Source organism: Crinia signifera, chromosome 1 (genome assembly GCF_055691185.1).
Source record: "Crinia signifera chromosome 1, ASM5569118v1, whole genome shotgun sequence".
NCBI lineage: Eukaryota > Metazoa > Chordata > Amphibia > Anura > Myobatrachidae > Crinia > Crinia signifera.
Window position 1 is genome coordinate 53,729,468 of NC_139217.1, and position 226,863 is coordinate 53,956,330.

The 226,863-nt window shown below is 45.5% G+C and overlaps 3 protein-coding genes across 6 annotated transcripts; 1 reads left to right on the forward strand and 2 right to left on the reverse strand.

Annotated features, from left to right (window-relative positions):
* Window positions 1-10,175: 10,175 nt before the first annotated feature.
* On the reverse strand, window positions 10,176-49,593 carry TRMT44 (tRNA methyltransferase 44 homolog). Of its 3 annotated transcripts, XR_014450700.1 has the most exons (12): window positions 49,059-49,593; window positions 44,332-44,449; window positions 35,571-35,826; window positions 33,425-33,493; window positions 30,699-30,806; window positions 26,953-27,024; window positions 21,975-22,081; window positions 20,107-20,290; window positions 18,949-19,321; window positions 17,852-17,968; window positions 11,033-11,201; window positions 10,323-10,457 (listed from the first exon to the last, which is right to left on the reverse strand). XR_014450700.1 is itself a non-coding variant. In XM_083152475.1 (11 exons), the coding sequence occupies exons 1-11, from the start codon at window positions 49,423-49,425 to the stop codon at window positions 10,201-10,203; spliced, it is 2,028 nt and encodes a 675-aa protein (XP_083008601.1). In that variant the 5' UTR covers window positions 49,426-49,586; the 3' UTR covers window positions 10,176-10,200. The 3 variants fall into 3 exon arrangements, 2 of the variants coding, with proteins under 2 accessions (XP_083008601.1, XP_083008685.1); XM_083152475.1 differs by lacking the exon at window positions 11,033-11,201 and having other exon boundaries at window positions 10,176-10,457; window positions 49,059-49,586; XM_083152559.1 differs by lacking the exon at window positions 11,033-11,201 and having other exon boundaries at window positions 10,176-10,457; window positions 35,607-35,826; window positions 49,059-49,581.
* Window positions 49,594-49,666: 73 nt separating this feature from the next.
* On the forward strand, window positions 49,667-147,514 carry ACOX3 (acyl-CoA oxidase 3, pristanoyl). 2 transcript variants are annotated; one of them, XM_083152345.1, is made up of 18 exons: window positions 49,667-49,712; window positions 53,662-53,830; window positions 56,309-56,542; window positions 57,164-57,238; window positions 57,618-57,707; window positions 58,334-58,477; window positions 68,141-68,229; window positions 92,115-92,211; window positions 94,831-95,013; window positions 95,846-95,968; window positions 107,405-107,525; window positions 108,292-108,414; window positions 109,354-109,467; window positions 132,388-132,503; window positions 134,410-134,584; window positions 134,734-134,801; window positions 138,484-138,570; window positions 139,837-147,514. In XM_083152345.1, the coding sequence occupies exons 1-18, from the start codon at window positions 49,693-49,695 to the stop codon at window positions 139,954-139,956; spliced, it is 2,148 nt and encodes a 715-aa protein (XP_083008471.1). In that variant the 5' UTR covers window positions 49,667-49,692; the 3' UTR covers window positions 139,957-147,514. The 2 variants fall into 2 exon arrangements, with proteins under 2 accessions (XP_083008471.1, XP_083008390.1); XM_083152264.1 differs by having other exon boundaries at window positions 49,712-49,850.
* A 16,381-nt stretch (window positions 147,515-163,895) lies between these two features.
* Window positions 163,896-200,652, reverse strand: HTRA3 (HtrA serine peptidase 3). Its single transcript, XM_083152842.1, has 9 exons — window positions 200,056-200,652; window positions 190,508-190,607; window positions 186,419-186,641; window positions 181,685-181,879; window positions 174,497-174,529; window positions 172,796-172,910; window positions 171,997-172,045; window positions 170,240-170,335; window positions 163,896-164,086 (listed from the first exon to the last, which is right to left on the reverse strand). Exons 1-9 carry the CDS (start codon window positions 200,465-200,467, stop codon window positions 163,921-163,923), a joined length of 1,389 nt encoding a protein of 462 aa, XP_083008968.1. The 5' UTR covers window positions 200,468-200,652; the 3' UTR covers window positions 163,896-163,920.
* Between the last annotated feature and the right edge of the window lie 26,211 nt (window positions 200,653-226,863).

Consider the following 226,863-nt stretch of genomic DNA (forward strand, 5'->3'; position numbering starts at 1 on the left):
GCTCCGATCGCTCTAGGATGTGGCAGCCACCGAGTATCTTTGGGTGAATAAAAGAACACAGAAAGAAAACAAAGACATATATGTATAGCTGTGAACCTTTTGCTTGGAGTCCTTCCATCATCTCTACCAGGGGACTTTTATTTTGCTCTGCTCTTAGACCTTTGTTCGCTCAGGTTGCTCGACCTTGGCTGCTTCTCAGTGTTCCCGAAACAATGCTTCTAGCGACACTTCTTCTCTCTCGCTCTCTGCACACTGGGACTCTGGGTTACTGGCTTTCTTGCAGTGGGACGAATGTATCCAAGTCTCTCTCTCTGCGACTTTAATTGATGTAGTGCTGGTCAACAAAACTTGGTACGGTCCTTCCCAACGGTCTATCAAACAACCTGAGCGTAAAAAATTTCGGATCATAACAAAGTCTCCTGGTTTAAGATTATGACAATTCTCTGTAGGCATATCAGGGTTCAGTAATTTCAGCTGCTTTTGTTGCTCCCTTAGCTGTTTGTTTAGCTTTAGGAGATACTGTACAGTTAGCTCATTGTTACATTTGAGATCATCCTGTGGGTCTATCATGATGTGTGGCTGCCGACCAAACAATATCTCGAAGGGGGACAAGTTGAGCGGAGTCCTGGGAGTGGTCCTAATGCTATACAGCACAATAGGCAGTGCCTCTGGCCATAACAACCCTGTTTCAGCCATAACTTTACCCAATTTGTTCTTAATAGTACCATTCATTCTCTCAACTTTGGCGCTCGCCTGGGGACGATATGGAGTATGAAGTTTACTATTAATCCCCAGGAGTTTACACATGATTTGGAAGACCTCTCCTGTGAAATGAGTGCCTCTGTCACTCTCAATGACCTTTGGGATACCATACCTACAGACAAACTCCTGACATATTTTCTTTGCTGTAAAGGTAGCAGTGTTGGAGGCAGCGGGGAAAGCCTCCACCCAGCTAGAAAACATGTCAACACAAACTAATACATATTTCAAATTCCTACAGGGTGGTAACTGTATGAAGTCGATTTGTATTACCTGGAAAGGGCCTTCTGTAGGAGGGATGTGGGATGGCTCTGTTGGGATGGCTTTTCCAACGTTCTTCCTCAAACAGGTGAGGCATGACATTGCCACTCTACCTGCTTGAGAAGCGAACCCTGGTGCACACCAGTAGGCCTTTACCAGCTTGCACATACCTTCCTTCCCAAGATGTGTCAGCCCATGGGCCGCCTCGGCTAGACTAGGAAGGTATGCCCTGGGGGCCACTGGTTTCCCGTGTCCATCTCTCCAAAGTCCGGTAGACTCTTGGCCACATCCCTTCGACTTCCATACTGCTCTTTCCTGTGGGGAACACAAATTCTGCATGTCTATCAGTTTGGATGTGGATACTATGTTCAGTGTACAAAGATTGGTAGGATGGGTGAAAATATTTACAGGGCATGCGGCCCTTTTCGCTGCCTCATCAGCGCGGCTGTTACCAAGTGACACCGGGTCCTTCTCTGATGTGTGAGCTTTGCACTTGATAACAGCCACTCTGTCTGGAAGCTGAATAGCTCCCAGAAGTCTCCTAATATATGTCGCATGCGCCACTGGTGTGCCAGCCGCCGTCATGAAATTTCGGAGGCGCCATAGGGCTCCATAATCATGGACTACTCCGAAAGCATATCTGGAGTCGGTATATATGTTGACTGATTTTCCTTGGGCCAGTTCACATGCTCTGGTCAGTGCCACCAGTTCCGCTACTTGTGCTGAGTGAGGTGGTCCCAAGGGTTCAGCTTCCACAATACCTTCTCCATCTACTACTGCGTAACCTGTGCACAGCTCTCCCGTGTCCGTCTGTCTATGACAGCTACCATCTGTGAATAAGGTTATGTCTACCTCACTTAATGGGCTGTCGCTTATGTCAGGACGTGCTGTGAAGGTCTGATTCAGGTAGGACATGCAATCATGTTTGTCCTCACTCTCACTAAACTCTGCTTTACCATATTCAGCAACATTCCCATCACCCTCCACCCTTTGTGCCTTGGAAGGCACATGAGGAAGGAATGTGGCTGGGTTTAGTGTGTTGCATCTTTTGATGGTAATATTTACTGGGGCCATCAGCGCCAGTTCCCACTTAGTGAACCGTGCTGAGGACACATGACGTGTTTGGGCAGAATTTAGGAGGGCAGAGACAGCATGGGGAGCATGAACAGTTAAATCGTGTCCCAACACTACGTCCTCACTCTTACTTACTAGTTGTGCTATTGCAGCCACACTTCGTAAGCAAGTTGGGAGTGAGCGTGCTACTGTGTCCAGCTGGCCACTGTAGTACGCTATTGGTCGGTTGGCATCACCATGTTTTTGTACAAGCACTCCTGCCGCACACCCACCTGATTCAGTTCCGTACAGTTCGAAGGGTTTCCCATAATCTGGCATTCCCAGTGCTGGGGCCTTTGTTAGGCTCACCTTTAGTTCCTCGAAAGCCAGTTCAGATTCCTCAGTATGAGAGACCCGATCTGGCTTAGTTGAGGAAACCATCTCTTGTAGTGGTAATGCCAGAATAGAGAAACCTGGGATCCAATTGCGACAGTATCCACACATGCCTAGGAACGTACGGATCTGATGCTGGGTCTGTGGCAGTACCATATTCTGAATCGATTGGATTCTGTCGTCGGTGAGGTGTCTCAGCCCTTGGGTAAGGCAGTTGCCCAGATACTTAACCCTGGTCTGGCATAATTGCAGCTTATCCTTTGATACTTTATGTCCTGTCTCTGAGAGATGCATCAGCAGCTGTCTAGTGTCATCCACTGATGACTCCAGTGACTCAGAACACAACAATAAGTCATCAACATATTGTATCAGTATCGAACCACTCATGGGTTGAAAGGATTGTAAACAATCATGCAAGGCCTGGGAGAAGATGCTGGGGCTGTCTATGAATCCTTGGGGGAGTCGTGTCCAGGTATACTGTACTCCTCTGTAAGTAAAGGCGAACAGATACTGGCTGTCAGGATGCAAAGGGACGGAGAAGAATGCTGAACACAAATCAATGACTGTGAAATGAGTACAATGAGGTGGGATTTGCATTAGGATGACAGCTGGGTTTGGCACTACGGGGAATTGGCTCTCAACTACCTTGTTTACCCCTCTTAAATCCTGCACTAGTCTGTAGCCCCTCCCCCCGCTCTTTTTCACAGGAAAGATGGGACTATTGGCCGTGCTGGAAGTTCTAACTAGGATTTCCTGTTGGAGCAATCGTTGGATCACTGGAAATATTCCTAGCTCAACTTCAGGTTTTAAAGGGTATTGCGGTATTTTTGGGGCTATCCTGCCTTCTTTTAAGCGGATTTCTACTGGAGCTACATTTGCCATTAGCCCAGCGTCCTGTCCATCTTTAGTCCAAAGGGAACCCGGTATTTGTGCTGTAATTTCAGCTACCCTAGATGGATTTGATTCTACAACAGTAGAACACAACATTAGCCTCTGAGGACTGTCCAGCATATCTTGCACTTCTTGTGTAAGATTTTTAGGAGTGTCCAGGAATACCCCATCGGGGGTGCAATAGATGACACATCCCATTTTGCATAGTAAATCTCTACCCAGAAGGTTAGTTGGGGCCGCTGCAGCCAACAGGAAAGAATGTTTGGTATGCAAAGGCCCGATTGTAACCTCTGCTGGTTTCGTCAGTGGGTAATGTTGTATTTTTCCTGTTACCCCAATTGCCGCTACTGATTGGTTAGTGAAACCCAAGTGAAGAGGAGTGTTGAGAACAGATCTGGCCGCCCCTGTATCAACCAAAAAGGTTTGCCTTACTCCAGCTATATCAACCTTCACCTGAGGTTCTTCTCCAAGGTGTTGAGTTAATCTAACTGGCTGTAGGATACAGGTATGACCTGTTTCCTATTGTCTGACCTGCGTTGCCCTTAGCACAGTGTCAGCCATCAGATGGGGAGGAGGCATGTTGCGTGACCTGTCTGTCTCCTCCCATTGTCTAGGGGCTGGGTATCTCCGTGTCTCACCTCTGTGAGATTCCCATTCTCGCTTATGTGTTTGGTAACTCCTGGGGTTTCCTGCCCTACAATGAGCTGAGTAATGACCTTCCCTATTGCAGTTGTAACAGATAATTGGTTTTCTACCTGTGTCCCTGGTGTTTCGTGGTTGTTGGTATGCAGCTTTGTTTGGGGCATTAGTAAGGGCTTGGATGCTAACCATCATCAGTTTGTCAGTTTGCAGTTCCCTGTGCTTCTTAATGTTGCGGTCGTGGTCCACAGCAGATTCCCGTAGGGCATCCACTGTCATTCCACGCCAGTTTGGGAAAGAAGTTTGGACTCTGGCTCTCAGGTTTTCCCTAAGCCCTTCCACCAGCACAGAGACAATCATCTCCCTCAGGTGGGGGTCGTCCTTAGGCTCGGAGACACCAGTGTACTTTGATACCTCCAGTAAGGCTTTTGTAAAATAATCAGCAGCAGTTTCGCCATCTTTCTGTTTGATGGTGAAAATCTTGCTATATTCTACTGCCGCGGGAAAATATACTCCCAACTGTAAGTTAATCAGGCGTATATTCTCCTGGTTGATCTCATCATTTATCTCCTTGTCCACTTTCAATCCACTATCCTGAATGAATTTCGGGATGTCAATGTGAGTGGGGAGACAGGCCCTCAACATGATTCTCCAATCCTTGTTGGTGGGCTCATCAGAGTTTCCTAGATCCCTTACAAATTTCCGGCACACTGCCAGATCTTTCCTTGGGTCAGGGAAATCTGTAATGATGGACCGCAGCTCTAACCGTGTCCATGGGTTTAGCATGGTCATCTTTCTGGTAGGTATCACACCCTCTCTGTCTGCCTTACCATAGGGAACCTCCAGTGTGCGTACAGGGTATGTTTGTACCACATTCGCATTACTGGGACCTGCTTGGGAGTCAATTGTGTCTGTGCTGTGTGGTGCATCATTACCTGAGTCCAATACTATGCTGTTGGCATCAGCCGTCTCCTCCTCCTGTGCTGGGGCCTCAACAGCGGGTTGAGCTTTTCCCTCAATCATATTAATTGCATGAGAGACGGCCAGTGCCAACAGCTGCTCGTTTTCCTCTCGGGCTTCCTTGTAAGGGGATAAGACAGGGTACAGGTTAGCAACGGATACATTGTTACTTATACTTTTCTTATGAGTCATTATCCCCTTCGGCACATATGGGGGTGGGGGAGCTGTTTCTATTGTGGCGGCGGTTGCATTTATATTGTGGCTGATTGCGTCAGGTATTGCCAAACCTCTGCTTCCCCATTGTTCCTGTCCTTCCTTCTGCCACAATTTAAGAATATTTATATGCTTCACTCTCTCCTTACGACTGGAGAGTAGGCATATTTCATCTTTTACTGCCGATAAGATTTCCGGATCGAAGCTACCAACACTGGGAAATTCTAACTTGCTGCCTTGTGTCATTTTTCTCCATTTATTTTGGTAAACAACTGCGAGTTCACTGTGCTTCTTGCACATAATAAAAGCAGCCGATCCTTTTGGCCGGCTTGCTTCCTCCCTAACATGCACGTTATCACAGCGTGACCCGTTATTACCCATAATTACAGGAATAAACGTTCACAGCTTAATAGATAATCGGTGGGTTATTACTTATCTGAGAGCTCCCCAAACACTCACTTCTACAGCTTCCTAGAACATCCCACAGTCAAGCAGGTGCGAAGGATACGAGGTATGATACTCAATCACCAAGTCTTTCAACTAGCAGCGAACTTCTAGCCAACTTGCTTGGCGCGGCACAATTTTTCCAGGGTATAACAAACTTGTTTTCCTATACCCCCAAAAATCGGATTTCTAAAGTAGCTAATCGGAAACAAGTGCGTTCCGATGTATCTTCTTGTACCCTCCTAGCGGAATCAATTCCACTGAAGGGGCAGTTCCTATGGGCACGTCGTCACGTGAACCCTAACCTTGTCCTACTTGGACTGTCCTACACTGGACTACACTGCGCTTGAGTCGTGTCGTCACACACCCGTTCGCCTCAGTTATTTTTCACACTGGGCGCTGGTTACACCTTGGTCTTATGCATATATTTGAAATATTTCTGTACAGAAAATCTTCCCAAGTTGGTAGCTTTTCACTGGATACTTATGCAGGTATAAATCCCTTATAACACTCTATAGGAATCTATTAAAATAATGCTTGCGTTGCTTGTTTAAAAAAAAAATGAACAAAAAGAAAAAACTTATTTTCTTTTATTAATCACCGCCTCATTCACAGTATATTGCTATACTGTTTAAATAAAGCTAGTGGTTAAATACTGTTCACCTTTGAGTTCCTATGTGTGCTGCATGTGCAGTACCAATGAACAGCCACGTGTGTACATGCACTGTTCACAGGCCGCCGATGAATCGGCCACCCACGTGTTCTATAGTGTATTTGCAAGGTTGCACTCGGGTTTCGCTATACGCAGTAATTGCGCTTAAATGTGGAATAAATCCCTTAACTCCGTCCGAAAGTTACGTATCAAGATGCGAAATAAATCCCGCACTTAATCCGTAAATCACGTACAAAGATGCGAAAATTTCCCGATATGGGCACGTGCGCGCGCACCTTGCGTAATACACAATAGACGCTTTAAGTTACTGCAAAAAGGCCCAGGACTTGTCGCCACGTGGCTGAGTCCCTGGTTTTGCAGTAACTAACAAAAAGTTATAGCTTTGCACAGAGGGGATCCTCTATGTACTATAATAAACACAGACTCCACGTGTGCGAACCTTATCGCACGTGGTACATATACTATAATAAACAAGCAGCCCAAGACACTATACCCCGTTAAACTACTTGTGGCAGGCAGAAGTACAGTCTACTAAACACTTAGGTATGATATGCTTTAACACACGTGGCTTTCACTTATTGTACTCCGGGTTCAGCGCTAGCACTTCCCGAACCCCGCACTGCCGCGGACTCGGCCTATCCAGCAATGGAAACAAAATAAATACTTCCACCCTTTTGCTGGTATAGGTCGGGTCGCACGCCTGGTACTGAGTTCTGGAATGTGGAGCGGACGGACGATGCCCCCAATTGTTAATGGTAATTAAAATATAACCAGAGTGACGATAAGTGAAAAGCGTTGGTTACGTAATAAGTCCGCAACCAACGTACCCTTTATACCTAGCTACGTGCGAACAAAGCGTAGCGCAGCGTAGCGTACCTTTTATTGTATTATGTATACCAAGAACCAATACCTTAATCAGAGATTCCTTCGCAGTACTTTGTCTCTAATCTGCGAATGTACCTTATCGGACTGTGTCCGCAATATACCTTATCGCTATTATGCGAATAAACAGACACGAACACTGAATAGGAATAAGGAGATTAGAACTCCGTAAAAGGTTTGTATTTAAGTCCCTAATGGACAAAAGGGGGTTACAGAAATAAGAATAAACAGGTATAACAGGTGATACAATATACTAACAATGAATACTAAACAGACTCTGCTAAGGGGAGAGAAAACAGATACAAGACACAATCAGCCAATCAATACAATAAGGATAAATACCGTTAATGCAACCGTTTACCCGTCTCATCAAATATGCGAAGCGCAGTCCGGTCAGAGCTCACTATCGTTCAGGAATGAACTATAGTCCGGTAGGAAGGTCCAGGGAAAGTAGATGTGCCGAAGAGACTTTGGCTGCTCTGGGTCGCTTATCTTATAGGGTCAGAAAGGGGAGGTCAAAGGCCATTCTCATTGGTCAGAGATCATATGTCCGGTCCACTGTGATTGGAGGTTAGACGCTGTACCTGGTCTGACCAGGTGCAGGGGAGTGAACTTTAAGAGTCCTTTGTTTGGTGGTTTCGGCGTCAGCAGGGATAAGAACTGGTTTCATCTAGTTTCCTTTGTTAACTACTTTCAACAGAAACTGTCTCTGAGTTATGGATTATGTCCATAACTATCGGGCAGTGTACATTGTGAAATATTCGCAATGACCGGAATACTTCGCATAATGAGCTGAACGGAACGGTACTAAACACGATACAGATAGATGTATGCAGGGCTAACTAAGCTATGTGTGGCGTTCTAAACCTTTAACTATATTTTACTTAGGGTCAGTATGTATTTATGAATTTATGTGTGATAGTATGGCTACTCTTCTGGTCCACTTTGCCACGCATACTCGGGTATGGAAACTTTATTTGCGCAACTCTGCGAACCAAAATGGCGGCCATACTATCCTAAAATGGCGTGTGTGTAACTCGACTTCCATAGTGGATAGTGTTCATTTTGTACATCCAGTATATTTCCAGTTGGCATAAGGTTTCAAATCTGTCTCCTCCCCTTGAAGTACATTTTATGTGTTCCAGGCCTAGAACTTTTAGACATTGAGGATCGCTTTTATGATGAATGGAATAATGTTTAGATACACTGTGATTAGTGATGTTATTAACTATATTTCTTTCTTTTAATGTGCGTGTTGTGCGTCCGATATATTTCAGACCGCATGAACAAGTCAATTGGTATATAACGTATAAGGTGTCGCAATTGAGGAATGTTTTGATCTTGTAAGGTTTACTGTCATTATCGATGGATATTTCTTGAGTTTTGTTCTGAATGTGTTTGCAAGTGATGCATCTGGTCTTATTGCATCTATAACAACCAGTTTGTGGTTGTAGCCATGATATTTTTTCTTTGTTCTTTTCTTTCTTTATACCCTTAAATACACTAGGGGCCAGAATGTTTTTGACTGTTCTGTTTCTTTTGAATATAAATTTGGGTTTTGTAGGCAGGAGATCTCTCAAAATGGGATCACATTTAAGGAGATTAAAGTTTTTGTTAATAATTCCTTTTATAGGTCTGTATTCACCATTAAAGGTTGAGATGATATCATTCTCATATTTTTCTTTGCGTTTATCATTATATTTATTTTTGTTTGTGAGTAACATTGTTCGATCATATGTTCCGATTTCCTCACAAGCTTTTGAAATGAGTTTTGGGGGATATCCCCTATCCAGAAAGGAATCAGCCATTGTGTTGCTCTGTAATTTGTATGTTTCGAGATCGGAACAATTTCTGAATAAGCGCATGAATTGACCTTTTGGATTGTTCGACTTCCATATCTGTCCTTGTTCCCAGACAACCCCAACAAACCTGTTTGTTACGGGCCAAATTAGTTCCCGTCCCTGATGGTCAAACATACACAAACAGGTCTGAATCAGCACCCCCGCCCCCCAAGTGAGGGCTTTGATCACCTTCCCCATTATCCCAATATTATTTTAAACATTTTCAGTTCTGAAAAGCTACAATAGGTTACGCATCTCTCTCTATGGCAGGTATTCAATGCTGTTTGCGAGTGGTGACAGAGAGCAGGGATTCCTGCTCGCTGTCACCACTCACCTTGACAGCATTCAACGCTGCCTCCGCACCTGCCAATTCCCCCTCGCTCCGTTTTTTGAGCGAGGTGGAATTGGCGGATGCGGCTCCAGAAGCAGCGAGACCCGTGGCTAAAAACTGCGAGTTTTCTGCAGTAGCCGCGGGTCTCGCTGTTTTGGGGAATTGTCGCCGTCCTGTGGCGGCGAGGATTTCCCCAGAATGTTGAATAGAGCGAGCGGCCGGCGCGGGGGTTAAACAGCGAGGATCGCTGGTTTTCAGCAATCCTCGCTGTTTAACCCCCTCGCCGGCCGCTCGCTGCGGCATTGAATACCCCTCTATGAAGTGCATGGGCGCCCAGTTAGTTATATTACACTTTACCGGACTTGAATTATCAGTTCTAGATGTATAGAGCTTGTGCGAAAATAAACTTAAATGATCAATTGTTGCAAGCTGTTCCTGCTACTATACAGTATATGCATAATTATGTAAATGTGGGTTCACACTGAGTACCGTACGCTATAATTTACCCCACAAGTGTCAGAACACCACAGTCGCTTTATCCTTTAATACCTTAACCAAAAACAAAGCATAAAACTCTCTGTAAGATTATATTAATAATAATAATGTTCAGTCATTTAAGTTTATATGAATTATATATAGATTGTCATTGTTGTAGCAGTGGCAGGTGTTACAGACCCAGGGTGACAAACGAAACCTAAAACACAATGAATTACAGTGTTAACTAAATCTCCTCCGTAATTACCCCACTAATTTGAAGACCGTGTTCTTTTGGCTCAGTAAGTGGGTCCAATTAGAGGAAGTTAAGAATAGAAGAAAACAAAAAACACAGATACAGTGCCGGGAAATGGCTTTGCTAAGTTTTATTGACCGTGCGGTTCTGGGTGTCTGTTTTTTTTCCTATCCGGTAGGGAACTTGGTTGCAGCTCCACCGCTCCATGTGCATACGGGCAACTGCTGGTGGGTCGAGGGCAGCTGTCGGGGTGGTGGGCATAAAACCAGCAAAGCCGTGTTTTTAAAACGTTAGGCGAGAGTCTTTTCTTGGCTTCTGTCCTCTGTTTACTTGAGGTGGTTTGTGTTTCCTGGCTCCAGTCACGTATCGACACCGTTGCATTCATCACTGTGAGGAAAAATAATTTTGTTTTTGGTTACATCGGTTATTTACAAAAAAAAATACTATTTAAAACCATTCGTTGCAGATATTCATTGAGGATTTCATTGTGGTACAGTGGTGCACAAACACACTTCTTAAGTAACTTCACAGCCCAAATTTTGAGGAAATCCGTACTTGAGCACAGGTGATGTAATTAGTACCACTGGGGTAGATGTATGAAGCAGTAATAAGGAAGGAGAAGTGAGCCAGAGGAGAAGTGGTCGATGGCAACCAATCAGCTGCTCTGTATAAGTTTATATTATGCAAATTAAAGATGTTACTTCAGTGCTGATTGGTTGCCATGGGCCACTTCTCCTCTGGCTCACTTCTCCTCCCTTATAACTGCTTCATACATCTACCCCTCAGTCATTTTGATTTTATCAATGGTGCTCAATCATGGATATCCTTAAAACCTGTTTTTTCTGGGGAAAACACTGCGTTAGTGGTTCTGAAATGTCAACATACGAGACAGGGGCAAGAAACATGCTTAGAAGGGAAGTTAGATGGTGTTTTGTAAAGGGGATAGGTTGGAAGATCCCTACCGTAGGAAGTGAGAACAGAATGTAATGTGGACCCATCAAATCAGTAGCTACTGTAAAAAGAGCAATGTTCTTAGAGCGAAAGCCATCCAGCTGTACAACTGTCAGAACACCATACTAGCCACTAGCATTCTGGGAAATGCAGGGCTTGCCATTAATGGAAAGCCAGCGCCTGTTGAAACATGGTCATACCCTACGTTAGCCTGAAATAACAAAGCTAGACCTCAGAAACTGAGAACATACAGTACAGTGTACTGGAAAATACTTCTAAGCAAAATCATTTATATTTGCAAATTGTATTTTCATTGCTCTGTATAAAACCCTCCTGCAATGCTATTCACTCAGGGTAAAGGCAGATGATAGAATATTTAGGTCACATAGTGGTGGTGTAAGCATCATCTCTCTCAGAGTGGAATAAGCTACATTTAGCCCCAAAGGCCCTACACCTGGGGGGAACAGAGGAGAGATGAGGTCACAATGGAACTTATTACAGGAAGAACGCAGCTCATAAGGTGTACAGATAATAGAAGATTATAGTATGCAAAATAAGAACAGAGACATTACTGCCTTCAAGCACTTGGAATTTTAATAAAGAACAATATAATAAACATTTATAACAACATATATATGTATATATGTAATAAAATATTATATAAATATGATATATTTCAGAGTAAAAACAGCAGATTATACGTATGATAATTCCATTTCTTCGGAATACTTTATGGCAGCCCTCCACAATGGGGTTAGGTACCTTCCCCCTACCAATAGAGAGGCAATTTTCTCTTCGGATCCCCCCACCTCTGGAACACAAGTCTGCTCCTCCCCACATAATCCAGTCTTTTGACTGTCTCCTCCCAGGATCCTAAAATAAAAACAACAACAACAGGGAGGGAAACTAAAGGTGCCCACAGACGCATCAATTATCGAATGCGTTTTGTACTTTTTAAGCACAAATTGCATCTTATGTACAATTATTGGATGGTGTTTATGTTCCCAGGAGCCCGATATTGTAGGTCTAAAAAAGTACGTGCTGCACGTACTTTTTAGACTACATCTGAAATTTAACATTACAAACATGGGTTCATCACATGCATCCAAGTGCACATCTCATAGCAAGCTGGAAGAAAAATTGTATAGAACCATTGTACAGTCAAAAACGCATAGCACAGTACAATTGTAGCGTCTGTGGGCACCTTAAGAGCTGCCATGAAGTATTCCGAAGAAATGGAATTATCATAAGTATAATCCGCTGTTTTCTTTTTCCTACTTCATGGCAGCCCTCCATATTGGCATACACAAAAGCTGAAATAGGGAGGGCAATGCAATACCTAAAGCCATAGCCTGGCTAAAGACATGACCACCAAAGGACTCCTTAGCCACATCCAATGCGTAATGTTTGGAGAAAGTATGCATCGATGACCAGGTGGCTGCCGCACATATGTCTCTCACGATATACGATGAAACAGACATTGCTCTAGCCGAGTGTGCTTTGATTACTCTTGGAGCTTCACGACCACCCTTTTTATAGGCAAAGGTAATGGTCTCTTTAAGCCATCTTGAAATGGTTTGTTTAGTAGGGGAAAAAACCTTTCCTAGCCCCTACTGGAATAACAAAAAGATTATTTGCATTCCTGAAGCCATTAACTATCTAAATAGAATGAGATAGCACGAACAACATCCAATGTATGGAGAGTGTCCTTTTTTTTTTAATTCTTTGGTCAGAGAAAAAAAAAAAGGAGTAAAACAATTTCCTGATTAATATGAAATGGTTATACCACTTTGGGCAAAAATTAAGGATTTGTCCTTAAGACAATCTTGTCCAGAAAAAACTTTAAATATAGCTAGAGCCCCCAAAGCTTGTAATTCTCCAATTCATCTAGCTGAAGTTAATGCAGTGAGGTAGACCACTTTCCATGTAAGAAACGTAAACTTTGCCCTATCCAGTGGTTCAAAGTGCATTAAGCACTAAATTTAGGTCCCATTAAGGCACAAAGGACCTAATTCTAGGCCTAAGTCTCCTAATGGCTTGACAAAACCTGGTAATTTATCTTCCGCAAGCTTCTTGTCCCACAGAACGCTCAATGCATTTATCTGTACTTTCAAGGTAGATACTGCCAAATCCTTCCAAGAAAAACTGTAGAACTTGAGAAATATCTGCCTTAAAAACATCATATTTTCCCTTAGACCAGTCAAAAAAAACTTTCCAGATTCTGTAATATATCAAAGATGAAACTTTTTGTTGCCTGCGGAAGAAGATCAAATCACAGAAGAGGAAAGATCTTTATTTCTTAAGATCTCTCATTCAATTTCCATGCCATTAAAGACAGAGTCTGGGGTTCCTGATATTGTAGAGGTTCTTGGCATAGCAGGTGCGGAACTACTGGTAGCCTTAAAGGTTCCTCGACCACCTTACTCAACACTGTCGGGAACCACGACCTTCTTGGCCAAAAGAGTAACACTATAACCACTTATGCTTGGTCTTCCACAATTTTCTTTAATGCTTTGGAGATGAGAGGAAAGGTAGGAAATACATAGGCAATGCTGAAACTCCAATTCTGGGAAAAAACGTGTCCCACAGGCGCCCACTTCGTTGTAACGGGAAGAGTTTCAGTTTCATATTCCTCGCCATTGCCATTAAGTCTATATCAAGAAACCCAAATCTGTCTCCTATCAACTGGAATATCGAATTCTCCAGTTCCCATTCTCCTGGACATATCTTGTTCCTGCTCAAATAATCCGCAATCACATTCTCCTTTCCTGGGACGTGTAATGCTACCAGTGACTTTAGATGACCTTCTGCCCAGTCAATAATGCTTTTTACTTCCTTCATGATGGCCGGACTTCTGGTGCCACCTTGCCTGTTGATATACACCACCACTGACACATTGTCTGAAAAGATTTTCAGATGACTTCCTACGATATCCTTTCAAAAATGGCACATTGCTAGCCAGACTGCTCTTATTTCCTTTATATTTGAAGAAAGTCTCTCCTCTTGAGGGGACCAAATACCTTGACAGCTCTTTTGCGACAGATGAGCCCTCCAGCCGTACATGCTAGCGTCTTCAGAACCTGAAACTGTGGCACCGCCAATGGGAAATTTCTCATTAAAAGTTGATAGTCTCCCCACCATGACAGGGACTATTTTTCCGAAGTCGATATCCTTATCCAATGGTTTAATGGTGTTCTTTGCTTGGAATGCTTGAGTAAGTCTCACTGGAACTCCCTCATTCCCCATCTTGCCCAAGGGATTATTCCAATGGTCGACACCATCATGCCCAATAACTTCAGAGCCAGGACAAGTTGTACCTTCTCTTTCCTTTGAACAACGTCCACTAATTCCTGGATCTTGCCACATCTTTCCTCCGACAGGGAGATCTTCAAACTTACTGTATCTATTCTCATTCCTAGAAAGAGAACACTTTGGGATGGAACCAAATTACTTTTTTTAGGTTTATCAACCAACCATGTTGCTGGAGAAACTGAAAGACAAACTCTGTTGCCTCTAACACTTCTTCTTTTGATCTACCTGCAATAATGAGGTTGTCCAGATAAGCCCAAATAGCAATGCCCTCTTTCCTGCGACAGGCAATTAGGGTCACTAAAACTGTTGTGAAAACCCTTGGGGATGACATCAGGCCGAAAGGCAGGCACGTGAATTGATAATGCATCCCTTTTAGGCAAAATCTTAGAAACTTTCTGTTGGACTTCTTTATCGGGATATGAAAGCAAGCGTCCTGCAAGTCTATGGACACCAGAAAATCTCCTTTTCTCAATCCCATCAGGATAGACTTCGAAGTTTCCATTTGAAACTTCCTTTTCCTTATTCTCTTGTTTAAGCTTCTCAAATCCAGAATTATTCTGAAACCCCCTGACGCTTTTGGCACAATGAATAAGCCAACGAGTTCCAACTTCGGAACTCGTTCTACTGCACCAGAGCTAATTAATCCGTTCAGACTCTTTAGTAGTATGGAGACCTCTATATTCAGACTTGGAAATCTTGCCTTCACAAATTTGTCTACCCTTAGACATCTGAGAAAATCTAACTGGTATCCCTGTGTAATTATCTTCAGGACCCATTTGTCCTGGACACTTTTTATCCACGCTTCCGCAAAATTTGAAATTCTTCCTACAACTTGCGATTCTGCCTGAGACTGTTGCCAGTCATTGTCTCTGACCTACCCGTTGGTTAGACTGATGAAAGGAAGACCTGGATGTGTTGGGAAAAAAAGCTATCCTTATAGGGCCTACCAGGTCTATACGACCTAGCATGCTTAAGCTGCTGCCTGAAAGGATACTCCATATACCTGCCACGTTTATCATGTTTTAATGAATACAATTTTTCTCCCACACAAAAAAGGATCCTTCATATGACAGTACCATAAGTCTACCTTTGGCGTGAGAATCCGCTGCCCATGATCTGAGCCATAGAGCCCTCCTGGCCAAGATGCCTGAAGTCAAGGATTTTGCTGAGAAGTCTAAAACATCCAACGATGCCTCAAACAAAAATCAATAGCGGTCATTCTGTAACGATGAACACCACAACCTAAAAGCCCTAACTACTGAGGCAACCAATACCCCACACTTCAAATATAGATATCAGTTTGAAGTACACCCTCCACCAAAATCTAACTCTTTCTGCATGTTACATCTGCCCCACCTTCAGTGCATATGGTTTTGTCCATTAGAGAGGGATTGTGCCTTTCCGAGTGATTCAAAATAACCCCCTATGCCAGTCCTTCTGCATAATTTCTTTCACTACTTTGTGAACCGGAAATGATATACCTTTTAGTAGTAGTAGTTTGTTTATTTATAAGGCGCCACAAAGTGTCTGCAGCGCCGTACATAGCAAACAAAAAAACAAATTACAAGGTAACGTATAGGGTGTGTTGATAAAATACAGCATAAATAGGGGTATAGCTGGTAGAACTAAAATCAGCATCAGTTCTGAAGTAGGTGTCGAAATTTTCGAGGAGACTGAAGATGAAGTAGAGGAAGGGAAGAACCGGGCAGGAGCACTGGTGAGGTAAAGAGGTAGGGTGAGTACGTGAGGAAGGAGGGCCCTACTCATAAGAGTTAACAGACTAAAAGGAGGTGGGTGGACGAACGAAAAACAATAGGATAAGTAGGAACGGATGGATGGGAATGGATGGAGGGGTAGGGTAGACAGGATAGAAGGAGCGAAAGAGGTTAGGAGGCGGAGGGATAGGCTACAGAGGATCTATCCTCAAATATACTGTCATGTTCCAATTTAGCCACATCTTTATAATTCAAAGATTTATATATATTTTTCTACACCACTTCCACCATATCCAAGTTCTGTATTGTGCTTTCTTCAACCATCTCACCTGACTCAGTACTAGACCCTGCCGTGGATTTGTCCTCAGACACACAAACAGGAGATTCATAATCAAAGTCCAAACTGGTCTGAGACCGAGACCGTTTACTACTGTGCAAAAACTCCTCCTTTGAAACAAACGATCTCTTCATCCACTCCATAACCTGTACTAACTGTGAGGATGCAGCAGGAGCAGAATCTTTAACACAATCCATACACAAAGATTCCTCCAAAGTTCCAGAGATTGCTTTATCACAGTATGAACACACTTTTATATATTTTTCTTCTTGCGTGTCTTTTTCTTAGAAACAGAAGACACTACAAGAGAAAAATAAGAAAAGCTAACTAAAAGGACCCTAACTGAAATAAGTAGTAACCAGTCCTCTGTGAGGACCTACCTCGGAGTAGAGAGCACTGGTTTCTGGGGTAAGGCTTCCTTCTCCATGATACAGCAGATATCCAGAAGGACAAATGCAGTTAAACACCTGCAGCCTGCCTATCTCAGGCCTCCAGTGCCTGCTTATATGAGCGCACCTCATCCCCGCCTTGTCCAGGACGCCGTCGGAAAAGAAAGCGCCACTACTTCCGCCCAGTGGAGCGCATAATGCGTGACGCCGGGGAGGCCGCTGGAAGCTGAAGTCCCGCTACTCGTCACTGCCGCAACGGGTGGAACGCAGCTTTGTGTTACCTGGGAGCCGCCGGAAGCGGAGCTCCCCGCTAGTCAGCATGCACAGCCCCGGCGTCTGCCGCAGGAGCCGCTCCTTGCAATTTGCAGCGTGAAAGGGTCCATGTCTGTTCGCACATGTCCAGCCACCGGTATCGGCATAACTGAGGTAAGGCGCCGCCTCCTCCGCTTTACCCCAGGGGAAGCAACACAACCGGCTTACTAGCCTGCTACTGACAGACAGGAGACTGGAAAAAAGACTGGATTATGTGGGAAAGAGCATACTTATGTACCAGAGGTGGACTAAGAGATGGTCTATTGGTAGGGGGAAGGGACTTAACCCCATTATGGAGGGCTGCCATGAAGTACTATTGGAGCCCCTCTCTTTCATTGCCGGCGCTCGCCAGAACGTCCCTGCTGGCGAGCGCTGGCAGAGAGGGACTCCATCTCACTTGTACGTGCGTCCCAGTCACTTGGCGGCTGGGCGGTGTGACCCTGACCATCTCCGTATCAGGGAGACGGGCAGGGTTGGGGGGTGTTCGAGGTGGTGGTTGGTACCGGCGATGGGGCCTTGGGTGGCGGCGGCTGGGAGCTCCGTCGGAATGGGGTGCACAAGCTTCTTGTGCACGCGTACCCCCTTCTGACGGCTGGCGGGGGCTGACGGGGCCTGGCGATAGAATTGCCATCCCCTGCAAGCATGAGCTGCGCTCCATCTGTAGGAAGAAGAACGGTTTTTAACATCCCCAACACTAAGGCTGGGTGACAGATCGGCTGCCTATCGACTGGTTTGGTGATGCACAGGCCATCTATTCATGGTTACCTTGAAAGACCTGATGATTGTTCCTGAGCAGGGTCTGCAGGCCTCCACATTCATTCTTCAGCCTCTGTAGGGTCTCCTTGTCCAGGACTTCAGCTACTTCCCGTAATGGAAGACATCCTGCAGAGGATGCACAATAGACATTATGTAGGAAAGAACATGGGATCCTTTACCATATTTATCATACATCTTATACAATATAAGCTCCCGTCTTACGCCTATATTTCGGAGGTGGGTAAGGAAGAATGGAGTAATAGCAGCAGTGGCTCCCAATCTCTGTTCTCGAGGCACTCTAAGGGGTTTATTTACTAAGATGGGTGTTCTATTGATTGATTCATGGATGTTGCCCATAGTAACCAATCAGATCTCACTTTTTATTTATTTAACACCTTCTAGAAGGTAATAGATCATATCCGATTGGTTGCCCATAGCAACATCCCATCTTCAATAGAACTCCCATCTAAACCCCCAATAGTCCAGGTTTTAAGTGTATCAATACTTAAGCATAGGTGACTCCATTTGTACCAACAGGATATTCTTAAAGACCTGTGTTCAAATGTAATAGCCTCAGAGCTCATGTCGACCTTTTGACTATCGACCTCCCCATAGTCGACCTAATGCTTGCGTCGACCTTCCGACACGGTCGACATTAGCCACGTCGGCCTAGTTCAGGTGTCGACCCAATGACCGCATCCTGAGCGCAGATGGTTAAATCCAACTGATTGTGTTAAGTCACCTGTGCCCAAGCATAAACGGAAGTTCTATTGAAGATAGGATGTTGCACATACCAACCAATCAGATTCTATCTAGATCTTCTAGAATGTGCTAAACAAAAAAAATCGAATTTGATTTGTTGCTTGCAACGTCCCTTATTCAAAAGAGATCCCATCTTTTTACCACGCTGAGAAGAGGACCGAATTTGGGAACCTCTGCGATTAAATAATAGAGTTTGAATTAAAAAGTTGCCCATCTGGCTTGATACATATAATAATAATAATAATAATAATAATAATAATAATAATAATAATAATAATAATAATAATAATAATAATGTGGCACATCATAGGTATACAATAACAACAAGAGAGAAGAGCACTTACTCCCCCTGTTCCAGGTGCTGCCTGCCCCATCCCGTACAATGTCCTCCTCTTCCCCGGTGTTGGAGCATAACAGCAGCTGAGCAACTTGCAGGACCACCCGATCAATGAAATCTCTGGGCAGCAAGACGCAGTTCCTGATCTGTTCCACTTTGTCCCGGGGGCGGAAGCCAGATATCCAGCTGGTATGCTCTGCCTTTGGGCCGTCGGTGCTTTCTTCTCCATTACCAGTGTCTGTATGACCAACACAAAGCCCGGAGTCCGCGTTACCGTGCTTAGCGTCAGCAGAATGACTGGCTATATACTGAGCCCTCTGCTCATCAACCTGGGCCTCCTCCTGCGGAGGATACCGCCTTGTTTCCCCTATAAGGCACACCTGTGGTCAAACCAATGCAAAGGACAGGTCAGGAGCCATTCAAGGTATCCAGTATTCCCATACTGAATGTTTATTCTAAGTACACATTGGCAACAACAAGGTAACAACTATACAATAATCACAGTTTGGCGGCTGATGCTCTCCTACACGTTACATTATCAAAACTGGTCGCCTCTCATTCAGCGCCAGCCCTCGCCAGATACCCCCTGCTGGCGGAGAGACGCTCCATCTGACGGGGGCGCACGCGCATCCCCTTCTCATGGCGGCTGATGGCGGAAACCATGCTCATCTCCTCTTCAGGGAGATGGGCAGGGTTGGGGGGGGGCTGCGGGTACCGACCGTGGAGCGGCGGGAGGCGGTACTGGGCCCACATGAACGAGAGGCGCACCATTTGTAGTAAGGACTGCACCTGTGCTCCACCTAGGTGGTCTAGAAAACATGAACTGTTGGGAAATCTTGAGCACCGGTTTGGCCAGTCCTGCTCTTCTGCATCCGATAAATTGACACACAGAATCTGGTTGGTTGCTATGGGCAACATAATATCATTTTTATAAGAGTCAGTAAAAACATACCACATAGTCACTGAGAACCTAGTAACAATTTGCATATTGCCATATTCAAATGATCTATAATGTAATTCTTTCTTTAAAAGAACAGACCAGAGTTAAATAAGATGCAATAGATAAATGATAGGCAGAATCCGGTAGGTTGCTATGGGCAACATCATTTTTTTATCTAAGCGTATTTAAGCGTATTAAGTGTATTAAGCTTTACCCTAAACTTACTCGCTTTGTCGATGGGATTCTAAGGCAATCTTCTTCCACGTTAAATCCGCACTGAGCACCAATGTCAGCGACAAAGTCCAGGTATTCCCTATACTGAGTCTTCTTGCCGGACTTTCGGTTGTATTTTCCATAGAAATTGAAGAAGCAGCAAGGTAATACGAAAAAGCAGCAAGTGTAGGATGACCTGGAAGACAGGATACGACGTGAAGGCACAGATAGGGAGGAGGCATGGTCAGGCCGGGCTGCACGGTTGTCTCACAAGCAGAACATTAAACGGTTCCTATTACTGACATAGACTGGCCGATATCTGTGGTTATGAAGATAAAAAACCCATGTGCCATACTTGCCGACTTTGGGAAGCCAGCTCTGTTAGGCAAGGGGGCAGGGCCATCGCCGGGAGTAAAAAAATAGGCGGTTCAGGTGGGCTGTCCTATTGGGGGGGGGGCGTGCCTAGACTGATCACATAATTTTAGCCACGCCCCATGCAATGCCGGTATTTCAGGCATTGCACTGCGGGGGGCGGGGCGAAAATGATGCCTTGTGTCATTTTACCCACGGACACCCCAGTCAATGGGCCATTCCGGGAGGACAGGCAACCCTGCCATGTGCGCCAACATGATTCCCAAAGCTGCCGGGAGGTCAGTACACAAGGAGATTGGCACTCTAGGTGCATTAACCCTTTACAATTGAGCAGCGCCTCAAAAACGGTTGGGATCTTTTGGTCTACAGTAAGTTGGTCGACAAGCATTAGGTCGACAGGGTCTAGATCGACAGTCAAAAGGTCGACATGGGGTTTTTCACTGTTTTTGGACCCGAATGTTGACACAGACACAATTTTCAGTGCACCGCATCCGCTCGCTATGCTTCGGGCATGGCCACACCCTAGAGGATGGTAGGGCATTAAATACCGCCTGAGGACACATGTCGGCTCAAAAAACAGTGAAAACCCCCATGTCGACCTTTTGACTGTTGACCCTGTTGACCTAATGCTTGTGTCGACCTAATGACCTGCCGACCTAGACCCATGTTGACCTAATGGTGTCGACCAACTTGCTGTAGACCCAATGACCATATCCCCTCAAAAAGATCATCCTCTACAATGCCAATAAGACAAAAAAGTAGGTTCAGCCCATGTACTTATTGCAGGTTTTAGGATCTTTGACATATACAGAGCATGGCGGACCAAGTGGCAGAATCATTTTGATGCCACATTGATAATGCACAGACGCCTCGCTAGGTGTTTGGGTCTAGGAGCTGCGCACCTCCCCAAACGGAGCCGGACCCTGAGCTGCGAGACAGACCAAGAGCTAAAAGAAGAATGGCTTCCAAGGAGAGGCTTCATGAACTGCTGCTTCCCCAAGAGGAGTACCAGGTAGCCATGTTCCCCACATCCGCAGGTGAACCTCCAGGGCGGCGGTTGTGCTTTGTTTGGCTTGTTCCCAATTAATCTACACTTAGTACGTTCATATAGTAGCTGACTCGCAATGGATTGTCTTGTGTAGATCATGGGTGTGCATATATATGGCTAACTACTCCTCACCTCTATGAGGTAAAGTACCGCCATTGACCACTAGAGGCCACTCGATGGACCATATTAATCCTTTTTGTTTTAAAAGGTGTCCTAATAAAAAGTGAACGCAATGTTTGCAGGGACACTGATCTGTTTCAAACTCGCTGGATATGGAGAGAGAGGGAGCTGTGAAGATAGATTGGAGGTAGGAGCAGATAGGGACTGGGGGTGGAGTGGAGAGTTCGTGGGCTAAAACTGTCACAGCTCAAAGTGATAGTACATTACAGAAGAAATGATTTTGATTGGCTTTTCTCTACTTTATATATAACTTGGTTTGTTTTATATGCTTTTTAGTTACCGAGCGGCGATGACGGGAAGCCATGGTGTCAGCTCATCAGAATGGTTACCGATGATCCAGTCCGTGTCTGGATATAGATAATCGTCACTTGGTGTAATTGAAGATTCCTGGGGAAAGAATGCTTCCTCATATTAGAAACAATTCAGGGTCCTCCACATACAGAAGTGACACTCAGCCTTTTCAAGGTTCCCAAGTAAAATAAAACATATAGGGCCAGGTGCACCAAGCTTCAAAAGTGATAAAGGGAGAGTGATAAACAGCCAGCCAATCAGCTCCTACCTGCCATATTCACAGACTGTGTTTGAAATATGGACAGATGGAGGTGATTGGTTGGTTGTTTATCACTGGAGTTGGAACTAACTTTAATACTGTAACTTTAATTCTAAGCTCCTCCCTTTGCCATCCCAGCATGCCAGTACGTCTTTGAAAGAGTTTGGAGAGGAGTTGAAGTAACACATTGAAACCTTTAGAACAGTGATGCCTAACCTTGATACTCCAGCTGTTGTTGAACTACACATCCCAGCATGCCCTGCATCAGTTTTAGCATGGCCAAATAGTAAAACTGAAGCAGGGCATGCTGGGATGTGTAGTTCAACAACAGCTGGAGTGTCAAGGTTAGCCATCACTGCTTTAGAACAACAAACAAATCCATAGGGATAAGAGGGTCAAGAACCAAAACCTCACAAAAATGTGATGGGGGGATGCAGTGTCCCACAGTCTGCTTCAGAAAAAAGGTTTCAATGGTAAGTGACCAAAAAAACTATTTTCTCTGCTAACAAGGCTGGTGGGACAATGGACCATGGGAAGATCAACAAATGCTGTATGGCCAAAGTGGTCATCTCCTGAGGCAAATGCATGAAATTGATAAAAACAAGTAAAGTGTGGGAGCAGAGGACCAGGTAGCTGAACAACAGACCTGTTCTTCCAAAGCCCTGGGTCGCACTGCCCAGGAGGTCACCACTAGCCCAGTAGAATGCATTGACACATGTCAGGTGCCGGTCTCAAGTGATGACTGCGCAGATCCAAAACACAATAGTTAGCTTTGCAGCCAGCCAACCATCTTCTGCCAATTTAGAAGGAACTAAACTGTGTGGCTGACAGTTCAAGTACTGGCCAAGTAAATCAACAGATCTTGAACTACGTCCGAAGGAGGCAAGTTTGTGGTTTGAGTGAAAACCCGAAACCATTTTCGTCTGGAACTTAGGAACGTTGCAGAGAACTGCTTTATGGTCGGGGAAAATAAGAAAATGCTGCTTTCAAGACAGAGCCCCAACTCGGAAATGAAGCCGATTTGAGAGGGCATAGGATCAGATTACTATCCCGCTACATTAGCGGCAAGTGAAACGGTGGTTGAATATATGCTACACCCTGTAAAAAATGTCAGACCTCTGGAAAAAAGGGCAAAACTGCTTTGGAAAAAAACCGACAGGGCCAAAATTTGTACTCTCAAAGATTGAAGGGTACTTGTGTACAATCACGGCTCCCACGATGTCCATCGCATAGCAAAAAATCGCATCGCATGCGATTTTTAACAGAAATGCATCCAATTGCATTGAAATTAGTATCAAACATGTTCAATGGCCCCCAAATGTCATTTTTGAGGCTGTACCACCCCCCACTATCAACGCAAACCGGAAGCGTGGCGAGCGGCAGCGGTACGCGTCCTACGACCTTTTCATACCCCCACTCTCCACGTCGGCGTGGAGCTGAGAATAGAAAGTGTGGTGAGCGCAGCGAGCCACCGAGCCCGAATCGTGGCGAGCCCCGCGAGGGGACACTGATACCTTCACAGGTATACGCGTCCCCTTGCGGGCTTCACAGGTGTCCGCGTCCCCTCGCCTCGCTGCGCTCGCCACACTTTTTATTCTCAACTCCACGCCGACGTGGATAGTGGGGGTATGAAAAGGTCGTAGGACACGTACCGCTGCGCTCGCCACGCTTCAGGTTCGCGTTGATAGTGGGGGTGGTACAGCCTCAAAAATGACATTTGGGGGCCATTGAACATGTTTGATACTAATTTCAATGCATTTGGATGCATTTCTGTTAAAAAACGCATGCGATACGATCGCATGCGATTTTGTAAAAAATTGCTAAAAAACTGCAAAAATCGCATCCCATCGCATGCCACTACATTTGGCATGCGATGGGAGCCGTGAAAGTACACAAGTACTGATTGAAGTTTTAAACCAGCATCCAAACCAAACCAAAGGAAATCGAAAAACCGAGACACAAAACTTGGACAAAAGAGACAAAAACTGTACACACACAACAAGGTGTAGATCTTACATACTCTAGTAATTAATGCATTAAACTGCTTTCCGGGCTTGTAGCATAGTGCAGACAGGCTGGAAAACCAACAGAGGAAGGTTCTCATGTAGAAGCGAACCTTGTTGTAGCTGGTCTGGATGGTGTGGAAGATGCCACCCAGGACCTGACAACATTTTGAGAACGTTGGCATACCACAACTTGCGTGGTCAGTCTGGAACACTAACACCCACGTCACCAGTTCTTTGTGGCTCTTTAGTACCCAAGGTAACATTGGGGTCAGAATAAACATATCCCAGAAAGTCCTGCGGAAACTGATATGAAATCCACAGCAAAAAGCCAGCAGGTCCCTGTATCTTACACAGGACTGTGGAACCTTGTAGTTGTGTCGAGAGGCCATAAGATCCACTTGTGGAAGACCCCACTCCCAAACTAGCTGTTGGAAGGCCTTCAAATGGAGCGGCCATTCCCTTGGGTGAAATGTGATTCTTCTATAAAAAAAAAAAAAGTTTGCTTCCCAATTTCTCACACTACAAAAAGATATGGGCTCCTCTGTCATAACTGCAGCGCTGTTTGTTATTCCTAGACGAAGTACAAACTGACCATTTGTCCAGGACGGACTTAACTTCAAGAGAGACAGAAAAATATATCATAGCTCGATCACACTGAGCGGCAGCGCTGAAGCTGAAGATATAAGGCCTTATTTTGGTTCATTCTTTCTGACAAAATCCTTCTTAGATGGGCAAAACCATGTGCACTGCAGGTGGGGCAGGTGTTACTTGTGCAAAGAGAATTAGATTTGGGTGGGGTTTTACTTCAAAGTGAGATCTATATTGCAGTGTAAAAATAAAGCAGTCAGTATTTTACCTGCACAGAAACAAAATTACTCACCCAAATCTAATTCTCTCTGCACATGTTACATCTGCCTCCCTGCAGTGCACATGGTTTTGTCCATCTAAGAAGGATTTTGGGTACTTATGTAGTATCTGGGCTGCCGATTTTGTGATTGTATGCCTTACCTTAAGGCATACAATCAGATGCAATGTGATGCGATGCGATTCGATGCGATTTTGCATAGGATTCAATGTTAAGAAGGTCCTGTTCATTTCCCCACTATCCAAGTGGGCATAGAGTTGATTTTATATAGTGTGGCGAGCGCAGCGAGCCACCGAGCCCGAAGCGTGGCGAGCGAAGCGAGCCCCGCGAGGGGACGCATATTTCTTAAAAAGTATTCTGTGTCCGCTCGCCACGCTTCGGGCTCGGTGGCTCGCTACGCTCGCCACAGGTTTATATCCAACTCCATGCCCACTTGGATAGTGGGGAAAGGAAAAGGACCCCTTTTTCCCATGGAATTCTATGTTAAAATAGACTCAGACCATTTTAACATTGAATCCTATGGAAAAATCTTGACCATCGCATCGCATACGATTTGGTCGCATGCGATGCGATGCGATCCGATCCGATTTCTAAATCGGACGCCCAGATACTACATAAGTACCGGATTTTGTCAGAAAGAATGAACCAAAATAAGGCCCATAGTTACAGCACCCCATACGAGGAGACTTGCATCAATGACCCAATCCATAAAGATCAAGGATTGATCCTGGAGGCGATAAATCAGGAACAAGCCATTCATGTGGAGAGTGTCTGACAGAATGAGAAACTAAGAGGAGAGGGATGCTGAGCATCCTGTGCAATTTTGGAGAATTTCCCACTGAATTTCTCACCAGTGGAACTTGGTTTATTGAACTGTCTCATAAGATGAGGCCATTGTGCCCAACAGCTTCATGCCACACAATCTACAGATGAGGTACTGACAGAACTGAGGTCATCAAGTTCTGTAGGGAACGTGCTTTGGAATCCGATGCAGCGAGGTATTGAAGACCACCTCCATGAACGGAAGGCATTGACAATAAGTGATCCTGAAGTGCAGTACCTGAACCGTGTGATCTAGATGCTGTTTTAAATGCTGAAGCAGCGTTCACGAGCAGAACTAAATTAGGTATGACTGTTAAATCTTCTCTGCGTAGTCAATATCACCGACACGACCTTGGTGAAAACTTGCAGAGCTGTCGGAATTCCCAAAGGTAGTGTCTAGAAAAGACTGTAAGATGTTACAAATGAAAAGAGGGCTATTATCGACAATGAGGGCTGCAGAGCAGCTCTCTAAATCCTTGCCTATAGTCTGAAGTGCCTAGAAGAAAACTGGCATGCTTGGGTTGCAGGGGTGAGGAGTTACAGTAGTTTAAGTGCCAATCCTGCAGTCCCATGGTCCGGGGTGTCACCAGCCCTGCTGAAATAGAAAATATCCTAACTGAAACAGCGTAATCCAGTTCTGAAATCCAACTAGCAGGTACCCCCCAACAGGTCCTGCCTTGTGGATCTCAGGAATTATCCCACCTGCTGTACTTAAGGGTTGCAGTCGAGAACCTCTGGTGCAAACGAATTATTCAAATCTCACATCCGTAAACGGTTTATTTGGGAACCTGCAGTTATTGGCAAGCTAAGATTTCATGGGAACTACAGTAGAGATGCGCAGGTTCAGATTTACACGGATCTCAAAACGGGACCTTATTGGCTATCCTGAGGTCACATGTTTTCGAGACAAAAAATGTGACAGCCGATAAGATTCCGTTTTTGGGATCCGGGTAAATGCGTAACTGCACATCTCTCATTGGAACCTATTTAGTTTTGAAGTAAATTTTCAGAATACCTCCAAAATAGTTTGTGATCCATACATATCCCATATTTTTCTTCTTCTAACATCGATGCCTCGACCTCGGTGCTTTAAAAGGAGAAAAAAAAAAAAATGAAAAAATAAAATAAAATAAAATAAATAAATAAATCGGTTAAATGGAAAAAACAATAATGATACTGGAAAATAGAAAAAAAATGTTGGCATCATTGAAATGATTTCTTTAAACGGCAGATTCGCGCAAGTCTAATGGGATATCAAATCAGGAATGATAATTTGGGTACTTGTTTCCTAGCACAATGGTCCCCCTATACGATTTTTAATTGTATAAGCACCTTAATAGGTGCTTACAATGTTAAATGCACCCCCACGCCACCGCCACTATCAACGCCAACCCGAAGCGTGGAGAGCGCAGCGAGCCCGCGAGGGGCGGCGGTATGCCTCCTCCGACCTTTTCATACCCCCACTATCCACGTCAGCGTGGAGTTGATTTTATATAGTGTGGCAAGCGCAGCGAGCTACTGAGCCCCAAGCGTGGCGAGCGCAGCGAGCCCCGCGAGGAGACGCGCATTACTTCACATGTATTCCGCATGCGTTCGCCACGCTTCGGGCTCTGTGGCACGCCACACTATATAAAATCAACTCCAACGCCGACGTGGATAGTGGGGGTATGAAAAAGGTTGGAGAACGCGTACCGTCGCCGCTCGCCACGCTTCGGGTTGGCGTTGATAGTACGGGTAGCGTGGGGGTGCTTTTAACATTGTAAGCACCCATTACGGTGCTTATACAATTATTTATCTTATAGGGGGCACATTTAACATTGAAAACACCCATTAGGGTGCTTATACAATTTAAAATCGTATACCATTGTATATGCCATACAATGGCGTACAATTCGATGGTATACAACATGGGTCTTCAAACTGTGGCCCTCCAGATGTTGTGAAACTACATGTCCCAACATGCATTGCCACATTTTTTCCTATAAGAGCATGCCAAAACTGTCAGGGCATGCTGGGACATGTGTTTCCACAACATCTGGAGGGCCGCAGTTTGAAGACCCATGGTATACAATTTAAAATTGTATAACATCGCATCGCATACCATCGTATGCGATGCGATGGGCACCATGCTAGGAAACAAGTACCATAATTTGTTGTTACCATAAAAGGCATATGGCCATTAAATCGGGCTATCCAATAATAGGCCATGCTTATGTGGTGAATTATCCCTAATTACATGAAAACACATATGTGCTGCAAAAAGCCAATGACCTACGCGTTTCTGCAGCGCCTATTGCAGAAAAATGGTCTCTTATCTGTGATCTGTTTTTCCTGACTAATCACCAATCAGCTCCGACATTGGGAATAATTAGACACCCCCCAGGGGAGTCCGTTAGTTAGTTAGTTAGTTAGTTCATTAAACTTCAAAGAACACAAATAAATGACCATATTAATGCTGGTCATCTTTAGTAATGCGGTCACCATGTTACTATAACCTACCAGGAAACACAGGCGTCCCAGAAATTAAAAGATCCATTTTATGCTGTGTACTCTCAATTAGATTTTGATTAGATACCCTTTAGATTTAGCCTATTCAACTTTCTTTCAATTTTATTCGATATAAGGGGTGTATTCGATTTTGAATAACATTCTATTCAATTTTGCTTATATAGTCAAAATCAAATCGATCTGAAATGGAATGGTTTCCAGCCTTGATGCCGATAAGCACTCCCGTTTTCTCTACATTGAATACAAAAACAGACTGTACAGGCAAGACTATTGAGAGGATGTTGAATAGGCCAAATCTAAAGGACATCTAAAGCAAATCTAATCAAAATCTAATAGAAAGTAAATTGAACCATGTGTACACCCCATTAGTCTCGCCTGCACAGTCTATTGCTGTGTACACACTGTGATATTTGACATTAGATTTTGACTGTATAGTCAAAATCGCATGCAGATCGCACAGGTTTCTTACCTTGCGATCCCTATGCGCGTTCCCGTGACAGCACAATTCTACACCCAGATAGACAGGGCAGCAACGACTATATAGTGCAAATCTAATGCAGATTGTATGAATTGTATGTAAATAGTACAGAGTTAGCAAAGATTGCATAGCAATCGAATCTTGTCGTACAGCAAGGTAATCTCACCGTGTGTACACACCATATGTTTCTATTTGATATAGACAAAACTGGAGCGCGCACCGAATAGAGATGGAATGCTGCTGGAAATTAGCAGCAGGATGCTGCAGATTTTGACTACATATCAATATCAAATAGAAAGTTAGTCAAAATCTAACCGTGTGTACACAGCAATAGGTATATCAATCTAACACCTTTAGGGACTGCGTCTCTTTCAAGTTATGCAAAATGTCTATATGAAAGGTGTTAACATCATTCTAAAAGTGATCCAGACATGTGCTCACCTACATGGGTGACATATGACCCGCTACTTTGGCCCTTATTCTGATCGGTGCGGCCGGATCCGAATATGCGGCCAGCACCGTGCGTCCTAAACCCCGCCTTCCATACGGATCGCCAACTCCGTCCGTACGTGGTAAGAAGCTGTCCGAACGGACCGCACGTGTATTTCTCATAAATACACCTCCTCCATCCCAGGGAACCTCCTCCATCATTCGATGGTCGTAGACCATCGAATGCTGGACCGAGTGGTCCGCCAGCTCCCGCAACCTCAGACCACACGGGCATTTCTCCGTGCAAAAGCAGGGATCTAGGCGGGCAGCTGACATCCGGCAATGTCATATGTCCGCCCCCTACACGTGCGTCACGGCCGCATTACCATACGTACGCCCAGCGTTTTCATGGGAACGCCCATGAAACGCGGGGTGTAAACATATGGTAATGAGCCCAAACAGCCCTTCACACCCCTCTCCACCCCCTGTTCGTAGTGTACACATTTCATGCGGAATGTGGCCGTGCGTCCGGCTCGCACATGCGCAGAGACGCCTCTGCACATGCGCAAACACAAAACATCGGCGGCACGAACGCACGCGGATATTACCGCACCAACCAGAATAAGGGCCTTTGTCACACCATATTAACCTGCTTCATCCTTAAACAAGTATCATTGCCTTATGAACCACAATTGATAGACTCTTTCTAAATGATTTACAGCATTCACCAAATCTACCTCCGCTTCCCTAGATTTTAAATCTTTTTAGAGGGGTTCCATAATTTAGCTATCTGTACACAATCAGTAACGGCCCAAAAATAAACAGTCAGCAATTATCGGTCTAGTGTATAAGTTAGAGCAGTGGTTCTCAACCTCGGCCCTCAGGATCTTTAACAGTTCACGTTTTCCAGGTCTCCACACAGAATCACAAGTGAAGTAACTAGCCCCACCTGTGGATCTTTTAAAATGTGTCCGTGAATAATGAGTGCAGCTGTGCACCTGCCGGGTGACCTGGAAAAGTAGAACTTTTGGGGGTCCTGAGGACCGAGGTAGATAACCACCAAGTTAGATGATAAAAGTAATCAGTTGTGATGAACGATAACCAGCTGATTGGTTGCTATGGGTCACTGCATAGTGACCATCAGGTTGCCAAGCCTAATGAGCAGGATTGATGCGATCATTTCGGGCACTGCACAGGTTTTAGGACAACGCGGTTGGTACTATTTGGCTGCATTACTGCTATCGCTGCAAGGGCGGATAGAATGATTACTTGTGCATTTACACACCATGCACAGACCAGTTGCAGCAAAGGTAAGGTCTGAATTTACAGATGGGAAATGTGCTTACCCCTTCGTTGCTTAATATGTGCACCAGCAACCCATTCCCGCATCCCAAGTCTACAAAGGACTGCTTCTCCGTTAGATGCTTTTTTGCTCTCTCTTCTTCCCAGAGGACCTATAAAAAAGAAAACCGGTTCGGACAATGAGCCCAAAATACAACCACAAAAGCGCTATGCCACCAATATAAATAAGAACACCTTGTAGAGAGAGGTTCCTCCAATAAGCTTCTAACTGTCATTTTTCTAGCACAGCCTGTAAGATGACAGATAGGAGCTGATTGGTTGGTATTTTTTTCCCAAGATTTGATTAATCTCCCCCCAAATATCTTCAAAGATTCACAGTACAATGGGTTATAGTATACACTGGAATTTGGTCTCTTGTGTTCTCTTGTGGCAATGCCTGCTTGGGACGGGTGGCTTAAAGTCACATGACATCGACGCTAGCCCCGTCTTCTGCGCACGGCGACGGAAATAAAATTCAGTATAGAATTCCTTTTATTACCGAAGGGGAGAGAAATCATTCAGTGGTCAGGTTACGGTCAAAATTGACACTAATAAACTAAGGAGGTCAATCTACTTACTGTAGACCCCAGGATCCACATCCGAAGACAGAACAAAGATCCTTATTCTAGTTCACTCGCAAAGGCAAATATCTTCTCAAATGGAGGGGTGAGGGGGCAGATGTAACATGTGCAGAGAGTTAGATTTGGGTGTTTTATTGTTTCTGTGCAGGGAAAATACTGACTGCTTTATTTTTACACTGCAATATAGATTACACTTTGAAGTAAAACTCCACCGAAATCTAACTCTCTCTGCACAAGTTACATCTGCCCCACCTGCAGTGCATATTGTTTCGTCCATTTGAGAAGGAATTTGCCTGTGCAAGTGAACCAGAATAAGGGCCAAAATACCAATGTAATTGCTAAACCTTAGAAAACTGTCAAAGCTCCGTTAAGAATAAAAGGATTATGGGGTACTTGTTTCCTATCTGGGCGCCCAGGTTTTCTACGTACGGCACCGTAATGAAATCGGATCGCATCGGATTCGGTACTCGATGATGTACGATGGCATACGATGCTATCCGATCCGATTTTACATTGGAATCAATGTTAAATGGTCCCTGAGACCCGATTTTACATTGATTTCAATGTAATAACCCCGCAAACCCACGATTTGTATAGGAAACCCCCCCTGATGGTTTAAAATGCGCCTCCATTGTTAACGCCACCCCAGTATTGACGTTAACCCGAAGCGTGGCGAGCGCAGCGAGCCCCGCGAGGGGCGGCGGTACGCGTCCTCCGACTTTTTCATACCCCCACTAACCATGTCGGCGTGGAGTTGAGAATAGAATAGTGTGGCGAGCGCAGCGAGCCACCGCGCCCGAAGCGTGGCGAGCGCAGCGAGCCCCGCGAGGGGACGCGGATACCTGTGAAGCCCGCGAGGGGACACGGATACCTGTGAAGTATCCGCGTCCGCTCGCCACGCTTCGGGCTCGGTGGCTCGCTGCGCTCGCCACACTATTCTATTCTCAACTCCACGCCGACGTGGATAGTGGAGGTATGAAAAAGTCGGAGGACGCGTACCGCCGCCGCTCGCCACGCTTCGGGTTGACGTCAATACTGTGTTTCTGTGCAGATGTGACAAGGGGAGGGCTTTGAAGGGTTAATAAATACAGTAGTGTTACAGATGGCCCATCCTATGGGCCAACCATAAAAGCGGGAACGAAATCGGATCGCATCGCATCGTTCAATATCGTGTATGTGCATTTGTGGTATCCGATGCGATCCAATTTTTATACGGAGAATAGCATGGTGCGCAATTAACTTAGCGGGCGCCCAGATAGGAAACAAGTACCGATTATGGTACTTCTTTACTTTCACGGCGCCACTAGATTAGGACACATAGGATATCGCGGTCATCGCAGGCATTGAATGCACTAAAAAATCGGGTGCGACGCGATGCCCGCGATTTCCCATAGGGACCAATGTTAAATTTCTCAATTGACCCGATTTTTCTGTTCAATGCCTCAATTGACACGATTTTTCCATAGGAATCAATGTTAAATGGCCCAAAGAGGCCAAATAGACACCCTGAAGTGTGAAATGGCCCCGACAATTGTTAACGCCACCCCACGATCAACGTGAACCCGAAGCGTGGCGAGCGCAGCGAGCCCGCGAGGGGCGGCGGTACGCGTCCTACGACCTTTTCATACCCCCACTATCCACGTCGGCGTGGAGTTGAGAATAGAATAGTGTTGCGAGCGCAGCGAGCCACCGAGCCCGAAGCGTGGCGAGCGCAGCGAGCCCCGCGAGGGGACGAGGATACCTGTGAAGCCCGCGAAGGGACGCGTTTACCTATGAAAGTATCCGCGTGCGCTCGCCACGCTTCGGGCTCGGTGGCTCGCTGCGCTCGCCATACTATTCTATTCTCAACTCCACGCCGACGTGGATAGTGGGGGTATGAAAAGGTCGGAGAACGCGTACCGCCGCCCCTCGCGGGCTCGCCATGCTTCGGGTTGACGTTGATTACGATCTCAGTGGCCTTAGTTATTTCTGATGTCAAAGGCCTCAGCCAACAGTTAGGATACTTTTCTGCTGTAGTACATGAGGTATTGGATGATAATTGCCTTCGGCATAATGCTGACAAAGGTTCCATCCCATGTGCTTTACCTGCTCACTTAATCCCGGTGTGATAATTGCCCATATTATAAATAATAACTTGTCATTAGACTTACTAACAAGTAGGTTGCTATAGCAACATCCTCATACACAAACTTTTCCGGGTCTGTGACTTCAGGCCAGATCTGCGGGGAGAAATATACACAACCAGTTCAGTGACACTCCCATAACACACTGTAGCACAGCATAACAGGGGGCAGACACGTCTGTTATACAGGTTGAGTATCCCGTATCCAAAATGCTCGGGACCAGGAGAATTTTGGATAACGGATTATTCCGTATTTCGGAATATTTTAATATTTCAATGATGTATTTTGAAGTATCTTGCATTTTTGCTGTATAAACACATAATATACACACAAATATATTTTATTACCACATAAAATACACACAAACATATTTTAATTGTTCAAAAAACAAGGTTTCAAAACGTGAAACAAAATGTGTGTACTATCTCAGCACTGAATTTGAATGCCAAGCAATCATTGTCTTGCACATATATAGTGCCAGTTACATATCATGTCCCCAGTGATGCTGTTACATATGTCCCCAGTGAGTTTTTAGCAAAAAAAAAATTTTTTTTCACTTTCTGGAATGTCCGTATTTCGGAATAATTCGGATAACGGATATTCGGATACGGGATACTCGACCTGTAATAGTCTATGGTCTGTTCCATTTCCAACATGCATTTCTAGCATTCTTTGTATGCTAGATTACCAGGGAATGCAAGCGAGCATACGCTGCCAAAGTATACTAACTCCCAGAAAACTGGGATGCTGCTGAAATACCCCAGCGCAGCCCATCTCCGCTCTTATACGCCTGCAGCCTGATGATCGCAGGATCGCACTGTGTGTATAGAGCTTTTCACCTGCGGGCGATGCAAGGCAATGTTGACAAAGCCATGTATTTGGCCTATGGCCAAATCAGCTGTAGTCAAAATCGTAACGATCGATCTGTGCAACCCTTTAAGTCAGTGAAACTAACCTCCTGTGAAACTAGCCAATGGGAGTCTAGGGGCGGGATTAGAAAGTGCGTGTCATGATTTATGCCATGGGTGGCCAAACCGGTCCTCGAGATCTACCGACGGTCCATGTTTTCCAAATCCCCTAGCTGGTGCACAGCTGTAGTCATTACTGTCACATGAACCAATCACCTAGCTGGTGCACAGCTGTAGTCAATACTAACTGTCATGATGATGTGTCAGCAGTTGGCAGGCTCTTGAGAAACAAATGCTAGTGTAGGACTTGCAGTGAAATGGGGTCCCTTGGCGATGGGCTGCAAGCTTAAATGCATTGATCAATTCATGAACTAAAACCCCATTATTTATTTGATTAATTGTATACTAAGGTGAGTTAGTTCATTATGGAGAGTGTTGAGTCCCTGTATTTGTATATATATATATATATATATATATATATATATATATATATATATATATATATATATATATATATATATATATATATATATATATATATATATATATATATATATATATATATAGTACTTGTTTCCTAGCACGGCGCCCACGATATTAAGTTGTATGACATCGCATCGCATGCCATATGCCCGCATGCGATGCGATGCAATTTTTAATTGTATAAGCACCCTAATGGGTGCTTACATTGTTAAATGCACCCCCACGCCACCCCCACTATCAACGCCAACCCGAAGCGCAGCGAGCCTGCGAGGGGCGGCGGTACGCGTCCTCCGACCTTTTCATACCCCCACTATCCACGTCGTCGTGGAGTTGATTTTATATAGTGTGGCCAGCGCAGCTTTTAATTATTACTTGTATTACTTTACATGTATTCTGCATCCCCTCACGGGGCTCGCTGCGCTCGCCACACTATATAAAATCAACTCCACTCCGACGTGGATAGTGGGGGTATGAAAAGGTCGGAGGACGCGTACCGCCGCCCCTCGCGGGCTCGATACGCTTCGGGTTGGTGTTGATAGTGGGGGTGGCGTGGGGGTGCATTTAACAATGTAAGCACCCATTAGGGTGCTTATACAATTTAAAATCGTATACCATTGTATATGGCATACAATTTACAATTGTATAACATCGGCTGCTATCGCATACCATCGTATGCGATGGGCGCCGTGCTAGGAAACAAGTACTGTGTGTATATATATATGCGCGGTGCAGCAGACACTGGTGGGGAACAATTAATTTTTAGGATGTAATGTTCCTCTCACATGGAATGTTCGGCTCTGCAGCCACAGGCACTGTACCTTCACCATCTCTCTGTATTTCTCTTTCAGGCTCTGGTACAGCTTGCTATATTTATCCACAGGTATGAGCGACAGGGTGCCCTTAAAGTCGCTCCTCTTGTCCTCTGTGGACCACTTTGCCAGCCTCGAAAGCAGCTCATTTTTCATCCAGGAGATCTTCGGGTATATAACGCCGTCTGATTCCCAGCCTTCTGAATACAAAGTGAACAGGGAGAGTGACCTGGAAAACATCAAATGGAACAAGGAATTTTAATTATGTGTAGGGAACGGAATAGGCCTTATTATACGATACAGAGGACTATATGAAAGAGGAAGAATAACATTTCCTAAAGGGGAATGAGCGAGATTTCTATCTGGGGAAAATCATCAGATCAAGGAACCTCAGGAGCACACACACGATACATCCAGAGACTGGAATCTGTACGTTCATTTATCTGCAGCCACAGAGCCAGATGCACTAAGCTACAAAAGTGATAAAATGGAGAGTGATAAACAACCAACCAATCAGCTCCTACATTACATTTTTCAATGTAATTTTCTGTGACATGGCAGGTAGGAGCTGATTGGCTGGCTGTTTATCACTTTCCATTTTATCACTTTTGAAGCTTAGAGCATCTGACCCAATGCCTCTGCACAGCTCCACTTTATAATTATTGCAGCAAGTCCTGGCAAAGGGAAGCCGTGACCACTTGTGGAAAGTGATTTGTTTTTCCTTTGTGACACTTTTTTTTTTAGACTTTAAAAACTAGGCTAAAAATTTAGGAGCCTGGGAAATTTGCAGACATCTTATATGCGCAAAGCATTCTGGGACGTCTGTTAAGATGCTGGTGACAGAAATCAGAGCTCGTTATACAGCCTCCCATTGACACACCTCTCCCCTCCAAGTGTAAGTCACTAGGGGCAGGAGTTATGCCGCATGGCCTAATTTCATAGGTGTCATGGAAACCTCCCGCCTTGTCTTGTCCGAATACATTCCCCCATGTCACTGCCTCCAAGTTCTGTTTAACAAATCTATGCTGAAGGCCCACAAATAATTTCCCTGGTCAATAGCATTAGTGCAGCACCGCTGAGAAAACTGCAGCACAACGCACTCAAATTGCATTCGAAATTCCCTTCTGCCATCAGTCAGCACTTTAATGAGAATGTATGACATTTCAGGGGACTGTAAGGTACGCAGAACAGGGGACACATCTAAGTGCATGCCACAGCTCAAATTGACAGTTACCTGTGTGTACCAGTTACCAATGTGTAATAATAATAATAATAAAAAAAAAAATCAATTGTTGAGTTTAACGGCCATGATGTAATACAGTCCAGCGATTTTTGCACTCCCCTCCCACTGGCTATCAAAAGCAGGCAAATTCATTGGGGCTCTACTCTCACCAACTGGGCAGGGAAGATGAGGTTATTGAAGTAATTTCAAAATATTATAAATAAGGATAAATTAAAGACAAAAAAAAAGCACAGCGGACCTAAACCTTCATCCAGCACTGTAATATAAAACTTATTTTCTTTACCCATTAATTGGAATTACAATCTAATTTTTATCTTGATCTGCCGCAGTTCATATTGAAACAACTCCTTCCCTGCCCCTAGCTAAAACAAGCCACCATTAACAAAATAATCCACTACATCAGCACAAACTACCACCGCAAAATGTTAATTCTCGGGTCACATGTGGGATAGTATCCAATGGAAGTCTACTATTATTCTGGCTTTTATTTGGATGTTTGTTGTTTGCAGGTGGTTGTTTTATATACGGGATTTCGAAAGCCATTATAGACCCAACATCGAAGCCCCCCAAAAATGGCCCAAGCGGCATTGCTTATTGTGCCTTGTTCTGAATTATGTTTATCATCTAACTCCAACTAAAAGAAGGCAATAAGGAGACACAATGGTTGCTTTGAAAGCACCTAGCTGATTAATCATAACATCTTCAAAGAGTCAATGGAGTTCATTTCAGACCTCTCCTTGTCTTAATCATGTGGTTATGATGCTACGCAGGCTGTGGCCACAGGAGGGCGATGTGGTGCTAAATTGGTGAGAACTGCCCTAAGCAGGCGCTCAGCCATATTATTGCACCAGCTGAATCTGGCCACTGCAGAGAGGTGTCACCGAGCTTATGCTTGCCATACATCAGAACGATTCCAGGCCCGAATGCACAATTTTCTATGGCTTTTATGATGCATTGTGGGTGTTTTTGTGCACATCGTGTGGTGTTTTGGTATGATTACGATCCAGGCCAGCAAGTATGAGATGGATCGTATGATCTTATGTACGGCACACATGATCTGAAGAAGCTGGCTATACACCTGAATGACCTGATCGCATGCAGGTCGTCAGTGCTATCTTATGAGCGATCAGCTTACGACCACAATGAAAGCCAACGGATCATATGTGCAGCACATATGCAAGGCTGACCTCTTGACCCGCGGGACCACGCATCGTAACATTACTCACAATGTGCATCCAATCCGCCGAAAGACCATCTAGATTGGACGTCCGTGCACAATATCATTCAGGTGTATGGGGGCCTTTAGGACGAGTATGCTGGGAGTTGCAGATCTTACGATAGAGCTTATGTGAAATTACACACATAAGATCAATTGTGTGTCTGGTAAGCTGCTGGGTGTAAGGATTGAAGGTTTGAAAAAGACTTATTTACCATCTAGGCTACTCCAGGCATGCACAGAGACTGTCACCTTCAATCATCCTGCAGTGCTCCAGTCCCTGACCAGCGCCGCGTGCGCGCGACCAGTGCCTCCTGCAAAGTCATCTCAGTGGGTGCGGCTGGATCGCAACTGCGGCCTGGTCAGTGCAGTGTCTGGCGCTGGCTCCCCACTCCAGTATAGGCCTCAGGTTTCTCCACATGGACGCCAGCCTCCAGCATGGGTGCTGCCATGTTGGACCTAACACATGCTTCCCTCAAGCCAATCCAAGTCAGCCATCATCCCACTGCAGCCAATCATCTGTGCGCTCTGTCTATAAAGATGCAGAGACTAGACTAGGAAATCAGTCAGTGCAATGTTGTCCTAAGTCAGCATTCTTAGCTCACTGAGTACTAAATGCTATCCACAAGCATCTGCAGCCTGACTCCCTCCAGTGTCCAGATCAGGATATTGCATCCTCTATTACAGACTACCTGATCGTCTACAATACCAGCTATCCAATTTACCTGTAATAGGTTCCTTTCTTTTTCTCATTATCACTACAGTTACCAGTCACCGTTCAGAGAGACAACATCAATATTCCCACCATAGGTGGAAATCTGCTGTTGCCATTATCCTCATTGGCGAGCCTCTCCAGTGTCTGTACTAGTGATACTTACCACAGCATACTTACCTGCAGCGACAGCTGCAACCAGTCTCCATTGATGGTCAACATTAGACAGAGCAAGTCCGTACTTACCAGTGATCCCCTGGCTCCTCCTCTTCAGTGACTACTCCTCTACTATCCCTAGCGGTCCCTTATGCAGTCTAAGCTCATTAAAGAACCGAGCTTCCGGTACACTCCAGCTCCAGTTCAAAGTCACCATTCAGACACCGGGGAGTTCAAGGCAAATCGTGACACGATCCAGATCGGAAGCTGGTCTTCCTGATGTATGGCCAGTTTTACACAGCCATCAGACCAAAGAGGCTTATGACGTGGGCTTAGATGTTGAATCTGTGATAGTTATCCTCAACAGGCATCTTACAGACTACTAAAGGGCATCCTGAAGCTCAGAACCTAAAATAAAATGCCAGCTGAAGCCATTTAGTCCTGCGGTGCCCATCTAAGGGCTCATTATAAACATCACCTGCCTGGGCGCACACTTCATCAACAGCTTAGCAAAATAAAAGCAGACAGCGCAGGACATTATGAATGGCGGCATCCTCATAATCCGCGCACGTTCCCGAGAACAATCGGCTCTAACGACTTACGGAGACGAGATAAGAGGCCGGCTGCCGAAATAAAAAGCGCAGGAATTTAATTTAAATTTAAGTAAAGAGAAACCTGATTACTGGAACTGCAGACTAATGCGTTTGCTTTCAGAGAGTGAAACGTAGAAATTAATTATCTTGGCCAACAGGCAGAGCGTTGGAACAATCTTGGAAAAGAAGTTCTGAGATAATACAGAGAGGATTTAAAACAAAATACAATACAGCTGGTTACTTTCATGCTGGGAACTAACTATTAAAAAACAAAAGGCCAAAAGGAATGCTGAGATACAGACCAGTATGTGCTAGAAAACACCACAGCAGATAGAGACACCCCAAGCAGGGTGCTATAATGAACACTAGATAATGTTGTCATGGACAACACTAATGTAATGTCGAGATGTCAGAATATTGACATTGTTTTTCGTGTCAGTCTGTCCCCATATATTCTATCCGTGTCAACATTTTTCAAAAATGTCAACTTTTGCGAGGTTGATATTTAGCCATGTCGACTTAACCCTTGTGAATTTGTCAAAATAGGTGTATAAATTGCCAACCAAACATTTTTAATTATCATAACGACCGGTAATGTTACCTTATATAGGAAATATTGGAACAAATGTAATAGGGTGAGAGTTTCAGAAAGTGAAAGATTTTGGGAGAGTTTTCCCATTTTATTAAAGCGGCAATCAATCATTTACACTGAAAAACCAGGTTGATTTTGCCATGTAATTGATTGCTGCTTTTTAAAAAAAAAAAGGGAAAACTCTTCCCAAAAACGCTCACTTTCTGAAACTCTCACCCTATTACATTTGTCCCATAATCAAACATTTTTTATTTGAATTCATATAACAAATTAGTATTATTATTATTTTATTTTATTTATAAAGGCGCCACAAGTGTTTCGCAGCGCCGTACAAAGGAACAGTACAGGGAGACAAAACTTACAGTAAATAGATAACAGAAATAGATTACAGGTAAAATTAATGCCACAATTCAATACACATTACAGCTTAAATATAAGCAGTGAGGACTTGACCAATGTGCTACTAGGGGCTGGTGGCCAAAGATGGAGAGGAGTATGTGGACGAAGATGGTCTCTGAGTATGGGAGAGCTGTGAGTGAAATGTAAAGAGAAGAGGGCTTAGACGACATGGGCCCTGCCCTGAGCAGCTTACAATGTAGTAGGAAGGGGACCGATTGCATCAGGTGCAAGCGAGTGGGAGGAGGCTTGATAGCAGCAGGTAAGCAGGCAGAGATGCAGCTGCTTGGCCATGGAAACCATACCATTAAGTGCCAGCTGCAGAGCTTATGTGCTGACATTAATGCCAGTCAGAACTCTTCTGCTTTGGAATCAGCAGGATGTTGGCGATTTTTTCTATAGGCCAGATGTACCAAGCGTCAAAAAGTGATAAAATGGAGAGCGCTATACAACCAGCCAATCAACTCCTAACTGCCATGTTAAAGGTTGTGTTTGAAAAATGACAGGTAGGAGCTGATTGGCTGGCTGTTTATCACTTTTTGAAGCTTGATACGATATCTGGCCCTATGCATCACAGCAGTTGTTGACCCAGCTCTGGGATTTTACATGATCTTCCGCTTCCTGCCAAAGTTGCTGCTGTTCCTAAAAGCTTCCACTTTCTAATAATGGGGCATACGGTATGTATTAAGCCTGGTGAAGAGATAAAGTGGAGAAAACGAGGAGGTAAAGTTGATAACACACCAGACAATCAACTCCCAACTGTTATTTTTCAAACACAGTTGATTGGCTGGTGAGTTATCTCCTTCCCTGTATCTTCACCAGGCTTTATACATCTGCCCCAATGTCATTTACAGTGCAGTTGACTGTGGAATATCCAGCAGGGATGAAATTTCACTAACCCTCCAAAGGTGACCCATATTATATTACAAATGTAGGTACTTGATTTTACACACCAGTGGCAACATGTCTGATTGAACTACCTACATTCAATAATTACCATTTGGAGCCAAAATACGTTTGTCCATATAGTGTATTTAAATGCAGTTAAACATCAAATAGCAAAGACAGAGGAAACCTGGGGCACTGAATATGCTGTGGAACTACACATACCAACATGCCCGGTCTCAGTTTTGCTGAGACAGGACATGCTTGGATTTGTAGCCCCACCCCCGTGATAGGGTCACATATTACAATGTGATCCTATGCAGTAATATTCTGCCCTGATCGCATGGTATAAGCCAGGGGTGGCCAAACCGGTCCTAAAGATCTACCAACGGTGCATGTTTTCCAGGCAACCTGTGGATCTATAGTAGGAATTAATGCAGCAGGTTTGAAAATGTGACAGGGTTCGCAAATACGCGCTTTAGCCTAAAACGGCCACCGGGGACTCAGTTTTTCAAACTGAAGGGGTCCCCGAGGACGCGCTGAGCTGCGCCTGTGAGCCGCCGTTAGCCAATCACAGCAGCGGCCGCCGGGACCCAATCATTACACAGTGGCCGCCCGGCAGCCAATCATTGCAAGTGCGCGCCCTGCAGTTACTAAAGCCGTGCGCCCTGCCATTTGTGAGAGCAGGTTCACGGTCAGTGTCTGTGCGGCTCTGCATCCTTCTGCGCCCCCACCCCTGTGGCAACCAGAATAACCCCCACCCCCATGGCAACCAGAATAACCCCCCTGGCTACCAGAATAAACACCACCCCCCCCCCCCCCTGCGCCGACCAGAATGTAACCCCTGCAAGCAGCATGTAACCCCTGCAAGGAGCATGTAACCCCTGGCAACAAGCATGTAGGTAAGCAGCACTTATTTGCTATAATACATACTGGGCATTACGGTGTGTGCTGTAATGTGTACTGGGCATTACGGTGTATGCTGTAATGTGTACTGGGCATTACGGTGTGTGCTGTAATGTGTACTGGGCATTACGGTGTGTGCTGTAATGTGTACTGGGCATTACGGTGTGTGCTGTAATGTGTACTGGGCATTACGGTGTGTGCTGTAATGTGTACTGGGCATTACGGTGTGTGCTGTAATGTGTACTGGGCTTTACGGTGTGTGCTATAATGTGTACTGGGCATTAGGGTGTGTGCTATAATGTGTACTGGGCATAACTGTGTGTGCTGTAATGTGTACTGGGCATAACTGTGTGTGCTATAATGTGTACTGGGCATTACGGTGTGTGCTATGTGTACTGGGCATTACGATGTGTGCTATAATGTGTACTACTATGTGACCACACCACTTCCCCCCCAAAGAACATGCCCTCAATTTTTAGCACGCGCCTTCGGCGCGCACTGTCCCTGTTTTCAGGTTTGTATAGTTTCTAGTATACATGTATCTTTATGCGAGTGGGCCAACGGTGTGTGCTGTAATGTATACTGGGCATTACGGTGTGTGCTTCAATGTGTACTGGGCATTACGGTGTGTGCTGTAATGTGTACTGGGCATTACCGTGTGTGCTGTAATGTGTACTGGGCATTACGGTGTGTGCTGTAATGTGTACTGGGCATTACGGTGTATGCTGTAATGTGTACTGGGCTTTACGGTGTGTGCTATAATGTGTACTGGGCATTAGGGTGTGTGCTATAATGTGTACTGGGCATAACTGTGTGTGCTGTAATGTGTACTGGGCATAACTGTGTGTGCTATAATGTGTACTGGGCATTACGGTGTGTGCTATAATGTGTACTGGGCATTACGATGTGTGCTATAATGTGTACTACTATGTGACCACACCACTTCCCCCCAAAGAACATGCCCTAAATTTTTAGCGCATGCCTTCGGCGCGCACTGTCCCTGTTTTCAGGTTTGTATAGTTTCTAGTATACATGTATCTTTATGCGAGTGGGCCAACGGTGTGTGCTATAATGTGTACTGGGCATTACGGTGTGTGCTATAATGTGTACTGGGCATTACGGTGTGTGCTATAATGTGTACTGGGCATTACGGTGTGTGCTGTAATGTGTACTGGGCATTACAGTGTGTGCTGTAATGTGTACTACTATGTGACCACACCACTCCCCCCCCCCCCCCCCAAAAAAAAATGCCCTAAATTTTTAGTGCGCCTGCGGCGCGCACTGTCCCTGTTTTCAGGTTTATATAGTTTCTAGTATATATGTATCTTTATGCAAGTGGGCCAATTGATACTTACCCCCCCCAACCCACATGTGCCATGCTGGGGAGAAGGGGAGAGGAGGCTTTATTCCGTTAGGACCCAGAAAAGGTCCGGCAGGACCCCAATTTTTAGAAGTGAAGGGTCCCCGGGACCCACTTTTTTGGGTGGTTTTCGCGAACATTGTGTGACAGTTAGTAATGACTACAGCTGTGCACCAGCTAGGGGATTTGGGTCATGTGACAGTTAGTAATGACTACAGCTGTGCACCAGCTAGGTAACCTGGAAAATGTGGACCGTTGGTAGATCTCGAGGACCGGTTTGGCCAGCCCTGGTATAAGCGATCGGTAATAAATGGGCCCCTAAGTAACCAAAAAACCCTGCTCTCAGCAATGTACACGGTATCCGAACAATATGCAGCACTATTGTATAGTTGTTTTTTTACTATAAAGTGACACCAATATCACAACAATAAAGTATTGTCATTTCCGAATGAGATCCGCATCACAGATAATGTCACACCACTATTGAAGAAATGGACAGCTAGAAGTGGGGGCTGACATTGGTCATGACAATAAAGCCAATTTGTAGGGAGAATAACCAAGCAGAAGGAACGTCTCACTGGCCGCGGGTGAGAGAGCGGGAGCTATACATCACATGGCGGGGACTGGGACAGTGCTAATATACGCAGTGCAGAAACCATGCTCTCCTATACTCACCATTTATCATCCTCGACATGTCCAAGACGGATTTGATAAATGTTGTTTTTCTTGACCTGAAAACGTCCCTGGCTTGGTTCTTCCAATGGTACAAATGTCACAACTCTCCTGGAGGCATCTGGAAGTGGGATTAGAACACATCCATATTACTGATCTGCCATTATTCTACTTACACTAACGGGTTCATTAGGTTTCCACCAGAACGGCTACACGAAAATGTCTGTCACATAATACTCTTCCTATGTTAGTTATGAATTTCAATTATCATTATGACAGTCATGAATGCTATTGGGGACATATGACCCAAATGCAAATACAGTATAAGGATATTAGAAGACATAGAGGAGCATCCCAATTATATAAGGCAGTGGTTCCCAAACTGTGTGCCGTGGCTCCCTGGGGTGCCTCAGGACACATGCAGGGGTGCCCTGGGTTGGTAGTCCAGGACCAACTTAAATCATTAATGGTTAATTATTTATGATTAAAAGCAATGCTGGTGGCTGCCAATAATAAAATGTGTACAAACAGAAGCAAATCCTGCCCTTTCCCACATAACTGACCCTAAGAATCACATATAAACCCAATTTTAATACATTTTTTTTGGGCCTAGGGGTGCCGTGAAAAAATTCTGATACTCTAGGGTGCCGTGAATCAAAAAAGATTGGGAACCCCTGATATAAGGGTTCAAGGTCGCACCTCAAGGCACATACAGTATTCCTAAGGTGAGTAAGTACATTAATTGGGGTTCCATGAGGTACAAGATAAAAAAAGGACACCCTAAAAACAAAAAACCTCATCTTGACATTTTCATGCGTCAATCATTTTCACATCAACCTTTGCCTGTGTTGACCTATTTTCTATGTTTTGGGGTCCACAACATAGACACTCTCCTTTTTAATGTGGAACTACTGAACGACATCCATAATTCTTGTATTGTTGCTTGAACAAAATGGCAAATTACTGGCACATTCTCTGGTAAATTATTGTAGAGATGGGCGGGTTCGGTTTTACTCAGATTTACTTGGTTCTCAAATCCAGATCTTATTGGCTATTGGCTGTCACATGTTTTGGATAGCCAATAAGATCCGGATTTGGGAACAAAGTAAATCCGAGTAAAAACGAACCCGCAAATCTCTGGTAAATATTCAGTGCACCTGGTTCCGCTCAGTTTTGTGTTTTTTTTTGCTTTGCAAACAAAGCTGAACCAGGCCCCAGGGGTATGCGGTCATTAGGAAAACAGTGTAGAGGTCAACAGTGAAAAAGGTTAACCGCTATTGGTTGACAGTCAAAAGGTTGACACATGAATTAGGACGACATGCATTAGGTTGACTTATTCATACTTAAGCTGTGTACACACGGGGAGATTTCAGCACATATCGCTGGAAATATGGTTGCTGAGCGACCATATTGCCAGTGATTTCATGTTCTGTGGAAGATAAATCGCCAGGAGCACGCTCCCGCTGCCAGCCCTTCATGGTCGCAGGTCACAGGAGCATGCTCCTCCGATTATGGCTAAAAATCACTGATTTCTAGTCAAAATAAGGTAGAGACAAAATAGCTTGCAATTTGCAGCCAAAATCGCTGGTCGCTGATGAAAACGGTACACTGAGCAATATACTGCTGAGAGACATTGCAAGTACACTGAGCAATATATTGCTGAGAGACATTGCAAGTACACTGAGCAATATATTGCTGAGAGATTTTAAGCCGAAATTGCTCAGCGACCAAATCACACCGTGTGTACACAAGCTTTCCTCTCTCTGCACATGTTACATCTGCCCCCCCTGCAGTGCACATGGGGGGTTATTCTAGTTCATTCTTTCTGACAAAATCCTTCTTAGATGGACAAAACCATGTGCACTGCGGGTGGGGCAGATGTTACTTGTGCAGAGAGAATTATATTTGGGTGGGGTTTTTCTTCAAAGTGAGATCTATATTGCAGTGTAAAATCATGCAGTCAGTATTTTCCCTGCACAGAAACAAAATAACTCACCCAAATCTAATTCTCTATGCACATGTTACATCTGCCCCCCTGCAGTGCACATGGTTTTGTCCATCCAAGAAGGATTTTGTCAGAAAGAATGAACTAGAATAAACCCCATGGTTTTGCCCATTTTGAGAACAAATTTGTACTGCGATCCGATCTGAATAAGGGCCAAGGTGCAGTGTGAAAGCACCAGACCTTACAACCCGGGTAGAGTAACCCCATTTTCTGAGCGATATTGTTAACAATATCGCCTAGAGTGTATGGGGCTTAACAATTCTATACTATTTTGTGTAAGCAATACTGATGTAATAAAGGAAGATTATTGACAGTTTAAAGTGAACACCTGTTTGGGTAGAGCCAACATCTATATTCTGCTATATGACATTGTATGTGGTGTTTGCAACATGATATTAGTGTAAATCGTTGATATTAGTATAATATTACTCTACCGTTCCACATCCCCACTGTACAGTCCACATATGTTGGGTCACCGTATCATTCAGCACACCAGGAACCTTTGTATTCTGGTGGAATTAATGCAACAAAGAATATCTTTCCTTATGTATCAATGCCTATTTGCCTATAGATTGTAAGCAGGGCCCTCCTACCTTTTGACTGTCTGTAAATACCCAGTTTGTTGTATCACTGTCTCCTATTGTAAAGCCCAATGGAATATGCTGCGCTATATAAGAATTGTAAAAAAATACATGGTTTCCCCCAGCACACTGAATAGTATTAGTAACCAATCTTGAACACTACATGATAATAGAATTCAGAGATATTGGTTACATATACCTGCGCAGGTGTATGACATGCCCCCAGGCCACGTCAAGGCTTCTCTGTATGTACACTATAGTATTTCACTGGTGTCCTGCTCTGGGCTTCCTAGCTTGTGCTAGTCTTTTGGGGTGCCGCACCCTGCACCTAGATATAGCGCTAGGGACCCCCAATATACAGAGAAGCCTTGAGGGGCATATCATACACCTGCGCAGGTATATGTAACCAATATCTCTGAATTCTATTATCATGTAGTGTTCAAGATTGGTTACTAATACTATTCAGTGAGCGGGGGAACCAATGTCTTATTTTACTTACTCAGTATTAACCCCTCCCTTGCATGCACCTGAATGGTATTACTGAACTAATTGAGCATCTACCACTATCCATATGTATGTTGTTAGAGGCAGAAAGGAACTTACATTAGGAGGAGATGCAGGTTCGGATATGCCACATGGAGTAGTTTGGAGTTGCTCCAAGGTAGGTAGCTCTAAAGGTGCCCATACACGTTACAATTATTGTATACAATATCGCATCTCATCGAATCTCGGTTTTGTGATAAGATGAGATGAGATCTAGTACAAAAAGTATGTGCTGCACATACTTTTTGTACTAGATCTCACCGCAAAACCGATATGCAATGAGATGCGATATTGTATACAATAATTGTAACGTGTGTGAAAGAATGGCATTGTCGATAAGTGTATTTTGACATCTTCTACTCCATAGTAATTAATGTACATTTTAGCCCTATTGTTCTCCGTGTATGTCTCTATTCCCCATGTGTGTGTGTATTTCGGTACTTGTGGATTATCACGGCTCCCATCGCATGCCATATATAGTGGCATGCGATGGCATGCGTTGGGACGCGATTTTTGCAGCTTTTACAGTTTTATTACAAAATTGCATGCGATCGCATGCGTTTTTTAACAGAAAAGCATCCAAATGCATTGAAATTAGTATCAAACATGTTTATTGGCCCCCAAATGTCATTTTTGAGGCTGTACCACCCCCACTATCAACGCGAACCCGAAGCGTGGCGAGCGGCGACGGTACGCGCCCTACGACCTTTTCATACCCCCACTATCCACGTCGGCGTGGAGTTGAGAATAGAAAGTGTGGCGAGCGCAGCGGACACCTGTGAAGCCCGCGAGGGGACGCGTATACCTGTGAAGGTATCCGTGTCCGCTTGCTGCGCTCGCCACACTTTCTATTCTCAACTCCACGCCGACGTGGATAGTGGGGGTATGAAAAGGTCGTAGGACGCGTACCGGCTCGCTGCGCTTGCCACTCTTCGGGTTTGCGTTGATAGTGGGGGTGGTACAGCCTCAAAAATGACATTTGGGGGCCATTGAACATGTTTGATACTAATTTCAATGCATTTGGATGCTTTTCTGTTAAAATGCACCCCTGGGACCAGAGATGCCACTGAAGAGGATCCTGAAGGCCGCCGTGAATGCCGGGGGACACCGTGGATGTCGGGGGACCATCGGGGCATCACCAGGAGACCAGGTAAGTTCCCAAAAAATCCCTTTTTCAAAATGCTCGAGGTCCCGAGCATTTCGGATAAGGGATACTCAACCTGTATATAGAAAAAGATCTCAAACTGGAAGCCGGTCAATACTGGCTAGTGTGAAATAGGCCTTAGGGGTAAATTTACTAAGGTGAGAGGTGTAGTAGAATATGATTGGTTGCTACAGGCAACAACATCTCACTTGCAAAATGATATAGGGCCAACCTCACACTAAAAGTCCCAAAACCTATTTTTTTCTCCATAAGACTCCTGTGTCGCCTATGATTTCCTACAAACATGGTTACCATTCAATGGCCGTCACCATAATGGGGAAGCCTTCACCAAAAGTGGATGTGGTTCAACCGGAAAGTGGGCGGTACTCATGGTGACCCAATTTCCCCTGGGCACATTATGTTGTTACATAGAAAACTGTGCAATGATGGTACATGCCTGTGATGACGAGCTCTTTCCGGGGCTGTGTGGACGCGTAGTGCGGGTTACACTTGGGGATGAGGCTCCGCAGCACAGCGGTACTCCCTACGTCAGCCCCTCCCCCCGCAGAGACGCCCATCCTCTCCAGCACATGCCCATCCCCCGCTGGGCAGCAGCGGAGCTCGTGAAGGAGGGAGAGCAGCGCCCCCAGCAGCTCATCCTTGTTTCCGCAATGGTCGATCTCCCAACTCCTCTCCGCGCAGGCCCCGCACAGCCTCTTGTTCAGCACCTGCGGCCTCTCCAGCCACACTGTCACCGCGGAGCAGAATCCGCCGGGCAGTACGCAGCCGGGGTCCCTCACGGAGATCTGTCCCTGCTCCGGCATCCTCCCTACTGGTTCAGCGTGGACACGAAGACCCAGGAACCGGCACGCCTAATCTACTGTCTAAATACATTGTCCCCATGACATGGAGCCATTTTCCCTGAGCTCCGTAATAGCATGACAAGGGCTTTTGGGCTACTAAGAAATGGCCGCCGCCACTCAAGAACACGCATGTTGTGCTCGCTACCTCTTAGCCAAAACAAACAGCTGGAATTCCTAGCTGTCGCATAATGATGATGCAGCAGCTCTGGGTCTTCTGCACGGAATAATATGAACTCGCTCAGTTATGGGTAAGGGCATTTTCCCCGAAACAAACATGGCAGAATAAGCGTCCATCTCCACTGCCTACAGGAACTTTGAATGCTGGAGATACCAGGTTTCAGTCACTGGCTGTCACTACGTACATACATAGCCGGGGAGCAAGGGAGGTGAGTGCTTCAGTGCAGGCTTTGTGTGACTGCTGTTTATACATTAGCACATTGCAGGCTGAGGGTAACACTGTTAAGTCTTCAGATGGGGGGGACCACAATTCCCAGCTTTCCATGAGAGTTTAATGGAACTGTCAAATTTAAAAGGGAAATTTTGACAGTTTCACTTGCACAAGATGAACCGACGCAGCTGCATGACAGCAGCATTGGTTGGGGTAAAGGTTGAAAATATGGGTTGTAAGGAAAGGAACCTGAAACCAGTGGGAGTCTGAGGGGTAAATTTCACTCACCATGATTTCGTCAGACGTCAGACTGCCTCATTCTGCTCCTCCTGCAGGCTTCATACTTTACCATCTCCAATCGGAGTCCACATGGATTGTAATGTATGGAAAACTGTAAAAAAAATAAAAACCTCATGGCAACCTTTTCATGCGTCGAGTCGACCATTGCTGTGTCAACTATATGGTGTTGACCTATCATCCTGATACCGTTCCAGCTATGTCATTTTTCATATAACAATTAGGGTCAGATGTATCCAGCTTCAAAAAGTAATAAAGTGGAGATGAAAATTCCAGCAGCCAATCAGCCCCTACCTGTCATTTTTCAAACACAGCCTGTGACATGACAGTTAGGGGCTGATTGGCTGGTGATTTATCATTTTCCATTTGTTCACTTTTTGAAGCTTGATACATCTGGTCCTAAGTCAGTTAATTGTCTGGAGCACATTTAACATTTGTAGCAAGTGATAACAAGAATATCACTCATTGTTAAATCTGCCCCATAATTTTGATATGGATAAGAGTATATCCGTGGGGTGGGTGTGGGTGAATGAGCTTGGTGGCGTGTAGCCCTGCTGTGACTTGAGGGTCTCCCTGCTGTAAGGTGAAGGTGGCCCTGCTGTGAGTAAGCATGACCTTGCTGTTGACGAGCACGGTGGAGAGTGGCTTTGCTGTAGGGTCAGCATGGTGGAAGGTGGCCTTGCTGTGGGGCGAGCACGATGGAGGGTGGCCCTGCTGTGGGGTTAGTGCGTTGGCAGGTGGCCCTGCTGTGTCACTGCATACTTTTCACAATATAAAAAAAAAAATCTGTGTGGTCCTTGTTTGTTTTTCCACACTATTTTCTATTGATTGACAGTAACCAAATATAAGACAAAGGGGGATATTTACTAAGATGGGAGTTCTTTTTCACATGGGATGTTGCTATGGGCAACCAATCAGATACCATCTGTTATCATCTAGAATCTAGAAGATAGCAGATGGTATCTGATTGGTTGCCCATAGCAACATCCCATGTGGGATAGAACTCCCGTCTTAGCTTATTTCCCCCAATGAATTATATATAATATGTTACAACAAGAATGTGTTAAAATCCACTAATCTACACAATACAGCAACAGATGAAAGAGGGCGCAATTCAGTGTATTTGGTCTAACCAGTAGGGTGAGTGCATTTGGATAAAGGAAACATGTTCAACGAATAAACTGATTCCATTTATATATAGTGGAGTGTGGTCACATAATACAACCCACAGGCAGTCTGTATTTATCCCTCCCTTTAGTTGTTAACACTGCAGCACGATACCCACTGATTAGAGTATAATCAATGATCATACCCCGAAATAGGGAGTTCTACAGCAGATCTCCATCTCCAATAGGATTTCTATTTATTTTGTGTAGTAAACTCAGTTATTGTCATTTTTGCTGTACTTTTATTTAAATGCATTTACTTATTTTTGTATTTCCCATGTACAAAGGCACAGGTACAATGTGATAAGCTGATAAAGGACTTTGGTACTACAGTCTGCAAAGGTTTTAAAGTCCATCAAAAGTTTATCAATATAATCTGTCAGCAAATAATATTCTGTTTAATAGTAATCTATTATAATGCTGTGATTCCAGTGATAACACCGTTCAGAGCTTGGATCGCTTTACTTTAACCCTGGCATTCTCTTTATAGATGATAATACAAGTACAGTAACTCTCTAGCTCCCTCTGGTCATGCGGACATTAAGGCACAAACCTAACATACAGTACATCCAGATAATAAAGGTCATTTTGATACTTATGCATACAGGTATACCCCTTTAACACTGCACCACAGACCCAGGTAATGGTCGAATTGCTGACATGTTGACCCGGGTCGAGGTGTGGTGTGAGAGGATCAAAGCTTATAACCGGGATACACGGCAAGTCAACAGGGTTATAAGAAGGGTTAAACCTGGGTCACCTTCTGTATAATGGTTGACCCAGGTTTAATGTAAAAGCGCCGTACCCAGAATTGAGATCCCAGGTCCCACCCAGCGTAGCGATGGGAAATTGGTAGTCTTTGACTGCCCCATGCAAAATAAAGTTGAAAGTATAAAGTTTGAAAAAATAATAATTAAAATATTGTGGAGGAGATCAAAGCTTGGAAAGTGAAAAATGAGTTAATATCTGAGTGATTGGTAATTTATCAACACTGCTGGTAAATGTTTGGAGCAATTTGGTGGCGTGTCCAGCGCAACCGAAGCAGCCTGGCAGCCCCCTGCACTGTTTAGATTCTGTGCACAAGGTATGTTTTCACGGATCAAGCTGCTTTTTGAGCTTAAAAGCCGTCCAGTGTGTTCGGTCAGGCAATGAGCGCTGGTGTGCTCTCCCGCATCATCGCTGGTATTACCGACGGGGTGGATGGCTTTCCATAGCATCCTGTTATGGAAAGTCATCCACCCCCTGTGAAAATTGCTGGCCAGTGGAAAATCGCTCAGTGTGTATGGACATTAGGTAGTAAGTATAATGCCTTATTGTTGTCACTGGAGTCTCAAAGAAAGATCTACAGCTCTTTCCTGTCTTTTTATGTTTGACATAAAGGAAATATAAGAAATGGAGTATATCTATACAGTTGTGCTCATAAGATTCCATAACCTAGCAGAATTTGTGATATATCTGCCCATTTGTCAGAGAATATGAATGAACAAACTTTTCTTTCACTCATGGTTAGTGGTTGGGTGAAGACATTTATTGTCAGACAACTGTGTTTACTCTTTTTAAATCATGACAACAGAAACTACCCAAATGACCCTGACCCAAAGTTTACACACCCCAGTTCTTAATACCGTGTATTGCCCCCTTTAACATCAATGACAGCTTGAAGTCTTTTGTGGTAGTTGTGGATGAGGCTCTTTATTTCTCAGATGGTAAAGCATATTCTTCTTGGCAGAAAGCCTCCAGTTCCTGTAAATACTTGGGCTGTCTGGCACGATCTGCACGTTTGAGATCTCCCCAGAGTGGCTCAATGATATTGAGGTCAGGAGACTGAGATGGCCACTCCAGAACCTTCTTTGTGAGTGAACCAGAATAAGGGCCCTAATGTGTAGTTACTCTAAGGGGGTGATTCAGGTTGATTCACAAAGAACATATGGTTTGCTAACGGGTGGGTCTGCAAATTAGGTGTGTACACTTGTTATCACGGCATTTTCAAGACCTGGGTTGCTCACATTTAAATTTGTTTGGCAGACCTATGGGCTGGCTTGGGCTACTAAAATAGGGGCAGATTTATTAAGCTTGGAGAAGAGATAAACTGGAGATAAAGCGGAGAAAACGTAAAAGGAGATAAAGCACCAGCCAATCAGCTCCCAACTGTTTTTTTCAAACACAACTGATTGGCTGGTGCTTTATCTCCTTTTACCTTTTCTCCGATTTATCTCCAGTTTATCTCTTCTCCAAGCTTAATAAATCTGCCCCATAGTTTGCATTGCCTTCTTTTCTGTTCATACGTGGGCAATAATGCGTTTTTATTATGATTGTTGAACCAACATCCAAAACATTGTATTGCAGATTTACAATGATTCCTGCCAAGACATTGGATGCCAAGGGGGCACCGTCCAGAGATGACTTGTTACCAGATTTGCCCAGTGGGCCGCTCACTGAATACCGCAGAAGGGCTTCATTTGATTGGAAGGATATGGTGATGTTTTTGGATGACGAAGATATTATCACTTTACAGGTAAAAAGATCTATCAGTCAATGTTCACCTTACAATTCTACAATTCAATCCAATTTCTTACTCAAAACTGGGATAATATATAGATCACAGGTTATTTTGGCTATTTGTAGAATAAAATAAAGGGTGTTCTACTTCTTTACACACTAAAGGGGGTATTCAATAAATGCCGGTTTTCTAGACAGTCAAAAAAAATCGTAACTTTTTGTAAATTTTTGGTCTGCCAGACACTTGTCAGAAAAATCGGCACCATCGGATAACACGTGGGGGTTGGTGAATTACTGTACTTGCCGATCCATGTGTTTTAATTGAATCTGCAGCCGTTTTTGACCCTTTTTTTGGCCGATGTAGATTCGACTTTTTAATAAAATGAGACTGCATTGGTGGAAAAAACTACAGCGATTACAAAAAACGGACTTCACTGACTACACCCCTGCTGTGTGTTGCCCTTATAGCAATAAGGGTGGTTCACATAAATGAAAGCGAATTGTCACTATTTCTTTATTTATGCAAGTATAGCTGCAGAATACATTTCGGTACTTGTTTAGTTTCATGGCGGCAGATAAATCGCATGCGATGCGATCGAACGTGATTTTGTACCTGTTTATAACCCCACTATCCACTACGCATGGAGTTTATTTAATATAGTGTGGCGAACGGACGCGGATTACTTTACATGTATTCCGTGCTGAGCATAGCGAGCCCCGCAAGGGGACGCGCAATACATGTAAAGTAATATGCGGCCCATCGCTTCGCGCTCGGTGGCTCGCTGCACTCGCCACACTATATAAAATCAACTCCATGTGTAGTGGATAGTAGGGGTATGAACAGGTACAAAATCGCATGTGATTTATCTGCCTCCGTGAAACGAAACAAGTACCTACATTTCTAGGTGTCCATACACTTGCCGATCCTAGGACAGACCTAGAACAAACACTCTGCACTTATGCCTTATTTTGCCTTGTAAACGTATAGGTTTATTTATTAACAGTTTCTTATATACTGTAGGGCAGTAAATTTGGCTGCATGTCCCAATTGTAAACAGAGATACAGCAAACTGGGTATTTGCAGACAGTAAAAAAGGTAGGAGGGGTCTATTCACAAGCTTACACTCTATGACGCTTTAAAATCTGCACCTCTGGCAGACCCTAACCCATAAGACCCATTTACCAGCCGTGACGTGGATCAATCACTATAGTGCCAAAATCATGCCAGGGAATTAGCACGTTTTAAATACTGTGGGTCTGATTACTGTGGGTCTGAGTTGGGAGCAAAGCAAACAGCAGGGTCAAAATTGCTAAACCATAATGAGCCACAAATGGGAAAAATGTAAAAATGTGGAAGGGTGCGTTCTGGTTCACGTCTAAGCTGGCATGTAAAAATACAGAGGTTCAGGATTTGTGGGCTGCAATCAAAAGCAGATAGTAGATTTACCTTGTGTCATGCAAAAACATGGCATATTGCAGCATGGTTTGTCTAAGTGCACCCCCCCCCCCCATTTTGCAGTTCTGAAGATATACAGATGTATGCACAGGAATCCATCCCTTTTAAGTATGATTCTTCTTCATATAAAAGTGTGCAAAGAAAAACACGTGGTGCAGATGCACACTCCATATTATTAATCAATCAATCAATAACAGAGGTTCTTGGTATATCAATTGGCCAATAAATATTTGCCCACCAACCAGCTTCACGGTAACCTCATTTCTGGTGGGTCCCTAATACTAAGTTTGGATCTGGGGCGCGGAACCCCAAAAAGGCCAGCATAAGCAAGTCACCCCAGGGCAGCACACAAGTGAAAAAACTAAGCTAGACGTGTGTTAATAAGAAAGTAGCAGAAGCTAGAGGTTAAAATGTGTAGTGCTAGAGAAAGTATAATATTAGTGAAAATTAAATAGTGCTAGATAAATGTTAGGGTGTGCCACCCCGAAAGCAACTCGGTTACACCAACCCAAGGGGAGCCGCGCCCCAAATCCAACCCAAAGACTAGCAATAAGTGTCAATTTTTAGGTCTTACCTTCATTGTGCCTACAGTTTGCAGTCTGTGGCTACCAGGGACCAAGCTGGTGAAATAATATTCAGATCAGGTGGGTGGGGTGCTACTCTAAGTTGAAGGAGTCCCAACTTTCAGGTTTTCACAATTTTAGCTGATAGGGGGGGGGGGGGGTCTTAGAATGCACACCCAACATACATGAGGTGCTATCATGCTGGGACTTGTAAATATAAAAGTGTACATCAAACATAAACTGCATAGCCACCAGCACAAGATGTTTTTTTGTTTGTTTTTTAGTACCTAGAGAGCAAGTGTTTACCCCATCAGCCACTGTGACCTTAAATACATTAATATCTAAGCCCCCAGTGACATTCACCCACATAATCCATTTCCACATACCATATATGCCTGCTCCATCTGTGCATCTAGTCTGTATTTCAATTGCAGTAGAGCAGACCATTATTGCAATTTTATTATTGTATTTCCAGAAAAGAATTTTCTCCACTCTAGAAAATGATCCGCTTTTCTATCGCCAACCGGCGGAGGACCTGCCTATGGAGAAGTACAGGGAGCTGACCTTTCTACGCTGCAAAAAAATACTTGAATATGAATTCCTGACATTCGAGGATACAGTGGAAAGGCCAGAGAAACTGCTGGTGGTTGTAAACTGCCTGGGCATGTACGATTGGTCTCTGGCTGCTAAATATTTTTTAAATACACAGGTAATCCTATCACCCCCCTGGGGCTACCAGTCCGCCTGCAGCAGCAGCAGCAGAGATCGCGCTTCCTATGCTATATTGTCAGCTCTATCTGGCTTCTATGGGCTGCGGCTGATGCAGTCCCTAGTACCAAGCCTGTTTACCAACACTGGTGTTAGACTCTGCCCCTGGACATAGGCCCCAGCCTCACTGCTACTGGGCCTAAGCCAAACCTAAGTAGTCCCCCACAGCCATACAGGTAACAAGCTGCTGATGGTACCAAGTAGGCGGGTCAGCTGGATGAGCTGACCCGTCTCCTTATCTGGCAGCGTGTGCCCCATGTGAGCAGTGACCACACCCCCCCCCCCCCCATGCCAAGGCGGAACAGCAGCTTCTGTCTGTACCTATGTCATTGAATAAGTAATATGTCGATTGTATATACTGTATACGTCCACAACGGTGGAGCGAGCAAAGTTCTTTTATTGTCGATCTTTCCTCCCGAAATGACTGCTTTTGTGCTCAGAGTGGAACCTTAGTTCTGTGAACAGATCTTCCATGCATATATATGTATAAAGTTGTATTGTACACCTGCTGTATATCTAGGTTAGTAACATAACGGTTCTCATTGTCATTCTGGTTCCTCAGGTGTTCACCAATGCTGTCAGGAGCACAGGCTCTCAGAGACATGAAAAGTTACTCAGCCAAATACAAAGCATGGAGGTCAGTCCCGATTACAGAACCTATCGTGCACTGCTATGTCACCCAGGTTATAGGTATTTGCATGTATTCTCTGGGGTCAATGCTATTACACCCAAAGGGTGCGGATGCGCCCGGTGTTTGCGAATTGTCACAAAACCGGGCGCACTTTACGGCGGGCCGAATTCGCTGAAAAGTTATCGCACCTCCATAAGGGTGCGAGCAGTTTTCAGCTAATTCAGCCCTGCGAAGGGTGCAAGTCGGGGTTAATTCGGGTGCTGTTTTCAGCGTTAAAACGGCACCCGTACGGGTATTCTCACCCTTCGGGGTTAATAGGATCGACCCCTAAGTGTCTATGGGAATCGTAGCCTTTACCAACAACCACTATAAATGTACTTTTCAGATTTTCGGATGCTTTGCGCTCACAGAGCTCAGCCATGGCAGCAATACAAAAGCTATGCGGACCACGGCAACATTCGATGCTTCTACTAAGGTACACTGAGAGAGAGAGAGGCCTATATCCGGTCACAGGGCCTGTGTGTGTTATGTTCTCTTGCTATGGGCAACCAATCAAATACGATTTTCTTCTAGAAGGTGCTAAGTAAGTAGACACTGATTGGTTGCCCACAGCAACATCCCATGTGAAATAGAACTCCCATCTTAGTAAATTTCCCCCTATATGTTTTACATATAGGCCATAGGTGTAGGCTCGGAATACTGCATTCTGGGATCCTAGAGCCATCTTTGGCTTAGGCCTCCAATGACAACACCACCATAGATCCTTAGGGCAAATTTACGAAGATGGGAATTCTATTGAAGATGGCATGTTGCCCATAGCAACCAATCAGATTCTTCGTGTTATTTATTTAGCACCTTCTAGAATATAATCAATAGAATCTGATTGGTTGCCATGGGCAACATCTCATGTTCAATAGAACTCCCATTGTTGTTATTATAAATATATATATTTTTTAAATTAAATATGATACTGGTTTTGAATAAAATATCTAACGGCCATAAGAGACTCCAAAGTTGACTCTGTTAGTGGAGTAAGACAAGTTTTATGAAGTGAACATTTCATTTTAATTTTAAGGCTTTTATTTAATTTTATTTTTATAGGAATTTGTTATAAACTCCCCGGACTTTGAAGCCGCTAAGTTTTGGGTCGGTAACATGGGGAAGACGGCCACCCATGCGGTTGTGTATGCCCAGCTGTACACCTCGGATGGGCGTTGCCAGGGGTTACACTCCTTTATCGTGCAGGTGAGAGTGGTCTTCTTTACAAATCTGATGGGGGGGGGGGGTGGAGTCTAAATAGTAAATAGTCACATTGGAGGTGACCTTAAGCCCCCTACCTCCAGGCAATCTACAAAAGTAATTTTGTAAAGGAAGGAAATGGATAAGAAAGTTCTATCCTGGCACTTACAGACTCGGGAGTACCCTTGTTTAAAAGAAGTTACCCCTGAGAATTTATTCTCGGATAATGATATGTGATCACCAAATAATAAATCCCTGCATCGCTGAAATCACTATGAAATCTGGGCACGGGGAGAATCGTACTCCATCCTGGCTCCAATAGACTCAGAGAACCTTCATTTGAACGCGGGGAATCCCCAGACAATATCAACCTGCATTGCAGAATAACTAGCAGGCATTCCCAGGATTCAGGATTGAAAAATGCTCAATCCCAGGATTGGCTTCCCTAATTAAAAAAAACACCCTGTCCGCCCTGCATATTTACTTACATGGGTGGGTGCGGCCGGGAGTTGTGGGCAGTGCGACCAAGAGCAAGGCGGGTGGGCAGTGTGGCCGAAAGGGAGGCAGGTGGTGCGGCCTGTGCAGCCGCACCACTCTGCCAATGTCATGCTGTATAGAGCCGCACAGCCGGGGACGGGAGAAGCCGGGCAGCATTTGAGCAGCAGTATGTGCAGTCTAACCCTGAAAAAACTCCAATCCCGGAAATTTTGGGGCCAAATCTCGGGATTGGCCTGGCCACTTTAATATTGACCTTTATATCTATTAACCAATAGTTGTCGACTTTGTTTGTCTGTCGATCTAGACACTGTAGATCTAATGACTGGATACCGTTGTGATACCGCTTTCCCAGGAGCATGCACAAGATACACCCCCACCCGCCCCCAGCTCTTTCCCTAAGATTTTTTTTCTGGATCCGCCGCTGCACAAACTAGTGGGTGATGGGGAGAAAGAGAGGTTGACAAACAGTGGGTGACAAGGAGAGACAAAAAGTGATGGAAAAAGGGTGACAGAGAGAGAGAGGATGAGTGTGACAGCGAGGGGGAGAGGGTGACCAGCAAATAATGATGGAGAGAACCAGTGGGTGACGGGTACAGGATGAGAATGAAGAGAGTATGACCAGCAGAGTTTGAAAGGGAGAGGGTGGCAGGTAGTAGCAGATGGAGACAGTGAGAGGGTAATGGACAGTGGGTGATGGGTACAGGGAGAGGGTGGCAAGCATAGGGGGGACTGGGGAGAGGCAAAGGGTGATGGAGAGTGGGTGACAATCAGAGAGTGAAGGGTGTAACGGGGGGGGGGTTGTAATGTCCCTATAGGAGGGACGGAAGGGGGTCAATTCGGTTAAAAGAGTTCACTGAACTTCCGGTTCCGGCAGCGGCATGAACAGCCGCATGTGAGAAGCGCTCCGCTGCTGACCGGCTCACAAGCACCTTTACTAGGCTTTTAAGCCTCCAAACCCCCCGCAATCGCCTCACTACCTGTGTCCGGAGACCCCCGGCCCCGCATGGAGAGAATCCTGGAGGACATGCCAGGCTCCCGATCCCGTACAGCCAGAGCAAAAACGCCAGCCTCTGCCACCCCCAAGATGGCGACCGCAGCAGATCACACGCGGACGGAGGAATTGAAAGCAGCCCCTCTGCCCCCCAGAGCCAAGCCGCCCTCACCCACACCAGCTATCAGCCGCACAATGAATACCCAACCAGCCTCCCCAGGTTCAAGCAAAAAGGTAACCCCGCACACAGACGACCCAGTCACATACGGGGAGATGGTGGGAGCGATAAGGGCGGCAATGGCTCCCTTGCTAGATGCCCAGACCGATAAGATAAACTCACAACTAGCACAGCTGCACCAAAGAGCTGCGGAGGTTGAGCACAGAGTGGGGGAATGCTTCCAAGACATAGCAGAAATAAAGCCCATGTTGAAGCAACACTCCTCAGATTTGATGTATCTGTACAATAGAGTGCAGGACCTGGAAAATAGATCCAGGAGAACAGAACCTGCGCATAATTGGCTTACCAGAGACACTAAAGGGAAATGACCTTTTCCAGTTTATTAAAAATAAACTGCCAGAAATGCTCCACATTCAAGATAGGTGCTCAGACATGGTGGTGGAGCGCGCACACAGGCTGGGCCCACTGCGCCCACAGGAGGGTGCCAGACCCAGAGCAGTCATCTTTAAGACGCTTAACTTTCTCCACAAAGAGCTTATCTGGACAATGTCACGCAGGCACAGAGATCTTACCTGGGAGGGCAATCGCATCCTTATATTCCAGGACTACACTGCAGAGTTAATGAAACAAAGAAAAGAATTTTCACCCATCTGTTCACGTCTCATTAAACTTGAAAGGAAATTTGCCCTAATGTATCCTGCGAGACTGAGGATTTACGACGGCACTGATTATAAAGACTTTATGTCGGCACGTGATGCAGAGCTTTTTCTGAGAGAGGAGCACATCCGAGACCACGGACACCCCCAGATGTCGGACTGTGACTAACCCCCCCCCCACCACACTTACCAAAAGAAGGTACCTGAACACAGTTAACCCTGGCGGCCCACATAGACACTGCCGGGTATTGTTTTTTGCCCCTCACACCCACTCATGTTTATTGAACTGTCCGGCCCTCGTTCCAGAAGAAGGAAGCAGCTGAGATCTTCTACAGCCGGATCAGGTTTTTTGGGGTGTATTGCTAAGCAAACAAATGTCACAAATGTTATAACCTGTTTACAGTTTTACATAGTTACTTAACAGAAGTGAGCTGGTAGGCATAGGAGCCTATAAAGCGCAGACGTAGGGAGAGATGGGCTCATCTCCCCCAATTGTTAAAGGAAGCAGGCCACTATGGCTACTAAGTTTTGATTTTATTTTCTCCCCCCCTCTACCCCCTAGTTTGTCCCAACCTCCCACCCAAATCCCACAGGGAAAGAAAGCATTTTATCTCGTGCATCCCAGATGTAACCCAAATTCGATAGTAATAGCCTTCGCTAATATGTACCTAGTGATCGCCAAGTATGGCACTTAAAATTGGTAGCTGGAATGTGGGAGGAATCAACTCCCCAGTGAAAAGGAAGAGAATACTGGTGTACTTAAATAAGCTACAATTAGACATGGTCTGTATTCAAGAATCACATTTGGTGCCACAAGAAGTTATTAAATTAAACATGTTAAAGTGGAAGGTATTAGCCTCATCCTCTCATAACTCGAAGTCAAGAGGTGTGGTGATCATAGCTAAACAAAACATAGATTTAGAAATATTGAAAACTGTCGCGGACCCACAAGGCCGCTTTGTGTTATGCCACCTGAAATATGAGCAGCAGGAATTTATCTGTTTTAACGTGTATGCCCCCAATCAATATTCCAACCCCTTTTTCAGACAAATAATTTCGGTATCATCCCCCTTTCACCACCTCCCAATGGTACTATGTGGGGACTTAAATCTTGTTTCCTCTAACGCCTTAGATAAGCAAGCACATCACACCCCATCACGTAAACTCCCCAAATTTGGCATCCCAAAACTGTGTGAACGCCTACAACTGATAGATTCCTGGAGGGCCTCACACCCCACAGAACAAAACTTCTCCTGCCTAGCAGCAGCCACCAATAGAATGTCCAGGATAGATTACATCCTGCTCTCTCACTTCTTGTTCCCCAAGGTAGAATATGCGGAAATGGCCCCAATTCTTCTTTCTGACCACGCAGTGGTGCACATCAAAATTCACTTCACCAATAGCCAAACCCCTACAACAACATGGAGATGCCCACCTGCCTTAGCGTCATCGGTACACCTGAGAGACGCAGTAACAAATGCATGGGACAACTATGCCAAAGAAAACAGAGAGACAGAGGAGGCGGATCCCCTGCTGTTCTGGCAGGCGTCCAAACCCACAATCAGAGGAGAAATTATCTCCCACATGGCTTTCATAAAAAAGAAAGCAAAGCGGGAGCAATTACAAGCTCAACTAACGCTTACAGACGCCTTTCGGAGTTACAGGGTCTCCCCCTCCCCCTCAAATAGAGATACTTACCTAGCTGCAAAGAGGACCTATGAGGCCTCGATAGAAAAATCTGAATCTATTTACTCCTTCGCTAAACGAGCTAGGTTTCATAGATTCGGAAATAAATCCAGCAAACTACTTTCCTCACTCTTACAAGGCCAAAGACCCCCGGCAACAATTCGCCCCCTTCGCAAAGCAGACAATTCCTACACCACAACAAACCCCCAGACAGCACAGGTCCTCTGTGACTTTTACACTAATCTATACTCTGCACCAGAATCAGAACCCACAAACTCCCAAGAATTCTGGGAAACCATCACAACCCCTCAAATAACAGAGGACGATTCACACCTCCTCATCCAAGACATCACACCACAAGAAGTTGCAAGGGCCCTCTCAGATCTAAAAACAGGTAAAGCTCCTGGCCCAGATGGTCTTACCCCAGACTATTACAAATTACTAGCCCCTAAATTAGTCCCAACTCTCACCAAAGCCTTTAATAAAATTCTAACGACAAATGAGATGCCCAACCAGTTTAATTCAGCTATCCTCAGAGTGATCCCGAAGCCAGGTAGAGATTTAGCTCTGCCCAGTTCCTATAGACCAATTTCTTTATTGAATATCGACTATAAACTACTCATGAAAATCATGGCAGAACGTCTCAAATTAATTCTACCCAAAATAGTCCACATAGATCAGACAGGCTTTGTCATGGGAAGAAATTCCACAATAAATATTAGAAGAGTCCTCTCGACAATTTATGCTACCCAGTGTGCTGTGTCGGAGGACCCAAAAGCGATATTATCACTCGACGCAGAAAAAGCCTTCGACATGGTACACTGGGAGCACTTGCATAATACACTTAGAAAATTTGCCTTCCCAGAAGCATTCACCCACTTTATATCAACGATATATGAGGGAGCATCCTCGCGAATCATATGTAATAGCTTGTTATCAGACCCATTTCCCATCTTGAGAGGCACGAGGCAGGGCTGCCCTCTATCACCCCTGCTGTTCGCCCTAGCCTTGGAACCACTAGCCATCCATCTAAGGGAATCCCCAGAATTCCAGGGAATCCAGATCCGCGGCATAGACCTTAGAGTTTCATTATTTGCTGATGACATGCTTTTATTCTTGTCTCACCCACAGCATGCAATACCGAAAATCTTCCAAATACTACAAAAGTTTGGCAGTTTCTCGGGCTACAAAGTGAATGTAGATAAATCCGAATTATTACCTATAAAAGGCCCCCCACCCATATTCCCACCAGACGACATTCTAAATTCCATTAAAATCCAAAAATCACATATAAAATACCTGGGCATTCAGATTCCGAATAAACTTACAGACTTATACAAAAAAAACTACTCCTGTATCATACCAAAAATATTGAAAACCCTCACAGACTGGGCCTCTTTACCCCTCTCCCTTTTGGGAAGGATCGAGGTGGTGAAAACGGTCATATTCCCTAGGATAATGTACCCCATGCAAATGTTACCCTTAAAAATAGCACCTACAGACATCAAGATTTTAAACCGAGCCTGCTCCAAGTTCATATGGAATGGAAAGAAACCAAAAATAGCCTGGGCCAAACTCAGCCTTTTAAAGTCAGAAGGAGGTCTTGGCCTACCAGATTTAAATGCTTACTCCTGCTCCCTTTTAGCCCGTGTGGCACTAGGATGGTTACAGGACTCTAACTCCTTTTCCTTATATGAACTGGACAAGGCTGCTTTCTTCCCTTATTCACCCAAAGCTCTCATTCATGCACCAAAAAACAAAATCCCCTTACAAATATACAAAAACCCAATGTTCCAAGACATCCATAAGGCCTGGCACCAGACATGCAGAGAAATAGGAATTGACCCCCAGAATACGGAATGGATGCCAATCTGTGGAAATCCTCTTTTCCCCCCCGGAGTAAACAACCCAGCCTTCAATAGACTTGAAGGGAAAGGTCTAAAACTAATCTCCCAAGTGTTTGATCCGGGAGGGAAAACTCTACCCTTCTCTGCCCTTAGAGATAAATATGGCCTCCCTTCTAATGCCTTATTCCCAATAATACAAATCCAGCACTTTGTGCAATCCCTTTCTACCCACAATATAATATCCTCATCCCACTCTACATTAACTTCATGGATCAGCAGACTCCAAGCTGGTTCCTTTAAATCAAAACTCATATACAAAGCACTACAAGAAAATTTTTTATTAACAACACAAGAAAAGACAAAGATTGCATGGGAGAAGGATATCCCCCAGATCCAGGCCTCTGATATATATAAATATTACGAATCCACAATGAAGATCCTCCAGGCTTCGGCCCTACAAGAAACACATTACAAAATAATTCACAGAGCCTTTATTTCGCAAAAGCAAAGAAGCTACTTCGACCCCTCTGAAACTGGAAAATGCCTGAAATGCGGCTACCACTCCGGTACTTTGTTCCATAACTTCTGGACCTGTGGACACATTAAGAAGTTCTGGTATAAAATACTGCATTACATAGAGAAACACTTTTCACTAAAACTAAAACTTTTACCCACACCAATACTCTTTTTAAACTTTGATGAGTGGTGCCTCTCTGACGATCAAACCTATATAATACCTTTCCTAACAATTTTGTTCACGGTGGCAAAGAAAACTATACTGAAATCATGGATTACACATCGCAAACCAAATCTCTCTGATTTGGAGGAGATGCTAAACAGTTACATGACCTATGATAGATACAACAATATCCACGCTACTCAATCCTTAACAAAAAGTTTCCTAAAAAAATGGAAACCTTACATCAAAATTAGCCCAATTGCCACCCAGAACAAAATTTTAGAATCCCTTGACCTACTCTCACACTTAAAATAACCAGTAAGAATTTGCAGATAGCATAAACCCCCCCCTCCCCTTCCTCCCCCAGAGATCTAGACATAGAGGACCCACACACTCCTCCCCTACAGCCAAACCTCAGACGATAGATACGTATATATGTAGACACTTAAACCAAATGCTTTCAGTTCCCACCCCCCCCCCTCCCCACCCCTCCTCCTCCCCCCCCACTAGAAATACCTCAGACCTACCCATACTTTCACCAGACGTAGAATACTTACTTTTGAAGACATACCATCGCGATAACCCGACCTACAAAATCAACACTGAAACACTTATAAAACACCAGAACTCCTGGTCACCCCTTAAAGTTAAGAAGACATAGGTAACTTGACCAAGGAAGAGGCTGTATTGTTGCGTAAGCCAGAAGGCTGGCAGACAGAAACGAGAAACCACGCCCCCCCTGAGCCCCAAAAGGGCGCCTCACTGCAGCAATACTGACCGCTATACGCTTCCTTACTGATGTATGTATGTTTTTGTATGCTTTTCTACGCACTCATGTGCTGAATGCACATCCTGTTGCCAAGCTCAAATAAGGTTTGAAATACTTTGTACTACCTTGTAATACCTGAGACGTGTTATATTTGTTTGATACATGTTTTATACATTTTATTTCATTATGGAAAAAATTCAAAACTCAATAAAAATACTTTATAAAAAAAAAAAAAAAAAAAAAAGAGTTCACTGGGCCATGAAGGGAAAGTATCAGCTACAAGCTGAGGCATGTAAGTAAAGCCAGGATGCACTGAAGGCAGCATTACAGGGAGGAGAAATGAGCCCCTCCTCCAGCTCCAACCAGGCCCAGACCGCTGTCTATCACCAATGGCTGCGGCTGTTTAAGTCTAGGGCATTGGTGGTGGGAGGAGCAGCAGCACACAAGGCAACGTGACTCATCGCTGGTATGGGCCCTGGGACTCCCGGGACAGTGCAAATTGAAGTGCCACTTTGCCATACTGCTGCATACCTGATCACTTCAACCATTGTATGTGTGACTATACACATCCTGCAACATTCTGGCTATCTTCTGTGGTAGTATGGACGGTGTAATGGGTTACATTTTCACCATGGCACAAATGTGTAGAGTTTGTATATCCTCCCCGTGCTTGCAAGGAATTAAACTCCCGGTACTCCGGTTTCCTCCCTGAATCCAAAAATATACTGGTAGATTAATAGGCTCCCAACAATAAAATTTGTCAGTATATTTGTGTTCTAGATTTTCACCATGACAGTAACTAAAGCAAAGGCTTTGTGAAATGCTTAATTAGGTGTCACAGCTACTGTCCTGCTGTCTCCTAGCTGCTAGCATTCTTCGCAATGACATTTCCCCCACCACCCGGAGCCTGGAGTGGCGCTGTGTAGCTGCATACACTACACTTGTTTGTCTTCAGTGATGTACCTATGTGGTTTAAGCATTCCGCCTCCAAGGCTATTAACATCTGAGTGCAAGTTCTGTTGTGATCTGTTTTTTTGCATTTAATATTGTCTTCTTTTATAAATTAACGGAAATATACAAGTCCAGAAATCACAGTGGGTGAGCATTGTATCTTGTGTAGCACCTGGCCCTCTATTTCCCGCCTCGTGGGGAGATGTATCAAGCCTTGGAGAGAGATAAAGCACCAACCAATCAGCTTCTTAAGGCCCCCATACATGAGTGCGAGTTTGGCCGATTTTCACCCGATTCCGATGGATCAGGCCATGAAATCGGTCCAAATCTTATGCTTGGGTCCGTGCGCATCGGATCGGGAGATTGAACCTCTTGCACATAGGATATATCGGATGTACGGCCTTCGGGTGTACTTTGAGGGTGCTATTTCGCATCCGATTTTGCTTGGAATTCCCCGGTAGCTCCCTGGGAGTTCTTGCACATGTGATAAATCGCATGTAAAAATGCCAAATTGGATGTTAAGGCCCTAGGTGCTTTTTGTACTGGTTTCCGTTCACACATGGGTGACCACTTCATCGGTCATCACCCTTCACACCGGACCTGGGTCTTCTGGTTTATAGTAGGTGTAGATGATGTCATCTCCAAATGCTACTGTCCCCTGCCAATCCGCTCATTGCAGGCATGACTTGGGCCAGCAAGATCTGGGTTAACTTTCAGACAGGAGACTGGGCAGTGAGCTGGGTTGCTAGTCCTGGGAATAACCGTGGTCGATTAAAGGGGCAAAGGATTTTAGCTTGTGTCTGAAAAGGGTATTAGTAGCTGATTGGTAGTTTATCTCCAGATTATCTATCTCCGCTGTCTGATACATCTCTCCCTGTGTTTGAAAAATGACGGGAGCTGATTGGTTGGTCTCCACTTTGGGGAGGAATTCAGTTACAGTTGAGGAGTGAAAACTCCTGTTGTTTTGGCATTTAAATGCCAGCAACAGCATGGCATCTCACACCCCTCACCCACCTGAATCCCGAATTCTCACAAAACTGTTTGCAACCCTATTGTGTGGCTGATTTGGCAGGGTGAAGACATCCACCCACATTTGGATACCCCTTCTATCCATCTCTGGGTCTTTCATTTCTAAAAGGAATTACTACTGCTAGTGCTATAGATTGTAAGCTTGCAGCAGGGCCATCTTACCTCCAAGTCTGTCTCTTGTTACCCAGTTTGTTTAATCACTGTCTACAATTGTAAAGTGCAATTGAATCTGCTGCGCTATATAGGAAACGGTAAATAAATAATAGTTCAGTATCGCTCAGTCACATGACCCTAGTGATCCCCTTTTTTGCCCGTTTGTATCATTTTTATGACCGGCTCGACATTTTGTTATTTAGGACAGTAATGTGGTTTTATTGTCATACAGATTCGTGACCCCAAAACGCTACTCCCTATGCCAGGAGTGATGGTGGGTGACATCGGGAAGAAGCTGGGCCAAATTGGATTAGATAATGGGTGAGTACCGGTCACTGGATTGTTCTTTGTAGCTGAATGTAGTGAGAAGCACATAAGAAAAGACATCCATCAGAGAGATACAGGGAATGAGTACAGTATGTGTTGTGATTAAAGCACCGGAGCGGTGTTTGAGGGCAGGTATTTTTGTCCTAGATATTTGACCTATGTGTTTAAGACGCCATGAAAGTTTTTGGAAATGTCTTGCTTAGAGCTGTTTTGGCTTCTGTAAAAGCCGGATAAGGCTTCCCGGGGTCATGGATGGAGATGAGGGCCCAGCTTGGATCTTTAGGGCCTTGGCCTCAGAGAAGGCTGATTAGTGCTTACACTTTGGTGTGATAACAGCTTGTCAGCCTGAACAAAAGGTCTCATTGCCTGGGGATCAAGCTGCTGGCTTACACAGAGAGGGAGGGAGAGAGGCACCGTTACTGAATGAAGTGAGTACTGCATTGTATTCCTTTTTAGTGAGGTGGAAAGTACTGTAGTACTTCTTGAACATAGAGAGGGAAACATTATGTCTAGGCAGAGTCAGAGAGGCCAGGATTTATATTTGGGATTCATTTTAACCCTTTCAGATCCAATGTCTAGTCGGGCTCAACAGCCCTAGCGCTAGTAGCAGATCCAATGGGGAACATCATTCAACATTCAATGTAGACCATCTTTGAATAACAAAAAAATAAAAAAAATTACAATGTAAACATTAAAACCAGACTTTTTGAATAAAAAATAAATAAATTGGACTACAAAAGGTTAAATAACTGCAGTTATCTGTACCAAATGCAATGGACTGGAGTTTTATTATTTGGGCTGCGAAAGAAAATGCCCCAGTGTACCCCAGGAGGTGCATCCTTACCCTAATCTGCTCACAACTTGCACCCAGTACAGCTTGGCTGGGCAATATAGAGAATATAGAGAATTTGTTTTGTGACTCTCAGGTGCAAAATACATTTTGCTCTTCTGCTTGCTTGTCCTGATTGTGGGCCTGATTCAGAGGTGGAAGCAGAAGCACACTCAGCAGTGTCTTTTGGCGGTCACCCGTCTACGACTTTATGTACATGCCGCTACAGTCTCAATCCTTAGTGCACATCTCTGCAGCCAAATGTATAGTAACGGAGACACCGACACAGTTTCTATACACAGCAGTATGGATTGGTGCCTCATAATATGTCACAATCAGTCGCACCAGCTGTATGCACGGCCTCCAATACTTGTAGACGTGCACCTGGAAATGCAGCCTGTTGCATGGATACACCTCCCAACACTACCTTGCCACTCCCATTTTTGGGCGGTGTCTGATGGACTCACAAGGCTACGAATTTCACAGCCTTTCGACTCAATCAGAATAAGGTCATTTGTGTAACGCATGCACCATAGGGGTTTTAAAGAATTTGAAAAGCGCTATTGAACCTAGTGAGCGTTGGCATTGCATGCGCCCCCGAGTCAGACCCTGTATCTTGTTCCAAGTTCAGCAGAACTGTGCAATAGTATAAGATAAGCCTCTCCTGTACACACTGCTCTACTCTGGCAAACCCTTTCCTTTCTCATCATGCCTAAACCAAGTTCAGCCTCTAGATGGCGACATTGGCTCAGGTTATAACCCAGATACAGGTTTTTTCTACCATCGGCCTTTATTTTCTTAACTTTCTTTGTTTAAACTCGTTTGTTATCTTTATTAAAGTCTATCACAAAGGGCGCTCAAAATACAATCAGAACTTCAGGTAAGCCATGATCGATTTCAAGTCAATCTGGTGTGGATCGTTAGTTCGACCAAACGAAGGTCGACACACATGAAAAAGGTCAACATGGCTTTAGGTCAACGCAAGCATTAGTTTGACATTGGGAAGGTCGACAGTCAAATGGTGAACATGGGTTCAGGTACAGTGCCTCGTTACACTTGACACACTATTATATCCTCCCACCACGCCCTACTGGATAGTAGGGCAGGAAATACTACCTGTCGGCACATGTCAGCTCAAACAGAAGGTGAAAACCCATGTCGACATTTTGACTCTCGACCCTCCCAATATCGACTTAATGACTGTCAACCTTTTAAATGTGTCGACCTTTTGACTATCAACCTAGTGACCGTATTCCATTCAATGTTGTCCAGATCCTTTGGCAAACCCCAAATCCCGACATACTCCTATTAAATGCGGCTGTTTTTGGATGGTTTCTCCCAGTGCAGTGTCAACTTTGTTACAGATTCGAATCTACATCAGTGGAAAATAGTAGAAACTGGAACCTCTTTATCGACTGCAGCATGTGGATCGCGAGGTGTTTTTTTTGTTGTTTATGTTTTGCAACTGTCAGAAATATTGTCACAGATTAAATATGTCCCATAAGGGGACCCTAATAGCAGCAGTACTTTATCTGGTACTCATCCTGGACCCCGTGTGTTATCGCCTGATATCGGGTCATTTACTGCACAGGAAGAAAGACATTTTATCGGATAGGCCGCTATTACTGTGGGGTATATCAGTGCATGTAATAGGACATAGACTGTGACCGATAGTAAACCTAAAAGATGGACGAACAGGAAAAACAATGGTACTTGTGTAGTTTCACGGTGGCAGCTACGTAGTCAGCATAGTGTTCCCGCGGCCAGCTTTTTCAAAGAGTATACTCTTTCAAAAAGCTCATACCAGAGTGAAACGCGTTAGTGGATCTGGTACTCCTGGAAATAAGGAGATCATTGAGCCAGAAACGATACCTCCATTGTTGCGCCCCACACTTTGTCTACATCTGTAGACGCACGGAGTTTCTACTTACGTCTGCACAGACATGCACTGGTCAAGTGCCGCTGACGGCAGAGCGGTGGGTGAGAGACGCGGCTCTGCTAGCTATACAGGAGCCTGCACAAGCCGGACGTGAGACCACCTACTGCCACGTGTGAGAGATGCGGCAGACTGGACTGACTACAACTGCCGGACTCATGTGGGTCGTCTTTCCTGGCACCACGCCTTTACCAATCCCATCAACGGGTAGTAGAACGGAGGGCATTGAACTATACATGGAATAGCCCTCCTTCCTCCCTGCGTCAACACTGCCATTGTTACTCATCATTATTGGAACTTGTGAGTACTGCGCAAATTAATGGAGACTTACATCTACAGCAGGCTTTCCCATACCTCCCAACTGTCACGATTTTAGAGGGACAGTCACGATTTTCGGGTCCTGTCCCGCTGTCCCACCCGCGGCATGCATTGTCCCGCTGCGGGGGGTGGCAGTTGGGAGACTCCCCAAACTAGTAGAATAGACGCTGTGCGCATGCGCACAGCGTCTATTCTCGTATGAAAATGAGGTTGCGGCTAATAAGCATAAGCCGCGCCCTCATTTGCATACGCCCCGCCCCTTTTCGGGCGCTCGCGCGGGTGTCCCTATTTCTTCAGGTCAAAAGTTGGGAGGTCTGCTTTCCCAACCACGGTCCTCAAGGCACACCAACAGTGCAGGTTTTGTAGATATCCAGGCTTGAGCACAGGTGACTTAATTAGTACCTGAGTGATTCTGATTAAACCATCTGTGCTGAAGCCTGGATATCACTAAAACCTGCACTGTTGGTGTGCCTTGAGGACCGTGGTTGGGAAAGCCTGATCTACAGATTACTTTAAATGGACCTATTTGAATAGGATCTGGCTCATTGATTGGGACATTCTTCCCCACACATACAGAGTGGAGGATATTATTTTGGGGTCAATTTTATGCATATTTTTAGTATTTGGGCACATTTTTATATATTAATCACATGTAATTGTGAATTATAGGTGGCCACCATAATGTACTGTATATGAGCATTATATTTTTATTGTTTTCATTTTTATTATTTAACATTGTATCGTGATATATTTATTTATTTACACTTTATTAAAAAATGATTTGATAAAATTGTGTCAAACCTTAATTCAGACCTATATGCGCCTCGTTAATAAGTAGCGCAGTCAATTGGATTAAGTTTCCTTACTGTTGTAGTTGGAGTCCTACAGTTTGTAGGATTACCATTTAATTAGGTGTGATCACACAGTCACACCACCATTACTGCTGCTGAAGAGTCCACATTTCAATGGTACAAGCCGTTTAATAAATTAGTGACTAATAACAATAATAATCTGAATCAGCGCCCGAATCAGGAGGGTAACCTCAAAAAGATACTCTTATATGGTGTCTACACATATTGATTTTCTATGTCGACTTTTTACTTGTGTCGTTACTTTTGTCACTGTCCTACTAATGCATGTCTAAATTAGCCCCTGTGCAAAGAATGACATGAAGTCTTGGAGGCCTCAATTTGCAGGTATTCGTGGTCAGAAAATGTGGCACAACACATTTGATAATAGGGTGTGGACAAGTGTCAGGTTAGGTAGAGAGGTTAGTGACCAGTAATAAGATAATGGTCTCACACCAGCAGTAAGGACACCAGACCCTAGCCCCAGAAAATAATCATCAGCATTTTCTTTAGCGCCCTTTCTCCTACAGCACTCAAGGAGCTTTACAGACATCAAATGCACACATAGGCCCTAATTGAGCGTTTTTCCCGGGGAGGACGGCTTTCCATAGCGGGATACCATCTGTATCTCACATGCTGGTAATACAAGCAGATGAGTTGCGGTGGCCAGCAATGATGCGGGGGGGGGGGGGGGGTAGGGGGTGGAGCACCCATCAGCACTCATGGCTGCCCTGTCCACACTGGGTGGCTTTTGAGCTGAAAGCAGCTCAAACGAGAAAACTGAGCTGCTCTCAGCTCAGAATCGACCAGTGTGTATGGGCCTTTACATCTGCCCCACCTGTAGTGCAGCGTTAAGGTGCCCACACACTAGAAAGATCTGTGATCATAAGATGTGCGCAGAAATTAGCCTTGACATCTTTTGTCCATCGTGGACAAAAGATTTTAAGTAAGCGCACATTTTTACCAAAGATTTCTCTTCAGATCCCGTGTGCGTGTCTATGGATCTTTTGCTAAATCTTCTGATCTTTCATGCAGCACGTAAGATCAGAAGATTTAGCAAAAGATCCGCGTGAGCACACATCGGACCGATATCGGCCGATTTTCGACCAATTATCGGTAAATATTGTATGATTTATTGGAAATCAGCCAATCGGCCAAAAAATCGTTCTACTGAGTGTGCAACTTAGAGTTACTTGCTCTTTCTTACGTTATTCCCTATAGTGAGATTGGCATTGTTCGCCACTAGGGGGCAATGTAACCACACAAGTGCTAGTAATAGTAATTGTACAATACAGTGACTAAATAGAGAAAGCGTCAGACATATTGGAAAACAATTTGAGGTGATTTAGCAGAGGAAGCACTGTGCCACCACCGCTGGTATACACAGGAAGACACAACGTTACTGCTTTACATTTCACCTCAAGGTCTGATCGGATTGGATGGTGATACCAGATACCTATTTATAATGTTCATGTTTTATAGAAAGGAAATAGTGGGTGCCAACCTTACATACTACAAAGCAAAAGGGGCCAATATGTCATTAAAATGGACTTAAGTGGGACGGTGAGTTACAAACACACATTAGAAAGGTCGGGGTGGAAGTGTCGACACAAGCAGTAGGTCAATGTGAAAAAAGGTTGACCATGAGTTTTTCAGTTTTTGGTGTCTATGTTGACATCCGCACACGATTCTATCCTCCCTCTATGTCCACTGGGGGGGTGGTGATTAAAAACTCATATTAACCTTTTCCATGCCGACTTTGACAATGTCAACCTAAGGTATTTCAACCTTTTTCATGTGTCCACCAATAGTAGTCAACCTATTGACCGATTTTATTGTCGACCCGCCGACTGCATCCCCAGCCGGAGTCAGCAAGAAGCCACCAGGGACCAGCCGCCGTCGTGTGGAGCATAGAACAGCTGTGCAGCCATGAATCCCCACATCCCTAGTCTACGGTACCAACCGTATTCTATTGGCTAACACCCTGCCCACTCCCCCCTCTTTCAGTTTTGGCCTGCTCTGCATCCCTACCTTCACAACCGCCAGCGGTTGCCAAGGCGAGAGGGGCCACCACATGCTGGCTGACGATTGCTGGACTCTAAGGAGGGACATTTCCGAGACACCGTACACTAGATACCCAAGCAAAGCTACTTTTTTTTAAAATAAATCAGTTTTTTTTGCTAAGACGTTAATACTAACGTTGATATGGGATCCCAATGTATAGACAGACGGGTTCAAAGAGTCGGCAGGTAAATGGTAGACAGCGCTGAAGGTCCGCAAGTACAAAAAATCTAAATGGCAGTAGTCAACACAAATTTTTGTGTATTTTTGGAATTATGCTTGATTTACCATCAGGTGGACTACAGTTGATAATAGTAACTGGTGCTGAGCGCTGAGTGTAAAGGTGCATACACACTGTACAATTTTTCTGAACGAAATTGGTCAAAATATCTTTCAGTGCTTATGCGATGAATGATGATGCGCATACCCGCCAGTTGTTCATCAAGGTTGTTCAGCAACTGTGCATGCAGATCAATTTAGAAATCTTTAAAAAAGAGCCTATAAACTGTAGCTAGATCTTTCTTCTGTCGTCAACATCTTTCGTCTAGGACACTGAGTTCAAGGGAAATATCTTTCAACAAAATTTGTCAAAAAAAATTGTACAGTGTGTATGCACCTTAAGCCCCATACACACCAGGCGAGAATTTAAAAGATATATTTTTGGAAATACAGAGCAGGCATTGGCCCACCTGTGTTCCCAAGGGTTAACATTGGGCGTTCACCTGCTCCGGCTCTCAGTCACCAATATATAAATTAGCATTTTTCTGTGAATATCAACCCAGAATTGTAAAAGGAGTTAATGTGAGAAACTTCCTACAGAGAGACAGATTCAATCGTCTGCTTTTTGCGTTGTTTGCTGCGTATAACTATAGATAAGCCCAGTTCCCATCTATTATGGGTGTTCTGTTTCTAGACACACAAAACCTGACACAATGCAGTGTTTGCTTTCCACGAGACTTCCTTGTTTGTGTGATTATGTGCCCTGTACTTTTTGTAGGATTGTTTTAATTCTATCATTACCTCATGTGAAAAACACCCATAATATGTGCAGTACTAGGCAGTGGAGCAGATGAGACATTCCGGAGCTGTGTGCATTACAGATAGCCATACTGTATTTTACTGGGGAAATCAGAACCAGTCCTTTCCAATTCCTTAACCCCTTACCACCCATTGCATTTCTGGTGTATCCCAGTGAAGATGCAGGTAAAGAGGCCCTAGGTCTAACATCCCCGATCATTGTTCTCATAACAATTTTCCCAAAATTTTACTCATTTAAAGGTAATTTTTCTTGTGGGATACTGCCCTCATGACAAGTATTCTGGGTGAAGCGATCGTTCAAGCTGCCGCTCACACGCCGGCGGTGGGGCAGGGATGCGGTCATTTGGTCTACTTGAAACTGTGTCCATGTCGACTGTGTTCACAATCAGGTAAAAAAACAGCGAAAAACCCCATGTCGACCCTTTGACTGTCAACATAGACATTGTCGAACTAATGACCTGTCGATCTAACGTCCTGTTGAACGAATGATCTTTCGACCTAGAACCATGTTGACCTTTTCCCATGTCGACCTTTATCCATGTCGACCTAATGACTGTCGACCATCATGCTGTAGACCAAATGATCCCGTGGGGGGGGGGTCAGCGGGGGCCACGCTGCATTGTGCAATATAGTAGAAACAGATTGTGCTGCACAGTCTAATTCTACTTGCAATACAGACCGCGTATCGGTATTGCAAGCCCCATTAACACTGTGTAACTTGCCTTACAATTGGTCGGTGACCATCGACAGATGTGGGAGGTTCCCCATGGCCTGCAAATGGATGTACCACCATTCGCTGGGCGGGTTCTGGTTGACTCACAATGGTGTGAATTCTTTTCAGAGCGAATCAACCAGAATAACCCCCATAGTTTATTATTTGGTGTTATTCTATTGCTGTGTACACACGGGGGCGATAGGAGCTATAATCCCTGGGAATCGCTGGCGACCATATTGCCAGTGATTGGGAGTGTGCCCCCCCAGCCATAAATCGCCGGGTGCGTGCTCCCGTTTACAGCCCCTTTCTAATCGCTGGTCGCAGGAGCTTACTCCTGCGACCAGCTAATTACCTCTGCGGCACCGCCAGCAGAGGTTCCCTTTCATCAGCGACCATCTCTGGTCGCTGATGCAAAGGAGACACTGGGCAATATATTGCTCGGCAATATATTGCTCGGCAATATATTGCTAGCAATATATTGCTGAGCAATATATCTCCCCCCCCCCCCCCCCCCCCGTGTGCACAGGGCTTTAGTAATGATTGCATTGTATTTATATTTGCACTGAACTGTGCACAAATCCATGGTCACACCCTCTCTAAGCTAAGCCTATGTGTGTCCACCCCCATTCTCGTTCCATGACACCTTTTCTGTACCAAGTGGAGATGCACCTAGAGGGGTGTACACATGGTGTGATGTACTTTCTATTTGAATCAGGATCAAATCGCACAGTGCTGTGTAGACATTTAATTTACTATACAGTACAGATCTGTATTATTTAGTCTTGCCTGCACAGTCCATTTTCTATTCGGTTTCGATGCCGCTGGACAGCGCATCTGGATCAATTGCATTCGATTTCCTTTCAAATTAAAGCCCCCCCCCTCGGCTTATACACGAGTGAGGATCCCACTTGAGTCAATAAGTTTTACCAGTTTTTTGTTGTAAAATTAGATGCCTCGGCTTATATTCGGGTCGACTTATACTCGAGCATATACAGTAATTTCAATTTGATTTTGCTTATACAGTATAAGCACAACTTAAAAAAAAAAAATATATATATATATATAATCTATATTTTCAATAATAAACTTTTGGAAAAGGGGTGACTTTACGTGGACAGGCTCCCTTTCCGCCGATCGGCAGGCGGGTCATTGAATCCTGCCTGGCGATATGCTGTCAAGCAAAACGAAATCGGGCCAGGGTCACGGCTGTCGGGACGGAACGACAGTCGTGACCCGGGATTGAATACCCCCCCTTATACCACTTTTACACCAGAATACCGGCTAGGACCCGGGAAATCGAACACGGGATATTGCCAGGGCATGCCCTGCCTCAGACCCCATTTACACTGCACTTCAATCCGGGTTATTCCCGGGTAAGGCCCTTTCACACTGAAAACGGATCAGCCCTGTCTTTCCTTGCTGGTGTCATTAAAAATGGACCTTTGGGCTGTTTGAGATGAGGTCACAAGAAAGGGAAAAGGGAGGGGGTGGGTTCTGCTCCCAGCATTGCAGCAAAGATGGCAGACGGAGTAGCTGTGTTGCAGTTTGTGCTGTACTTTTCAGCAATTGAGAGTTTGAAGCAGCTTCTCACCCTGTGCTACTTGCTTCACACTTGGAGTAGGAGAGCACAATTCTTGGCTGAGAGGTCTAGATCTCGGCACCAATATTTGTGCTGCAGGAGAGCGCTGATATCATCTAGCCTTACCTCGATTTTGCGGCTGACGACCATGCAGGATCGCAGGATCTGGGTCAGAGACCGATGCCACGGAGAAGCTTTCATGCAGACCGTGGAATCTTTTCAGGAGGAGCAGTGGATGGCCCACTTCAGGATGTCACGTGCTACCTTCTATTATATCTTGGATCTACTTGGACCAGTCCTGACTATGCAGACCACCCACTACCGTCGGCCCATCAGCCCAATGCGGAGATTAGCCATTGCCATTTGGTGGTATGCTACCCCTGGGGAGTACCGCACAATCTCCTGTTTGTTTGGAGTCGGTATTGCCACTGTCTGCAGGATCATTTACCAGGTGACACAGGCCTTTGTGGATACCCTGTACCAGCGGTTCATCTGTTTGCCGGAAGGACAGCGCCTTGATGACACCATCCAAGGCTTCCAGAGGCGTGGTTACCCGCAGTGTGCAGGTGCTATAGATGGGACCCATATCCCCATCATTGCTCCCCGTGACAACCCTGCGGACTACTATAACAGGAAGGGGTGGCATTCTATTATACTTCAGGCTGTTGTGGACCACCAATACTGGTATGTACATATTTACAGTTTCCATATTAGGAACCTTTGTAAATGAATTTTAATAGCTCTCACGATTAAAAATATTTTTTTCCCCCATTTAGTTTTACAGATGTCTTTATTGGCTGGCCTGGGCGTGCACACGATGCTAGAGTGTTTGCTAACTCTCAGCTGTATGAGATTGGTGAGGACAAGCGTGGGGGATGGCTTTTCCCTAGACAGGTAAAAATATATTGTACACATTTTTTTTCTCTGATGGACCAGACTTGCCTGCCTGTTCCTCTCCATGCATGATTGCTATCACCTGTGGTAATACCCTTTTTTTTAAACATTTACAATTAGCTCATCGCAGGTGATTGCAATCTTGCAAGGACAGGTTCAGGTGTGATGGGCCCATGTTTTTTATTCTACTGTGGTTTAGACGTGTGTGGTTTAGACGTGTAATATTTCTTTATAGTAACTATACACTTAAGGCTGCTTTGTGTAAATAGTGACAATCGCTATTTTTTTTTTTTTAGAAATCGATTTTCATAGAAGAAGTAGAGATCCCGGTCCACATAATTGGGGATGCTGCTTACCCTCTACTACATTGGCTCATGAAGGGATACACACAAAATGTTGAGTTGTTCACGGAAAAGATAACCTACACCCACACCCTAAGTTCTGCTCGTATGGTAGTGGAAAATGCCTTTGGCCGGTTAAAAGGACGTTGGCGCTGCCTGATGAAGAGGAACGATGTGGACCTACAGTTGATGCCCCACGTAGTTGCAACCTGCTGTATTCTACATAACATTTGTGAAATACAAAAGGACCACTTTCTTCCAGAGTGGAATGTGCAGGACACAGGGGGCAATCCTGAAGCAGCAGATTATGAGGGGGAGCATGTTGGCAGTGCAGAAAGAATCAGGGCCACCATTGCAGCAAACCTTCCCTCAATGATTTTAAAAAAAAAACAGACAGAAATCTTCCAGTTGTTTGCTTTATAATGAAAATATGCATCAAACTGTACATACATTTCACATCTTGTTTATAGATGTTATTCATAATGAAAGACCAAGATATGAGAGTCCAACTGGGAATAGAGAACAATTGTAAAACTTTGTGCCCATACAGTTTAACGTCATAGGACACATTATAAAATAGAACTGTATGGTGACTGCTACTATATAGAGAATCACACAAATATTAAGCAATAAAGTGCAACCTTTCTAAAGACTATAAAAACATCAGTGCAACCTTTTGAAAGATTTGAAAAAAAAGTAAAGTGCAACATTTTGGAACAATATTTTAAGACTAAAAGTTGAAAACTTAGCTCAAATTCCGGTACACGGAAAACTCTGGGGACTCTAGGATTGACGGGTCACTACTAGCAGCACTATTGCCAAAGTTATAATTGGGCCCTCTGTATTCTGGTGTCAGCTGGTTTGGTTGGGTGTTAGTAGATGTGGCAGGATTGAAACTGACACCTCTATTGTAATGATCATATGGGTTGGGTGGGTAGTTAGGTGGGTGGTGGGGATGTGGTGCAGGTTGTGTGAAAAAACCGCCAAATGTACGTTCTAAAAAGGACATTTGCCTATCTTGCATTGCCAGCAATTGAGACATAAATGTTTAATATTCTCTACCACCTGGATGGCAGAGAATATATAGGGCGCTGGTTGAGATGAGTTGGTATTGCTGAGCTGCTCAACACCGGGGGATGGTAAGTCCCCTGTATATCAGAAACTGATGAGAAAAGACGAAAATTGGTGGTGGAGCGCTAATTTTATAAAAATGGTTGACCAATTGGGTATTACAGTATTAATATTTAATATAACACATCAATAAAAAACATAACAATACGATCACATATAATAAAAAAGATAAAAAATATTGTATAATTACTATGACCGTGTCCACCTCTACAAAGGCCTGGGTGTGAATACAAATTAAAGTCTCACTTGTTCCTAGTGTTGCCCTCTCATAAGATGAATTGCTGGATAGCGGGTGTCCATATACCTGTTTGCAGCCTGATGATATAGAGCTCCCCTCGTGAGGAAAGATGGCACACGTCTCACGGAATGGAGGGCTGCAAGATGTTATCAGGTGGTGGTGTCCCTTTTGAGAGTCCAGTACTTGATGAGATTGGAGGGCTGGTACAAGTGGGAGTTGAAATCACAAGATTTGTAATCCACAGGTAGTGTAGAGGATATTCGCCTAACGCGTTTCGTCATCCACAGATGGCTTTGTCAAAGGCATGCTGTTGTCTGGGTCAGCATGGGGTTTTATACTGTCATACAGGAAACATTACATTTGACCTCTAAATGAGGTACCCAATTGGTCATTAAAAAACATTCAAAAAACCGCTATATTATCTCTTTTGCGGACAGTTTGGATAGAGCAGGAGGCAATCTAACAAATGTATTATCTTATATATACATATTCCACATGAGAATACCATTTTAAAGATCGTTTTTTGTATACTTTTTGTTCCACATCCGGTTGCTGGAACGCACACTGCGTGCAGCTTCCGGTCTGTGGAACGCATAATAGGGAAAAAAACACATTGGTGGACAGTGTGTGCTTTCTGCTATATGCAGAGGGAGATCGTTTGTATTTACAGTTCCACATCCGGTAGCTGAAACGCACGTTGCGTACAGCTTCCGGTATGTGGAGCGCATAATGGGAGATTGCATTGGTGGACAGTGCGTTTCCTCTGTTACGTGCAGAGGAAAAAAATCCGGATGTGATGTAACAAATGTCCGGCGTGTAGTATCGTCACCCGACTTCCTGGTTTGATTGTCGGTCTGTGGGACGCATAGGTCTCAGTCAGACTTCCGGGTGTTACACATAGATGTTTCACCGCAACTTGGGGCTTTTTTTCTTTTACAGGTATTTCTATAACAGTCAGTTTTAATCATATGGATAATTTAAACACATATTCAGTGTCTCCGTTTAGTAGTGGTATTTTGAGCATAGAGAAAAAGGGGCTTAGACAGAGTGGGGAGAAAAATACGAGGTTATTATATCTTGTTGTTGTATTGTTGTCATGGCAACTTCCATACGCATCAGTATACAGAAAAAAAGAGTAAAAGAGGTAACATAAATACATATATAAATACAGAATTTAGTTTTGTGAGATATAAGATGTTCTTCTAATGAATATCTGATTAAATGGGTAAGAGTCTTAGAGAAACCACATTTTGATACATACGTTTTATAAACTGAAAAAACGATAGGTTATCCCAATAGGGCACATTAATATTCAGAAAGTTTTATATTTTTGTTTTGTTTTTATTTTTTGTTTTTTATTTTTATTTATATATTACTTGTTATTCAATTTCTGGTTTTAGAGGCATACATTCAATTCCACTTGGTCATTCAGACCTTCAGGGTGAATGGAATTCAATGTATGCATCCAATAAATTTCTTGTCTAGAGAGGGTGTTGAAGCGATCACCCCCTCTTTTTGTATTCTTGACGTGCTCCAGACCAACAATTCTCAAACACTTGGGATCACTGTTGTGATGAGAAATATAGTGTCTTGAGACACTATGGTTACTTTTTTATTTATTATATTCCTCCGATGTTCGAGGAATCTGGTCTTCATAGACCTAGTGGTTCGGCCCACGTATTTCAGGTTGCAGGAACATGTTAGTAAATATATAACAAATGTGGTATCACAGTTGATGAAAGAACTAATTTCACACAATTTGTTATCAGCTGTCATTATGTGTTTTGTTTTGAATGTGTTGACACGTGATGCATTTCGTTTTGTTGCATTTAAAACAACCCTGAATTGATGTAGTCAGGTCATTAAGCCAGTTCTTTTTCTCTGAACTGGTTCCCTTATAGAAACTTGGTGCTAAGATGTTTTTTATGGTTCTGTTTCTTTTGAAAATAAAGTTTGGTCTCTTGGGGAGATGTTCCCTAAGTATGGGATCACACCTCAGTAAGTTAAAATTTTTGTTTATAATAGTTTTTATTTGTTCTGTATCTCTGTTGTAAGTGGAAATAAAGGAAAATTCCCTATTTCCTTCGTCTGGGTTCTTGTTTATTTTAGTTTTTCTCTTTTTGGGAGATAGTAATTCCTTTCTGTCAGTCAATTTTGCATCATTACAGACCCTCTGGACTAAATGTTCCGGATATCCTTGGTCTAAAGTCAATACAAACTCATATTTGCATTATTACAGCGCACACTACCCCCCCTGGAAGCAAAATATCCCTCGAGGACAGTTCCTAAGATTGCGGAGGAACTGTTCAGATCTAAATAAATACAATGAACAAAGTATTCAGATGACCAGGTCTTTTCTAGACCAAGGATATCCGGAACATTTAGTCCAGAGGGCCTGTAATGATGCAAAATTGACTGACAGAAAGGAATTACTATCTCCCAAAAAGAGAAAAACTAAAATAAACAAGAACCCAGACGAAGGAAATAGGGAATTTTCCTTTATTTCCACTTACAACAGAGATACAGAACAAATAAAAACTATTATAAACAAAAATTTTAACTTACTGAGGTGTGATCCCATACTTAGGGAACATCTCCCCAAGAGACCAAACTTTATTTTCAAAAGAAACAGAACCATAAAAAACATCTTAGCACCAAGTTTCTATAAGGGAACCAGTTCAGAGAAAAAGAACTGGCTTAATGACCTGACTACATCAATTCAGGGTTGTTTTAAATGCAACAAAACGAAATGCATCACGTGTCAACACATTCAAAACAAAACACATAATGACAGCTGATAACAAATTGTGTGAAATTAGTTCTTTCATCAACTGTGATACCACATTTGTTATATATTTACTAACATGTTCCTGCAACCTGAAATACGTGGGCCGAACCACTAGGTCTATGAAGACCAGATTCCTCGAACATCGGAGGAATATAATAAATAAAAAAGTAACCATAGTGTCTCAAGACACTATATTTCTCATCACAACAGTGATCCCAAGTGTTTGAGAATTGTTGGTCTGGAGCACGTCAAGAATACAAAAAGAGGGGGTGATCGCTTCAACACCCTCTCTAGACAAGAAATTTATTGGATGCATACATTGAATTCCATTCACCCTGAAGGTCTGAATGACCAAGTGGAATTGAATGTATGCCTCTAAAACCAGAAATTGAATAACAAGTAATATATAAATAAAAATAAAAAACAAAAAATAAAAACAAAACAAAAATATAAAACTTTCTGAATATTAATGTGCCCTATTGGGATAACCTATCGTTTTTTCAGTTTATAAAACGTATGTATCAAAATGTGGTTTCTCTAAGACTCTTACCCATTTAATCAGATATTCATTAGAAGAACATCTTATATCTCACAAAACTAAATTCTGTATTTATATATGTATTTATGTTACCTCTTTTACTCTTTTTTTCTGTATACTGATGCGTATGGAAGTTGCCATGACAACAATACAACAACAAGATATAATAACCTCGTATTTTTCTCCCCACTCTGTCTAAGCCCCTTTTTCTCTATGCTCAAAATACCACTACTAAACGGAGACACTGAATATGTGTTTAAATTATCCATATGATTAAAACTGACTGTTATAGAAATACCTGTAAAAGAAAAAAAGCCCCAAGTTGCGGGGAAACATCTATGTGTAACACCCGGAAGTCTGACTGAGACCTATGCGTCCCACAGACCGACAATCAAACCAGGAAGTCGGGTGACGATACTACACGCCGGACATTTGTTACATCACATCCGGATTTTTTTCCTCTGCACGTAACAGAGGAAACGCACTGTCCACCAATGCAATCTCCCATTATGCGCTCCACATACCGGAAGCTGTATGAACGTGCGTTTCAGCTACCGGATGTGGAACTGTAAATACAAACGATCTCCCTCTGCATATAGCAGAAAGCACACACTGTCCACCAATGTGTTTTTTTCCCTATTATGCGTTCCACAGACCGGAAGCTGCACGCAGTGTGCGTTCCAGCAACCGGATGTGGAACAAAAAGTATACAAAAAACGATCTTTAAAATGGTATTCTCATGTGGAATATGTATATATAAGATAATACATTTGTTAGATTGCCTCCTGCTCTATCCAAACTGTCCGCAAAAGAGATAATATAGCGGTTTTTTGAATGTTTTTTAATGACCAATTGGGTACCTCATTTAGAGGTCAAATGTAATGTTTCCTGTATGACAGTATAAAACCCCATGCTGACCCAGACAACAGCATGCCTTTGACAAAGCCATCTGTGGATGACGAAACGCGTTAGGCGAATATCCTCTACACTACCTGTGGATTACAAATCTTGTGATTTCAACTCCCACTTGGACCAGCCCTCCAATCTCATCAAGTACTGGACTCTCAAAAGGGACACCACCACCTGATAACATCTTGCAGCCCTCCATTCCGTGAGACGTGTGCCATCTTTCCTCACGAGGGGAGCTCTATATCATCAGGCTGCAAACAGGTATATGGACACCCGCTATCCAGCAATTCATCTTATGAGAGGGCAACACTAGGAACAAGTGAGACTTTAATTTGTATTCACACCCAGGCCTTTGTAGAGGTGGACACTGTCATAGTAATTATACAATATTTTTTATCTTTTTAATTATATGTGATCGTATTGTCATGTTTTTTTATTGATGTGTTATATTAAATATTAATACTGTAATACCCAATTGGTCAACCATTTTTATAAAATTAGCGCTCCACCACCAATTTTCTTCAATTGAGACATAAATGCCTGCTGTTTCTGTCTCTCAGCTTCCAAATATTTGTCCATGCGAGCATCCTCCTTTGCTTGGACATCAGTATCCAATTGGCGTAGATGGTCCACTATCACCGATGTCATCGCTTTAGCCGCTAGTTCAGACCGATTAAGCTTTTTCTTTTTGGCAGGAACGCTGTACACTGTAATTTAAAAAAAAAATTAACATTATACTTCCATGTTAAGTGTTATATAATAAACAGCAGTATTGTTTGCCAAAATGTGCTAGTGGCCTTCTTCCACCTGCATGCTAGCAACATACTGCAACAGATATTGGGCCTCATCCCGCCCTAACCCCACGTTGGTTGTTTTTACTATGTGAAATGGGTGTAAATATATAGAATGTCTACTTACAATTAGAACGTAATGGAGTGCTTCGATTGGGGAGCGTCGTCTGACTGTTTTCTTCCACAACATCATCTGTGGCTGCTTGGACGCTGTCAGAATGCATGGAAGCATCCATCATATTCTCTGCTGCACCATCATCGCCAAACAGCAGCGGCGAAGCCGGGCTCATGTGTGCTGACATCTACGTGGCTTCAGAAGGTGTTGAGACTGGCGGGGACAGCTGGGAAGCCTGGGTAGTCGGTACATCATGGCTGTCCTGGCTGTTGTCCGTCTGGCTGCAATGGGGTGCTATGGAGGAGGACAGGGCTACAGGGTTGCAGAGTGCCGTGTTTCCAAAAGCACTGTAGCACAGGTCATAGTGCACCCCATCGGGCCTAGCTGCACCACTTTTCTTGCGCTTCTGGTCATTCACTTTGCAGAACTGCTTCCGCAGAGATTTTAATTTATTTACAACCTGCTGTTGGGTGCGATGAATACCTCTGGATGCCAGCAATTCTGCAATATTGCGATACACCACTGCATCCCGAACGGTGCCGGTCATTTGCCGCCGAATCTCCTCATCTGCCCTGATTTGCAGGAGCTCACGTACCTCCTTGTCAGACCAGTTGGATGGGTACTCTTTACCTAGAACGGCGCCCGTCGCGGGCATCGCGGGTACATTTATGTGTACCCACGACGCGACCGACGCGATGACCGCGATTTCCCATTGAAACCCATGTTAAACATGGAAATCGTGTCGGTCGCGTCGCGGCCGGCCATAAATGTACCCGCGATGCCCACGACGCGATGCTCCCGATTTCCCATAGGAATCAATGTTAAAAGGCGCGATGGACCCGATTTTACTGTTAAATGGCTCAATGGACCCGATTTGGCCATAGGAATCAATGTTAAATGGGCCACAGAGCCCATTAACCCTTAAATGTCCCCCCCAATTTTTAACGCCACCCCACGATCCACGTGAACCCGAAGCGTGGCGAGCGCAGCGAGCCCGCGAGGGGTGGCGGTACGCGTCCTCCGACCTTTTCATGCCCTACTATCCACTAGGGCGTGGAGTGAGAATATAATAGTGTGGCGAGCGCAGCGAGCCACCGAGCCCGAAGCGTGGCGAGCGGACGCGGATACCTTCACAGTTATACGCGTCCCCTCGCGGGCTTCACAGGTGTCCGTGGCGACGCCGACACCTGTGAAGCCCGCGAGGGGACGCGTCTACCTGTGAAGGTATCCGCGTCCCCTCGCGGGGCTCGCTGCGCTCGCCACGCTTCGGGCTCGGTGGCTCGCTGCGCTCGCCACACTATTATATTCTCACTCCACGCCCTAGTGGATAGTAGGGCATGAAAAGGTCGGAGGACGCGTACCGCCGCCGCTCGCCACGCTTCGGGTTCACGTGGATCGTGGGGTGGCGTTAAAAATTGGGGGGGACATTTAAGGGTTAATGGGCTCTGGGGCCCATTTAACATTGATTCCTATGGCCAAATCGGGTCCATTGAGCCATTTAACAGTAAAATCGCGGTCAATCAGCCTTTTTAACATTGTTCCCTATGGAAAAATCGCAGTCATCGCGGGCATCGCGGCCATCCCGATTTACCCGCGATTCCCGCGATGACCGCGATTTTTACCCCCGACGACCGCGATTTCAATCGCTGGCGCCCTTCTAGGTAAAGAGTACCGTTGGATGTATTGGACATGATGGCTCAGATCAGGCTTGGGGTCAGCCAAAGTGGAAAACACTGCACAGGCAGTGTGTGCTGCAGCAGATAAGACTGTGGAGTGTGCTTGTAGCGTGGTAGCGCGGTAACGCTGCTGCTGCTGCGCTGCTACATGCGCCCTGTGCGGGTCTCCAGCTGATGGCATCATCTGCCAGAGCCGCAGAAGCTCCAATCAGCTCTTTGCGCCCCTCTACCCACCAAATAACCCGGATAATGGCCGTTTACACTGCCCTGAGCCCCGGATAAGCCCCGTGTCCGACCCTGAACATTTGCCGGGACAGATTCCCGGGGAACAGTACCCGTGTTATTTTTTTTCAGCCCATTTACACCATGCCCTGCCCCGGACTGGAGCGGCAATATCCCGGGTCCAAACTCTGGTGTAAAAGGGGTATTAGTGTCCCTGTCACCTGTTTGTGAGTGCATGGAAACGTGAATTTAACATGTAAACGCAGAGCCTGCACTGATTTATAATAATCCGTATTTGAATTTAGGGCGTTACTGGCAAACACTGTTTTATTTTTAGACTATTGTTTATGGAAAATCCGGTTTTAATGAACATCTGCATGAACTAATGTAAAATAATTTTAAAAAGAACCGTTTATATTATTGCTTTGAATTCTGTTTCAGAAGTTCACAACCGGGAGACAAGTACCGTAGTCAAATGTTGTGTTAAGCGACCGTAACCTCACTTCTCATTGTTTACGGGAACTTCAGGTATCCATTCCCTAACACAAAAGATCTCTCCTCGGGTGGTTAAACATCGTTTATCCGCGGCTTAGCAAATTTTGGTGGTCATACAAATATTTATAGCTGAAGTAAATATTCTGCAAAGTTTGCAGCACGGATGCTAAGATGGAACAAATGGATCGTTTTTTACTAGAAGTGAAAGCTGAAAATCTCGAGGCGCGGAGCCAACTGTTTTATATCGAACTGTACATACACTTGGCTGAGCTTTCCTTTCTTTTGTACTCTTTAACATAGAATTGGTTTGTATTGGAGAAAGGATTTTGTAGCCATTTATGGTAATCCTCGTTATCTACATTTTGTTTATCCTTCGGAGGCTGCTAGTGAAGGATTGGACATCTACCACCTTCCACTCGGCGGTGTGGATCATTCGGTTGAATAGGTCGACCACTTCTAAAGCTCTGTAACACCCCTTTCACACCAGAAAATGCAGGGACTTACCCGGGAATGCAGTCCAAGGCTCAAGCAGGGACATGGTCCCTTCACACCGGCCTAGTGTGTGGGGGCAGCGGCTTCCAGTCTGCGGGGATCCGGTCATCGGCAGCTGGGTGCTTGTATCGCTATTTGCCGGGCAGCGGGACGGAAAGCGCTGCTGAATTTGAAAACATTTTGAAAAGACTGGCTAGACGCTGATTGGCTGAGAGATTCCGGACAGTCTTTTAAATATGTTTTTAAATCCAGCAGAGCTTCCCACCCGCTGCCTGGCAAATATCGCTACAAGCGCCCAGACGTTGCTGACCGCTGCCCGGGTTAGTTCCATTCACACCAGCCAGTAACCCGGGCTGCTCGCGGGAGCAATCCTACTAGCTAACAGGGTTGAAATTCCAGCAAATTTTGGCTGGAGTGGAAGGGGTATAACTGAGACAGGCTGATCAAGGCCTTTGCTGATGTCACAGACCCTCCCTGAAAATACCAGGGTATGTCTGCATTTTTCAGACGCTCCCAGAAATCGGCAGGTGTCCACCCCCAAACACAGACTTCATATCCATCCATTGCGAGGGAATTGAGATATATTCGTTATTTCTGTCGCTATTTTGGCTTGCATGCTACAATCCGTAGGCATTTGCAGTCATTCGATAATCAGACGGACTGTGAATTTGCACATCATCAATCAACTCTGAATCGGACTCTTTGTCATTGAACCACTTCTTTTGGATATGTGGCTATCTGCAGAGGCTATGCAAAAAGCTCACGTTACCACAATTCATTGGTCCCATATTGAAGACCCAAACATAAAACAATAGTAATGATAAATTAATTACAAAATAATAAAATGTGACGTGGGTAAAATACACTGTTCAATTCTGCAATGGTTAACCCTACAATTTTTTTTTTTTTTTTTTTTTTTATTATTTTGCTACTAGGACGCATTTCTCAGATCATCCATAACCAATTGTTCAATAAAGCATAGGATGTTTATATAGGTCAAAAAGCTAAAATCGCAAAGCTTAACATGTCAGTTACTCCTTTTCAAACATACAGTAAATTCACTGATCTGTATAAAACACATTGCTGACCTGATTTACTGCCAACCAGTTGCACGGCACATTTTACATTTCCAGGGAAGCTTAATGATCTGTGTTCCCAGCAACAGCAAGATGCACTGGCACCATACATAACACTGTCCATCCGCACTGCGTGATGCAATGGATGACAGCACAATACATCATTGCCCAGTGCATTTAATATGCATGCCATCTTTCCTTGGGTCATCCCATTGGACATGCAGCACTCCCAACAGAATGACCCATTGGAGTGTGCAATCGTGGGTACCCACTGATCAATGTGGCCCATATATCATTCAAATTTGCATCGGAATGATATCATGTTCTATTAATTGCCTAGTGTAGTGAAGGAAAACTTTGGCTCTCCAGCTGTTGTTGAACTACACATCCCAGAATGCTCTGCTACAGTTTTTCTATTTGGCCATGCAGGGCATGTTAGGATTTGTAGTTCAACAACAGCTGGAGTGCCAAGGTTTTCCTTCACTGACCTAGTGTGTACAGATAGCAGAAAAAAAGACGTAATAATGCCACTTTATAGGTCATTGGTACGACCTTATCTGGAATACTGTGTCCAGTTCTGGAGACCATATCTTCAGAAGGATATAAATACATTGGAGAGTGTACAAAGAAGGGCAACAAAAATGGTGCATGGCCTACATCACAAAACTTACCTGGATAGACTAAAAGATCTCAACATGTATAGTTTGGAGCAGAGAAGGGAAAGGGGGGACATGATAGAAATCTTCAAATATATCAAGGGTTTTAACATAGTACAGGTGGGAAATTTTCTTCAAAGGAAAACAAGTAATAAAACACGAGGACATGCACTGAAACTGGAGGGAGGGAGGTTCAGGGGAAATGTTAGAAAGAATCACTTCACAGAAAGGGTAGTGGATAAGTGGAATAGCCTCCCATCAGAGGTGGTAGAGGCTAACACAGTAGAACAATTTAAACATGCTTGGGATAGGCATATGAATATCCTTACAAAGAAATAAGGATTAAAAAGGGTTGAGATTACCTGAAGGATAAAAAAAGGGGGCAGACTAGATGGGCCAAATGGTTCTTATCTGCCGTCAAATTCTATGTTTCTATGATAGTGGTAGATGCTCAAATTAGTTTAGTAATACCACTCAGGTGCATGCAAGGGAGGGGTTAATACTGAGTAAGTAACAAGACATTGGTTCCCCCAGCACACTGAATAGTATTAGTAACCAATCTTGAACACTACATGATAATAGAATTCAGAGATATTGGTTACATATACCTGCGCAGGTGTATGACATGCCCCCAAGCCACGTCAGTGTGTACCTGGCCTTAATCATTGCAACCTGACTCTTTTGTTTGTTAAATTTTGCACTGTTCCAGTTCCTATTAATGGACAAAACCATGTGCACTGCAGTGGTATCCGGACTGATCATAGACTGACTCATGATAGACAGCCATATGGTCGACGGTCACAAGGTCGACATGGTTTAAAGGTCGACACACATTAGGTCGACATGAAAAAGGTCGACAGGCCGTATTTTATGCCCTACCATCCACTAGGGCGTGGAGGGAGAATAAAATAGTGTGCCGAGCGTAGCGAGCCATGCGAGGGGATGCGCTACACTTACACAGTGTCCATGTCGACCTATGTTGACATAGACTTCCTAAAAACATTAAAACCGCAATTCGACCTTTTTCCATGATGACCTTTTCAATGTCGACATTTTGACCATGTCGACCTTTAGACCCTGTCGACCAGGGGTTAAAGTGAGGGGGAACTGAGTTCCACCACCTCTAATGGTAGGGGGAACTAGTTCCACCTCCTGCATTACACAGTAATTCCAACAGAAAAGACTGTCCCAGCCGCTTTCTTCTCTGGCACAGCGTATGTGATTTCAAGCTGTCACAAGGTACTATTGGTGTCGGCATTATGTGTAAGGGGCTGTACTACTATGCACATTGTGTATAAGCAACGCTACTTTGCTGCATACATGTAAACAGAGTACTACTGTGCAGCACAACATGCAAAAGTGAGTAAGGGGCACTACATGTGGTGTAATGAGAATGAGATTGTGCTACTGTGTAAAATAATTTAAATTGGGGGTACAATTGTATGACCACTGTCCCTTCATAAATAATGGGAGGTAGGGCATAAATAAACTTATAGTTTGCAGGGGGTGCCAAATACCCTGACACTGGCCCAAGTTCGTCTAATTGGGGAGGGGGGGGGATTGGTCGATGGAAGGGAATATGAGTTCCACCACCTCTCCATGACCACTTTAAGCCCTGCTGTCGACCTTGTGACTGTCGACCATTAGGGGTCGACCATATGACTGTCTATCATGAGTCAGTCTATGTTTTATACCATAACCACTGCAGGTGGGGCAGATGTAACGTGCAGAGAGAGTTAGATTTGGGTGGGGTTTGTTCTTCAAACTGAAACTGATCTATATTGCAGTGTAAAAATATAGCAGCCAGTATTTACTCTGCACAGAAACATAACACCCAAATCTAACTCTCTCTGCACATGTTACATCAGCCCCACCTGCCGTGCACATGGCTCTGTCCATTAGAGAGTGAATTTGCCTTTACGAGTGAACCAGAATAACCCCCACAGATCTCCCTCCTCATTGTTTCTGAGTCCCCACATTAATAAGGTGCAACAGTGATAGCTTTGTACTGTAGGCAGGACATAGGAGCAGTGACTGTCACAGGCCTATCTGCACTATTACTCTATAACCTGTGTACAATGCAATGTCTATATACTGACTTTAGTATACAGTATGAAGTGTTTCTAATTAACTGCAGATGCAGTTTTCTTATGCTCATACTGTAGTTTATCCTTTTTATTCCTTTTTCTGCAGGTTTGCAATGTTTCACAATGTCCGCATCCCCCATGGAAACCTTCTAAACAGCAATGGTGATGTTACAGCCAGCGGGGATTACAGCAGCGTATACAAGGTACAGTGTAACCCCCTTCTCACAGACACTGCTGTGTGTCTGTGGATGTCTGGCTGGTAGTGGTCGGGGGATAGCGGCCCGACAGTCAGGAATCCGACAGGGGGGAAGCCGCTTGCAGGCTCACTGTGCTTGTCACAGGTTATATTCTCCCTCTATGGGGGTCCAGAAGGGAGAACAGCCCCTGTCGGGTATTTAACAGTCGGGATTCCGATGTTGATATACTGACCGTTGGAATCCCTGTTGTCAGGAGGTCAACCGGCACCCCTGCCAGTGACTATTGACTGTCCATCTACACACTGTAGATCTATCATCTGGAACCATGCTACAGTATATGGATGGATGGATATCCATCCATATACTGTACCATGGTTCCAGATGATAGATCTACAGTGTGTAGATGGACAGTCAATAGGTGTACCCCAAAAGGTCGACATGTTATAGGTCAACAGGGTCAAAAGGTTGACATGAAAAAATTCGACATGAGTTTTTTTTTATATTTTTTAACCGGTTTGTGCTTACTTCACCATCCATATCGGCATAAAGGGGCCGATTCTGGTTCTCTCGCAGTGAAGCGAAATCATCCCCTGCCCTTAAGGTTGGGGTTTACACAAACTGCGACTGTGTACAGCCGGGACGATTTGCAATGTCGCCGGCCCGTTCGCACGGACAGCTGCGGCCTGGGGGCGTATGTTAGCAGGCTTGAGTGTCGCCCATTGGAATGCCCAGTGTTTTATGGGCGTCCCCATGAAAATGCTGGGCGTTCCCATGGGAGTGCGGGCGGGACAAGGCGTGCCGTTGGCGGGCAGCTGGCCTCACATGCCCACCCTGTTTTTGTCCCGCTGCCCGCAAATATAAGTCAGTCTCCATTTACTTATATTTGCGAAGGCAGGAGAAATCATTCTATGGTCACCATCCATCAAATGATTTTCCCTGCTGCGGGCACATGCGAGGGATATGTCTTCATGACCCTGAAGCATGCGAGGGGATATGGCGGCAGGGGGGGGTCATGCATTCGCCGAGGCAGCGTTACAAGTGTAGTGAAGTACCGAGCCCGAACAATAGTGAGCGAAGCCATGCTTTCGACATTGACACCAAAAAAGTTGAAAACTCATGTCAACTTTTTCATGTGTCTATCTTTTTCATGTTGACCTAAAAATGACCCCGATGACCTATTGCATGTTGACCTTTTAACTGTCTGTCCAATAATACTGTAGCAAACCTTTTCTGTATATACTGATGGCAATGGAGCTTGCCCCGGGTCCCCGTCGCCACCGGTCCCCCTCGCCGCTCCCCCAAACCCTGCCCGTCTCCCTGAAGCCCTGCCCAGTCCCTATCGCCGGCGCTCCCCAGAGGAGAGGATCTGGCGGGCGCCGGCATTGAATGAGGCCGGCTCCATCTGCACTGTAGGTGTATTAACGTGGGGCGCCATTAGCCCTCTTTAATTCCCAAGTCAGTGATGTCCCACGTCTGACCTATCTGTGCCAGGATTTTATACTTTCTCTCCTTTTTTTCTCTTTATTTCCATTTGTCTTTTTTGACTTTTTCTTCTTGCTCTATCTTTCACTTAATGGGCGAGATGCAACAAAGTTAAAAAGCGCGGCATTTTCGGAGGTTTCGCCACGGGCCGCGTATGCACCAAGCCCGGAATGTGGTGGGCAACATGATTTTAAAATGAGCATTGCCCATAGAAGCCAATGGACTTCTATCACACTTCCCCTGCTGTGAAGGATCCAACAGGATCCCTCCCAGCATCCCCGGCAGCGCTCCGGTCACTGAACCGGAAGTCCTATCATCGCAGTACCGGGAGTACTCATCGGAAAGGACGGCTCTTGCCACAGAATTCCTTATGCATGCGGTGTTCGTAAACGCCGGTATACATGTGGAAGCTGGCGGCAAGCATCGCAACTTTTTTGTGATGGTTGCTGCATCTCACTCTTTATCTTTTTTTCTCTTTTCCTTGCTTTTTTCACTATGAAATTGTCGAAATTTTTCACTCGAGTGGGGCCTACACACGTATCGACGCGTGCCAGCAATCTGAGTGATGCTAGATCGCACACAGTGATGACCAGTGACGTGTAAGCGCTGTGTGCTGAGGCCAGTGTTTTCCGTTTAGAAGAAAGGCGATCTAACTAGATTTATACTGCACGCAGTATTAATCTAGATGGGCGATAGCGGTGCACCGGGCCCCGCATCGCTATAGCACATTCACATGGAGCAATCTAGTCAGGTCGCTTAGAAAATCTCTCCATATGTAGGCCCCATTAGTTAGTTATCATATATTAACTAAAGATAAAGGGTGAAATGTAATAGGATGAGAGATCCAGAAAGTGAGAGATTTGGTAAGAAATCTCCAATTCATTTAAAGCGGCAATCATTTACACTGCAAAATCATACTGGTTTTGCAGTGTAAATGATTGCCGCTTTAAATGAACTGGAGATTTCTTACCAAATCTCTCACTTTCTGAATCTCTCATCCTATTAAATTTCACCCAAAGTACCAACCAATCCGTTCCTAACTGTCTCACCAATGTAATGCAGAAGCTGATTGGCTGGTACTTTTACTTCTTACGATTTCTTTCTCTCTTATAATACATCTGTTTGCTGTTGGATTTCCCTCAGGACCCAAAGCAGCGTCTCGGTGCGTCTCTGGGGAGTCTGTCCAGTGGCAGGGTCGTAATCATAACGATGGTTATTGTGAACCTGAAACTAGCTGTGTCCATTGCCATCCGCTTCTCTGCAACACGTCGCCAGTTTGGACCCACCGAAAATGAGGAATTGCCTGTACTTGAATATCAGCTGCAGGTAAATGTGAACCAATGCCTGTTTATACCTGTAGCCCAGAGGTTCCTAAGCGTGGGCTTCACTGCACCCCAATGGGCCAGTTTTTAACTTTTGGGGTGTTTTAACTTCTGAACTGTTGGGGTGCCCTGAGGACCATGTTTGGGATCCTCTGCTGTAGATGTATGTTCTATGTGTGATATGGGTGGATGCTCTAATATAGGAGATTATTTTTTTTTTTTTTCTTTATGCATCCTTCTTTGGGATGTGCCTGGTTAGGGTATTGACACCCGAATGCTCAGCAATTTGTTCAAGGTGCAGATGTCCTAAGGTCCAAGTGATAATGTGGAGAGAGCCATTCAGCTTCTACTGTAATTTTCATGTTAAAAACTTTGGGTCTATGCCCTTGAAAGTCATATTAATTGTCTAAGATTTTCACCATTGATAATACAACTTTTTAGTCTAGTACAGTGGTGTCTAACTCATGGCCCTCCAGCTGTTGTGGAACTACACGTCCCAGCATGCCCTGCCACAGTTTTAATCCATTATATAAAATCTGTAGTAAGGGCATGCTGGGACGGATTTCGCAGCTTTGCGAGTCAACCAAACCCCGCCCACACGACCGCCAGTCCCCCTCCCCTTGCACGCCGAGTTTCCCCGCACGCAAGAGAATGGATGGTTTTTATAAACATCTATTCGCAGCCTTGCGTGAGAGGGCGAATGGATGTTTATTTATGGTTGTGCATTTATGGTGTATTTGCAAGGCCGTATTACCTGAGAAGCATCCTAATATCCATCACACACTGCACAGATTACACTTGTCCGCTAATAAACATGTTTTCTGTTCCATCTTCAGCAATGGCGACTGATCCCCTATCTGGCTGCTGCCTACGCTCTTGACTACTTCTCAAAAAGCTTTTTCATGAATTTGATTGAGCTACAAATTGGCATTTTCATGAAAGACAGGAGCCCGAGACAGGTAAGTTACTATAGACGTTCATAACCCTTATCCTGGGAATATTATGGTGATAATGCCGATATTCAGTCTAGAACCAGAAATAAATGTTTTGTTAGTAGAACGGTGGGGAAGTCTGAAACATGTACGGTCCTTATCCAGCCTGGGGTGGGTGGTAGGTAAGTGCACTGGTCCCAGAAGGTACAACAGATCATAGAATTGAGTATTATTAGCACCCAAAAGGATGCTCCAAATAGGAGGTACACTGCTAGATCACAACAAGAGTAAAGGCTTCTGGTGGTGCTCAACTAGAGTTACTGGATCTGGAATTGTTGGGGGACTGCATTGCCCTTATCATAGTGCATTGTAGATTTGTTTAGGATGGTGGGAATATCAGGTATTGTATGTACAAAGAAGATCTGTACAGTATAACTTATTGCTCAGAAGGACCTGACGTGGGATTGAAATCCTCCATATTAAAGGGACAAACACCTTAACCCTTCATGTGTGAAAGTGTGCCTGCATAAAAAAACAATTGGGGTACACAGTAACCCTTACCTGTGGTGACATATGTAGTACATACTGTACCTACACATAGGAGTCATCTCTCTGTTGGTTTGATGTACTCCAAGGTCAGTGGGGAGGCTCTGATTGCTGAAAAGAAGGACTTTAAGAAGTAATGTCTCACTATAGTGCATGGCAAAGGGCTGCATAGTGGTGGTATATTGTTATTGTTTATGTAGCACCTTTTGTATAATGACAACAGGAACCATTGGCTTCATAACATACTTACAGTTTCTTCTCCCTGGAAAAGCTCAGAGAGGTGAAGTAGATTGACGATGTTGGGGGCGGGACCAGTCTAGTCACGTCATCAGGCTCCACCCCTCATAGTAAAATATGACCGTACATGCAAACTTTAACAGGGGCAGCCTAAATGTCAATAGAATTACATCACTTGGCTTCGCCCCGCCTACCAGACCGTGGGCTCCTTGCATTTATTCCTCTATTTCATCACTAAGAAGTGGGCGGGACACGAGAGGAATGCCCACACCTCTGAGGATGTGCATAACTACCCAAATTGGGTGTCCAGTGCCTCCCAAGCCAATAACCTCACCATATGTCACTGATGGGGTGTGGATCATATTATCGACCACACTTAGGTCGACATGCAACTAGGTCGACAGGGTTCTAGGTCGACATGGATGAAGGTCTACAGGTGTCTAGGTTGACATGTGTCTAGGTCAACATAGGGTTAGGTCGACAGGTCGCGAGGTGGACATGGGTTTTTTCACTGTTTTTTTTACCCGAATGTCGACACAGTCGACATGGACACAGTTGGAAGTCAACCACAGCCCTCGCTTCGCTTGCGAGGCTTCGGGCACGGTTCCTCGCTGCGCTCGGCACACTATTTTATTCTCCCACCATGCCCTAGTGGATGGTAGGGCATGAAATACCGCCTGTCAGCACATGTCGGCTCAAAAAAACAGTGAAAAAACCCTTGTCGACCTGTCAACCTAACCCTATGTCGACCTAAATCCATGTCAACCTTGTCCCATGTGGACCTAGACCTGTCAACCTTCAACCATGTGGACCTAGAACCCTGTCGACCTAGTTGCATGTCAACTCAACGGTGTCGACCTTATGACTGTTGACCTAAGTGTGGTCGATAATACGACCGTATCCCCACTGATGCCAAGTATATATTGCACATAAAATCAGCTGATTAGGTGAGAACTGACTATAGATGGCATCTGAAGAAGGTCTGAAGGTGTATGTATGTAACTGCACATTCAATTTGCGTTGTGGGTTTTTTTTTTTTTTAATTAACATTTATGGTTATTTGGTCTTTATTTTTTCTGTTGGAAAACTGCACCCAGATATTATCTGCATCCACTTGTACCCCCGCTGTGCATATAGCTTAAATGTATACTTTAGAAAGAAATGGATTCTGCAAGCACTTCATTTTTCCCTGTGGCTCTAATCTTCGTAATTAAGTCCGTACTCAGTGGTTACCAAATAAGGTTAAGGTTAAGGGTGGGGGTGTTCTGGAATAAATAGGTTTTGAAACTTGTCCATCTACCCAAGCATGCACTTGGGCTTAGCCACGTACTTGACTGTTCCACATGGCATCACACTGTAATCTTTAGGACAGTGCTGAGTAATAAATGTCAGAAGCGCCAAGATTTAACTGGCTGGAAAAGCTGTTTTTGATTCTTTGTTATAAATGGTCTTTTGTTTATTAAGAATCGATGCGTTGGAGTGTGAGCAAAAATGTTTGTTGTCTTTTTTCTTCTCAAATCCATATTATTGAAAGAAAGTTTATACAAATTCCCAATGTTCCGTATAGTCATTATGTTAAACATTCCAAAAGTTTAAATTCTAACATTCTATCTGCTTCATTTCACATGTGCGAAATATAAATGTTGAGTGACTCTTGAAAGCTTAAAAATCTACAGTAGTCCGGGAGGGAAGTTTTTGTCTATTTTATTTTTATCTATCATTTATTTACTAACCGTTTCTTAAATATTGCACGCATAACCTGCGGTGCTTTTACAGAGAATATTTGAACATTCACATCAGTCCCAGCCCTGTAGAGCTTACAATTTATATTCCCTGCCACACATACATGCACACATGGGTAGCCAGGTTGGGAGCCAATTAACCCTACAAGTATATTTTTGGAGTGTGGGAGGAAACCGGAGTACCCAGCGGAAACCCACGCAAGCACGGGGAGAATATACAAACTCCACACAGTTAGGGCCATGGTGGGAATCAAACTCATGACCTCAGTGCTGTGAGGCAATCTGTGACCCCCTGTGAGACGGCATAAGCTACAACGTGGGGTGGGAATAAGCTGTTCCTGTATGGGGATCGGGAGGTTACATGAGATGCAACCTCCATCTCCCAACCATCATAGGTGCATTATAAACCATTTGTAGGTTAATTCTCCTGCAATGGAACTGCTTACACACGTATAAAATCGGTGGCCCATTCTTTCGGTATGGAACGAAACTGCCAGATAATTGTATACGTGTGCACCACACTTAAGACTTTCCTAATGATCGCTTTATGACAAGCCCTTAAATCTTTCACCATGATCTTCTGTGCTAGTGAATGGTTAATTCTGTACCCCTTTGGAATCTGTAACAGAACCCAACAAGGCTGGTCTCACCACTCCTTTTTGTTTATATAGTGTAGCCACTAGCTGCCAAGATTCAGCAGATCCCTGATCATTACAGGTAATAATATAGTCCAGCATGAACATAAAATAGCTTTAAACACACGCTGATGGTATTCCAAGCCTATGACTACCCTCTCTGAGGAATTCCTCATCCTTTTATCTGAGCAGCCTACCCAAAATATACGCTCATGTATACATTTTATAATGCTACGCTGGTACTACTACAGTGCCCTCTATCTGGGTCTCCCAGGAGAAGAATGGTAATGCCTGCAGCCGGTAGATAGGCCAAGTACTTCTTATCTGCCGTCAGATTCTGTGTTTCTTTGTTACAATGCAGTAGTCGGGCTATTAATCAACCGGCTCCGTTCCAGACACATATCGTGACTGACTTTCAAAGCCGTGCCTTACCAGGGGCCATGGTACCTGACGTAACTTCTGATTCCTTACTGCTGCTCTTGCCAGCGTCCGTCTGTGGATGAAATACTGTTACCTGTATCTAGAAGTTCCTTCAATCTGAGGCAGTGCTTTTAGCTTCGTGGTTCCCGCTCTCTGGAATTTGCTTCCTCACACAATTCAAGAGCCCTCTCCTTTAGAAATCTACAAGATCAGACTTATTACTTATTTAGGTACTTGTTTCCTAGCACGGCGCCCACGATATTCAGTCGTACGGCATCGCTTTGCATGCCATGTGCCTGCATGCGATTTTTAATTGTATAAGCACCCGAAGCGTGGCGAGCGGACGCGTATTACTTTACATGTATTCCGCGTCCGCTCGCCACGCTTTGGGCTCACTGCGCTCGCCACACTATATAAAATCAACTCCACGCCGACATGGATAGTGGGGGTATGAAAAGTTCGGAGGATGCGTACGCCGCTGCGCTCGCCACGCTTCGGGTTGGCGTTGATAGTGGGGTGGCGTGGCGGTGCTTTTTACATTGTAAGCACCCATTACGGTGCTTATACAATTATTTATCTTATAGGGGGCACATTTAACATTGAAAACACCCATTAGGGTGCTTATACAATTTAAAATCGTATACCATTGTATATGGCATACAATGCGATGGTATACAATTTAAAATTGTATAACATCGGCTGCCATCGCGTAGCATCGCATACCATGGTATGCCTTATGGTATGCGATGCGATGGGCGCCGTGCTAGGAAACAAGTACCCTTATTTATTAATGCACGTGTTTCACTAATGCTTAGCTCTCTTTTCTGTAGTCTAGTACCTGAGTTTATATTATATGAATGAAAAGACACATTATACAATTGTTAACTGTTACTTTGAACTTGAGTCAAGGCCTGCAAGTCTCCATAGGTCACAGTTTCAGAGAGGAATTCTCCATCCCCTTCCTTGACCAATCATATTAGGCATTGGATATATGTGACCGCCTGTGGAGAAGCCTGCAATCATCCTTGTTTGACACATGCTACGGTGGTAGTAAGTGGCAGCAGTGTGCGATGGTGGTTTCTCCACATAACCGATTAAACTTTACCAGGGAATGTAGAAAGCAGATGCAGGATAATACAGGGCACAGGATTCAGGAGATATCTTATAGTGCCTTGATGGCTAACCTTGACACTCCAGCTGTTTTTGAACTACACATCCCAGCATTGCTCTGCATCAGATTTAGCATGGCCAAAATAGCAAAACTGGAGCAGAGAATGCTGGGATGTGTAGTTTAAAAACATCTGGAGTGTCAAGGTTGACCATCAAGGGTATAGTGCATCGACGGTGTCTACATTGACCATGCTATGATTGACCAACCTTAGTCGAACCGTCTAGTTAGAAGCCTAAAGATATTTAAACACGTCTAGATCCATAGTAACAGAAGTTAAACTCTAGCATTAGAGCGACGGGAGGCGTGGTCCACGGTCACATGGTCGAGATGAGTTTTTAAAATTTTTGGTGCCAAGTGCCCCAGGGGTCCCCGTGGACACTGTATATGTGCACAGTGTTCCCTTGCATGGCGAGCTCGCTCTCACTCTACAGTACTGTATATCCATTTGAATAGTAAAGTATGAACCAAGTAGACCATGTGACCATTGACCACGCTACCGTCGCTCTAACGCTGGCACCTAACTTCCGTTACTGTCAATCTAGATGCGGACCATCTAGACATTGTAGATCTGTTGACCGGATGCAGGATATCCAGTTGCACCCAAGAGCATATTTGGGGTGCGGTTTACAGTCTCCCTTATTAGGAGATATACAGGGGTAAGTCCTTTACACTAGAGGACGGAGAGGAGAGGGGTGCACAGTGAACAGTACTTGCACAGTAGGACGCTTCCCAGTTGTTCATCGTGTCTCTGGCGGCTTTAGGTCCTAGTGCCCAGACTGTAAAAAGAGAAGAGACAGCATGCTGAGCTCTCTCTCCAACAGACAGGAGCAGATTTCACATTGAATACACAGTGTTCTATCAAATCAAATCTTAACAATGTTCAGGCCCAGGGGTGCACCGATACATCACTACTACTAAAGTCTTTAATCTACCAAGTTAGTTTGTGATTTGATATTAACTTTTTTTCCAAACATGTGAACTCTCCTTCAATGTCATGGAAACTCCATGAAATAGTGGTGGTCTTTCGGAAGCATTTAGGAATCTCTCAGAGGCCAGACTGGGTGTGATCAGAACAGGGATGACATCACCATTAGTAAGGTGGCTGTTGCAATGTGAGAGGTGATGGGTTTGAATCCCGGGTACGACAGTATTTGCAGTCGCAAATAGCTCCATGAGTAAGGTGCTTGTCTGCAATACGATAGGTTTGAGTCCTGGTTAAAGGATGACACAATGAAGGAAACACTTGGGAGAGGAATAAGAAGGATGTGCGCTACGACTAAGAGGCCACCGGCCATCCACAAGGATGTACAATGATTTGTATGAACCTTATCAATGGGAGATAGAGGCGTAATTTAATATGCTAGAAAGTAGTTGAGAAAATCATATTTTTAATGCACAGTCAAGCCTAAAGTATGGTAAAACATCTTGCATTCATTTTTTATATATTTATATCATGTCTCTGTTATACCGCTTTCAGCTCACAAATGCCGGGTCACACCCGAGATTAGTACATGGGTACGTCCCAGAGCGACCTTGCATTTGCGGTCTGAATGCTCCTCGTCCGGCCTGGGTTATTGCCGGGTTGGTGATGACACACTGGGCCAGGACTGAGCGATGGAGCGTCATTGGGGGGTGGGGGAGGAGGCAGCACTTGGAGCTGAGAGTGGCTGCCTCCTCCATATTGTGAACAGGACCTGGGCTGCTCAACCCGAGTTATCCTTTCACACTGCACCTCGACCCAGGTCAGAGCCGTAATTAACCCTGGTCGTGACCAGGGTTAAACTCTTGGGTTGCTCGATCAAGGGTGTCCCTTTCACACCACCTCTCGACACGGGTTGGTGACGTAACAACCCGACAATAACCCGGGGTTATTGAAAGGGGTATTAGATTCAGAACTAAAAACCCTAACCCTATCTCCTTTTAAAATCTTTAACAAATGTATGCAAGTATGGTTTTTGTATAGTTATATTTGTATAGAAGTTTTTTTTTTAACTACTGTTACCCCTTACATCTGGTTCCAGCTCAGGTCACAAGCCGCGTCACAGCCGCTTGAAACCCGTTCACACCTCAGGTTGCGCCCGGGGTATTGTTGGGGCGTCTCCTCTCTGGGAGCTTGGAGATGACATCATCACCATGCGCTGACCTGACGTCTCTTCTCAGGATATGAAGATGGCATGGGTTTCCCGTTCACACTGCCCCAGTAACATACTGTAGCTAGTAACCCATGTTGAAATGCCCAGGATATTTACAGGGTACTGTACCCTTTCACACAAACCGCGACCCGGCAATAACCCAGATCAGAAGCTCATTGGGAACTGGGTATATGTGTGTGTATATATATATATATATATATATATATATATATATATATATATATATATATATATATATATATATATATATATATATATATATATATATATATATATATATATATATATATATATATATATATATATATATATATAGATAGATAGATGTTTTACATTTTGAGTTGCTTTTATTATGTATAATTGAAAAAGAAAATGTAAAATCATTTAGGAACATCCAAAATGTCTGTCTAGACCAGAGGTAGCCCACAGTCCTCAAGATCTACCAACTGGTCCCATTTTTCAGAACACCTAGCTGGTGCACAGGTGCAGTCATCACTCAGTGACACATTTAATACTTCATTTGCCTGTGAGGAGAACTGGAAAATGTTGGCTGTTGGTAGCTCTCGAGGACTGGAAACCCCTGTGACAAATTCCATAAACTTGAGATTTATTATCCTAATTAGTAGTCAGCATGTTCCAAAAACAAATCTCAGCCAATGTCACCCCCACCCAGTCCTCCTCCCCGCTGTTATCTGCGCTCCCAGTTAGCAGAACCCTCGCAGCATGTGTTGCACAGGCCGAGTTATCACAAGGTCATGACTGGTGTCTGCTGCAGCAGCCGAGAAATTGTCTTTTTTTTTTTTCCACAACATGGAAAAATGTATTTTCAGCTCTCGAACTACTGCCTCCAATATTCCTTCAAAGCTCTTCTGTTCTATTTCTGTCAGCTAGAAATGTACGTTATAATCCCATTACTCCATTATTTATACGCTGCACTGTTTTTACTCGGCTATTTATAGTTTGCGAGTAAAGTTAAAAATATAAATTCACCAAATGGATTTTTATACAGAGCAATGAAACTTAATTCTATCTTTATAAGGAGAAGAATGCTCAACATTTAAATAAAGGCTGAGTCCTCTGAATAACTCTTAAGGGACGACCTGTGCTAAGCCTCGAAAACTGGTAAAATAGAGAGTGATAAACCACCAACCAATCGGCTCGTAACTGTCATTTTACAAACACAGGCTGTGACGGGATTGGTTCTAAATCACGGCGGTCGGAATCCCGGCGTTCAAAATCCCGACTCTGAAATACCAACCGCCGAAATTCTGACAAGGGGGGGGAGGCGTGGATCGCCACGCAGTGGGCCCGGTGCCTCGCTATGTTCGGTGCACTAATTTATTCTCCCTCTATGGGTGTCGTGGACACCCACAGAGGGAGAAAGTGTCGGGATTTCGGCGGTCGGGATTTTGAACGCCGGGATTGTAACTGCATCCCCCTGTGACATGGCAGCTAGGAGATAATTGGCTGGTGGTTTAACACTTTAAATTGTATTAATTTTCAAGCTTAGTACAACTGGCCCATAGGCACACACCTGCAGATTTATCAAACCTTATGGGTAGAGACATAATTAGTCTTATACATTTTAGAAACAAGAAAACTTCCATGATAGTATTTCTTTTTTGTTAAAGTTGAGTAAAGGCCCAGTTCAGGTGTTTGGCCTTACAGAGGACTAATCAGGGCTTGCAGCTGTGCAAAGGCCTTTATAGAGCTGCTGGACTGATCAGTGGGGGCAGACTGCCTGGGGAGGCTGCAGAATCTCTGGAAGAGAAACAAGCTTTCTTATGCAAGTGAGCAATCCAGTAGTTTGCATATTGTTTAGAGACAGGAAAATCTTGGGTTTACTTAGTGCCGGACAGGCAAGGAATTTTTCTTATTCTGCTTAATAAAACTGGTTGCGGCCAGTTGCACCCCAAAGATTGGACTTGTATGATTTCTCAGTTGCTGCCTGCTGCCTTCTACCCCAGGAAACGGTTCCCCTACAGCAGCGGTGGCCAACCCGCGGCTCGCGAGCCGCATGCGGCTCGCCGCGCTGTAAATTGCGGCTCCAGCCTCCCGTCTGCAAAGCGGGGTTTTGAATTTGGCGGCAATTCGGCTGCCAAATTCAAAACGCCGCATCGGCGGCCATTAGGAAACAACCGCGGCGAGCCAATCAGCGCTCGGCGCGCCGTTTCCGCCCTGCCCCCGGCGTCTGACATCAGACGCCAGCGGGAGGGCGAAAAGTCTCCTCCACGCCGGCGGAGCGCAGGAGCGCTCCTGAAGACGCGAGAAGCCGCCGGAGGATGGCGCAGAAGACGGCGGCGGGGAGAAGAGTTCAGGCGCCGCAGAAGACGCCGGGATCAAGACAGAAGATCTCCGGCGCCTTCTGCAAGAAAAAAGAAGATGGCTCCCGGAGAGGCCAGCGGGGGTGGGAAGCAAAAGAGCTGACGAAGCTCCCCCCAGCGGCCTCTCCCAACACCAGGTAGGGGCCTTTGGCCTCCTACCCTCCATCCACCCTAGACCACCGGGTGTCGGGCACTAGGCCCGTGGGCAAATTCAGGCCCTTCTGGCCTGTGTGCGCATTAGTCGGGCCCTCTTGGCCCGTGGCTCATTTGTTTGTTGGGCCCTCCTGGCCCTCTAGGTGGGCCCTTTAGTTAGGAAGCTGGGCCCTCCAGCATAGGTGTTGCACTGTGGGCAACACCTGTGCTGGAGGGCCCAGCTTCCTAACTGTGGGGTCATATGACGTTTGGCACTGTGGGGGGCATATGTTTGGCACTTTGAGGGGCATATGATGTTTGGCACTTTGAGGGGCATATGATGTTTGGCACTTTGAGGGGCATATGATGTTTGGCACTTTGAGGGGCATGTGATGTTTGGCACTTTGAGGGGCATGTGATGTTTGGCACTGTGGGGGGCATATGATGTTTGGCACTGTGGGGGGCATATGATGTTTGGCACTGTGGGGGGCATGTGATGTTTGGCACTGTGGGGGGCATGTGATGTTTGGCACTGTGGGGGGCATGTGATGTTTGGCACTGTGGGGGGCATATGATGTTTGGCACTGTGGTGGGCATATCTGGCACTGGGGGCATAAAGTTTTGTCATGTGGCCACTCTCCTTGTGTCATATGACCACGCCCCTGACCACTCCCCCGATCACGCCCCTTTTTGGCGCGCGCATGATGTTGGCTCTTTGGCTTGACGACTGATATTTTTCGTCTCTTTACCTCTGACCGGTTGGCCACCCCTGCCCTACAGTGTTACAACAAATAAATATACAGATATATAGATAGAGAGAGAGAGAAACAGCACCCTCTAGTAACTTTGTATTTACCAAAAATGTGTGGTTGATGGTCGTTTGGGAGTTCAGCTATCCCAATTACGTCTAATTGTGTGTTGTCTATGGTCCCAGTCTGGTCAGTCCCATCTCACAGGTCACCCATTATGTAGTATTATGTGGATAAAGGCAAAAAACTATTTCGTAGCTTATTACTTGGACTTACTTGGGTTGTGCAATTAAAAACTCCATATGTACCATACCATGAGAGCTTTTGGTACTTGTTTAGTTTCACGGCGGCAGTTACGTACTTAGCGTCCCTTTCAGAATTGACCTCGTGTTTCCGTGACCAGCGTAGTCAGTCAGAAGTAGTGTGTTCCGTAGTCAGTCAGAAGTAGCGTAGTGTGTTCCGTAGTCAGTCAGAAGTAGCGTAGTGTGTTCCGCGCGGCCAGCTAGTCAGCGTAGAAGTAGCGTAGTGTGTTCCGTGCGACCAGCTAGTCAGCATGTCTCAGGTGTATGATATGGCAGATGTGAATGTGTTCCTGAAACACCCCCACTATCCACGTCGGCGTGGAGTTGATTTTATAAAGTGTGACAAGCCCCGCGAGGGAACGCGGAATACATGTGAAGTTACCTGCGTCCCCTCGCCACACTTTATAAAATCAGATCCACGCTGACGTGGATAGTGGGGGTATGAAAAGGTCGGTAGGACGCGTAACACGTCCCATCGCGGGGGTCTCTGCGCTTGCCACACTTCGGGCTGGCATGGATAGTGGAAAGTGTCATTATCGACAGGTTTACTAGTGTTTTTCACATTTTTTTGGTCTGTGTATTTTTTGGAATAATGCTGCACCCCTATACCCGACTAAAATTTAGATGCACCCATTTTTGTGGTTTGCGGAGCATCTAAATTTGGACGCGCCCTTTTGTTAGCGGTTTGCCAGTGCTGTACTTAGACGCTATAGTGTCTAAATTTTAGACGCACTCTTTAAACGACCCCTTTGTTAGTGGTTTGCCGGGGTGTCTAGTTTAGACACCCACTTTGTTAAAATATCTAATATAATGTATTGTGGCCTAAAATGGAGGGGCCCTGCAGAAGGTCATCTTGTCACATGTGTGGTCAGCAGACAAAGAGATTGGGAAGCGCTGGTCTAGTGTCTACAAGCTGTACACTTACAAGAGTGAAAATGAATGAGAATAGCGCACCAGTAGGTTGGGTGTAAACTGTATTCAAATAGTAGTTTTTGTAAAGGCAGTTTGTTTTGTCTGCCTCCCGTCTGTTGATAAGTGTTTTTCTTCTTCAGGCTGAACTTGGCAAGGAAATCCACGCTTTGTCCTGCGCCGGCAAACCACTGGCCTCATGGACTGCACAGCACGCAGCTCAGGAATGCCGGGAAGCATGTGGAGGTCACGGCTTTCTAGCTAGTAAGTGACCAGAAAGGGGATTACTGTCTCAGTAGGGAACATGATTACATCTCACAGGGAGATTTTACGCCCCGATGACCTGTTTACAGTCTAGATTTATTCCAAGAAATGACTGGGGGTTACTGGATGCGTTTGTTAAGGGCTTCCAAGAAGGTGGGGTTAGCAGATGGCAGCCTGATAACACAATTATGTCCTCTCCACAATTAATAATATCCAATTACAGTACTGGTGGTTGCTGCAGGAGAACTGGATAAATAAGAAGATATAATTTTAAAGGGTAACTTTGGGATTATATGGGATACCGACTGTTCGAATGTCCCGACAGTTGGAATCCCAGATGTTTTTCGTCTGATTCAACAGTACATCGACAGTCGGTAGTCAATATATCGAGTGTCGGAAAGTCTGCAAATTGTCGGAAACAGACTCGGATTGTCGTAAAACGGACATGAATTTGACAATCCGCGGACATTTCCGACAAAACAGATCCGATTCTAAAAAAAAGTCTGATCTGACAGCCTTCAATGCTTTGTTAACGGCAGCATTGAATAGGTAAGTGTATCAATTTAATAGCTCCCAAAAGTTTGTCAACCTTCAAGACAGAGTATATCCACAAAATTAGAAGTGGGGACTTGGACTGCATATCTTAATTTTAAAGAGAATATAGTGCACTACCATGCTGAGAGTGGGAGTACCATGCAGGAATCATTTTATAGAGAACAATCCCTTGTAATGCTTTTGTTTAACCGTCTCGTTTTCCCATTTAAAGTGAACCGTTTAGGTGAAATCCGTGACGACAATGATCCAAACTGCACTTACGAAGGAGATAACAACGTCCTGCTGCAACAAACCAGTAACTATTTGCTGAGTTTATTCCACGGCATAACTGAAGGTGAGTCTGCAAATTCCAGGGATGGCTGCAAACGACTTGTCTCATATTATTTTATTAAATGATATTGTAAATGTGAAGGGTCAGACAGTTACACAAGAAGATGACATAAACGTGTCCTGGAGGCAGGCTGTGTACCACTGACTTATTGACTGTCAATCATCTGGTGTTGATCTACTGATTTTCTAGACCCTTATGGCTGGATGTAATGCCGGCCGAACTTGGATGTTTTTATAAAGGGGCAAACGCTTACCATGCCTTGTAAGCGATTGCCCCTTTTAAAAAAATCCAAGTTAGGCCGGCATCCTGCACCGCCGCAGAACCCGAGCAGTATTACATCCGGCCCTCTGGGGTAAAGCTTCTAAAAATGGAAAGAGGTGCTATTGCCAATAGCAACCAATCAGATTCTGTCTATCAATTTCTAGGATGCAATAGAGAAATGATAAACGGAATCTAGGGGAGCCCCACCAATTGCCACACCAAACACTACATACAGTCAGTGACTCCCTGGCATTAGGTGTGGCTCCCCTGTTTGAATTTTGCACTGTGGTGCAGTTCCACCTCCGCAACTGCCATTGGCAAGAAAGTCCAGGAGCAGAGCATTGGGGGCCAGATGTATCAAGCTTCAAAAAGTGATAAAGGGGAGAGTGATAAACAACCAGCCAATCGGGCTCCTACCTGTCATTTTTCAAACCCAGCCTGTGACATGACAGTAAGGAGCTGATTGGCTGGCTGTTTATGACTCTCCATTTTATCACTTTTTGAAGCTTGATACATCTGGGCCTGTGTCTCTCGGGGAATGAGTCCTGTTGGAAGGTATACAAATGAATAACATACATTGTATTATCCACTGCACTAAACAAGACCATGTACGTTGATGATTATTTGTGGGCTTGAGAATAGTTTTGCCGATGACTACATTCACACTTTGCACCCTTACAGATCACACCCCATGTGAATCTCCGCTTGGATCTATAAATTTCCTCAATGATTTTAAAAGAATCTTAAGAAACAAGTTTACAGCCCAAACGGTTAAAGAATGCCTGGACTGTGCAGGTAATGGGAAATTTGTTCTTTTTGTTTACAGGTGAATTGATGTCTGTGGGGCAATACTGTTATATTCCCAATTAAGAAACCTAACCTCTGTTTTTTAACACAATTGTGCCTTTATTAAATAGGTAAATGAGAATAATACGCACATTGGGCCAGATTTAAATATCTGTGAGGTCAGCTACAATAGGTAAATTGACAGTTAGGAGCTGATTTGTCTGTCCTATTGCAATAATTGCATAAAATGTTTTTGTTTTTAAATTTCGACCCCCTCACGCACATTTTAAGGGCCAATCAGACTTCCTCATGCCATCAGATCACTCTCATATGCCAACTTGATCGCCCACATACCATTATATCAGCTCACCTCAACATGCCCAACAGACTACATACTACTAAAGTGCAATTCAGTCCCCCATACGATCAGGCCCCTCCCACTTGCCCCTTAACCCCTTCCTGACAGAGCCAGTTTTTGCGTTCCTGACAGAGCCCTTTTTTTCAAATCTGACATGTATCACTTAAGTGGGGATAACTTTTTTTTGCTTTTACTTATCCCAGTGATTTTGAGATTGTTTTTTCGTGACACATTGTACTTCAAGTTAGTGGTAAATTTTCGTCGATACAGTCTGTGTTTTTTTGTGAAAAATACCAAAATGTCGGAAAAAAATGGAAAATTTTGCGATTTGCAAAATGTTAAATTTTCTGCTTGTGAGACAAATAATCTTACCACTCAAAATAGTTAATAACTAACATAGACCATATGTATACTTTATGTTGCCATCATTATTTCAACCTCATTTTCATTTTTTTGGACACTAGGAGGCTTAAAATATGAATAGCAAATTCTCAAATTTTCAAGAAAATTTCAAACTCTGATTTTTTTAGGGACCAGTTCAGTTCTGATGTGACTTTGAGGGACTTGTATGTGAGACACCCCCATAAATGATGCCATTTCAAAAACTGCACCCCTCACAGTATTCAAAACAGCATTTTGGAAGTTTGTTAACCCTTTAGGTGTTTCACAGGAATTAAAACAAAGTGTAGGTGAAATTTCAAAATTTCTTTTTTTTAGCAGATTTTCAATTTTAATACATTTTTCTAAGGAACACAGTAGATTTTACTAGAGAAATGTGACCAAAAATTGATTCCCCCAATTCTTTTGTTTTCATAAATATCCTATATGTGGCCCTAGTGTGCACGGTGACCAAACCACAGGCTTCATAATAGAAGGAGCACCTACTTGATTTTGGAGCCTCCTTTTTATGAGATTATTTTTTAGGCACCATGTAGGTTTCTAGGCACCATAAGATGCTAAATGTTAGGAACCTCCCCCACAAGTGACCCCATTTTGCAAACTACACCCTTCAGGGAATTCATTTAGGGGTATAGTGTACATTTCAAACCCCCAGGGGTTTCACCAATTTTGATACAACTGGGCTGTGAAAATGAAAAAATTAAATTTTTCATTTTCACAGCTCAGTTGTATCAAAATTGGTGAAACCCCTGGGGGTTTGAAATGTACACTATACCCCTAAATGAATTCCCTGAAGGGTGTAGTTTGCAAATTGGGGTCACTTGTGGGGGGGTTCCACTGTATGGGTGCTTCAGGGGTCATTCAACCAGAATCTGTGCTGCAAAATCCAAATATCACTCCTTCCCTTCTGAGTCCTGCCATGCACCCAACTGGTATTTTTTGGTCACATGTGAGGCATTGCCATACTCGGGAGAATTTGGGGCACAGATTTTGGGGTGCTTTGTCTCCTTCATTCCTTGTGAAAATGAAAAATTTTGAGCCAGATCTGCATTTTTGTGTAAAAAAATGTAATTTTTTACACAAAAATGCAGTTCTGGCTCAAAATTTTTCATTTTCACAAGGAATAAAGGAGACAAAGCACCCCAAAATCTGTGCCCCAATTTCTCCCGAGTACGGCAATGCCTCATATGTGACCAAAAAATACCATTTGGGTGCATGGCAGGACTCAGAAGGGAAGGAGTGATATTTGGTGGTGGAATGAATGGTGGGTGCTATGTCGCATTAGCAAGACCCCCGAAGCACCAATACAGTGGAACCCCCCACATGTGACCCCATTTTGCTCACCAGCTTTGGGAGGGGGGCTGGCGCTGCGGCTGGTGGGGGGGTGGGAGGGGTGCTGGCGCTGCGGCAGCCGGGTGGGTGGGATGGGGGGCTGCCGGGTGGGAGTGGGGGGGCTGGCGATCGGTGCTGTACTTAACAGCACCGATCACCACCGATCACTGTGTTACACACAGCCAATCGCAGCGATCGCCGACCGGGGGGGGGCATCCCTGCCCCCCCTGGGCGGCGAGGGGGGATGTCTGCTGTCAGGGACAGCAGACATCTCCAAACTGTCACCGCGTCTAGGCGAATCTAGAATTATGGTAATGGGTGGTCCCAAATACACAAGCAGGACTTTTGCGCGGTGAAGCTGCTCGGAGAAAATGGGGTGTGACCACATGGGAAGGAGGCATAGCATCACAAAAAGGGGTGTGGTATCACACTTTAGACCACACACTGTAATGCCCATTACACATTTTAGCAAACTCCATAATACCCTTTACACATAAAGCCACACGCCGTAATGCCAATTACACATGGTATAACAAACAGTAATGCCCATTACATATTTGACACATAAGTGCCGCTTACCTACGTGCTCATTGCTAAGGGGGAGTTAAATGCTCATTGCAAAGGGGGAGTCAAATTGCTCGTTACCAGGGGGGGGTGGATTGCTCTTTGCCAAGGGGCGGAGGGTTTTGCTCATTGCCAAGGGGAAGTGAGACAGCCGCTGGATGCACCTAATTGAAAGAAATGACAGCTGGGCAGAGAGCAATGTGCGCTGCCTGGCTGTAGTCTAAGCAGGAGCATCAATATTTTCAGTTCTCCCGCTGGGGTCCAGCAGCCAATCAGGAGCGGCTAGCAATACTACCTGATTGCATTTCCTGCTCCTGATTGCTCCTGCATTTTCATGGGAACACCAATGAAAATGCAGCGCATATGGTAATGACCCTGATCAGGCAATAACGCCCCTCTCCAACCCCTGCTCGGAAGGCCAGGAGCAAGCACTCAGCAACCGGACTTCTGCGCATACGTATACGCACAACATCGGGAAACTAGCTAAATTCGTGTCCGAGCGAAGCAATTCTGAATAAGGGCCATAGTGTTGTAAGTAAAATCCCAGAATTTGGCGTATAAATATTTTTACCGTCAGTTGGTCTGAGTCCCCTATTTGAATTTTGAACTGTGCTACAGACTCCCCTCTGCAACTGCCACTTTTTGGAACATGCTAAGGATGTACTGGTGTAGTTGCCTCCCTCGCTGTTGGAGACATGATGGTGAAGTCCTTCCAGTCCACCATGTGCCTTACGATTAGCTCATTCAGCTCCACAGCACTAGCTTAGTGTCATTCTTGAGATAGGATAAGGCAGGCTCTGTTTCCTGTGATGAAGACAATGGTGTGAGGCATTATCTCCCCTTTAACCTTCAATAAGTGGTGGTGGGTCGAGATGTGGGTGGGGCTGCAGTGCCATCCAATGTTCAAAAGAGAGAGCCACACCAAGTGTCACCCCAAACACCGCAAGTTGGTGTGTCTTCCCTGTTTGAATATTGGGTTGTGCTGCAGCCCCACCCACCTCTCAAGCCGCCACTCATCCTACACAGTGAGATTACAGTCCTGCTGGACTTTGGACGTGTTGCTTTGCCACCTGATCAACTCACAAGAGAGGAAACATTTTACCCCCTTAAACCCGAGTAGTCAAATTTTGAAAAATTCCTGCTTAGTGGATGCTTATGTCATGGAAGGAATATACTTCCTGAATTTCTTGATTACAGGTCCAGGGGTTTCAGCACGGCGTTGATGAGTAAGTCAGTCAGGACATCTGTTTTTATAACTCTATATGGATATTATACACAAAGCCATAAGACCACCCTGATGAAAGTCCCCATTGGTAACTGAAACAGATGTGGGGTGGAGCACAGGACGTCATGAATGACGTGAAATTGACTTTTCGTTTTTTTGCATCTTTAAAGAGACGCAGTGAAGGGGCGAGTGTGACATCAGACATTTCTCTGCCAGTTATCTCTGTACTGTATTTTGTTGTAGTCAAGGTGATGTCACCAGTGACATCATACTGTAGCATTCTCTGATGTCACACACAGCCATCGATATCAGGCCACATTGCCACCTATTGTGATGTCCAAAACTCAGGACACCATAATAAGTTTGACAGAAGAGATTTTGCATAACTTAAAAACAAAACACACATACTGTATTATATACTGCTACTGTAAATTCATCTTCATGTCTATATTATTGACCAAATTATTATTTTTTTTGTCTTATTATGCTGCTCGGTTGTTTTTGTTGTCTTTTTTATTTAATTTTTTTAAATCCATAAGTGGTGATGTAATGACTGCAATCTCTGGCAAACAACCAGACCATATTCTGTAAACCAAACTGTATATCTGTCTCAATAGAATAAAGATGGTGAGAGTTTCAGCTCTGTAGATACTTATCCAGAAGTTCCTCCTTGATCACATGCCATGTGGCCAATATCTGGACACCAGAAACATTCCAAAATTTTCTGTATTAGAAGAACTCTTTGAAGTGATACCAAGCCCCTGGTCTCCCCCTTGTACTACAGAAAATGTATTTTAATTTGCCTTGAACCATTTTGCTGCCAGATGAACGCAAACATTTCCAAATATTTTTGAGTTGCAGATGTTGTCCTCTCTCATTGTTGCTGCAGTCACATGAAACATCCCTTTTAGTTGCGCCTAGTCGTGACCGCAATACATAATGCAGAGAGTCTTTATGTGCATTTTTCCCCTGAAAAAAATGCGTTTGATTCATTGCTGTAAATAAGACACGCAAGCAGACCCTGCTGATTAAAATGATATGCTGTATTCTTATATTCGGTGTGCAACTGTGGCTGTATTTGATGTAATGTCCTTAAAACAAGTCAAAATGAGGCTCAGTAGTGTTAGTGGCCTCCACGTGCCTGTATGACCTCCCTACAACACCTGGGCATGCTCCTGATGAGGTGGCAGATGGTCTCCTCCCTGGCCTGGACTAAAGCAGGATGTCCCAGATGTGCTCAATTGGATTCAGGTCTGGGGAACGGGCGGGCCAGTCCATAGCATCAATGCTTTCATCTTGCAGGAACTGCTGACGCACTCCAGCCACATGGGGTCTAGCATTGTCTTGCATTAGGAGGAACCCAGAGTCAACCGCACCAGCATATGGTCTCACAAGGGGTCTAAGGGTCTCATCTAGGTACCTAATGGCAGTCAGGCTACCTCTGGTGAGCACATGGAGGGCTGTGCGGCTCCCCAAAGAAATGCCACCCCACACCATTACTGACCCACTGCCAAACCGGTCATGCTGGAGGATGTTGCAGGCAGCAGAACGTTCTCCTTGGCGTCTCAAGTCTCTGTCACGTCTGTCACATGTGCTCAGTGTGAACCTGTTTTCATCTGTGAAGAGCACAGGGCGCTAGTGACGAATTTGACAATCTTGGTGTTCTCTGGCAAATGCCAAACATCCTGCACGGTGTTGGACTGTAAGCACAACCCCCACCTGTGGACGTCGGGCCCTCATACCACCCTCATGGAGTCTGTTTCTGACCATTTGAGTAGAGACATGCACATTTGTGGCCTGCTGGAGGTAATTTTGCAGGGCTCTGGCAGTGCTCCTCCTGTTCCTCCTTGCACAAAGGCGGAGGTAGCGGTCCTGCTGCTGGGTTTTTGCCCTCCTATGGCCTCCTCCACGTCCCCTGATGTACTGGCCTGTCTCCTGGTAGTGCCTCCATGCTCTGGACACTACGCTGACAGACACAGCAATCCTTCTTGCCACAGCTCGCATTGATGTGCCATCCTGGAGGAGCTGCACTACCTGAGCCACTTGTGTGGGTTGTAGACTCCAACTCATGCTACCACTATAGTGAAAGCACCACCAGCTTTAAAAAGTGACCAAAACATCAGCCAGAAAGCATAGGAGCTGAGAAGTGGTCTGTGGTCACCAACTGCAGAACAACTCCTTTATTAGGGGGGGTCTTGCTAATTGCCTATAAATTCCACCGGTTGTCTATTCCATTTGCACAACAGCATGTGAAATTGATTGTCAATCAGTGTTGCTTCCTAAGTGGACAGTTAGATTTCACAGAAGTGTGATTGACTTGGAGTTACATTGTGCTGTTTAAGTGTCCCCTTAATTTTTTGAGCAGTATATATATATATATATATATATATATATATATATATATATTTCTCGATAGCTTTGGTACTCACTGCATAATGGCCGGTGCCCTCAAAACAGCGTGTGCTGCAACAGCATACACCCACCAAATATATGTTCCAGAAAGCGGCACTCAGCTCAATAAACAGGCAAATAACACAGCATCAAGCCCTTATTGGCTGCCAGGTGCTGCGGCTGCTGCGGATTTTGCATATATTAGCACAGCAGATGCGCACGAGAGCTGTTCCTCTACCCAAAATCTTTGAATCAGACTTATGGCTAAATGTAGTGCGCAGCAGGGAGAATGCCTCACAACGTCACACACATCTGGATGAATGTGCAGGTTATAAAACAGTAGCCTAACATCAGGCCTACCTAGTGTCTTCTTTCTCATTGGGCGCTACGAACTCCCAGCCGCCACTGCAGCAGGCTCTGGGCAGCGTCGGCTGGAAGCTTGTATTTCTATTTGCTGGGTGGCGGGAAGCGCTGCTGATTTAGAAAAGACTGGCTGGACACTGATTGGCTGAATTCTCTCGTCTAATCAGCGTCTGGACAGTCTTTTCAAAATCAGCAGCGCTTCCCGCCCGGCAAATAGTGCAGCACTACAAGCTCCCAGCCGCCGCTGCCTGGACCCCGCTGCACATATGTATAGGGGAGGGTGTATGTGTGGGGGACCCGCGGTAATGTTTTGCCCAGGGGCCCACGCCAATGTTAAGACGGCCCTGTGCCTACCCGCTCCAAACTGCCATGTTACAGGCTATGTTCCAAAAATTACAGGAGCTGTTTGGCTGCTTCTTTATCTCCATCCATCCAAGGTTTTTAAAATGTGTACCAAACTGTACCAGGATGCAAAGTTCTATGTGGAATATTGCGATCTCCTAATTCCACTGCAATACACAAATCTTCCTACATGTCGCCCGTGTATTATATCTAGCCTAGTTATCACATTGTTTTTCTCCAACCAGTTGTATCGGATATCCTCACGTGTTTGTCAGCAACACTGCTGCAGCTGGACACATCAGGAAATAAGGCCGGGAAGAAATGGTTGCATAGTGTTACATCTGTTTGCAGCTGTGCTCCCTGGGAGCGGTCTCTCCGCGCTGTGTGATCGCTGACAGAAGTATGCAGCAAATCTAGGTCACAGGAATATATTGGGGAAAGGCTGTTCCCTGCTGATTCCTCAGACGCAGATATGTGCGCCGCACCCTGTCTGCGAAGGAACAGATAGTCTGCCTTTTCCAGAGCCATGTTTGTGTATATTTCTCATGTCTGTCATCTCTTACTAGGCATAACAAACAGCCGTGTCAGATGATAACGCTGATATATTGCCCCAAATTGCCTCATTTTTGTTTGAATGAAGAATCTGCAGATGAGGTTCCTTAGACTGTGCTGAGGTACTTTTTCAGTGTTTCCTCTCGTGGAACGTCAATGCGTCTATCGGTGTGTGTGTGTGTGCTTGGGATGCCCAGTTGTAGACCTGTATTGGACCTTTCTGGGAGGTGGTTTATTAGATGCACAAAGATGGTCTGTCATAGGCGTGTAGGGCAGTACCACTGTAGTGTATAAGAATGCAGGCGCTTTATCACTCGCTTTGGAGGCCAGACCCTGACGGATAATCTGTTCCTGCTGTAGCATGGGGTTGGTGTAAGCTCTGTGGTTGTGAATGACCAATGGTTGTATGTAAAGACGCACCTAGGGGGATTTTCAAAAGCTAAATATGCTCATATTGGGCATTTTGGCCCCTGCACACGCAAGTACTTGTACCAGTAGTAATGTAAGGTCCCAAACTCTATAGCGGCAGAAGAATCCTGGGCCTGTCGCAGCTGCGTCTGTCTCAGATTTAGGAACTTTGACTGTATTTAATAATACAGACTTTTTTTGCTCATTCTCACAGGTAAAACAAACTGACAATAATGGGCAAAAAAAAAGATTTTCTAGTGAAAATTGAACAGAATTTTTTTTTTTTAATTTTTGTTTAGTGATTGATTGACTGAATTTAAACACCACAATTAAATTATGTTGCATTAATTCACTGTTCAAAACTTGCAGCCAGCAGTACTGTGGGCCCAATTCACACCTGCTCGCTTCACTGCCTAGAAATCAGGTAAATGGCGTCCCGCCAAATGAACACCCTCCCTCCGTCCTGAATCCCTGCTCTACGACGCGATCGGATGTGTACGCTTACAAAGCCGCTCACATGCTCTTGCACAGAGGAAAAATCATTAGATGGTCCCTCACCATTGAATGATTTTTTCCTCTCTTCGCGGATCACCGTAAGCCTGGACTCACTTTTATTCTGCCAGTTCTTCTGCAAATTGGGGGCGGGCTCTAACGTCATGCGATGTCATCCGCCATTTTTTTAAATGTGGTGACACCAGTGTATTGTGACTGTATCAGTAAAGATTGTGCTGGTGAGCAGGTGGTTCGGTATGGGGCTGGAGGAATCCACCCATGCAAGGAACAAAATGGGAGGCGTTGCCTGTGGAGATAGAACCCAGTTGGGTTCCTATAGTCAGACAGTCCAGGTTTGGGATTGTATGGTCAGAGCTCGATGTGCCTAAAAGCCAGTACAGAAATGTTTGCTGTTAGCAGCTGCCACAAATTAGAACTGGTTACCTCTCACCCACCTCGCCCCTCTCCAATCCATTCTTAACGCTGCTGCTAGGCTCATCTTCCTCTCTCGTCGCTCTACCTCCACCTCCCCATCTGTCTATCTCTTCACTGGCTCCCCATTCCTTTCCGGATTCTCTTTAAACTCCTCACCACTACCTACAAGGCTCTCTCCTCCTCCACCGCTCCTTACCTCTCTTCACTGATTTCTATCCAAACTCCCTCCCGTCCTCTTCGCTCCACCGCCGACTGCCGACCGACCTCTCACCTATTCACCTCCTCCCATTCCCGTGTCCAAGACTTCTCTCGCGCTGCCCCCCTGCACTGGAACAACCTCCCGCCACCCATCAGGCTTTCTGATTCCCTTACCTCCTTCAAGCGCTCCCTCAAAACCCACTTCTTCCGACTGGCCTATCCCTCCTCCTCCTAACCTCTTTTGCTCCTCCTATCCTGCCTACCATACCCCTCCATCCGTTCCTACTTATCCTATTGTTTTTCGTTCGTCCACATACCTCCTTTTAGTCTGTTAACTCTTATGAGTAGGGCCCTCCTTCCTCACGTACTCACCCTACCTCTTTACCTCACCAGTGCTCCTGCCCTGTTCTTCCCTTCCTCTACTTCATCTTCAGTCTCCTCGACAATTTTCACACCTACTTCAGAACTGATGCTGATATTAGTTCTACCAGATTATACCCTATTTAAGCTGTATTTTAACAACACACCCTGTACGTTACCTTGTAATTTGTTTTTTGTTTGCTATGTACAGCGCAGCGGACACTTTGGTGGCGAATTATAAATAAACGTACTACTACTACTAGGTTAAGGAGCTTCATAAATTAGCTAAACATGGGCGCCATATGTCAGGTCAACATTTCGCCGTTCCGCCTTGGGCATCTGAAGAATGTGTTCCTATCCCTCCTCCCAAGTGCTTAATCCAACCCCCCACCACCACCACCACCTATTCCCCCCTCCGAGCCTAATCCTGACCTCACTCCACTGCCAAACCCTGACTCTACCCATCAACATTAATTTCAAATGGCGACACTTCAGACATTAACATTGTGATGTCGGCAGGGCCGGCAACAGAAATCTTGGGGCCCCATACACTGATATTTCTGGGGGCCCTCACCCCCTCAAGCACTAGTAGTTGTGTGGAGCAGGGAGGAATGGTGGGTATATTGGTGGCAAGGAGTCCCATATAATTGCAGCGCAGATAGTCTCACTTCTGAATTGACAACTAATACACATTATGCCACAAATCGTGATGCCTACTACATATTATACCACACACCTTAATGCCCATTAGACAATTGATGTTACGCACCATGGCAACTGCCGCACGATGATGATGCTAACCAGGGTTGCATCACCTTTCAAGTGGCGTGAGTTAAGGTGCTTGGTGTTACACGGGTTTCCATAGTAACCGACAGGGTAGGATGACGTCATCAGCGGGCGCATCTACTCTGTACGGATGATGCGGGGGCGGTGTTCTCACTGGTGCTGGTATGATAAAGGTATGTGATTTTCACCCGTGTATTATCCTGATGACGATGTGGTAAAATACATCGAAAACATTTGAACTTCAACTGCATGATTTCCTTCTTTCTTATCCATGTGCGGCCTTTGTGGAGTGTATGTGTGTGTGTGTGTGTGTGTGTGTATGTATATATATATATATATACATACACACACACGTGTGTGACCAAATTCAGATATTTACTGCCAGTTTGAAGCCATACGTCCTTAGAGACCAATTCAAGTGCAGTATGTTAAATCAAAGCATTGACAAGAGACTGCTATCCAGACCTGAGCTAACACTAGACACGGCCCAGAGAAGCAGCAGTAGAGACCCAAAGTGCACCCCACATATAAAGATTTCTCACCTTAGATGCTGATGTTTATAATGAGCACCCACAATGGTCTGGGGACATCCGGGACACGCAGCTCTTGGCTGCCACACAAACAGCCACTTGGACGGTCCGCAGGGACACGCAGCTTCCGGCCGCTGCATAGATACACTGACAGCACCGGCTCATGTCAGTGTGTGTAAGCTGCGTGTCCCGGCGGACCGTCCACAGGTTGCGCGGCAGCCAAGAGCTGCGTGTCCCGGCGAATGTCCCCAGGCAGCCCCCATGTACTGCAGGCTCAATTGTCTCAGCGGCACCACGGCCACGCTAACAGAGGATGAGTGGCCCGGCGGCCAAGCGGGGGCTGAACTTGGGGCCCCTCTGATACTCGGGGCCCGTCACAGCTGTACCCTTTGACCCCCCCTGTCGCCGGGCCTGGATGTCGGCATTCTGAGGATGTCGATCATGTTACCGGAGCTCACACAGATTACGTTTACTTTTAATCTGCCAGTTTTTTTTTATGCAAGTGCTTATTTTTGTATCATAATCCAATTTGCTTCTCTATTGATGACATTTTTTTATTTTTTGGCAAAACATTAATTACTGTCAGACCATTTGCAATTTGACCAAACCATAAAATAACACTTTAAACACTATGCTATTTACATGTCTGTATTACAATTGCTTCCTTTTGTTTTTCTTCTGTTTTTTTTTTTGTTTTTGTTTTTTTTGTTGTTAAATTGTGCCAGGATTTTTTCAATTTATATACAAAGGAGCACTTCACACAGCTTCCTCTCTCTTGGGACAATGATGCTTCGAGTAATAAAAGACAAAAGTAGTGTCTGGAGCCTCTTTCTACTTGATGTCTGCACATATTTAATAAAACGACCGCAGACCTTTATTGTTATGATCCAAAGACAGAGCTTTCACAGCTTCATGCACAAGAGATGCAACCATAAACACTTTCTTTTAGTTCTTGGGAAAATTATACAAAATATTATTTGGACCAATCAAATTTTTTATGCAATCAGTGCAAGTCGCAGCTGTGAGTCATGGGAACAACTGTTATAAATTAACACCAGATGTTCTTTATCTACCAAGAGAATGTTTAGGTATTTTTCTTTCCTTTCCTGGAAGCTAATTTGTATATGTGCAGTCATTTATGGTCTGCTTGTAATAGTTAATTTTTCCAGCGGCGTCATACACATATACAAACAACCTGTTCTACTGGGCTTAAATGGCCTAATATTAATGTTCGCTGTTGTTAATGGATTTTTTTCTTGGTCGCAAAAACAATGTTTTCTATCATTTCTAATTGTAATATCAACAAATAGATTTCAAATGAATTAAATTAGGATTGCCGGTGTTGTATTAGCAAAACAAATCTGAAGGATGCACTGAAAGTTCTGCAACTCATAAAGGCCATAGTCGGGAATTGAGTTTTGTCTGCCTAAGGCAAAGCTAATTTTAATTTAATTAAAAAACACAATTTTTGCGCTCATTCCGATTACCAAGATCACCGATCACACCCACTGATACAAGCCCATCACAACATATGCTCAGTGCAACTCACACCAATGCACTGATTGATGATAATCCAGCATTGCCTGCTGGAAATCGGGTCCCTTTCCTGGAATACTGGTCTTTCAGGCATTGCACGGTGGGGGTGGGGGGGTGTGTGGTTGCAATGACACAGTTTTGCACCATTTAAACGCATAACTCTGAAAAATCTGGAGCAATTTACAACGAACTTAGTACACATATCAATTACAATCTGTGAACAAACACTGTGGAGTAACACACCCCTAGCACCCCTAGGGTAAGGCGGCAGCACAGAGTATTTAAGCAGACTGCCTAACTCCCAAATGGCTGAAGCAATTTACACCAAATGTGGTACACATATGACTTTCAATCTTTGAACAAACACTGTGGGGGTAAGACACTCCTAGCACCCCTAGGGGTGATGCAGCAGCACAGAGTATTTCAGCAGACAGCATTACTCTGGAGTAGCTGGAGCAATGTGCAACAAACTTAGTACACATATCAATTACAGTCTGTGAACAAACAGTGTGGGGGTGGCGCGGCAGCAGACTATGGAGCCTATTCTTGTTTCAATGCTCCACTGCGTTTACTTGCGACTGCGCATAGTCATTTATGCGCATGTACAGCTGATGTGTACGAGTGGCCATGGCCAATAGAATCGCCAGGCACTCAACAGTGCAGGCGGTGGGCTGGGGGATACACCCATGGGATGCCCAGCGTTTCATGGGCAATCCCATGAAAAACGCTGGGCATTGTCATTGTAATTCCACCATGGTTCGGAGGAGGGGTGCAACTGTTAGCAGATGTCAGCTGCCTGCCCACATCCCGCACAGAGCGCCTGCGGATCTGAGACACCACATAAGTCACTGAGGACAGGGATGCATGTGACAGGGACAGTGACATGATGTGATGAGGGGAATGGAGGCAGCACAAACCCACACACAGAGTTGTATAGTGGCAGTAGCAGAGTCCCCCAGCAGCACAGAGTATATCAGGAGATGCATACTGTGCATAAATTAACAAACAACTAATGTTATTTATACTCCAAAATAATGGCACTCAGGAGGCAAAAGATAGCTTTAACACATAAAAAACGTGTATTGGGTTCAAGCTTTCGGGGTTTGTAGATGTATGGATTCTATGTAGGCACCGGGGCCAGTTGTGGATTTTGTTAGAGTGCCAGCAGGCTTGGACTTTTTGCTATATATATATATATATATATATATATATATATATATATATATATATCTAGAAGCGAGTTTCCCAATGAATAAGAAACAGGAGGCGGTACTCTCAAAACGTGAAAAACTTGTATTAAAAAACATCACGATCTCGATTGGTCGTATGATTGATTGCATGCAGATCGTGTGCACACAAACGTGCAATGCACGCTCCCACTGGTTGGGGGATTGGTCCTCTGATCTGACGTGCTGCTCGTCAGATAACTTGGGATTGGGAGCAGATTGCATGTGCACTTAAGCACATGCAATCTGTCGTTCGTTGGGGAGGGGGGAGAAGCGCTGGCTTCCCTCCCCTTCTGCTGCGCTGTCCCCGGAGGGGCTACTTCTCCCATCAGCGGTGACTGGGTCCCCTGTCGGGGACGGCAGCTGTGTCCGTGTCCCCTGGTGGCGGCTGGGTCCGGGTCCTCTGGCGGCGGCAGCTGGGTTCCCTAGCGGTGTCAGAGACCGGCATTTTTTTTTTACATTTCAAAATGGCCGCGGCTAGCCAATAGCGGCTCGCCGGGTCATCGCCCCGCCCCCTTGAGCCGGCTATATTAGCCAGAGTGTGATAGGGGGCAGGCAGTCCGGCGGCGGAGGTGGAGCAGAGAAAAGCTAATGCTTGTGTCGACCTTTTACCTGTGTTGACCTAAGGCCTGACACTGCTGCCTGCAGGTGGGACAGCGGGAATGTCCTTCTGAATACAGGACACTTGGGAGTAGGGTGTAACGGTGTCAGTGGAGAGCTCTGACTTGGCATAAGATGGCCGACCCCTGCATGGCAACATGGTTTGTTCCAGAAACAAACTTATTTGCCCATAGTCCATGAAATCGCTGGAGAAGATGAATACAGCCTGACCTTATACATATAGTGGATACATAAGGGATCTTACTGCATCTGGTGCTTTTCTTACCATGACCACTAGATAACATTATGCTTGCCTTTCTACAGCATGGTCACCAATGTCAGTATCTTATCCCCAATAAAATAAATGACCCAGTAACTCCACATTGCTTTCATTATCAAGTAAGCCTTAAATAATCATGCGGGACAATGATTGCTATTGAGCATAACACAATGCATCAATGCTTTGACCTTTTCCCCTAGAATAAATATATTGTTTATACAGTAGTTGTCTTGTACCATCCAAGATAGGAGGCTCCTTGGTTATCTCATTGTCTAGGTTTAAAAGCATGAAGGGCAGCTGACCCTCTTTGTCTAAATAATAATATTGGACTGATATTGGACTGATAATTCTGCTGCTTTGTATAGGAAAGGGCAGAGTAGACTTTATCTGTTGAGGAGACTGAGGTCCTTTGGAGTGCAGGGAGCGCTCCTGAAGACCTTCTTTGACTGTGTAGTGGCATCAGCCATATTCTACGGAGTGGTCTGCTGGGGCAGCAGTGTTTCAACAGCCGACAATAAGAGACTTAACAGGCTGGTAAGGAAGGCCAGTTCTGTCCTAGGAATGCCTTTGGATTCTGTAGAGATTGTGGGTGAGAGGAGAATGATCAGCAAGATAACATCATTATTGGATAATGCTTCACACCCTCTCAAAAATATTTTGACGGATCTGTGTAGCACTTTCAGTGATAGGTTGCTTCACCCTCGATGCTCAACGGAGAGGTACCGCAGGTCTTTTCTACCTGCTGCAATCAGAATGTACAATTGTCATGGTTCTACATGTTCTTAGATTTTAGATTTATATTGTTTGGACTTCTTATCTTATTTGCTATTTTCACCCTTATCTGTACTTGAACCTTGCTGTAACAATTGTAAATTTCTCCATTGTGAGACGAATAAAGGAATTCTATTCTATTCTATTCTAAGAGAGCCAACAGTATCGATCCGCCTCATATATAACTGATATGAGTTCTGATTGGCCAGAAATGTTCTTTTAATCATGGCAATGAGTAACTGAGACTGAACGTTGTTAAATCGGTTCTAACCTTTACAATTGTGGTGGCCTTTGGAGTTTATAGCTATGAGTTTCAATGGAAGGAAGTCTGGGTGATGTTTTGCTACAGTAGAAACGTTACTGGGAGGTCAGGACAAAGGTGGAGTTGTAGACTTGCAAACAGGGCCGCCAATAGGGGGTTACTGTGGGTACAGCTGTCCCAGGCCCCGGCCTCTGGAAGGGTCCAGACAGCTTATTTTGCAACCAAAAGAAATTAGGGATAGCGCTGATCCAAGTGATATTTCAATTTAAAAATTAATACAATTTATTTATTATACATTAATCACCGGCCGGTAATATACAAATTATAAAACAACCATAAAATTTGTTGAAAAATAAAATAAGGTTAGGGGTGGGGTTAATATAGGACTGTCCTTTTAAGGGTAACGGATGTGTTGATTAACCTAACAAAGGTTAGTAGGCAGAATGTTCTGTAATGGCCTGTATAGGCAGGTTAGTCCAATTAGCAACAGGTGGCTCTCTCACAGCCCCTAGATGTTAGTAGATATTAGCATGCATAATCCAATATATTGTTAGTCAACTTTACAGTCATTATTATTGCTTTAAAGGTTTGGTAACTTGCCAGGCTCCAGGTAGAGCTTTTTGTTGTGGATATTACACGGGTCTCAAACTGCAGATTCCTTGCGTGTGCAATGCAGCCAGGAAGACTCGTCTACGCTCCCGGGATAATGGCAGTCAAACAAAGGCTTGTTTGTGGCTGTAGGGAAGTACCGGCACTTGTTGGTCTCCTTTACGCAATTCCCCGCCTTTGAATTCAGCGGCTTCCTCAGAAGGATGTCCTTCTGAGGAAGCCGCTGAATTCAAAGGCGGGGAAACGCGTAAATGAGACCCACAAGTGCCGGTACTTCCCTACAGCCACAAACAAGCCTTTGTTTGACTGCCATTATCCCGGGAGCGTAGACGAGTCTTCCTGGCTGCATTGCACACGCAAGGAATCTGCAGTTTGAGACCCGTGTAATATCCACAACAAAAAGCTCTACCTGGAGCCTGGCAAGTTACCAAACCTGAACAAAGCAGGTTCTGGAGCACAGGGCGCCGGTGGCCAATTAAATTGCTGCACTGGCTTTTGAGACAATCAGAGCTCGCATACTGGCAGCCACTGAGAGCAACTGCTGGTATGCGAGCTCTGATTGGCTCACCATCCGGTGCTGTATTTTAAATGGCCGCCGGCATCCTGAGTTGAAGAAGCCTGCGCTCTGGGATCTCCGGGCTGCAGCTCAGTTGAAGAGGAGATGGGGGAGCAGGATCCGTGTTATTGTAATACTGCTTTCACATTGCAGAAATGGGTAATGACACGGTATTCTTAAATGGGACTTTAAAACGGGTCTGAGCCTTGAGACCTTTCACATTGCAGGTGAAAACCGTTTTAAAAATCATTTAATACCATTCAAACATTCAACCCGTTTAACCCCCAAGGGACACATTTCAAGCCATTGAAATAGAGCTGTTCAAACTGCCAAAAAAACGGCTTTGAACCGTGTAGGACTCTGCTTTTTAACCGTGTTGAAATACCGGTTAACTTTAACCGGTAAATTAACTCTGGCACTTTCACATTGCAGCCTTAAACGTTTTAAAATGGAAAAAAAGGGCAATATACCGTTTTAAAAGTGCGATGTGAAAGGGGTATAAGTCAAGTGTGGAGGGGGGGGCACGGGAACCGGACTGAAAATGAGTACTGGGACCCAAAATTCTGATGCAGCCCTGCTTGCAAAAACATTTTGCATTGTGTTTATTGGGAAAGCTAAAATGAGGAGGAACACTGCTTTTGATAACCTTCTGGAAGGCGTTGTTCCTTCATGTTATACAGCCTGCCGATATTTTCTCCTTTCATTACCCTCCAGCTAGGACTGATCAGGAAAGTGTTGGAAGCATGCTTCTGTCATTCCTGTCCACTCTGCTGTGTAGTTTGGCAGCAGTGCTGTTATAGTCCTGTTTATGCATTGTTTAGTCCTTATTCTTCCTGCCCAAATACTTGCTGCAAATACTTTTGTTCTGACTGTATGTAAGGAGTTGGGTAATTGTTCTTACTTTCTATGATATTAATGTTTCTATGGAGTGTTTGGATGTTGTTTATTTTATTTTTTTACTTTTTAAAAGCAGCAAATTTGCACTTCTTACATGAGGCTTCTGCAATGTTCCAGAATGTTCTCCTGTAACTCAGTGCTTACTTGGCAACTTTAGGGGTGTTTCAACACCGCTCGTTAAGCAGGGGTCATTCGCTGCTTACCAAGCGGCTTAACCCCACCCCGCCGAATGACATTGATGCAGATTTGAGTGCAGAAGGACCTGGCGCACTGAGAAGGGCTGTTTGGCATGACTGCGGCAATAGTGTACGAGGACACATCTGTATGTCGTTTTACAAAGTCCACATTCTCCAAATCTGATTTCTGCGTAAGAAATAGTGTAGATTTTTTTTTTTGCCGAATATTGATTTACATTCGCTACAGATTGCAATATCATTTTTTATTGCAGTATCAACTTTGTGGTTTTTGCTGTTGTTGGATATGATCTAGAATACTACACCTAATACTCAGTACAGCTGCGAGAGCAATAACGCCTGCAGGCTTCAGCAACATAAAATATGTATTACGCTCATTTAATAGGTTTTCATTATGTTTAATGCTGCTTTGTGCATTCTAGTCGGTGGAAACAGGACCTACAAGGTATATTTTTACAAGCCAGTGCATGAAAGCCGGGTAAGGAACTTTGGGCCGTCCGGAATTAGGGTTGACAGTCAATCCCATAACTTCAGCATGCAATATTTCAACAGGGTCAAAAGTTCGTCAGGGTCAATAGGTCGATGTGTACAGGGTAGACACTTGGAATAGTCGACACTGTTTAAAAAAAGGTCAACTTGTAAATGGTGCACTCAGAAAAATCTTTAAACAAGTTTTTTGGTGCCATTTTCTATGTTGATACGCATGTGACCCCAATTACAGTGCCGCATCTCCTTTCGTGGCGAGTGGCCTTGCTCCGCTACTGCAGCGCTTGCCACATGGTTCTATTCACAACCATAGTTCACATGGAGGGCAGCGGGCAGGTTTATTGCCTAATCATCCCTATGACGTTTCCCATTTGTTACTCTACGCCTCTTGTCTTTTTGGCAAAGATATTTATTGTAATTTAGGCAAAAAAAAATGTAAAGGCCGATAATATATTTATGTATAACAGTTTTTATAAGTAATGGTTTGTTGGATTGCTCCTTTTCGATGCGGTAAGAGCTGCATTCCATGAAGCAAACATTTGGCAAACGCAGAGCATGTGTCACACTCCTGTATACATGGGAAGGGTGGGGTGTCATATTTAGACTGTTACAGTGAGATCAATGGTCTCTGTCATGCATTTCTCAGTCTGTTATCCAAACCAGCGCTGTAGGCAGTGTACAAACAATATATAAAGTAGCGCTGTAGGCAGTGTCCTTCCTCCTCGTGGGCAGAAGGATCTGCTCATCTGTTTCTACAGGAGACTGTTTGTTGTCAGACCTCACTTGTCTGCATTGCACTAAAGATCTCCCCAGACTGGGGTCTCCCACTGCTCAAGTATGTGGTGGTACTAGTAAATTCTATAGAACTTGCTGTCCTTTAGAGTCCACAATTGCCAATTAAAGTGCACCATCGCCTACACATATCGGTTAAACCAGCCTGTCAAGTGCATCGACAGCAGTGCGGCATGAGCCCAATTATAGAGCTGGTGGTACTGCAACAGGTGCCGAGACAAGGGTACTGCAACAGGTGCCGAGACAAGGGTACCGCAACAGGTGCCGAGACAAGGGTACCGCAACAGGTGCCGAGACAAGGGTACCGCAACAGATGCAGAGACAAGGGTACCGCAACAGGTGCAGACACAAAGGTCACCATCCTCTGATGTAGAGGTTAGGAACCAGCCCACACAGGCCTAAATATACTTGTTGTTATGAAGAAGGAGAGGGGTAGTGCTGGCGCTCTGGGGTTGGTGTAGTCAATGGATGAATGTCTGTCAGTTTCAATTGGAACCAGGATCTATGGTCTCTGGAGTCAGGAACAATAACTAAGGGCTGGGTGTCAGGGAATAGATGTATGAGGTGTGAGGTGTCAGGGAATAGATGTATCCATTATAAAGATGCACCGTTGTTTGCAGAGAGTAGCCCACAGATAATGCACCAGCTATAATTGTAGAGTCAGACACTATTAATATCCATATAATTATTATTCTCAGTTTCTTATATAGCGAAGCAAATTCTGTTGCGCTTTGCAATTGGAAACCGTGATAAAACAGACTGGGTAACAACAGACAGACATGGAGGTGGGAGGGCCCTGCTGCAAGCTTACACTCTATAGGGAGATAGACATAGATACACAAGGACAGGTGATATCAATTGCATGATGGTCCGGCCAGATTGCAAAGGCTCCTGGTGGGCTGTATGAGAATTCTCTTTGTAGTTATTTACCCCACTTAGATTATTATACATTGAAGGATTTCCAATCTATTCTCCCAGAGAATCCTCTTCAGACACACGTCCAAGGCATAACGGAGGTCATTCTGGTTCTGTAGCTTTGCGAGCCAACTAAACGCCACTCGCACGCCTATGTTACCCGCAGTCATGCAAATGGTTGTTTTGCATAAACGTGTGGGGCCAAAATCATTCGATGGTCGCCGACCATCGAATCATTACTTAAGCGCTCGCAAATCTCAGTCACTCTCTGGTGACTGAGATTTGCAGTGCCCAGCTTCATGAACAGGGTGATCAGCTGCCCACCCCAGGCACCCACATCATGCCGACACTTGCCTGGGAATGCCCAGCGTTTCATGGGCGACCCGTGCCCGCCGCGCCCCCCCCCACCTGCCCACACTGCTCCATACGAATGGGCGAGTATGCAAGTCACTGCGTCCGTTTCCCAACAGAGCCTGCACATAAATGGTTATGCGCATGCACAGAAACAAACGATTGCTCCCCCGGTGGAACGCACGGGGGGAGCGAATAAACCAGAATAACCTCCAATGTCAGAAACCAGGTATCCAAAGTCAGCCAGTGGAAAACCAAAGTGTCTGTAGGAAACGTAATGAGAGCATGCATACCCCATAAGTGTGATTGAGCACTGCGCTAGCACGCGTTTCGATAGAGGTTTGATGAGCCTTCAAAACGGTTACGTAATAATGATTATAATGAGCATAACATCTTGCATGATGTATTTAAATAGTGTTACGTTGTTGTTACCCAATAGGATTTGTGCAGGAAATACTTTGCTCTGGATACTTAGTAACACAGACCTGTTTGTGTCATAACATAATTTAAACAAGGACCCAGCTACCTCTCCTAGGGAAACTGTGAAAGTGTACAATACACAAAGCAGGGATGACACTAGTGTACAGTAACCTCTATATGCGTGTAATAGATTGTATTCAGTCATGTCACGTCACTTCCCCCCCCCCCCCGGGTTACACAATGTCCTGCGCTTGTCCTTGTTATTTTGTTATGATGGAAAATGTGACAAGTTTAAAATTCATTCGGTTCTAGTGAATCTATAACGGCCAAAGCTTGGTTCCTGGAGTCCTGCACTGACATCAGCGGAACAGTTCCACATGTAGCTTTCTGATTGGCAGCAGAAAGCTTGGCCTGCACAAGCTCTGTGTTTTTATATACTTATTCTGTTCTTTTTATTACGATTGCGTTCTAACAGTCTTATAAAGCGGTCCAGCATCTAGGATCGAGGTTCAGGGACTTGGTAGCCGTTTCTGTTGAAGCTGGATAAAGTCACTAATGCCTGTATCCGACCATGTGTTTTGTACATTTGGAGAAACGATTGCATGTTACTACATACTCCAACATTAACTCACGAAATGCGTTTTACAGCCAAGTTGGCCGAAAGGCTGGAGACCCAAGTACCGTAGATGGCGTTATTGGATTTTTTTCTCCTATTTATGCTCAAGTGATGGGGTGACATTTAACAAACCTCAGTGATGAAGTTCCAGCCAATCGGCTTCTGTCATGTTACAGGCTATTTTTGAAAAAATGAGAGCTAGCGGCCGATTGGTTTGGTAGTTTATCTCTCCCCAAGCCATGATAAATCTACTCATGGACCTTTACCTGTTTATTACTGGTGGCTTTTTATGCACCACTTTGCTTTGCCAGAAATGTGTTCTCCCTCTGTTTCCAGTGTGTGTGACTTACAGTACCTGAATATAAGGGAATGGTTACAGATGGTTCTATCAGGTTTGCTGGAAGTTCTGAGTTTAGTCCAATGGGCCAATTTAGTAATCATTCTCTGTGACGTTTGTTCTAAGGATCGCAGGACACCGTTCTACAAATCTATGAAGAAAAATAAAACCCGATGAATTTGATTATGCTTAGTGATAGAAAATGAAAGTTGTAGACCGATGGGAATTTTTTATGAAGGAGCCAGAACCGGAAAAATGTTAATGATCACCCCTTGTAGTCTGCATCCAGGGCAAGCGTGTTGTACAGAAACATACAGTATGCTTTCATATGTGTAGCTGCCATTGTGGTGGGCAGTATGGGATCCCAGCTCTTCTCACTTTTACCTGGCCACATACAGTCGCAAATATATGCTGCCTGTGCATAACACACGGTCTGGCCAGGAAACTCTGTATCAGAACATTTATTTGCAGATAAAATCACAATAACATACAGCAGTGGTTCCCGAACAATTTTATTCACGGCGCCCCTAGGCCATAAGTTTTTCTTATTGAGAAATTTAGAAAAAAAAATATTAAATTGAGTAAATTGTGTTTTGTATGTCTTATTTAGGTTCAGTCATGTCATGAGGGTCCAGATTAGGGGTGGCAGGCATTTCACATTAAGTGGTCACGATGATGAGATCGCAATCGTCACGCCCCCAAACCAGATTTATTATTTTAGCCCCGCCTTCAGTCCCACCCCTTTCTCGGGACGCCCACCGCCCTCTTTTTCTTGTAGCTGGCTGTCCTCTCCCGGAGAGGACATCCCAAAAGTAGGCAAACCTGATTTAAAGCAATCTGCAGCTCTGCATCCATGTGGACGGCAGGTGGTGCTGTACTGTATGTTTGCACTTCTAGCTACTGCGCGTGATCTGTATTCGGCGATCCTGTATCCCAGCGTATATTATCACTGCGTGTCTTCCGCCACACACTGTATACTGCATTTAACATACAGTAACGTAGTTCTTGCACTATATTACTGTACTGTATTTCATTGGAGAACTCACGCATGCTCAGCGGTGATTTTCAAAAGCGACATCTGGTGGATGAACATAAGCATTACACTCACCGGCAACCCCATACCCCACACTAGCCACACTGCGCAATGCTGCAATGCAATGCAGTGCACCTCATTTAGCGCTCCAACCGCCATATGTAGGATAGATCTGTAGCAACACCTCAAAGAAGTGGAAGCCACCTGCATAATGGGGGTATACTGTTTATCATTGCCACTGAGTAATTGTAATGTTCTTAATAGCTGTATATGTATTCAGTGTATTGACGACTTTGCTGTGTTTGTGTTCCAGTTCCGTTGGCAGCCTACAAGTGGCTGGTCTGCTACCTTCTCAGAGACAGCTATCACAAGCTGGAGCACGAGAGGCAGAAAGTCAGTAATGATTTCTACGCAAGGAACAATAGCCAGGTACAGTGTGTATTGCAGATAATCTACTATCAGTGGCCCTAATACTCAGGGACCATCCCTCATACCATCACCAACAGTCTATTACAAATAGGTCAACATGGCTAAGGTCCACATGGTTGGAAGTAGGGATGCCAATCCCGGGATTGGCATCCCTACCTGTGCTGTGCTGCATATTTGTGGATACCCACCCCCACACCGGCCGACCCGCACATTTACTTACATTAGCGGCCGGCCGGGAGTGGGTTCGGAGGTGCACGGTGCCTCCAGGCTCTTGCACCTCCTTCATAGCAGGCAGGGCAGGCCAGAATGAAGAGGCAGGGCAGGCCGGAAAGGAGGCGGGCGGGCGCGCGTGCGGAGGAGACGAGAGGGGGCGGGCCCAGGAGAAGGCTGCGCAGCGTGACCTCTACTGTCACGCTACGCTGGCCGCACGCAGAGGTCAGGATTCGGGAGCCGGGCAGCGTCTGAGCGAGTGCTCAGACGCTGCCCGGCATTAGACTGCGCATGCGCAGTCTAATCCCGAAATCCCGGGATTGGATATTCCAATCCCGGGATTGAAATCCCACACTTTTTGAGGCCAAATCCCGGGATCCCGCCGATCCCGATCCCGGGATTGGCCACCCTAGTTGGAAGGTCGGCACATTAATAGGTTGAGTTTCCTTCTTTTTTTTTTTGAGCCCACATGTGCCGACACCTACCTAGGGCGTGGAGGGAGAATATAGTGTGTGAGCGGATCAAGGCACCGTGGCAAAAGCATGGCGAGTAGATGCGGGACACTTTGACTGTCTCCATGTCAACCATGTCGACATTTGTGACAAGAAAATGTGAAACTCATGTTAAACTTTTGACTGTCGACCTAGCCATTGTCGAAGTAATGCTTGTGTTGACCTGGCAACCCTGTCGACCTTAGCCATGTTGACATATTTCATATGTCGACCTTCTGTGGTCGACTTAATGCATGCCGGTTTAACATGGCTTGACCCATGCCCTATCTCACCATCTGTCTTGTACCTCTATTAGAATTGTCTACATGCCCACACACGACTTAGGGGGTCCATGTACCAGCCGATCAGCTCCTAACTGTATTTTTTCTTTAAACACAGGCTGTAACATGGTGGTTAGTAGGGGATTGGCTGGTACTACGAGACTTAGTAAATAGACCCTTAAGGTGCCCATACACTAGTAAGATTTATCTTCAGATCTGGCTGGTTGGAATAAAAACATGGCTATGGATGAGTGACAGTTTGTCAGTTTTCCAGCATTTCCAAGCAAATGGTCAACTGTCATTTGCTCTCATCCATAACCATGTTTTTGTTCCAACCAGACAGATCTGAAGATAAATCTGTGTGTGTATGGACACCCTTAGTTAGGTAATCATGTATGTGCGATATAGCATTTGCATCCTTAACCCTTTGAGTGCCAACGTCGCTGTGACAGATGCGCAGAATATCTGCTGACCATTAAATGATTTGTCTCCCCTTTGGTAATAAAAATTCCACCTGAACCGAGTTTTATTTCGACCGCTGATCGCCGAATACGGGGCGGGTGCTGAGGTCCATGTGCACCGAGCAGGCAACGCCCCCCTGCATCCCAGGGGAACGGCAGCCTTTTTATGGGGATGCCCGTAAAATGCTGGGCGTTCCCCTGCTCCAGACCCCCCCGCCCGCCCCCTCTGGAGCGAATGGACCGGCCAGTGTGGAACTCGCCAAAGCCGTCCGATTCCGGAGGTTTTGCACATTCACATAAATGCGCATGTGCCAACCACCAACATAGAAATCGTCCCCAACGACTGTAATTTAATCAAAACCACATGATAATAAAACACAAATTGCCAGAAGAGTGATTACCTACATGATGTGAAATAAAGAAGACCATAAACGTGATACGTGTCTTCCCTCTCCTGTTCTAGGTGTATTACTGCCGCTCCCTGGCCATCGTGTTTATTGAACATACAGTACTGCAGAGATACTATGATCACACCCATGACCCCAGCACACCCCCCTCTCTGCAGCCTGTCCTGAAGAAGTTGTGCTCCCTGTATGGTCTGTGGTCACTGAGCAAGCATGTTGCTGTACTCTACCAAGGTGAGAGGGACCAACGTCCTTATAATGCATTATGTTCTTATTAAACAGCAGCTGAGAAGTAGGCAACCAATCAAGTGGCTGTAACGTGTAATGGGATGATGATGTCTGATTTCTTATGGTACTGCTGTTACATTGTAGCTGTGTTACAGGTGGATACTGCACAGGGGAATTGCCAGGGAAGATGATACAAGATGCCATCCTGCAGCTGTGTGCAGAGGTAATGGGACGCATCTGCTTAATGTTAAACAATGAAAGATTTACAGATGCAGAATATACTAATATTCTACAAAATTCTACGTGGACCTCATGATAGGGTTAGTGTTTAAGAAATACTGTGCTGGTTCAGCAGCGTATTAATAAGCCCCTCCGCACCTTGTGCTGGCGAGCAGGTCCCTACTTCTCTGCCGCCCAGTGATATTTAAGAAGATGGAGCATACGCACAAGAGTGCAAAGGCTCCAGCACATTGGCCTTAGTCCTGGATTTCACTGTGCTACACCTTATACACTATGTCAGAGAGGCATAGCAGAAGAGGAACAGCAGACTAAGTCATATGTCATATTTAGAACATTAGTTTGTGGCTCAGATGTGATTATGTTGAGTTGGCATTCAGCCATCCAGGTGGGCATGGCTGGGAAGGCAGTTGGACACTAGGCAGATAAGGGAAGCAGTGAGGTCAGAGGAAGAAGGTATAGTAGAGTGTCATCAGGATAGTGGTAATACTGAAGGCAGTAGGAGAGAAACTTGACCAAGAGAGATATATACATAGCCAAAGAACAGAACCTTGATGGTTCCCAAGAGATAGAGGAAGAGGATGCACCTGTGGAAGAGCCTGGAAGGAGCAATCAGTGAGGAGATAAGAATGCAAAGTGGGTGAAAAGTCAAGGAGGACATGGTGGATGACTGTCTCAAAAGCAGGACCAGTAATTTAATATATGGAGAGTGGGCCCTTCAAGTCAGTCACTGTTTGTCATTTTGGGGATGATGGGATCCTGATTTGTGTAGAGAGAGTGAGGTAAAAGGAAAAGTGTGGTCAACATTTGTAGACTTGCTGTTTAAGAAGTTTGGATAGGAAGATGAGTGCAATAAGTAATGATAAAGGAAGGGAAGTAGGGATATGGCGCAATGGCTGGAGAAAGGAAGGGGAGTAGGGATATGGTGCAATGGCTGGAGAAAGGAAGGGGAGTAGGGATATAGTGCAATGGCTGGAGAAAGGAAGGGGAGTAGGGTAATGGTGCAATGGCTGGAGAAAAAAAGGGCAGTAGGGATATGGTGCAATAGCTGGGGAAAGGAAGAGGAGTAGGAATATGGTGCAATGGCTGGAGAAAGGAAGATGAGTAGGAATATGGTGCAATGGCTAGAGAAAGGAAGGGGAGTAGGGATATGGTGCAATGGCTGGAGAAAGGAAGGGGAGTATAGATATGGTACAATGGCTAGAGAAAGGAAGGGGAGTATGGATATGGTGCAATGGCTAGAGAAAGAAATGAGAGTAGGGATATGGTGCAATGGCTAGAGAAAGGAAGGGGAGTAGGGATATGGTGCAATGGCTAGAGAAAGGAAGGGGAGTAGTGATATGGTGCAATGGCTGGAGAAAGGAAGGGGAGTAGGGATATGTCGCAATGGCTGGTGAAAGGAAGGGCAGTAGGGATATGGTGCAATGGCTGGAGAAAGGAAGGGGAGTATAGATATGGTGCAATGGCTGGAGAAAGGAAGGGGAGTATGGATATGGTGAAATGGCTAGAGAAAGAAAGGGCAGTAGGGATATGGTGCAATGGCTAGAGAAAGGAAGTGGAGTAGGGATATGGTGCAATGGCTAGAGAAAGGAAGGGGAGTAAGGATATGGTGCAATGGCTGGAGAAAGGAAGGGGAGTAGGGATATGTTGCAATGGCGGGTGAAAGGAAGGGCAGTAGGGATATGGTGCAATGGCTGGAGAAGGTTGTGGGCCAACAAGGGAGTACTTAAAACTTGTTGGAATTGGGAAGGACTTGAGCCATGGTTACCTACCTGACCCTCTCCATGAAGGAGAAAATGCTCTGTTCCTGGACCTCCCTCTTACTGTATGATTGCCATCACCTATGTTGAACAGGTTTACTAATAAGAAAGGTGTTTCACCACAGGTGATGGCAGTCATACATTACCAGGAAAGTCCAGGAACAGAGCATTAAATCCCTCATGGAGAGGGGCAGGTAGGCAACATGACTTGAGCTGGGCTGGAACCAGAAGGACCAGGCTGGAATCAGGTAGGATTTGAGTTGGGATGGAACCAGCAGAATCGGGCTGGAACTGGAAGGACAGAACTGAACTGTAACTGGATAGGACTTGGGCTGGCCTGGAACTGGAAAATCAGTGTAACGACTTGATCCACAGGGTAACGAAATTTCTGTTTTGGAAGCACATGTCAAGTAACCCCACAAGGATCTCGGGGGCAGATTTATTAAGCTTGGTAAAGTGATAAAGTGTCTGGTTTTTATCACCGGCCAATCAGATCCTACCTGTCATTTTTAAAACCAAGCCTGTAACTTCACTGTTAGGAGCTGATTGGCCGGTGATAAAAACCAGACTTTATCACTTCACGGAGCTTAATAAATCTGCCCCTCAATCACTGGAGCCATGGAATAAAGCTTGAAAGTGACATTGCTCAATGCAATTTTAGATTGCCAGTGCAGGGCTGATATTTCCCTTGCAGTTTGCTTATTGAAAAACTGGGTCAGGTGGTTTCTGCAATGCCTAAGATTGGATGCCAAAGGTTCAGCAGCGGATTGGTGAACAGAATCAGGTGACTACTGCTGAGACTGCCATTAGTAGAATAGTAGTCAGCTGTGTGATGTCGCTGCCCGGTAGTGTCTAGATCCCCTTCAGTTTTGACAATTTTCCCATCATGCCCTCGGTCCACATATAACTGGAGGGGGAATATAAATCTGTGGCGAGCATAGCAAGCCCGCGATGGTACAATGCAGCTAAAATAAAACAAAATAACCGACAGCTTCTGTCAATTACAGATAAAATAAAAAAACGTTGTGAGGGCATCTAACAACTTCCGCCCTCACATAACATCACATCCTGTAATCAAAACTGAAGGGGATCTAGTCTCTACCATCGGTGCCCAGCATCTGGAATGGTGGGAAATCTGTGGGGAACACGCTGGGGAGCAGTGATGGCAGTGACCGCATTTCGCAGGACTGCACACAGGAGAAGCCTGCGTGACATCTGCGAACAAGTGCACACATAAACACCAGCTACTGTAGTCTGTGATCACTGCTGCAATCAGGAATCTGCACAGTGTGATACCCTGAGATTATATAGTTATAGTGTATAGAGATTAAAGCAAGGATGGATCGTTGATAGATCGCAGGGACCGGTTCGGCCACCCCTTCACTGACACATTTTAACAGATCACAGGTAAAGCTAATTACTTCACTTGTGATTCTGCGTGGAGACCTGGAGAACATGCACTGTTGGGGGTCCTTGAGGACCGAGGTTAAAAACCACTGCTCTAGACCTTTCAACTGCTTCCCACGACATTTGCCTTTTAACTGCACCCGTTTTCTACTCATTTTTTTTTCTTTTTTATACTGTGATTTATATTAACCTCCAAATTGGCTTTTTTTTTTTTTTTTGCTGGTTACACATAAAACACAGCAGTTTTCGCCAGGAAACCTTTGCACATACAGTAATCAGATTATACTGTTTTATAATGATATAACAGACGTTTCCCATATTGAGGCTAACGAGAGACGAGAAGCGTTCTCAGAACAATACACTCCCCTGATAGAGTCCTGCAAGTGCGACCGCTCACATTTCACTGTGTAATTTCCAGCAACCACTTTCTCCCGCTGTGTTTTGTCTTTGTTACTATGGAAAGTGAGAGCCGGTGCCAACATTTCTGTCCTCTAAATGCAGCTTAAAGATGATGCCGTGTCTCTGGTGGACGCCATTGCACCTCCAGACTTCATTTTGAATTCGCCGATTGCCAGAGCCGATGGAGAGGTAACAACCCGCAGCATACTGTCCCCCAGTCTATGACGCTACCTTGGGGGTTATTCTGGTTGATTTGCAAGGATGCCACCCATTCGCAAGGGCGACTCGCTCGCAGGGGCTTGGGAATGGGTGGTAACATACATTTGCAGGGCAGGGGGAACCTCCCACATCTTTCGATGGTCCCTGACCATCGAAAGATGTGGAAGGTGCATGCACATAAAAGGGACTTTCAAGTTACTTACATATGCGTGCATGCTGGGAAGTAAATGGGCGGGCAGCTGACAGCCGATGATGTCAGCTGCCCGCCCGCACCCGCGCCATGGCCTTATTAGCATGACAATGCCCAGTGTTGATAATGGAGCCGCCAACCACCCCATGCCCCTCTCCGCCCCTCGCCCGCTGTCTTGGGTGCGTGCACCCTGCGTATGCACAGAAATGCGCACTACAAAAACATTGGTCTCCGCGCGAACGCAGCCCTGCTGCGGCCTTTGTCCAATGTTTGCAGAGCACTTTGGCTGCTTTTGTACATAGAGGCCCCACATTATTTTCTTACATCAGTGCCTCAAGCAAAATGATATCACAGCCCTGATGACCCGGATATTACGGAACCTTTCCAGTTACTGGCTTTATAACTGCAGGGAACAGGGGTTACGCATGGTTCACCCTCCCCTGTTACCCCATCGCTATACGGTAGTCAACTAATGACATCCCGTTTGTTGTTTGGTCTCTGTATAACAACGTAGCTGTATCATATACACTTGCTGATTTCTGAGTAATGGGGCCCATACACCTTACCATGTAATTGCTGCCTGTATTGTTCTCTCTAGTGTCCTCTATCTGTGAACATCCTAACAACTAGAGATTGTGTTTTCCCAGTATCCCAATCAGCTAATGAGATAATTCTATTCATACTGGCTGGCGCCCTCGTTATTGTTTACAACATCAGATCCCAATTATGTTGTCTCCGTAATGATGTGTAACATGTACTCCCCTCGCTTTATAAAAACATAATGACATTGAGAGTCAAGGAGAAATTAAATGTGAGCTTCTGCTGGATCTGCTCCATAGCCTGAAGTACCACTCCACCGTAGAGCGTAGGAAATGGGGGAGGTGCCCATAGGAACCAGTAGGGTCCTAGCTGTCATTCTATGGAATGTTCTTGACCAATAATAGCTACAGTAGAAGCTGATTGGTTACCACTGACCATTTCTCTCCACGCCCTCCTGCATACATGTTGTAAATGTAATTCTGCTCATTTTTTTTTTTTTTTCACAGCTGTACAAGAACCTGTGGTCCGCGGTTCTGCAAGGAGAGAAGGTGCTGCAGCGCCCATCCTGGTGGGCAGAATTCAGCATGAACAAGCCTGTGATTGGCCATCTAAAATCCCAGCTGTGATGTGCAGCGTCCTCTGAGCGTATACGTATGTGCAATGGTGCCACCGTGGTTTGGAGCCATTTCCATTAATAAATCGCTGATCAGTAGCTAATAAGACCAGATAATCAGATGGTATCCTCTGGCAGGTGTCGCGGAGAACCTGGCTAGCTCCGGAGCATTTACGTATCAGATGATTTCCACTAAATGCCCTTTGATTATTTTAGAACATTTGGACACTTTTTAATTAAATGAAATGTACATTTTTCCTGTAAGGAATAATAATGTGTAATGAATACAAATGTATATTTGTTAATTGGTCTATTCATGTAGTGTTGTTCTTTAGAGTGAATAATATGTCGGCATTTTAACGGTGGCCAAAACCATCATGCATGAGGTTATTTGTGATCAGAGGTGAAGCTGCCTTCATCAGTAATTCAATCAAAACGTGTAGACCACATAGATTGGTAGAGCCCATTGATACATGCGTCCTACATGGCTGCTCTGAATTTAAGCAGGGCCGGATTAAGGGGAGGAGGGCTCAGGGGGTCAGTACCCCTGGGCCCACCTCTATCTAGGGCCCCTTGTGGTCAGCATGTATTTTTTTAAAACTATATTTTTTTATTTAGCTAAAGGTTTTGTGCATGGGAGTGGGGTAGTGCTGCAGCTTCACCTATCTGCCAATGTGACAATGATTAATGGTGCTGAGCGCCGAAAGCCAAGGCATACTGACTGAACAAGTGTGCAGTGCATTACTGGGAGATGACTAAGTCCCATGAGACTTTGTACAAGAGGACAGAGGCTGAGAGGCTTGTGCTGAGATAGCAGCGACCTCATCATGGGAAGGTTTTTAATCAGGCTTTCATGTGTGTATGTGTGTGTGTGTGTGTGTGTGTGTATGTATGTATGTATATATGTATGTATGTATATATATATATATATATATATATAAATCCCCCACCCTACAGTTACCCATTTACCAAGTTTATACTGCCTTTACTCTGTGTTTTGACAGTGTAATATTCTCCCGTGCAGTTTGAGGCCAGTAATGACAAGTTGGAGGGGACCCCCCTGTCTAAAGTGACCCAGGCCCCCCAAAGGCTTAATCCGCCCCTCAAATTGATAAGCGCTGTAGTAGTGGTTTCAAATAACTTTACTAGTGCAGATCCTGCAGTACCTTCCACATACACCTATCTTCAAGGCTGCCGGCTCCCGCCCCATGATGTTCCTGCAAAATGGTTGTGCAGTTTGGCAAAAATCCCGATCTGCAGTTTTCGGGGCTTGGTGAATCAGGCCCTTTATACCAATTCCTTTGCAACAAAAATACTAATTTTAAATACTTGATACTCTACAAGCAATTTAAAATGCAGAGATGGAGACTTCCGCTTCCGGGTTTGATGGACAGGGAGCTCAGTCTCTGAACTCCGCTCCCGCCGCAGACACCGCCGCAGTTACACGGCTCCTGGAGCCTCTCCGATCCCCAGACCTGACACCCTCCACCCCCCGCCACTACAAGGTGCCCAGAAATGGAGCGTTCTCCAGCTCCCGCGACCGCTCAGACGCCGCAGCAGCCACTCCAGGAACGGAGACGGGCAGCAGACAATATGGCGCCCGATGAAGTAGGTGAATCACCCCTCCCTGCACATAAAAAACCAGCGGCTGAGGGATCCTCGCCTGGGGAATACATCAGACAAGGTCTGGACACTCCTGTTACCTATAAGGAGGTGGTCGACGCAATAAATGTTACTATGGCACCCCTTCTTAACAGGGCTGTGGAGGACATTACTTCCCAGCTCAAACACCTCACGCAGCGCGTGACCACAGCGGAAAACCAGATAGGGGCAGCAGCCCATGACATATCAAATGCTCAGAGAGATATTCTCAAACTATCCAAAGAGAACTACCAGCTTTGGAACAGGGTTGAAGAATTGGAAAATAGGTCCAGAAGCAGCAACATTAGACTGGTGGGACTGCCTGAGTCAGTAAAGGGCCCTGCACTGGCCCAGTTCGTTCGCAACACCCTCCCCTTGCTCCTAGGCATTGAATCCCAGTGTCAGGAAATGGTTATAGAGAGGGTTCACAGGGTGGGCCCACCACCAACAGACCACGTCCACGTGTCACCCTGTTTAAATGCCTTAACTACCTCCACAAGAGTGAGATATGGGCTGCCTCACGGAAGATAAAAACTTGACTTGGGAAGGACATAAACTTTTCATTTTTCAGGACTTCTCAGCTGAGCTCTCAAAAGCCAGAAAAGCTTTTTCCACCATTTGCTCTGCCTTGGCTTCGGACGGCAGAAAATTTGGGCTGCTCTACCCAGCAAAGCTGCGTATATACAATGGGACATCTTTTAAAGATTTTCTGACCCCCTCCGATGCAGAAGAGTATCTACGTGAACTTTCCAGATCGAGAAGGGAAGATATTTCTGATGCCCCCCCATGAAGGGGTCCCCCTCCTCTCCACGTCAAACACGCTCCCCAGGTTTACAAGGAAACGTGCTTCTAACTGACATCCTTTTTGTCGCCTCATACACTGTCTTTATGGACTGCGCTGTATTGACTGCGGTCCACTGAACAGGTTGACAAGACAGCTGCCTTGTCACAGATCTTTACTTACAGTGGACTTGTCAGCCACCCTAGACTTATGGTTCTCCTTACTACTGTAGGTTATATGTTAACTTGAAAATGCATTGAGATGCTGCTAATCTAATGTAAAGTTGCCTTAAGTTTAATTGTTTAACTGTCTAATTCTTACTTGCTGAGAGCTTACGGAAAAGGGCAAATAGCTAAAAAGGCACTAGCCGGCGAAACCCGTCTTGTATAATTCCTAGCTCCATGACAGGGCACAAAGCCAGAGACCTCATTCACCAATAACTACATCCTTCATATCCTACCCCTCCCAGCCCCCCCCCCCCCTCTTTTTACCCCTCTACCACACATCATGTCATTACTCCCCTAACCCCACCCCCTCTCCCCCAAATAACCCCTACACGCTTAAAACGTTTGGGGACAGAGGTCCGACTATTAGGACGCATAGTCAGTGTCACTGAAACAAGTTGTTGGCGGAGGAGGCTGAGCTACAATGCCGGAATAATTCTTATAATGTTTATTTCAATAAGGTTTACAGTTTATGTAGGAAGTCTCCCCAGAGGCAGTCTTGCCTCTGGACTCTTATTTTTGCTTCTCTTTCCTACCCTTTCCTATTCTCTCCTCCCCCCACTTCCACCCCCCTCCCCCCTTCCTGCCCAGATCTGGTATTTGGGTGCGATTTGAAAGAACTGCTCTCTCTTGCTGTCGCTATAATCTTCGTGGGGTCTCAATACGGAGTTTGGTCGGGCACGAACACAAAACAAATTATGGAGCTGTCAGCGTGGTACACCCATTTTTACCATTGGTAAACCCCATGACTTCTGATCTAAAAGTTGGCACATGGAATGTTGGTGGGATCAATTCATCGATGAAAAGACGTAAACTGTTAATCTACCTAAATAAGAGTGATGTAAATATTGCATTCCTACAAGAGACTCCTCTAGTCTCATCTGAGGTCCCGAAACTACAGATGTTGGGATGGCAGGTATTAACATATTCTTCTTTCACTTCCAGGGCACGTGGTGTGGTCATATTGGCCCGAAGATCTCTCGCACTGGAGCTTGTACAGACGAAAGTGGACGTGGATGGTAGATATGCAATTGCTGTTGTGAGACATTTGGGCAGATTATATACCATGGCGAATATATACGCACCACCCCCATACTCCAAACCCTTCTTCCGCACTCTCATTTCTGTATTAACTCCCTTCATGGAAGACAATCTTATCGTTGGAGGCGACTTTAATATGGTTTCTTCCTCACTCCTGGATAGATCCAATACAAAAAACACCCCCCCCCCTCCCAAAAGTAGGCCTAAATTTACTCATCAAATCAATGAGAGTAGTTGATGTATGGAGATCCATCCATCCGACAGATAAGGACTATACCTGCCAATCAGCTGCCCATGGAACCTTCTCCCGCATAGACTTAGTTTTAGTTTCCCACTCATTATTCCCTTCAATCATAGATTCCCGCATAAACCCTATAATACTTTCAGTCCATTCACTGGTCACTGTTACAATTCACATCCCTACAGAGCAGGGCGCCTCACGTCTATGGAAGTTTCCATACCGCTTCCTGAAATCAAAAAAATTCCAGTCCTTCTTGGAGGCAGCATGGGATGATTTTTGTACTACGAATAGGGAACATCAAATCACTAACCCGGTCCTCTTCTGGATGTCCATGAAATCCGTTATAAGAGGGGCATTAATCTCGTTCACTGCTGCTTCCAACAAAGACTATACAAAAAAGTACCTCCTTCTCCAAAATTCGTTATCAGACCATTTCCTTAGTTACAAACAAGATCCCTCCCCCTGCAAAAAAACAAAAATACTTAACGGCTAAAACACAACTTGAACAATACATCTCCGAAACGGGAGACAGATACCTCTTTGCGGTGAATTATAAATACCACCGATTTGGAAATAAATCAGGCAAACTCCTCACTAGCTTATTGAAGGGAACAGTAAAACCAGCTGTGGTACAACCTCTGAAAACTCTGCAAGGTTCTCTTACAAAAAGCAACAAAGAAATTGCCCAGATAATGCAAAAGTTCTACAAAGAACTTTACTCCTCCTCTTTAAGTCCTCCACCAGACACAGTAACGAACACCATTTCGGGGATGTCAAACATAACTTAACCCCATCTGAGAGAGGAACACACAACCCCGGACAACGCACCCTTGCTAACTTCACCCACTGATTCCCACGCTCATTCTCCCTTATGGGATTCCATAACATATCCCCAGATTATCCCTGCTATGTCAGAATCTCTAACAACTCCAATACTACAAGAGCAGATAGAGTCAGCAATTAAACATCTGAAGCCCAACAAGGCCCCCGGCCCAGATGGGTATTGTAGCGCATTTTACAAATTTTTATCACCAAAAATAAGCCAAACACAAGTATGTAACTCATTCCTAAATAGCTCAACACCCCCTCCACACTTTAACTCAGCAGTCCTTAAAATTCTCCCAAAACCAGGGCGGGATCTATCCCTCCCTGGCTCATATCGACCAATATCGCTCCTTAACCTGGATTATAAAATTTTAGCAAAACTCATAGCCGATAGGCTCAAACCTATGCTCCCTTCAATCATACACCCAGACCAGACGGGGTTCATTGCAGGTCGCCACTCTTCAGTAAATGTCCGCAAAGTCATAGCCGCTCTCGCCCAAGCCAAAAGTTCTACCCAAGATGCCTGCTCTGCAATCCTATCATTGGACGCATAGAAGGCGTTCGATCTCATCGAGTGGCCTCACCTGAACAAGACCCTGACTCGCTTCGGATTCCCTAGATCATTCATCCAACTGCTTAATCTTCTATACCACCACCCTCAGTCACAGATATCATGTAACGGCTTCCTCTCAGCACCCTTTGTTATAGAAAAGGGCACTAGACAGGGCTGCCCTCTTTCGCCCTTATTATTTGCGATAGCCCTGGAGCCATTGGCAATAGCCCTAAGAGCTTCCAAGATATATAGGGCTATCCAGATTGGGCAGACTGAATTAAAAATCTCACGGTTTGCTGACGACATGCTATTATTTGTGTCCGAGCCACAAACGTCTATACAAGAAATATTAACTCTCATAGCGGAGTTTGGAGCGGTGGCTGGCTACAAAATTAATATTACTAAATCCGAATTACTACCGTTACACCTATCCCAAACACTCCTAGCCAACACAATCAACTCCACTTCTTTCAAAGTAACCACCTCCCATTTTAAATATCTGGGTGTGCAAATTTCAGGAGATGTTGACCAGCTGTATAATCTAAAGTACACTACAAACCCACCATAATAAAACTTATCACAAAACTAGAAGGCTGGCAAGACCTTCCATTATCCCTACTCGGCAGAATAGCAGTAGTAAAAACCATCATTTTTCCCAAACTTTTATAAGTGATGCAAATACTCCCCTATACTATTTCACCCTCAGATGAGAAAAGACTGAGACAGGCTGTAACCAAATTTATATGGCAGGGGAAGAAACCTAAAATAGCCTACAATAAACTTACCAAGCATAAGACAGATGGTGGCGCAAACATGCCGGAATTCTCACACTACTCTTCGTCTATTCTCTCGAGATACGCCGCGGATTGGATCCTAGGCCAGAGTACATACACTGACTATGGCTAAGAATCAGATATATTCCATCCCTATTCTTTAAATGCCCTCCTTCATACAAAGAGAAACCTGATCCCCCTCCGAAGTACTAAAACACCCTTTGTTTCACGACACCTACCATTCATGAGTTAAACTCCACAAAAAATTAGGAGGACAACACACTGCCTCGCCTTATGTTACTTTTTGGGGCAACCCATCATTTCCGCCCTCCTTGTCCAACAGACTCTTCCTCCAATGGAAGGAGAAGGGGCTCACCACTGCGAACCAAGTTTTCGACCCAGGAGGACACATACTGACTTTTGCCGCTTTACAATCCATGTTTGATCTCCCAAACTCCCAGTTCTTCATGTTTCTCCAGACACGCCATTATATTCAATCGCTATCTCTCCCACCCCCAACCACCAATAAATCTTCCCACATACAATCACTCTTACACAAATGGACCAAGCTTCCACACAAATTAAAACATGTTTATGACATGCTAACTAGTATACAGGCGAAGCCCCACTCCCTGGCAATATCCGATGCTTGGAGGAAAGATATTCCGTCTATACCTTCACCTGATATATTTCTGTCCAAATATGTACCCTCTTTCAAACTGTTGGGTTCAGCATACTTACAAGAAGTCCATGTGAAAACTATACATAGGGCTTACATGTCTCCATCCGTACGCGCTCACTTTGATCCAACAATTGACGCTGCCTGCTCCAGATGCGGGAGTTCGAGAGCTGACCTCTACCACTGCCTATGGGACTGCCCGGAGATAAGAAGATTCTGGAATAAGGTATACATGTTTATTAACAACCACTTCCATCTCACCCTACGACCCTCTCCTAGTGCTAGCTTATGCCTTGTATTTAATGAATGGTCCTCCCAGACATCAGTAGACCCTTTATTCCCAATGCTTACTATTATGTTTACAGTGGCCAAAAAACTTATTTTAAAGAACTGGACTGTCAAAACTTCCCCGTCTATGGACCAGCTTCATTCCATGATGCTTCAACAAATTTATTTTGACAAAAAAAGCCTCACATTTACTCAAGGCTCGTTACACAAATTCCACAGAAAGTGGGATCCATACCTCAACACCCTAGACCCAGAAGACAGGGACAAAATCACGCAAATGTCATAAATCACAAGCTGGATATTTACCCCTAAGCATCCCCTCATCTCCCCCCAAATGACTCAGACCCCATGATTTAAATAAACACATTCACCATGCTGGTATGAGCCGCTGTAAATGGTGCGCCCGACCTGACTCCAAGACCTCTTCTAGAAACAACTCAGACTATACTATGCGGACCACAGTATGTTAAAACCAATTGTCCTAAACAAGAGACTGAAGATAATAAGTAAATAAGTTATATCATCCCCCCCCCCATCCTCCCTCCACCCCCCTCTCTCCTAATCTTTTTCTTCTTCTTCTATCCCTTATTAATACTAATTAGTTAGATTGCGATATTTGATGGGTAACACAAATGGTTCGACTAATAATGCAGATATTCGAGTTTGCCATGAAAGCAACGGTCAGAACCAAATGTTAATCTCGCGATGCTTATACCCGGGAGGGGTACTGTGTACTCCCTCCCGGCTGTAATTGTGATACCCACAACGTTATGTTTAGATTATGTTATGTTTTGTTTATTTTGTCCATACTCCTCGAATTGCTTCTAATGTACACATTGTTTACATTGCTAAATTTTCGAAAACAATAAAAAAACGTTTATTAAAAAAAAAAAAATGCAGAGATGAGGAATCTGTGTAAACGAGGAAAGACAGAGGTCCAGTATGGGTGAAACACACCATGCCTTGTCTCATTGGTCATTACTAGAGACAGGATTATATGCAACATAAAAAGCTTGAAATATGCATGCAAATATGCATGAAAAATACGTAAAATATGCATGAAAAGTGTTAAAATATGCTACATTAAATAATAAAAAAAAGTTATTTTTTACTTATTTATTTAAAATTCAGCATACAATTAGTTGCAAATAAACCTAAAAAATAGGCTCACAGCATCCGCAGAGGTCTATTGCCGTACACAGTATTTTTTTTCTTCCTGGCTGCTACAGCATACTGCAGCGTCCAAAGCTCTTCTTGCATCAACTACACGGACCCTCATCTCCAGCACCGATAGATCAAATGTCAGCATAGCGTGTGAGGCCGGAACAGTGGAAGGCTTCCTCCCTGCGCTGCATACTCACTGTGACATGGCATTTCCTCCGCAACACTTGACGTCACAACCCTTCAGCCCGCCTCCTCTTCTGCAGAAGTCTGTCTCTTGGTGTAAAGTCCCAGGCCAGGGGCAGGCAAAGGTTCAGGAGCTTCGTAATGGCATCCGCCCCGACTGACTTTTATCAACATGGATTGGCAGCCTAGAGCAGTGTCAGACATATCGTACAACCAAGGTTCCCCACACTGCACACATATTGCCCCAGCCTGCACACTCTACCACTACCTGGCCAGCAGCAGCAGGGCAAAGCAGTGCTGTGACTTGCAGGTGTAAAGGGGGCAGAGCCTAAAATATGCACCATCACTAGATTTCAGGTGAAATATGCAATAACCAGTGAGAATGGGCAAAATATGCAAATGCAGCCAGGGGCTGGCTGGCAACACAAGCAAGTGGCCCATCACCATCATTTCACCACCCTACTCTCTCCCCTCTAGTATGCAGCAAGGATTAAACGATCCCCCCCCCCCCACACACACACACACATACACACACATACAACAGAAATGGGGACAGTGTACGCCGAAGGTACGTTGCAAAAATTTACACTATAATGCCCATTACACATAATGCCACACACCGTAATGCCCATTACACATAATGCCACACAATGTAATGCCCATTACACATAATGCCACACACCGTAATGCCCATTACACATAATACCAACAACTGAATGCTTATAAAACACAATGCCACACGTCGTAATGCCCATTACACATAATGCCAATACCCGTAACATAATAATGCCTATTACATATTATACCATTTAACTGCTACTTACCTATATGCTCATTGTCAGAGGAATATCGCTTGTTGCCAAGGGTTACATGCTTCTTGCCAGAGGTTTCATTCTTGTTGCCATGGGGAGTGATATATTTTTTGCCTGGGGGGAGCCAGGGTACATGCTTGTCGCCAAGGGATTCCATTTAAATAGCGCGCCAGCACTACCCGAATCCGCCCTTACGGGTAGCGCTGGTCACGCTGTTCTCTTCTGACAGACACTAGAGGTATGGCAGTACCTCTAGTGTCTGTCTACACTAAGGCAGGGGCCATTTTTGGAGAGGCCGTCGCCGTACATTTGTACGGCCAGGAAGCCGCTGGGCACAGAGGTGGCTGGTGGCTGTGGTGGTGATCGTTGCTGCAGTGTGTGCAAGATGCCCAGCCAGAACATAGTCATACCGGCCTGGGGAGCATGTGGCACCCTGTCCCCCCGGCCCAGCCCGCCCCTGTCTGAGACATCGCCCTGCCCAATATTATATATTGCTATTGAGGGTGAATCAGAATGACCCCCGTTATACACTGGAAGAACTACTTAAGATTTGGACTAGACTACACTATGTAAAACACATATCACATGCGATTCCTTACACAGGGCGGGATGTGAACTAGACACATTGCGATGTACAAAAATACCTGCCTGCATATACTTTTCTGCCTTGCGATATCGACTACACAGAAGTGCGCATCATAAGGCAAAATAAACACAGTACGATTTGAACTAGACGCAATGCGAGATTTGCACCGTGTTGGCACCTTGACGCTATAAGCTCATTTGCACGCCGCTAAGAAAATTCAAGAAAAAGTTCCAGAGTTCAGGAATCCCTTTCAGGCATAGAAAAGGAGGAAACATCTGCGTCCATTTACTTTTAGGACCTTTTTCTGGTTGAATAGATCCACCGCGCGCACACATGGAGGATCGGTTTCTCTTTTGCACATTTCTGCAAATGCGCCGGGTGCAACCAGCCACAGTGAACAGAGAGTTTGCCAGGCACTGGCTCCAACCAGTGCGGGCGGGGGCCGGCGGCGGGTAGTCGCACCCATGTCAATCTATTCCAGATGTTGACTTACGCCCTGTCGACCTTCAGTGGTCGGCATCATAGGGTCGATGCAATGACTGTATCCCGTATTGACAATACAGCCAAGTAACTCTGGGTTACCTACTTCCTGGCTGCCAGTTCAGTAAGGTACGGGAGGTCTGGGCCACTGACATGGCAGGATGGGGGTGGGGCAGCCGGCGGATGGTCAGTGTGGGGGTGTGGTCAACACGATTGTGTCCTCGTGGCCACACCCCCGCCATGCAAGGTATTTAAGGCATTGCACAGCGGGGGGAGGGGCTACAATTTTCAAATTGTGTAATTTGCTCCCACGGGGGGCTGAGGCTGCCCAGATTCCGGGAGGCTTGCCTACCTTTCCATGGGGCCGGGAGGTTGACCTGATTTCTGGGATCCTCCGGGAGGGTAGGCAGCCCTGTTGCAACTTCATACATTCCTGATCTGATCTTGTGGTAACACTGAGACAATAATGTGAATTATTTGTTTTTCACTATTTCAGATCCCTAGTGAGAACACATGTATCACATAACAGAGTACCAATGATGGTAACCGGAACGTGTTGTACATCTGACAATTGTATGCGACACCTCTATAACCAAGCTGTGCAGTCATTCAAAAATGTCAGGGAGAGAGATACACACGAAAACAAGAAAGAAAAGAAATGACCACGTTCTGCTTTCAATTATACTGCTGGGAAAAATCAAGGCCGCCCTGGTTTATTACAGATGTTATATAAACAATTTCTTCCTCAGTCTGTCAAATTAATGTCACATGAAGCTTTGACCTGTTGGAAAACGGCAAAGTGCTTACTGAGAGATATCCCCATTTAAACATTGCATTTGGACCACTCCTTAAAGTGTCATAAAACATACAGACTACCATAGCAACCGCACAACTGTATTCATTGCACAGACGGAGCTGAGCTGTGGTGCATACAAGTCAGGTTTGATGATTTAAAGGATTTGATGAAAAAAGAGAGAAATATAAAGCAAATGGCTTCATTCTAGTGGTACGCAATTGCCTATGTTCACACAAGTGTGTGAATATCTGCAGACTGAGCCTGTGTCAAGGGTGATTGACAGGAAGGGACAGCTGGGGGGGGGGGCTAATGGAGAGTAGCACTGGGAGCAAAGCGCAAGGGTGTCATGGCTATTTTTTTTTTTGGGGGGGGGGGAGGGATCTGCGATCAGCTGCAATCACGTTTGCAGAGAAAATGGTGTCGCTATGACCATGGGCAGTCTCCATGCTCATAGGGAAACTCAACTCGATGGCTCTGTTGGTCATCTATCTTCTTTTCTGGGCAGAAGCTTAACTTTCTAGTACCGCACCTCAAAGCCTGGTTATTGCCAGGTAGTTGTCGGGTCCTCCTGGGATGAGGTGCAGTGGGAAAGCACCAGACCTTATATCTCAGCGCCGTACATATAGAACACATTGGAACAGTACAGGGTACACAGAACTAGACAGAACACAATTAAAGCACCATTCTTAGTACACAATACAGCTGAGATATAGGGAAGTGAGTGAGAAGAGATGCAGAGATGCGGGTATAGATGGTAGGTGAGTAAGAGAGCTGTAATTGAAATGCAAGAAGAGTGCTGTGAGAACAGGAGGGATGAGGGCCCTGCTCTAAGGAGCTTACGATCTAGAAGGAAGTGGAGACAGACGGGTGACATGAGGTGCAGATAAGGAGACCTGAAGGCAAGAAGTGAGCAGATCAACCAATCCGTCAATTTGACCCGGGATATGAGAAGGGTTAAACCGGTCACCCTTTATATAATAGGCAACCCGGATGTACTGTGAAAGTGCTGGATCCTGGTCTGACCTGGGATCGAGATCCCGGGTCCAACCCGGGCAATTACTATGTGAAAGCTGTACAGAAGACCTTGGTAGGCTTTATTTGAATTCTCACAAAGTTCTGGTATTAACTCAAGTTCTAATTCAATTCAATCTATGCAAGTGAAGCGTTGGTCCTAGAGGTAACTTTAGCCAAAGTGGTATTGTGGGCCACGAGTTCCCTAAAAGTGCCTTTTGTGGCCACCTGTAGTGCTGTATAAGGTTCCCCATACTTTCTCACACATGACATGCACTGGTGATGAATGCAATGGTCTCATTGGAAGCATCTGGCTGTGTTCAGTGGACTTCGGTTAGGACCACCAACCATCACTGGCTTGCCAACAACTGAGAACCCTCTACAGTTTCTTACCATGCTGTCCGACTTCTCATTTTTAACGTCCTGTCATTAGGCATGTCTTCATTTTTCCAAGTGGACATACATACAGTATATGCATGGCAACTCCTTTCTGTACCGGAGTGGTATCTGTTGCACATTAGTAGTTGGTGAAGGCTGATTTAGGGCATGAACGGCTACAGAATGTCTTCACCAGCTCCTCACTAAAAAAGGTAAGGAATTTTGGGGTAGATTTATTAAGGTCGGGGAAGTGATAAAGTGTCTGGTTTTTCTCAGCTCCTACTGTACCTGTCATTTTTCAAACCAAGCCGGTAACTTCACAGTTAAGGTGCCCATACACTAGTAAGATTTATCTTCAGATCTGGCTGGTTGGAACAAAAACATGGTTATGGATGAGTGACAGTTTGTCAGTTTTCCAGCATTTCCAAGCAAATGGTCAACTGTCATTTGCTCTCATCCATAACCATGTTTTTGTTCCAACCAGCCAGGTCTGAAGATAAGTCTGCGTGTGTATGGCCACCTTTAGGAGCTGATTGGCCGGTGATAAAAACCAGACACTTTGGAGGTTATTCTATTTCACTCTTTCTGACAAAATCCTTCTTAGATGGACAAAACTATGTGCACTGCAGGTGGGGCAGATGTAACGTGCAGAGAGAATTAGATTTGGGTGGGGTTTTACTTCAAAGTGAGATCTATATTGCAGTGTAAACATAAAGCAGCCAGTATTTACCCTGCACAGAAACAAAATAACTCACCCAAATCTAATTCTCTCTGCACATTTTACATCTGCCCCCCTGCAGTGCATATGGTTTTGTCCATCTAAGAAGGATTTTGTCAGAAAGAGTGAAGTAGAATAAGGCCCTTTGGGGCAGATGTATTAAGCTTTAGCAAGAGATAAATGCAAGGGTGATAAAGAGAGATAAACATCCAGCCAATCAGCTTCTTACTGACTTTTTTCAAACACAGCCTGTAACATGGCAGTTAGCAGGTGATTGGCTGGACGTTTATCTCTCCTTATCACCCTTGCATTTATCTCTTGTTAAAGCTTAATACATCTGCCCCATTATCACTTCACCAGGCTTAATAAATCTGCCCCTTTATTACAATGCATTGATATGACACTCAGGCAGAGGCGTAGGGAGGGCGGAGCCACCGGAGCTCATGCTCCGGGCGGCGATTGGTTGACTGGCGCCACCGGCCCGCCCCCCCTCCGCAAATGATCCCGGCGCCTGCTGCCTCCTGCCCTGCCTGCTCGCCCGGTCCCTGCCGCCAAGCGTCACGGGCGGTGAGGCCGGGCGGCGGGCTGACACGTCGGACTCGTACCGGCGGTACCCCTAGGCTATGTCCTCCGGCTGTCACTGAATTGCTGCTGCTGCTCGGTCCGGCTTCCGGGCAGCGCAGGCAGCGTAGCACTACTAGCAGCACTATCTGTCACTGAGTGACACATTGTACAGACCCCTCCCAGTCACTCCCAGCGGCAGCCAGAGTCACCTGTCTCTGACCCCCTCCCAGGCTACAGCAGCGTCACTCATCAGCCTTCCCAAGCGCTGGCTGTAGCCTGGAGGAGGAGAAGGTGCCTTGCTGGCTGCCGCCCGACGCCCGTGCCTTATCCTGTTGTTGAAGGTGGAGTGTTTTTAATTTCTATTAAAGCTAAAAAAGTTCTTACAATAAACATGCTTAATAATATGCTTTTTTTTTTTTTTTGGTGGATTCGTGGAGCCCGAGGGGGTGGGGGGGGGGGGGGGGGGGGAGAGAGTGTCTTATATAGTGCAGCAGATTCCATTACAGTGTCTTATATAGCGCAGCAGATTCCATTACAGTGTCTTATATAGTGCAGCAGATTCCGTTACAGTGTCTTATATAGCGCAGCAGATTCCATTACAGTGTCTTATATAGCGCAGCAGATTCCGTTACAGTGTCTTATATAGCGCAGCAGATTCCGTTACAGTGTCTTATATAGCGCAGCAGATTCCGTTGCAGCGTCTTATATAGTGCAGCAGATTCTGTTACAGTGTCTTATATAGCGCAGCAGATTCCGTTACAGCGTCTTATATAGCGCAGCAGATTCCATTACAGTGTCTTATATAGCGCAGCAGATTCCATTACAGTGTCTTATATAGCGCAGCAGATTCCGTTACAGTGTCTTATATAGCGCAGCAGATTCCGATTCCGAAATATGCCCTTGCTCCAGGCACCATGACACCTAGCTACACCGCTGCACTCAGGATAGTTCTAATACACTGGAGCCGACAGGACAGAACAGGACAAGATGAATACCATTTATATATACAGTAGGAGACTATTGAGTATCTAATTTTGCTGAAGGAAAATGTCTACCCAACTAGAAAAGTGTCCATCATGGATATTGGACCACTGCCACTTAGAGGCGGTGGGGTTACAGTATGTTAGTTCATTTAGCTCTAGGCTGTTGCTTTGTCTCTACAATAAAATCTCCTGGTTCCTTCATTTACCTTTCTGGGTGCTAGCAATGTTCTTCACACTGAGTACAGACGTGCCATTTAAGTGACCCAGGGGTAGATGTATGAAGTAGTGATAAGGGAGGAGAAGTGATAAAGTGCCTAGTACTTTATCACCGGCCAATCAGCTCCTGACTGTTCCTTTTTAAATCCAGTCTGTAACTTAACAGTCAGGAGCTGATTTGCCGGTGATAAAGTACCAGGCACTTTATCACTTCTCCTCCCTTATCACTGCTTCATACATCTACCCCAAATGTTCATTTAAGGCATGTGCTGAATTACCAAGTGGACCTCAGGTTTAGGGGGGTATTCAATGTCAGGGGTACGGCTGTCGAGCAAGCTCGACAGCCGTGCCCCTGTCCCATTCTCGCTTTGCTCGACTGGAGCTCGGCAGACGGGATTCAATGTCCCGGCCACCAAGCGGCGAGAAAGGGGCGTGGCCGCGAGTTGAGGGCAGAAATAGACGAGCTCCGGCCAGGAGCTCGCCTATTTCCGGCCTTTCTCGGCAGAACGAGCCCGACAGCTTGTGATGTCGGGCTCGTTCTGCGGAGAAACCCTGTTCAATGCTGTCGTGGAAGACAGCATTGAATAGGGCCCCGCAGCCATCTCCCCTGTTGGGAGATGGCTGCGGAGCACGACAGTAATTGAATACCCCCCTTAGAGTTTATTTCTGTTGCCGCTTTAAATCCATTGGTTGCTAACTAGTAAATACTAGTGACCTGCCCCGGCTTCGCACGGGAAGCACTAATTATCTATAGCCAGATTACTTCGGATTTTTGTAGTTGGTTGTTAGATTTGGGAATAACTTGTAGACAACGGCTTGAATATTCAGTTACATTTGACAGAAGTTCGGCGGGAACGAAATCTAATTCATGGCGCGATCAATTAATTGCCAAAAAAAAAACACAAACAAAAAAATTCTGTTGATCCGATCGCTACCAAACTTCACAGGATCACCCGCTGGGCTAATCTGAAGATTGCCTGAAATTTTCATCATAATCGCTCACGCCGTTTTGGGTCCATAGAGAACACATACTGTACATACATACTGTACATACACACATCTATTTTTATATATATATATAGATAATCCCAAAAGTCCAACCTCCTACTACAGTAACATTGGGGCAGATGTATTAAGCCTGGCGAAGAGATAAAATGGAGATAAAGTGGAAGGAGATAATGCACCAGCCAATCAGCTGTGTTTGAAATATGATAGTTGGGAGTTGATTGGCTGGTGCGTTATCTCCTTCCAGTTTATCTCCAGTTTATCTCTTCGTCTGCCCCATTGCTCCTTTTGATAATAGTACATTCAGAGGTTGGAAAAGTAGTCCCCCAAAGTAGGCATAACATTGGCGCACAATGTACAACTGCTTGTATTCACCAAAATTCTGTTTCCTTTTGCAGATATGTTATAAATATGTAACAACCTTTTGTTTCTCCATCTGGTTAATGCTAACTTATGAAATGACATCCAAGCTCTTAGATTTCCATTACAAACTTGGAAACAAGTGGAATTGTCAGTGAAATGATTTACCCCAATGTCAGTGCTAGAACTGTTTATGCTGTTTTTATAACATTCAGATAAAACAGCTTGTGGTATACTGTATCTTCAGCCGCAAAGCTCCAAAAATAGGTTCCCGAAAGCTGGAGCTAAATATTAAAGTAAACAAGTGACAGCGGGACTGTCCCTGGGCCGGACGTAGTAGCTGATTTCAGAAATGTTCTAATGAAGCTGCCTCTGGGATTTGTACAGAGACTCCCACTGATGTCATCTATGACCTAATGCTGTCAGAGCCTTGACAAATGTGTACACGGTCCCTGGGCAGACGCGTCCCTAAAACAGACAAGTCACACCTGCATTATTTGCAGCCCCCCCCTCTGTTACCTCCCACAAACAGTCACCATCTGTCACTGAGGGCGAGATGTACTAAGCCTTGAAAAGTGATCAAATGCAGAGTGATAAACCACCAACCAATTAGCTCCTACCTGTCATATTTCCAACACAGCCTGTGACATGGCAGTTAGGAGCTGATTGGTTGGCGCATAAATGAATGAAATGCGGTGAATAAAAAATAATTCAGCCCAACGAACATTTGCCCTGCACTCACCACTGAATCAGGCCCACTGTTACTGTCCAAAAGGTCTTAAAAATACATGATCTTCTAAAGAAAGTGACTTTGGGTCCAGAATGGGGAAGCCAGGAGCTCAGAGCAACCATAAATCTGCATGCATATGCTGAGGGAAGGGGGCCCAATCGGGTCATTGACCCATTAGCAGGTAGGTGTGTGCTGCTGCTGGGGGGGGGGGGGGGGGGGCACAGTAACACTCCCCACTCGACTTTAGTGTTTTTTCACACACACCCTTTGGGGTGCATGGCCTAATTGGTTTAGGCCATGCCCCCATAATGTTACCAGGCTCTGGCATACCTCTCAGTGGCCCTGCATGTGCTGGTGGTTACTGAGATAAAGACAACCAGATTCCAAACGTTCAGCAGCTCCTGGAAATGGTAAATACCAAGATTTGTTTTATCCGAGTAGCTCATTGGTCCAATGTGTTTCATCCCTTTCCATGGAATTTATTAGGTGATTTTATGGGCCCAATTCAGACCTGCTCGCTAGGCTGTGTATTTTCGGGACTGATTCGGCACTTTATACGTGTAATTTCCAGTGGTCTTTTACTATTTTGTCATTTTCTAAATAATATCAGCCAATTGGATGCCACCATGACCGGTTTGAAATAAGACACTGGGTATAGTTCAGCAAGGAAGTGTCAGACCAGTGGGTCACACCAGACAGGAGTAGTGAGCTCAGAATGGTGAAGCAGTCAGCTTATAAACCTTTCACACCAGACAATGCAGGGACTTACCCAGGAATACAGTCCCGGGATCATGCAGGGACATTCCCGGGTTGGCCTCTTTCACACCAGCCTAGTCCCTGCATTTTCTGATGTGAAGGGGGTAGTGGGCGCTGTGACCAGGAGCTGTGTACTGTACCTCCTGGATGCTGTTCGAGGACAGCACTCCCTGCCAGACCTGGGATGCCTCCTCCGATCCCCCCATTTTATAATGCAGCGGCCAGCAGGGAGATGGGGGTTACCATAAGGGCATGCAGCACTTGCTTCCTGCACCGCAGCCAGGACAGGAAAGCCGGGTAAGTACCTTTCACATCAGCCTGTATCCCGGGCTGGTCCCGAGAGCAATCCTGTTAGCTAGCAAATTGTCCCGGGACCCTTTCATACCAGCGCTAGTCCCGGGTCGTTCCCGGGAAAATAGGCTGGTGTAAAAGGGGTATTACAGGCACAAGGTCAGGGCAGGTTACAGTTATTAGGTTCAAAGACCAGGCTACTAATCGTAGCACAGTATGTAAACATTAAAACCCACATAACACAGGTTTTCATATTTATTCTTTGTAACTGCAGCCAATGGCAGCCACAAAGCAGGTACGTCATCTAATTATTCTTGATTATGGAATATTATGCTGCGTTACTTTATTATATGATGTTAAGTGTACGTCATCTAATTATTCTTGATTATTATAATTGCTGCGTTACTTTATTATATGATGTTAAGTGTAAAGAGATTTGTGTTGCAAATGAGTCCTGTTATTGTGTCTGCTCATAAAACAAATAATGTAAGTATCTACTATGTAGCGTGTTCCATTTGTACCTTGGCTGAAGGGGATTTGTTTAGATGTCTTTCCCAGACTGAGTCACAGATGTTTGTACAGCTGAGTTAGGAAACAGCTGCACAGAAGAACTTGTGCTGCCCGATTATGGTTTCCAGGACTTAACCATTTATGCAGCGATGTCCGAAATCACCAAGTGGTTCTTTACCAGCATGGGGGACGTATCATGCATTTAGACTGTGATACATACCGCTCCTACTTGCATGCATGCCAGAATTTTAATGCATAGTTACCTCCCCTCCTGCATTCTGCAGGGGACTCCCTGAAATAGCAGCAATCTCCCTCTCTCCCTCATTAGTCTAGCAATCTCCCTCATTCCACCTAGCCCGTATTACACTGTTGTTTTTTTTAGGGGGGGAAAGGAATGAGAGACAGATACATTTACATTGAATCATCAGCGCCATTTCCCAGCACTTTACCAAGTATAGTAGCTCTTACTAACTGCTTTGGGCTCATCTACATTTGGCTATAAGTCATTTAAAAAGATTCCTCTCAGATGTAGCAGTACACACCCACGCTTCTAGGTGCCACGTTCACAAGCTCTCCATATATGGAACTAGACACACCCTTTAAGTGGCGCATGACACGCCCCCTCAATGGGGTGCTGTGCAAAATTCTACTACCAACTATAATCTCCCAGAAACTAGTTTTCAAAAGTAGGCAAGTATGTTTTAATGACAGTACACATAAATAACTATCTACCGGGACAGCTCTCCTGATGTACACCTGTCTCAGAGAAGTGCTGACTTCCAGTCTGTATGCACTGCTGACAAATCTGCAGCAAATGTTTCCAGCACCTTGATGAATCCATGGGATTCTGATTACCGCCCATCCTCTTGAAAGTGGATCAAATTATGACAACAATAGTAATGGCTTATAAAATGATTGCGAGAGCTGCTGCCACATCATGCAGTGTAAGGGACAGAGATGCACATGACCAGTGGGAGCAGCTTCTTCTACCAAATTTGCTGCATATGTGGATGTGAATCCTAAATCAGTGCACTAGACCAGAGAGTAGCTACTAGGAAGAAGAGACAGGAGACGAGCGAAGACAATAAATAACCACAGAACTTCCTTTGTTTAAACATAAATTAGTATGAAACAAGATTTTTTTACAGTACATAAACTTTATTTGTACAGCACAAATATATACATTACAAGCAATACAACAGTATATTACCTGCAACTGGCATTGGCGAGGAACCATTTGTCTTTTTACAAAATCATTATTTTTGTGCAAGTATAAGGCATTAATTCTATAAGAATCATGTGAAATATTCCAGAACGACTGGATTGTGATGTCATTTCTCAATGCCTACAGTCAGAGATATATTTTTTCATCTAAAGTTAAATCCATCACCCAAAACACAAAAAGCATAAAATCATCAAAGAAATCATCACTCTAAAGTACCTGTCTCTTCCCACCTAGAGTGCTGAACAATATAAACGTCCCAGGCATTGAGGCCTCCAGAGAACCAGAAGTAGCAAACTATTGTATATTATAAAACGCTAACAAATAAATGGCTGGGTCAGAATGCTTGCATTAAATGCCACAGGTTCACTTATATATCTATATGAAAGTGTGTCTATTACCTGCAGGCAGCAGCGGCAGCCATTTTGTGAGGTGACCAATATTATTGAGGTTGTAGCCTATCCAGACAAGTGATAAGTGGCTTTGCTACATTGGTACAGTGAATGGTTTTGAATTGGGAATAAAGTACAAAAAAAGAGCAAGCAACTTTATTTATCATCCGCAACCAGTTTTAATTATCTAAGACTCATTGATAATTGGGCTCTTTGGAAAAGGCTAAAGAACCACCCAATCACGTCCTAACAGTCATTTTTAAAACTCAGGGGTAGATTTATTAAGCTCGGTGAAGTGATAACGTGTCTGGTTTTTATCACCGGCCAATAAGCTCCTACCTATCATTTTTCAAACCAAGCTTTTAACGTCACAGTTAGGAGCTGATTGGCCTGTGTTAAAAACCAGACACTTTATCACTTCGCCGAGCTTAATAAATCTGACCCTCAGTCAGTAACAAGACAATGAGGAAATGATTGTCTGGTACTTTATCTCTCTTCAAGGTTTACTACATCTCCTCCACCGTACCAACCAATCAGCTCCTAACTGACATGATACAGGCTGCATTTGAAAATGACAGGAGCTGGTTGGTTGGAACTAAACTCATTGATAAATGGGCCCCTTGTCGAGGGATAAAGTGGAGAGAGAGAGAGAGCGTAACAACTTTATTGGTACTATCTGTCTCCACTTTATCTCTCTCCAAGCTTTGCTAAATTTTCCCTTAAATCTCAATGGTCCCACCTGAGACATAAAATGGGTTTACCCAGGTGCACAGCTACTCCCAGCTCAGCACCAGGCCCTGCGTCCACAAAATGGCTGTGTGCATTATGTGCACCCAGTGTTTCAGACTGGGCCAATCTCTATATATGTAACCCTATTGCATAACAAGATCTGCCTTCTGTCTCTATGGAATAGCACAGATATTAGCAGTGCTAATATATATATATATATATATATATATATATATATATATATATATATAATCCAAAAGACCGGCACTCAGGTCTTGTGAGTGGATGCCCCAGAGTACTGGCTCCGGTGCCCTCTGGCAAGAGGGGATGAGGCCTCAGCAGTATTTAGAACAAGGAATAAGCGGCACTCGGAGACTTCAAAGGCTGGTGAAACGTAGAGGATGTTTAATCCTTGTGCAGATGGATTAAACATCCTCTACGTTTCACCAGCCTTTGAAGTCTCTGAGTGCCGCTTATTCCTCGTTCTATATATATATATATATATATATATATATATGGAAGTATGGAAGCCGGCACTCAGGGTCTTGTACAAATAAGGAACGGAGACTGCTGTGTCTCCGTTCCTTATTTGTACAAGACCCTGAGTCCCGGCTTCCATACTTCCATATACTGGTCGTGTTGCACGACGATTCTTGGCACCTGGGCACCCAAGCCTGGCTGAAGGCTTCCGGGAATGCCTGCAGCTCCTGCACTATATATATATATATATATATATATATATATATATATATATATATATATATAGACATTGGATGGGCTCTGCACACACTAAATTAACTGATAATAAATAGTGGAGATTTTGTTCATGAATTGATCAATGCATTTAAGCCTGCAGCCCCCGTCAAGGGACCCCACTGTTCTGCAGGTCCTACCACTATCGCTGAAAATGGCTGCAATACACATAGCTATCACATCAATGTTTGATACCAGGCATGCTATCAGGTCTGAAGCTCACAGCAGACTTTGCTTTTATAGGTGAGCAGCTACCAACACACCTGTCACTAATCATCTAGGGAAATGGCTAACATAAGCTATGTTAGCCATTTCCCTAGATGATTAGTGACAGGTGTGTTGGTAGCTGCTCACCTATAAAAGCAAAGTCTGCTGTGAGCTTCAGACCTGATAGCATGCCTGGTATCAAACATTGATGTGATAGCTATGTGTATTGCAGCCATTTTCAGCGATAGTGGTAGGACCTGCAGAACAGTGGGGTCCCTTGACGGGGGCTGCAGGCTTAAATGCATTGATCAATTCATGAACAAAATCTCCACTATTTATTATCAGTTAATTTAGTGTGTGCAGAGCCCATCCAATGTCTGTTTAAACAATGTGGTCACAAGCCATAGGGCACCCCAAAACTAGGAAAGGTGAGTGCCGATGTTAAGTGTATATATTATATATATATATATATATAAAATATGTAAGAGTAAATTCTACATAGTACATCTCCTAAACACTCCTATGTTACAGTACTACATCATCTAAACACTTATACATCAGTCTAAGCAATATAACAATGATTTATTCTTATTAATATTTATGTTAGTTTTTAATCTGTGATATTGGCCGGTCAGTTGATGTTAATGTAAGACCTGCAATAAAAGCTTTGCAGAAGAATATATATATATATATATATATATATATATATATATATATATATATATATATATATATATATATATATATAGCTGTACATCATGGAAATATTTATTTAACATCTATACAATAATGTATTTTTACTGTTTTTTTACTTGCTCCCTTCTTGTTTACAAAAAACACATTTATTGCAGTATATTGTTTCTGCAAATATATAACATCTATAACTAGGGGCCTGATTCAGCAAGTATTGCTAAGCAGCAGTCATCCACTGCTGAGCGAGCCCTGAAACGCTGCCCGGCCGACCATCTGCTCCTCCCCCCTGGACCGCTATCTGCTCCTCCCCCCTGGACCGCTATCTGCTCCTCCCCCCTGGACCGCTATCTGCTCCTCCCCCCTGGACCGCTGTCTGCTCCTCCCCCCTGGACCGCTGTCTGCTCCTCCCCCCTGGACCGCTGTCTGCTCCTCCCCCCTGGACCGCCAAATCCACTCAATACCATGTGAGGGGATGTACGCACACATGTCCCCTTGCATACGGCCAAAGGGGATACATCATTCCATGGTCGGCATCCATCAAATGATTTCAATATTGACTGACTTTTATTCCTGTCGGTATCCGCCCAAGAGGGGGGTGGTCACTGACGCCATGTGGCGTCAGCCGTTCGCCCCTAGCAGGCATTGGCCAGTCCAGGGGAATGGCCAGCGTTTTCATAGGGACGCCCATAAAATGCTATGTGTTCCACTCCCCTACCCGTACAAACGGCCCTGCACATGCGCAAAGACGCGCATGCGCAGAGCCGCACCGTCTGTCCCGGCGCGAATACGCTGAGGACCGAGTGGTGATGAATCAGGCCCTAAGTGTTTACATAACAATTGTACCTGTTGTGGAAAATAAAGAGTATATATGTAAAGGTAAATGTAAATTCACTGTGTACTGTAATTTAATAAGATTTTAAGTGTGTTGGCAATTCGTTTTGTGCTTTGTTGTGTGTGTGTATATATCAGACCATATGATCTATTCGCCTAAGGAAACTCACGTGCAGCAGATTTTTATCATCAGAGATCCTTAGTTGTCTTAGTACCTTTTATTTTATTATTAGATACCTGTTGGCTTGACCTGCAAGTTCTGAAGTATAGCACAGACATGGCTCGGACATTTATAATCCACATGGACACATACAATCGCTGACCAGCCTGAAAGGGAGGTCATTCTCGTTTTGTGCCCAGCGTTACATATCTTGCGTATAAAATACTGAATATTTGGCACCAGGAGGCTTCGGGAGAAATCACGTTGTACGATTTCCAGGAGAGTACGACTTGTTCTCCTCTCGCTGCGGTGATTCTGCCAGGACGTGTTGTTCGGTGGACAATGGCCTTCTAGAGCTGTAATGTTCTGACTAGTACATTAGTTAGTTGTTTATTTTTGATCTACTTAGAGACATCGGGTTCTAAGTTGAATAACAGGTCGTCGTTCCCTCTTCGAACTTCAAGTAGTAAAGGGGATTCGTGCATCACCGCCTCCTGCAGATCACTAGAGGTCAACAGTGGTCGCCCGTTCACCTTCACGATAATGTCACCGTCCTTGATTCCACCTCTGCAAATGCATTAACGGAACATAATTATACTCAGCCTGTGACTGTTGCTTGCTTCCTCTTTTGTGCTATGATGTGGTTCAATCCCAGCCGAATTTCCTGGCCAGATGAAAAATCAGCAATAATTTGCCAATTAGTATTCAATCATGGGCGTTTTCCATGCCGTTTCACTTTTTTGTTAGCGAATTTGGATGGGCAGAAATGGCCGTAATAACTTGCGAAAACGTCCGCAAATTTGTCAAAATACATACATTTGCGGCAATTTCGCAGATCCACAAGGTTTTACGCTGCTGCTGGATTTTTCGCCCAGGCAAATTTGCAGATAATTTCAGAAAATTGCAGATATTTCACCTGGCAAAAAATTCCCCTGGAATTCAATACCCCACTAAAGGTACTCAACACCGTATTGTTGGATGAATGGATGGTACTGGGGCTGTACTGGTGCTTTTGCGTGTAAGATAAAGTTGCCATAGGCAACGGGCATGTATGGGATGGGAATGGAATAAATGCTGATAACAATATTCATAACCAAAAAAAAACTACATGTAAGCACTGCGCTTCTTATTTAAGTTACATAAGCAGAATGGCTGAATCAATTGAGTCATGCGATGTATTGTTGCTAATTAAAGATAATAATGAGAATAAAAATAAACACAGTTATAAACCACATTAAAAATACCAAAAAATATGAAACAATGTAAAAACAAGGGGCCTCCTAGAAAATAATAATCAAAGTATGGTATACTCTTATTATCACTTATGGAAAATGTCTAGTCGAATAAAAGATATTCAGTAAATGGTCTTTGTATATTGCTCAAACATAGATCTAAAATGAATATCCTTTATATTGTGCCCAGTGGCAAAGAACTTATAAATATTTGTATCCATGTAAATGGTAATCCAATGAGATGTTAAGGGAGTGGCACTAAGGTAAATTTTAGCGTGGTGGTATAGTCACTAAAAGTATGTTATATTTTTGCCCTGGTCTTCCAAAAAGACGGTGACCAAAGATCTTTTGTCAGGGGAGCAGCACCCTTGTCAAAGTGGAAGCCGATGAATGCTCGCGTCTGCCTGGGAGATGGTTTACCCACAGGGGTAAAATAGCTCATCGCACTGGTTGGCTCCTCCTTCTTGTCCCGGCACGATGGATGGCGGAAAGCTTGTTATGTGTAATGTTGGCTCTCCGTACACAGATGACAGCTGAATGGGGATGGTCGGGTAGAATAAGTGACGCGAATAAGTGACGCGTTTCGCTCCACTTGGAATGAAACGCATCAGTTCATTCTACCAGACCATCCCCATTCAGCTGCCGGGACAAGAAGGAGAAGCCGACCAGTGCAGTGAGCTATTCTACCCCTGTGGTTAGACCATCTCCCAGGCAGACGCAAGCATTCATCTGCCACTCAGCTTCCAGCTTCGTCGAGGACCTGGTTGTACACCGTGGCTGCAAGTTTAGGATGAGTGCTCACATCTGGACAAAGACGGAGCCTCCGACTGGGGGCAGCTGATGGGAAGTCTCCGGTTATATATTTCTATGTTCATTGCCAATGGGCACAATATAAAGGATAATTATATATATATATATATATATATATATATATATATATATATATATATATATATATATATATATATATATATATATATATATATAAAACAAAAAGGTACCTAAACGTCCGCGCCTCAGTGGTAAACAGCAGCAACTCTGAGAGTCCCCTGTTACCCGTGACCCAGAACAGATAGAAATACAGAGCAGAAACAGAGTGCGCTAAGAGTGAAAGTACACAATTTTTCCTCAATTTATAAAATATTTAATAAAAGCCAACAACACGGCTCATAAAAGATACATAATTCACACGGTCATTTAGTGGAATCAATTGACAAAGTGTATGATGATTCAATACAACAGCAGGCTCAACGTGTTTCGTCAACTACGTGACTTCATCAGGGGCATTTGATGACTTGATTTACACAGATGCAGTTGCACTGAAAATGACAATAAAATATATCAAAAACACATACATGTTTTTTTATATATTTTTTTGTCATTTTCAGTGCAACTGCATCTGTGTAAATCAAGTCATCAAATGCCCCTGATGAAGTCACGTAGTTGACGAAACACGTTGAGCCTGCTGTTGTATTGAATCATCATACACTTTGTCAATTGATTCCACTAAATGACCGTGTGAATTATGTATCTTTTATGAGCCGTGTTGTTGGCTTTTATTAAATATTTTATAAATTGAGGAAAAATGGTGTACTTTCACTCTTAGCGCACTCTGTTTCTGCTCTGTATTTATATATATATATATATATATACTAGGTGATTCATCGCGCCCTACGGGCGCTCTTCACACCGTCGTAAGGGGCTGCGCCCCCTTAATTTGTGAACGTTTGTATATGAGAAATATGGTTAGAATTGTATGAAAGATGCCCTGTATTGCAACTTAGGTGTCCGCGAATCGCGGGAGGGGGGGTCGCGGAGGGTGCCGCGAATTGCAGGAGGGGGGGTCGCGGGGGGTGCCGCGAATTGCAGGAGGGGGGGGTTGTGGGGGGGGTGGATGCTGCGAATCGCGGGAGGGGAGGGATTGCAGAGAATCGCGGGAGGGGGGTCGCGGGGTGGGTTGCCGCAAATCGCGGGAGGGGGGTTACGGGGGGCGGGGGTTGCGGTGAATCATGGTAGGGGGGGTCGCGGGGGATGTGCCGTGAATCACGGGAGGGGGGGTCACGGGGTGGGGTGCCGAGAATCGCGGGGGGGGGGGGTGTGTGTGTGCCGTGAATCGCGGGAGTGGGGGTTGCGGGGGGTGGGGGGGTGTGACGCGAATCGCGAATATGAAAACATTCAAAAAATGAAAAAAAAAAAACTTCAAAAACTCATGTCAACCTTTTTCATTGTCGACCATAGCCATGTCAGTGTTTTCCATGTGCAATTTAATTCTGGAGCTGCCACGAATCACGGGGGGTGCCGCGAATTGCGGGAGGGGGGGTCGCGGGGTTGGGTGCCGCGAATCGCGGGAGGGTGGGGTTTACAGGGGTTCCGGTGGGGGGTTACCGCGAATTGCGGGAGGTGGGGGGTTACGGGGGGTGCCGCGAATCGCGGGAGGGGGGTTTGCGGGGGGTGTGACGCGAATCGCCACAAGAAAAACTCAACACAGAAAGGTCAACACATGTAAATGTTGACATAACTGTGCCACTTCATTGGTGTCCATGTTGACACATGACAATGAATATGAAAACATTCAAAAAATGAAATAAATCTTCAAAAACTCATGTCAACCTTTTTCATTGTCGACCATAGCCGTGCCAGTGTTTTGCATGTGCCATTTAATCCTGGGGCCGCCGCGATTTGCGGGGGGTGCCGCGATTTGCGGGAGGGGGTCGCAGGGGGGGTGCCGCCAATCGTGCAAGGGGGGGTCGCGCGGGGGTCCTTTTTGCCGCGAATCGCGGGAGGGAGGTCGCGGGGGGTGTTTCTCCGCGAATCGGGGGGGGGGTCACGGTTTGCCGCGATTCGCGGGAGGGGGGGGTCGCGGGGTGGTGGTTATGCCGCGAATTGCGGGAGGGGTCGTGGGGGGTTCTTTTTGCAGCGAATCGCGGGAGGGGGGGGTCGCAGGGGTGTTTTTGCTGCGAATCGCGGTAGGGGGGGTCGCGGGTATTTTTGACGCGAATCGCGGGAGGGGGGGGGGCGCGCGCGGGGGGGGGAGGTTTTGCCGCAAATCGCGGGAGGGGGGCGCTCACCTGGTGGCTGTGGAGTAGCAGTGCTGGGCAACATGGGAAGGCAGTGGGTGTCTGGCACTGTCTGTGGGCTCACTGGGCTGGTTCTCTGTCACATACCTCCCAACATGACCCTCTCCAGGAGGGACACAATGCTCTGTTTCTAGACTTCCCCTTAATGTATGATTGCCATCACCTGTTTTAAACAGGTTAATTTCTCAGAAAGGTGTTCAGCACAGATGAAGGCAATCACACATTAAGAGGAAAGTCCAGGAACAGAGCGTTATAGACACAGACACCCACTTTGAGTGACAGATGTAGCCAAATATATAGGAGATATATATATAGAGAGAGAGAGAGAGAGTTGAGTAATCTATAAAGACCATTTACTGAATAACTTTTATTCAATTAGACATTTTCCATCGTTGATCATAAGAGTATACAATACTTTGATTATTATTTTCTAGGTGGCCCCTTGTTTTTACCTTGTGTCATTTTCTTGTATTTTTAATGTGGTTTATAACTGTGTTTATTTTTATTCTCATTATTATCTTTAATCAGCAACAATACATTTACTAAGTTGCTTTCTAAACATATTATGTGACTCAGAATTCAGCTATTCTGCATATGTGACTTAAATAAGAAGCGCGGTGCTTACATGTAGTTTGTTTTGGTTAAATTGTACGAGAAGTCTGCCAAATGTGGGGACTCCGAGGCTGCTATGGGTGTGTATGCACACACATACCAGAGGACTGCAGCTGTTACTATAGATTCTATAAAGGTCTAATAAAATATTAGAGCCAGACCCCCTTTTTGTCCTTCATTGTTTTATAATAGTTATAATGACTGCTTTTGCAAGCAGAGGGCTGGAAGCAGCGCAATCGAATAGAATACCAAAGCATGTTCACATGAGACTTCTGAACGCTGAAAGCATTATGTACAACTCAGAAACAAGGCCCTGAGGCAGGAGCAACTGTAACACCCTAACTGACGAATTGACTAGTCTACCTGTGTATAGCTATATGCAGAAAGACAGTATTAGTAAGCCCCAGGAAAGCCAGGGCCCTACAGACCCTTATGAAGCATCTCAAATTGGTTAGGGATCAATCTGTATAAGCAGATGTGATTACGGCTTCAGGCGTGCATACTACAATAGATTGCATTCCTGCATATAATAGACCAGTGGCATCACCGGGGACAGGTGACCAAAGTAATCTAAAAGGGGTTACAGCATGCCCCCATTGTCATCACTCCGGGGGTGTCCTCTCCACCCTCCTAGTGATGCCTCCGATTTAGACCGTACAATTTACTCCTGCCCCACCTCTGCAACTGCCACTGACAAGGAACCAAAGAATAGAGCAAATTGTACCTAATAGAATGGGTCAATAATAAACTGTACTAGCTACAAAGAGTCTAGGTAAGTTACCTAATATAATCATTGTCCGCTGGGATTGGGTGATATGAGTACCTAAAAAAAAAAAATTCTCCAACACTTTATTTAGTGTAATGTCCTGATTATTAATGTGACCCTAAGAGCATGTGACCATTCAGAGCCAATACAGTGAGAGCTGGCAGTTTGATGATGTCACAGGATGTTTCTCAGGACTACACTGGGAATACTTCTGCCAGCACATTGGCCCTTATTCAGATTGTAGTACAAATTTGTTCTCAAAATGGGCAAAACCATGTGCACTGCAGGTGGGGCAGATGTAACATGTGCAGAGAGAGTTAGATTTGTGTGAGTTATTTTGTTTCTGTGCAGGGTAAATACTGGCTGCATTAATTTTACACTGCAATTTAGATTTCAGTTTCAACACACCCCACCTAAATTTACCTCTCTCTGCTCATGTTACATCTGCCCCACCTGCAGTGCACATGGTTTTGCTAACAAACTGTACTGCGATCAGATCTGAATAAGGGCCATTGTGTTGTTTACTCTCACATTTCTAGTAGACAGAAATATTCCTAATTGCCCAGAACATGGCTAATGTCATGCAAATATGAAAACAGATGAATGTACATACAGATAAAGCTAGCTTTATCTTTGCAGGGGCTGGCGATTCGTTCCACCAGAGGGCGTGTGCGCACAAGACGCTCGCGCACCCCATGGCAACGGAGCTTGCCCCAGGTCCCTGCCGCCTCCCACGCCGCCGATCCACATCGCCGCCCGACCCCCCCCCCCCCCCCCTAACCCTGCCCGTCTCCCTGAAGCTGAGACGGGCAGAATGGCCCTGCCCCGCCGTCGAAGATTGGGATGTGCGTGCGCATGAGACGCACGCGTGTCCCAGTTTTAATGGAGTCCTTCTCTGCCGGCGCTTGCCAGAGGGGAGGTGCTGGCGAGCGCTGGCACTGAACGAGAGAGGCTGTATCTGTATATATCTTTGTATTAGCAGCACACTGGTAAAAACATCATCAATTATGAGAAATGACACTTCAGTCCTTACTTCTGAGAGGGTGAATTAGGCACAACTTCATGCACATATATTCCACTGTTAACATTGGGAAAGTCTGGATTATTTGCCTTCAGTTCCTCAACAAGTCTAGAACGAAAGATCAGTTAGTTATTATTATTATATTTTGGTATATATTTATAGAAATAATTCTGCAGTGCTGTAATCCACTGCATGGGAATGCGACGGTTAATGTATATAATTGTTATTTATTTATATTAGTCCTTACACAAAAGCCTCTAATCTGATTCATTAATCACTATTAATGACACAAGTTATAATACAATTTTTTTTTTTCACAGGTGACATATACTGTACCTCTGGTGCCAGTGCTTTGTACTCTGTTGTGACCAAATAAGCTACATTTTCCAAATGGTTTAGAGGTATATGTCACCTGTGAAAAAAAAATGGTTACATGTAACACTGGTGTAAAAATCATTGTCACCATGGTTACATGTAATACCAGAGTACAGATCACTGTAACTATGGTTCCGTGTAACACCAGCATACAACTCACTGTCACCATGATTACGTGTAATCACCGTTACAATGGTTACATGTAAAGGTGGCAATACACACGCAGATTTATCTTCAGATCTGGCTGGTTGGAACAAAAACATGGTTATGGATGAGAGCACATGACAGTTGACCATTTGCTTGGAAATGCTGGAAAACTGACAAACTGTCACTCATCCATAACCATGTTTTTTGTTCCAACCAGCCAGATCTGAAGATAAATCTTACTAGTGTATGGGCACCTTTACACTGGTGGACAGATCATTGTCACCACGGTGTAAAAATCATTGTCACCATGGAAACCTGTAATCACTCTCACCATGGTTACGTTGGATACATTGTAGTGCAGAAGCTGATGCTGACAACTGCCCCACTGGGAGGACTGTAATCAGAAGCAATACAATTTGACCTTTTTACTTATTAATTATTGTACCAAATTTGACAAATGTATTCAAAGATTAAAAATGCTTCTTCTGTTAATGAAAAAAATCTCCAAATTACTTAGTGGTCATATTAAGGCCCCCATAAAACACAGATATACCTGCGTTGTCCAGACCGAGCCCCCCTAACGCGGCGTCGCTACCCCTCGCTGTAGAGCAAACTGCAGTCGCATCCTTCCAAGATCCAACTGCATATTGACACATGCGCAGGAGTGCGGAAATCAATGGATTGTGATTTTCACATTTCTGCGTGTCCTAGAGAATTAGGCCCAATGTCCTGATCCCACGATGGAAGAGAATATTAAATATGTTTAAAAATCAAGATTCCCTGATCCCGACCAAAAAATGGTCAGTATCAGCAAATTGGGCATTTACACTCTTCCCCTTTGGGTTACCAATCATCGCTGGCCACCGATCATCTAATTCTGTCCGTGGATCGGCAAATCAGGCAAACGGGAATGTGAAACAGTTGGAACCGTTGGATTAGAATTGAAGGACCCTCCCCATTTCCTGCTGTGACATAACTTGCCCAGTCAGCACGGTATACATAAATTTGGTCTGTTTAAACAGGTCTAACTATAAAGATCAAATCCAAATCTACTTATTACAGTTTACATGTCACAAGAGAGCTACAACACACGAGCAGTTTATATTTTGTTCCAGGACGAGTTAAGCCTTTGAGTGCGTACACAGGCTCCGGCCAGAAAGTTGTGTCACACACTGCAGCGGGCATGTCTCCTCGGCAAACAGTAAAAACGTTTTTGGCACGGACACAGTTTTCTCATGTCAACTTACGTGGGTGTGATGGTCAGCATCTTTATCCCGATGAAACGCTTTTTCCCGTCTGAAGAAACAAACAATGGCAACATGCTTTGAAATATTAGTTTTAAAGCGCCTTATAATGAATACAAGATAATATCGCTGACATTTTGGGAAAGTCAGATTCCTCACTTCCAATGCAAACATTGCAGAAATGTATAAATAAGACATGTCAGAGGCGTCACTGAGTGTAAACTACGCTGGGAACTTTGGATGTGTATAAAACACAGACACATGCTAATAATAAACTATATAAACTTCAAATATTTGTGTTATTGTAAAGTGCTCTAGACCTGATTCAGAATTGGCACGCAATCCCAATGTTCCTTGCCGGAGTGATTGTTAGCTGCTGCGACATAGACAGGGCAAGTACAGGTGCATGTTTCCAAGGTGGGACCGATGGTGTCATGCAGAAACATATTAATCTGTTTCTCAGCGCCTAGGAATGTTGACAGTGGATGTCTGAGTCAGTGCACATTTGGGTGCATGGATGTACACCAGGGAAGGGCTTCACAGGGGCATAAAAAGATGGGCAATCTACAACAGAGTCTCCGTCCACCGCTATATCAGCCCCTTTATGTGCTATTTCTGATACAGTAAACGGTCCTTGTTTAAATTGCAGTTTATTGTGGAGTAGTACTGAGCATTACAACTCTCTTCAAGGCTTCAAGGCTTAGTACATAGGAAAACCCTAATCATCAGAATAAAGACTAATAACAGTCCAAGCGCACTTCCTATTATCACACCGTACTGTAAGCGTGCTGCGTTTATTTACCTTTAAACTTTTTGCCGTGCGATTCGTTCATGAACTTCGTGATACGGTCCGAGGGAATCGCAAACGAAATCCCAGCGGTCACTTTCAGAGTATTAATTCCGATCACTTCTCCGTCCTGAAGGGAGAAATAAGATCAAGTCTACAAGCCACAAAAGTTTGTTAATTTCGTTATAATCGCTCTTGTGTATAGTGACCAGTGACTTCTGTGTCCATGCCACATGTGTCACACAGTGGTAAATGGGCCCTACACCCTAGAAATCATTGTACCCTCATCTAAAATAGGAACATCATGCTATTTCCAACAGTCCAAATCTGCACCATACCTACAACCTTCCCTGGCAGAGGACCTTATTGTGGTCCACACGCAGTGATGTGTGAGTTTTAACGCTGCCCGCCGCTCGTACATCTGCCCCCCCCCCCCCCACTCGGCAAAGTCTGCACAGCTGCGAATAGATGTTTTACATAAGCATCTATTCGCACCCTTGGGTGCAGGGACCAAATCATTCAATGGTCTCCCATCTGTGTTGGGACAGGTTTATTTAAGTTTTTAAGCTATTTATATACTGTAAAAGCACTTATTTTCGCGCAGTTTAATTTTCGCGATTTTCGCGAGCCTTCCGTAATCGTGAAAATTAAAGCCCTGCCAAATTCCCCCCCCCCCCCCCCCCCACGGGGTTCTATTTACAGCAGGTACAGTAGCAGGTACAGTAGATAGTCGCAACATTTTCAGCTTGCGAAATCGCTGATTTTGTCATTATCGCGAAAATGGGAAGCGGTCATCTATTAGAATGAACTTAGGTCTACAGTCATTAGGTCGACCCCACTAGGTCGACTGGCAGGAAGGTCGACCTAACTTAAGGTCGACATGGGCCAAGGTCGACATGACTTAAGGTCGAATTTGCATAAAGGTCGACATGAGGAAGGTCGACTGGTCATAAGGTCGACATGGGGTTTTTCACTGTTTTTTGAGCCGACATGTGCCGACAGGCGGTATTTCATGCCCTACCATCCACTAGGGCGTGGAGGAGGTTATTAAAGCTGTGGCGAGCGAAGCGAGCCACCGTGCCCATTGCATCGCGAGCGAAGCGAGCGATGCGAGGGTCCGATTCTCATTGCCAAATGTGTCCATGTCGACTGTGTCGACATTCGGATCAAAAAAACAGTGAAAAACCCATGTCGACCTTATGACCAGTCGACCTTCCTCATGTCGACCTTTATGCAAATTCGACCTTAAGTCATGTCGACCTTGGCCCATGTCGACCTTAAATCAGGTCGACCTTCCTGCCAGTCGACCTAGTGGGGTCGACCTAATGACTGTAGACCTAAGTTCATTCTGATAGATGTACCGATTCCGCGAAAATTACTGCTCGCGAAATTAAGTGCTTATACAGTATTGTAAATTGTGATATACCAAGAATAAAATATTCAGGTATTAGAATTTGGTTTTTTTATTTTATAGGTATTATCCCGCACATAAACAAAGGGTGATTTAAAGAGTAACTAAAAGTTTGAATTTGATCAACAGCTAATAAAGCAACAAAGGCACCCCCTTTCTAGATAGATAGATAGATAGATAGATAGATAGATAGATAGATAGATAGATAGATAGATAGATAGATAGATAGATAGATAGATAGATAGATAGATAGATAGATATTAAAAATAAAAAAAAAGCAAAAAAACACATAAATAAATACTTACTAAATTTACTAAAGGACCTCCGGAATTTCCATACTACAAAAAAACAAAACAGTACTTTAATTGGTAGAATATTTATAATATTGTAACATTAAAAGATTTAGATTTATTCCAAAAATCTGCCATTCAATTCCTGTGATGGTGCGAAGGTTGGGTTGGGTATAGCTGCAATGCTGTAGTCTACATGGAAATGTAACGATCTAGTGATCTTGTATCTGATCACTTTATGGATCCAATGTACATCAACAATGAAAAGGTCGACAACACATTATAGACACCGATAAGGTGGACTGATGCTAAAGGTCAACAGCAAGATCGTCACCATTAATACATCATCAAACATTTAACCAACACTACTCACACACAAATTAGGTCGACAACCATTTCATCTACAATAGAAATGTTCGACTGCTCAACTTACATACATAAATTACAGCAACTGAACAGACACGTAAATTGGTCAACAATGATCACATCAACATGAAAACATAGACAAATAACAGATCAGCATAAAGAACATCAACACTTTTATCCACAACTGTGAGCCTACATGGAAATGTAGGGGCCGGACTTGAGGCAAAGCCTAGAGGTAGGCCTTCCCTGACAGGGTTTGTAGGGAGCAGTTTAGTGGGGAAGTTATAGAAGGGGTGTTCAAAGGAAAGGGTCATAGTGGGAGGGGCTTAATAGGGTGTTGGAGGGGTTTATAAGCGGGGTTCAGGCGGGAAAAGGGGACACTGGGAGTTTTGTACAGCAGCTTGCAGCTTCCATGGCTTCCCCAGGCGCTGCTGATTTAGAGGTATCCGCTGCGCTGGCTGCGCTTAGGGAAGCAGCGGGCACTAGAGGTGCGGAATGGCTGCAGCAGCAGATGGCCGGTCTGCTAGGGGGACTGGGAGCAGCAGCGCCAGAGGCTGCTCCAGCGGGCGCACGGCCTCGGAGGTCCCGGCCTCCGGAGCGCTTTAGCCCATCGGTGTCCCCCAGGGTTCAGCGCCGTTCACGGAGCCCCGTCAGGGACCCTCCAGGTCGGGCTGCGGGACGGGCACCTTCCGCCCGCAGGACCCGGTCTGGGAGGAATCCGGCCAGGAGGCGGAACTCTCCGCGCGGGGGGAATCCCCCCCCCCCCCCGTGCAAGAAGATCCGGCGGTGCGAGTTGCGGGACCTGGAGCGGTGGGGCATGCGTCGCATGCTGCTGCCCGGCGCGCGGTGGGCTGTGCCAGGGGAGCGGAGGAGCGAGCAGAGGGGAACAGGAATGGTGTCCGGAACGAGCAGCGCCCAGCGGGCTCCGCCTCCAATGATGACACGCCGGCTGGCGCTGTCCCTGACGGTCGTGATGCCAGGGGAAGCGGGATGACAATCACAGCGGGGGATGGTGAGGTACCTGGACCTTCCAATGATGCCGTGGCTCGTCGGGACGCTGGACCTGCGGCTGCTGGGTACACAGCCCCCAGGCAGCCTGGTGAGTCTGTCTCTTTGTCTGTTAATACCTTAGCGCAGAGTCAGGGGGGGGGGTCAGCCCTCCAGGGGGAAATGAGCAGAGGTCTTACTGATTTATTGAGTGGTTTTGCAGATTGGTTGGCTGGTTTGCGGCAGGGGGCGGGGCCGTCCCCGGCGGCGGCGTGGGTTCCGCAGAATGGAGTTTATTCTAGTTCATTCTTTCTGACAAAATCCTTCTTAGATGGACAAAACCATGTGCACTGCAGGGGGGCAGATGTAACATGTGCAGAGAGAATTAGATTTGGGTGAGTTATTTTGTTTCTGTGCAGGGTAAATACTGGCTGCTTTATTTTTACACTGCAATATAGATCTCACTTTGAAGAAAAACCCCACCCAAATCTAATTCTCTCTGCACAAGTTACATCTGCCCCACCCGCAGTGCACATGGTTTTGTCCATCTAAGAAGGATTTTGTCAGAAAGAATGAACTAGAATAACCCCCAATGAGAGCACGCCAGTTAGCAGTAATATGCCAGTTAGCAGTGGGGTGCCGGTGGCCAGTAGTGTATCGGTTAGCAGTAGTGTGCCAGTTAGCAGTGGGGTGCCGGTGGCCAGTAGTGGGCCAGGTAGCAGCAGTGTGGGGGCTCAAGGGAGCATTGGGGAGACACAAGAGGAGGTAGGGAGGCTCAGTGACACTGCAAAAGGGGAGGTGTATGTCTGTTTTGAGGGTCCTTTAGGGGCTCACTTGAAGCAGGAAGTGAGGGAGAGGATTTGGAAAGGGGAGTATGTGGATATATTATCATTGCTTCCTTTAGAGCGTTTTAATTTGGATAGGCCCCGTAAGGAGGAGAAGAAGGAGGAGGAGGAACGGCGGAGGTATCGGCTGATACCGCGGTCGTTCACGAACTGGTTACAAGCATTTGCTATTTTGGCTAGTGTGATTGGGGAAAAGGCACCTGAAAATTGCTCAGCCTTATTTTGTTACATGGATGCGATAGGGGAGGCATACAGGGTTTATGGGGGTCTGGCCTGGCTGCGGTACGATGAGCAGTATAGGCAGAGGAAGGCGGTACGTCCTAATTTGCGATGGGACCATAAAGACATTGCTTTGTGGTTAAAGGTTACGGCGCCCGTCAAAACGGGGCAGCCCTTTCGTGGGGATGGGGGGGGGGCCGAGAGAGGCCACAAATGGTACGGCCATGCAGAAGGGACTCTGTTTTGCCTTCAACGACGGGTCATGCCGGTTTGGGGCAAAATGTAAATTTAAGCATGAATGTTCCTCGTGTGGGGGTACCCATGGTGCAAATAAATGCTTTAGGGGGAAGTCAAGGGATGGTACTTCGAAAGGGGGAGACGCCGGTGCGGCTGGAAAGGATGCTGGGGTATCTGCGTAGATACCCTGATCAACGGGCAGCCGTGTTGTTAGAAGAGGGTTTTAGGGAGGGTTTCAAGATACCTTCCGAGGTGCGGGTTTCGGGGGGTTTTAAGAGGAATTTGAAGTCCGCAAGGGATCACCCTGAGGTGGTTCAGGACAAACTGTTTAAGGAGGTGCAGTTGGGTCGGATGGCGGGGCCTTTTGGGTTGCCACCATTGCCGGATTTGATAGTGTCACCGTTGGGGGTGGTACCTAAAAAGGAGGCGAACAAGTTTCGCCTTATACACCATTTGTCTTTCCCGAAAGGGGCGTCGGTCAATGATGGCATTGACCCTGACATCTGTTCGGTCGTCTATACATCTTTTGACGCGGCTGTGCAGTGGGTGAAGCGGTTTGGGAAAGGGGCCCGGTTGGCAAAAACTGATATTGAATCTGCTTTTCGTTTGCTGCCGGTTCACCCAACCAGTTTGCGTTTGTTGGGTTGTTGTTGGAACGGGGAGTTTTTTGTTGATCGTTGTTTACCGATGGGTTGCTCCTTGTCATGCGCTTACTTTGAGGCTTTTAGTTCCTTTTTGGAGTGGGTGGTTAAGGATGTTTCCGGGTGCAGTTCAGTTATTCATTACCTGGATGATTTTTTATGTATTGGTCCGGGGGGGTCAGGGGTCTGTGACCTGTTGTTAAGGACGGTTGAAAGGGTAGCGGCGGACTTTGGGGTCCCGCTGGCGCCTGGTAAAACAGAGGGCCCTGCTACAATGATCAGTTTTTTGGGTATTGTCATTGACACTGAGAGGATGGAGTGCCGTTTGCCCGAGGATAAATTGATGGGGCTGAAGGCTGAGGTGGGGAGGGCACTGCTGTTGAAGAAAATTAGATTGCGGGATTTGCAGTCCTTGCTAGGTAAATTAAATTTCGCGTGTCGCATTATGCCTATGAGCCGCATATTCAGCAGGAGGCTGGCAGCAGCAACAGCGGGGGTGGTTCTTCCTCATCATTTCGTCAGACTGGGTAGTGAATTAAAAGGGGATTTGCGAGTCTGGGCAGCATTTTTGGAGGTTTTTAACGGCAGAGCGTTGTGGATGTCGGACGCGTGTGTGGCTACAGAGCTAGACCTCTTCACGGACGCGGCTGGGAGTGTCGGGTTTGGGGCATATTGCCAAGGACATTGGTGCGCGGGCCGGTGGCCGGAGTCTTGGGTGCAGAGAGGCATGGTAAAAAACCTGGCACTGTTGGAATTGTTTCCTATTCTAGTTGCAGTGGTGATTTGGGGGGAGTTGTTCCGCAACAGGAAGGTATGTTTTCATTGTGATAACTTAGGGGTCGTCATGGCCATCAATCAATTGTCGGCATCTTCCCCGCCGGTTGTCACTCTGTTACAGCAGTTAGTGTTGGAATGTCTAGCGTTGAATTTGTGGGTGGTGGCGAGGCATGTCCCTGGGGTATCTAACGGTGTTGCGGATTCTTTGTCTCGTTCACAGTGGGAGCGTTTTCGGGATTTGGCGCCGGAGGCAGACAGGGAGGGGACCGTGTGCCCGAGTCGGCTTTGGGATCTGCTGGACGGGTAGTTGACCAGCTCATTAGGGCATCTCTGGCCCAGAACACATGGTCGGCGTATAATCAGGACTGGCGGGATTGGTTGGAATGGCGTGAGGTAGTAGGATTGCCAGAAGATGATGATGAGTTGGCTGTCCTGTTATATATTGGACACTGTAAGGAGGTTGGTTGGTCAGTTGCAAAAATCACCCGCTGCATGGCGGGTTTGGCTTTTGGGTTTCGTTCATGTGGTAGGTCTGATGTCACGAAGAATTTTCTGATTTCGCAAGCACTGAAAGGGTGGAGGAGAGGCCATGTGGTCCAGGATAAGAGAAGGCCGGTTTCTTTTCAGTTGTTGCAGAATATGGGAAAGAAGTTAGGGGAGGTTTGTAGTTCCAATTTTGAGGAAAAGTTGTTCGAGGGAAGCCTTTTCTCTTGCATTTTTCGGGGCACTGCGAATAGGGGAACTTGTGAGTCCAAGCGTGTCCAGGCCGGGGGGCTTGTTAGAGGAGGATGTGGATTTATACTCGGATAGGTTGGAGCTGTTGATTAGGAAGTCAAAGACGGATCAGGTGGGGAAGGGGAAGCGGGTGGTCCTCTTCTCTGTACCAGGGTCAGATATGTGCCCAGTGACACGACTAAGGGAGTTTAAGGAGATCAGAGTTGGCAGGGGAAGGGATCCTTTGTTGTTGCATGCAAATGGGTCTTTTCTGTCGCGATTTCAGTTCATAAGCGTCTTCAGGGCAGTGCTGCGGACGTTGGGCCTCAAGGGGGATGAATATGCTGGTCATTCTTTCCGGATTGGGGCCGCAACTGAGGCTGCTAGGATGGGGTTTGGTGACGAGTTGATCAAGCGTATTGGGCGTTGGGAATCGTCTCGTTTTCGTTCGTATGTTCGTTTAGGGGATTGTTGATTTTGACTGCGTGTTTTTTCTGTTTTAGGGCAGCCTCCGTGCCTGATTTAGATTTTAGGACATTCATATGTCTTTTGGGGAGCGTTACGGGCTGATGCGAGACCGAATGGCCGCCAGTTGGGTTTGGCTAGAGAGGAGGCGTTGGTCCGCTGGCTGGGGAAGCGCGGTATGGTATGGAGTGGAGTATTGCGGGAATTTCACCGCTTTGTTCAGCTCGATAGGGCACCTGATGTATTGGTTTTACACGTTGGGGGAAATTACCTTGGGGGCAGACCATTTAGGGAACTGATACGGGATATCAAGTTTGATCTCCTGCGTTTGTGGGCTATGTTTCCTGAGGTGATCACGGTATGGTCAGACATTGTGCCGCGTCAATTTTGGAGGGATGCAAGGTCGGCTGACAAGATCAATAAGGCAAGGATTAAGGTCAACAGGGCGGTTGGCCGTTTTATGGCTAGAAATGGGGCAGTGGTGGTGAGGCACAGGGAGCTTGAATCCGGTGCCGGGGCATTTTGGAGAGGGGATGGTGTGCATCTGAATGCGATAGGGATAGATATTTGGTCTTTGGGATTACAAGAGGGAGTTGAAACAGCGGTCCGGATGTGGGGGGGCGCACGGGGTTAAGGGATTAACCACGTGCTTGGTGGTGGAGGGGGGTCCTCGAGGTTAGTGGCATTGAGGCTTAATTATGTGGCGGGGAGGGCCCCATGAGGGGGCTGGACTCCCCTGGGTGAGGTTAAGTAATGGGCACTAGGGGTTGACAATTGGTGCCCCCGAGCCAATCGCTATCGGCTGGGGGTAAGAACTCCTGGAAGTGCTTGAATGTGTGGATAGGTTATTGGGGCCTCGGGGACCACCTCCGTTGGGAATGTTTTTGGTTATTGTTAAACTTGTATTGTTTTAATAAAGATGGCCGCTGTGGCCAATTTTATCCAACAAGAGGCGTTTGTGTCATTTTTGAGTAAACAGGGTCAAGGAGGTATGGGTCACAGCGATTAGACAATACCCTGTCATGTAGGGGCCGGACTTGAGGCAAAGCCTAGAGGTAGGCCTTCCCTGACAGGGTTTGTAGGGAGCAGTTTAGTGGGGAAGTTATAGAAGGGGTGTTCAAAGGAAAGGGTCATAGTGGGAGGGGCTTAATAGGGTGTTGGAGGGGTTTATAAGCGGGGTTCAGGCGGGAAAAGGGGACACTGGGAGTTTTGTACAGCAGCTCCCACCCACCCTCCCTGTTTTATAGGGTTTAGGTATATAATTGTAATAAGTATGTCTTTTTTGTCACAGTGGCCTGTGCGGAGGGGGGTCCTTGAGGTTAGTGGCATTGAGGCTTAATTATGTGGTGGGGAGGGCCCCATGAGGGGGCTGGACTCCCCTGGGTGAGGTTAAGTAATGGGCACTGGGGGTTGACAATTGGTGCCCCCGAGCCAATCGCTATCGGCTGGGGGTAAGAACTCCTGGAAGTGCTTGAATGTGTGGATAGGTTATTGGGGCCTCGGGGACCACCTCCGTTGGGACTGTTTTTGGTTATTGTTAAACTTGTATTGTTTTAATAAAGATGGCCGCTGTGGCCAATTTTATCCAACAAGAGGCGTTTGTGTCATTTTTTAGTAAACAGGGTCAAGGAGGTATGGGTCACAGCGATTAGACAATACCCTGTCATGATGAAACTGTAAGAACAGGACATAGATAACACAGTGGTGATGGAAGAGACCACAGAAGGGTGCAGCCACACCCAAGCTGTGTTGTGAGTCCACATGTGATGTTGCTATGGGCAACAAATCAGATCCTGTCTACTATCTTCTAGAGAGTGCTAACTAAATAAGAAGTAGATTCTGATTGGTTGCCCAAAGCAACATCACATGGGAAGTAGAACACACATCTTAGTAAATTCCCCCCGGAGAGTCTTATGAGGTGTTTGTAGAAGGCAGAAATGGAGCAAGCTTACATTGATGATGGCATCTGTCTGTACATAATCCATGTCCGAGTCCCGTAACCCAAGTTCCTTTCCATCCCTCTGGGCTGTGCTGACGATCCCAGTGGTCACTGTGTTCTGTAAGGCAAACGGGCTTCCAATAGCTACTACAAATTCTCCAGGTCTCATATCCGCTGAATGCCCCAATAGCAGGACTGGTAGCTTTTTCTGAAACCCAATCCAACACGGTCACAGTATAGTTACAGAGTAACGGCACAGTGTAATTATATACACATGAATAAGGAACGATACAATGGCATATGCCTATGTAAATGCATTTACAGAAATAATTACTAATTAGACATGTTTATCACTAGATTTATTATTCAGCCTATCTGGACGATGGATTTAACTCAGGAAACAGATTCCTGTTGCTCTTTTAAAACTATTAGTCAAATCTACCAATAGTGTGGTTACTTGCTAACTATTACGGAGAAAGTATACTCTAATTACAATACCCGCTTGAGACGGAAACTAGGGTCCAGTCCAGGTCACTGAACCTGGGCTTCAAGCCATGTTTACCTCACAGGTTGGACCAGGGTTAGTGCCAGGGCTTCTCCTTGCCGATGCTTGGAGTTCACAGTTTGAACGGGACCTTGGTCAGGTGACCCGGGTTACCCATTGACTATGCCCCGTAAGCCGGACCCTTCCCGGTAGCAACCTGGGTTAGATTTCCAGTTCACTAAACCCAGGTCATTTTTAATGGACCCTCTCACAGCAAGCCGCAACCCAGGTTAACCCAGCAATAACCCGGGTTGAATCGGCAATGTGAAAGGAGTACTAGTAATTTCTTTGCATTTACTATTTTTCTAACAAAGCATAACATGAGCCAGACAACCTGGGCTGAGAAGTTTACACTGCACCATTACCAGGGTCCCACCCTGGTAGCTACCAGGGTCAGATCCCCAAGTCATTCGACCTGGGTTATATTTCAAGGACCCTTTTACAAAAGCTGTGACTTGGGTAGTAAAGTGCCATGCCATGTTTTGTTTTAATGGGGGCTGCACATTACTATCCCCTTTTCTCAATTGGGAATCTCCTATATATTTGGCTACATCTGTCACTCAAAGTGGGTGTCTGTGTCTATAACGCTCTGTTCCTGGACTTTCCTCTTAATGGCCCTTATTCTGATCGGTGCGGCCAGAGCCGCATACGGGGCTCCGGCCGCACCAACCAATCCCCGCCTACTATACGGATCGCCACGGCCGTCCGTACACGGACGGCTGGCGATCCGCATGAAAATGGTGGGGCGTACGCCTCCACCATGGTGGGAGCTGCCCCCTGCATTCGATGGTCCGCGACCATCGAAGGCAGGGCCGCACGCCCCACCAGCTCCCGCAAGCTGAGAGCACACGGACAATCGTCCGTGTGAAAGCTTGTATGGGGGCGGAGAACTGACATCCGGCGATGTCAGCTTTCCGCCCCCATCACTGGCGTCATAGCCTCATTACCATGCATACGCCCCGCGTTTGCATGGGAACGCCCATGAAACGCGGGGCGTATGCATAGGGAAATGAGGGTATGAAGCCCCTCACGCCCCTATACGCCCCCTTTGCGGCGTAGAAACGTTATGTGCGGCGATTTCGCCTGCACATGCGCAGATTGACCTCTGCGCATGTGCAGACTGAAAACATCGGCGGTACGGCCGCACGCGGGCCGTACCGCTCGATTCAGAATAAGGGCCAATGTGTGATTGCCTTCATCTGTGCTGAACACCTTTCTGAGAAATTAACCTGTTTAAAACAGGTGATGGCAATCATACATTAAGGGGAAGTCTAGAAACAGAGCATTGTGTCCCTCCTGGAGAGGGTCATGTTGGGAGGTATGTGATAGAGAACCAGCCCAGTGAGCCCACAGACAGTGCCAGACACCCACTGACTTCCCATGTTGCCCAGCACTGCTACTCCACAGCCACCAGGTGAGCGCCCCCCCCTCCCGCGATTTGCGGCAAAACCTCCCCCCCCGCGCGCCCCCCCCCCCCTCCCGCGATTCGCGGCAAAAACACCCGCTCCCCCGCAACCCCCCCTACCGCGATTCGCTGCAAAAAGAACCCCCCCCACGACCCCTCCTGCAATTCGCGGCATAACCACCACCCCGCGACCCCCCCCTCCCGCGAATCGCGGCAAACCCTCCCCCGTGACACCCCCCCCCCGATTCGCGGAAACCCCCCCCCCCGCGACCTCCCTCCCGCGATTCGCGGCAAAAAGAACCCCCCGCGACCCCCCCTTGCACGATTGGCGGCACCCCCCCTGCGACCCCCCTCCCGCGATTCGCGGCACCCCCCCCCCGCAATTCGCAGCAGCCCCAGGATTAAATGGCACATGCAAAACACTGACATGGCTATGGTCGACAATGAAAAAGGTTGACATGAGTTTTTAAGAATTTATTTTTAATTTTTTGTATTTTTTCATATTCATTGTCATGTGTCGACATGGACACCAATGAAGTGGCACACTTATGTCAACATTTACATGTGTTGACCTTTCTGTGTTGATTTTTTCTTGTGGCGATTCGCGTCACACCCCCCCGCAACCCCCCTCCCGCGATTCGCGGCACCCCCCGTGACCCCCCACCTCCCGCAATTCGCGGCAACCCCCCACCGGAACCCCTGTGAACCCCGCCCTCCCGCGATTCGCGGCACCCACCCCCGCGACCCCCCCTCCCGCAATTTGCGGCACCCCCCCGTGATTTGCGGCAGCTCCAGAATTAAATTGCACATGGAAAACACTGACATGGCTATGGTCGACAATGAAAAAGGTTGACATGAGTTTTTGAAGTTTTTTTGTCATTTTTTGAATATTTTCATATTTATTCTCATGTGTCGACATGGACACCAATGAAGTGCCACACTTATGTCAACATTTACATGTGTTGACCTTTCTGTGTTGATTTTTTTCTTGTGGCGACTGGCGTCACACCCCCCGCAACCCCCCCTCCGGCGATTCGCGGCACCCCGGCACCCCCCCGCGACCCCCCCCCCTCCCGCAATTCGCGGCAACCCCCCACCGGAACCCCCATGAACCCCGCTCTCCCGCGATTCGCGGCACCAACCCCCCGCAACCCCCTCCCGCAAATCGCGGCACCCCCCGCAATTCGCGGCATAACCACCACCCCGCGACCCCCCCCCCTCCCGCGAATCGCGGCAAACCCTCCCCCGTGACCCCCCCGATTCGCGGAAAAAACACCCCCCGCGACCTCCCTCCCACGATTCGCGGCAAAAAGAACCCCCCCCGCGACCCCCCCTTGCACGATTGGCGGCACCCCCCCTGCGACCCCCCTCCCGCGATTCGCGGCACACACCCCCCCCGCAATTCGCAGCAGCCCCAGGATTAAATGGCACATGCAAAACACTGACATGGCTATGGTCGACAATGAAAAAGGTTGACATGAGTTTTTGAAGATTTATTTTTAATTTTTTCATATTCATTGTCATGTGTCGACATGGACACCAATGAAGTGGCACACTTATGTCAACATTTACATGTGTTGACCTTTCTGTGTTGATTTTTTCTTGTGGCGATTCGCGTCACACCCCCCCGCAACCCCCCCTCCCGCGATTCGCGGCACCCCCCGTGACCCCCCACCTCCCGCAATTCGCGGCAACCCCCCACCGGAACCCCTGTGAACCCCGCCCTCCAGCGATTCGCGGCACCCACCCCCGCGACCCCCCCTCCCGCAATTCGCTGCACCCCCCCGTGATTCGCGGCAGCTCCAGAATTAAATTGCACATGGAAAACACTGACATGGCTATGGTCGACAATGAAAAAGGTTGACATGAGTTTTTGAAGTTTTTTTTTTCATTTTTTGAATGTTTTCATATTCATTCTTATGTGTCGACATGGACACCAATGAAGTGCCACACTTATGTCAACATTTACATGTGTTGACCTTTCTGTGTTGATTTTTTCTTGTGGCGATTCGCGTCACACCCCCCCCCCCACCCCCCCCCCCAACCCCCACTCCCGCGATTCACGGCACACACACACCCCCCCGCGATTCTCGGCACCCCACCCCGTGACCCCCCCTCCCGTGATTCACGGCACACCCCCCGCGACCCCCCCTACCATGATTCGCCGCAACCCCCGCCCCTGTAACCCCCCTCCCGCGATTTGCGGCAACCCACCCCGCGACCCCCCTCCCGCGATTCTCTGCAATCCCTCCCCTCCCGCGATTCGCAGCATCCACCCCCCCACAACCCCCCCTCCTGCAATTCGCGGCACCCCCCGCGACCCCCCCTCCTGCAATTCGCGGCACCCTCCGCGACCCCCCCTCCCGCGATTCGCGGACACCTAAGTTGCAATACAGGGCATCTTTCATACAATTCTAACCATATTTCTCATATACAAACGTTCACAAATTAAGGGGGCGCAGCCCCTTACGACGGTGTAAAGAGCGCCCGTAGGGCGCGATGAATCACCTAGTATTGGTAATAATTATACACAGGGACACTTGTTAACGAGCCCATGCATAATAGTACATTTGAAACCTCTTAATTTATCTAATTTATGCGTACAGCATTAATACATTTCCTTCGTAGCAGTGACCAATGAGATTGATAGAAATGGAGGGCTCTCTATTGCCACCTCTGGGTCACAGCAGCAGATGTGAGTGTCGCCCCCTCCCCCTCTTTACATTCCAAGCAGTATTTGTTTCGGCAGGGATTCCAGGTAGGAGACGAGTCCTGAGCGGCCTAATATCTGTACTTACTTTAGGGAAAATCTTGATTGTTGCGATATCAGATTTCTTATCAATATCTTTGATTGTTGCCTCATAGGTGTCGCCGTTATGAAGCTGCACCTTTAGGTGCTGGCGCCCAGAGAGAGCGTTACTGCTTGACACCACGTGAGCATTTGTGACAATTAAACCCAGGTCAGAGATGATGAAACCAGATCCGCTGGACAAGGGAACATTGCGTCCAAATAACGGATGCCTGCAGACATCGGAGAAATGCTACAGGTTAGTCAATTATGCAACATCAGTATATCTTGAAAAATATGGTATAGAAAATACAGAAATATTTTTGAAACTATGTCAATAAAAAAAAAAAAAAATGTCCAGCGATTCTATACACGTCCGGTCATATATGCGTTCTCCCAACCGCTCCCTATAACTCTCCGTGTACATGTCCAAGCGGTCACTTGCTGTCATTCCCGTTTCCACTAAGGCCTTTATTCAGATCTGTTCGCAGTACAAATTTGTTCTCAAAATGGGCAAAACCATGTGCACTGCAGGTGGGGCAGATGTGCAGAGAGAGAGTGCAGAGAGAGAGTTACATTTGGGTGGGGTGTGTTGAAACTGAAATCTAAATTGCAGTATAAAAATAACGCAGCCAGTATTTACCATGCACAGAAACAAAATAACTCACACAAATCTAACTCTCTCGTCTATGGGCGAGATGTACTAAGCTAGAAAAGTGATAAAATGAAAAGTGATAAACCACCACCCAAGCAGCTCCTACCTGCCATGTAAAAGGCTGTGTTTGAAATATGACAGGTAGGAGTTGATTGGCTGGTTGTTTATCACTCTCCATTTTATCACTTTTCAAGGCTTAGTACATCTCGCCCTATATATGTTACATCTGCCCCATCTGCAGTGCAGATGGTTTTGCCCATTTTGAGAACAAATTTGTACTGCGATCAAATCGGAATAAGCGCCTAAATGCTCATTGAGAGTGGGATCGCAGCTGCGTGACAATCGCCTATTGCGTACGATAATGCCATCACTCCCTCTTACTTCTTCTGCTGCCGACAAGTCATTTCAGGACAGAATAAGAATATGAATTATGGAACAGTGCAGATTAAATGGCAAGCACTTAAGAATTTTTATGACTGTCTGAGACCACCATTTACTTTGGCAGAACCACTTTCTTCAGAATAAAAATACTTTGCATCACTTTCTACTTCTCTATATTCAAATGTTACAAAATAAGTTATTAAGTGGCTTTATTTCCCAATTGGTGATTTAGAGGTAAAACCAGTCTCGTTTGTGGCTCGGTTTATTAAAGCTGTATAATCATTTCATTTCACCACTATGGTGCTGTTCTTGGCTAGTCTTGCCAAGTTTTATAATAACCCCCTGGATGCTTTTGAAGAAATGTTTTACTTTTCAGTAAGTCGCACAGTACAGCCTAAGTGACTTTTTGACTTTTTACATAGGGGCTGCATGGGTCAGTGACATACAGATATGGCCAAGTACATCGTGGCTGCGTTGCGCATAAAGTGCGCTATGCAAATCGCGCCTGCTCCTTGCGCTATAGTCCCGTTACAGATCGCGTTATAAATGTAACGTAATCTTGTAAATGTAACCTGAAGTTACACTCATTGACCACCAGATGTCACTTTTCCCAAACAGTACAGCGCATGCGTAAAAATCTCTTCTACAAAACAGTGGCTGCCACGACTTTACACTACGGATTTTGTCCTTAATTTACGGACAGAGTTTTTGTATTTTATTCACAGAAGCAGCTACGTACGGTCATTTATGTAATTGGTATAGAAGCCATGCTAACCTTTGCTATTGCTGGATGACTACTTCAAACATTATTTGAGGACCTACAGTATCATACTTTACACTAGGAGGAGCGAAGATAATCACAGGTAACAGTGGCCTAGCGGGTAGAGGCACAGCTTCACTATGTCAGTATCAGTAGTTCGATCCTCAGTTGGTTACAATATATTTTCATTTTTTAAACATACTTTTTTTTTTTTAAATCAATAGTTACAGTATTTGGTGCTTATCAAATTCCTTCAGACTTTTCCACAAACAAAAATTCACAATGGCAGGCCGCCATGTACACGATAGTTAATACCCATACATACTGCGCTACAGAGAACGGTTTTTCAGAGAACAAATTAGATTTAGCTTTTCAGGTAAAAGTCCTTGCTTTGAGGACCGTGTTTCGGGATTAAATTCGCTTCTCCAGCTTTTCAAGGCTACACATGTCCCTGGTTCAGAGTACTACTGTGTGAACATAGGACCTACAGTATCATACTTTACACTATGGATTTTGTCCTTACTTTACAGACAGAGTTCTTTTATTTTATTCGCAGCCGCAGTGACGTACGGTAATTTATGTAATTGGTGCAGAAGCCATGCTAACCTTTGGTGAGGAGAGGAATGCAGGCAACAGGAAGCAACAGACTGAGAAATATATTGTGCAACGAGCAGGGTTCCCAGCAGCACTAAGTGGAAGATTGCATTGTCAAATGCACAAATACATACAATATACAGTGTACATAAAGCACCCCACCCAACTTCCATATTTTGGTAGTAGATTCCTGACCAATGGAGACCAAAAGAGGCACAGTTTGCACCCCAAAAAAATATTGTAAGAAATAAGTGATAAATCAGGGTGGGGTTTGGGTGGATGGGACAGGGCCTTTTTTTATGATGAGGATGCTTGTCTAAATGTTGGGAGGTTTATCAATGTAATCTGGCTGGACAGGACATGATAGACTTCTTAAAAACTTAAGAACATCTAAGGACCTGCTAGTGTCATTTTTCCTGGAGTAAGAGTGCAGTAGCGAGCCTTTATTGTTTTATTGTTATATAATAAAGAATGCATAAATACAAGGAACAAGCAGTAAAATAGTGTGGCATGTTCCAGGCTCGCTCCCAGGGTCACGCAGTAGCATGCAAGTGGATCCCACCCCCTGGCGAATATCCGCCCCCCCCCCCCCCCCCCCAGCCCCCAACCAAGTGAATTCCTGCAGTAGCATGCAAGTGGATCCCGCTCCCTGGTGAACATCCGCCCCCCCCCCCCCCACCGAGCAGGGCCGTCTTAACAATCTACTGGGCCCCTGGGCAAAATAATTTTTAGGGCCCCCCTCCACCCACCTATGTGCAGCAGCAGAGGAGGGCTGGGAGTTGTGTGGCGGGGATCCGGGCAGCAGCTGTCAGCGGCATCTGTCTAGGCGACTCATCGGTGGCGGCGGTGATCCAGGCAGCGGGGGGGGGGGGGCTGGGAGCTTGATGTAGCGGTGTGTGGTGGGGATCCAGGCAGCAGCTGTCAGCGTTGTCCGTCCAGGCAGCTCGCTCAGAACTTGATGTAGCGCTATTTGCTGCCGGGCAGGAAGCGCTGCAGATTTTGAAAAGACTGTCCGGACACTGATTGGCTGAGCGTCCGGCCAATTAACGTCCGGCCAGAATTTTCAGAATCAGCAGCGCTTCCCGCCCGGCGGCAAATAGCGCTACAGCAAGGTCTGAGTCGCCACTGCCTGTATGGACAACGCTGACAGCTGCTGCCCGGAGCATCCCCGACATATGCCGCCCAGATTGCTACATCCAGATCCCAGCCCCCCGCTGCCTGGATCACCGCCGCCACCGCTGAGTCGCCGCTGACAGCCGCTGACCGCATCCCAGCTGCCCACCGCCATTCCCCAGAGCAGTGCCGTCTTCCCCAGTGGGCTGGGCCCCTACAATCCTTGGGCCCCTGGGCAACTGCCCATTCAGCCCAATGGGAAAGACGGCCCTGCCACCGAGTGATTCCCGTAGTCGCATGCACTAGCATGCGGCTGCACGGAGGAGAAATCATTGGTGGTCGCTCTAATGATTTTTCCACTGTTCGTAAAGAAAAGTCAGCCTGACTTCTCTAGCGTACACTTCCCGATGAATTTGGGACAGGTGGTGATGTCCTGTATATCAGGCAACCTGTGGATCTATAGTAGGATTGAATGCAGCATGTTTGAAAATGTGACAGTTAGTAATGACCGTTGGTAGATCTCGAGGACCGGCTTGGCCACCGCTGCTCTATTCCATGCAGGACGAAGATGAGTAGATATCAGTGAAGGACGTTACCTCAGAAAGAGTTCAATGTGCACGACTGCAGGCGCGATCTTCTCCACCACATCAGCGATGAAGTTAAATTTGTACCTCGGACTGTTGGGATGTTGGTGACCTATACTGGCAGGAAAATTGGGTATGTTAGTAAGAACATTCTAAACACAGACAGGCTTAGCGTAATTACAGTCTTTGGGTTTGAACTTCAGACTCAGATGTCTCTGACGGCTTGTAAACCCACACGTAGTCAGAACTTTGGCTGACACCGTTCTTCTCACATACACCAACCATGACCAAAGGAGCACGAGAGGACTAGAACGGGAGGATTAGGTGTCATTTGTTCTGTGTAAAGGCACAATTACCCTAAGTCCTGTGGTGGCACATCACCCGGGACGGGCAGAGGGGTTAAGTTGTTCAACCTCAATGTTGTAAACAGAGATCCAGACTGGTGAGACTGGCCCCATGTCTTCCTCACTGTCTCGCCTCGCTGTGGCCATGTATATTTACTTGAGGATGACCACATTAAAGGTCCACTTGAAAGCAGCTATTGGCGTTTATGTAACAGGCTTCCCTAATGTGTATAGTAGCACGGCTTCATGTGGTTCCTAGCCACAGGCATCACATTCAGCATGGAAGCATTCCAGACAGTGCAAAGGCTTCCAATATTTACATGCAGAGGACCACTACGTGTAATCTAGAACTAGACTTTAGTGAAAGAGCTGAGCTAGCAAAATATACACACACACACACACACACACACACACGTGTCGGTGCCATCTCAGGATGGGTATAGCACAGCAGTTCTCAAACTGTGGGCCCTGACCAGAAAAGTGGGTCCTGACCTACTCAGTTTGGGGTCACGACTCCATGTTGCTGACCATCAGGCCGATGACTTTTCTAATCTCAGCCAGTGATTCAAGGAGTCTAAAATATCTGTTGAATTGTCTGTTATTTTAGACTCCTCACATCATTTGTGCCTCCTCAATGCTGCCATGTATGTGCTGTCTGCTGACTACACGTGTGATGTGATGTGATGACCTTCTGCAGTAATTTGCTGGGGTCCTGTCATTATTTTTATTGTTTGATGGGGTCCCAGAGCAGAATAGTTTGAGGACCCCTGGTATAGCAGAATAAAGTTATTTCGGAAATAAAATATTTTCAGAACTTTTTAGAACTGACTGTGAAGATATCCTATATATTGTAAGCTTGCGCGCGGGGCCCTCTTACCTCTTTAGCTGTCTGTTATTATATTGCCCAGTTTTATTACAATTTTGTTCCCATTCAGAGAGTGCAACAGAATATGCTGTCACTATATAAGTAACTAATAATAAGATGTGAGACTGGATTGAAAAGTAATGCCTCCATGGTTATACCTTTTTTGTATTTGTGAATGCATTTGAACACTTTATTTTGTACATGATAACTCAGTTTATCCTCTATGTCAGGGATGGCGAACCTTCGGCCCTCCAGCTGTTGTTCAACTACACATCCCAGCATGCCCTGCTACAGTTTTGCTATTTGGTCATACTAAAACTGTTGCAGGGCATTCTGGGATGTGTAGTTCAACAACAGCTGGAGGGCTGCTCTATGTAATGCACTATTTACTTTTCAACATATAGGTAGTCCCCATACCTTTCCGCGCAATGCTTGACGAGTCTGGCAGACCCGTAGGAGAAGAAAGCTGGTGGTTGTTGTCAACACCAGGACCAATCGGCAGCTTTCACCTCGTCATCAGAGATGAGTGTTGACCCTTAGGGTGCTCTTTCATCTTTGGGAAGAGGTGAAAGTCGCAGGGCGCAAAGTCGGGGCTGTACGACGGGTGTGGCTGAACCTCCTTGAACTGCAGGCGCTGCAACCCTCTTCCCATAGACGAAAGAGCACCTTAAGGGTCAACACGTCAACTCTGACGACGAGGTGAAAGCTGCCGTTCAGTCCTGGTGTCGACAACAACAACCAGCTTTCTTCTCCGATGGGTTTGCCCAACATGCGTGGAAAGGGAGGGTGACTACGTTGAAAAGTGAATAGTGCGTTACATAGAGGAGTTATCATGTACAAAGTGTTCAAATGCGTTCACAAATGAAAAACTGCTAGCCATGAGGCATTGCTTTTCAATCCAGCTTGCTTTTACCTCGTTAATCACTCCAATACCATTTATTATATTACTGCGATAAGGAAATCCGTGTTATCACCCGGTTTGATAAATAGGGGCCTAGATGATAAATGTGACCTGCAATATGACATAGCCACGTTCATTCTCACCAGTTGCACAGAAATTATTTGTATGAAAAAAGAATATTTGAATACTTGGTGCAGACATATATGCCATGTATTCAGACTTGGCAGCGCTTCTCAATACGTTACAGTAACACCTTTGTAAACACTCGGCTCTCCCATTTTAGCGGCTAATTGCCGCCCATAAACCCAGAAGCCGCTATGTCTGCACTTCTCCACAGGGACACACCGGCACGGCTAAGAAAAAGGTCTCTGTACTTTAAACCTCATTGTATGGCACATTCTCCCAGTTTACGACCATAACATTCTGGATTACAGGCCTCAGTGCATAAAGAAATAAACTGTTCGGCTACTAGTTATGTGGCAGCTGCAGATGTGAAGCTCAATGACTGCATCTCATACACTGCAGGAAAGGTGAGGAAGATTAATGTTGAAGATTAATGTTTATTTTCCATTTTAACCTTGGACACGGTAGCGCGCTCACAGGAAAGACACTGACTTTGTAACCTTGCAAAAAGGGAATCCTAACCGCAGGGCCGGATTTAGTGTTATGGCCGCCCCTAGGCACACTTTTTTTTGCCGCCGCCCCCCCCCCCCCTTCCCAATTAGAGAGGGATTGACAGAGGAAGAGAGGGGGAGTGAAAGAAGGGGGGAGAGAGAGGTAGTTAGGGGGACAGTCAGTGAGAGAGAGGGGGCAGTGTATACATATGTGCTGGCTCTGCCTGTCCTCCGCGCTCTTGTCCTGTTTAGACTTATTCATCTAAAGGCAGGCAGGTCCCGGCTCCCAGCGGTGCACGGCTCAGTGCTCCTGTGGGAGATGGCAGGCTGGTCCCGGCTCCGAGCTCCCATCGGAGGTGACAGGCGGGTCCTGACGATGCGCAGCTCAGTGCTCCAGCGGGAGGTGTAAGGCAGGTCCCGGCTCTGAGCTCTTGTGGGAAGTGACAGGCGGTCCTGGTGATGCGCGGCTCAGGACCTTCTGCGGTAGGTGGCAGGCAGGTCCCGGCACCAGGTGTTGCGCCCCTCCCGCAGGAGGTGTTAGGCAGGTCCCGGCTCAAGTCGTTGCGCGGCTCCAGGCTCCCACAGTCAGTTTTCTTTTATTGCAGCTGTTTTAAAAAGAATTGGCTACATGGCAGGAGGCATGTGCTGCCGCCCGTAATGGGTGCCGCCCCTAGGCCCGTGCCTAACCGTAAACTGGTCAGAAGCCAACAAAATAGACATTAGCCCCATCTAGTCTGCCCTGATCCATCATTTGCGCAACAAAATAGGATGGCTAAGATTATGCGTATTATCTGTGTAGAATGTGTAACCCAGAGAAAATTCATTTCAATGTGCTCAGTATTTTCCATCGCCCCGTAATTAAATGCAATTCTTTTCTGGTAAAACTATAGTTTATTGTGGGACGGATGTTATTCCATTCCTCACATTGTACTTTTAAACGTTTCATTATATTGGTGAAATCTTCGAATCCACATTGAATTTTGTGGATCCAAACCAAAACCCCTTCTGGATCCTGGTTAGCATATAACTGCGTTTTGGAATTCGGATTTTAAATCTGAAATTTGGATTTTGGATTGCAACAAATGATTTGAACTGTTTTACCATTTTTTTTTTTTATTCATTTTTAACTGAACTGAAAACCGAATTCAAACCAAAACACTTGGGGGTGGTTTAATTGAAACTATATTTTGACGCCTAACTCAGGCAGAGGGGGTGGTACTGTGCCCAAAATTGGAATTGAAATATTTCATCCTGCAGCGTAAAAAAGAGTGTATGTACAATGTAGATGACAGGCACCTGGACTGGCCTATGCGCAGTATCGGCCATGGTACTGTACATGCACATACACCGGTTGTATGGACTGCTACGGCTGCAGCCCATAGAAGCCAAAGAGGCAGCCCCTCCTAATCGGACTGCCTTGGGTGACTGGTAGGTTGGATTTCCAATAGGAAGTTACTGCCAGTCACAGTGAAGCCAGTGCAGTCTCCCAGACTGCATCTGGCTTCACTACAGTGATGGATTTTAACTGGGGGCAGCTATAGTCCTGCAGGCCATTGAAAAAAACCACCCCCGCAGCCCATAGGTAGTAACTGCCACTGATGCTGACACAATACAATCCACACAACCAACAATTACAGGCCCTCTAACGGAAAGGTCATTTTGCACCCCCACAGTCGCTGCAATCTTGAAGAATGAAGAAATAAAATTAAATGCAAATTGCACATCTTCAAATAATAATTTTTGGCCTGAGTTGTACGTGTTTGCACTTCACAATTCAAGTACATCTGTGCATTTGTACCATCCCCAGCAGCTGTCATCGCACTTACACCTACCCTATGCTACTGTAGGTGCAGACCAGCCTGTATTTGCATGTTATACTTGTGCATGTTACAATACTACTGGGCTTGCACGGTGCCATGTGAGTCACATGCATGCACTGAGCTAAGTGCACACTTGCGGCACACATAACTGAGATGTACAGTTTGGGGCCAATAGGGGGAAGATACCCACATGGTCAGTAACTTGTAAGGGAAAGAAATCTGTTGTGGTTTGGAGAATAGCAGTGTGTTGAGAGGGTGGGGGTTCATTCCATTTACACCACCAGGGGGCCTCCATTTCCTCGGTGTCCATTGAGCCTGCCCCTGAATAGCACTGTAAAGGGTTATACTCTATGTAGATATAGGGGGTATTCAATCCGGGACTATTGGAAAAATATGCACTTCTCGGTCGAATTTACATTGGACCTATTCAATCCATTTTTTGACTGTCAGAAAAATCGGCACGGTCTGAAAACACGTCCATCGGCTAAATACTCACTGATCCACGTGTTTTATTAAATCATTTTGAATCTGCATCGGTGGAAAAGTCGTCTGAAAATGGCCTGATTGAATAGGTATGTCCAGATTTTTAGATAGCCAAAAAAATCTGGACAACATTGAATACCCCACATAATGTGTGTATGTGCGTCTGTGCATGTGTGTGTGTGTATGTGTGTGTGTGTGCGTGTGCATCTGTGTGTGTGTGTGTCTGTCTATAGCTCCAGTCTGTCTATGGAAGAACTGAAGGAATGAACTGAAGGGAGGGATAGAGAATCCATGACCAAATGTAATAGCCTCCAAGTTCAGCACACGTGGGGGATGTCCGCCAAACATGGAGGGTTTTTAAAGGGCAAACATTTACAGGGCATGGTTTTGCCTTGAAAATGATTGCCCCTTTAAAAAGACCTCTGAGTTCGGCCGGCATCCCGCACGGGTGCGGAACTCGGAGGCTAATACATCTGGCCAATGATCTCTTATCCTGCTCTGTATTCATCAATTTGTATTTCAGCCTTTAATTAGGGAAGACTAGATACCAGAAGGGAGGAGGCCGGGTGTGTACAGGATACACAGTGCCACACTGACATAACTGCTCCACACAGCGCCCTTCTGGCTGCTCTCACGTTAGCTAAAATATTCAAGGAATGAAAACAACAGGAAAATCTCATCCATATTGTGTCTGTGCTCCGCTCTGTCATCGTACAGTAAGTTCTCTGTCATCTGAGGCCACAGGCCGAACTTTATGTAGGGAGAGAGATAAACTACCAACCAATCCGCTCCCAATCAGCATGCTACAGGCTGTGGGGCCTATTAGCTTAGTCTTGGAGAGAGATAAAGTGAAGAGAGACAAGAGTACCAGCCAATCAGCTAATAACTGTTGTTTCAGGCTGTGGTATCTCTTTACGAAGCCTTGGTGAGAGATAAAGTACCAGCCAATCAGCTAATAACTGTCGTGTTTCAGGCTGTGTTTGGGGCAATTAGTTCTGTTATTGGGCCTGATTCACACCCTATCACACAGCCACGAATTGGCACGGTCAGTGTTAAGTTTAGACGCCACCCTGCTAGAGTGTAATCCCACCTTGTGAGTTAATGTGAGCACTGTGCATATGGATGGGCAGCCACCCAAATCCCATCCTAACTGGCTCACCATCGATATGATTTTTACACTGGCCACTTGTAGCCCTGGACTTACTTGGGGGGCTATGGAGAAAGGCACACATCCTACCCCCAAAACGCCCAGGCATGCCTAGCCATTTCCTGGACACTCCCAGCGTTCTTTTCTGGAATGCCAGCGTTTGTCTTAGCGCTTCCCTAAATGGGCGGTTTCCACCCCCTGACACCTACTTCCTGTCAATCACCTTGCAAACGGCATTCGTATAGAAATAGTATCATTGCAGGATGGCCTGGCGCATGCGTACGGAGAACCGCACACATGCGCAGTGTATCGTTAATTGGCCGCCATGCAAATTTGCAGCCGTGTGATTAAGGGGGGGGGGGATGCACTAACATCTGTAGCCCCGATTTGCCCCCCTCCGCCGGCTACCGCAGCAAAGGGCAGCTCCTTCGATAAGAGTTGCTCTTTGCAAAGCAGCCATTGTTGGGTGAGCGGGTCCCCGGTGACTCCCCCCACCTCCTACCCAGCTGCTGTTGCGGGGCAGCTCCGCCTCCTCCCTGCACCCAAAGTTGATGTACGGGCTAGGGAGGAGGATGTCACTGGTCCGGGCAGCACAGCAGGAGGGAGGTCGGAGGGGGTCCTTGCGGAGCGGCGGGGCTCCTTGTGGGGGCGGAAGCAGGTCATGGTAAGAAGCCCATAAACTTCTATGGGGTCTCGTCAGCTTTTGCTGTCGATACCCCGCCCCCCCCCCCCCCCCGCAGCGGAAACCCGGCGTGTGGGTCTTCCTGCATACTAAAATGCGGTAAAAACCCCGATACCGGGGGTTTTACCGCATTTTTCCTTTAGTGCATCCCACCCATTGTCTCATAGAACGCAGATGCCTCACTAGTGCCCATGAAATATGTGCTGTAAACCAAGAATTGTCGCTGTGTCCTATAGAAGTATTTTGGTGCAATTGGGTTTCGGGGCTGAAGTTGATAAAACAATAGTAAAAATACAACATGACACGGGCAATTCGGACACTGTAAATCTCTGCCGTGAAATGCGCCCGTGTGATAACATATTTATTAATTATAAGATTTTGGGGTCTATTCTTGAAGCATTTACAAGAGTGGAGAAGTGAGACAGAGGAGAAGTTGTGGCAACCAATCAGCTTTGAGGTAACATTTATCTTTTACTGCAGTCTATACAATTAAACATACAGTAGCAGCCGACTGGTAGCCAGGGGCAACCACTCTTTTCGCTGCTTCATGAATGGACCCATTCATAACTGATAATTATAATTTCTTATGGCAGGAATAAGGAATGATGGATTGGCAGAATGTATTCAAATACACAACGGCCCTCATTCTGGTTGTGACAGAACCATACAACACATACACACCATGGCAGGACCATACAATACATACACACCATGGCATACAACACATATACACCCTGTCAAAACCATACAACAAATACTGTACACACCATGGCAGGACCATACAACACATACACACCATGGCAGGACCATACAACACATATACACCATGGCAGAACCATGCAACACATACACACCATGGCAGAACCATACAACACATACAGTACACACCATGGCAGAACCATACAACACATAAAGTACACACCATGGCAGAACCAAACAACACATACACACCATGGCAGAACCATACAACACATACACACCATTGCAGAACCATACAACCCATACACACCATGGCAGAACCATACAACACATACACACCCTGGCAGAACCATACAACAAATACTGTACACACCAGGGCAGAACCATACAACTCATACACACCATGGCAGAACAATGCAACACATACACACCATAGCAGAACCATACAACACATATACACCATGGGAGAACCATACAACACATACACACCACGGCAGGACCATACAACACATACACACCATGGCAGGACCATACAATACATACACACCATGGCAGGACCATACGCACCATGGCAGAACCATACAACCCATACACACCATTGCAGAACCATACAACCCATACACACCATGGCAGAACCATACAACACATATACACACCATGGCAGAACCATACAACACATATACACACCATGGCAGAACCATACAACACCTGTTCACCACTATGGGGAGTATCAGTGAACCGAATCTACCTACTGTAACAGCCCAACTGGGAAGAGAGAGAACCCTCAAGTCAGGACTGTCCTTCCTAATTTGGGTCATTTTGGAGATAAGAGATAATTCTAGCGGGTATAACATCTGCATTGATCACCGTTACTACCTGATCGAACCCTGACATCATGTGACTGTCAGTTCTACATCCATAGGACACTTGTTATATGAAATTCTTGCTCAAGGTTCTACAGCTGCATATGACAAGTGTCCCTGGGATCTATTTATAAAGGTGACAAAAGTCCCTTTCTGTAAGATCACCTATGGGCCAAGCTGGATGCTCATGCACCTATGCAATGGGAACTCCTCGTCTGCTGCTGGTGGTGTATTCGCTGGGGTTCCAAAAGAAGGTCCTACCATTGTTGCAAAATGCATTAGTTTGACCAGATCTACCTGTACATGAATATCCTCCACTGCCGACTGTTTTTTTAGCCGACATGCACTGACAGGCGGTATTTTGTGCCTTACTATCCACTACGGCGAGGTGGGAGAATAAAATAATGTGCCAAGCGCAGCGAGGCACCGTGCCTAAAGCATGGCAAGCGCAGCGAGGCACCGTGCCCAAAGCATGGCAAGTGCAGCGAGGCACCGTGCCCAAAGCATGGCATTGAGGCACACTTTGACTGTGTCCATGTCGACATTTGGGACAAAAAAAAGGTGAAAAACTCATGCCGAACATTTCCATCATTGACCTAATGCTTGTGTCAACCTTCCAACCCTGTCGAACTTAGCCATGTTGACATATTGCATGTGTCAACCTAAGCCATGGAGACCTTCAGTGGTTGACCCAATGCATGTCGACCTAAGGTCCACACATAACTAGAACACATAGTAATGTACAGGGGGACAGAAGGCAGTTTTTGGGGCCACCTGGAGAGTTTATATAGGTGTTATTAATGTCGACATGTGTCAACATGGACCCCCAATTACTGTAACATGTCTCCTTCCCATTATCAAACATAGTCCACGTGGATCATAAAGTATAAAAGTTGGTTAAAACTAAATAAATTGTAAAAAAAAACTTGTGTTAATGTCCACCTAGTGTATGTCGACCAATATTGGTTGACCTATTGACTGTCAACCTAGACAATGTCGAGCTCACAGCTGGAACCAAGAACTAGCTATCTAGATGGATAGACTGTAGATATTTTAATTAATTTCTTTCAAATCATTCACTTAATAACATCTATGCCAGCTGTGCCCCCTGCCACTGTCAGCCCAGGCATGCCTGTACTTACCCGATATGCAGGCTCCCTTGTGTACCTGCGCCACCGGCGGGTGCCCCTGCTGCAGCGCCCTCCTGCTGGCCAGCTTCATCTGGCACAGGTTGCTGTAGGTGTGCCCGTCGTTGGCGCACACCTGGTAGTCGTGCTTGCACTGGCAGGTGCCCTTCAGCCCCCGCATGCCAGGCGGCGGCTTGCACTGCAGAGTGTCCCCGCACGGCGGGTCCCCTTCCCGGCCGCAGGACTCTCCTTCCCCCGCAGCGCACACCAGGCAGCAGTTGCAGCGGTCCGGGACGTAGCCGTTGGGGCAGACGGGACTGGGGCAGCGGGACACATCGCAGCGGGCTGGGCAGGCTGGGGAGCCCCGGATCAGGGGGAGGGAGAGCAGGAGCAGCAGTGCTGGGAAGCAGGGAGACCCCTTCCTCATGGTTGCAGCAGGGCACAGACTGGTTCTCCTAGCTGGGCTGGCACAGTATGGCTTCTATGGCATCCAAGCTGCAGTGCATGTAACAGGGGCAGACTCCTCTATAGGTGAGGGCAGCTGTGCACCACTGCAGGGAGGACCAAGGATGGGGGGTGCTGGCACTCAGGCCAGGCAGCAGGGATGTCTGCAGTGCTGTACTCAGTTACCTCAGTTATATGGGACAGCTCTGTGGGAGCAGGGGGGAGTTACATACATGGGCTGGAACACTTATGTTCTAAGTTCTCTTATTTGACTCAGCCCCTACATTACTACAGCTTACACCCCCACCACTGTGCTGCTGTGCCACTCACTGGGGCGAGTGAGGGTGGGGGTGCCTGATGCATAGGGCCACCCTGTATCTTCTGCTGCCCTAATCTGACATCATATCAGCAGCCACTTCATGTTGGCAAGTTGTAGCTAAATTACAGTCACTGTTTCCACGATTACAGATGTGAGGTAGCCAGAGTGCTGACACACAGTAATAACAGCAGGAATTGGCTGCAGGGCCCCTGCTCCAGGCTCCTGGCCCAGTCCTAGATCAGATGTTTGAGTTCCTGGATCATCAAACATCATTCTGTCAGCCTGTAAGGTTGGGCTGGAGATCTACCAAGAGGTCACGTTTCCCAGACCACCTAGCTGGTGCACTGGTGCAGTCATTACTGTCTGTCACATTTTCAAATGTGTGCTGCAATCATTCCTGACTAAAACATTGTATAGATCCATAGGTGGCCTCTGGAACCTTGGGACTGCGCAACGTATCGGATGTCATACACATGCAATATGGTCAGATTTCACGGTCCATCAACCGGAATCGGGTGAAATCGGGCCCAAATCACATAGTGTAATGGGCCTTAAGAGTCATCCTTAGTTTTGTGATAGTCAGACTCTTTTCTAATATGCCTGGAAATACTTATACATCAATTCAGGAGACCTGCATCCAGGGGTGTAGCAAGGGCGGGTCCAGTGAAGCATGTGCTCCAGGTGTCAAAAGCTTCAAAGGGCACTGTGCAGGTGGGCAATAAATCAATTTGTCATTTTTTTTCCCGTGGGAGCAATCATTGGGGGAAATTGACTAAGATGGGAGTTCTATTTCAGCCAATCAGAATCTACTTCTTATTTATTTAACGCCCCTTGTGGGGGACAATGTTTTTTATATGGAAGCAGAAGGGACATGACATGGGCTTGCTCCGGGTGCCATTGCTCTATGCCACGCATGTCCAAACTGTGGCCCTCCAGCTGTTGTGAAACCACACATCCCAGCATGCATTGCCATAGTTTTAGCATTCCCTAATAACAAAACTGTGGCAAGGCATGATGGGTCGTGTAGTTTCACAACAGCTGGAGGGCCATAGTTTGGACATGCCTGTCCTATGCTATGCCTCTGCCTGCATATCCACCCTGTTTGGGCTGACAAGTTTGGAACTGAGACCTCAGGATGCGTATACCATTATGGCCAAGCGCCCATCAGTACCAGGCCCTTACCAAAATCACTACTACTGATACCTCTAGGGATGGCACACTATGATAACAACACTTTCCCAAATCTACAGTGGAATTATAAAGATCTTACTGTAGGTAATTTATAGGCTGTCGTACCCAACATGGGAAAGGACTAATTGCCTGATTTGCCATGTCTGCTTTGGTTCAGAGAGTATCTGGTTGATAGATTTACAGTAAAAAGATACAGTCAAACTGTCAACCCCAAATGGTCGAAATGCAAAAGGTTTACAGATTAACGGCAGACAGTACCTAAGGCGCAGGAATCCTGACTGCCGGCATCCCAAACATAAGTATGCCAAAACCTAACCCTCCAACCCCCAACCTAAGGCTACCACTTTGGGGGGGGGGGGGGGGGACACAGGGCCAGATTAAGGGGGGGTACAGGGGGTCAGTGTCGCTGGGCCCCCTTCTATCTAGGGCCCCCTGGGGGAGGGTTAGGCTTAGGCATGAGGGGGGGGCGGGGATTAGGGTTGTGCTGCGTATGTATCCCATATAAACAGCTACACACACTACATGGCAATAACATATAGCGCGACATATAGCGCGAGATACAGCAAGCACCGCAAGAATATTGCGATGCTTGCCGCCAGCCTCTTCATGCATACCAGCATTTACGAACGCCATATGCATGAAGAATTTGGCAAAGGACGGCTCTTGCGGTAAGACCCGTGCTTTGCGATGATGGGACTTCCAGGTTTTGGACCCGGAGATCTACAGTATCTGCGCATGCCTCAAGTGACATGCGCTCTGCCAGGAATGCTGGGATGTATCCAGTTGGATACTGAGATAGAAGCAAAGAGGCTTCTATGGGCAACGCTGATTTTAAAATCGTGTTGCCCACCGCATCCAAGCCCCCGAATGTACCGCATTCCAGGCTTGGTGCATATGGGGACCGTGGCCATACCTCCAAAAATTTTATTTTCAAAGGTTTGGCCGCATTTTTTTTCCTTTGATGCATCTCACCCATAAAAAGATACATGGTTATTTTGGTATTATAAATGAAGGAAACAAATATATTTGGGCAACCACAAAGGACATTATGTGTACCAATCTAGAAACAAAAGATTTACCGAATAAGAATTACCGACAAGATCCAATGTAACTTTGGCAATAGTAAAATAACCTTCTGGTTATTGGCATAGTATTATACTTGTAGCACGATCTTTATACTATTTTTGTCAGATTTTGTCATCCAAACAGTTGATATCTACAAGTCTCAACCCATCTTTGTTTCACCATGTTATCATCATACGATAATTGCAGTTATTATCTCTTAACATCTATATATAAAGGCTAACTACTCCTCAATTCTATGAGGTGAAGTACCGCCACTGGCCACTAGACGGACCAAATTACTCCTTTGTTAAAGTGAAAGCAATTTTTGCAGATACACTGATCTGTTTTAAACTAGCTGGATATGGACAGAGGGAGCTGTGAAGACAGAGATAGGAAGTAGGAGCAGAAAGGGACTGGGGGTAGAGTGGAGAGTTTGTGGGCTAAAAACCATCACAGCTCAAAGTGAAAGTTAAAACTGTCACAGCTCAAAGTGAAAGTACGTTGCAGAAGCCGTCATTTTGAAAGGCTTTTTACTAATCTCCTTTATAAACCTACTGTACGAGTAACTCTCAGACGTTTGTTATTCTTATTCTAAACTGTGTGAAGTTTTCAGTGCACAAGAAAGTTTACATAGCTGACATTTCCAGGCCACCGCATGTAAACTGTTATCACAGCCCTGGGTTTATCTTATAACATATTGTTCTAAACGTGCTATAATGGAAATAAGAGCATCAATATAAGCCTTAAACCCAATAAGGTATCAAAAAATGTACCATGCTGTATATGCTTTGTTTCAGTTGTCATTCATGTTACCTATGAGACTACAATAACATTAATGTTATTTGCATCTTTTTTGCTCATTGATCACCTTACCCTTGTTTCCCTTTCAAAATACTTGTTACACACATGGAGTAAGGTTAGTTAGTTAGAAGCAGAGGACAATAAATGGAAACTATTGGGTAAATGACGATGGTTCGTTAGCTGGCGTACGTTTGCATGGGGCCGATAATTGCGCTTTGCGCATTTCTGCTCATGTGCATGCGATTGGATGTAGGGATGGACATCAACCATCAATGATTCGAAATCATCGATGGTTCATGGCTGATGTCAAATACTTTTGACATCGATGGGGGGAACCAGATGGTTTCCCTCCATCGATGGAATAGCAAAACGATGTTTTTCTTTTTTCAAAGTGTGCCGGGACACGGAGCATAGCTCCGCCCCCGACACTCACAAAGCCCCGCCCCCTGTGTTTTGATTGGCCCACAGGCCAATCAATCAAATACAATGGATGACCATCGATATGTAAAATTATCGATGGTCATCTATTGCATAGTTAAACAGTGGCCAGTTGCAGAATTGCCATTGATGGGCAACCATTAATGGCAACAATGGCCATCCCTAACCGGATGTCAGCTGCCCGACCACTTGCTCCCGAGCGTACACGCTATGTAAGGTTGCTCAGAGCAACCATCGAAAGATGTGGAAGGGTCCCGGCGGCATGCGAATAGATGGTTATGTAAAACATCCATTTGCAGCCTGTGCGGACCTATGGGCCTGTGAATGGGGGGCCGGCATACCACCATTTGCATGGCGGGATCTGGTTCACACGCAAGGATACGAATTAGCATCCGAGCGAATGAACCAGAACCTCCATAGTCCTTTGGATTAGCCCTTGGTTCTGACTATAGATACCCATGCAGATACACTGGGTGGCACAGACGGTGTAATGGTTAGCATGACTTCCTCACAGCACTGAGGTCTTGGGTTTGATCCCCACCATGGCCCTGTCTGTGTGGACTGTGTATATACTAACAGGTTAATTAGCTCCTGACAAAAAAATAACCGTAGTGTGTTGCAATGACCATAGATTGTAAGCTCTACTGTGCGATTATGTTAATAGGCAAAATACTCTCTGTAGAGTGCTGCAGAATATGTGCACGTGGAATACATACCTGATAACATATAAATAACCCGTAATACACAACATAAATAAACTGAGGGAAAGATTCAATACTGTATGTATAATCTCATAAACCAGGACAGTGGGAGAATGGTACTTAACACATTCTCTGCAGCATCTGGAAGACGGAGAGGACCCGTGGTAGGGTACAAATATGGGGGAAGCGGTCATCTATTAGAATGAACTTAGGTCTACAGTCATTAGGTCGACCCCACTAGGTCGACTGGCAGGAAGGTCGACCTGACTTAAGGTCGACATGGGACAAGGTCGACATGACTTAAGGTCGAATTTGCATAAAGGTCGACATGAGGAAGGTCGACTGGTCATAAGGTCGACATGGGTTTTTCATTGTTTTTTGAGCCGACATGTGCCGACAGGCGGTATTTCATGCCCTACCATCCACTAGGGCGTGGTGGGAGAATAAAATAGTGTGCCGAGCGCAGCGAGGCACCGTGCCTGAAGCATCGCGAGTGAAGCGAGCGATGCGAGGGTCCGATTCTCATTGCCAACTGTGTCCATGTCGACTGTGTCGACATTCGGATCAAAAACAGTGAAAACCCCATGTCGACCTTATGACCAGTCGACCTTCCTCATGTCGACCTTTATGCAAATTCGACCTTAAGTCATGTCGACCTTGGCTCATGTCGACCTTAAGTCAGGTCGACCTTCCTGCCAGTCGACCTAATGGGGTCGACCTAATGACTGTAGACCTAAGTTCATTCTGACAGATGTCCCGATTCCAAATATGGGCACTCTGGTGCCGCACCACTGGAAACTTGGACCCTATCACATTCACCAATTTGTGGTTTTTTTTTTTTTATCTGTGACAAAGCAGTTAGGAGCTGATTAACTGGAACTTGTTCCCTCTATACTTTATCTCTCTCCACTTGACCTTTATAAAAGCATGGAGAGAGATAAAGCACTAACCCTCTGTTCTATCTGTTATTTGAGTCAGTTGACAATTTGCCCGCAGTGATAGTAGAGGAACATGGGCAGCTTCTTGATCCCATTAGTTGCAGTCAGATGACTTCTCTGGATCAGTCATCCCAATATAAGCTGGTAGCTGTGTACAGTATACACACCTGTCAGATGTCCCATCCAGGATCTCACGCTGTAGCTCCTCCTTTGTTATAAATATTTGGTAAATTATTCATGAGCTAATCCTGTTAGTGATCTGTCACAAGTACTCACAGACAGACAGACATTTTGGGGGAAATTTACTAATGCTGTGTACACACGGGGGTGATAGGGGCTGAAATCACTGGGAATATGGTCGCTGTGCGACCATATTGCCAGTGATTGGAGTGTGCACCAGCGATAAATCGCCGGGTGCGCGCTCCCGTTTTCAGATCCTGAATGGTCGCTGGTCGGAGGAACATGCTCCTCCGACCAGCGACATCCCCTGCCTCTTCTCCCGGCAGTGTTTAAATTTTCATCTGCGACCATCTCTGGTCGCAGATGAAAACGGGACACGGGGCAATATGATTGCTGAGCAATATATTGCTAGCAATATATTGCCAGCGATCATATTGCCCCGTGTGTACGCACCTTAAGTTGTGTATTCTACTTCACGTCATACTTGCCTGCCTGATCCTACTAGAAGATACTAGACAGGATCTGATTGGTTGCCCATTAGCAACAGCACGGAAAGCATACTTGCCTACCTGACCCTCTCCATATGGGAGAAAATGTTCTGTTTCTGGTCTTCCCTGGTAATGTATGATTGCCATCACCTGTGGGGAGCTAGGTAAAGGTGTTTCACCACAGGTGCTGGTAATCATACATAACCAGGGAAGTCCAGGAGCAGAGCATTTTCTCCCACATGGAGAGGGTCACGTAGGCAAGTATGCTTCACGTGCTGTTGCTAATGGGCAACCAATCAGATCCTGTCTAGTATCTTTTAGAGCAGGGGTGGACAAACCGGTCCTCGAGATCTACCACGTTTTCCAGATCACCTAGTTGGTGCACAGCTGTAGTCAGAGGCAGAACTCTGGGAGGCAATGGAGTCATCTGCCGCCGGGCTCCTGCTCCCAAGGGGGCACCTCTCCTTACCTTTGAGTTTGAATCAGTTAATTGAAATAAGTTGATATTGCTAATGTGGCATACTCCCCCTTCTAAAAAAATGTATGCAAGTGTCACACCCTGTATTGGACCCATGACCTTACTGGAGACATACACCTTACTGTATGGGGGGGGGCACCAGTACTTACCTTCCCTTCGGGCAACTGGGATGAACTTACGCCACTGGCTGTAGTCATTACTAACTGTCACATGACCCAGGGAGGGGGCGGGGCTAAAATGACACAAATCGCTGTGTTTTGCAGCATTTTAGCCCCTCCCTTATCCACAGACCTGCAAATTAATGCGGCTGCCGGCCGTGGGGGTGGGGCTTGTTGACGTCAGCCTTGCCCTTCCCCCAAAACGAAGCCTCGTCCAGCCCCCCTTTTACTGCTCTCTGGGCATCTCCCGGAGAGGAGTTTTAAAAATCAGTATGTACAGTATGGGATAGAAGGGCAGATGGCCTTATTCAGATCTGATCGCAGTACAAATTTGTTCTCAAAATGGGCAAAACCATGTGCACTGCAGGTGGGGCAGATGTAACATGTGCAGAGAGAGTTAGATTTGTGTGAGTTATTTTGTTTCTGTGCAGGGTAAATACTGGCTGCATTATTTTGACACTGCAATTTAGATTTCAATTTCAACACACCCCACCCAAATGTGACTCTCTCTGCACATGTTACATCTGCCCCACCTGCAGTGCACATGGTTTTGCCCATTTTGAGAACAAATCTGTCCTGCGATCAGATCTGAATAGGGCTGATGTACTTAGCCTTGGAGAGAGAGATAAAGTGAAGATATATAAAGAACCAACCAACCAGCTCCTGTCAGTTTTCTCTCCGCTTTATTTTTCTCCAAAGCCTAGTACATCTCCCAGGGAGAGGGCGGAGGTCTTGTGCATTATTGGTTATGTTATCCCTCCCTAACTAATTCCTCCCTTGTGACTCTTCATTGAATCATGTAGGTTAGTGTTCTGGATGATACGGTATGTGACTGCTCCCTGTGTGTGAGGCTGAGGACTCTGCTGTGTGTTTGTGCCTCATACAGGGACAGATGCGCTAAGCCATGAAAAGTGATACAATGGAGAGTGATCAACTACCAACCAATCAGCACCTACCTGCCATGTTACAGGCTGGTTTTGAAAAATGACAGATAATAGCTGATTGGTTGGTAGTTTATCACTCTCCATTTTATCACTTTTCGAAGCTTAGTAAATCTTGCCCACAGAACACTGAGGTACCTGGGAGGTCAGAGCTCTTAATTCTCTTTGATCATAACTTATTCCAGTATAAACATGACACATACTCTGCGTATTGGTTTGACTGAATCACCGGTACTCTTTACCTAGCACGGCGCCCATCGCGGGCATCGCGGCCATCAAATGTACTAAAAAACGGGTGCGACGCGATGCCCGCGATTTCCCATAGGGAACAATGTTAAAAGTGTGATTGGACGTGATTTTACTGTTCAATGCCTCAATGCCCACGATTTTTCCATAGAAAACAATGTTAAATGGGCCACAGAGCCCAAATAGTCCCCCTGAAGTCTGAAATGGCCCCCACAATTGTTAATGCCACCCCACGATCAACGTCAACCCGAAGCGTGGCGAGCGCAGCGAGCCCGCGAGGGGCGGCAGTACGCATCCTCCAACCTTTTCATACCCCCACTATCCACGTCGGCGTGGAGTTGAGAATAGAATAGTGTGGCGAGCGGACGCGGATACCTTCACAGGTAAACGCGTCCCTTCGCGGGCTTCACAGGTATCCGCGTGCGCTCGCCACGCTTCGGGCTCGGTGGCTCGCTGCGCTCGCCACACTATTCTATTCTCAACTCCACGCCGACGTGGATAGTGGGGGTATGAAAAGGTCGGAGGACGCGTACCGCCGCCCCTCGCGGGCTCGCTGCGCTCGCCACGCTTCGGGTTCACGTTGATCGTGGGGTGGCGTTAACAATTGTGGGGGCCATTTCAGACTTCAGGGGGACTATTAGGGCTCTGTGGCCCATTTAACATTGTTTCCTATGGAAAAATTGCGGGCATTGAACAGTAAAATCGCGTCCAATCACACTTTTAACATTGATCCCTATGGGAAATCGCGGGCATCGCGTCGCACCCGTTTTTTTTAGTGCATGCGATGGCCGCGATGCCCGCGATTTTTTACCCCCGATGACCGCGATGGACATCGTGGGCGCCGTGCTAGGTAAAGAGTACCGAATCACCTTACTTTTTGAGGTCAGCGCCTGATTCAGATCTGATCGCTGGGCTGTCAATCTTTGGAGCCCAGTGATCAGGTAACAGCTAACAGCTGATGTCAGCGGCCCTCCCTCCCCATGGCTGTGCCCACCTGCATTTTTAGGCAACACTCCCAGAAAATGCTGTCAATCGGCTATCCGCTGCAGGGCAAACATGTCTGAATCGGGCCCATAGGCTGCTAATCATTTATCCCCACAGAAAGATGGAGGTTTTTCTAATTTTGTCATGGTGCTTGCCAGATTTTTACCATCCATCCATTAAGTTTCTGACAGCTGGAAGAGGATGTGGGGCTTTCGGGCAGTGGTTTCCCATGTATACCGGTGGGGCAGTCCGACCACCGAGAAAGTGCCGACGTAAAGGCTGACCTGTGCCATCTCCATTTCTTGCTCTTACACTACATTATTTATTTATTTATTTACAGTTTCTAATATAGCATATGAAGAGATCGGTTTTAATTGTAATAAATCTCTATGAGGCTTTGATTAATGATATACACTCATCCATTGCACATGTGTTACACAGACAATGTTGTATAGTCATCATTTAGTCATTTGTAAAAGTGCATTTATATCAATGTTAGGCTATCTGAGATCGTGAAAGATGAAGTGTTACTGGGACGGAGGGAACAGGAAGCCAATGAGTAACTGTTTTGATGATAGAAGGGAGGATTTATACACCAGACCCAGACGTTCCCATAAGATACTGAGAAACAACTTGTCGTTCTACCTTGTTCCTCTTCCATTCTTGATATGGTTCATATACTGCACATGTTAGCACACATTTATAAGGAAAACATACAACATACTGTAATACAACAGCCAGGTATATCCTAAAAGGAAAGTGCCCATTAATTATAACTTCTTGCTGATCACTTGACTTCTAGGTGTGGGACTAGGCTGTGCTGCTGTGCATGCAGGGTAAACTCTCCAAATATCTCTTTCTGTACAACCATGAATTCACCAGACTCTCACATTTCCCACTGACTTACGGCCCCCATACTCTGTAGCAACTTCTCAGAGCGGAGAAGGTGAAGCCAACCCACTTGAACTGCCCGCAGCTACCTGGATATTTCAAATTGAAAGAAGGGGCTACTCATAATTGAAAAGCCTAATCAATGGGTATGGAAGAGAAAAAAGTTTGAGAACGGCTGCTGTAGTAAAATTTACCCTGTTACAAATATTTGTATCATTTGCAAAAAGACCTTACTATCTGCTGCAGGCCACAGATAGTATCAGTAATGAACAGGACAAATAATTGCCCACCAAGGTGCTGCAGTGTATCAGCCCTTTTGCTAAGATTATACCACAGACTGTCACATCCACCATGGCGTTTGCCCAAGACCCCTGTACTGTGCCCAGCCCTGGACCCTCTAGGTGCACTAAAACCATGGCGCTCACCTCTGTTATGTCTCTGGCTCCACTGGGGTACATGTGGCCGTGTTGTCATTGCATGGTGACACTGGTGTATTGTGCTCCAGCTCCATGCAGGACATGAGTAGCATATCGCCATGTGTGTTTGTGCCTGGTCTGTGTCTGTGTAAAGGCCGGTGCTTGTGCAGCTGCATACAATCAGGGCTTCCCAGCCTCTCTTGCACGGCTCCGCCTCCCTCTCTGATTGCCTGACCAATCCCAGCACAGCTCACCTGGTAAGTACTGGCTGCTCAGGCTAGTCCAGCAGTCAGTACAATGATGTCCATCCCGTAGCATCATTGCTCCTACCTGGCTCTGTAGTACTCACTACAATCCTGAGCTTCAGCTCTCACCTGGCTCTGTAGTTCCCACTACAATCCTGAGCTTCCCCTGGAGAAGATCCTGCTAGCCGTTTACTGCATCAAGTACCACCGGACTCTGCTTACCGCCTATGTGGACAGCAAGGTCAGATCCTCAAAGGGGTCTCACCTTGCTATACTCCCGACGGTCACTTTCAAAGGTTACCTCTGGCAGCAGCCACGACCATATACTGCAAGGATTCCTCTTCTCCAGTTATCTTCATTTATTATCTTCAAATCATCATCCACATCACACAATCATCCAATCTTCTAACCTTCATCCAATCTTCCAACCTTCATCCAATCATCCAACCTTCATCCAATCTTCCAATCTGCAATACAATCTTCATTCGTTCTTCAAGTCATCCAATCCTCAATTCCTTCTGCAACCCTTAATTACTACTCCCGTTTATATTCTATTCCACTCTTCAATTATATTGCAATATTCTTCAAGGACCAAGCTTCATCATCTATTATAATACTTTCTGGACAATTGACTTTATATTTGCATACTTGCCATATACCGTTTTTATCATCATTATCACTGTCTGCAATATCTTCATTAAATTCATTATATTTTATCCTCCTTGTTTCACTCCCTTCTGTCGTGGATGCAACCACCATACGTTAGGCACCCAGCCTCCGTCACTCTCCAGCTGGTGCTTCTAAGAGCGTGACAGTTTGTACTGACTCATGGATCCAGCATCAGGTCAAAAGATGGGCACTGTTCCTGCACAACAACTGGCGGCTCGTCTGGATCTACAGGAGACCGCCTTGGAACAGGTTTATCAAGTCCTCCAGGGCCTGACACAAAGTCTGGACACTATGCAAGCCACGTTGCAAAAAGGTCAAGGATCTGCAGTTACATCTGCACCAACACCTGGACCTATGTCTTCTGCGACAGGAGTTACTGCTCACCTTCAACTCCCTACTCCAGATAAATTTGATGGGAACCCCAAAAACTGTAGGGGTTTCATCAACCAATGTGAAATTCATTTTGAACTGCAATCCTCATATTTTCCCACTGAAAGGTCTAAAGTGGCCTATGTGATATCGCTCCTTACTGGCTCAGCCCTCAATTGGGCATCTCCTTTATGGGAAAATTCTGATCCTCTATTGACAGACTATACCCGGTTTATCGCTACCTTCAAAATCATCTTTGATGAACCAGGGCGTATCAGTTCAGCCGCCACAGAAATCCTAAGGCTGCGCCAAGGATCCAGAACAGTGGGTCAATACCTAATTCAGTTCAAAATCCTAGCAGCTGAGTTGGCATGGAATGAGGAGGCCTTTCTAGCAGCATTTATGAATGGACTCTCTGACAAAATCAAAGATGAGCTTGCTGCTAGGGATCTGCCGACCAAACTAGAGGATCTCATCTCATTGTGCTCAAGAATCAATTTAAGGCTCAGAGAGAAATCTACAGAAAACTCGATCTGATTCCAAGCCCAATTTTCTTGTTTCTAACCCATCTTCTTTACCAGCGGCAGAACCCATGCAGGTTAACCATTCCAAACTTACACCAGCTGAGCGTAATCGACGCCAATTTGAACGCCTTTGTCTATACTGTGCTGATCCCCAGCATTCCGTTGATTCCTGCCCTAAAAAGCCGGGAAACCGCCAGAACCTAATCTGTAAAAGAGAGGGCAGGTTAGGGGTAGTGAACACCTCTCTAAACAACCAAGATTGCATTCTCCAAGTTGCCTTGCAGGTTAAAAATCAGCTCAGACAGTTGCCGGCTCTTCTCGATTCAGGAGCAGCAGAAAGCTTCATCACCGCTGACGTTGTTAAGCGTTGGCATCTACCCACTACACCGCTTCACCACCCTGTGTGTCTCACCGCAGTGGATGGGAATCGTATACTGGGAGAGACTGTTACACAAAAAACTCAACCTTTAACGCTGCAAATTGGGCAACACATAGAAAGAATACAATTCTTTGTTATTCCCAAATCCTCCTACCCAATCGTCCTGGGACTACCCTGGTTAAGCGTCCATAATCCCAGTATCAATTGGGTAACTTCTCAAATCCAAAAATGGAGCACTCACTGTACAACTTCATGTTTTAACTCTTTGGTACCAATCCATCAAGTCTCTCTCCAAGTACCAGAAGAGTCATTCATTCAGTCCCAAGAACGCTCGGATGTGTTCTCTAAACAAATCAGTGATAAAGTGCCTTCTCACCGGTGGTGGGACAGTTCAATCAAGTTAGTACCAGGGACAAAATCTCCCCGAAGTCGTACTTACTCTTCGTCTGTGCCTAAAACACAAGCCATTCAGTCATGGTCTCATCCTCAGACCCTCCAGGGCATCTGGAGATTCCTTGGATTCGCAAATCATTACAGCAAATTTATTAACAACTTCTCTACCATCGTTGCCCCAATAACTGCTCTCACTCGCAAACATGCCAACCCTTCTAAGTGGAATACCAAGGCCATTCATGCCTTTGTGTTACTCAAAAAGAAAATCATCTCTACACCAGTGTTGATCCAACCTGATGTCTCGTTGCCTTTTTCTCTCGAGGTTGATGCCTCTGCCACCGGCGTGGGTGCAGTACTTTCCCAGGTGAGAGCTGATGGACAGTTGCACCCATGTGGCTTTTTCTCCCAAAAGTTCTCCCCGGCAGAGCAGAACTATGTTATAAAGGATCGAGAAATATTAGCGATGAAAATGGCTTTAGAGGAGTGGCAGTGTCTTTTAGAAGGGACAGTTCATGTGGTTAATATTGTCACTGTTCATAAGAATTTGCTGTGTTTTAAAAAAAACTCAATGTCTTAACCCCCGTCAAACCAGATGGGCATTGTTCTTCTCAAAATTCAATTTTAGATTGTCTTCTCCTGGAGCAAAGAACCAAAAGGCGGATGCCTTGTCTAGGTCATGGGAGTTGAAGCAGGAAGCAAAATCCCATAAGGAAAGTCCTATGGTCGTTCCATGCACTTGTACCGTGTCAACAATGCAAGTTCCATCACCACCAGGTAAAACTTTTGTCAAGTCTAATTAGAGACAACAACTTCTTCGTTGGGTCCATGACTCTAAGTTTTCTGGTCATCCAGGGGTTCAGGCAACCTATGAATTTCTGTCACGCCAGTATTGGTGGCCAGGACTGAAGAGGGATATTCAAGACTATGTTACTTCCTGTTTTCACTGCGCCCAAAACAAATCCTCCAAACTTGCTCCAGTAGGTCCATTGAGACCATTATTCATATCCAAGAGACCTTGGTCCCACCTGTCAATGAACTTTATCACCAACCTCCCCCCATCAGATGGTTACACCACCATTTGGGTCATCATAGACAGATTCTCTAAGATGGCTCATTTCATACCTTTACAAGGGTTACCTTCAGCACCCAAACTGGCTGATCTCTTCATTAAAAAATTTTTTAGGATCCATGGGTTACCTGAGGAAATCGTGTCCGATCAGGGCATACAATTTATTGCTAAATTTTGGCGAGCCCTGGGTAAAATTCTCAACATCCAGCTCAATTTCAGTACGGCATACCACTCACAGTTCCATAATGCAAGGGAGAAGGTCAATCAAGACATAGAGACTTTTTTTAGTTTTACATGTCTCCTCCTCTCAAGAGAATTGGGTGGAAGTATTGCCGTGGGCCAAATTTGGGTATGATCAATACCATTTGTCTTCTTCTTCCCTTATTAACTGTGGCTTTCATCCTAGGGTCCCTGAATCCCAGCGAGTGCCGGTTACGTCAGTACCAGCAGTAACTTTGTCTCTCCAACAGCCTCGACAACATGGGGAGAAAGTCTGGAAGTCGCTAGCGAAAGCCTCACAAAGGTATAAAAGGGTTATAAATCAGAGAAGATCTACTCCTACTCTGAAAGTAGGTTACAAGGTATGGTTGTCCACCAGAAATGCTCGTCTATGTATTCCTTTAATGAAGGTTACATTTTGTTCCATTGGGCCATTCCTGAGAACTCAAAGTCTCAACCCAAGTATCTGCAAAGGGAAAACACCAAGTTATCTACAAAATTTTTCTTTTCATGTGTCATTAATTAAATCATACATGCGAAACAAACTCTATTATGCCAAACCTGAATCTCCTGAAGTTTCTACCCATAGGGGCCTCAAGTACGAAGTGGGTTACATTCTGGACTCTCGCATCCGGTTCAAAAAGTTACAGTATTTCGTCTACTGGAAAAGCTATGGGCCGGAGAAGAATTCCTGGAAATATGCCTCTGAGGTACATGCTCCTAATGTAGTTAAAAACTTTCACAGGAAATTCCCAAGTAAGCCTAGAGACTGTCCTGGGGCCACTCCTAAAAAGGGGGGTACTGTCACATCCACCATGGCGTTTGCCCAAGATCCCTGTACTGTGCCCAGTCCTGGACACTCTAGGTGCACTAGAAACCATGGCGCTCACCTCTGTTATGTCTCTGGCTCCACTGGGGTACATGTGGCCGTGTTGTCATCGCGTGGTGACACTGGTGTATTGTGCTCCAGCTCCATGCAGGACATGAGTAGCATATCGCCATGTGTGTTTGTGCCTGGTCTGTGTCTGTGTAAAGGCCAGTGCTTGTGCAGCTGCATACAATCAGGGCTTCCCAGCCTCTCCTGCACGGCTCTGCCTCCCTCTCTGATTGCCTGACCAATCCCAGCACAGCTCACCTGGTAGGTACTGGCTGCTCAGGCTAGTCCAGCAGTCAGTACAATGATGTCCATCCTGTAGCATCATTGCTCCTACCTGGCTCTGTAGTACTCACTACAATCCTGAGCTTCCGCTCTCACCTGGCTCTGTAGTTCCCACTACAATCCTGAGCTTCCCCTGGAGAAGATCCTGCTGGCCGTTTACTGCATCAAGTACCACCGGACTCTGCTTACCGCCTATGTGGACAGCGAGGTCAGATCCTCAAAGGGGTCTCACCTTGCTATACTCCCGACGGTCACTTCCAAAGGTTACCTCTGGCAGCAGCCACGACCATAAACTGCAAGGATTCCTCTTCTCCAGTTATCTTCATTTATTATCTTCAAATCATCATCCACATCATCCAATCTACTAACCTTCATCCAATCTTCCAACCTTCATCCACATCATCCAATCTTCCAACCTTCATCCAATCTTCCAATCTGCAATACAATCCTCAATTCCTTCTGCAACCCTTAATTACTACTCCGGTTTATATTCTATTCCACTCTTTAATTATAATGCAATATTCTTCAAGGACCAAGCTTCATCATCTATTATAATACTTTCTGGACAATTGACTTTATATTTGCATACTTGCCATATACCGTTTTTATCATAATTATCACTGTCTGCAATATCTTCATTAAATTCATCATATTTTATCCTCCTTGTTTCACTCCCTTCTGTCGTGGATGCAACCACCATACGTTAAGCACCCAGCCTCCGTCACTCTCCAGCTTGTGCTTCTAAGAGCGTGACACAGACAATACGAACAATCATCAGTACATATCAAACAGATCTCTCCACATCACCTGACATGCCATCAGACCCCTGACATGCCATCGGTTGCTATGAGTTACTATGGGAAGGGTTATTGGTTTCAAAGCAAAGCAATGCAAGTTATGTAAACAAATGCCATATGGTTGGTCAATTGGCTTCCTGCAAAAAAAATTAAGCCAAGTAGTCTGGCTGTGTGTGTACATGTGGTACGGAATATAGATTGTAAGCTCCACTGGGGCAGGGACTGATGTGAATGTTCAAATATACTCTGTAAGGCGCTGCGGAATATGTGTGCGCTATATAAGAAACTGCTGATAAATAAATAATGTAATATTTGTAAAAAAAACCTGTAAATTTAGTAATATCTGAAAGTTTCATCACAGTTCAGTTTATTCCCCAATAAAGGTGTAATCTCAATAGTTTAACCCTTTCAGATCTCCTCCTTTCCAACAGTAGCACCATTTCTCCTTCTACAAGAACACCTTGGATGTGTTTGCAGACGTGGTGGCAAAAAAAGGTCACGGTGTTCCAAGTAAAGAAATGGCTGTTGGTGGTTAGGGAGTTGTATAAGGTAATAGCCAGTGCTGTGATGACTGTTAGGGCTGAGATGGTAAGTAGAAGACAGGAGATAAGTGCAGATGTGCGATGCCCTTTCAAGCTGAGAGCGGTCAGGTTCTTCTGGAGTCGTGCCTACAAACATAGAGGCATTTACGAACCTGCTGACTCCTGCCCGTCTAAAGGTCACTTAGTGCAAAATATCCCGGTGTGCAGACGCTTTCTGTTTGCACACTTAGCTCAGCAATAACCACAGTTATGGCCCAGGTAGGATCTGTCTCTGAAGGATCAAACTGTAATGACAGTACTTTTTAGAAATTATGGGTCTCACTTAAGTACACACCACCGCAAGAGGAAAAACGTCACCTGGCCCAGTACCAGACATTTCTTGTAATACTCATGTCTGAAATTCATCATGGCTGAAAAGACGGGCACTCTATAAGTGCTGTAGGAGGTCTCATAAATGCACTATGCTGGCACATCCCGCGCCTAGAACAGTTAGATCGGAACCAGGCGTGTCCTGGGACATGCCCGGAAGCTTTCCATGGTCACTCTCCACATGATGACACTTGGGCCGGGCCAGATGTATCAAGCCTCAAAAGTGATAAAATGCAGAGTGATAAACAGCCAGCCAATCAGCACCTACCTGCCATGTTCACAAAACTTACCTGGAAAGACTAAAAGATCTTAACATGTATAGTTTGGAGCAGAGAAGGGAAAGGGGGGACATGATAGAAATCTTCAAATATATCAAGGGTTTTAACATAGTACAGGAGGGAAATTTTCTCCAAAGGAAAAGAAGTAATAGAACACGAGGACACGCACTGAAACTGGAGGGAGGTAGGTTCAGGGGAAATGTTAGAAAGAATTACTTCACAGAAAGGGTAGTGGATAAGTGGAATAGCCTCCCATCAGAGGTGGTAGAGGCTAAGACAGTAGAACAATTTAAACATGCTTGGGATAGGCATATGAATATCCTTACAAAGAAATAAGGATTAAAAAGGGTTGAGATTACCTGAAGGGTAAAAAAGGGGGCAGACTAGATGGGCCAAATGGTTCTTATCTGCCATCAAATTCTATGTTTCTATGTTACAGGCTGTATTTTAAAAAAATGACAGGTAAGAGCTGATTGGCTGGTTGATACATCTGGCCCTGGGTCCTGGGGGTTATTCTGGTTCACTCGGAAAGGCACAGTCATTCTCTAATGGACAATCCATATGCACTGCAGGTGGGGCTGTTGTGCAGTAACATGTGCAGAGAGAGTTAGATTTGGGTGTTTTATTGTTTCTGTGCAGGGTAAATACTGGCTGCTTTATTTTTACACTGCAATATAGATAACAGTTTGAAGTACAGCCCCCACCCAAATCTAACTCTCTCTGCACATGTTACATCTGCCCCACCTGCAGTGCATATGGTTTTGTCCATTAGAGAGTGATTGTGCCTTTCCGGGTGAATCAGAATAACCCCCCTGTTGGGGTAATTTCAACATTTGGAGGGATTTAATTGCTGTAGAACTAACTATTACCAACGGTGGGACTGGGAAGTGAGGTTGAGACTCTGGTAGAAAGGGATTCGCTTAAACAATGACGTTTTTATATTTGTCTGCAAACTCTGGTTGTATGGACATTCGGGTTTCCAAATGCGGAAGTTTGAGATGTTTGACACTAAGGAGTTGAGTTGTACATTCAGTAAGTGGAGTTTTTTTGTGCGCAATTTCCGCTTTTCTGTAGTGTATATACACAATAAGGCTAGTCAAAATCTTCCACTATGACTACCAACTTGGATCCCCGAAACAGTGTCCACTCTGCTATTATTATTATTTGTTTTGGGTTTAGGAAAGGTCCCGCTACTATACAGGAATAAGTGGAGAATGCAGAAGAATGCGGGTTAATTGCCAAACCAAACAAGGCGCAGAGAAAAAAAACACACTGGAGTGTAGCAAAAATGACGTGATCTATGCTACAAACTTTGCTACAGATTTAAATGTATTCAGAGGTCCGTTGTGCACGCCAGCAACTTAGGGATTCTGGAATGAGGCACATAAAATGAAAACACATTAAGAGGCCTATTTTGAAAAAGGTTAAAAATAGTGGCGTTCGTGCTTGGAATCGTAGTCTCTGTTTACAGAAACCAAAGGCAATCAATTTGCATATTTAAAATACATTTAGAGATCATCTTAATAACCAATTTAATGCATTAGAACCAGGGCCATCAACAGCATTATGGGCCAAGCAGGGCGCAGACGCACATCATCGGTCCACCGTGTGAACACACTGAGGACTGAATCAATTAGAATAAGGTCCTACAGATGGAGCGCCTGTCTTCTTTGGCCGGGGATCGCCAGAATGTCCTCGCTGGCGATCCCGGCGCAGAGGCGCTCCATCTGACTGGAATGCGCATGCGTCTCACACCCACGCGCGTCCCAGTTTCAGGACGGCGCCGCTGCAGGTCCCTGCCCGCCCCCACTTCAGGGAGACACGCAGGGATTGGGCGGACGGTGGGGCGGTGAGGGGCACCGGGGGAGGAGGCGGGGACCAGCAGCCAACTCCATAGCCACGGGGCGCGCAAGCTCGCCGCTGGCGGGGGCTGGCGATACTATCGCCAGCCCCTGCAAAAATGAGGCCGACTCCATCTTTATATGTAGTGATAATTTTCACCTGCCGCTAGAACTCCATCACTGCAAAATTGTTAACAGATCATGGCAAATACTGGGTCTGGCGTCCTACCAATTCCTCTAATTTTATTAGTGAAGAAATGTATCTTGATTTAATAAACCTTAATATGGTAATATCCAAATACATCATTTGCTAAATTCATTAAAAAAAATGTAATTACCATTAGCAATGAAAATAGATAGAGTTTTGGATCACACAATGATTATTTCTGTAATTAAAGCTGACCATTTAGAAACACTCATTTCTCTTACAACAGTCAGCAGCTCATAAAAACATTATCTAAACAAATCTGTCCGGGACCAAAGTAACCTGCCAAGTGCCAGATTTATTTTACAGCGAGATTAAATTGTTTCTATTAATGTTTACGGGCCCCACAATATTTTCCATGGCAGGCTGCAAAGTTTGTGATTTCTATTAGGTTTTGGTCGCAGTGATGGGTGTTACTGGTGTAATTGTGCTGCGCTGATGTCAGTCCGATGGGTAAACAGATCTGATTTAGTGGTTTTAATATATCCAGTTTAATGCCAATCCTGCTGGTACGATGTCTTTTATATTCCATCTTCATAATGTCTCCAGGGTGTGTCACAGTTACAGTTATATATTGTAAGGAACTCTGTAAACAGCAAACTGTGTGTGACGAAATCTCAGACGTCACTCGCTGCGTATGGCCAATGGGACTGTTTTGTTTTGTGTCCTTTGCTATGCTAAATCAATGATCAACTAAACGATGTCACAGAGCTGTGTGTCCACAGATGCAACTGTGTAATTGATAGTGGCACTTACCCTATTCTAGGTGCAAGAGATCAAAATTAAACAGGCTTCTTTTTTTGTATGCAGATCGAGCAGAACCCGATGTGCATGAATGGAGAAGGAGATGTAGATATTTTGCCTTTATCCAGTGGCGTAACAATGGGACTGCAGCCCAAGCAATGGCTTGGGGGAGATCTGTATGGAATCTGCTGAAAATGTCCCTTTCAAAAATGGCCGCCGCCTTGGAGGAGAGAGATGCTAGAGGTTCTACTGGACAGATGCATAGATGATAGACATCCTACTGGGTAGCGTATATTGCTACTTAGAAGTTACGTATTCTTGGTAGCAATATATATTGCCCCATGGAATACATATTTTGCCCCTGGGAATGTGCATGTAAACTAGAGATGTGCGGCGGCCACTTTTTCGGGTTTTGGTTTTGGATCTGGATCTCCCTTCGTGTTTTGGATCTGGATTGGTTTTGGCAAAACCACCCTTGTGGGTTTTGGTTTTGGATCTGGATTTTTATGAAAAAATGCTAAAAATGGCTTAAATAACAGAATTTGGGCCTGTTTTTGCCCCTAAAGTATTATTAACCTCAATAACATTAGTTTCCACTCATTTCTAGTCAATTTTGATCACTTCACAGCTTACAAAATTGTTTTCATTTACTGTAGTTGGGCCAAAAGGGTATACCGAGGTAGCTGGATGACTAAGCTAAGCGACAGCAGTGGGCATCACATACATGTGGACCTTACACTTCCAACCTGGCACATCTTGGAAGCAGAGTGGCACTGCAGGGGCAGACAGGGTGGCAGTTTAATAAACTATCCCAAAAAAAGAGAAATGCTCCAAAGAGCAAAAAATACAAAGAGGTATCGGCCTTGTCATGACTGGTGGTAGCAGCTTCAGCACTTCTATCAGGTTGCTGATCTCCCACTATTTCCTCCTCCATCATCCTCCAAAAATGTGTTTTTATTTTATTACTTTTATTTATTTTTCTTACTTTACACTGGACACAGCCTGTCATACTGGACACAGCCCCTTGGACACTGGACACTGGACACTGCCCCTGGACACAGCCCCTGGACACTGCCCCTGGACACAGCCCGTCACCCTGGACACAGCCCCTGGACAATGGACACAGCCGTCACACTGGACACAGCCCCTGGACAATGGACACAGCCTCTGGACACAGCTCCTGTACACTTGACACAGCCGTCACACTGGACACAGCCTCTGGACACCGCCCATGGACACAGCACCTGTACACTGGACACAGCCGTCACAAAGGACACTGCCCCTGGACACTGGACACAGCACCTCACCCTGGACACAGCCCCTGGACAATGGACACAGCCCGTCTCCCTGGACACAGCCCCTGGACACAGCCTCTGGACAATGGACACAGCCTCTGGACACCCCCCCTGGACACAGCTCCTGTACACTGGACACAGCCGTCACACTGGACACTGCCCCTGGACCTTGCCCCTGGACACTGGACACAGCCCGTCACCCTGGACACAGCCCCTGGACAATGGACACAGCCCGTTACCCTGGACACAGCGCCTGGACACAGCCCCCGGACAATGGACACAGCCTCTGGACACCGCCCCGGGACACAGCTCCTGTACACTGGACACAGCCGTCACACTGGACACTGCCCCTGGACACAGCCCCTGGACACTGGACACAGCTCCTGTACACAGCTCCTGTACACTGGACACAACCCCTGTACACTGGACACAACCCCTGTACACAGCCCCTGTACACTGGACACAGCCCCTGTACACTGGACACAACCCCTGTACACAGCCCCTGTACACTGGACACAGCCCCTGTACACTGGACACAGCCCCTGTCACACTGGACACAACTCCTGTACACTGGACACTGCCCCTGGACACAGCCCCTGGACACTGGACACAGCTCCTGTACACAACTCCTGTACACTGGACACAACCCCTGTACACTGGACACAGCCCCTGGACACAGCCCCTGTACACTGGACACAACCCCTGTACACTGGACACAAACCCTGTACACTGGACACAGACCCTGTCACACTGTACACAGGCCCTGTCACACTGGACACAAGCCCTGTCACACTGAACACAGCCCCTGTACAGCCCCTTGTACACTGGCCACTGCAGCCCCTGTACACTGGACTTGTGTACAGCAGCCCCTGCAGACCCTAATCGAGTGAGCAGCAGTAAAATAATATATTATTATTATAGCACAGCACACAGCACAGAGCACAACCACCCTCTTCCCTCTCCTATGCTGGAGTAAAGATGACGGGGCGCGCGTGCGTCTTATATAGAATCCAGATCCCGCGAGAATCCGACAGCGCGATGATGACGTTTTGCCTCGTTTTCGGTCCGGAATTTAGGCGGGAACTCCTGAGCCGGCTCGGATCCAGACTCGGATCGCGATATTCGGATCTGTCGGATCCCGGAGATCCAGACCTGCTCATCTCTAATGTAACTCCCTGGCAACAAGCATGTAACTCCCTGGCAACAAGCATGTAACTCACTGGCAATGAGAATGAAACCCACTGGCAACAAGCAAAAAAACACTGACATTGAATAAATAACCCCTGGCTACAAGATGTAACCCCTGGCAATGAGCATGTAACTCCCAGGCAACAAGCATGTAACTCCCTGGCAATGAGAATGAAACCCACTGGCAACAAGCAAAAAACCACTGACATTGAATAAATAACCCCTGGCTACAAGATGTAACCCCTGGCAATGAGCATGTAACTCCCTGGCAACAAGCAGCTAACTCCCTGGCAACAAGAATGTAACCAACTGGTAACAAGCAAAAAAACACTGTCATTGAATAAGAAACCTCTGGCTATGAGCTTGTAATCACTGTCAACAAGCATGTAAATCCTGTCCATGAGGATGAAACCCCATAGCATTGACCATGTAACCCATGGCAATGAGCATGTAAACCCCTGGCAATGAGCATGTAACTCCCTAGCAATGAGAACGTAACCCACTGGTAACAAGCAAAAAAAAACACCTGCGTTGAATAAAAAAACCCTGGCTACAGGCATGTAAATTCTGTCAATGAGGATGAAACCCCTGGCAACGAGCATGTAACCCCTAGCAATGAGCATATAACCCCTGGCAATGAGCATAAAACCCCTGGCAACAAGCATGTATATCATGTCAATGAGCATGTAATGACTGGCAATGAGTATTTAGGTAATACAATAATTATAAATGTATGGAGGTGGGACGGCAATTTTTTTTGGCCAGCAGGACTCAAAATGTCAAGTTACACCACTGCCTTTATCATCTATCACGTTGCAATCAAGTACTGTGCTGGATTGATGCCATAAAGAGAACATAGTTAGAATAGAGATGGTGTGGTACCTGCCATATTGTGTTAGTAAGTGTACAGTCAACACGTAACATCACCTGTTTCCACAAAAGGAAGCACTCTGTTCAGTGGTGTATTCATAATGGGTTCAGTGCACAAGGGCCACACAGTCCAGGGGGACCCACAATGCACAAGCTGACCCTTTTTGAAATACTTACCCCTCCGAGGTCCCTGATGAAGGCCCTGAGGAAGCGGGAAGCGAAACGCGCGTGCTGGCAGTACCAGCCATGTGGGTCACTCCTGTGTGTGTGTCCTGAATAATTGTATTGAATCAGCGCTCAAATGTATTTAGCCCTTGCAGGGGCTGTAATGTACTAATTTATTTGCATATTGCAGGTCTAGGTCCGGAGCAGTGCCCAATCTTATGCTGAAAGTTTTCAGCTCATATCGGCACTTACTAACTCCGCTCGGATCGTTCCTGTTATCTAATATTTGCTGCACGCATCTGATTGATCATAGCGGTTGTGGCCGCACCACATAAATATGATATACTTTATCTACATGATTTATATTTAATCAGTACTCTGCAGCAACAGTATATATAACATGCAAATACAATAACTGCCTATTATTTTTGGCAGTTAATGAATGATTCCAAATTGAAGTCTCATCCTGTTTAAAAGTCTTGTACTGAAGATGCACAATTTCGGACCACCTGTCTATTGATTGATAAGAGTATATGAGTAACTCTACATGCAGTGGTCGGTCACACTCCTACGATCTCCTTATTATGATCAGGAGACTTTAAAATATGGTATATATAACCTACCACTAATGCTTTAGCAAGACTTGTTCGTGTGAAAACTAAAATAGAGAAAATATGTGTGGTGCGCAAATCAACAGCAGCTGGCACTGGGCGGTCAAGCCCTAAAAGGTACAATGGTAAAAACAATAGAGTAGTGCCTGCGCTGGCACTACTCTATTGTTTTTACCATTGTTCGTGTGAACTTTAGCTACAAAAATAACAGTGTGTTTAATTGAAGCAGGTGGCAACAATGTCTCATAGTACAACATGGTATAATACTGATACCAGTATACAAACTGATGCCCCTTTCAGACCGCACTTTAAAAACGGTATATTGCCGTTTTTTTACCGTTTTAAAACGGTAATGTGTGCGGTCTGAAAGGTGCAGGACCACTTAACCGGTTAGAAAAAAACGTTTTTTCTAACCGGTTAAAATGCAGGGTCCTACCCGTTTCAGAACCGGTATTTTAGGCTCAAAATCGGTTCTGAAACGGTATTTAGGACCCAGCCAATGAGCTGGGTCCTAAATTCAGCACAGTGAATACTTAATGAGCGCTCATTAAGTATTCACAGCACTGGAGCCCCCCCCGCGCATGTCGGCGCCCCCCTCCCGTGTGTCGGCGCCCCCCTCCCGTGTCGACTTACCCTGTGCCGGTATCTCCGTTGTGGTTCCCGGCACTGCAGCTCAGTATGCTCGGAAAGCACTTATGAAAAAAGTGTCTTTCAGAAAATGGCTGCCCCCATACGAAAGACAGTTTTTTTAAACAGGGTTTCCTATGGGGCAGCCATTTTCTGGAAGACACTTTTTTCATAAGTGCTTTCCGAGCATACTGAGCTGCAGTGCCGGGATCCACAACGGAGGTACCGGCACGGGGTAAGTCGACACGGGGGGGGGGGTGTCGACACGCGCGGAGGGCGTCGACACGCGCGAGGGGGGGGGGAGGAGGGGGGAGCTGCACGGAGGGGAGGGCTGAAGGCTGCACTGGCTTTGACCCTGTATTTGAAAAGTTTCCAAAAACGGGTCTGCCAGTGTCAAAAAATCGGCACTTAAACGGTAATATACCGTTTAAGTGCTGCGGTGTGAAAGGGGTTTTATCTGGCAGACCCGTTTTTGGAAACGTTTCCAAATACAGGGTCAAAGCCAGAGATGCGGTCTGAAAGCAGCATCAGTTACCTAGTGATATCTCATTAAAGTAAATCATTGAATTTGGTTCCTATTAAGGACAAACACTTCACAGTATGAACAGAATTGGGTCTTTTTTGTAACCAAGACCTACTGAGTACGTTATACTGCTTTCACATTGCAGAAATGGGTAATGACACGGTATTCTTAAATGGGACTTTAAAACGGGTCAGAGCCTTGAGACCTTTTACATTGCAGGTGAAAACCGTTTTAAAAATCATTTAATACCATTCAAACATTCAACACGTTTAACCCCCAAGGAACACGTTTAAAGTCATTGAAATAGAGCTGTTCAAACTGCCCAAAAAACGGCTTTAAAACGTGTAGGACTCTGCTTTTTAACTGTGTTGAAATACTGGTTAACTTTAACCGGTAAATCAACTCTGGCACTTTCACACTGCAGCCTTAAACATTTTAAAATGGGAAAAAAACGGCAATATACCGTTTTAAAAGTGCGATGTGAAAGGGGTATTAGAGACATATATTACACACACGGTTTCCCCACATGGGCTGTTTTAACATGCACTTTTTCCGGGGCGAGAGGGGGGGGGACTTGGCAGGGGGTGTAGGGTGATGCGGCAAGTCGTCGCTTCATTTCCCGGCGGGGAGGGGGGGGGGGATCCGCCAGTGACACTAACCTCTATGCTCCAGTCCCTGCTGCACACTGGCGCCCTCCAGTGTCAGGCGCCCTAGGCAAATGCCTACAGCTGCCTAGTGGTGGCGCCGGCGGCCCTGGGTGGGGATAGAAACCGTCAGGCTTCATAGGCTATAGCCACCCCAAAGGCCGCATGGATCTGAGTACATTAGAAAATGCGGTAAAACCCCCGAAAACGGGGGTTTTACCGCATTTTCCCCTTAGTACATCCCAATATAAACATTGTCACCACGAACGTGTCTTCTCTGTTTAAACCTTGCACAGAAAGCCAGGAGCACATTCACCTTCTATGCGCAAATTCCTGCACATGTCATTGTTTTCCTGACAGAATAAACACTGGGTGAGGATCATAACTACGTCCTAAATTGCATATCCCAAACATGCATA

Bases quoted from the DNA above. Each gene is read 5' to 3' on its own strand.
- TRMT44 (XM_083152475.1), bottom strand. From the start codon at position 49,425: ATGCCGGAGCAGGGACAGATCTCCGTGAGGGACCCCGGCTGCGTACTG. The intron at 35,827-44,331 runs GTGAGTATAGGA...GATGTTTTCCAG, and splicing joins CATGTCGAGGATGATAAATG to GTCACTCTCCCTGTTCACTT. The intron at 17,969-18,948 runs GTAAGTGCTCTT...CATCCTCTGCAG, and splicing joins CAGCACCTGGAACAGGGGGA to GATGTCTTCCATTACGGGAA.
- ACOX3 (XM_083152264.1), top strand. From the start codon at position 49,783: ATGCTGGAGATACCAGGTTTCAGTCACTGGCTGTCACTACGTACATAC. The intron at 57,239-57,617 runs GTCAGTCCCGAT...TGTACTTTTCAG, and splicing joins GCCAAATACAAAGCATGGAG to ATTTTCGGATGCTTTGCGCT. The intron at 138,571-139,836 runs GTAACAACCCGC...TTTTTTTCACAG, and splicing joins TTGCCAGAGCCGATGGAGAG to CTGTACAAGAACCTGTGGTC.
- HTRA3 (XM_083152842.1), bottom strand. From the start codon at position 200,467: ATGAGGAAGGGGTCTCCCTGCTTCCCAGCACTGCTGCTCCTGCTCTCC. The intron at 190,608-200,055 runs GTAAGTACAGGC...CTGCCAGTATAG, and splicing joins CAAGGGAGCCTGCATATCGG to GTCACCAACATCCCAACAGT. The intron at 164,087-170,239 runs GTAAGGACTGAA...ATGCATTTGCAG, and splicing joins CCTAATTCACCCTCTCAGAA to AGGTGGAATCAAGGACGGTG.